At 36.2% G+C, this 288,358-nt stretch overlaps 1 long non-coding RNA gene and 1 pseudogene across 1 annotated transcript; one reads left to right on the forward strand and one right to left on the reverse strand.

Moving 5' to 3' along the window:
• Positions 1-40,621: 40,621 nt before the first annotated feature.
• On the reverse strand, positions 40,622-41,222 carry LOC100587038 (annotated as a pseudogene).
• Positions 41,223-49,577: 8,355 nt separating this feature from the next.
• LOC105740242 lies at positions 49,578-157,525 on the forward strand. The gene is made up of 4 exons (XR_004031235.1): positions 49,578-49,670; positions 145,687-145,864; positions 151,657-151,769; positions 155,943-157,525. It is a non-coding gene; the product is annotated as an uncharacterized LOC105740242 (long non-coding RNA).
• The last annotated feature ends 130,833 nt before the right edge of the window (positions 157,526-288,358 follow it).

The following is a 288,358-nucleotide window of genomic DNA, read 5'->3' on the forward strand; positions in this document are numbered from 1 at the left end:
AACCATCTCTAAGCATTGGCTGTTTTATCTTGATGATGTTAAGGTTTGTAAAAATAAACTGAACCCATTTTGGAAATTTCACTGTGGAAGCTGTCAGTGATATTATTTAAGCTGCTTGCATCACATATTCTTATTTCCTTAAAAATCTCATCAGTGGAAGATTCTGTGATGCTAACTCAATCTCAGCCTCTGTACTAATTCACATTATTTCCATTAGAAGTTCCATTCATAACAGAAACTGAATAAGCATATAAAACACAGAATTGGAAAGACATTTAAATTAAATGTAATGAGTCAGTGGCTTCTGTATTCCCTTTATTATATACAAATGCCAAATGAAACTTTCAGTAATGCATAATGGCCATTGTTGGGTTTCATGATCATCTCACGTTTGCTCAAAAGTCAATTGAAATAATTGCCTTGGTTAAAATAATTGAAAGTCATCTGTAAAGTCAAACTGATTTACTGTGTGTGTATTTTCTCTCTACAAACAAGCACTTTCAAATAATTTTCAAATATTTTCTTATGTTTAAGGAAAAACTAAAAGCAACATAAGAATGAAGGGGGAAATATTTTAAAGTTATATTACATCATTTTTGACTTTGTTTCTAAAATTTAGACTATTAAGTCTGATACCCATTTAATAAGTTTTTACATGCAGGTCCTTATCTTGGTTCTTTGATTTTAAACAATGTTTTTACCCAATTAAATTTTAATTCTCAAGGGTCAGGGATTATGTCTTCCTGTTTCAAAATTATATCCTTTACCTATGTGCTAAGTATATTTTAGACATTCAGTAACTTATTTTAAATACTGAATATAAATATTTATTTCAAATATCAGATTCACTCTGACACACACCTACACACAAACGCATATGCATACACACGCAAAGGTTATTTTCTGTGTAATTCAGGAAAGTTACAATCTAAGTTTCAATTATTTAAATTATTTCTATAGACTGGTAGATTTGAAGGATCTTTTCTCAATACCTATGCATATATTATAAATATTAAATAAGAGTAATACATTTTATAGACACATTAAACCTATTCTCATACATTTTATTATCAAATTTTAAAGGAAAAAATATTTACAGAGCTAACAATATACTTGAATGGTAACTAACCATGTCTTTTGTTTTCTTGCCACAAGAGCTGGTATTGTTGTTTTCTAACTCACAAAATACATAAGATTATTTTATATGTAAATTAACATATAAATGTAGAAAACTCAAGCACTCATTTATTTGAAACATTATCAATAAGTAACTATACAACTCTAATTAACAACTTTTGTTTTATAATTGTGTGGTTTACCCAAAATATTTCCCAATTTCTATTTCTAATATTCCATTACGCACACACACACATCTTGGGTATCCTCCTTGTTCTTCCTTCAGTGTCATTGCCTTAATTATCACCATCACCACTGCCAATCTCTCTACCTACTCTCAAAAATAAGTTAAGAGAAAAGACAAATCAAGATGTGAGTCACCAAGGATATAATCTTGACCACTCATAAGACAAAATATACTATATTTTGAACACTTTGAGAACATTTTCAGCAGGATTTGAAAAATGACTCTTCTAACTTCTGGCCCCTTCAGGAAGTAGTTATCACATAAAATATGTAAAATCAGGACTATCTGTGAGAATTTGCCAAATATCTTATATAGTGAGTATATGAAAATACATTTCCTTCATTCTCTAAACATTCTTCCTTCCAATTCAGAGAAAATTCCTCTTTATAACCTTTGGGAACAAAATAATAAGACCCAGGCTGAGTCTGACATCACTTCACAGGAAACTGTATTCTTATTACTCATTCATTATATTTTAATTCTTTGAAAACTGACTCACTGTCATTCATTACTATTATTGAGAACTAGATAAACTAGAATGAGGTTATTTTGACAATTCCATTAATTAGCATACTTGTTTTATGTAAACAAAAGAGTGCCTCTAAAATGATTGCTGATTATTGAAAAGCAATAATGAAAAATATTACAAATCACTTACTATTACATCTATTTTGGTATCATATGGGTCAAACAATTGTCTCAAAACTTCAAAATTTTCCTAGAGAATACAGGCAGTATGGGAGGCATAATTTTGATGTTCCTACAAGATTCTCATCCCCTAGTTATGTAATCAAAGACTATGCTAGGTACTGCTCTGAGGGGAACTTTGCAGATGAGGTTAAGATTACGAATCAACTGACCTTTAAATAGGAAAGTTAACATGAATTTTCTGATGATGCTCTTAAAAGCAAAAGGAAGGCTGAAGAGACAGTGAAATGCAGAAGGGGAAGGCTTAGAAGATACATGGTAGAAGGGAAAGTCAGAGAGATTCAAAGTGAGACAAGGACTCTACCTGCTCTTGTGGACTTTGAAGGGGGCCAAGAGCCAGGAAATGTGAGCAGGCCCAAGAAGCTGAGAATAATCAGCAAAGAAACTGAGACGTCCATCTTATAATCACCTGAAACTGAATTCTGTCAACAACCTTATTCTTCAAGACTTTGAAGGAACATGTGGCATTATTTAGGTATGACAATGAAAACACAGAATCTTTAAAAGATATTCAGCATTCTTCTGAAAAAAAGAATGCATTAATAGAACATATTCTTTTGAAATATGAATGTAATCATTTCCAACGTTTGAAATGCTATAAATGATTCAGCATCTCTGTTTTCATAATTACTGTAGCTTAAAGTCAGGGTCATAATCATTATTCTCTCACTGAACATTTAACTATAATAAAATGTTAAGCTTTAGAGAAGAAAGATACCTAAACACAAAGTGGGATGTGCTAGGTACAGAATGTATGAAACACTCAAACATGTACAACAAAGTGCATACATTCCCTGTCTTCAGAGCCAACTTATTTCATCAAGCTCCTAGGTGAGGAGCTAAAACTAATAGTTCTAATAGGGGATAATTTTCTGACCCTCCCAGAGCTGGTGAATGATAACTCATCTTCCTATGTACGTCTGGCCAGGTTCTGCCCACTATTTATGTTCAAGGCTATCAAGTGACCCAAACAGCTGTTGAAGAGAAAACACTAATCAGAAGACACTACTCTGCTCTTCTAATATGTTTGAGGTCTATAATGTGACCTGCTCAATTTACCCTACGAACATAAAGTATAATATCATCTGAGCGGCCGGGCGCGGTGGCTCACGCTTGTAATCCCAGCACTTTGGGAGGCCAAGGCGGGTGGATCACGAGGTCAGGAGATCGAGACCACGGTGAAACCCCGTCTCTACTAACAATACAAAAAACTAGCCGGGCGTGGTGGCGGGCGCCTGTAGTCCCAGCTACTCGGAGAGGCTGAGGCAGGAGAATGGCGGGAACCCGGGAGGCGGAGCTTGCAGTGAGCCGAGATCGCGCCACTGCACTCCAGCCTGGGCGACAGAGCAAGACTCCGTCTCAAAAAAAAAAAAAAAAAAAAAAAAAAAAAAAAATCATCTGAAAAAGTGACATCTGAGGAAAGGCAGCTGAACTGATTCACCACACCAGGGTGGGGAGAGTGCAAACACAGTAGGGTTGTTCTTGGGTACAATGGGTAGAGATCCCAAAGATGTGAAGATGCCTCTGGAGAGGGCCTCGCATGTTCATTATTTTCAGCTGTTTTCTCAGGACATTTGTAGCTGCACACAGGCTGACCAGAGCACAAAGAAGATGCCGAGTCATAAAGAGCTGCAGACATGAGGCATATTTTAGAACCAATCTGAACCTGGAGACAAATTAAATCCCCTACAAATCTGTATTTCGGTTTTTTGTTTTGTCTGATGTTCTTTCTAGGACAAGCATACTGGGCCAAAAGTTTGGGTTAGGACAGACAGCTGGGGAAATCAAATGGAAGGAGGAATAGTAAAGTTTCCATGTGCTAAGAATTTGGGGCTTAAGCAAATTAGATCACACCTGTCAGATTTGCTGCTGATTACGTCAAATTTTGTCTATTAATTTCCATGAATGTTCTAGACTTGTGGTCCAAATGTTTACTTTGAAACAAAATAACAGATTAGGAATTTTTGTATTTTTTGTAATATGATTCCCCAATCAAAGTTAGCTGTTACCTTCCTTTCATCTCTCTTCTATCCTGAAATCAGACTTAAACATAAACTCTTAGAACCCAGTGGTTATATTTTATCTTGAAGTTCACATAGCAGCTAATTCAATGCTTGACAAATGAACAAGCTTAAATCTCTAATTGCATTCTAAATATACTCATGGAATTTAAAAACCTGATGATAGGAGAAAAAGCCTATATTTTTTATATCTCAGGTTCTACTATACACTAGCCTAGGGTTAGCAAATATGTAGCCTCCAATTAAGTATCCATTGTGAACATTACTAATCTGTCACAAGAGTTTCCCACTGAAATGGCAAGAATATCCATCTCAACACAGAGATCCAGACAGATACTCTTAATGATTACATATGCCATGTGGAGTGAAAAGAATACACCTGCTGAGGAATGCTTTATTTTCTCATTGAGAGATAAGAAATTTGAGAGGTAAAGAGTAAATACTTTGGAAAGAAGACAGAACTAGTAAGTGACTGAAATGAAATTTGAATTTCCTTCTGTGTAGATTCAAAACCTTTGCTCTGTCTAGCCTACCACATTATGTTTCAAAGAAAACATAATAAAATCTATTAAAATTAGAATATTTCACATATTCCAACAGAGCACTGTCTCTGGTTTCAGAAAGAATGGGTTCATATACTATCTTTGTCACTTACTGTTTCTGTGAGCTGGACACGGTTACTTAGGTTCTCTCTGCTCAGTTTCCTCATCTGTAAAATAGGGTAACTAATACCTACTTAATTGTTCTTTTATGAGGAGTGAATGAGATAACACATGTGAATGCTTAGTCCATTACCTAATACCTAGTAACTACACATTAGAAGTTAGCATAAATCATTTTTATTGTCACCTGCTGCACTGCATGAATGAAACTATGACTATAATGCAAATAATAAGATGGAAATTATTGTTGTGAACTATAATTATGATGTGCCAATTACTCATCTCAAGGAATAGAGCCCGTTAAGCATCATGAATATTTTTTCTCTGCATTGATACCAAACATAATTACCTTCCATAAGTGCCCATTCCTATATTCCATGGCCCATTGGAATACTTTGTAAAAGTCCTATACTTCTAACAGAACTTATGGTAATATATAACTAGATAATGTAATTCATCATGCATAATGCAAGCCTAATTTGTTTGAAAAGCTGAAGAGTTTTATTTTATGGGAATCACTACAAGCTGATATGAATATAGAAGCAGATTATCTTTTCTCTTGCTTTGACCAGTCAGAATAACTGTCAGTGTTGTGTAAATTCAAGACAGGCTGTTGGCAATGTAGTGTGAGCACTGCAGGGGATGGCAGCCATTAAGGGAAAAGCAGAGGTGGTGCTGAGAAATTAGAATGAGAAACTAAGCATCAGGATCTGCCAAGAGGTATGTAGTAGTCATTCAATGTGAAGGCAAGAGATCAGACATTCACAGCACGGGGATCTGTACTACCATGCTGTGCTCTGCACTTTCGAAGGAGCCTATTAAATGACAAGGGTAACACTGGAAAATACTAAAATCTCACCAAAACGTCTGTCATCTAGTGTTGAAATATAGCCTCATGGATGTAAGCTTCTACCATCTAAAGAAGCTACAGGGGCACATTACAAGTCAGGAGTCCATCTAATAGTACCCTGGGAATTCTCACAACCATGAGCAGAATTCTTAGAAGGGGAGAATTAAGCTCCATTTGTTTTCACTTTCATGCAGTTATTCCTTTTTAAATTTTGAGGAAATTGCTACTGCTGTCAGTGCACAACAATAAAGGACAGTATAGACAAAGGGTTAAACAAAGAAAAACTGTCAAGCATCACTAAACGTGATCCTTCCTAAAAAGGTAATATATCAGGTCAGAAACAGAGTTGTTAGACTCATTTTCCAGATAGGAAAATTAAAGTCCTGAGAAGTGACATGACTTGCACAGTTAGTGGCAGAGGTGACATTGAATGTCCAGTGTTACTTTTGGCTTTAAAATGTCACACCAGTGCCATATGTATCTTATCCTTTGACTCAGTGTGGTGGGCCAACTTCCAAGATGGCCCCCAAGATTCTCACCTGATCATGAAACAAATCATCTTCCAGTTATTCAGTCAAATACTAGTCTAGATAATACTGCTGTGAAGGTCCCAATCAGTTAACATTAAGATAGGGAGATTATCCTCAGTAGGCTTGACCAAATCAGTTGAGCCCTTAAAAAGACTGGACTTTTCCTGGTGAGAGAAATTTGAAGCATGAGGAAAATTTGATATGAGAAAGTGGTATGGACTAAATTGTGTACCCCTGAAGTTTATATGTTGAAACTCTAACCCCCAATGTGACTGTATTTAGAGACAGGTTCTATAATGAAATAATAAAGACTAAATGGGGTCATAAAGGTGGGATCTGGTGTCTTTATAAGAAAGAGAAGAGGTACTCCTCTCTTTGTAATCACATAGAGGAAAGATCATGTGAGTACACAGCAAGAAGGTGGCTGTCTACAAGTCAGGAAGACAGACCTCACCAGAAACCTACCCTGACAGCCCCTTGATCATGGACTTCTAGTCTCCAGAATAGTGAGAAAATAATTTTTAGTCAATTAAGCCACCTAGTCCATGGTATGTTATAGCAGCCTGGGAAAACCAATACAGGAAGATTCTCCATTGCTCAGTTTTGAAGATTGAGAGGGTCATGAGACAAGGAATGTGGAAAGTGGCCACCAGCTGACAGCCATCAAGGAAACAGGGACCTGAATCCTACAGCTGAAAGAAACTGAATTAAGATTCAACTATGTGAGCTTGGAAGACAACTTCAGGTTTCAGATGAGGACACAGTCAGCTGACACCTTGATTTCAGCCTTGTGAGAACCCAAACAGAGAATTCATGCCATGCTCAGACTTCAGCCATTCAGAATTGGGAGCTTTTAATAAAGGGATCATTTTAAGCTGCTAAATTGGTGAGTATGTTTTACAAAAGGGCAGAAAACTAATACATCCAATAATATTAGTTCTAAAATTTGACATTTAGGAAGTAATCAGAGATATAGACAAAAGTATACATTTCATGAAATGTTTTCAAAACAGTAAAAAGTTGAAAACCTTCATGTCCAATAAGAGATTAATTGCATTGCTTATGGCCTGTCCAGATGATGAACTATTCCATGGCCATTAAAAGGTATGTGGAAACAACACCATGAGAAATGTAGAAAATGAATAATGTGATATTTATATTTATATATTTATATATGTACTTACTAAATATTCAAATATTAAAGACATATATAAATATTTTACATTTTAAGACTCTAATAAAGGTCAGCTCTAATAGAATTAGAAATTATTGATTTGGACTATTTTTGGTGTGTGTTTTTATTCATCAATTCTTCTAAAATAGTAGTTATTATTTGCAATAAAAAGAGAACAATAATGAATTGCATTTTTGAATGCTACCTTCACTGGAAATATTGTTTTATGTTTTATATTTCTGTAATCCTAAAGAAGACAGATCCAGAGATACTTTTAAATGGGTTGCCCAATATTATTTTGGAGAGAAGCTTCTTTTTGTTTTTCTTTAAGTATATTTCTTTATGACATAGGAGGTAGGAGTTGCAGGTTCAGTTGCTACCTAGAGTATGAAATGGATACTGAAAATCTCAAGACATGTTCTTTTCACCGGGGTGAAGTTTTAGGGTCATAGGAGATTCACTTCACAGAAATTGGACAGATCAACGTTAATATGTGTTTTCCGCAGCTCCTAAAATAAAGATATGTTTTTGATAGCTCATAAACTATCAAAGCAATAACTATAATAATAATTGATAGATTAATTCAGATAGGACTTTTGATTACAGTAGTAAGCCAGGTGTGTGGCTACAAAACAATGATATAACGGGGTGGGGGAGGTGTAAAAAGGGAGGCACTGAAGTCTCTAATGCATTCGGTGCCCTGGAGTACCTGTGTACCAGTTGGTAGACAGCATAGCAAAAGTTCAATGATAATTTCACATAAAAGTTTCTTGTGCTTTATCATTCATATCTGATTATGCTTAGTTCATTAATTACCTTCTTGAGAAGTGAGACTGGAAAGAGAATTAAATGGTACTTTAAAAAGCTAATTTTGCAAACAATTAAATTAAGCCAAATATAATTGATAATTGCTGTAACAACTAGCCCTTAGGCATTCCACTTTAGAAAAATTGTTTAGACTTTGGTAATATGAGAAAATATAAGTTCTCTTCATTAAGTTTAAATAAGTATGAAAAAGTTGAAATAAAGACAATTAAGCTTTTCATGAAACTTGACTCAAACTAAAGGTGACAAGTTTAGCAACACAAATTTGAACATTGTTTCTAGAAAAAAAAAATGGTTGATGAAGAACAGGGCTAACCTTGGGGAAAATATCTATACTAATCATCACAAACACATGAATTTTTAAAAAGCAATGATTCCTGTTATTCTTATGTCTTCTTGAGAGAAGCACAACCCTCTTGAACTTTTCTTTCCTAGTGCATATATGTGTTCTTCAGAGTTTTCAAGCTGGAAGCACACAAAAAGCTTAGCAAATGGTTTTAAAATACCATTACTGAACAAGTACTTTGTGGCAAGAACTATGCTAAATGTTGGGCATGAATCTAAACCTTACTTCAAACTGCTTGGTGTTCCTCAGAGGATAAGCCTGTAACATAGCAAAGCACACCAAAGAAGGAACGGGCGCAGCTTCTGCCTAGGCTGGCCAGAGCAGCTTAACAAGGAAGTGGTACCCAGCCAGGGTGTGGAGGGTGTAAACAGCACCTGACAAGATAGATTGGTGGGTGATGAGACCCTGATAAGGAAGCATGTTACAAGTAGAGGGAACAACATGGAGAAAGACTTAGGGTATAGTTATGTGGGAAAGCCTTCTAGACAGGCAGCTTGCAAACTTTTCCTGGAAGTCATTCAGAGTTTTTGGAAAGGATCCTGACATCAATACATTTTATTCATTTAACAATCAATTAGGAATTTGACATTAAGCTCAGGTGACCAAAATTTTACCAAGACAAAAATTTTCTGTTGGGGATCTCACAGGACATCAGGAGACAGGCAGAAAATCAGACCAAAAAAAAAATGTGGAGCAGCCTTAATTGTGGTGACCCCTAAGCTGTTGCCTTTCTGTTTTCATCTCAGAGCACAGCCTTTATTTTTTTCTTTAAAGCAGGAAATTGCCAACTTTGGGTGAATTGTGATTGGCCCAAACCATCATGACAATGTCAATTCCCTTCATCTAAATCTCCTTTTCCAGCCTCCCTTGCAGCCAGTGAGCAAATTAGTATCAAATGGTAAAGATGACTCCTGGATGTGCTTTCTCATTGCATTTATATAATGATATACATTATATTTTCCAGGTTTATGTATGGCTATGCCGTTTTTCTTCCCAGAGAGTTTTTTTTTCTTTTTTTAAATTGTATTGCTTTTTTTTTTCTTTCAAGTTCTGGGGTACATGTGCAGGTTTGTTACATAGGTAAAGTTGTACCACGGTGGTTTGCTGCACCTATCAACCCATCACCTAGGTATTCAGCCCAGCATGCATTAGCTCTTTTCCTTAATGTTCTTCCATATATACATATATGGCCATATATATATATATATATATATATATATATATATACACACACACACACACACACACACACATATATATACACATATATACACATATATATACACATATATATATACACACAAACACACACATATATGCTTGTGTTTTCTCTTCCACATAATAGTACTTCAGATATCTGCCTTAAGTTAATATATAAATATTTGTATATGTATTATACAATATATTATATATAGAAAACACAAGCATATAGATAAGTATACTTATACTTACTATATATATACATATATATGTGTGCATGTGTGTGTGTGTGTGTGTGTGTGTGTGTGTTTTCTCTTCCCCATAATAGTACTTCAGATATCTGCCTTAAGTTATTATGTGAATATCTGTGTGGATACAGGAGCCTAAACATCCCTAGTCCCATAACCATATGCCATATGATGAAGTCTTCAGCTCCCATTTTTCCCTTTTAAGAAATATTTTTCTTTACCCAGGTCCTGTCTTTTGTGTGAGCTACCAGAGCATAGTGGGACTGCTTGCTTCCTTGGTAGCAAATAGTAGTCTTTATTTTAACTAGAAATAAGTTCTGTCATTGAAGAAAGATAAGCTAAAATATGGCCCATGGTATTTGATAACTTATTTTTTATGGGTCTCCTTTATTAGGATGTCAAAACTGAAAACAAACATTGCCATAATTATGAGTAATACTTTCATCTTTGAAACAACTCAGCCACTGTCAAAGTAATACCTGCTCTTCCACTAGAGTAATTTTTGTCATGTGCTCTGAGGCCTAGCATTCTCATAGTTCACAAGATTAGTTATTGAAACATACTCAGAAAAATGTACTAATTTCACTTCTGCCATCATTAGCTTGGGCACACATAGCCATAAAGATGGGAACAATAAACACTGGGGACCACTAGAGAGGGAGAGAGGGGGGAGACCTTTTGGATACCATGCTCACTACCTGGGTGAGGAGACTATTTGTACCATGAACTTCAGCATCATGCAATATAACCATGTAACGAACCTGCACACGTACTCTTAATCTAAAATAAAAGTTGGAATTACAAAACATAAAAATAAATATGTGAGTATCTATGGATATGACAGCTCCCTTTCATTTCTGTAGCACTGAAATGGTCAGGGGCTGCAGAGGAGAAAAAGACTCTCACCCAGCAAACTTACGAAACCACCGTAAAGAGTAGCAGAAAATAACGCATTATATTATGTGTATAGGAAACAGAAACGAAGTGAATCATTTTGGCGTATAAGAGAAGTAATAATAAGGAACCCCCTAGGTACTGCTAAAAGACTCAGAACCTACAATATCCAAGTATGAGAAAAGAAACCACCACAGGAAAAGGAACTGGATTTGCTTTCTCCCATAATGATGGGTATGGAATCTGTCAATACTTTGGCCACTGGAAGAACAGAGTAAGGCAGACAGCAATGATAAAACCATCAGAGACAAGAGCACATGGAAATAAAGCCTTTCACGGAGCTATGATAACAGCAGAATGAGAATTTCCACCTTAACATGTTGATGTCAATGTCACATTGCTCCACAAAATAGTTGTACCAATCTGCAAACCCACAAACAGCATATGAGAGTAAATGCTCCCACTTCACCTGCACTGGATATTGAAATGTTTTAAATGATTACTAATACGATAACCTTATTTTGCTATATTTTTTATATTTATGAGCTAGAGGGACTTTTCATACATTTATTGATAATTCATAGTCATTTCTCTATAAATTGGTAAAAATTGACAATAAATGGTGTAATAACAATAACTAATATTAAATAAGAGATTCCACTATGCTTCCTTGAGGCAAGTCTCAGAAGGGCATACTGTTGAATCTACAAGGCTCCCATTAAGCCCACTTACTCTTCTTTCTAGCTTTTGTGATTGAGGTCGTGGATGTTCTAATAATCAGATGCATGAAGAAGTGGGAATGACCTGCTTCACACACCAGCCACCAAATTAAGTTTATCTTGCTTGTTGTTTTGTGCCAACTAATCCTCTTATGTCAAGATATTAGAGACCCAAGGAAAAAGAACAGAGTCTGATTAAGAATGACAGGTTAATTCACGATGTTTCAAATCTGATTGTTTCCTGGTAACAAAGGCAATAACAGATATTAGAATTGCTTGTGTTTTTTCTATAATTGCTTCAAATCCTTTTTGGACACTGTTGAAATAACTTCTTCTTAACTGTAAATTTATCTGGAGCCAACATGTGCCTTGTATCCCCAAGGTTTAGAACAGTGCCTGACACAAAGCAATTGTTAATTAGTATTATTAAAACTTTTCTGATTATATGAGTAAGTGTAAACAAATTAAGATATTATAATAAAAATAACATACAAATGGCATCCAAGAATATAAATTCCTATGAATTCCACTCCCTCAAATCTATTCTGACATCTCTTTCTATGCAGTTGAAATTCTAAAAATGTCATTCTATTGATATAGTGCTCCCCTCTTCTCATCATTCATGACAATGCATTTTTCTTTCTCATTTTATGGGTAGAAGCTATTGGCATTTTTCTATAGAAGCATTTGCAGGGATTATACATTCTCACAGTTTGCTGCATTCTTTGATAGAAAAATGTGCTGCATTGACCTGATAGTTGTAAAATACTTGAGATTTACTATCCTTCTCTCCTGTGGATGATGAGAAAAGTTCTTCTCTGCTAAACAGTAAAGAAAAATTATTTTTCTACATAAATATTATCAGTCACAGCTTTATTTTCTTGATAAATATTATTTTCTCTTGAAGAACTTCATAAAAAGCAGAAAATTCAAAGCCAATAAATATCTAATAAATACCCATTAATCTTTATGAATCAAAAATAAATCCTATAGGAAATATAATTTTGCCTCTTAAAAAGCATTATTTTTATTTCCAATTATGAAGGAAGAACATCTCATTTTCTGTAATTAGAGACTACATATCTATTTCAAAAGAAATTTAAAAACATATAATCTCATTACCAGGCAGGGATAAAAGCTAATAATAATGTATTTTGTTTCTTCCCATATTTTTCTACATGTGAGTATCTATTTATAAAGAAGATAACATTTTGTGAATACCATTTGCAAGTCTGTTAAAATACAAAATTGTTATATTATGATTATATTCTTGTGTAAGTAAATACTGGCTTAAAAGATATTGTGGGAACTTAACTAGTTTATTTGAACATCTCCCTTCTGTAGCAAGTTTAGATTGTTCACAGTGTTTGGCTATAATAAATAACACTGCATTGAATATTTAATTTTATATCCAGTTCACCCTTAATTTGAAACCTAGCATCCCTGCCAACTAGTTATATCTTCTGGGTTACTATTTATTCTCATCAAAAATAAGTGAAAAACTAAACAATTTTAAGTGCCGATTACATAATGTCAGTTTGCTTTCCCAGAAATCTATATATATTTACATTGCCCTCTATAGTATATGAGAGTACACATAAAATTTAATATTCCATTTTAATAATGATGATTCCCCCTGGGAACTCACTGACTAACCAGATTTTCAACTAAATAACACAAGTGGACTTTGGTATTATGTCTTAATGAAAAGCACAAGTTTATTGCTTTATTTAAAAATATTATTTTTAAATACATTTATTTATAAATAAATTAAAGCCATGCATTTATATGTAAAATAAACTATAAAATTGTCCCTGAAGCTCTAATCCCCAATCCTACTATCTTACTTTCTAGAAGAAATCAGTTTGCTATTACATTTGTATATAGTGTGTGTATTACACAAGTATATATGTGGTTAAATACACACACACATATAAATACACATACACCTATATATACACACATACACACTCTATATGTGTTCATAAAATTCGTTTTTTTTTCCAAAATTGGAATCATAACGAATGTGTTGTTGTAAACTTCTTGCTATTTAACATTAAACACTTTATGGATAATTTTCTTTTTATCTTTTATAGCTTTTTGAATATAAAAAGTGTTTACATTGGTATGTCCAGTTCACATCTGTTAACTCAGTAATCTCAATTTATCAAAAAATCAGTATTTTAAATTTTGTATAAACTCTTTACATTTCTATCTCTGTTAGTATTATCATGAAAGACCAACAATTAAATATAATGCAAAAACAGTTTTCTGGTGAAGCTACCGCTACCTTAAACTTTTAAAAAATCACTATACGTTATCAACCAAATTACAGCAAAATAAGCTTCTTAAATGACTTATTTTCAAAGAAATAGGAATTTTACACTTTTGTTGTATAACTGCACTTTGCATAGTGATTGGGAACAGTGTGAAGAAGCATTTTCATTTAGTCCCATCATCTGCATTGAGGACCATAATGCTCTGATCAGATTATGAATCTTTGTCTTAATGAATGAGAATGGTACAAGAGCCCTTGCTAATGCTATTTAAAATTGTTGTCAAAGGAAATAATCTATAACTTGATGGACAGTTCTTCTCAGAATATTTAGGTATACTCCTGGTTGTTTTCAGAAAAGAGTGAAGTGGATTAACAATGTTAAATAGTTAAATTAATGTCCTTATTATTTCTTAGAAAAATAGAGTATGAAGTTTAAATTAAATAGTTGGTGAAGAATGTGGCTTCGCAGGGGGAAATAAAAGAGATGACAGAATTAAGTAAGAGGAAATAAGGCCCAGGTTTGGCACAGCTTGAATAGAGTTTCAGGGAGTTTCACTGGCTAAACACATTTTTTAAAGAGTTTTGCTTTTGCAATTCTTCAACTTCTACAATTTTATATGCTCGAGGTATATATAAGTTTTAAATGTTCAAAGAAATCTATTTCTAGACACCTTTGTAGTAAACTGTCAAACACAAACAAATAATCATAAAAAAGTAAGAGAAAATCAACTCATGATGTGCAAGATAATCTCAATAACATTAACAGCTGATTTTCAGTCAGAAACCATGGAGTTCAAAAGGCAATGGGATAACATATCCAAAGTGCTGAAAGTAAATATCAACCCCAAATTTTATATCCAGCAAAACTAACCTTCAAAGAGGAAGGAGATATTAACATATTCCTATGTAAACAAAAACTAAGAAAATTCTTTACTAGCAGAGCTTTGCTTTAAGAAATCCTTTCATTCTGAAATGAAAGGACCCCAAACAGTAATTCACATCTTTTCAAATAAACGGCACCAGTGAGGGTAACAACATAGGTAAATATGTAACATAACATAAATTATTTGTATGTGTAACCCTTTCTTTTCTATCAGTTTTAAAAGAAAACTGCTTAAAGCAATAACTTAAAAACTGTGTTGATGGGCTTATATGTATATAGGTACAATTTGCATGACAGTGGTGCAAAATAGAAAAAATAAAGCTATATAATGTATAATGCTGTACAACATATTACATATTGCATAATGCAATGATATGGTATAATGCTATCATTAAGCTGGTATTAATCTGATCTAGATTGTTTAAAATTAAGCTTTTAAATTTGGTCCCCAGTGCAATAATAGGAAAACAACTTAGCAATATAAGAAAAAATAAAAAGGAATTACAATATTATATAAAATATTTAATTAAAAAGATGACAATAATTAAGAAATAAAGGAACAAATAGAATTTAAAAATATAAGACACAGATACCAGGTGACAAATAAATACCAAATTGACAGCTGTAAATATTAATTTATGAGTAATTACACTAAATGTAAATAAATCAAGCAATACAAATTAAGATTTCCAGGATAGATTAAACAATGGTCGAACTATAAACTATCAAACACACTTTAGATTAAAAAAAAGAGATTTAAATAAAATGTTACACAAATATATAACATGAAAATTCCAAAAAGAGAGCTAGAGTGGCTATAGTAATATTACACAGTATACACTTGAAGTCAAAATTGTTATTAGAGAAAAACAAAGGATATTTCATAATGCTAAAGGAGTAAATGCATTATGAAAATATAACAATTGCAAACATATATTACTAATGATAAAATCCTAAAATGCATGAAGCAAAAACTAACAGAAGCAAAGGGAGAAAAAGACAATTCAACAATACTCACTGGAAATAATTTATTTTCTTTTTTCACCTCAAGACCATTAAGTATATTAGAAACTTTAATATCTTACTTTCAGTAATGGACAGAGCCAGGCATATGATCAACAAGAAAATAGAAGACTTGAAAAACAATAAAAAGCTATCACAAGGACAAAAAAACAAACGGCACATATTCTCACTCATACGTGGGAATTGAACGATGAAAACACTTGGACACAGGAAGGGGAACATCACACACTGGGGACTGTTGTGGGGGAGGGGGAGGGGGGGAGGGATAGCAATTAGGAGATATACCTAATGTAAATGACGAGTTAATGGGTGCAGCACACTAACATGGCACATGTATACATATGTAACAAACCTGTACATTGTGCACGTGTACCCTAGAACTTAAAGTATGATAAAATATATATATATACATATATATATAAAAGAAAAACAATAAAAAACAACTAGACCTAACAGACTTCTATGGAACACTCCACCCAGCAATAGCTCAGTACATATTCTCCTTGAACATACATGGATCATTCTCCAGAATAGAGCATATGTCAGACCACAAAACAAACCAGAACAAACCTCAGTAAGTTAAAATACTTGAAATCACAGAAGTATGTTATGTAATTATAATGGACTAGTATTAGAAATCAATAAAGAAGAAATTTGGGAAATCTGCAAGTATGTGAAAATTTAACAACAGACTCCTCAATAATTAATCAGACAAGAAAGAAACCAAGATAAATTAGAAAAATATTTTAAAATTAATGAAAATCTAAACATATCACTACAATTTTTGAATAAACCTAAAGTTGTGGTTTAAGATAAATTTATAGCTCTAAATGCCTATATTTAAAATAAATATCTCAAATCAACAACTTGTTTATCACAGGAAACTAGAAAAAAATCAAGCTAAAATAAAGCAAATAGAATGAAGAAAACAATAAAGATGAGAGTAGAATAAATGGGAAAAATGATAAAAAGTAGAGAATATCAATAAATTAGAAGTTGAATGAAAATATCAACAAAATGGACAATTTTGCTAAATGACCAAGAAAATAAGAGAAAAATCATTTATTAAAAGCAGGACTGAAACAGAAGACACCACTACTGACCTTACAAAATAAAAAGAGGTGATAGTAAAATACTGTAAAGTTTTATGCCAATGCATTAGATAGCCTAAATAAAATGAATAAACCTCCAAATAATGGAAACTACCCAAACTGCCTCAAGAAGTAGAAAATACGAATTATCATATAAGTGAAAAACTTGTATTTGAAATTACAAAGCTATGGCGAAGAAAAGCTCAGATTCAAATGGTTTCAGCAATCTTCCACCAACTCTTCCAAAACAAATAGCAGAGAATGCTTTCCAAAGTATTCTATGAGGCTAGTATTACTAGAATAATGCCAGAAAAAGACAACGCAAAAAAAAATATCATACAGCAATATCTCTTAAGAATGTAGATATGAAATTTCTTAACATAATGCCAGCTAACTAAGCCCAGCAATGTATGTAAATGATTATATATCTTGATGCACTGGGACACATCCCAAGATTGCAAAGTTGGTTTAACATCTGAAAATCAATCAATGTAAAATAGCCTATTAATAAAATAAATGGCAAAACTCATATGATCATCTCCACAGTTACAGAAAAATTATTTGGCAAAATCTAATATCCTTTTGTTATTAAAACACCCAGAAAACTAGATTAGAAGGGGATCTTCTTGAGCCTGATAAAGCGCATCAATGAAGAATTTGCATCTAACATACCTCATGTTGTAAGATTAATGTATTTCCTTAAGAACAGGAAGAAACAGGGATGTTCACTCTTGCCATTCCTATTCAACATTTTACTAGAAGTTCTAGTCAGGGCAATTAGGCAGGAAAATGAAATAAAAGGCATTAGGATGAATTAAAACTATCTACATTGGCAGATAACCCAACAAAGTGCTCAGAGGTAAGCATATTCCTTAAAGAATCACACACAAAAAATAAAATAGAAGCATTTTTCCAAATAGATTTGTTTTCTTACTTACATATTAAAAGAAAAAAGTCAAACAAAAATTAGAATGGGCAACAGGACAACAGTTTTAAAACGCATTTTTATTACAAAACAATGCAAATGATTTGCTAAAAAATATGAAAGTATATGGAGTAAAAGTCAAGTTTTTCTAAGTTCCTCTTTTCAGAATTATCCTTGATAATCATTTGTTTATACCTTTCTAGCTTCTAGCTTTTATTTGTAGATAAAACATTATTGTTTATAGAGGTATCATTAGTGCTTTGCAAATACATTTTCCTTTATTTTACTTTCTGTGCATGTGTAGGGAGGTGCAATATGTTTCTCTGTTTTCCCTTTATGAATCATAGGTTTTCTGTCATGTTTGGAAAGACTTTCCTACTCCCAAAATTTTATGATTTTTTTTGTAATTTGTACATCATAGTACAGCAAAGGATGGCAGAAAACCTTTTTAAATATATGTAATAGGCTTTTTACAGACACTGAAATCAACTGGTCTCTGGGAAATGACATTGCATTTAATAGAGCTGAACACATTTGCAATCATCAAATACAAGATCAATTAACCATAAAATTGAGAGTACCATAAATTTATACAGAAGCCTCTCAATGAACCCACTTGCAATTTATGAGCAGTTGGCAGGAAGGACGCTTACAAAAATAATCCACACATTTTACTATTAAGTCACATTGAGACTTAGAGATGTAAACCATGCATACGTACGCATTCACACACACAGAAATACACAAAAAGCTTATAGAATTAAAATGGATTCTTATTGTTCTTAGAAAAACTCATATTCAAAACATGTCTATTAGGTTATATGTTTTATTATCATTTGTGCATATAATTTTTGGCTTTATTATAAGCCAAACTTTCTGATGTCACTTCTCCAATATTTTTATTATCAATTAGCAATCTTATACTTGAGGCCCCTTTCCTGGTTAACAACTTTTAACACCCCCCTACTTTGCAGAGAAGTGCAAACATTTTTAGACTTCTTGCTCTATCCAAACTTCACGTAATGGCTTTTTTCCAATTATGCATTCTCTGAACAAGCTGCTTGTATGTTAGCTAGGTTGGGTACCTTATTACTTACAAGTACAATAAGCATGACATCTGTTTTTATTGATGAAATTGTTAGATAAAATCATATTCAGAAATCTACCACAAGATCTTCACATGGATTGATATAAAAATATTAATCTATCCACCTTGTGATGGTAAGTTAAAGAACTATGACACCATCCAACCACATTGAAATTCTGCCAACATTTCTCAATGATGTCTTCAAGGATAGAGTGAAAAGTCATCTGCAGAAATACAGCTATTCTATATATACTGCATTCCGCAGCTTAATCAGACCAATAACCCCATCAATCTAAGAGGATGAAATTAAACTTGTGATTGCCCTTGTTATTGTAGTCAAAGTTATGGAATCCTACTGTATCAGGAGCATTTATCTAAGAGGAGAATTGAGCCTCCTAGTTATCTGTTGTTTTTTAACCTTAGTTACTAGTTTTTTTGTAATTCGTCAAATCAAACATGCTGACTGTAGAAATCTGGATGTTACTGAAGAACACACAGAAAAATAATTCATCATTTCTGTTATCTGGAGATAAACTGTACTAGGGTTTTAATGAATATCTATCTAAATGTATATTTATGTTTATAGCTATGTTTTCTTTATTTCAAATATAGTCCTACCACTAATTGATAGATTGAAAACAAATGTACAAAAAAACGCAAAAACCAAACCAAAGCATAATGACATTAAAAAAAACTAAATCCAAATATAGAGACCTTAAAGAATGTATGCATTTAAGCATCAACAGTAGGTGCTAAAGTAATTTTTTCTTTCTTTGCCACCACTTTGTTTAGATAAATTACATTCTCATCAGCTATGCACTGGCTCTTGGAAAGTTCAGTATAATATCAAGCCCCAGTGGCTTTTCTCTCAAGATTATCTTCACATGCTGGTAAACTGGTAACTCAGGAAATTACATTTATTAGAAGAGAATTAAATCTCTTTCTCTCTCTCCATTCTTAGATATTATATAGGTCAGCAAATCCAACCACAAAATGTATTTTATTTCAATAACTGATATAAGTTTTGAACGATAAGATAAAGCTTTTTAGGCAATGATAATTTGTCCACCACTATTAATGCATTTAACTTGCAAGTAATAAGTCAATTGTATAAAATGGCGCTGAGGGAGATGGTTCTGTGAAAATCAGGACCTAGTTTTGATGGCATAAGCTTTCAGAAATGAGTAGTGTGATTAAGGGATTGGTTGGAATGGGGTACAAAGCATGTGTACCACACAAGATAAGGTGAGCAAATCCTGGCTACTATGTGAAACTGCTGAGTTGCACATTCTGCTTGCTGGGAGGCATTGAGACATAACCATCCTCAAGACTCTGGAGGAATAAACAACTTTGGTGCAATTAAATTCTTATTTCAAAGGGGTTTGTACATAGCATTGATCAAGCACCAAATTCATTCTACAATTGTATTTTGGGACTAGGAACAAGAAATTAGGAAACAGGTAATTGGTTCTTTTGTAACAGTCTGGTGTTACTGATCCATATGGGTGTTTATCTGGCTTTGTTAGAATTGACTGGATCAAGTGTTTCCTACTACCTCACCATGGGCCTAATTACTGTAACTCAGGAACTGTATGAAACTATATTTCTATGTTCTATGGACATGTACCAATTAAGATATTTATTAGACATTTAAGTGGAAGTATCGAGAAGAAATGCATTTATATAAATCTGGAGTTTGGAAGAAACATCTGAGCTAGAGATATAAACTAGGATGTTATCAACATGTAGCTATAAGCACTTATTTAAAGCCATGGAACAGGATAAGATCATCCATGTGGTGAATGTATAAAGAGAAGATGTACAAATTGTATAAAAGCTGAGTAATGGTGCCTGTCATCTTAACATTAAGAGTTAAGGGAATAGTGGAGGAAACTGCAAAGACCAAGGAATAATAGCCAGTAGTAGAAGGAAAACCAAGAAAGCGCTGTGTTTCAGGGGACCTCTATGCTGATTTCTAGTGCTCCTTCTCTGCACAATATCCCCTGCTACAAACTTCAGTCACACCAGTACACCCGAACATCAAAGTTGGCTTCCCCAGCTCACTGAGACTGCTGTTTTCTTCTCAAGCTGAATTCACCACCTTATGCTGTGATCTATAAAGTGGCCCTAGGGGAAACACGGGGATTATCATTTGCCTCAGCTCATATAATTTCTCTCTCCAGAATTACATATATGTGCTTTATACTGGACAAGGTTTGAAAACAATTGTCTTTTACGTGTACTTTAGTTTTATAATCATTTTAAGCAGAAGAGCTAGTCTGGTAAAAGTAACATCAACACGGCCAGAAGCAGAAATCTTCACAGTCTAGTATATTTTAAAAGCACGAATAGCTCCGTAAGAGGAGATATTAAAATAGGTCATGAAAACAGGAAGGAAATAAGCCAAGGCCTTTTATTTAATTTTATTTTATTTCAATTTTTGGTGGAGTCCTTCCTCTAAGATGCCTACATTATTTTATCTATATTACAAATTATAATTTATAGATTATATAAATAAAACAAAATGTCACATCAGTAAACTTTGTCCATTTTATTGAATTTTACTTATTATCTTATTCTCATTGAAGGCTAGGTTTTCATGTAATTTTTAAGGGTACATCAAAAGTCAAAGGTATTCCCCAGAGCCAGTCAGAATATAATTTATTTTAAAGAATTAACTTCAATTCAAAGAGATTAGTAGATGACATTTACCTTCAGTCTAAGGGAAAAAAAATTAATGTGTGAAGAAATATTATAAACAGAGTGTTGAATTGACTAGCTACATGTCATATAGAGAGAATTCTGGAAATTAATTTCTTCTCTTCCACCTCGAGAATGGAATTTTATTATAGGAACTAACTTGCAGAGGGTGTTGGATCTTATTTAGTAATCCTCTAATTTTCATTAGAGGAAAACGAACTTATATTTATGGAGTATCTACTATGTGCCAACAATTTTACGTACATGGTTTAATTAACTATTTATATTAATTCTATAGTAACTAATTTGCCCAAGATCAAAACTAGTAGTTGGTATAGATGATGTATAAAACTTCCATTTGAGCCCCAAAATAATGCCTTTGATATCAATTATGCTTCACTGAAAGGATTTAGAAATCAATTTTATATTTGCTTTTTTAAAAAGTGAATTAAAGGGATGTGGAAGAAAATAAAAATTTATTTACAGCATTGAGTGTAAATGTCTCTATTAGCTCACTAAGTGCTAATCCCTTTAAGATCCAGGATTGTGTATATTTGTATTAACTTCTAAGTACTTATGAGTGTGCTAGCTAACCCTCAGTTAATATTTATTCATTAACAAAACATATAATTTTTCTAAGATTATGCTGCTATCACCATAATTGCTGTTTGAATGTTTTCTAGAAGTACCCATTTGTAGTATGAACAAAGAAGGATAGCTTTGTAAGTAACCCTAATTATATTCCATACTAGCATAACACAAGCTAAGACATAAGCAAAAACATACTGGTATAAATAGGGCCAGTGCTAATTAAACTCTGAATTTATGTAAGATGACACATTTTCATCTCTAAAGTTAATCTTTTTTTTAGCACTTGTACAATTGAACCTCATATGGCTGTCCAATACTATCTCAACTAGTGGTATAAGCCATATGTGTCCTGATATACAAAAAAGAGGAATTGTTAAAATATGTTGGGAAATGTCTTTGCACTAGAACTTTATTTCACACACATTTTCTTGGGAATCATTTACATGAGAAAGTATTGAGGATCTGCCAAAAGCTTCTGTTTATGTAAGTTGTATCTACTGACATTACCTCATTTGAAATTAAAACTGAAATTTTTATTATACTTATGAATGGATTTATCTTGAAATATCTGTATTAAGACACTAAAACATATATTATAAAATTATATTTGTTGAAATATAATGAAAAATAAATACATTTTAATAAAAAGTAACTATTTTCAAAAGTAAAAGTTTAGTTAAAAGAGTGACTTTTTAAATGTGTCTTTTCAAATGTCATTAATATCTGGCTTATGAGAAGACAGCTGGATACTCATATGGGCTTTTGTATTTAATACATTGCAACATGTTGTTTTAGTATATAAAGAAAATCCAGCCTCACTGAGATAAATAGTTGAAAGCAGAGAAGTATTTTTAAATGTCTCAGATAATTGTGAATATCATTTTTGATGCTATATCCAAACTTGGCAAGTGGTAGTCCTTAAAAGTCACAATCTTGAATTTGAAATCATGTTAATGAACTTATACTTTGCTATATAAAAATCTATTGGTTCTTTTGTAGTCTGAATAAATATTTTACCTGAGAATGGTTTTGGTCATTTGAAAAATGTTGGTATACTTAATTATACAGACAATCCAAATGTTGACGCATTTCATTATACAATATTAAAAATCACATTTGTTAATATCACCATTTGATCTCATAAGAAAATATTCTATTTTCATGCTGAATTTTAAAATGTTGCCTTAATTTTAAAAAGATCTTTTGACTAATTAGAATATCCCAAAGACAATTCATTTTGACAGATTCAAGTTTTTCAAAATCCTAATTTTTGCTTGAAATTTTGAATTTTATCTTTGCCACAAATACTTGTTTTTCTTGAAATGACAAGCTCCTTTTGTTCATTTTCAAAAAAAAAAGTCAATCAAATACCCAAGTTTGAATAACCATATTTTTCTGTTAGTCAGTCATTCTTTTATGTAAAAATAATGTTCCAGGAAAAAAGGGGTGAGTTCACATCTTAATTTAAACTATCAGTGTACAAATTATTTTCCTTATGACAACTATAATATTTGAGAAGGTAAAAGTTCTTGCTTTATGCATATTCCTCATTTTGTCACACCATGGACTGTGCACCATCAGTACAAACGTCAACAGAGTGAAAAGGCTAAATAATGTCTTAGTATTATTAGGAAAATAGTTCCCACTGAAAGGACTCCTTGCAAGAGTCTTAGGGATGCACAAAGATTTGTGGGCCATACCTTGTGAATTGCTGTGTTAGATGATGCACCAAGACCTTCACAGGCTTTATTGCATGTCATGTTTACAGGAAATCTATAAGGCAGAAATTGTAATTTTTTGCATTTTACACATTTTCTTTTATCTTACAGATAAAAGTACTATACTGTATTTAGAAATATTCAGTAACTTACTCACTCTGCTAACAAGGCTCTCCCAGGATTAGACATGAATTTTACTACATAAGCTGTGGTTTTGTTTTCAGATAATCAATAATTAAATCAAACATTTTACTATTATTTTCTATGCATGGTGTCTACATATATTTAAGAGTTTATTACCCTGGTGTTTATATTTTGCAAACTCAATTTTCCTGTATTACACAACACTTTCAGTTTAGTCTCTCTTCCCACCCATGCCACCTGCCTAATTCCATGTGAAAATTTTCTCTTTCAGTGCATCACTCCGCCAACGTGGACATTTTTATTTCTGTTGCCATTGAGGTCTTGAAGATGTAACAGACAAAAAAAAGGGCTTCATGATTTCCTTCTGTACATTCTAAAATCTACATAATTTTTTACATCACCAGGACTTGTCAACATTTTGTTTCCAGAAATGTGTGTTATTTATTAGTAAATATCACACAATTTGTGTATATTATAAAGAAATAGTAATGATTTTCTGTCTAAGACAAAGCATTTGTACAAATTATAGCTCAGTTTGGACAAGATAATAGTTGCCCAACTGACCACTTAGCTCTTGGGCAAATGACAGTGGAGAACGCAGGATAGCAGTAGAAATGCCTGTGGCTACAAAAGGCTGAGTGACCCTACATGATGTTGTTTTGGTGATTCCAGATGGAGATTATTATCCTAATAGTTTTATAGTTGAATATGAACATGCACATGCATGCTCAGAACATTACAGTGTTCATTATAATCGCATTTCTGACAGTAAAGCATGATGTTTTTTGCCCCGTTGATCTCACAGGTGGATATAATAGCCAGTCAACCTGTGTTTGCACTGTTACTCTTATTAAATAAAAACTTCTTATTAAACACAAAATACTGCCTAAAAATTATCTGGCTTGCGGTTTCTTTGCTTTTCTAAATGAAGGTTAAAAATGCTTACCTGATAGAGTAATTATGATAATTAAATAAGCTAGTGAATGTAAATTGATAATTATAGTGCTGAAGATATCATAACCAATCAAAAAACTTTAAACTAAAAATACTGTTTTTGCTTTAGCTGTTTGGAATTTAGTGATTATATTGAGGTTTTTTTTTTTTTTTTTTGAGACGGAGTCTCGCTCTGTCGCCCAGGCTGGAGTGCAGTGGTGCAATCTCGGCTCACTGCAAGCTCCGCCTCCCGGGTTCACGCCATTCTCCTGCCTCAGCCTCTCCGAGTAGCTGGGACTACAGGCGCCCGCCACCACGCCCGGCTAATTTTTTTGTATTTTTAGTAGAGACGGGGTTTCACCGTGGTCTTGATCTCTTGACCTCGTGATCCGCCCGCCTAGGCCTCCCAAAGTGCTGGGATTACAAGCGTGAGCCACCGCGCCCGGCCTATATTGAGGTTTTATAAATTATATTTATGACATAACTGTCCTCAAATACATTATGGTCTATATCTGGATGTATAACTATTAGGTAGATATTTCAGAAAGGAAAATTTTGCCTTAATTTTAAAAAGACCTTTTGACTAATTAGAATATCCCAAAGACGGAATTCTCCAAAGTGCTCGAGCAGATCTTAGATGATCCTTTGTCTGGTAACTGTTAAAAAAAACATTCAGTCATTATGTAATTATTGTTCCTTTTCAATTATATATTAAGTTTCTTTCCAAATCTAAGGTTCTATGACATTATATTTAATATTCACGTGTGAATATAAGGTTAATTTAAATTATGTAATATAATTATATTCTCTATCCCATTACTATGAGTTTGGGATGAATATCACCAGTGTAAGGTTGGAAATCAGCACATTTGAAAAACAAGCTATTTCCTACATCATATAGGAGACAATCTAGACTAAAAATATTTGGATATACAAGACATATTATGTATATACTTTTGTATTACATTACATAATTTACTATAGTACATTTTGAATAAGTGAAAAGTTGTCATTCTTAATTAAAACATGGTTTTATTTTCCCATTAACACAATTTAAAAAAAAAAGCAAAGTCTTTAATGGGTGAATAAAAAGTGCTTTTATATTTTTCATGCCTTTAAGGCAAATACCTTTCCATAAAATGAAGACTCACTAAAAATAGAAGCTACAAGAGTATCCTTTCTGAATGACTATCATTTCAGATAACAAAGTTATCACCGTACAACCATTGCCATTTGGGGATAGCTACATTTTAAAAGTCACACTTTTAACAAAAGAATACTCTGTTTTCTTTTACTAGTGCCAATGAATTAATTGAAATGAAATCTCATCATTACTCTCTCCACTGTTTGGAAGGTTGTGCAGGACCATCTACTGATAAAAGAGACACAACCCTGCCTGAGATGTTCAGGGTTTCAATTTACATCCATTTGCCTTTTAGTATCAGCTAAATTATCTTTGAGCAGGCCCTTGGGAATCTCGTTCTCTCATCATTCCCTGTCTATTCTTCCCAATCTGTCTGCTCCCTCTCTGACGGCCTCTTTCTGAATCCAGCTCTGAGACCATTATTCCAGTCCCCTTGAGAACAAGTCAGTGAAGCCACATTTCTGATTTTTGTCCTGAGGCAAATAAGGAACTTCACATTCTTCAGAAAGGAGCAATGTATATAATATGTTCTTGCATACATGGACAATCTGGCAAACTTGCTATGAGTTAGAGTTGAAAACTGTATCATCTACACCAGCGGTAAATATGTAATAAACAAGCTAAATGCGGATAAAGTCCACCCCATCATACAGGTGCCTTCAGCCCACAGGTCAATGCCAGTCTCTGTGACTGCCTTGCTTTGTGAACTTGGACAAACAGTCTAATCTGCTCTGGTACTTTTTATTTAACCTGTGTAAAGTCAATATTTCTTTTCTCCACATAGGTATGTCATAAAAATAGCAAAATGATTTTTAAAATATTATTTCGAACTTCCCGAAATAAGTGAATTATTTTAATTGAATATATTAATAAATACATGTATCCATCCCTGTGTATAAAAGTTAATCCCTGGTTAAGCACAGCATTAGTTATATTCATGGTCATTAATATATTATTATTTGTAAAGTATATTTATGTACAAGTGACCAGAAACATGAATCACATTATGATTAACAATGGACTTATTCAAATATCATTATTTATAATAATTAATAATGACTGAGCTCATACTGCACACCAGACGGTGTTCCAGGGGCTTTACTTATATTAACTCATGTACACAAACAATAAAACTCAGAGATAAGTTCCGTTAATACCATTCCTGTTTTACAGATGATAAAATTGATTCATGAGTAGGAAAAGTCATTTTTTCAAAGTCACACAGTTGTCAAATTTCAACCAGATAATTTGGCTGCATAGACTCAACTTATTACCACCATGATACACATTCTCTCTAAAAACAAACGGAAAATTGTAGGAGTAGTGCAGAAGGGATCCATCCTAGAATCAGAGTTGCTAGGCAGAGAAGGGGTATAAAGCTCAATGTGATTCACTTTTATTTCAAAGCATGAATCAAATGACTCAATATTGCCATTAAATTCATTCAGTCCCTTGGGTATAATGTGTTTCAAAGTCTCCACAGAATAATAGCACTGTCAGCCACTTTAAAAAGGCATAAAATAAAATTCCAGTTTATTAACAAGATGAGATGCAGAGAAACGAAGGGCCTTGATCAAAGTCACAGTGTCACTGAAGAGCTTAACTGACCTGCCGCACACCCACTCCCAAAAGTCTCCTGATTCTAGCCCCCTACTTCTTTTACTTACCTCACTCGTTGATGTTCTGTAATCTTTGGTCATAATCAGGAGGAGTGGTTCCTCCCACAGAATCACAAGATAGTAGCTATTTTTGGTTTAGGATCAGGAACAATATTTTAACCTTAAAATACTTTCCAGTCTTACTTCATCTTGTACCATCATTCTTCTAACCAAAATAGTTTAGCCTAACTACACACAGCTTAGGAAGGTCTTTAAAGCAGTATTATGCCCCTTTCTCTACTCTCATCACAGACTCCTGACACTGATCGCTTGATCTTTTATGACTCTCTGATCTGAGGGCTATGACAGCTAAATTGCTGCAAATTCTAGTGAGTGATACCACCAGTATTGCTCATTCCATTGCATACTTTTAAGAAATATTGTTTAACCAAAATAAAATAAAACAATTTAAAAAGGCAAAATATGTGAATTAAAATATTTTAAATTCATTGATTGTTGAGAAAAATTATTCAGTAAAGCAACCGCCAGAAAATCAGCCAAAAACTATAATTAAAGCAATCAGAGACTACCACTTCATTTTGCCATATGTTGAGGTTTTTTAAAACTTCCAACTTTAAAAAAAATGCACTGAAAGTCTTAAATAGTACTTAGAGCAAGAAAAGAATATGTGTGGTGTTATACATTTTGTTGTTAAGTGTGAGGTTGAAAATAATATTCTCAACTACTGAACTGATAGCACTTTATTTACAGTGCACTGTATTTACCCTAGTAGGCTACAGCTGTAATCTTTTGCTACTGACATCCTGGAAGAAAAAAATTTCAGTGCCAGGAAGAAGTAATGATGAAAGTACATCCATGTGGTTATATTTTTTAAGTTTGTGCAAATATTTCTTTAACAAGAATTCAAAAGCACATTACTAGAAATCTAAAATAGATATACTGAATATGTTTTTTGTGGAACCTAAATTATGCTTTTAACCTTATGCCTACAATGTTTTGATTTTTAACCTTGGACAAATTTTACTAAACTTTTGGGGCCTTAAATTATCTACCCATTCAAATAAGCTTCAAATTCCTTCCTCTCTTCCAGACTAGAGTTTTTTTATTGTTATTTTCATAAAGATTCAACGTAGTTGAGAACTACGACTTAGTTGTCATTTTATGTGCATGAACAACTTTTAAATTAGAAGAAATAACACTACCATAATGAAGGAAAAGCAGTACCCTCTACTTATTTCTATTTTCTAGTTTTTAATTTTCATCTATAGGATGGATGGATTTTTTATTATAAAATATTACCAACAACTTTGAGTTATTTCATTTCACTGTTTTTACAAGAGCCTATTCAGAACATGGGCATTAAATATACAAGGGTAAAGTATAAACGAGGATCTGAGTTGGATCAGGAATTAATCCTACTTTAAGACTTAGCAATTGCAAATCTGACGGAACACTTGAAATTTTGCTTTTAATATTGGGTTCTATAATTTTAAAAAGACTTTCTTGAAAGGAAAACAGAGATAGTTAATTTAAAAGAAAAGAAGAAGCATAAGTGACCAATAACATATGGAAAGATTTGTCCTATTAGTAAAGAAACTTAAATACAAACAATAAACATACTGACCATCTTTACTGTTGTTGGAGGTATGAGGAAACTGGAACTCTTACAGTTCACAGAAGTGTCATTTGCTAAATGTGAATAAATTATCTAGCTATTGCAGTTTGTAAACTATCCCTGGATTTAGTAGCATAAAACAACAAGTACTTATAGGCTCACAATCCTGCAGGCACTTTGGGATGTTCTGCTAATCTGTGCTGGTATGCTCACGTATTTAGAGCCTGAGCTGGGACAACTGTTCTGAATTAGCCAGACCTACATGGCCTGCTTACTTGCTGGAGGCAGGGTCCTATGGCAGTAATCAAAAGTATGCAAGGCTTTTTGAGGCTTAAGTTCAGAAGTAGCACAGTGTCAATTCCAGGGCATTCTATTAGGCAAAGCAATTTGCAAAAACAACGCCAGATTCAAAAAGAGAATGGAATCCATTTACATATGGGAGAACTAAAAAACTGTTGCCATTTCAACAGTAAGCTATAGGTAGTTTAATCTATACATATCAGCCTAAAAATTGACCATACTCTTATACTCATGAATTTCATATCTGTTAATTTAAGTAAATACACTTTACGTGTGCAAGATATTTGTAGAAGGCTATTTATAGCAGCATTGATTATGTTAGCAAACATTGGAAATTTTTCATCAATAAGATTTCATTGTAATAAATTTTTACATTCTTTAATGAAAATTACTATAGGCCTTAAAGTGATATTTAAAATGATATGTTTGCTTATACAAATATTTATATAGATAGCAAACACTATAAATACATTTTAAAGGACAAGAAACTAATTCCAAAAATTAACAGTGACTTCCTATGGATGATGAGGTTATAATGGATTTCACTTTTATAACTTATTTCCTAAATTTCTTTTATAAATAATTCATGCACCTATCCATTAATTTACATTTTTCCCCTTTGGTTTCCATAACAAAGTAGACTCTATACCTATGATCTTAAATCTTATGTTCTAGCTTTGAAACCAGACATTAAATATTTTTAAAACTAATTACATGAATAGAATTCTTATATGTTTTAGAAATGAAAGGTAGAGTCAGCAAAGAGAATGTGTTCCAATGAGATCTAAGCTAATTTGGTGAATTGCTGGTGTCATTTTCTGGAAAAGTATCAGAGAAGGTACTGTCTCTACAACAGTGTCATTTTAGCTGCCTTCAAAAGACAGCATAGGAATGACTTAGATGTAGAAGCACAGGCCATTCCAGACAGAGGTAATAGAGAGAATCTGAGAAGGCCCAGAGATAAGAAGAAAAACTGAAGGTTAATGTTAGCTGTAGGGTATTAACTATTTACTTTTTTATCAAAAAGATCACGCATGCTTATAGAAGAAAAAGAAAACTACAAATGTGGCACAAAGAAATGTAACTTTTCCAATTACACTAGATTTACTGAGAGCTACAATCAAATTACTGGAATCTAGCTAACTCAGAGTCTGAAAGATCTCAGGGTCTCATTTGTGCAGGCTTGGAAGCAAGTTTATTTCTCATTTCAGAACATGAGACCAACTGATCCCATCTAGATTACTCAGTTCCGGCCATCAAATATATATAGCCTGATCACCTGTCCTCTCGTTTTTCTCTGCAAACTACGAGTCGTTTCTCCCCACTCATCCTCTCTAGCTGGTGTCCTTTTTGCTCCCTTCCCTTATACATTCCGGACTCTTATCTTGTCACCAAGAAGCATCTTTAACCTTCTTATTCAATGGGTATTTTATCTCTGAATCTAGACTAAAAGCTATTCTGTCCCAGGGACATCATTTACAACCATCTTATTTCTAGGGCAGGAGAAAGGTAGCAGTATTTTTTATTTTCACCACTTTTTCTAGACCTCTGGCAGCATCAATTTATACCCCTCCTCAACATCATCAATTTACACATCTTTCCATTCTTCTCCATGTTCAAAAGGGCTTTGTAGGAGGGTTCAAGTCTTTGTCCATACCTCTCATCATATTCTTGGGAGATTTCAATGCCCATGGGGTTGATCCAATAGATCTCAATAGCATCATCTTTAAAAATTTCTTAATCCAATGATCTTCATTCTTATTCCATTTCAGCCTCCACTCTGTGTCCATGTATCAGATTTTTGTTCCTCCTCCGAAGCTCTAAACTTCAGACATCAGCCGTCTACCTTTCTAGTTTCTCTTTCACTCTCCTACACTGCAGGCTTTCTCCACTGTGCTGAGACTACAGTCCCATGACACCTCCATTTTCACCCAGTCCGTCAATTCCCTCTGGATTTCTCCCTCTTTTCTCACTTGAACCCTGTTGGTGGCAACTTCAGCTATTATCTCTCCTCCACTCTCAGCTTCTTGCATCTTGTCCTATTTCATTCACTCTGCAGAACTTCAGGTCAATATTAAAATATTTTCTATTTAAACAATTATGGAGGGAAATATGAAAGCAAATAAATCAGTACGACTGTAGGTCAATAGATTTCAATTCACTTGGGTTCTGAAAATGCCACTTGATAATCCTTTAGCTTGCCTTTTTCACTTCTCCTGCTCCATGTCCTTCTCTGTCTCCCAACCTCCCATCCAAGTCACACTCACTTCACATTTTCTAGCCCAAACCATTTCAAAAGATGACTTCACGTCTTTTGAGAATGATTAGAAAATCATGACATCTTTAGTCCTGTAAGAACCGACTTTCTCATTGTCCAAGACATTTTCCTACGCTTGTATTTTGGTCCTTCCCAGTGATCTGTGACCCATCAAATGGTATGCTTTCCATGCTTACAGGGAACTCAGAGGTAGCAGTTGTTTTGCCCTTTCAGTCAAATAGTCTGTCAGTTTTTGTAGATGCAGAGTTTGTGGTGTTTATCCTTGTATAACTTCTGTTTCTCTCTGATTTTACTTTTCATGCTTTTTTAAAAGCATAAAATATTTCTAATGATATATTTTGAACTGTTTTTGAAGTACAGAAAAAAATACAATGGACACTCATGTACCTGTTACCCAGATTTAATAATTTCAATAAATGTTCACATTTTCTTCTATTTTTATTAAGAAATAAAATATTACAAATAGTCCTTAACGTGTTGGATATAAATACACATACTTATATAAAAATTAGCCCAGGAAACTAGCACATTATCCACTGGATAGTAGATAACATTCTGCATATTTTTATAAATTTAGTTCATAATACACATACTTAATACATAGTGTTGTTGGAGCATTAATTTGTTTCAAATAGAATGAACAATCCTTTTGTTTAGAATGCACTATTCGGGGGGTGGTAGAGCCAAGATGGCCGAATAGGAACAGCTCCGGTCTACAGCTCCTAGCCTGAGCGACAGAATACAGGTGATTTCTGCACTTCCGTTTGAGGTAACGGGTTCATCTCACAAGGGAGTGCCAAATAGTGGGTGCAGGACAGTTGGTGCAGCGAACCCTGTGCGAGCCGCAGCAGGGCGAGGCATTGCCTCACTCAGGAAGCACAAGGGGTCAGGGAGCTCCCTTTCCTAGTCAAAGAAAGGGGTAACAGACGGCACCTGGAAAATCGGGTCAGTCCCACCCTAATACTGCGCTTTTCCAACGGGCCTGGAAAACGGCACACCAGGAGATTGTGTCCCCCACCTGGCTTGGAGGGTCCTATGCCCACGGAGTCTTGCTGATTCACAGCACAGCAGTCTGAGATCAAACTGCAAGGCGGCAGCAAGGCTGGGGGAGGGGCGCCCGCCATTGCCCAGACTTGCTTAGGTAAACAAAGCAGCCAGGAAGCTCCAACTGTGTGGAGCTCAACACAGCTCAAGGAGGCCTGCCTGCCTCTGTAGGCTCCACCTCTGGGGGCAGGGCACAGACAAACAAAAATTCAGCAGGAACCTCTAAAGACTTAAATGTTGCTGTCTGACTGACAGCTTTGAAGAGAGTAGTGGTTCTCCCAGCATGCAGCTGGAGATCTGAGAACAGACAGACTGCCTCCTAAAGTGGGCCCCTGACCCCCGAGCAGCCTAACTGGGAGGCACCCCCCAGTAGGGATAGACTGACACCTCACTGAGCCGGGTACTCCTCTGAGACAAAACTTCCAGAGGAACTATCAGACAGCTGAATTTGTGGTCTCACGAAAATCCACTGTTCTGCAGCCACCGCTGCTGACACCCAGCAAAACAGGGTCTGGAGTGGACCTCTAGCAAACTCCAACAGACCTGCAGCTGAGGGTCCTGTCTGGTAGAAGGAAAAGTAACAAACAGAAAGGACATCCACACCAAAAACCCGTCTGTATATCACCATCATCAAAGACCAAAAGTAGATAAAACCACAAAGACGGGGAAAAAACAGAGTAGAAAAACTGGAAATTATAAAAAGCAGAGCACCTCTCCTCCTCCAAAGGAACGCAGTCCCTCACCAGCAACGGAACAAAGCTGGATGTAGAATGACTTTGACAAGTTGAGAGAAGAAGGCTTCAGAAGATCAAACTACTATGAGTTACGGAAGGAAATTCAAAACAATAGCAAAGAAGTTAAAAACTTTGAAAAAAAATTAGATGAATGCGTAACTAGAATAACCAATGGAGAGAAGGGCTTAAAGGAGCTGATGGAGCTGAAAGTCAAGTATCAAGAACTACGTGAAGATTGCAGAAGCCTCGGTAGCCGATGCGATCAACTGGAAGAAAGGGTATCAATGATGGAAGATGAAATGAATGAAATGAAGCGAGAAGGGAAGTTTAGAGAAAAAAGAATAAAAAGAAATAAACAAAGCCTCCAAGAAATTTGGGACTATGTGAAAAGACCAAACCTACGTCTGATTGGTGTACCTGAAAACGACAGGGAGAATGGAACCAAGTTGGAAAACACTCTGCAAGATATTATCCAGGAGAACTTCCCCAATCTAGCAAGGCAGGCCAACATTCAGATTCAGGAAATACAGGGAACGCCACAAACATACTCCTCGAGAAGAGCAACTCCAAGACACATAATTGTCAGATTCACCAAAGTTAAAATGAAGAAAAAAATGTTAAGGGCAGCCAGAGACAAAGGTCGGGTTACCTACAAAGGGAAGCCCATCAGACTAACAGCTGATCTCTCAGCAGAAACTCTACAAGCCAGAAGAGATTGGGGGCCGATATTCAACATTCTTAAAGAAAAGAATTTTCAACCCAGAATTTCATATCCAGCCAAACTAAGCTTCATAAGTGAAGGAAAAATAAAATACTTTACAGACAAGCAAATGCTGAGTGATATTGTCACCACCAGGCCTGCCCTAAAAGAGCTCCTGAAGGAAGCACTAAACATGGAAAGGAACAACTGGTACCAGCCCCTGCAAAAACATGCCAAATTGTAAAGACCATCAAGGCTAGGAAGAAACTGCATCATCTAACGAGCAAAATAACCAACTAACATCATAATGACAGGATCAAATTCACACATAACAATATTAACTTTAAATGTAAATGGGCTAAATGCTCCAATTAAAAGACACAGACTGGCAAATTGGATAAGGAGTCAAGACCCATCAGTGTGCTGTATTCAGGAAACCCATCTCACGTGCAGAGACACACATAGACTCAAAATAAAGGGATGGAGGAAGATCTATCAAGCAAATGGAAAACAAAAAAAGGCAGGGGTTGCAATCCTAGTCTCTGATAAAATAGACTTTAAACCAACAAAGATCAAAACAGACAAAGAAGGCCATTACATAATGGTAAAGGGATCAATTCAACAAGAAGAGCTAACTATCCTAAATATATATGCACCCAACACAGGAGCACCCAGATTCATAAAGCAAATCCTGAGTGACCTACAAAGGGATATAAACTCCCACACAATAATAATGGGAGATTTTAACACCCCACTGTCAATATTAGACAGATCAATGAGACAGAAAGTTAACAAGGATATCCAGGAATTGAACTCAGCTCTGCACAAAGTGGACCTAATAGACATCTACAGAACTCTCCGCCCCAAATCAACAGAATATACATTTTTTTTAGCACCACACCACACCTATTCCAAAATTGACCACATAGTTGGAAGTAAAGCTCTCCTCAGCAAATGTAAAAGAACAGAAATTATAACAAACTGTCTCTCAGACAACAGTGCAATCAAACTAGAACTCAGGATTAAGAAACTCACTCAGAACCGCTCAACTACATGGAAACTGAACAACCTGCTCCTGAATGACTGCTGGCTACATAATGAAATGAAGGCAGAAATAAAGATGTTCTTTGAAACCAATGAGAACAAAGACACAACATACCAGAATCTCTGGGACACATCCAAAGCAGTGTGTAGAGGGAAATTTATAGCACTAAATGCCCACAAGAGAAAGCAGGAAAGATCCAAAATTGACTCCCTAACATCACAATTAAAAGAACTAGAAAAGCAAGAGCAAACACATTCAAAAGCTAGCAGAAGGCTAGAAATAACTAAAATCAGAGCAGAACTAAAGGAAATAGAGACACAAAAAACCCTTCAAAAAATTAATGAATCCAGGAGCTGGTTTTTTGAAAAGATCAACAAAATTGATAGACCACTAGCAAGACTAATAAAGAGGAAAAGAGAGAAGAATCAAATAGACGCAATAAAAAAATGATAAAGGGGATATCACCACCGATCCCACAGAAATACAATCTACCATCAGAGAATACTACAAACACCTCTATGCAAATAAACTAGAAAATCTAGAAGAAATGGATAAATTCCTTGACACATACACCCTCCCAAGACTAAACCAGGAAGAAGTTGAATCTCTGAATACACCAATAACAGGTTCTGAAATTGTGGCAATAATCAATAGCTTACCAACCAAAAAGAGTCCAGGACCTGATGGATTCACAGCCGAATTCTACCAGAGGTACAAGGAGGAACTGGTATCATTCCTTCTGAAACTATTCCAATCAATAGAAAAAGAGGGAATCCTCCCTAACACATTTTATGAAGCCAGCATCATCCTGATACCAAAGCCTGGCAGAGACATAACCAAAAAAGAGAATTTCAGACCAATAGCCTTGATGAACATTGATGCAAAAATCCTCAATAAAATACTGGCAAACCGAATCCAGCAGCACATCAAAAAGCTTATACACCATGATCAAGTGGGCTTCATCCCTGGGATGCAAGGCTGGTTCAACATATGCAAATCAATAAATGTAATCCAGCATATAAACAGAACCAAAGACAAAAACCACATGATTATCTCAATTGATGCAGAAAAGGCCTTTGACAAAATTCAACAACCCTTCATGCTAAAAACTCTCAATAAATTAGGTATTGATGGGACGTATCTCAAAATAATAAGTGCTATCTATGACAAGCCCACAGCCAATATCATACTGAATGGGCAAAAACTGGAAGCATTCCCTTTGAAAACTGGCACAAGACAGGGATGCCCTCTCTCACCACTCCTATTCAACATAGTGCTGGAAGTTCTGGCCAGGGCAATCAGGCAGGAGAAGGAAATAAAGGGTATTCAATTAATAAAAGAGGAAGTCAAATTGTCCCTGTTTGCAGATGACATGGTTGTATATCTAGAAAACCCCATTGTCTCAGCCCAAAATCTCCTTAAGCTGATTAGCAACTTCAGCAAAGTCTCAGGATGCAAAATCAATGTACAAAAATCACAAGCATTCTTGTACCCCAATCACAGACAAACAGAGAGCCAAATCATGAGTGAACTCCCATTCACAATTGCTTCAAAGAGAATAAAACACCTAGGAATCCAACTTACAAGGGATGTGAAGGACCTCTTCAAGGAGAACTACAAACCACTGCTCAATGAAACAAAAGATGATACAAACAAATGGAAGAACATTACATGCTCACATGTTGGCAGAATCAATATCGTGAAAATGGCCATACTGCCCAAGGTAATTTATAGATTCAATGCCATCCCCATCAAGCTACCAATGACTTTCTTCACAGAATTGGAAAAAACTACTTGAAAGTTCATATGGAACCAAAAAAGAGCCCGTGTCACCAAGTCAATCCTAAGCCAAAAGAACAAAGCTGGAGGCATCACGCTACCTGACTTCAAACTATACTACAAGGCTACAGTAACCAAAACAGCATGGTACTGGTTCCACAACAGAGACATAGATCAATGGGACAGAACAGAGCCCTCAGAAATGATGCCGCATATCTACAACTATCTGATCTTTGACAAACCTGACAAAAACAAGCAATCGGGAAAGGATTCCCTATTTAATAAATGGTGCTGGGAAAACTGGCTAGCCATATGGAGAAAGCTGAAACTGGATCCCTTCCTTACACATTATACAAAAATTAATTCAAGATGGATTAAAGACTTACATGTGAGACCTAAAACCATTAAAATCCTACAAGAAAATCTAGGCAATACCATTCAGGACACAGGCGTGGGCAAGGACTTCATGTATAAAACACCAAAAGCAATGGCAACAAAAGCCAAAATTGACAAATGGGATCTAATTAAACTAAAGAGCTTCTGCACAGCAAAAGAAACTACCATCAGAGTGAACAGGCAACCTACTCATCTGACAAAGGGCTAATATCCAGAATCTACAATGAACTCAAACAAATTTACAAGAAAAAAACAAACAACCCCATCAAAAAGTGGGTGAAGGACATGAACAGACACTTCTCAAAAGAAGACATTTATGCAGCCAAAAGACACATGAAGAAATGCTCATCATCACTGGCCATCAGAGAAATGCAAATCAAAACCACAATGAGATACCATCTCACACCAGTTAGAATGGCCATCATTAAAAAGTCAGGAAACAACAGGTGCTGGAGAGGATGTGGAGAAATAGGAACACTTTCACACTGTTGGTGGGACTGTAAACTAGTTCAACCATTGTGGAAGTCAGTGTGGTGATTCCTCAGGGATCTAGAACTAGAAATACCATTTGACCCAGCCATCCCATTACTGGGTATATACCCAAAGGACTATAAATCATGCTGCTATAAAGACACATGCACACGTTTGTTTATTGCGGCACTATTCACAATAGTAAAGAGTTGGAACCAACCCAAATGTCCAACAACGATAGACTGGATTAAGAAAATGTGGCACATATACACCATAGAATACTCTGCAGCCATAAAAAATGATGAGTTCATGTCCTTTGTAGGGACATGGATGAAACTGGAAAACATTATTCTCAGTAAACTATCACAAGGACAAAAAACCAAACACTGCATGTTCTCACTCATAGGTGGGAATTGAACAATGAGAACTCATGGACACAGGAAGGGGAACATCACACTCCGGGGACTGTTGTGGGGTGGGGGGAGTGGGGAGGGACAGCATTAGGAGATATACCTAATGCTAAATGATGAGTTAATGGGTACAGCAAAACAACATGGCACATGGATACATATGTAACAAACCTGCACATTGTGCACATGTACCCTAAAACCTAAAGAATAATAACAAAAAATAAAAAATAAAATAAAATAAAATAAAAAGAATGCACTATTCAAAGTCCTTTTTTTAAAAAAGTTTGTGACTTTCTTAAACAAATGTGTATTTCTGACATATGTTTGGCATAGCTAAACTTCAGATTTATATTGCCACCAGAGAAATACAGAACATCTGGCATTTTTGAAAGTGATCCTTTATTTATTTAAGTACAAAAAATGTATTCACATGACGTCGGTTCTGCATTTTATACTAATAGACTAAGTCTAATGAATCTGAGAGTAAGTTAAATATCTGTTCACTCCCCAGCTTCACTGAAATGACTCTCTCATCTATTTTTTCCTTCTAGCTATTCTTCTAATGCATTGCCTAATTGCCTAAGATATAAAGAAGCATTTTGCCTAAATGAAGCAGCATCAGTAACACAAATGATGCTAGACTTTGACTATGATATTCATTCTAGTGCTTAATCATTCATCCAGAGAAAATTATCTCTAAAGGGCCCTATTCCCTCTCCTATCTGTCTCCAAAAACACCCACCTACATATTCTGGAAACATTTTATTTTATTTGAATTTTAGTGAAAATAGACTTATGTATGAGAAGTTTACCAAGTTTAATGTCATGTGGCAGATTTCTTTTTTAAGTATTAAAATGCTACCTGGGCTTCATTCCCTAAATTCTTCTCTAAACAATATTTGAAAAATAGTTGTGCATGAGTAATGGAATTAGCATCACCTGCTTTGTTAAATGTAACACTATTTTTAAAATATTTCAGCATTCTAAACATAAAAAAACAGAACATTGCAAATCGTCTTTAACTACAGAAGGTTCTTAAACTTTCATTGATACAGTGGCTCTTCGGTTTGCTGACAACGCATTAGAAGGGAATGCATTTGAAGAAAAGAAGGAAAAAACTTCTACAGTTATTTTTTAAAAGCAGTTTAGAAACTACCACACTTAACTAAAAACGAACAAAAAAATCCACAAACACTTATCATCTCACTGACCCCCTTTGTCCACAGCTAAGAATGGCAGCAGAATGCTATGTCACTATACATAGAAAGGAGACAACCTGAACCTAAATGGATGCCCACTGCAGAGACAACAGGTCCAACCTGATGGTGCACACCCTGAGCTACAGCTCCTTCAAAAGTCATCTTCCTTCACAGCCTCAACACCAGGCAAGGAGCATCAAGAGTTTGTCTCCGTTGTTTTGTTCTTCCAAACTACAGATATATACAACTGAGAACTCAGAATTTCTAGCCAATAACCACATAGTTAACACTACCTTAAAAATTTAAATGCCAGAAACATCTTTAAATGCCTTGTCCCACCAGCAGCAAAGTGCACAGAGTACGAGGAACACAAGAGTACCTTTCCATTTAAAAAATTTTTGGAAATACATACAACTTTGATACAGTTTCAGGATGCTACGGACACTCATGGCCACTTCATGTGAACCACTGATAATTTCTAGAGCACTTTGAGAGACTACACTATGATGGTAATCAATTTTGTTTCTTTTACCATACAACCCAGGAATCCCACTCCTATGTATTTATTCAAAAGAAGTGTAAATGTGTATCCACACAAAACCTGTATGCTGATGTTTGTAGCAACTTATACAGAATTGCCACAAACTAGAAACCTCTCAAATATCTTTTTAAATTTTTTTTTAAGTTTTCATTTTTTTATTATACTTCTAGCTCTGGGGTACATGAGCAGAACATGCAGGTTTGTTACTTACATATACTTGTCCCATGGTGGTTTGTTGGACCCATCAACCAATCATCTACATTAGGTATTTCTCCTCATGCTCTCCCTCCCCCAGACCCCCACCCCGACAGGCCCCGGTGTGTGATGTTTCCCTCCCATGGTAATCAAATTTTATAATTAAACCTAGTGAAAGTAACAGACACTTCTCAAATAAGGGATGTGTTGGTAACAGTGCTCCCCTACTCTAAGGTATTCACAAGGAGACAGTTTTTTGTTGTTTTTTTTTTAATTCATCCTTCTTCTCTTCTTCATCTGACTCTTCCAACGTTTTCTTGGCAACTTTAGTGGGACTGTCCCTCTGCAGCATCAAACTTTCCTTTAGACTTATAGTCAGCAACATCCTTCTTATACTTCAGCTTTACTGCCTTAGTGATGTCAGGCTGCTTTCCACTGTCACCTAAGTTATTCTGCATCTCACCCAACTTTGTTTGTTTTGCCACATCTCCAATGGAGGTGGTCAGGGTTTCTGGATTTGATCTTGGGGCAGAATTCTGAACAGAACAGGAAAACTTCAGACAGTGGCCTTTTGGGGGCATTAGGGTCCTTCTTCTTGCCTCCCTTAGCTGATCTGTAATCCTTCATTTCCCTGTCATTGCATTCTTTATCCCCATTTGCCATGTTATAATTTCAACTTTTCTTTCCCAGACATTGTCTTTGACTTCTCAGAGCACTTCTTGGAAAACTGCAGAATTGACAGAGATCTCTGAGTTTTTCTTACGTTCTTTGCACATTTGCACAAAGAAGACATAAGCAGACATCTTGCCCTTGGGTTTCTTGGGGTCATCTTTAGTCATGCTGACTGTATTGTTTGCTAGTCTCTGCTATAAAAAATAAATAATTAAAAAAAGATAGGGTCTCACTCTGTCACCTAGGCTGAAATGCAGTGATGCAATCATAGCTCACTGCAGCCTCAAATTCCCAGGCTTAAGCAGTCCTCCTGCCTCAGTCTCCTAATAACTGGGACTACAGGCACACACCACCACCCCTGGCTAATTTTTTATCTTTTATTTTTTGTGGAGATGGGTCTCGCTATATTTCCCAAGGTGGTCTCAAACTCCTGGGCTCAAGGAATCCTCTCACCTTGATATCTCAACATGCCAGGATTGTATGTGTGAGCTACCGCACCCAGCCACAGCACCTTCTTTTGCATGGAACAGAAAAAAAATATATCCACCAGCTTCCAGGAGGATAAACAGTAACTCCTGTTGGATTTCACTGGATATTTTATAGCCAGGGCATCACAGGATGAAAACAATATAAACAGGTGGGTCCACACTTTCCCCAGATCAGTTTCCTTTCAGTTATCACTCATTAGCTATTTAATAGAAAATTCAGCTTTCTGATTCTATCCTTGTGTTACTGTATCCATCAGGGTCTTGGGAGAAAATGCAAGTAACTAAGGCAAGGTTTTGAAGATAATTTAATGAGAAGACTAGTTAGCAAGGTGTTGAGAAAAGAAAGCAATAAGAAATATTGAAGAATACTGGGACAAGTAAAAGTGGAAGGGAGTGAAGTAGCTATGGAAATCGCGTTCTAGCCTCATACTTCCTGAACAGGGCAAGTCTGCAGGAGAAGCTCTGCTACAATCTCCCCAGTGGAATTTGGGGGCCTACTGTATCTGCATAGATTATGTGCAACTCGTTGGCATTTTGAAGAAAATACGAAAATAACCAATAAGTTAGAAGAAGAGAAGTAATCTCTGGCCCAAAAACAGAGGATCCTCATATTAGAAGTTACGACTGCATACCATACAGGGAATGCCAGTCCAAAACACAGAAAATCCAGAGACTACAGCAAAGACCAGCCAAGCTGTCTTCCTTCATATTATATATTTCGCAAGATGTGCTGATCTGTAAAAATACCCCCCCTCTATTGCAGGCAGCAAGACAACTCTTTATTCCTATTGATTATGCTGTCATTAGGACAGAATGTAAGATGGCTTTAAAAGTCTTATGCTTATATATTGTTTGGACCAATTTCTTTCTCTCTCTTAGATAAACATAAGTTCTTGTATAGAAGAAAATCAATAAAAATATCCTAGATATTCATAATAAGAGAATGATAAAGACAGAGTAGTAACTTGATGAGAGCTAGAGCCATAGAAGTTCCTGGAAGGAGCTATAATATTAGAGAGAGAAACAGACCAGAATCAATGTGCCCAGGTTTAGAGGGAGGTAGAAGAAAAAGTAACTCACCCTCTGTCCTTCTTGTTCTGCTCTTCCACTGGCCACACTCAAGTGGAAGCCAGAGTCTAAACAGTCCTGGTGATGCTTCTGTAGGATAAGCCTCAAAGCACAGAAGCAGGTGAGAGAACTTATGGGCAAAGGAGAGGCAGATGGAAAATAACCAAATAAGTTACTAAAACTGTTCCCATTTTGTAAACGAAGTCGCACTGTAAAGTCAAGGGTAATGCCAACTTAAAGAAATCCAGGAGTGAATCCTCATTTTAGGTAAATTTTTATTTACCTTAAGAATATTTATATGAATACATAAAGTACTTGTTCTTGTAAACATCATATAAAGAAAAAATAATCCTTTTCAGAAAAATATTTTTATTTCAGAAAGACTTTTGAGAAACACTGGCTTTAATTTCTTCATCTGAAAATAATTTAATGTTAAGTGCCCCTACTTGTCACTATAGAGACACAGTTCTGATTTCATAATATTACATTATCTTTATGTTAGCTATATCTTCTAATTCAGGATACAGCATAGATTTTTAAAGTTTTATGCAATGTTTAAAGCCATATGTAATACTATGTAACTGTGCAGCTAAGTTAGACCTTTATTTGTTTTTGCCCTGTGGCTCTAATTATTGAGGTATAAATTTACATAAAGCATAAAATATTAAGCACTGTAAAATTATATGTACATATGCATACACACACACACACACACACACACACACACAACTACCAGATAAAAATATAGACCATAAGGCAGGATTTTACATAAGAATCTATCAGCCCTGTTTATAATGGAATCATGAAAATGAGGTGTTCATTTGGGGCTGAGAAAAACGTCTCTCAGACCTACTTTTCCTTTGACTGCTTATTTGCTATAATCAACCTAACATGCTCTGCTTAGACATAATTCTCAGTATGTGGCTCACATCCCAACAGTATAAACTGGCACGGTTGTACTGAAAGACAAAGAGGAATCAACATTTGGCACACATCATGATAAAAATTGATTCAGGGCAAAAGTATCAACAGATGTTATAAAGTAAAAGTACAATGAGGAATAGAATAGTTATCTGGTCTCAAAATATTAATTATATACTTATTAATTACAAAATAAAATAACTTTACAATGCAGAAACCCCAATTGATCAGAGATAACATCAATAATTCTTCTGGGTACGATAAACCAAGAGCACAACGCTTCTGTGGGTATTCCTATCAACATTGAATAACAGGAATTCAATCGTGAGGAAACATCAGACAAACCTAAATTAACAGTCATTCTACAAAATATTAAGCCAGTACTCCCCAAATATGTAAATGCTATTAAAGACACGGAAATACTGAAGAGCTCTTCCGGAATAAAAGGACTAAAGAGACAGGATACCTGAATGCAATGCATAATTTCGAAACTTCCTTCATTGTAAAGGATAATATTGGGACAATTGAAAAACTCTGAATATTTATCAGTGAATTTCCTAGTTTTAATTTTTTTTTTTTGATAGAGTTTTGTTCTTGTTGTCAGGCTAGAGTACAATGGCGCGATCTTGGTTCACTGCAACCTCTGCCTCCTGGGTTCAAGAGATTTTCCTGAGTAGCTGTGATTATAGGCATGCACCACCGCACCCAGCTAATTTTTTTTTTTTTCTTTTTTAGTAGAAACGGGGTTTCTTCATGTTGGTCAGGCTGGTCTTGAACTCCATACCTCAGGTGATCCATCCGCCTTGGCCTCCCAAAGTGCTGCAATTACAGGCGTGAGCCACCATGCCTGGTCCGTTTTAATTATTATAGTGTGGTTATGTAAGGGAACATTCTTGTCTTTTGGAAGTACACACTGAACTGTACCACATAGAGACATGAACTATTCCACATAAAGTGACGTGAATTGTATAACATACAGATATAAAGATATAAAAAGAGATAGTGACAGAGAAAATCATAACATTTAGAGAAATTTAATGGAAGGAGTTTGGGAATTCTTTGTACTAATTCTGAAAATTTTCTGAAATTATATCAAATAAAAAGTTAAACAGAGGGGCAAAAAAAGGAGGAGACTAAACTAGGCAAAGGAGCCCCATGAAAAGACAAAAAACCTAGTCCCAGTCCTAGAACAAATCAAAGAAGAGGTGATAATTTTTTTGGTGAGGAGTCAGAGATGTCCATTCTTCCTATCACAAGGCAGAAATAAATCCTTTTGTTTTAGGAAAAACAACAAAACAGAAAAACCTCAAAATAGAGTAATTTTGAGGAAAGCAAACTCCAGGCACAAGCATTTTCACTGATACGTAGTACCCCATACTCCATGGTGCACAGGCTGTAAAACAGTTTCCCCCAAAGGGACCAGGGTTGTTGCTATAATGGGTGTTTTCTTTGAACAGCGAGGACTGCTTGGCTGCTGATTACACAGCACCCTCAGTACCTTAGCGCTGCACTAAACTCTGGTAGAGGGATCTTCAAGAAAGGCTGATGTTAGCATTTCCAGCAGCCTGGAAAAATGGGAACTCAGAGTCAGATTTGTGTTGTTTTAATGAAAATAAAGAGTTCCAATTTCTCCACATCCTTGCTAACACTTGCCCTTTGTGTATGTGATACCAGCCATTCTAACAGGTGCAAGGTGCTGTCTCATTGTGGTTTTGAATTGCATTTCCCTAATGATTAGTGACATTGAGCATCTTTTTACATTCCTGTTGGCCATTTATATGTCTTCTTTAGAGAAATGTCTATTTAAATCCTTAGTTCATTTTTTAATCAGGTTATTGCATTTTTGGACATTGGTTAGTAGGAGTTTCTTACATATTTTTGAAATTAACTTCTTATCAGATATATGGTTTGCCAAATTTTTGTCCCATTCTGTGAACTGCCTTTTCACCCTGTTCATTGTTTCTTTTGCCACATGTTGGCAAGGATGTGGAGAAACTGAAACCCCTGTATAGTCTTTGTGGGAATGCAAAATGGTAAAGCTGTTATGGAAAACACTACAGAGGCTCCTCAAAAAAAAAAAAATACAGAACGACCATATGATCTAGCCATCCAGTTTCTGAGTCTATATACAAAATAATTGAAATCAGGATCTCAAAGAATAAATACACCCCCATGTTCATTGTAGAATTAGAATTATTAACAATAACCAACATGTGAAAACAACATAAAGAAAACATGGTATGTACATACAATGGATTATTTAGCCTTAAAAAAGAAAAATATTCTACAATATGCAATATCACGAATGAATCTGGAGGACATTATGCTAAGTGAAATAAGTTAGATACAGAATAAATACTCCATGATTCCACCTATATGAGTTATCTAAAATAGTCAAACTCATAGAAGCAGAAAGTAGAAAGGTAGATACCAAGGGCTGGGAGAAGAAGAACGTGAGGAGTTGCTAATCAACTACATAAAGTTTCAGTTATAAAAGATAAATAAGTTCTGGAAACCCACTCTACAACATTGCCTATAGTTAATGATATACTGTACACTTAAAAATCTGGTAAAAGGATAGATTTCATGTTAAGTGTTCTCACCACAATAAAATAAAAAGACCCCATGAGCACCTAAAGAAAATATAAACAGAGAGATGTGACAAATATTGGACTGACATTCTGTGATGAATTAAAAATGCTCTCCACTTCTTTGTGAGTCTCCAATAATGAGGGGAGGTCTTATTTTTATATTTGCTTTTTTTCTCACTGATTTTGGAATGGCGCTGTGACTGCTTTGGCCAATAAAATATTGGTGACATGCACCGGCTTTCCACCCCGACTTGAAGAAACCTGGCAGCTTTCACTTCCTTTCTTGGAATGTTTGTGTTGGAAACCCTGAGGTGCTTTAAGAAACCTGCTGGAGAAACTAGGTGCAGAGGCCACATGGAAAGAGAAAGAACTTGAGACTACACAGCAAGCGAGGCCTGAGCAACCCCACTATGAGAACCAAACCGGTCTTCCCCTCTTCCCCTCCCCAAGGCACCAGACATGTACATGAGCCGTCTTAAATATTCCAGACTAGTGGAGATCCCCAATGGCTGTATTCCCAGTTCATAGCACATGGAATAGAAGAAACACTCAGATGAGCTCAGTTAACATTCAGAATCATAAGAAGTCATAAAATGGTTATTGCTTTAAACCACTAAGTTTTAGGGTAGTTGGTTATAAAACAATAAGTAAGAAGGACAGACTCGTATTCACTCACGTGTAATTATTTCACTGATTCAATAATTATTTTATTAAGCATTTATTAAAGACCCCAATGGCAGGCTCCTTGCTGTTGATTTCTGCTTTATTGGAAAATAAACATAAAATACATGAGAATAAAATACATCCATGATGTTTGTAACTAAAGTGCATGGTATAATAAAAGGAGATTGGACTCAGGCAGGAAAGTCAAGGTGAAGTCACATCATTTGTCTGGAGAAATACCCAAGGTTTGTTGTCTCGCGCTAAGGAAAACAAAGACATGGACATACACATGGAATGAGTTTTAAGAGCAGAAAGTTTAATAGGCAAAAGAAAGAAGAGAGAGCTTCCTCACGCAGAGGAAGGGGGCGCCCAAGTGGGTTTCCAGGTTTGGGGCGAGATGCGGTTCATTTTCCAGAGGAGCTTGAGGAGGCGGTGTCTGATTTACACAGGGTGTAGTGGATTGGTTTCACCAGGTGTGCCATTTACATAGCCCACAAAGAGGCTGGCCATCCCACCCTAATCTTTTATTATGCAGATGGGGTTTCCACTTGGCAGGTGCCATGACACTCGCACACATGGCGGAAGAGAAGGAGAAGGGAAGAGAAAACCTCCATGTTGGATATACCTGGCTTCTGGTATAGCTGCCAGCATTCACCTATGCAAGTTACCAGCTTGCTTATCTATGCTTGCGGCTTGATTTTTCAGGCTGCTTTCTGTTAGAAAAGAAATAATTTGGGGGCTGCTTTTTAATAAAAGAAAAACATTACTGAGGATTCCTGTACCCTATCTGCCTAAATAATTTCTTTTTTAACTCCTATATTAAAGGCTGTGAGGATTAAACTGAGATCAAGCAGTAGTAGGAGGTAATTGACATGGGAGAAACAACCTCCTGTGAAAAGCCATCATAGCATCACAGAACATAGTATACTGAGGACTGAGAGGGTCTTGTGGCTAGGTCCCAGCTTAATGAGCAATATATATGGTCAAGTGAGGACAGAATCAAAGACTGAAGCCAGAATTTAAACTTAATTAAACTGTAAACATCTGGTTAGGAACTGTCTTGTTTGCCTTGTATTCTTACTACCTAGCACATTTCCTGGCACCTGATAGGGGCTCAATAAATGCTAAATCTTTATAAGAAGGAGGAAAGAAAGGGAAGGAAAAAGGGAAAGAGGGAAGGGGAAGAAGCGAAGAGAGAGAGGAAGGAGTAACTTGTCCTTTGCACTGGCGTTACTCTGTTTAGACAAGAATACACTCTCATCCAGTAGTTCGCAAATTTTGTCACGTTACAATTATCTGGGATTTCAAGAAAATCCTTGTATCCAAGCTGAATCCCATACCTAATCAATTAAATCCTCTTGAGTGAGACTCAGACATCACAGGTGCTTCCAATGTGCAGCCAAGCTCGAGAAGTGGTATTCCCAGCAGTCTATGCCCCTCTATAGGGCATGATGCTCCCTGACTTACTTTCTACAGAGACCTTGCAGTTGTAAAGGTCAGAAAATTAATCTAGGTCCTAATGCAACCAGACATTGGTTGCACTAGTCTCCACTAGTCTGGAATATTTAGGATGGCTCATGTACATGTCTAGGAACAAAAGACCACGTCTAAGAATCATTGAATATTACTGAAAATAGAAGACATAATTTGAAATATATGTCTCCATGCCTGTGTCAAATAACCCATAATTGCTGAATAACCAAATCTCTGAACCAATGAAGTCCATGTTTCGGGGCCCTGACTTCAGCTGGCAGCATCTTTACCTGACCTATTATTAGTTAATTCCTAAGTAAGCTGTCCTCTTTCTGACTTCTCCCCATCAAAAACCCATATACTGTTTGACGGACTAACAGAACATTTTAAAATGTAAGCTGTGTTTGTACTAATGTCATTCAAACCACCTTGTGGCTTTCCACCAGCTACCATATAAATTACATCCTATTGGTAAAAACTTTTATTACACTGTTTTTCTGACATTTTTTCAGCAATATGATGAGCTTTGTTTGCTTATTTACAAATTAAACTCGTCCTTTGTATAAAATTATCATGATACCTAACTCACCCTCCATTTGAGTCCACTTACCCTACTTATATAATTATTCCACAATATATCTTTGATTTCCTTTTCTACTGCTCCTGTCCAGTTAAATGTCCCCTTCTACGTGCTATTATATCTTCTACTTATCCTTTCATTTCACTCCTTACACTTTCATTAAAAGTTCAATGTTTATCTTCTCTACCAGTGTGTAAGCTCCATAAAGGAAAAGCCTGAGTTGCCACACTATCAGAATATCCTCAAAGTCCAGCAAAATGCTGTGCACTTAATATAAACCCATGAAATGAGTTTATGAATGAATAAATGAGCAAGTAGATGAATAAATGCCCATTGAGGGTAATAAAGACAATTTATCTTTGACATTTTGTAGACATCTCAGAAAAGTTCTAATTCTGCCCAGAGTCACTTCCTAGAATAGATTCAGAAGGAAAAGGAGAGAGAGGAGCTGTTACTCCAGGCCTTCATTATGTTCTAAAAACTTTCCTTACGTGGAACTCTTAGAATCACTCAATCACGGATTATTGTCCTGCTACAGTACACAGTTTGCTTGGCAACATCAAGGGCCAATACATTTCTTGGAAAAGCGGTCCCAGGCCTGAATAATTTGTATTTGTATCATAAAATATTTGATTACTCTGGTATATTCTTGTGACACTGAAGCGATGAGTATTTCTTTTGGCATCATCATAAGTACATTTATATTAGACATAAAACTACCTGCTTTCCTTTTTATAGGTGAGTATGTTTTTGATGATTTTAAATCTCAAGTTGTGGCTCAGCATCACAAATGGAAGAAAAAGTAAAAGGAGAAATGAATGACAATCAAAGGTAAGTTTTTCATCATTATAACAATGGTAGTAGAGATATTAATGATATCTGTAGAAGAAACTTACTTTTTTGAAGTATATACTATAGATCATCCACTTTGCTAAATGTTTTTGTATACTATTTAATTTTTACAATGTCTTCATGAGAGTATTCTATTTTTTCTCACTGTACAGATAAGGAAACAGGTTAGAAGAATTAAGAGACCACCAGCCAAACAGATCATTACATATGGCTACCAGGGCCTCAAACTGAGATCTTTTTGTTTGATTGTAAGATCAATACTTTAATGTCAGTTGGGGTTAATGGCTCCAGTTTCAGGTCCTGGTTGTGCAGCACATATATCTACCTTTTTGTGAAGGCATCGTTTCATTTGCTTCATCTCCTTTGGAAGCCTACAGGCAAGTTAACTGAATGCAATCTCACACTGACTCCCTTTTCAAAAATAGCCTAGTCAGAATCTATGTACATACTCCAAATTGGATGGATAACAATACCACTTTACACACGAGCACTGAAAATATTTACAAATAATTGTCTAATATCAACTAAGATACTTAGAGAAGAGCAGTAAGAAGTAAGATGGAACACTCAACCAGAATGTGCAACAATGCTATGTAACTGGCAAAGATGCAATTAAGATAATCATGTTCCAAGAATCTTACCTATAAAAAAGTGAATATTGAAAATGCTGGAGTATAGTTTGTAGAAAAAGAGCTGTGCCTACAAAGTGACCAAAGAGAGATGATAGACCTTCAGTGGATCTATGAAATTGATTCCTGGTAGGCTCAATGCTACTCGTACTTCAGGTAAGAATTCAATCAAAATTTATTTTTTAAAAATGAAACCACCAGTTTAGTACAAAAGATCTCAGAAAAGAAGGATATAAAGCTCCTAAGCATAAAACAACACATACATAAATGAAAATAAACTGCACATACAAGTGTATTGAGGAGAACAAAACTAAATCCAAATTTATATTTAAATGCTCCCATTTAAATTGTCTAAGAAAGAAATATTTAACTTCAGTAGAATCAGAGAAAGCTTGTTTGGCTGCACAGCTTCTTCAATTCAGTTCTGCTTTCTGGAAACATTTACAATGGGAGAAAGGTTACTAAGCTCCCCTGATGGCAGTAAGGGCACACACACTAGAGAGGAGAAAGAATGATTTTTTTAAATTATTTCTATCCAATCTGTTTTTCCTTTTTATTCTAATTAGACATGCCAAGTGCTCCTATTATAGTAATTTACCATAATATATGTGGTGAAATGACCCTGACACCAGGCAAAGCAATGACTATATCTTTTTAAATAATTGAAAAACAGACACAGAAACATTTTCTTTAGAAATGGACCCTTAGATTGTCTACACAGTATGCTGACTAGTGAAATACTTATGGAACAATGACACCTGTATTTATATATTTCTAGACAGCTACAGCTGACAGTATAAATTCATTTTATAGGATTGCTGAAACAGCTGCGGGAAAGAGATAAAAACATTTTATCATTTTAATTTGCTATCACGTAACATAACAGCAGTGGAAGAAAATTGCCTGGGATTATTGAAAATAATCTGTCATCAGAACTGATGGTATTTACCAAAGCAGTTTCACTACCAAACTTCACTCTGTTCTCAAGTTTGAAAAATAAAAATCTATTCCATGCCGTGTGAAAATGCCCTTGGTTCTACCTGTATTTGTAAATAATTACATCAACTGAAAAAAAAACTGATTTTGGATAAAGAATAGTATTCTTCTTAATCACAAATAATTATCCTAGAAAGGTGTATCAGAATATATCCAAACCGTCTGATTTAATAGAACTATCCCTTAAGACCTTTTATATCTAGGTTTAAAAGTATCTTAATTTTTATTCACCAATATAATCTCTATTCATGCAATTTTTAGAATGCATTAAAAGCAAACAACCTTGATAAACTCAAAAAAGAGAGAAATATAATCCCAGAGCCTCATTATCAGTTTCAAGCCCTATCACTTTTATGTTGGATTTCACATCAAACAAATACCTTAGGTGGCCAGAGACAGACTTCAGGTTCTGATGGCAAGATGAAAATTAGTTTAAGTCCATCAAGGCTTACGCAGGTACTAGGTTAGGAAGTTATTGGTTTGTCTTTTCTATTAAGGGGAGAAAGACCTTCGCTGACACAGACCTAAGGATCTAAGACACACATCCCTGTTTCATGCCCCTTTGGAAAGCTATAGGTCTCCTGTAAGAATGTGCCCCTACCCTTCTTTCAGGGATAAGTTATTGCTTCTTCCTTGGAATACCAACAGCACCTCTCATTAAACATTTTATCATAGTGTTTTCATGGTTGTAGAACTGAGAAAGTCATTCGGGAGAAGGGCAGCTGGAAATGACACTGTGGGGTATCATGTGCCAGATGTTGCTCATGAAAGTGAATGTGGAGAAAAGCTGCGAATTTAGAACACTTTCTTCTGACTCCAAAACCTCTTCAGAATCTCTCCACTATTATATTGTTTGTGTCATATGCCCAGATAGGTTTGTAAGCAATTTGAGATGAGGAATAAGGTTTTATATAGGTCTGTGCACCCAGCACTACCTATACAACTGTACTTACATAAACTGTTCAATAGAGATTTAGCTATGAAAACAAAACCCATAGCTGTGTTGGCTATTTAGTTTTGGTATTTTCTTAATTTTTTTTTACATTTTAGAATAAGCTTGTCAATGTCCAAAATGTCCACTGGAAGTTTGACTGGTAGTGCCCTGAATTTCCAAATCAATTTGGAGACAGTTGACATCTTAATAATTTTGAGTCATCACAATCATGAACACAGTGTATTTCTATTTAGGATTTACTCTCAGCAGTCTTGTAATTTTCAAAGCACAGGTTGCTCATATCCTTTCTCTCAAATTTTAAGTTCTGGGATACATGGGCAGGAGGTGCAGGTTTCTTACACAGGTAAATGTGTGCCATGGTGGTTTGCTGCGCAAATTATCCCAGCACCCAAGTATTAATCCAAGCATCCATTAGCTATTCTTCCCGATGCTCTCCCACCCCCCACACCCAACATGCCCCAGTATGTGTTGTTTCTCCCATGTATCCATGTGTTCTCATCGTTCAGCTCCCACTTACAAGTGAGAAGATGCAATGTTTGGTTTTGTTCCTTAGTTTGGAGGATTACAGCTTCCAGCTCCATCCATGTCTCTGCAAAGACCATGATCTTTTTCCTTTTTATGGCTGCATAGTTTTCCATGGTGTATAGGTACCACATTTTCTTTAACCAGTTTATCAGTGCTGGGCATTTGGGTTGATTCCACGTTTTTGCTATTGTGAATAGAGCTGCGATGAACATGTGTGTGCATGTATCTTTGTAATAAAATCATTTATATGTCTTTGGGTATATACCCAGTAATGGGATTGCTGGATCAAATGGTATTTCTGCTTCTAGATCTTTGAGGAATGACCACATTGTCTTCCATGATGGTTGAACCAATTTGCACTCTGACCAACTATGTAAAAGCATTTCCTTTTCTCCACAACATCACCAGCATCTTTTTTTTTTTATTTTTCATAGCAGCCATTCTGATTGGCATGTGATAGTATCTCATTGTGGTTTTTATTTGCATTTCTCTAGTGATCAGTAATGTTGAGCTTTTTTCATGTTTCTTGGCCACATGTATAACTTCTTTTGAGAAGTGTCAGTTCATGCCCTTTGCCCACTTTTTAATGTGGTTGTCTGTTAATTTTAAATTTGCTTAAGTTTCTTATAGACTGGATATTAGACCTTTATCAGATAGACTGCAACAATTTTCTCCCACTCTGTAGGTTGTCTGTTCACTCTGGTGATAGTTTCATTTGCTGTGCAGAAGCTCTTTAGAGCCCATTTGTCAATTTTTGCTTCTGTTGCAAATGCTTTTGGTGTTTTAGTCATCAAATCTTTGCCTGTGCCTATGTCCAGAGTGATATTGCCTAGTTTCTTCTAGGGTTTTGACAGTTTGGGGTTTTACACTTAAATCTTTAATCCATCTTGGGTTAATTTTTGTATAAGGTGTAAGGAACTGGTGCAGTTTCAATTTTCTGCATATGGCTAGCCAGTTCTCCCAGCACCATTTATTAAATAGGAAATCATTTCCCCATTGCTTGTTTTTGTTAGACTTGTTGAAGATCAGATGGTTTTAAGTGTGTGGTCTTATTTCTGAGTTCTCTGTTCTGTTCCATTGGTCTATGTGTCTGTTTTTGTACCAGTACCATGTTGTTCTGGTTACTATATCCTTATAGTATAGTTTGAAGTCAGGTAGCATGATGCCTCCAGCTGTGTTATTTTTGCTTAAGATTGTCTTGGCTATTTGGGCTTCTATTAGTCCATTTTCATGCTGAGGATTAATACATATATAAGACTAGGTAATTTATGAGGAAAAAGAGGTTTAATGGACTCACAGTTCCATGTGACTGGAGAGGCCTCACAATCATGGCAGAAGGCAAAAGGCACGTCTTACACGGCAGCAGGCAAGACAGAATGACAACCAAGGGAAAGAGATTTCCCCTTATAAAATCATCAGATCTGGTGAGACTTCATCACTACCCTGAGAAGAGTATGGAGGAAACCACCCCCATGATTCAATTATCTCCCACCAGACCCCTCCCACAACATGTGTGAATTATGGGAGCTACAATTCAAGAAGAGATTTGGGTAAGAACACAGCCAAACCATATCAGGGCTGTTTTTGGTTCCATATGAATTTTAAAATAGTTTTTTCTAATCTTATGAGAATGTCAATGGTAATTTAATGGGAATAGTATTGATCTATAAATTGCTTTGGGCAGTATGGCCATTTTAATATTGATTCTTCCTATCCATGAGCATGGGATGCTTTTCTACGTGTTTTGTGTCATCTCCAATTTCATTGAAGAGTGGTTTGTAATTCTTCATGAAGAGGTCCTTCACTTTCCTTATTAGTTGTATTTCTAGGTATTTTATTCTTTTTGTGGCAATTGTGAATGAGAGTTCATTCATGATTTGGCTCTCGGCTTGCCTGTTGTGGGTATATAGGAATGCTAATGATTTTTTCACATTAATTGTATTCTGAAACTTTGCTGACATTGCTTATTAGTTTAAGATGCTTTGGGTCTGAAACTGTAGGGTTTTATAGATACAGTATAACAAACAAAGATGGTTTGACTTCCTCTCTTCCTATTTGAATATCTTTTCTCTTTCTCTTGCCTGATTGCCATAGCCAGAACTTTTAATACTATGTTGAATAGTAATGGTGAGAGTGGGAATCCTTGTCTTGTGTGAGTTTTCAAGGGGGAATGCTTCCAACTTTTGCCCATTCAGTATGCTATTGACTGTGGGTTTGTCATATATTACTCTTATTATTTTGAAGTATGTTCCTTCAATACCTAGTTTATTGAGGGCTTTTAACATGAAGGAATGTTGAATCCTATTGAAGGCCTTTTCTGCATCTATTGGGTAATCATGTTGTTGTTGTCTTTAGTTCTGTTTATGTGAGGAATCACATGTAATGATTTGTGTATGTTGAATCAACCTTGCGTCATGGGGATGAAGCCTACTTGATTGCAGTGGATAAGCTTTTTGAGGTGCCCTTGGATTCAGTTTGCCAGTATTTTGTTGAGGATTTTTGCATCAATATTCATCAACGATATTGGTCTAACATTTTTGTTGTTGTATTTCTGCCAGGTTTTGGTATCAGGATGATGCTGGCCTCATAAAATGAGTTAGAGAGGAGTCCCTCCTTCTGTAATTTTTTTGGATAGTTTCAGTAGAAATGGTACTAGCTCTTCTTTGTACCTCTGTTAGAATTCAGCTATGAATCCATCTGGTCCTGGGTTTTTTTTTTTTGTTTTTTTTTTTTTTGGTTAATAGGCTATTTACTATTGCCTCAATTTCAGAGCTTGTTATTGGTCTAGTCAGGGATTCAGTTTCTTCTTGGTTCAGTCTTGGGAGGGTGTATGTGTCTAAGAATTTATCCATTTCTTCTAGATTTTCTAGTTTAAATGCAGAGAGGTATATATGATATTCTCTGCTGGTTGTTTGTATTTCTGTGGGGTCAGTGGTAATATCCCCCTTAACATTCTGATTGTGTTTATATGAATCTTCTTTTTATTATTCTGTTATTAGATAGTGATCTATCTTATTTCTTTTCCAAAAAAATAGCTCCTGGATTCATTAATTTTTGAAGGGTTTTTTGCCTCTATCTCCTTCAGTTCAGATCTGATTTTGGTTAATTGTCTTCGGCTAGCTTTTTGGGTTTGTTTGCTCTTAGTTCTCTCGTTCTTTTGGTTGTGATGGTAGGGTGTCGATTTGAAATCTTTCTAGCTTTTTTTTGAGATCTTTTCCAGCTTTTTGATGTGGGCATTTAATGCTATAAATTTCCCCCTTAACACTGCTTTAGCTGTGTCCCAGATATTCTGGTACATTGTATCTTTGTTCTCTGTTGTAAAGTTTTTGTTGTTGTTGTTTTGTTTTGTTTTTAGCCAGTGTCTCTTTTTTGCCCAGGCTGGAGTGCAGTGGCGTGATCTCAGCTCACTGCAACCTCTGCCTCCCAGGTTCTGGCGACTCTCCTGCCTTAGCCTCCTGAGCCGCTGGGATTACAGGTGCATGCCACCATGCCCGGATAATTTTTGTATTTTTAGTAGAGATGGGGTTTCACCACGTTGGCCATGCTGGTCGAACTCCTGACCTCAAGTGATCCACCTACCTTGGCCTCCCAAAGTGGCAAAGAACTTCTTTATTTCTGCCTTACTCATTTATCTAGTTTTCAGACTTTCAATGACTTTCACTAGAGCTCAAAAAATTACTGAGTTTGTTGGCTTTAATACCATTATGCAAAGATTGTGTGACTGATTATTGAATGTGATTGCCTATAGCTTTGCATTTGTACATGAGTCACTATGAGACAAACTACAGGTCCTCAAAATCAAGCTTTGTACTCTGGGCACATTAGATAGCATTGGTATATAAACATATTTCATAGCATCTTCGTGACAGAATGGGTTTTTTAGTTGCAGAATTTTTGTATAATTCAGATGTTTAGTAAGACTAACACAAATCCACAAGTAATTATCTACATATATAGCTATACTTTGAGGCAAATCAATGATGAACAACTGGTATTTACTGAATATTTTTAATGTGAGAAATACACTTCTATATCTTTTAGGAGCTTAAAGACTAGCTATTTCATCAAGATGAAATTAAATATTGCACTAAATACAGTGTTGTATGGAAATGGATCATCAATTCAACAGTAGAGTTAAAATTTGCAAAATGTAAACTCATGCTATCAATTTTGACCAATACTCCAAACCAGGAAATTAGAAGTCATCCTTGCTTCTCTTATTTAGTCACCAGATTTGGTAGGTTCTAACTCCCAAATAATTCCAAAATCTGCCTTTTCACATCTATTTCCATTGGCTTGATTTGGACCTATATTGCCTCTAATCTGAGTAGTTCCAAGAGCATCTGAAATACTATGTGTTCTCTTCTAAGTAACAAAAAGTTTTTCATGGTTCTAGTCTCTTCATCTTGATTTTCTTTGCCCAGAGTTTCAAGAATAAACTCAATGTCACTTGGTTGCTGTCATCTGACCTGTCTCAAAGCCCAGGAAGAGTTGGCTATTATGTCACTTGTGTTTACATATCATTTAATATATTATTTTTTATAAGCACTTATCACATTATATTATTTGTATTGTGCCTGTCTCTTCCAGAGGGCAACCATAAGGTTTATCACTTCTCTGAATTCAAAGAATGTGGTCAGTGCTTGGTTCATAGCAGGCAGTTGATATTTAACGAAGTGAAATGAGTTCCAGGACTCTTAGTATCTTAAATGTCTCAGTTCACTCTACCCATTAGGAGCGAAGAACATGACTGGAACTGACATGCTGTGCTCTTGTCACTCACTTCCACTTCCGTCCCTATCCAGAGATGTAAGTGCAAAGCTCTGTGAAGTTAAAAAAATCATAGACTGGGGGGTGGAGCCAAGATGGCAGAATAGGAACAGCTCCAGTCTACAGCTCCCAGCGTGAGCCATGCAGAAGACAGGTGATTTCTGCATTTCCATCTGAGGTACCGGGTTCATCTCACTAGGGAGTGCCAAACAGTGGGTGCAGGACAGTCGGTACAACGCACCGTGCGCGAGCCGAAGCAGAGCCAGGCATTGCCTCACTCGGGAAACACAAGGGGTCAGGGGGTTCCCTTTCCTAGTCAAAGGAGTAACAGACGGCACCTGGAAAATTGGGTCACTCCTACCCTAATACTGCACTTTTCCAACAGGCTTGGAAAACGGCACACCAGGAGATTGTGACCCGCACCTGGCTCAGAGGGTCCTACGCCTACGGAGTCTCGCTGATTACTAGCACAGCAGTCTGAGATCAAACTGCAAGGAGGCAGGGAGGCTGGGGGAGGGGCGCCCGCCATTGCCCAGGTTTGCTTAGGTAAACAAAGCAGCCAGGAAGCTCGAACTGGGTGGAGCCCACCACAGCTCAAGGAGGCCTGCCTGCCTCTGTAGGATCCACCTCTAGGGGCAGGGCACAGACAAACAAAAAGACAGCAGGAACCTCTGCAAACTTAAATGTCCCTGTCTGATAGCTTTGAAGAGAGTAGTGGTTCTCCCAGCATGCAGCTGGAGATCCGAGAATGGACAGACTGCCTCCTAAAGTGGGTCCCTGACCCCCGAGCAGCCTAACTGGGAGGCACCCCCAAGTAGGGACAGACTGACACCTCACTTGGCCAGGTACTCCTCTGAGACAAAACTTCCAGAGGAACAATCAGACAGCTGAATCTGCGGCCTCACGAAAATCCGCTGTTCTGCAGCCACCGCTGCTGACACCCAGCAAAACAGGGTCTGGAGTGGACCTCTAGCAAACTCCAACAGACCTGAAGCTGAGGGTCCTGTCTGGTAGAAGGAAAACTAACAAACAGAAAGGACATGCACACCAAAAACCCATCTGTCCATCACCATCATCAAAGACCAAAAGTAGAAAAACCTACAAAGATGCAGAGAAAACAGAGCAGAAAAACTGAAAACTCTAAAAAACAGAGCACCTCTCCTCCTCCAACGGAACGCAGTTCCTCACCAGCAATGGAACAAAGCTGGATGGAGAATGACTTTGACGAGTTGAGAGAAGGCCTCAGACAATCAAACTACTACGAGCTACAGAAGGAAATTCAAACCAATGGCAAAGAAGTTAAAAACTTTGAAAAAAAATAGATGAATGTATAACTAAGATAACCAATGGAGAGAAGGGCTTAAAGGAGCTGATGGAGCTGAAAGTCAAGTTTCGAGAACTACGTGAAGATTGCAGAAGCCTTGGTAGCTGATGCAATCAACTGGAAGAAAGGGTATCAGTGATGGAAGATGAAATGAATGAGATGAAGAGAGAAGGGAAGTTTAGAGAAAAAAGAATAAAAAGAAATGAATAAAACCTCCAAGAAATATGGGACTATGTGAAAAGAACAAACCTACGTCTGATTGGTGTACCTGAAAGTGACGGGGAGAATGGAACCAAGTGGGAAAACACTCTGCAAGATATTATCCAGGACAACTTCCCCAATCTAGCAAGGCAGGCCAACATTCAGATTCAGGAAATACAGGGAACTCCACAGAGATACTCCTTGAGAAGAGCAACTCCAAGACACATAATTGTCAGATTCACCAAAGTTGAAATGAAGGAAAAAATGTTAAGGGCAGCCAGAGAGAAAGGTCGGGTTACCCACAAAGAGAAGCACATCAGACTAACAGCTGATCTCTCGGCAGAAACTCTACAAGCCAGAAGAGAGTGGGGGCTAATATTCAACATTCTTAAAGAAAAGAATTTTCAACCCAGAATTTCATATCCAGCAAAACAAAGCTTCATAAGTGAATGAGAAATAAAATACTTTACAGACAAGCAAATGCAGAGTGATTTTGTCACCACCAGGCCTGCCCTAAAAGAGCTCCTGAAGGAAGCACTAAACATGGAAAGGAACAACAGGTACCAGCCACTGCAAAAACATGCCAAATTGTAAAGACCATCGAGGCTAGGAAGAAACTGCATCACCTAATGAGCAAAATAACCAACTAACATCATAACAACAGGATCAAATTCACACATAACAATATTAACTTTAAATGTAAATGGGCTAAATGCTCCAATTAAAAGACACAGACTGGCAAATTGGATAAAGAGTCAAGACCCATCAGTGTGCTGCATTCAAGAAACCCATCTCATGTGCAGAGACACACATAGACTCAAAATAAAGGGATGGAGGAAGATCTACCAAGCAAATGGAAAACAAAAAAAGGCAGGGTTTGCAATCCTAGTCTCTGATAAAATAGACTTTAAACCAACAAAGATCAAAAGAGACAAAGAAGGCCATTACATAATGGTAAAGGGATCAATTCAACAAGAAGAGCTAACTATCCTAAATATATATGCACCCAACACAGGAGCACCCAGATTCATAAAGTCCTGAGTGACCTACAAAGAGACTTAAACTCCCACACAATAATAATGGGAGATTTTAACACCCCACTGTCAACATTAGACAGATCAACGAGATAGAAAGTTAACAAGGATATCCAGGAATTGAACTCAGCTCTGCAACAAGTGGACCTAATAGACATCTACAGAACTCTCCACCACAAATCAACAGAATATACATCTTTTTCAGCACCACACCACACCTATTCCAAAACTGACCACGCAGTTGGAAGTAAAGCTCTCCTTAGCAAATGTAAAAGAACAGAAATTATAACAAACTGTCTCTCAGACCACAGGCAATAAAACTAGAACTCAGGATTAAGAAACTCACTCAAAACTGCTCAACTACATGGAAAATGAACAACCTGCTCCTGAATGACTACTGAGTACATAACAAAATGAAGGCAGAAATAAAGATGTTCTTTGAAACCAACGAGAACAAAGACACAACATAACCAGAATCTCTGGGACACATTCAAAGCAGTGTGTAGAGGGAAATTTATAGCACTAAATGCCCACAAGAGAAAGCAGGAAAGATCCAAAATTGACACCCTCACATCACAATTAAAAGAACTAGAAAAGCAAGAGCAAACACGTTCAAATGCTAGCAGAAGGCTAGAAATAACTAAAATCAGAGCAGAACTGAAGGAAATAGAGACACAAAAAACCCTTCAAAAAATTAATGAATCCAGGAGCTGTTTTTTTTTTAAAAGATCAACAAAATTGATAGACCGCTAGCAAGACTAATAAAGAAAAGAGAGAAGAATCAAATAGACGCAATAAAAAAATGATAAAGGGGATATCACCACTGATCCCACAGAAATACAATCTACCATCAGAGAATACTACAAACACCTCTATGCAAATAAACTAGAAAATCTAGAAGAAATGGATAAATTCCTCGACAAATACATCCTCCCAAGACTAAACCAGGAAGAAGTTGAATCTCTGAATAGACCAATCACAGGCTCTGAAATTGTGGCAATAATCAATAGCTTACCAACCAAAAAGAGTCCAGGACCTGATGGATTCACAGCTGAATTCTACCAGAGCTACAATGAGGAACTGGTACCATTCCTTCTGAAACTATTCCAATCAATAGAAAAAGAAGGAATCCTCCCTAACACATTTTATGAGGCCAGCATCATCCTGATACCAAAGCCTGGCAGAGACATAACCAAAAAAGAGAATTTCAGACCAATATCCTTGATGAACATTGATGCAAAAATCCTCAATAAAATACTGGCAAACTGAATCCAGCAGCACATCGAAAAGCTTATCCACCATGATGAAGTGCACTTCATCCCTGGGATGCAAGGCTGGTTCAACATACGCAAATCAATAAATGTAATCCAGCATTTAAACAGAACCAAAGACAAAAACCACATGATTATCTCAATAGATGCAGAAAAGGCCTTTGACAAAACTCAACAACGCTTCATGCTAAAAACTCTCAATAAATTAGGTATTGATAGGATTTATCTCAAAATAATAAGAGCTATCTATGACAAACCCACAGCCAATATCATAATGAATGGGCAAAAACTGGAAGCATTCCCTTTGAAAACTGCCACAAGATAGGGATGCCCTCTCTCACCATAGTGCTGGAAGTTCTGGCCAGGGCAATCAGGCAGGAGAAGGAAATAAAGGGTATTCAATTAGGAAAAGAGGAAGTCAAATTGTCCCTGTTTGCAGATGATATGATTGTATATCTAGAAAACCCCATTGTCTCAGCCCAAAATCTCCTTAAACTGATTAGCAACTTCAGCAAAGTCTTAGGATACAAAATCAATGTACAAAAATCACAAGCGTTCTTGTACACCAATCACAGACAAACAGAGAGCCAAATCATGAGTGAATTAACATTCACAATTGCTTCAAAGAGAATCAAATACCTAGGAATCCAACTTACAAGGGATGTGAAGGACCTCTTCAAGGAGAACTACAACCATTGCTCAATGAAATAAAAGAGGATACAAACAAACAGAAGAACATTCCATGCTCATGGGTTGGAAGAATCAATATGGTGAAAACAGCCATACTGCCCAAGAAAATTTATAGATTCAATGCCTTCCCCATCAAGCTACCAATGACTTTCTTCACAGAATTGGAAAAAACTACTTTAAAGTTCATATGGAACCAAAAAAGAGCCCGCGTCGCCAAGTCAGTCCTAAGCCAAAAGAACAAAGCTGGAGGTATCATGCTACCTGACTTCAAACTATACTACAAGGGTACAGTAACCAAAGCAGCATGGTACTGGTACCACAACAGAGACAGAACAGAGCCCTCAGAAATAATGCCGCATATCTACAACTATCTGATCTTTGACAAACCTGACAAAAACAAGCAATCGGGAAAGGATTCCCTATTTAATAAATGGAGCTGGGAAAACTGGCTAGCCATATGGAGAAAGCTGAAACTGGATCCCTTCCTTACACCTTATACAAAAATTAATTCAAGATGGATTAAAGACTTACATGTTAGACCTAAAACCATAAAAACCCTAGAAAAAAACCTAGGCAATACCATTCAGGACATAGGCATGGGCAAGGACTTCATGTCTAAAACACCAAAAGCAATGGCAACAAAAGCCAAAATTGACAAATGGGATCTAATTAAACTAAAGAGCTTCTGCACAGCAAAAGAAACTACCATCAGAGTGAACAGGAAACCTACAAAATGGGAGAAAATTTTTGCAACCTACTCATCTGACAAAGGGCTAATATCCAGAATCTACAATGAACTCAAACAAATTTACAAGAAAAAAACAAACACCCCCATCAAAAAGTGGGCGAAGGACATGAACAGACACTTCTCAAAAGAAGACATTTATGCAGCCAAAAAACACATGAAAAAATGCTCATCATCACTGGCCATCAGAGAAATGCAAATCAAAACCACAATGAGATACCATCTCACACCAGTTACAATGGCCATCATTAAAAAGTCAGGAAACAACAGTTGGTGGAGAGGATGTGGAGAAATAGGAACACTTTTACACTGTTGGTGGGACTGTAAACTAGTTCAACCATTGTGGAAGTCAGTGTGGCGATTCCTCAGGGATCTAGAACTAGAAATACCATTTGACCCAGCCATCCCATTACTGGGTGTATACCCAAAGGACTATAAATCATGCTGCTATAAAGACACATGCACACGTATGTTTATTGCGGCACTATTCACAATAGCAAAGACTTGGAACCAACCCAAATGTCCAACAACAATAGACTGGATTGAGAAAATGTGGCACATACACACCATGGAATACTATGCAGCTATAAAAAATGATGAGTTCGTGTCCTTTGTAGGGACATGGATGAAACTGGAAACCATCATTCTCAGTAAACTATCACAAGGACAAAAAACCAAACACCGCATGTTCTCACTCATAGGTGGGAATTGAACAATGAGAACTCATGGACACAGGAAGGGGAACATCACACTCTGGGGACTGTTGTGGGGTGAGGGGAGGGGGGAGGGATAGCATTAGGAGATATACCTAATGCTAAATGACGAGTTAATGGGTGCAGCACACCAACATGGCACATGTATACATATGTAACAAACCTGCACATTGTGCACATGTACCCTAAAACTTAAAGTATAATAATAATAAAATAAATAAATAAATAATGTTCAAAGCTAAAAAAAAAAAAAAGAACTTTGACTATGGTAACCCATCTGTCTTTTTATTTATCATATGTACTCCAAGTATCACTTGAGAATATAAATAGAATCCAATTTATATAGTTATTCTTGGCTAATACTCTAAATAAAATAAAAACCTGTGCAAAAAAAAAATCATGGACCAGAGATTTTAGAAGTATGGACCGTTTGATTATTTTTAGCCCAACAACCTTTCCAGCCTACTTTGTAACAAGGTAGCTTTTCAGCCAAATTAAAAAGAACAGAAAAAAAGTGTTAGTTAATTATTTCTGGAATAGAAAGCTGAAAAATACACTTTGTTAGTTTTCTTGGAAGATATTTCCAAATTCTTATTTATGAAAAAACATTAAGAACTTCGATACATATTCCAAAATGTTTGCCATCATTGCACATCTACTTATGTTATTTTGTTTCAGTTTACAAACATCTCTGATGCTAAAATACCTCTTTCAATATACAATTTAGGATTACAAACATGCTTCATTTTTCAAACTAATTTCTATACCCCAAGTACAAACTAAATCATTATGAAGTTTTAAAACACCACATCATTAATAGTATAAAATCTTAAAAAAAGCCTTTTTCATTGTTCAAGGATTTCATGAATATCTCAAATCCAACTTGAAAGCATTTTTTCATGTAGTACTATTTTATATGCATTTTAATTTATTCTTTACTTTCCCTAATGATCCCATGAATGGTTGAACACAATTTGAGTTAACATCTTTGTTTTTAGCATAATTCATTTGATTATGTGATGAAACTATTTCATTTATGTAATAAGGCTCCAATAAATATCTTTTACTTTGTACTTGCTTTTTAAATTATTTGGATTTTTTCCTTAAGTCAAATTCCCACAAATTATTATATCAATGAATGAGAACATTTGCATGGCCCTTAACATATTATGCCAAGTTTCTTGAAAAAAACTGTTCCCATTTATTCTGACTCTCAGGAATGAATGTAAGCATATCATGTTCACCAGGCCCCTTTCTAGTGCTCTCCTAAAAAGAGCCTTCAACTCCTGAGCTTGTTGTGCCATTCCCAAAACTGCTCCTCCTGAGTACAGATTGACAGGAGAAGAGACCCTGAGAGAACCTTCACTGTTACCACCATATCCCCCACTCTTGTTGTTGCCACCACTTTTGCCTGCTACAGGGCTGCAGCTTCATTAGGGGCAGACAGGGAAGGTTCAAAGAGCTCTATTCTGTGATGAACTCCCTTCCAAGTCCTCCAACCAGCATTTTTTTTTTTCGTCTTTGGTTTTTCAAAATCCAAGAGATATATATATGACTAAGAAGATATGGAAGTCAAAACAAACAAATAAGCAAATAGAAGAAATTAAAGTAAAATAACTCTCCAAAGTATGGTCATTCTTTGAGTTTTGATTATCCCTACCCAGTTCACCTACTATTCTTTTAGAGGCCTCTTATAGTTGCTTTATGAATTTTGCCTTCCTTTTCTTCTACTTTTCGTCAATGGGAAGGAGAGAATGGAGTGCACTTATTCCTTCCTGACACTAGAACCTATCATAAGTTTTTAATCAGGAGACTGAGAAAGTAGACTTACTCCTTTGTCACTAGTTGATTTCAAAGATAGTGGCCTGGTGACAGTATATGTTTGGTTTTGAGCTAGTTTGATCCAGTGAATATGAGATTTACCATTGATTCATTTATCGGAAATACATTGCATTGGAATTATACCAGTTGGGCAGATTTAATTCTGTATTAAATTTGCTAGATAAGAAACATATAAGCAGTTGCCTTTTTCTTTTCTTTTCTCACCTCCCTCCCTCCTTCCCTCCTTTCCTTCCCTTCCCTTCCTTCCTTCCTTTCCTTCCTTTCTTTCCTTCCTTTCTACCTCCTCCTCCCTGCATATGGGAGCCTAGATTCATGGTTAACATTTTTTTTTTCCTCTGTAAAGGACCTGAGAGTATTTCAGGATTTGTGGGACACAAAGTCTCTACTGCAACTACAGTATTCAACTCTACTGTTGTGGTGTAAAAGCAGGTGATGGACAATATTTAAATAAATGAGCTGGCCAAATTTGGCTAACAGGCTATAGTTCCTCAATCTGTGGCTTAGAATGATGAATTAACATATTTGATCTTCAGTATTCACCCAGTAGTAAGGTTGTTCCAGTAAAAACCCATCATAACATTTTAAGTGGTTTAAAAAATGTTTGAGTAAAAATGTGTTTAGGGTTATTTAGAGGTTATTGATGCCCGATATGATACTGAAATACTAGTATGTGTGGGTCCAGGTTCTGAGATTTCCGGGAACCAATTTCTTCTAATTACTTTGTTTACATTTGTTTTTCTTATCTATGTTCTTCTAATGAACCCTTTACTAGAATTTAGGCCATGAATGAGAAGGCCTAAATTCAGAGTTTTATATATATATATATATATATATATATATATATATACACACCTAGGTAATCTGAAAAAAAAAAACTGGTTTTCAATTATATAGGTTAAAAATGCTAGAAAATAACATTTAATTAGACTCAAATCAAGAGCTGCTAGATTCCACATTGAAATGCAACATTACTGAAAACAGAATTTTTGAAGGTTCTGTACTTATGTGTATTAGTAAGAAATTATTTCAGCTCCCCTTTTTAGTATAGCACTCCAGACAAGAAATAGACTATCCTGGCTTTTAAATTCTTCATATGAAACAAAACTCTAAAACAGTTTTTGTAAAGCATTCTTACAAAGTATGAACAAGTATAGTTGACTGACTGAAGTTGAGAGGTTTCTGTACAAATAGCACTCACAATTTTTGCATCTACAATTCAACATTGTCTAGCTCTGTTAAAATGATGTCATTTCACCATAGTTGTGTCACCCATGTGTCAGAAAACAGAGTTGTTATCCTATCCTTCAGACAAGACAGGACCAGAAGATACTATAAGACAAACATAAATTCTGGAATGAGAAGAATCTAAGGAAGAGGTAATAACCAAAGCCATAAAATGACGTATGTTTTACTGCAGAAATGAGCAATATCTATGTGGCTACTCGTGCTACAAACTAAGCCACCCACAAACATTCAGCAGAAAATTCCCTTTGAATAGTTACAATTCAAGAAACAGAAAGGTCTCTCTAAAAAATGTGCCAAGTATTTTTAATAGAGAATTCATAAAGAAATACAGTTGCTCAAGAAATGAATGATAAGAGGATCAAACATATAGAACAGGACTATATGAAAAGCAAAATTTGGCTTAAAGGAACGTAGGATGAAAATAAATGAAAAAATAAGAAACTATCAGAATGCCTCCAGAAGTTATAACGGATATGGGCTCTATCGCTTTTCTCCCAGGTGATAGTAGTTTATTTCCTTGCCCAAAAAGTTTTTTCAAATCACATTTGCCACTACCCAGAGCAGTAGCATTACATAGCCACTAAGTTTCGCTTTCTTAAAAGAGATATGTTAAGTATATGAATGTAAACTATGCTGAGGAGCAGCTTACTGGCTTTATGGAATTCAGAGTAGCATAGGAGATGCCAACCCAGTATTCAGCTGGGTTTTTTAAAATAACACTACATATGCAACTTTAAGTATCATGAGTTCAAACTTATAAGACTGTGTGGAGGAAAGTGCTATTAATGTTAATAAAGACTGCATTGCCAGATGAAGTATTTCTCACCTACACCTCATTTGCTTTGTTAGTCTATGTTCAATAGAGCCTTTTGGGAATCTGAGAAGCTAAACTAAAAAAGCATGTGAAGAGAAGTTTACAGTTTGATTTGACTGATAATTTATGCTATAATGAATTTCTAGGTGTCACATTCTAGACTATCTTTCTTAAAATTCTCCATCTTGGTATTATTATAAAGAAGAAATGTAGAAGACTCAGTCACTATGCATATTATTGTCTCTTCAATGCCAAGGCACTCCTAACACTGGGCTTACCAGGGCCTACTGAGAGAAGGGGACCTTCAGGAAGGCCCTGGCTTCAGGGGTGAGGATTCCACCCAATTCCTGCATCATCTCCTTTCAAATTTCATTTAGTACGATTGGAATGTCTAGACAGATTTTTGGTTTGAGTGAAGCAAGCCTAACAAGAAGCTTTCTTTACTACTTAAGAGAAGTGTCATTTGGTTCCTTTCTCACAACATTTTAGAAAGATGCCAATGTCCCTGAAATGACGTTGAGTGCTAGAAAACCAATTATCATAAAATGTTAGGGAAAGATGATAAAATATGTGTCCATCCAATCTCTACATTTATTTTAATTTTTGTATTTTACTTTTTGGACATTTTTATTTCTATTCTTAAGTTTTCTCATCTGTAAAATGAGGATAATAGTACCTCCTTCATTGAGATGACATAAGAATACAACCTAGAAAATATTACAACAGGAATAAATACAAGAGCAGCTGAGGGAGTGATGTAATAAATTTGCCTTGGAGAGCAGGGGGTTGGCTATGATATATATATACACACACACACACACACACACATATATACACACATACCTATACATATATATATATACACCTATATATACACACACTATATTTTACATATGTACATACACACATACTTATATACACATACATATTTTATATATATAGTGTGTGTGTGTATATATAGGTATATATATATAGGTATGTGTGTATATGTGTGTGTGTGTGTGTATATATATATAGTAGCCAACCCCTGCTCTCCAAGGCAAATTTATTACATCACTCCCTCAGCTGCTCTTGTATTTATTCCTGTTGTAATATTTTCTAGGTTGTATTCTTATGTCATCTCAATGAAGGAGGTACTATTATCCTCATTTTACATTACATATATACATACATATATACATACACACATATACATACACACTAGGAAACATGAGCAGGACTTTATATAATAAAGGATAAAAGCAGTGCAGAAGGAAATGCATTACTGATACACTAAAATATAGCTAGAAAGGGACATGGATAAGTAATTCTGGAGGAATATAGGGTTATAGGCCATGATGCTAGAAAATCAGTGTGGGGCACAATTGTGAAGTTTTTCATAGCCTTGCTAAGTAGTTTAACATTTGTGGTTTTCATGAGAAGCCATAAAATATATTTAATGAGCAGCAATATGAACAGCCCTAGGGTTACTTGACGACCTTCCAAAAGCACAACAGTTTTAGCAGAATAATGATGAAAACCAGTCATTTGTGTTGAAGTAAATCAGACCATACAAAAAATCAATTACAGATGGATTGTAGATCTAAATGTAAAGGATAAATAAAGCTTTTAGAAGAAAATATGAAATGTCTTCATGAACTGAAGTGAGCAAATATTTCTTGAAAGGGCATAAAAAACCATAACCACAAGTGGAAATTTTGAAAAATTAACCTATTAAAATTAAGAACGCTTATTCATCAAAAGGCAACAATGAGAGTAGAAGTCACAAAGAAGAAACAATCAATATTTATATCTAGCCATATGTCCACAGCCAGAAAATATAAATAGCTCAACAAATCAATAAAATGAAGACAATTCAATAGAAAGTAGGCTAAAAATATGCACATCTACGACCTAGAAATCATATTCACAGATACATACAATAAGAATGTGTACATGTGTTCACCAAAAGATACGTTGAAGAATGTTTAAAATACAACTACTCGTAAAAATTCCAAACTGGAACTAACCAAATATCCATCAAATAAAGGCTAAATTTTTATATGTATGTACAATGAAATCCTACACAGCAAGGAGAATGAACAGCTACATGTAGGGACACCATGGATAAATCTCACAAATATCACAAGTCCTGTACACTGTGGTAGTCCAGGGTATTATATTCTCACATGGAGTGTGAGAAGCCTAGCACATAGAGTGTATTCTACCTGATTCCATTTCTATAAAGTGCAAACCCAGGTATATGGTGTTAGAAGTTAGCATAGTGGTTATTTTCCATTTGGGCCTCATGATTGAAAGGAGGAACGGTGAAGCTTCTAAGAGGCTGACGAAGTTCTGTCTTGTGATCTGGCACTGGTTACATTTTTTGTTCATGTTGAAATCTATAAAGTTTCATTTATGATTTGTGCACTTGTCTGTATGTATACTTGAATAGAAATTACGAAAATTACTAAAAAAATTCAGAGGGACTTCTACTTCCAACATCATGGCTAACTAAATATTTTGAAGAAAAGTCCTCCAAAGCAAATGCCAACACACTGGATAAATTACAATGACTACTTTTTAATGCATAGCTGAGCTCACAGTAAAGCACAGGAAATGTACATGGGACAGATAAAAACATAGGAGCTAGAGCTGGAGATGTGATACTTGAACTCTGAGCTGGTGCTATCTTGAAGGCACACCTATCCTGGGGATTCAATCATGGCCCTGAACTACCACAGTTTACAAGACTTGACTAAATCAATCAATATCTCTCTCTCTCTCTCTCTCTGTCTCTCTCCCCACACACACACCCCAACCTCCATGCCTCCCTTTCTCTCTCTCATTGATGAATCTTCGGGACAGAAAAGAAGTTAAAATCCGGGCCAGGCACAGTGGCTCATGCCTGTAATCCCAGCACTTTGGGAGGCCGAGGTAGGTGGATCACCTGAGGTCAGGAGTTCGAGACCAGCCTGACCAACCCAGTGAAACATTGTCTCTACTAAAAATACAAAAATTAGCTGGGCGTGGTGGTGGTCGCCTGTAATCCAGCTACTCGGGAGGCTGAGGCAGGAGAATCACTTGAACCTGGGAGGCAGAGGTTGCAGTGAGCCAAGGTCATAGGTCATACCATTGCACCCCAGCCTGGACAATAGAATGAGTTTCCGTCAAAAAAAAAAAAAAAAAAAAGAAAAGAAAAGAAAAAAGAAAAGAGAAGTAGTTAAAATCCAACTGATGAAATACAAAAAAAATCCTGTAGAAAATAAATTTTCTGCAGAAAATAAGTTGACTTTGACTGCTTTTCTGTCTCAATTTTCCCTAAAATATATATTCTCTTGCTCTTCTCATTTTCTGACAGAAAATGGGCTTGCCCTCAGCAATCCTGCAGTTAGAATTCAACCCACCATGTGTAGACACTCTTTTTTTCCCTAACATCATTTAAGGTACCAGATGCTTTTCTGTTTTACAGATAAAGCTACCTATAAATACCTTATGTTCATCTAATTCCAAAAGAAAATAATATTATAAAAGAGTTCTGAATTGGAACTCAGAAGGAAACAAAAGAGCACCTGGTACCCAACATGTCCACTGATTCCACGGTGCCTTCGAGCGTCACTGTTTAGGCCTCAGTAATTTCATTTGTCAAATTTAATGAGTGGACACTGGTTTTTCTAGGTATTATGTTCATCAGCTTTGGAGTCAGGCAAACTGAGAACTGCCCTGTACTATGTAAGTAAATTGATAGAAGCATCCACTGAAACCCCACATAGACTTTGCAAAGATGAAGCATATCTGTGTGCTTGAAATGAAAAGACCTTTATGATGTACTGTTAAGTAACAAAGAGCAGAGCGGTATGAATGGTAGTTTATTTATAAAAGAAACATAGTGTGAATACAAATATATTATTAATAGAATATATCTGCAGGGATCTACATAAATCAAGTTTTCTCTGGATTAAAAAGAGGTAATATAATGTTTCGGTATTGATTGAATAATCAACATGTGGATACTTAACTTTTATAATTTTATAATCACAAAATTTAGTTAATTTTTTTTCAATGGCAGGCACAAGGCTGTAGTTAAATAAAATTTGGTTACCTTTACCATGGTGAACAGTCCAAGGAGCTACTGATTTTTATTATTTTCCTAAAAACTAAAAATAAAAATATTTGAAATTAGTGGATCGTATGACAAGGTGATAATAAATGTATTTAAAAGCAAATAAATTTTACAGTGAGTCTCATTTATTCAGGGATAGGTGGTGGTTAGGTATGAAATTAAGCTTGATCAGAAAAAGATTAGATAGAGATAGGAGAAGGATAAAGGATTTGGCCCTGTTGCCTTCTTAGGGAGAAGAAAGCTGACATAGGACTGGCAATAAATAGTATAGAGATGGAGCATGCCAAAGGACATTGTTAATGACATCTTCCTGAGATTACAGAAGCAATCAAATAAATGTCCTGGGTAGAAAGATGTAGAAGCTATGAAAAGGAATGATGCATTTCTAATACACGGTCTCAAACTGCAATGGTAATAAGAAAGTAGGATTAAGTAACTCAAAACAAGGGTTTTACTCTAATTGTCAAATTCAATTTAGGGTTTGCAACATAAGGCATAGCAGTGAGGGAAAACATTTAGTGATGAGCTTTTCTGATCACTGAGGAGCTATTTAATAGAATTCCATTTTTAGAGGCACATAGTCCAGGAAAAAAAAAAAACAGTTTTTCTAGTTATGAGATTGAATCAAATAATCGTCCTGTGCCCAGAGTGACATAACTCTAAAATGAGCCTTATTTCTCATAAGTGTCCCTGTTGCTAACTGCTCACAAATTGTATGCTGGCTTATTGAAGGACTCTTGTGTCAATGCTGTCACTTTTATCCCTTTGGCTCTTCATGAAACTACCCATTTCAGCTCTTTTTAAGGAATGTTCTTTTTTTCTCAGGTTTATTAGATCTCTAATACCCATCAGTTCTTGAATTCCTATCATCCTTTTTTCTTCAACCATGGTTTAGAGGAATACAGAGAATATTTTCATAATGTTCAAGTAAAAAAAATCTTTCTCAGCCTGTCAGGAAACTAAATAAGCTCAAAAAGATGAAATATGGCAAATGGTAACATACAGTAACATATGGTAAATGGTAACATATTCCTAACCATAACTAACTCCAAAACTCTGAGCAGTCAAAAGCAATCATAATCTCAAGAAAAATAAATGTCTTTATAAACAGCAAAAGAACCTGTAAGAAAAGATGGGCAAGAAAATGCCTCAGTAAATTAGACCAAGAATGTGGTTGAAAATCTGAAAAACAATGACATCAGAATATGGGAAAATGATCTAATAAAGTAATTTGAATTAAAATTATGCTGTTGTCAAATTTCTATAATGGGAGAATGAAAATTTTAGAAGTATACATTATTAAACATAATTGAATGGCAATTTGTCAATACTGTATATCAAAATTAAGATGTAAAATCTTTTAATCAGAATTAAACCTTAAGTATCCTCAGGTATAGCAAGGAGGAAACAACATCAGTACCCAGCACCAGATCTGCATTAAGAGATGACACATTTAATGAAACCTTAAGGAGTAGTGAACCAAGTAAAGGCCAGCCAACGGGTGGCAGAGACTGCTAGCGAGCACCCACGTAAACCTGCATTTTTCTCTACGTTAAAGCCTTCCTGGCCAAAGACTGGCACTATGTGACTGTGTTTTAGCCAATTACATGTGGGCAAAAGTAATGTATGCTGCTTTTAAGCTTTACCTTAAGACATCTGTTCAATCATCCATTTTCTATCTACAGTGACCAAGGAGTCCATATGTTGATAGCATCAAGCAATGAAAATAACTTGAATCCTTGGCTTGTCAGACAGTTCCCAAGGAGAGCCACCTAACCTGAAGTGACTGTGATGTCACCAAGAATAAGCCTTTATTCTGTTAAGCTATTGAGTTTTTTAGGTTTATTTGAAATTTATGCAATTGCTTAGAACAGTGCTTCTCAAATTTGAGTGGACATAAAAATTCTTCGGAGACCTAGTTAAAACCCAAGTTTCTGGGTGACTTCCTTAGAGATTTTGATTCAGTAGGTCTGAAGATGGTGAAATTGAGATTCTACATATGTAACCAACTCCTGGGTATTGATGCTGCCAGTCCACAGACCACACCAGACTAAATATTCTGAATAAAATACTGGGAGTGGAATTAGATAACAAAATGTGTGTAAAAAAATATGAGTTCTTGAGGCAGGATGGAAACTTAGGCTGACATGCACACAGAAATGAAGATGGGTGAGTGGAAAAAATTATTGTAAGCAAAAATGATGAGTCAAGATGATACAGAAGGTTCAAGCTGTGAACTTTGAGGTCAAATTGGCACCAAATCAGAATTCCCAGAGCAAGCATGTGGCACTAGTTCAAAATTAGTTGACCCACTAATATTTAATGGTATTGACGGAGTGCAGAATTTGTTCCCAAATAGGGCACATGTGACTGCCAACACACCCATCTCCTGTACCTAGAGGTCTCCAGTACAAATTGAATGAATTCTGAAAACTCAGAGAACAAGACATTTTTTTATCAAGTGTAAAAGCTGCAGTGTGAATGGGCAGTTTGATAGACTACTCCTGTGTGAAAAGCCTTACCTCCATCTATAAATTAAGGCTGGAAAACGAAGAGGGAATCAGAGTATCATTATCTTTGCAGTCACCAGAGGCCTCATGTAGAAGCAATAGCAATGTTTACACAGTGGGTGGGAATCAGAGACACACAGATGGACCTTACCACTGAGTGTGAAGAAAGTGTGACCAAAGTTCCATTTCCAAAATGAAACCGCATATCCCAATCATAATATATGGTAGAAGCGGTGTATGGTGATGTTCATGAGTGGAGCTTCTGGAGCCAGATGACCTGTGCTCCAGTCAATCCTAGTCTACCACTTGTTATCTTAGTGATCTAGGGGCAAGTTGCATTTCTCCTATTCCCCAATTTCCCCATTTACAGCACTATTTGCTGGAAAAAAAAAAAAACAAAAACCTGTAAACTGGAATTTGATAGAGAGCTAGACACTAATTTTTTTAAAAAGAATGAATTAACTATGTATATATTGATATGAAAAACTCTCCAAAACAGGTTGACAACTATGGACTGTGGGCCACATCTGGCCCACCACCTGTTTTTGTAAATAAAGTTTTATTGGAATACAGCTATGCTTATCCATCTATATATTGTTTATAGCTACAGAAAGGAAGCCTAAAATATTTATTATCTGGCTATTCAGAAAAAAAGTTTGCTGAGCCCTGCTGTAAGGTATTATGCTAAACAATAAAAGTAATGAACATCTTGTATTGTTTATGCCATTAATGTGGTAAAAAATATATGTATATGCAAATGTATAGAATCTCTCTATGGATTCAGAAAGAAAAATGAAAAAATTATGATGTGCACTCTTCTCTCCCCTCTTTAGTATCTTTTGAATCTTTTGCCATGTAACACAAATTATATATACATATAAAAAGCATTATGCATGCGTAAACATTAATGTTCAGTTAAACATAGACATATACAGAAATAGCACAAGTGTTGTACAGCCAGATTAAACCATTTGATGAAAGTTCTATTTATCAGTAGTTTGGCTACATTAAATTATGCAGGCAATTGATCTAATTGATCATTCTCACCGATTATTCTTATATTAGGAAAATTCATATTTAAAATCTTTCTATCTCTAATAGAAACTGCTTAGTTTTGCTACGTCTTGAATTTTAAAACCACCTTAAGAATTTCCAATGTCATCTCTTCATTAATATTATTGTAAATTTGGAATACTATTTTATAAATATTCTGTTCCTGATAACGACTTAGTTGATTCCCACTGTTCTAATAAAATACCTTAGACTTAGCAATTTATAAACAATAGAAATGTATTGCTTACCATTCTAGGGGCTGGGAAGTCCAAGATCAAGGCACCAATAAATTCCGTGTCTAATGAGGCTGCTCTCTGCTTCCCAGATGGCACCTTGCTGTTGTATCCTCACATGGTGAAAGGGGTGAATGCTGTGTCCTCTCATGGCAGCTCTCTGAAGCCTCTTTTATAAGGGCATTAATCCCATTTATAAGGGTGGACCCCTCATGGCCTAATCACTTCCCAAAGGCCCCACCTTTTAATACCATCAACTTGGGGTTAATGTTCCAACACATGAATTTTGGAGGGACATGTACATTCAAACAATAGCAACCACTTTCTAAAATCTCTAAGTACTTCTATGTGCTGTCCCAATAATGCCAGGGAAAAAACTTGATCGTGGTGTTCTCAGTCCTCCTTCATGTCTAGTTCCTGAGCTACCAGTTCTGAAAAGACTGCTCCAAACCCATGTATGAGAAAGGCTTGACTGGCTACGTTGTAGTATAAACAACCCTGAAATTAATAACTTAACAATATTTATTTCTTGCTCATCCTACATGTCCAACTCTGGCCAGGGCACTCTGCTCCATGCAGGCACTCAGAGACCCAGCATGACAAAGGCTCTACTATCCTGTGGCTTTACTGTATGGAACATGTAGCCTCAGTTGCTGTGTTAGGGAAGAGTGCACTGGAGGGCTGGACACCGACTTTAAAGTGTTTGAACTCAAAAGTGACACTGGACACCTCTGCCTACAGTGTAGCAGCCAAAATTAGTCACAGGGACCCAACTAATATTTTGAACCAGGAAGTACCAATAAGAATACTTTGATCTCTAATAATACCTTGGTCCAGTTTCTCAAAGTTTTTGCTGTTTTCATAGTTTTCACTGTTGAAACACTGTCAGTTGACATAAGCAGTTTTACTATATAACTCTAAGGCCTACATAAATTTGTCCAGGAAGGGAAAAATGCAACTTGACTGCAGAAACCTATGGAGACTAATACCTAGAGCACTGTTTCTCAATGACAGCTGCACACAAGAATTAGTGAGAAGGTTTAAAAACTACTCTGTCTGAGCCACATGTAGAGAGTCTGATTCAATTGATCTGGATTAAGGGAGCCCAATATATCTTATGACGCCTCCTTATCTTTTCTCTCACTGAGTGGGTGGGAGTTTATGTTAAAAAAAAAAACTCATATCCATAAATGTTCAGATCCTTTTAGTTTAAGTCATTAAAACTTTAGTCATTTATAAGCTCCTGGGTTTATGAACTTCTTTAAGTCAGATATTAGGTGCTGATAGTAGAACTTCATAGTAAAAAGATGACTGTTCCCCATTTATTGTAAAGTTGATTAGAAGGTAATACTGGTTAACTTGTTTTAACCTGTTTGAGATTCACCAAATTGAAGTTAAAATAAAATACATGAGTCTTATTAGAGAGCTTGCTTAAGAATTCATTTTCCTAAGCATTCAGTAGGTGACATTAACTTTATTAATAATTTTCTGAGCTCTAAAATGCTCCATATGACAAAAAGAAATATATGAGAATTTTTAACTGTGAGATCATCATCCTATAACTTCGTTGAATATGACTCATATACAAATTGGTTAAGTTACTTCTGCAAATTGTATTCTTGATGACTGTTCATAAAGCCTAGTGGCCTAAATAAGATACTTTTGCATAAAGCATCAGCCTCTGGTCATGTACCTAATTTTATTTAGGTTAATTTCACTTTAATTTATATATAATTATCCTTTTTCACATTTTTCTACTAATCTTTACTCTTTCTGAGGCATTCTTTAAACCACCGAAAGGTAAGATACTATTATATTCCTTGAATGACATGCTTTTCTAAGAAAAACTTTGAATCAGTAAAGGAAAAATGTTGATAACTTCAATCACATTAAATCAAGGAACAAAATAAAAAAAAAATTATGGCAAGAAAGCAAGATAAGTTTGAAAAACATTTTACAGCATATATGTCACATGAATTACATAAAACTCATAAAATTAATCAGAAAAAAACAAAATGAGTGAAAATATTTTTTAAATCCTCGGTGGGACAAAAATAACATTTATAAATCCATAGAGGACTTATAAATTTGACATCTGAATTTCAAATTTGCTGAGGCAAGTCTAACCACAAAACAATTAAAAATTCTACCATTAACAATGAAATCAAAAAACATGAAAACCTACTAGAAAATTGGATAAAAGCATAATGTTAACTCATATAAGAATAAAGATAAATGCTAAATAAGGTTATAAAAAATGCCAACCTTTTTAATTACTAAAGAATTAAGTAGACTTTTAACTTTTAAAACAATTTGTAAATAACTACCGAAAACTTCACTTGTCTTTTAACTACCAATTTCAGCACTAAGAATTATAAAAACAATATCCTTGAGTTGGTAGATATGTGTTTTAGGGCATGTACTGAAGAAATTCTATAGGTCCACTCTTGGGAGCAATTTATATTTCAAAATTATTTTATGACTTCAGAAAGTCTCCATGGTGTGTGTGCACATGTGCACGGCTGTGTGTGTGTTCTGTAGTACCATCAGAGGCATTCAGGGAAGCATTTCATCACAAAACAACATTAATATTTCTAAATAGGAATATATGAATATTTGCATGAAGTGGAATAAACACAGACAGTAAATAGTTTTAGGTGAGTTTCTGACATCAAATGACTTCAGGCTAGGTTAGTCTCAACCTCCAAATTAGTGAAAAAGAGACATTTAATTTTAAGTGCTTTTGGGGTTTCAAAATTGAAAATAAGGGACCATGGACCTAAATTATTTAAAAACCTGAAAACTAAACTAATAGTTATCTTAAATATATGATTCTCCCATAATATATCTACTAAAGAATCATTTTAAGCAGTGATAGAATCAATGTTAAAATATAAATGCCTAGGATATATGATAAAGTGAGAAAAAGAACAGCAACATTATCCATTTCTTTTGTGCAACAAAATTTCTGGTGATATTTCCTTTTCGTTGAGAGAAATAATGCAAGACTTAAAGGCTACTGGGAGGGGACATGCAGATTTTATACATTGCCCAGGGTCCTTTTTTGAAACTTGACCTCTTCCTCTTCTTATAAACGTCATCTATTACCTATAGGTAATAAAACTTGTTAAGAGTGCATCAAGATGCACCTGAATGACCAAAGTTGTGTGACAACTGGGGACAAGGATATCATCTACATGAAGATAGAAAGAGAGAGGATCAGGAGCTAGACTTTGCAGAGTCAGGTGACGAAGATAAATGGAACCTCAGTCACACCTAAGATTCCTATTTACAGGGCTGTTGTCTAATGGAATCTAAAGATCTGTGATTTGAAAGACTCAGGGCACTGTAAGGCTCAAATTACCTAATAAACAACAACAACAACAACAAAAAAACACTGCAAATAACATAGAAAAACACTGAAAATTTTAGAAGCAAGTCAAAACCTGTGAAAATCCATGCATGCATGAAAGGATATGTAAACAATACTTAAACATTTTTTAATGTTTCTTTTCTCTGTGTTTCATTTAAAATAGTTTCTGTACCTATGTCTTCAAATTCACATAAGATGCCTAATCTCTCTCAGCATAAGGGATTTGTATACTAAAACTACAGTGAGGACTTTTTTTGTTGTTTTTTTGTTTGTTTTTGTTTTTTTGAGACGGAGTCTGGCTCTCTTGCCCAGGCTGGAGTGCAGTGGCGCGATCTCGGCTCACTGCAAGCTCCGCCTCCCGGGTTCACGCCATTCTCCTGCCTCAGCCTCTCCGAGTAGCTGGGACTACAGGCGCCCGCCACCACGCCCGACTAATTTTTTGTATTTTTAGTAGAGACGAGGTTTCACCGTGGTCTCGATCTCCTGACCTCGTGATCCGCCCGCCTCGGCCTCCCAAAGTGCTGGGATTACAAGCGTGAGCCACCACGCCCGGCCCAGTGAGGACTTTCATTTCCAACCAGGATGGAATTCCGGAAGCAGATTTTTGCTCCCACCTGAAATAAGTAAAAATGGAGAAAGTATGTAAAACAATTTTCAAGACACTGGACATTACACAATGAAGGACAGTGATCCATAACAGATGAGAAACATACAAGCTGAGCCCTTTGGCAGCCCCAACTGAACTACTTTTGGAGCTTCTAAACTATGGTTCTGGGAGAAGAAACTAGAGTACAGCCCTGCTGATTTTTTGAGTAGGGCAAACGGAGCTGACAAACACGAGAGATCAAGGCTAGAACTCTCAGGACAGAGTATCAGAGAGAGAAAAAAAACTGCTCAATGGGAGAACTGCAGAAAGCTTCAGGTGTCTCCCTTTGGCACTTTCCTCACATGTAATTTAAAATATCTTCATTCTTCTGTGAGTAACTTGACTTTCTTCTTCCAGCTGTTTCTGAGAATTTTTTCCCCTTCTCACCAATATTGAATAATTTGTTTTTGATTTGAGTTGGTGTCTTTTTTAACTTTTTTTATGCTTGAGTTTCATTGATCTTGGTTTTGTGGATTTATGATTTTCATCAAACTTGGAAAATTTTTTTTTTTTTTTTTTTTTTTTTGAGGCGGAGTCTCGCTCTGCCGCCCAGGCTGGAGTGCAGTGGCGCGATCTCGGCTCACTGCAAGCTCCGCCTCCCGGGTTCACGCCATTCTCCTGCCTCAGCCTCTCCGAGTAGCTGGGACTACAGGCGCCCGCCACCACGCCCGGCTGATTTTTTTTATATTTTTAGTAGAGACAGGGTTTCACCGTGGTCTCGATCTCCTGACCTTGTGATCCGCCCGCCTCGGCCTCCCAAAGTGCTGGGATTACAAGCGTCAGCCACCGCGCCCGGCCGGTAAAATTTTTGACCATTATTTCTCCAAACATTTATTCTATCTCCCCTGCTCTTCAGCTCCTATGACTTGTATTTTAGGGTTTTTGAAGTGGTTCCCCAGCTCACCGATGCTGTTCATTTGTTTATTTGTCTGGATTTTCGTTTTCTTTTTTTTTGTTTTGAGTTTCATTTTAGATGAAACACTGCTATGTTTATAAATTTTACTTTTTTTTCCTTTTTCAATGTCTAATCTGTCATTAATCCCATCTTTTTTCTTCTCAAACATTGTGTTCTTCATCTCTAGAAGGTCAATTTTTGTCTTTTACAAAATCTTTCACGGTTCTTCTTAATTTCTGAATACATGAAGTAGTGTTAAGTTATTTTAATGTCCTTATCTGTTAACACTGATATTTGTCAGTTCTAAGTGAGTTTCAATTGACTGAATTTAGTAGCCTATGAGTCATATCTTCCTGCTTCCTTTTCTGTATGGCAGTTTTTTATTAAATGCCTGACACTATGAGTTTTATACCCTGTTATTCAAAATAACTTTGAATTAAGTAAAACTAAAAAAATAGGACATCAAAATGTGTGGGATGCAACTAAGCAATATTTAGGGGGAAATTTACAGCACTAACGCCCTTAGAAAAAAAGAAGTTCTCACATTAACTGTCTCAGTTTCTACCTTAAGAAACTAGGAAAACATGATAAATTAAACCCAAAGTAGAAGCAAAGAAATACTGAAAGTCAAGACAGAATGAATACAATACAAATTACAAAATATCAATCAAACAAGAAAGCAATGCAGTATTGATAAATGCAACAACATGAATCAATCTTAAAACAATTACGCTAAGTGAAAACAACTGGGCCAACAAAAGAGTACACACTATACTACGTAAGATTACAGAAAATGAAAAACAATCCGTAGTGACAGCACATCAGTGGTTGCCTGCATGTGGGGAAACTGTTAAGATTAGAGTTAGGGAGAATAGAGTGCCAAGAAGTACAAAGAGTTCAAAGGAAATTTGGAGGGTTGATGGATATGCTCATTATTTTATCATCATTAGAGGTTCAGTTATATACATATGTCACAACCCATCAAATTGTACATTTTAAATATATGCAGTCTATAATATGTCAGTTGTTTCTTAAAGCTGATCCTACAAACACTGCACTGGAAAGCAAATGACAAACGACGTGTGAACAAGGTTATTCTGCATGAAGTATAAAAGCAATAAATTCAATGCAAACTTTATGTCTAGGAACAGAGGACTTGTTAAATTATATTCATCCAGTTCTACAGAAAGAATACAGAATATCTTTATGCATGGCTATGAAACAGTCTCCATGACAAATTGCTGAGAATACACGTATACACACACACGCCCCTCAAAAATAAAAACAAATTCAGAACAGCGTGTATTGTATGTTTCTATTTTTGTAAAAAAAAAAAAAAAAAAAAAGGCAAGGAACATTTGCTATATCCGCAAAGTATATATAAAAAGTTTGATGAGCATCAGCAAAGTGACATGAATGGCTAGAAGACAGGGAAGAGAAATCAACTTTTTATTCTATATATTACCTTTATCCTTTCAATCTTTGAAACACGTAAATGTCTTACATATTGTTAAGAGCCTAAGCAAAATGTATTATACCGATTATTGAGCTATGGAGTCAGATAGCTTGTGCTGTGTGACTCTGGACAACTTAGTTAATTTCTGAATACATGAAGTAGTGTTCTTAATGTTCCAGATACAAATAATTGTTGTCAGAAGAGCACTCTAATTTTGAATTCTTAGGCAAAGAGGAAGAGCAAAGTTCTGGAAAATCAGACTACTTTGGTTCAAATTATAGCCTTGTACACATTCTAGTGTTAGGAAAATTAATTTACTGCTCTTAATCTCTTAATTTCCTTTAAAGTGAAACAGATACACTGATGGTGCCTTATCATAGGCTCTTCATAAGTATTAAATGAACTATTACAATAGAACCTCTCACATAGTAAACATACACTATACCACTGATATTACTAATGTTACAGGTTCAATTAAACCTGACTGGTTGCTAAAGAGAACTGCCTGTTTAAAATTCACAAGTTATAGAATATCTTAAACAGACATCTGCATATTGATTCATCTTATTTTCTTCTCTTTTCTCACACTAAACTGATTTGCAAACTCTAGAAAGCAAGCCCAATGTTTATAGGAGCACATCCATTGTTTCAAATACATGGTACTTCAGAAGTAGCCGAGGGCTCTTAAAAAAATTTGTCATCATTCCCATTCTAAAGAACCATACAAAATGTTGCCATTATGGATTATGCAATCTATTGCTAATAAAGTCTAAGTAGGTAAATACAAATATAAATATATTTTATGTGTTTATGTGTATATGTGTGTATATGTATATATAATTTGGTAATATGTTGCTATGTGGTTTGAATGTCCCCTTAAAAACTCATGTTGAAATTTAATTGCCATTATGATGGCAATTGAAGAGGTGGTTAGATTATGAGGGCTATGATTAGATCATGAGGCCTCTGCCCTCAGGAGGATTAATGCCATTACACTGAAGTGGATTCCTAATGAAAGGATGAAATTTAGCCTCTGTCTTCTGTCTTGCACATGCTCTTTTGCTTTTCCAATTCCTGCCGTGATGCATCAGGAAGGCCCTTACCAGTGCAATGCTCTTAGACTTCCCAGCCTTTAGAACTGTAAGAAATAAATCTCCATTTTCATAAATTGCCCAGACTCTGGTATTTTGTTATAGCAGCAGAAGATGGACTAAGATGTATGTCCAAAATAGTTACTTTTCCCAATTCCCCACCATGGCATCCAATACCGATTTCTATCACAGATGACTTTTATATGGTTTGAAATATGGCAATTAAAATGTATGCAAATTTCCCACAGATTGTTTGTAGAGCAAAATTTGCTGTGTACCTGCTGGATGCCAAATAATTTTGTATTTTACTTCTATTTTGTAGGACATATTGATATAATTAACACCATTGCTCACCTACCAATGAAGAAGACAGTTCAGAGAGTTTAACTGATTTGCCAATGATCACAAGGCTCACTTAGTAGGAACAAATAACTGAATATATATATAATGGCACCAGTTACAGTACATTGTATCATAAAAAGTTATTTATATCTTCTCCTCTTTCCCAACATGTAAAATACAAATAAGAGTTCAAATATAATTGACCAATTCTAAGAGGAGTGAGCAAATCCCATTTGTTTATAAAACAAAACAAACAAAAAAATGAGGGGCCTGGAGAGTGGACCGAGTTTATGGAGCAGGTGACTGGCACCATGTTGCCTAACACCCCCTCTTCTTTTTCTTTGAACTGCATCATATTCTCTGTCTTCCTTTTGATCTTGAAAAGGCCAAATAGAATCCCAGAACCCCAGAATCTCAGACAGAAAGGCCTGTGTTTCTGCATTACCCATTTTTGGAAAACACCTTTGAAACAAATGTTTCCTACATGATTAGTGACACACTGATCATTCTAACATTATGAAGCAAGAAACATACGGCAAGAAAAAAGGGAAAAGGAGAAGAAAAAAGAAGAGAAGGAAGGGGAATAGGGAGGAGGAGAAGAGGAAGAGGATGAAGAAGAGGAAAATGATGGCAGTGGTAAAGATCAATTATGTTTTAAAAAATTCTAGAGGGTTCTGTGACATCAGAACAGATTCAGACCAATGGCACACACCACTTATAGCTCAATTATACTATATTTTACTTGATTACATTATATTTAAAATACTAAATTATCAACTAAGGAATCATGTATGTCATGATTTGTGGATTTAGGTCATCATTTTGTTACTTTATTCTTGATTCTTGTATTGTACATTGCAAAAATTTGTTGTGGAGACAGATGGGGGTAACTGTTCTCTCTTCAAAGGGCTGTGACTAAAAGGCTGTCACTCTTTGTGCTGGCAGCCTCTCCAAACCCAGTATAAACAGGGAGCTTACCAAAGGTCTCTGAAACAGTGTTAACATGGGTATATTCCCAACTTCGATACGTTCCCAACTTTGCACAGTGTATTTTTTAAAAGGGACTCTTGGATGAATTTCTAGCTTCTCCAAAAAAATGAAAACAACTAAACTTTACATTAAGTTATGTAAGTCTCAGAGACTGTGCTAAATTCTTCAAATACATTATTTTATTTAATCCTCAAAACAACCATCTGAGGTAGCTACTATTTCCATCTCCATTTAATGGGTGAAGATATTAGGCACTAAGCAGTAAATTAATTTTCCTAAGACTAGAATGTGTACAAAGCCATAATTTGAACCAAAGTAGTCTGATTTTCCAGAACTTTGCTCTTTCTCTTTGCCTAAGAATTCAAAATTAGAGTGCTCTTCTGACAACAATTATTTACATCTGGAACATTAAGAACTATGAGGCTTACCAGGACCTCCTTTTAACCCATGGATATGACAAAGCTTGCTTACCCTAGAGATTTAATTGTAGATCTCTGTGCTAGTTATTTATTTGCCTTACTTCCTCCATTTCTCGTTCTTTTTTTTCTCATTAAGCATTTGTATTATCTTGCTATATTTTATGCACTCTCTGTTAGCTCTCTTACATCCCTTCTGTAATAAGTAAATACATATATAAATGCATGCTAAAACAGTTATCTCAGAAAGAGAAACACAGGCAGTGACAAATAAGTGATAAAACCCCAAATTACAGAAAATTACTTCATTATGTTTCCGTCACTGTATAATTAAAAATGTCTTGTCTGTTTTTAGAAATGTTTGCAAAATTATCACCATAATTAAGGATGGGCTAAGGATCTAAGATCCTTGAACTTTGAATGAAGGCTTTATATCAATATAAATAAATGAATCCATCACTTAGTAGAGCCAATGAGGCCACTGGAATCAGCCCTGACAAGGCAAACACCTCCAGAGAAAATTTTGAGTGCTTCATCATGTACACCACATCTTAAAAGGAAAATAAATGGGTTCACCAAGTCCACAGTACAGTGAAGCATTTAGGATTATTAATCTGTTCCTCTAATGCTATATTCAAATGGCCTTCCACATCTCACTTCCTATCTCATAATGGACCTCTGTCTCACATGAGTACACATAATTTCCTTTCTCTCCTCTTTAACCAAATAATTTAACCATTAATCTGGAATTCAGGTTTTAAAATGCCCTTAGATCATGTAGTATAACACCTCTATTTTTCTAAAGAAGGGACTGAGTCTCAGGGTGGCTAAACCATTTCTGAGATCACACTGCGGGTTAGACTCAGTACGGGGACTAGACCCCAGTCACCTCAACTTTAATTCTTTGATATTTCTAATATGAATATACTGCATATTTCCCAGAAAAAAAGCTTTGAGTCTTACGGCTCTTCTGGTATTTTACCAAATATGAATAAACTCTACAGCATTTAGCTGTAATCAATTAATAGTTCACATATTCAAAACTGCATCTTCCTAGGATAAAAGTGGAAGAACCAAAATTGTCTAGAAAATTCCTTCTACATATTTGAAATTCCATCTCACATGAAAGAGTTGAGAATCAGAGTGGAGTACTGAAAGTCTCAAAAGAAATGAGCCACTCAGATGCTTGAATTGTCAGTCATATGGCTATCCTTTACCTCTTTTAAGGTTTCTAACTCACTGAGACAAGTTCACTGTGACAAGGGGGAAAAGGTAGGGTGGGTGGTTTGTTCCATAGAAAAGCAATTGTTTTATTTTCTTAAATGTATTTATTTAATTTATACAAGAAAAAAGATATTTAAAGAGGAGCTATTTGACTCTTGTATCAAATTAATAGTACTGTCATTAGAAGGCTTTCAAAATGAAATCTTATTGAGATTTGTTTTCTGTGAATTAATAGAGCTAGCAAACTGGGATGAGGATTAAATACAGAATGAATATAGGTGTTTAAAGTGGTCAAAATTTTGTCCGTTTGTTTTTTAATGAAAACTAAACCAAATATTTTAGGATATATTTTCTTAACCAACAGAAAAGATACTAAAGTTTAAATTTTACAAGGACATATGAAAGACCAAGAGAATATTTTTAAATTTATAATTTGATGGAACAAAGATATCAAGTTACAGGAAGGATTTGCTGCCAGAAGTAGCTGAGTTGGCTGTAAAGCTGGAACAAAACTGCTATACAAGAACTCGATATGCCATAATGCTTTTGCTTTATTTGATTTTCAGTATGTTCACTGTAATTTAGCTGTAATCAATTAATAGTTCACATATTCAAAACTGCATCTTCCTAGGATAAAAGTGGAAGAACCAAAATTGTCTAGAAAATTCCTTCTACATATTTGAAATTCCATCTCACATGAAAGAGTTGAGAATCAGAGTGGAGTATTGAAAGTCTCAAAAGAAATGAGCCACTCAGATGCTTGAATTGTCAGTCATATGGCTATCCTTTACCTCTTTTAAGGTTTCTGACTCACTGAGACAAGTTCACTGTGACAAGGGGGAAAAGGTAGGGTGGGTGGTATGTTCACTGTAATTTTGTTTTAAATATACAATTCCTTTGTGATTAAACAGTGTTGATTTTCTGGTCCAGTGAAAGCAGATGCTTTTATTAGTCATAATTTGAAAGCTTTGAATCTCTGCAAACAGTAAGCACACCATGAGGATTTCTGAATAGAAGGTAAGCTCTGTGTAGAGCTTAATGAGAGAAAGCACATCAAAGGAAGTACAGCTGCTGCTGTTAGTTCAGTGCACCATGTTTTAAGTAAGTAAGCAGACATCCCTAAGTCACCGAGGGGGGTACCAAGTAGATGGAGAGAAAATGAAGCTGTAAGAGTCAACTATAATTTCTGTCTTTCAAATCTAAAGAGACAATCCTAGTTTTTTTGCATTTAGGTGTGAAAGTGAGTAGCTTTTGTTTGAATTATTATATCCTTACTATATGACCCACACTGGTCTTACAGTCTATGTTTTGTATTTGACTTATAAGTAATTTTATTGCATAAACATATGCTTTTTTTTCTTCAACTTTTAAGTTCAGGAGTACATGTGCAGGATGTGCATATTTGTTACATGGGTAAATGTGTGCCATGATGGTTTGCTACACAGATCATCCTATCACCTAGGTATTAAGCCCAGCATCCATTAGCCATTCTTCCTGATGTGTTCCCTTCCATACCCACCCTGCAACAGGCCCCAGTGTGTGTTGGTCCCCTCTTGTGTCCATGTGTTCTCATCATTCAGCATTTTATTGTACTAGGTATTATAAGTAATCTAGTAATTATTTAAAATATACAAAAAGATGTGAAGAGTTTATATGAAAACACTATGCCATTGTATATAAGGCACTTGAACATCTGCAGATTTTGGTATTTGTGGGGTCCTGGAACCAATGCCCCATCAATAACAAGAAAAACCTGTTTTTAGCTCATTGTTCATAAGTATAAGGCTGAGAAAATTTGGAAATACCCAAATCCAATGAAAGTTACCACAGTTTCTAAGTAAAAACAGGACTTAAATATAAATCTGGCTAAGAAAGCAAAATCTAGTTCACTGTATAAAAACTATATTAATATAGACTGTTAACAAAGGGAAGACGGAATATGTGAAGTGTAGAACTAAGTGGGGAGAATCAGAGGAAATATATACTAATGTTTCTTTAGCATTATCTATATAATAATAGAACTGGAATATTCTGATCTTTAAATACCTGAGGCCTGCTATGAGACCTATGAGAAAAAATCCACCAAGTTTCTGTTTGTTTATTCACTTGCTTCATGAGCCATGAAAGGAGCCCCTTAAGAATTTTTCTTATTTTTTTTTCACTAAGCAATCCTCTGTTCATTGAGATCTTACACAAGGAATGATGTGCAAACCTCCTGGAGAGTTGCCACCTTGTTTGTTTTTTGCATGAGATAGTGCAGAGAATGCCGTTTGTATAATGCCTGGAATTCACTGCTATAATTAGGGATACCTTAATTCAGAGTTTGCTAGCTAATTTGATAGCAAGAAGACTGAATTCTATGCCAAATAAGGTGAAAAGTTGGCATAGTTGGTATCATATCCAGACTTAGAATTTCTGTCCTACGAACTGAAAAACAAAACAAAAACAAAAAGGTTGGAAGATCCTAACTCTTTTTTGTCTAAAATTATAAACCTAAACAGCATGGTACTGGTACCAAAACAGATATATAAACCAATGGAACAGAACAGAGGCCTCAGAAATAGCACCACACATCTACAACCACCTGATCTTTGACAAACCTGACAAAAACAAGCAATGAGGAAAGGATTCCCTATTTAATAAACGGTGTTGGGAACACTGGCTAATCATATGCATAAAACTGAAACTGGACCCCTTCCTTACACCTTACAGAAAAATTAACTCAAGATGGATTAAAGACTTAAACATAAGACCTAAAACCATAAAAACCCTAGAATAAAACCCAGGCAATACCATTCAGGACATAGGCATGAGTAAAGACTTCATGACTAAAATACCAAAAGCAATGGCAACAAAAGCCAAAATTGACAAATGGAATCTAATTTAACTAAAGAGCTTCTTCACAACAAAAGAAACTACCATCAGAGTGAACAGGCAACCTACAGAATGGGTAAAAATTTCTGCAATCTATCCATCTGACAAAGGGCTAATATCCAGAATCTACAAAGAACTTAAACAAATTTACAAGAAAAAAAACAACCCCATCAAAAAGTGGGCAAAGGATATGAACAGACACTTCTCAAAAGAAGACATTTATGCAGCCAACAAACATATGGGAAAAAGCTTGTTATCACTGGTCATTAGAGAAATGGAAATGAAAACCACAATGAGATACCATTCTCTTGCCAGTTAGAATGAAATCATTAAAAAGTCAGGAAACAACAGATGCTGGAGAGGAAGTGGAGAAATAGGAACGCTTTTACACTGTTGGTGGGAGTGTAAATTAGTTCAGCCATTGTGAAAGACAATGTGGTGATTCCTCAAGGATCTAGAACCAGAAATACCATTTGACCCAGCAATCTCATTACTGGGTATATACCCAAAGGATTATATATCATGCTACCATAAAGACACATGCACACGTATGTTTAAATTGTGGCACTGTTCACAATAGAAAAGACTTGGAAACAACCCAAATGCCCATCAATGATAGACTGGATAAAGAAAATGTGGCACATATATACCATAGAATACTATGCAGCCATAAAAAAGGATGAGTTCATATCCTTTGCAGGGACATGGATGAAACTGGAAACCATCATTCTCAGCAAACTAACACAGGAACAGAAAACCAAACATTGCATGTTCTCACTCATAAGTGGAAGCTGAACAATAAGAACTTATGGACACAGGAAGGGGAACATCATATATTGGGGCCTGTCAGCGGGTGGGGGGCTATGGGAGGGAGAGCATTAAGAGAAATACCTAAAGTAGATGATGGGTTGATAGGTTCAGCAAACTAACATGGCACATGTATACCTATGTAACAAACCTGCACGTTCTGCACATGTATCCCAGAACTTGAAGTATAATAATAAAAAAAAAACTATAAACTGGTTGAGGCTTCAAAATGATCTGAAACATACAGGCAGCCTCTGACTTTAATTCATAGCACTGAATAAGCAATATCACTTTGAGAGAAAAGATTGTAAGAACAACTGAAGATTCTTACTGTTCAGAGCCTATGCAACAGCCATCACCACTCACACCTTCTCCTCTGCTTATGAAACTCTGATCCATTCATGTAAGCAGGCACAAATCCCTCAAACTCTGGGAAAATATGTGTGCCTGCTGATTCCAGTAGATTAATCAGTATTAGTCTAAACCAACCATGATAATACCAGTCCCCTTTTCCATGTATTTTCCCACCCTCTCTTCATAATATGCATGGCCATGAAACATAGGTTCCAGGATGAAAGAAGAGTAAGTTCTGCTGGGGAAATTTTGAAATAGATTATTGTCCCAGGTCAATACACACAACTTTGCGAAAAGAAAAGCATTTCCCATAGCTGTTTCTTTTTAGCTTAAAATATTGAGATAAAGAAGTGATGCCTGGAGGTGTAACAGCTATCTTGTCACAATGTGGCAATAAAGCAGAAGAATGAAAAGCCAACACTCTGGGCATTTTGAAGCATAAGGATGGAAACCCTGTATACTTGACATCAATGAACCTCTGAAATAAATCTGGACATACATATCTATAGATTTCTTAATATATTAAATATTCTTATAAACTAAAGCATTTGGTGGAATTTTAGTTATTTGCAGCCAAATTTATCTCAACACTCATTTTCAAGCAAAGAACTGGAGGAAATGTAGATAATAGACAAGTATTATTTGGACATTGAATTTGATAAAGGCACATAAAACTTTTGACTAGTCTTTTATTCTTGCGTTGTGTATTTAAATTTGTTTCATTTCAAATGATACAATGTTCTTAACCAAAGAAGAAAAACATCTCAAAGACTGGGAACTCATAAAATACATGAAAAAATTTTACATTTAAACTAAAAAGAATTACTGCAAATGATGAATCTCTCTAAACACATCATTTTGTTAGCACAAAGACTTGACTCTGGTTAACGTATGTATTAAGGTTCCATAGAGGGACAGAACTAATAGGAGAATATATATATATATATTAGAGCAATGCCTCACATGAAATTCTAGGAAATCCACATTGGACTCTCTAACATAATAACATCAGAATCTTTTTACTTGGAAATCTAATAATCACATTATATAGATACTTCTCATCTATATATATATATATATCTCATCTCATATATATATCTCATCATATATACACATATATACACATGTGTATATATGTGTATATATATATATATGTGTATATATATATGTGTATATATATATGTATGTATATATATACACATGTGTATATATGTGTATATATATATACGTATATATATATATATACACATATATATATGTGTGTGTGTGTGTGTGTGTGTGTATATATATATGAGAGAGGTCTCAGAATAGGCTGTCTGCAAGCTTGAGGAGCAAGGAGAGCCAGTCCAAAGTCTCAAAACTGAAGAACTTGGAGTCCAATGTTTGAGGGCAGGAAGCATCCAGCATGGGAGAAAGATGTAGGCTGTGAGGCTAGGCCAGACTTGCCTTTTCATGTTTTTCTGACTGCTTTATATTCATTGGCAGCTGATTAGCTTGTGCCCACCCGATTAAGGGTGTGTCTGCCTTCCCCAGCGCACTGACTAAAATGTTAATCTCCTTTGGCAACACCCTGACACACCTAGGATCAACACTTTTCCTCCTTCAATCCAATCAATTTGACACTCAGTATTAACCATCACACTATAAATAGATATTTTAATCTCAGGATCTTGAATCTGGATCCCTGTTTTCCTGTGTAAGGACAGTGGAGGAGAGACTAATAATTTTAGTCTAACTATCTTAACAAATCTATGGTGTTAATTTTTTACACCTTCATTTTGTTTGTTTCAAACTGGACCTTGGTCACACTTTTCAAACTCTCTTTCCCCATCTAAAAAGTAATTCAAAAATATAATAGTATTACTTCTAAAAGTAAACTGGATTTATTCTGAAGGTAATTATTTCTTTTTGTTAGCCAGATAATATATTAGTGCTTTCACATAGATAAAAAATAAAGTACTATAAACAAAGTCAAAATTCCTGCTCGTGCTTTTACCAGGGGTTACCTCTATTGTAAGTTTGTAATTCTTCTAGATTTTTCACATTTATTTGCTTACCAATGGCTTTACTACAGAATATATTTATACATTTAAATAAATATATGCATACGGTTTTTTGTATTTTCTACTTACATAAAGAATGTATACTATATGCATCATTCATTTTTCCAATCAATGTCTCTTTAATTATTCCATAGAATTTCATAGTGTGTATGTACTATAGGTTAATTATAAATGTATTGTCAGATATATAGGATTTTTGTTTGTTTGTTTAGATGGAGTCTCACTCTGTTGCCCAGGCTGGAGTGCAGTGGTACGATCTTGGCTCACTGCAAGCTCCACCTCCTCCAGAGTTCACACCATTCTCCTGCCTCAGCCTCCCGAGTAGCTGGGACTATAGGCACGCACCACCATGCCCAGCTAATTTTTGAATTTTTTTTTTTTTTTTTTAGAGACAGGGTTTCACCATGTTGGCCAGGATAGTCTCGATCTCTTGACCTCGTGATCTGACCGTCTCAGCCTCCCAAAGTGCTGGGATTACAGGCATGAGCCACTGTGCCCAGCCTAGGATTTTCCTGATATTTTGCTTTATAAATAATACTGCAGTTAATATCCGTGTATATGCAACAAGTATAAATGAATCTCAAGATAGACATGAAAAAGTGGAATACTTGAGTATACATAGTTTACACTTTAGTGGAGTTTGCCTGTTGAAATGACAAGTCTAAACTTTATTCCCATAAAGAAAGTTTGTGAGAATTATCTACTGCCCAATTACTTGATACTATCAGATTTTTCTATTTCTAATAAGCTGATATGTAAAAGTAAACATCTCAGGGTTATTTTAATTCACAGTTTTCAGAATGCAAGTGAGGCTTAGCATCTCTTCATATATTTAATGGCTGCTTACATTTTCCCTTAAGAGAAAAAAAGTTATATGTTTAATTTCCTACTGAGTTTTAATTTTTTACTATTTTGGAGCTCTTTATGAACCCTGAATGTTAATCCTATGTCTTTAATAAATATTTTTATCAAAAATATTTTATCCAAATTGTCTTTTAATTTTTTAATGTCTCATAATACATTTTAATATAGTCAACTTATCAATGTTTTCCTTTATTACTTTTGTTTTTCATATTATTTATGCAAGCTTTCAGAGTATACATGTGTGCATATACATAATATTAATAGACATATGGTATTTATAGAAATTACATTTGGAGAACAAATGCAATTAGATCTTTACTCTTGTCACACATAAAAAATAAATTTCAGCTAGATTTAAAACATAAAAGCAACATAGATAATGTTAGAATGAGACTGCAACTGTATATAATATGCATCAGCCACATACAGGCAGCACAATGTTAAACTGGCTTAGGTTTAGAGCAATGCCTCACATGAAATTCTAGGAAATCCACATTGAACTCTCTAACATAATAACATCAGAATCTTTTTACTTGGAAATCTAATAATCATATTATATAGACACTAGGCCTAACGTATTTTACCCTCGCTGAGATAAACATGACTACAAAGCACAATACTTTATGCCCATATTTCTGTGAACATAAGCTAGCTTTCACAAAAATCATATACCACTGAGAAAAATAAAATTTTTAATAAAACAATTTTGTCAAAAAATGTCTAGGAGTCAGGAAATAGAATACTAATAGTTTTTTTTTTTTTTAATGGAAGGAAAGAGTTGGCTTCGTGCCATGTTAAATGACTGTAACTTCTCTACACTGCAATTTATTTAATTATTGGTACCAGCTTCCCAGAATGAGGTCAACAGAGTGGATGTGTTCCTGGAGCATAGAAACTAGACTAGGTTAAAAATGTTGTGACATTTTTTTAAATGGCTTTGTATCTTGTAAAAGGCATTAATTTTCAAAAGGGTGATTATGGTTTGCCTTTTTGTACCATTATGTCTAATTTGTTTTATGTTCCAGGAGTGAAAATTGTTTTCCTCCTCCAATTTATATCACAAACACAAATGAATATTCGAGTAAAAAACTTCATTGGTTTAATTTGACCATCCTCTGCACCAGCATAAAAGTACATACTTTCTTCTAAATTACTGGTAGAAATAATAACTCGTCTTTAAATCACTGCAATTCATTCAACTCCAAAAAAAAGATTCTTGGAAAAAAAGTATAATTCTCATTCCAGGAGGGTAAGAGAGTGAATGTACCTGAAAGAAACCAAAGCAACAGTAGTAATACCTAAAAACAAATGACTCAATGTGTCCTTAGCCTTAGTTAACAATTTCTCATTAGAAGAGGCAGAAAACATGGATAGCTAGAAAAACTTAAGCAATTTTGTCTAACAAAATGAGATCTGAAAAATTCTTTATCAGATATTAAAACAGTTATACCAGTGTTTATTTATTTTCATAAATAAGAAGATTGAAACCCAGTATAGTGAGGGAACTTATAGAACCAGGGAAGTCGAGATTTGAAGAGGTTATTGATGCTGTACATTTCTTCTAGTAGCTAGATAGCATAATGAGTGCATAAAACTTTGATAAACATTGTTATTATGATTATCTTAGACAAATTATAAATTATCAGAGAGAAGTTTTAACATCTTCACTGGTCTAGAGTACATGGTCTCTTCTTTGGGGAGTAAAACTAAGAACCCAAGCCAAATGGTATAACTTGAATGTATTCCCCCAAGTTCATGTGTTGGAAATTTAATTCCCAATGCAACAATGTTGAGAGCTGGGGCCTAATGGGAGGTATTTAGTTAATAAGGGCTCCAACCTCATGAATGAATTAATGCCAATTATAAGTGGGCTTGAAGCTGTGAGTTTGCTTTTTTTCTAACCTTCTCTTTGCCCTTCTGTCATTGGATGATGCAGCAAGAAGACCCTTGCCAGATATTAATCCCATGATCTCGGACTTTCCAGCCTCCAGAATCATACAAAATACATCTCTGTTCTTTATAAATTACTCAGTCTTTTATAGCAGCATAAAACAGCCTGAGACACCCAGATAACTCTGCCCACACCCTGAAAACCAAGAGCAAGGTGCATCACTCTGAAACTGAGCTAGGATTCATGGTGGGAGGTTACACTGTCATGACAACTAAGACATTCTAACAGTAAAGAAAACTTAACCAAGTCTGTATGAACCTGTGCTCTACCAAATCACAAATAAGCACAGAAATCAATCAAGGGTTTGGCCTGTGTGAAGAGAATGCCCTATTTTTTCTGCCTGCTGAATACAAGTTCTCACAGTTTGTTGGTTGTTTGTACAGATTTGTTCAATCAAACACATGCAATTTAATCTAATAGAGGAATGAATGTAGAGCATGAGGGTGGCTCGTCATTTGCCTTCACTTTAGGGGTGCAGGGAGAAGACGGGGCTGCAGCATGTATCATTGTTACAGTGACAGTGCATACGTGGAGAACTGAAGCTGTCTTGACAAAAGTGAAGTTGGCTTGTATGAAACACAGTAACACGACTAATGTCTTAGGCCTTTTAATACACCCACATTGCATACTGCTGTTCACATTGTACATATTGCCTGTTTGTTAAATGATTGGCTGTTTAAGCCACAGATGTCTGAAATTGATAAAATGTACAAAAAAAGTTGTAAAGTACTTAGTGAACATATAACTTAGTAGTGAACATATAATATAACTTAAGAAACCTTAGCTATTATTGTGAAGAAATGAGGTTGGCATAAGAGTTTAAGTCACAGTAAGATAAATCACCAAGAAGGTAAAGTTTTACCTTTATCTGTAAAGGGGAGGCAAACTTTGATATACTGAATGTTTAAAGGAAATGAGACTTTACATCTGAAGAGACAAATATTTTTCAATTGTTTCCCCACTCAAGGTATTATAACTTAAGGAAAAAAATGGAACTGCTTTAAATATCTATCTAGCTATACATATTTATGCTATTTTTTCTACATACCTGAAGGTATTATGAATAAATTAATGATAGTACTAAAGTAGCAACTTCTAATAAGAGCTATAGAGAAATAAAAGGGTCTCAAGATAGACAGTTATGGTGAGAAGCAAAGTCTGAAATGAGATATGGTCTAGTCACATATAAAGGTGGTGGATGGTAAGGAGGTGGGGACAGTGACAAGTATATATAGGGATTTCCAGGTATAGGGAAGTTCTACACAGGCAACGACTGGGTGTGCTCTAACAGCTGAACATCTTGTGGCTAGGGTACATTGGGAGTGGGTGAGAGAGGTATATGAGAATGAAAGACAACGGGAAACAATATCTATAGGAGAGCAAAATGACCTGATTTATAATCTAGAAAAATCAATCTATATTCTACTTGAAGAATGGAAAAGGGAGACAAACATCAGTGAGGTCCTGGAGGTTTCTGGTTTGACTGGAATGGTATGACAGAGACTGAGATACAAAATGGGATGAAAAGGAGAGTTGAAAAGAAGATATGGGTTAAGGCTGAGCTATATTGCATGTGATGCCTTCTATGCAGACTGTGGTATGAGGTCCAATAGGCAGTTAAAACTACTGATTTTAAGCTCTGGTAGTTGGAGATGGGAGCTTATATGCATATGAGGTCACTGAAGTTACGGGAATGTTAATATAGAATAAGGAAAAGAAGTTGACTGCACATCGGTCTTTATTAGCCTATGAAGTCAGTTGTTAAAGGCCTGGGAATATGCATTTTTGAAAACACATCAGGTTGTTTTTTAAAATTCTAAAGGTTGACCACCACCTGTTTTATATTTCAGACAAGCCTCCAGAGTCAGACTTTATGAGCTTATATCAATGCTCCCTCATCTAATGGATGTCTAAACTAAGGCAAGTAGTAAAACTTTTATCACTGGCAAATTCCTCATCTCAGAAAAGACAAAAATATTAGTGTTATCACAGACATTACTGAATTGTACATGTAAATATTCAACGATGTCACAGTATTCTGAAATCAGCTGCTCTCTCTTTCTTGGTTATTACTAGAAGTATGACCCCCAAAGGATATATATGAATATATAGCCCAGTTCATATTTATTATGGCCCAGATGTTTACCTTTCTGAGTCCTGAATTCTACATGACAGATTTTATGTTTGCAAAACTGTTAAATCAATAAATAATCACATAGCTATAAAGTTAGGATCAATTATCTAATGCATCTTCTGCCCCCTGACAAGCAAAATGTCAGAACTCTTTCATCATTATTGGACCATCTTTTGGGATTATTTAAAAAAAAATAAAAGACTTTTAGGAGAAAAGAAGAATTTGAAGAATTTAGGGTTCTCCTTCTCTGTTCATTCCCTACTCTCATCAGAACAGGGAAACAATTTTCTTGACTTTGTCTAGTTCTAGGGTTTCACAAAAGATTTCTCTAAATACTAGAAGTTTGCTATTTAAAAAATCAGAATTTTTTTTTTCAAATTTACCTTAGGAAGGCAAAGACACTCTTAGGGAAAGGTCATAGGAATTTCAGAGAAGATTGTTCAGAGTACCAGACCCAGGCACGAGCATTTAATTGTCCACACTAACTTCCCCAAAAAAGAAAATGTAGTTCCCATTTTTTGTTGTTCAAGCATCACTGGAGTGTCTAAGCTGCTATGTTCTCTGCCTGTAAAGAGGACTTTTGTTTGCAATTAACACTGATAATATTTGACAATACAATTTATTCAGCTATTCAGGATAGTCTCAGGATAGAGGTAGGAAAATTTGACTTTCTTCATTTAAAGTAGAGTAATATAAGTTGAATGATAAAAGTTCAAGTCATCTATCCTCTTATCTCAAATCTTAAAGTCAAAATATTTATTACTATTCTGCTGCATCCATCCTGTGGATAGAGTTAGGAGGTTCTATCTGCAGAATGCTAGGTTCCTTCCTATTTCTCGACCTTGGTGCTCTCCAGAATACAACAGCTAGCCCCATTCTAGTTCCCAAGCTGAATGTAACTTCAAACAGGAAATCCTTAAATTGGATAATTTTAGTCTGACAAAGATAAACTGTGGGCTGAAGTTTACAGGTCCTCCTTGAACAGTCATTACATACATAATGCAAATTTTGAATTTGTTGTCCAAGTGCAATGCCCCAAAGTGCCCTTCCATGATCATTGAATGTCCTATATGTTTCTTCTTTATTCCCTGCTCTCTAGGACAGCACCCTGACTTAATCCTTGACATGGACTCTATCAGGGAATAGATTAATCATAACTGACACTGTACTTTTCTGGAAAATGTTGTCCATTAGCCACGACAATGATATTTGGATTTGCTATGTTTATCATCTTTCTACTCAAGAGAAACCTTGATATTTATCCTGGCCCCTCCTGCTTATTGTTTACCTAGATTTTGTTTATGGTTTTAAATATGGGTTGAATGTTCACTGTTACAGGTATTGTGCTGGAAGGAGTAGATTTAGGAAGAATAAAAACAAAAAGATTTGATCTCTATCCTTTAGAAGTTCAAGATGACTTTAATCTTTGTATCCCTTGCTTTGTCCCTGCAGCTTACAAATCTGCTGTCCACCCCTGAAACTACATTAGATTCCCCAGCACATGTCCTGCCTAAGAAAGCAAAAAAGGACAGATGATTCCTTTTCCATACAGACTTACAGTAAGAGTTACCAGTTCTCAATCCCCTAAGCAAATAATATACAGATGAATTTTCTAAAGAGATAGTGTTTAACCATGATATCCTGACACAATGGAATTTGCAAAAAAAATATTTTTATACTAATAGAGTTTTAATAGAGAACTAAAGTAGGTGAATTACTTTATTTGCATTAAATATGTTAAATACATTCTGATATTTATAAAATAAGGTGTATTCATTAGAATTCTTCCATTTTATCCTCAGAAGGAAAGAAAAGGCAGGGATATAGCTCTTATAGCCATGCAATTTCTGTCACAGACTATAAACTTTGATACACCTGTGAGAGAATGTTGAAAATGAATATTGTGTCACAAGTCTTGTATGGAAAAAAGAACAAATTTTGGCAACTATTATTGTAAAGAACATGATGGTTTATGAACAACTGGAGAGCCTGCTTAGTGTCCAAGTTGTGTTTAATCCAGAGGAAGAACCAATAAGGCCATTAAAAACATCATTAGCCATATATAACCAGTTTTGAGATAGAATCACAATATAGGAAATTTAATGTTTAATTACACAAAAGTTTATTAGACAAAGGGTATTTATAAAAAGCAAGGAATGCTCATAAATATAGACACATTAGATCCATGAATACTTAGCTATAAATAATTTTTATATAAATTTTTATGAAAAAGAAAGAAAATATCTTTTTAAAAAGGAACAGGAATGTACTGTCACGTTAAACTTGTAATTTTATGTAGTCAACTAACAGTGAATAATAATTTTTTGTTGTCTTAGTGGTGACTGAATTTGTTAGAATAAAACTACTATAATGCTTTTGTAGCATTCCTACCAAAATTTTTAAGGAAATGTCTTCATTAACTGAAACAGTGTAGGGTTTTCTCTTCATAAATATGAATTGTAATTTCCCTCTAGCCCTTCACACAGCATGCGACTTTTTCTCTCAAATATCATATTCCACAGAGTGTAGAGGTAGGCCAGATTTCTTCCATTTCCCATCACATCACGTCTCTCACTCAAAAACCTGAATGTTCTGAAATACACCCGCCACTGCCCTTCTTTACTACAGTCATCTACTGATTTCTTACTCTCTCTTTATATCATGATAATTCTAGCCCCAGATTCAAGATCTTTCTCTCCTATATTAGTCTCTTCATTATTTTTGGTAAATTCAACATCTATGTAGATCATAAAAACACCACCTTGGATTTTCATTTCTTTTACTTTCTGACTCCTAACAACTATTTGTGTTACTTTATCTCAGGTAACCAGCTCCACAGTCAGTACAGATAACTGCATCAACTGCAGTGCAAAATGTTGACTCTATTTGTACCTCCTATTCATGGTTACTTGCAATACACCTTCACTTTCCTTCTTCTTCAGCTTAGTGTTCATAGTCAAACACAATTGTTGCTTTAATTACACAATCACCCAACTTGCCTCTCTATCGTCAACTAATGTACTTTCCAATCTACTAATCTATTATTTTATAAGATTTAAAGGTATTTTGATGGTGGGACACAATACAGTCACACTCAGACATATTAAAGGTAGAATTTTTTGTTACCTTCAGCTCCAAGCCAGAGAAATATGTCAGAGTTGTGCAGTGTTGCACCTCAGTGCAAGGAAACAGCAAGCTGAAACTGTAATGAGCCACTTATGTATGGCAAGTGGGGTAGGATTGGCTAGGTTTTGCAGGTTCTTCATGGGTTGGTTAATTTGAATAATCTTAGTGAACTCTGGGACATAGGGGTTGTCCCTAGTTGTCCAGTACCTTGTCCTGGGGTGACCAGGGCAGGTGTATAGTGGCCTGGAGTGAAAGACAGATAAGAAAAGTAGTTGTGGGTCATGGATTTAGCAGCTCACTAAGAAAATTGGCAGGCCTCTAGCTAGGGCCTCAAAACTGGATCAACATATCTCTCACCATATAAAAAAGTCAACTTAAAATTGATTAAATTCTTAAATGTAAGACCCAAAACTATAAAACTACAAAACATAGGGAAAACCCTTCAGGGCATTGCTCTAGGCAAAGATTTTCTGAGTAAGACTTCAAAAACACAGGCAACAAAAACAAAATAAACAGGTGGTACTATATCAAACTAATAAGCTCATGTGCAGGAAAAAAAAAATCAACAATCAACAGAGTGACCAGACAATTTTTGGAATAGGAGAAAATCTTTGCAAACTAGTCATTTGACAAAAGATTAATATCCAGAATACAAAATAACTTAACAACTCAACAGCAAGAATACAATTTGGTTAAAAATTGGGCAAAGGCTATAAATAGACATTTCTTAAAAGAAGAATTAAAGATGGCCAGCAGATATATTTTTAAATGTTCAGCATCACTAGCTACCAGGGAAATGCAAATCAAAACCACTATAAGATATCATCTCACTGCAGTTAGAATGGTTATTAGCAAAAAGATGAAAAATAACAAATGCTGGCGAGGATGTGGAGAAAAGGTAACTCATATAATTTTGGCGGGAGTGTAAATTTGTATGGCAATTATGAAAGACAATATGTAGGTTTCTCAAAAAGCCAAAAATAGAACTACCATGTCACCCATCAATTCTACTACTGAGCATTTATCCAAAGGAAGGTAATCAGTATTTTGAGGAAATATTTGTACTCCCATGTTTATTGCAACACTATTGACAACAGCCAAGACAAAATCAACCTGTGTCTAGCAATGAATAAATAAAGGTGATATGTGAGTACACACATACACACAATAGAACACTATTCAGCCACACATGGAAAAAGAATAATATCTTGTTATTCACAGCAACATGGATAAGCCTGTAGGACATTATATTAAGTAAAATAGGTTAGGTTCAGGAAGATAAATAATGCGTGTTCTCACTCATATGTGAGAGCTAAAATAGTTGATCTCATGGAAGTAGAGAGCCAGATTGTTATTAGAGGCTAAGAAGGGAATGGGGGAAGGTGAGATAGGAAGAGATTAACAGATACAAAATTATAGCTAGATTGAAGGAATAAGTTCTACTGTTTTGTAGCGATATAGAGTGAATATAGTTAACGAAATATATTGTATATTTTCAAAAACCTAGAAGAGAGTATTTTGGATATTCCCAGCACGAAGAAAAATGTATGAGGCAACAAATATGCTAATTACCCTGATTTCATCATTACACATCATATACATGTATCAAAATATCACTCTTTATTCCATAAATATGTATAATTATGTATCAACTAAAAATAAACTATTAGAAAATTTAAAACTGAGTCAAAAAAGCACACAAACTATAATTACATTGAGATAATATAACTTTCCACCAACTTCATGATTTTACCCAAGCAACTGAGTACATCTGAAGACAAATCTACAACTTCTTCCTCTCCTACATGATCAATAAAGGCAGCATCCTACTTAAGCCTCATGTCCTTTTCCAGTTACTACCCCAGTTCTCTGATATTCTTTAGGATAAAACTCCTCAGAGTTTTTTTCATGGTCTTCACTTCCATTCCTTTCTTTAACACATTCCTGTAATAATTTAACCTCTATTATTCCTCTGAAACTGTCTTTGGTCACCAATGAACCCAAGATCACTAAACACAATGATTTTCTTACCTTACTCTACCTGTGAGCTGCATTTGAGATCACTTCCTTCCTCTCTAAAGACTTTCTTCACTGGGCTTCTAGAACATTCCACTCTTGGTTTGCTCTCTACTCTACTGCTATTTATCTTCCTCCTCTTCTACCTCTAAATATGGCAGTGGAGCTGGGTTCAGCCTTTGGCCTCCCCATTCTTCTTAGTTTCATTCCACCCCTTAAGTGATCTCATGTTATTATTTTAAGTGACATCTATATGTTCTTGACTATAATTCTATAATTTTTTCTCTTATTACTCCTTTGATCTTCAAACATAAATCTAACTCCTTATTTGTCAACTCCATTTCCTATTGGGGTAGAAATTGTTTGTTGCCTACTCCAAAGCCACATTCTTTTCTTCCTTGTGTCACAGTTTTGTTTTGGTACAAGCACTCACTGATAGCATGAAAGTTGAGCCAACTCTTTTATGTTGATGCATGGAAATTGTTTCTGCCACTGAGAAACTAAAGGGAATCTACCTGAGGAATCTCTAGAAAAAGTTTGTAAAATAAAAATAAATGAAAATAAATAAATGAAAAGAAAACCTCCACTTCAATTTCCTCTTTATGAAAAAGGGTGTCTCATACTTGTACTACAGCAGTCATCTTGTACAGGGAGGAGAAGGCCAAGAGAATCATATAACATCTTTACCCAAAACCCTGACACTGTGGGGCCACCTCTCAACCACAGCAACATCTCCTCTTAACAATAGACCTTCTAAAATTGACTACTCTGATTTTTGTGTGTGAGTGTAAGACAGAAAAAAAACAAAAAACAACAGAACCCTCCCTGTTTGATTAAATCTTCCTCAGATATTCTGTTATTTTGGATAAAGCATGGACTAACTGATATCAATCTACACACATTGGCACACTTGAACTTAACATTTCCTAAGTAAGATTCTGTTTTCCTACTCCCTACCAAACAGGTTTGGTTTCCCACAGAAGATCCTGAAATGAGAATTTGAATCCAAGTATTTTACTTGGAAGATGATTCCAAGAAAAATTGTTCAGGGATAGGAAAGTTAGATAGGCAATGGAAGGCAACAAATACGGAGTGTGTAATCGAGCTGATTACCACGGAGGGCGACTGAAGCAAAACTTACTGGGGAAACTCTGGTAAATGGTGTTAAAAACATTCCTTGCAGTTATTACAGACCCCGGAAGAAAAAGCTGGTGTTTGTATATCAGCTCCTATAGGCCATTGCTTGCGTGCTGCTGCCTGGAGTGTTAATTTCTTGGCACGTCAAGTCTGCCCTGTATGTAGGCAGAGCAACATTTGTTGGCTTCTGAGAAAACCCTTAGGCAAAAAAAGAAGCAAATCCTTACTGTTAGAATTTGGCATCTAAAATCCAAAAGATATAAGAACCAACTGTTTCTGCATTGCTAACCCTCCATGCCCTGATCGTTTCTATTGACACTCTACATTAAGTTCACCCTGTGATATTATTGCCTTCTTCAAAGAACTAACCAGTCAAGTTTTCCTTGAGAAACAGAGTATAAGAGAGTTAGTAGAACAAGCTACATTAGTTGATGTTTTAGTTAATTCCCAAGGCTGAAAGTTAAACTTATCAACTTCTGAACCTTGGGTTTCATGTGCTTTTCAGGCTAAGCATGATGCCTTTTCTCATGTACAGTTGTCATAGAACTTGGAAGCACCAAAAGAGGCCCAGGGAATTGTCCTAGTTCTATGTGTTATCTCCTCTGGTTCATTATGGAAAAGCAGCCTTATCTTCTCCTGATAGTCAATTATCCCTGGAAGTGTAGCCACCCCTTTCTTTGATTGCTGGTCTCCTGGCATGAGGATGCCAAACAACTAGATAGTAGTATGAGATGGGAATACAAATTTCTCCAAGAGAAAAACTGGAAGTGATGGTAAGTGAAGTCATTCCTACTTCATTCTTGGATGCATGTAATTTACCTATTGAAAGCATAACAATGCATAATGGTGGTCACTACAAAATATACCCTCCAGTTTTAAAACTAGTCACCCAAACTCTCAGAGAATTATTCCCAAAGGAGCATCCTGGCTGTGTCTTTAAGAGGCCATTCAATGTTCCACTAGATTGGCAACTTCTGGTTGATTCAGTATGTGGTAGTATTTGTCTCTAGGCAGTGACTCCCATCTTCCTATCTTCATTATCACACATCTTTCATTATAAAAGGTCCCCTGGTCCAGTATAATATCTGTAACATCCCATGCTGATAATCTACATATTCCCTGATTCTTCCATGCTGTTGCTTGCCAAAATGCTGTCAGCAGGGAAGGCAAACTCATAAAAAATTATGTATCAATTCTAGTGAGGAAGAATAGTCCCTCCTCCAACTTACCAAAAACTGATTCACTGGTCTCCAATTGATGGTGCCAAAAGTAGGACTTGACATCAGTCCTTGCTGTTGATAGCCCATGCAAGGAACTGATACATGGCCCCTACTGATACATGTAGGGGCCATCCCTCCATCCCAGACACCATGATTATTCCATTCATTTTTTCACCAAGGTTGCCAAAGGTGGAGACTGGCTTGTTTTCTCCATCACGCATGTCTTCTGATGTGTTTCCAAATACTAGACCTACATTTTACATAAGATCCTACCTGGGGGCCGGGCGCGGTGGCTCACGCTTGTAATCCCAGCACTTTGGGAGGCCAAGGCAGGCGGATCACGAGGTCAGGAGATCGAGACCACGGTGAAATCCCGTCTCTACTAAAAATACAAAAAAAATTAGCCGGGCGTGGTGGCAGGCGCCTGTAGTCCCAGCTACTCGGAGAGGCTGAGGCAGGAGAATGGCGTGAACCCGGGAGGTGGAGCTTGCAGTGAGCCGAGATTGCGCCACTGCACTCCAGCCTGGGCGACAGAGCAAGACTCCGTTTCAAAAAAAAAAAAAAAAAAAAAAAAAAAGATCCTACCTGATCACCAGTAATGCCTGTGTTAGACTTTTCTCTTAAGTGAGTTTTACATATTTCTAAATAAATTCACATTTCCCTTTACTAAAATACAGCTTAAGAAAACCCAACAATTTTGTATTCTGTACTAGTTTCTGTTCTAGTCTTTCCTACATTCATCATTTAGAAAATATTTCTAACAGAAATACTTAGGTTGAATACCTAGTCATCCATTATAATAAATAACTATTTAATCTTTTCTTTTTTTGTTTTCATGAGCAGGGATCATCCATCGTATGAAGTGCTGAGTTGGATGATCAAACAGATCAGCTTATATTTTCCTTGTCTAATTCTAATTTCATTCCTACACAGATATTCACCAATGAGGAAGCAGAGTTTTAGAAATAGTAAAAATAAAATTGGCAATGGTCCTGCAGCCAGTATGTGACAAAGGTGATGTTTGAACTCAGTATTTCCGATTAATAAAACATTCATTACAGGGTGAGGCATACTCAGTTATTCAGTAAATATTAGATCATTTTATTTCTGCCGTCCTCTGCTCCTCTATACAGTCACTCGAATTTAAAGAAATATGTTAAAAACATGTGTAATGCCTCATGATTCATAAAGCATTTTTATGTATTAGATAAATAAGAAAAGACTTATATGCAAATGTAAGTAGACAAATATAATTAAGAATAAATAGTGTGGATAAAACACTGTGAGGTAGATGTTGCTTCTATTTACTTTGATGGACCTGCTTAAAACCTTGTCTATGCATGTCCATACTGGAAAACCCAGAGGGGAGGTGCTCAGGAATCAGACAGCTCATTTTCCTGGAACCCTGAGCACTCCCTCTCCGATTACTCGGTAGAAAAGATGACACTAATGAGAAACCACAAGTTTCCTGGCACAGAGTTACAGAAGCCTCATGAATATTATGTTACAAAATACTTAGCTGGATGACAAAGGTAAAGTACTGCCTCTTCATACTGAGGAAGCACAATGATCAAGGTTCACTCGCCTATACGTGACACCTTCTGTGACACCCCTTCTTCTCTCTGCTACCCCTGAGTGATCCCAGCACAATCTCTACCTCCCACTCTGCTCTCTCTTCCTCATGTGCTAAACACTGGGGCTGCTATCCAGAAATGACCTGTCTTGTTCTCCAAGATAATCCTTGCTTGTCAATGACACGGCCTATTTCACTCTAATAAGAGCAATCTATGCACATCTTTCTGTACACTGCACATGAAGGCACCTATTTTTCTTCTCCATTAAATCTTCTGAATGAGGTGCCTCTCTCTGCATTTCAGTCATTATCATTTCTATAAGTGGGCCTGGTTTTCCTTCTCAGAATAAAACTGTAAAGTTTCCATCGTCATACGATGTCTTTGGCCCTGTATTATCTGTCAATCAATCTGCTTCTCCAGGATATGAATTATTTTTTAAGGATGGAAAGAGAAGGCTATTAAATGTGATAGTAACACTTAAACTTTCTCAGCCCATTCCAGTTGAAGTGATATGAAATCAGGTCCTTTTACCAGCCCCTTCTCTTCTTTTGAAAATAATAAGATTTGCACGAGATTTAATAAGAAAATCAGCATATGTGAATGGTTTGTGTATTTGAAAAATAGAAATTCCAGGGCAGACCTGTGTTACATTGGAATAAATGCAATGAAGCAGGAAGCAGGCTCGTTTTACTTCTGGTACTAACAGGATGTTGTTCAAATGCCAATTAGGAGAGAAAAAAAAAAAGAAGAAGAAACCTTAATGGTGCTTCTGGGAAACCTTGACACAAGAAATAATGTAAGAATTTTAAACTGTCTTGTAAAGCTCAACATATGATGTGCTGCCTTGACATCTTAGAGTTTCACAGGGCCCCAAGGGCACAACGATGAGTTCCCTTGCCCTGGCCAGAAATACTTCCCACCCAGTGGGAAAGGGTCTTTTCCTGGCTAGTTCTCCATCAGCTAGACAACTGCATTTGATCCACTGGGTCCTCAGTCTAATAGTGTTCACTTCCCTGGAAGCTCGCAGAATTGCCAATCATATCCACCCGCAAAAACCTGGTAGCACTTCACCCCCTTGTTACTGCCAGGCCTACCTCTACAGCCCTATTGGTTCACTCCTCTCTCCAGTGCAACCTCCATGAGGCCCTGTGATGTGGCCCTATGCATGGAAGACATGCATAGACAAGGTTTTAAGCAGGTCCATCAATGTAAATAGAAGCAATATCTACACATCCATGGCCTGTGATGTCATCCTGTGGGATGTCAGTATATGTGACTAATAAATTGCTGTGAACTCATCTGTCCATTGTTGGATGTCATGTTTCTGGCCACCTTGGATTATTCAAGATATGTATCCCTCCCTCACCAACAAGGTGAACAACAGGCAATCAAAACACAGCTCATACCTGGAAAGTCAGAAAAATAAAATTTTTTCTTTATAAAAAACTTATTAGATAACTTTTCAACTGATCACTGTTGCTAATAAGTGGCCAGGTAAAAGATGTATATGAACATTAAAGAATTATGTACAACCATGATTGTAACCACGGTATTTTGCAAAGATACATGAAACAGATTAGAATGGTTATTAAGTGGTATGTTAAGTGAATGAGAGGTGAATACAGGGATGAAAGGGAATATAAAAAACAAACAAAAAGGGGGTCTTGGGTAGAACATATGTAATAATATGTCATGAATTGAGGCCAGGAAAAACAAACCCTATTTGAAAACTCCCTGCCCAATATAAGACAGTAATACATGCACATGGTGAATGTGTGTGCAATGGCTGATTGTTTTCTATATTGGAAACCTATTTATTTTTATATACCAATTTTGTGACCCGCAACATTATTGACCTATTTTATGTGATAGTCCTTTTCTAGGCTAGGGACTGCCAAGAATGTATCCTAATCATCTGCAAATAATGATTTTAATTTTGTTGCCTTTTCAGTATGTTCCTTATATTTTTTTCTCATATAATAGAGGTGGCTAGGACCTCTAGAACAATATTAAATAACGATAGTGCCTGTTTCTGACTTTTATGAGAATGGTTCTAGTGCTTCATGATTAAAAAGGATTCACTGGCCGGGCACGGTGGCTTACGCTTATAATCCCAGCACTTTGGGAGGCCGAGGCGGGTGGATCACGAGGTCAGGAGATCCAGACCACGGTGAAACCCCTTCTCTACTAAAAATTAGCCGGGCATGATGGCGGGTGCCTGTAGTCCCAGCTACTCGGAGAGGCTGAGGCAGGAGAATGGCGTGAACCCGGGAGGCGGAGCTTGCAGTGAGCCGAGATTGCGCCACTGCACTCCAGCCTGGGTGACAGAGCGAGACTCCGTCTCAAAAAAAAAAAAAAAAAAGATTCACTCCCCTGAATATTTAAATATTCAGCATTATACTTAATTTTGAAACAATAGAAATATGCTTACCTTCATATTAAAGGATTATTTCATTAATATATGTTTTCTCTTTTATAAACTAGAAGTGGGAGTTTGATTTATCATATGTAATTTTGTATCTCGAAATTAGTTGTATATCTTTTCTGCTTTGGCATCTTCTTGGAGTGACATATTGGATTTTATTTATATTATTGTTAGAATAAGCATAGTATATTTTATAATATAAAATGCATGCAGTCTGATTCGTGCTGTTCTCAAGTTAATTTGTTGAAGAGTATTACTATATGAACATGCAAGTCTAATTAGAGATGAATAGGCAAGAAACTTTGGCCTTTGATGTACAATGTTCCAAACTATTTTCATTTTGCCTCCCAAAAAGTGATCCCTTTGGGAAACCAGCTCAGACTTCAACTACATCTCCCTCAGAGTGCATATCACTATTAAAGCATGTTTGCTTGTGGTACAGTTTTATTTCTGTGCCAACAGCATTAGTTTCTGTTTTCCCAAGAGCACCTGTTTTCATACCTACATTTGACCCTAATTATGAACTGCATGATATATTCAACTGTGTTTACATTGCAAATTTTCTGCCATGTTCTATGATTTGTTCAGAATTTTGATGTTTTAGAGCAATTACTTTGATATAAAACCTGTAAGCTCTGTGAAGGCAGAAACTTCATTCATTGCCTCTCCACAGCCTTCTTAGAATAGTGCTCAGTGTATAGAAAATGCTCCATAAATATTTGATATTTTTGTTTAAATTTGTCTTGAAAAATCTGTTTTTATTGCAAAGGTTATATGGTTATATCTTTAGAAAATATTAATTTGGTGAGAAACACTGTCTTCTGAATGCTGTAAAGAATACTGGTAAGAATACTACCTCTTATGTATTTTGGATATAAAGACATTAAAAGTCCTTCCATGGCTTAAGATTTTATTTCTCTTTAAAGTGAACGAAACATTTTAATATATTATATCAACGTATTCTCACCCAAACTCTTTGATGTATTGTTAATACCCTATTTTAAAGATAAAACAAATGAGAATCTCAGAGATCAGGTAATTTACACAAAAGTGCTGATTTGGTAATCCCTGAAAAACACACACAGAATTTTAAGTCGCAGATATCTGAATGTTCCACTAAATGTGTATTTTTAAAAAATATCCATTCCCCTTTTATATTCATATCCAAACATATTGATAAGCAAATCCATTTAAAATAAACACTAATGTCAATCTCAAAGCCAAAAGGATAGACGAGATTATAAACTAAGTTTTTGGCTTGAAGCAACTACATAGAGGATAGTAAAAGTATATTATTTGAAGACAATAAGTATATTCTGAGATGCTTTCAAATGAGAAAATAAATGTTGAACAATTCCAGTGAAGAAAATCATCCAAAGAAATTAATCAGACAATGTATTTATAAAAAGTCCTCAGGTAGAGGACACATTTTTCTCTTTGCTTTCCTTACATCTATATAATTAAATACTCAAAATTGTTTGATCAATGAGAGAATAAATAATTGTAATAATTGACTATACTTCCAGTTTTATGTAAAACATGTTGAAAGTCATGGTAAAATTTCAAAATTTATATTCAGTCTTCAGGTATTTTATTAAAAATTGTCACCTAGCTGCAATTCACTTAAATGTTGTTCCCAAAATATATCACTTAGAGGTCAGCTTTTACTTATTTATGTATTCTTAAGGAAGGGTGGATGCACAATTCTTGTCATACAGAATTTGATGTTTAGCTCTTGAGTTTGTGACTTTTTTTCTGGACTTTCTGCTCTTAGGGTTCCCATCTGAGAAATTAGATGACATCTGTGATGGCTACTTTTATGTATCAACTTGACTGGGCTATGAGATGCTCATATATCTGATGAAACATTAATTCTGAGTATGTTTGTGAGGATGTTTCTGGAAAAGATTAGCATTTGAATTGGTGGACTGAGTAAAGCAGATGGCCCTCCCCAATGTGGGTGAGCATCCTCCAATCCACTGAGGGCATAAATAGAACAAAAAGGTACAGGATTTGTCCTCCCTCAGCCTGATTGCGTGAGCTGGAACACCTATCTCTTGCCCTCTGTGCCCCTGGTTCTCAGGCCAGACTATACCACTTACTTTCCTAATCTCCACTGTGCTAGTGGCAGATTATAGGACTTCTTAGCCTCCATAATTACCTGACCCAATGGGCCCATCAATACCTTATAGTAAATAGTAACTCTGTCTCTCTTTTTCTTTCTGTCGCTCTGTGTGTATATATAGATGGTTCTGTTAGGAGAAATGGACTAACACAACCTTCTTATGACAGTAACTGTTAATGTGACCTTTCTTAAGCCTTATACACCTCATCAAGAGGTGTCAGTAAAAATCCAGACTGTGTCCAGTCAGCTGGAGATCAACAAACTTCACTTTAGACGTGGTAATTAAATACATGTACAGATATACCAAATAAAGAGAAATTAGTGTCATTCTATTTAGAATTATATGATCTCAGAATTGAAAGGAAATGTTCATTTAGTTTACTCCAGCCACTCATAGAATGTGTAATGGTATACTATAACATTCCATTGAATGATTTGGCTTATAATTATTTTTATATATTAATATGTGTTTATTTCACTGCATTTGATGTTTTAAATTAAGTAATTATTCCTTATTTTAACAAGCCAAACAATTCAGAAGTATAAAGTTAATAATGTGCATTGAGTTCACACATTCTTACAATATTAATCCCTTAGAGTATTATTAATAATTTGATCTATATATTTTCACATCTTTATGCTCTTAAAAACATTTACAGACATTTAAAATTGCTTTCAAGAAGAAGTAATTCTATCTTTGGGTATGAAACCATAGAAACTGAGATGTATTTTAATTAATACACTAATTGTTTTTATTAAACAAAGTTTTATTTAAAAGAAATGTACCTTTTGAGTTTATTTATGTAATATCCTACTCAATATAAAGGAAATCTAGTTTGACTTACACAAGATTGTAATTATCACAATTTTACAAAGCAGAGTTTGCTTTAAAATATATTAAGTAAAAATTATAATAAAAAGATTTACCACAGAATCATATGGTTTTATACTACTATACAACTGATTTAGGATCAAGAAAAATATTTAATATTGTTTTGTACTAAGGCAGGAAAAAATGACAGAATTGCAATAATAATTAACTGTGATCATTACTTTCAGGTATGAGCTTGGGTGGATTAATGAATACCAACATAGCTGGTAAAGCATTATTTCTGGATGTGTCTGTGAGACTGATTCCCAAGGGGATTCAGAGAAGCTTGTCACGTGAGACTGAAAATCTGCCCCCAGTGTGGGCAGCACCATCCAATAGCTGGTAACCAGACAGAACACAAATGGCAGAGAAAGAAGAAAGGTGTATATGTGCTCGATCTTTCTTTCTTTTCTCTCTCTCTCTCTCTCTCCTGACACACTGTCCCCCACTACCTTGATGCCATATCACCACCACCACATGGTTCTCAGGCCTTTGGCCATGGATTCAGAGTTATACCATCCATGGTTCCAAAGTTTTCAGACTTATGAGCCCGAGGCTACCAGCTTCCCTGGGTTTCCAGGCCTCTGATAACCTGTCATAGGACTTCTCAGCCTCCATAATCTACAAGCCAATTCCCCTAATATATATCCCCTTTTATCTCTCTCTCTGTCTCTCCCCCACACACACCCCCCGCCAATGTTTCCATCTCTTTGGAGAACCCTGACTAATACAATCACTTTATTAAATTTATTATTTCAATGAAAATCCATGAAAGTCTAAATTTACATAAAATAACAAAAGTTTAGAGATATTATAAAACAACATAAGAAAGTCATCTTTCTGTATATGAGCAAAATTTGATTCAAATTTACAATTAAAATAGACTGAAATCAATATAATTAATAACAGCAAACAAAACTAGGTACTTAACGATAAGTTAAATATATGCAAACTTACATGTAAAATATTTTACTAAAATATTTTTAAAATTTATTTTTTATAGACAGTGTCTCACTCTGTCTCCCAGGCTAGAGTGCCATGATGTGATCATAGCTAACTATAACCTCAAACTCCTGGACTCAAAGGATCCTCCCACCTCTGCCTCCTCAGTGTCTAGTACTAAAGAGGTGTGCTACCAAGCCCCGATAATTCTTAAATTTTTTGTAGAGATTGGGTCTTGCTATGTCACCCACACTGGCCTCTGACTTCTGGCCTCAAGCAGTTCTCTCGCCTCAACCTTCCAATCTGCTGGAATTGCAGCATCGGCCACCACCCTCCACACTGAAAGATTTTACATACTTTCTGAATAAACAAAAGTTCCATGCTCTTGGATGAAAAATATTAAAATCTTATAACTGTCAATTATTAATATATAAAACCAAAATCCCAACATTTTGTTATCCTTTAGAATTTCCCAGTTATGAGGTGTAGCCAAGATGGCCGAATTGGAACAGCTCCGGTCTACAGTTCCCAGCCTGAGCGACACAGAAGACGGGTGATTTCTGCATTTCCGTTTGAGGTACCGGGATCATCTCACTAGGGAGTGCCAAACGGTGCAGGACAGTCGGTGAAGCGCACTGTGCGCGACATGAAGCAGGACGAGGCATTGCCTCAATGGGGAAGCACAACGGGTCAGGGAGGTCCCTTTCCTAGTCAAAGAAAAGGGTAACAGACGGCACCTGGAATATTGGGTCAGTCCCACCCTAATACTGCGCTTTTCCAACGGGCTTGGAAAACGGCACACCAGGAGATTGTCTCCCGCACCTGACTCGGAGGGTCCTATGCCAACGGAGTCTCACTGATTGATAGCACAGCAGTCTGAGATCAAACTGTGAGGCGGCAGCCAGGCTGAGGGAGGGGCGCCCGCCATTGCCCAGGCTTGCTTAGGTAAACAAAGCAGCCAGGAAGCTCGAACTGGGTGGAGCCCTCCACAGCTCAAGGAGGCCTGCCTGCCTCTGTAGGCTCCACCTCTGGGGGCAGGGCACAGACAAACAAAAAGTCAGCGGAACCTCTGCAGACTTAAATGTCCCTGTCTGACAGCTTTGAAAAGAGTAGTGGTCCTCCCAGCACACAGCTGGAGAGCTGAGAACGGACAGACTGCCTCCTAAAGTGGGTCCCTGACCCCCAAGCAGCCTAACTGGGAGGCACCCCCCAGGTATGGACAGACTGACACCTCACTCGGCCAGGTACTCCTCTGAGACAAAACTTCCAGAGGAACTATCAGACAGCTGAATTTGTGGTCTCACAAAAAACCGCTGTTCTGCAGCCACCGCTGCTGACACCCAGCCAAACAGGGTCTGCAGTGGACCTCTAGTAAACTCCAATAGACCTGCAGCTGAGGGTCCTGTCTGGTAGAAGGAAAAGTAACAAACAGAAAGGACATCCACACCAAAAACCCATCTGTACATCACCATCATCAAAGACCAAAAGTAGATAAAACCACAAAGATGGGGAAAAAACAGAGCAGAAAAACTGGAAACTCTAAAAAGCAGAGTACCTCTCCTCCTCCAAAGGAACCCAGTTCCTCACCAGCAACGGAACAAAGCTGGACAGAGAATGACTTTCATGAGCTGAGAGAAGAAGGCTTCAGACGATCAAACTACTCCGAACTATGGGAGGAAATTCAAAACAATAGCAAAGAAGTTAAAAACTTTGAAAAAAAATTAGACGAATGGATAACTAGAATAACCAATGGAGAGAAGGGCTTAAAGGAGCTGATGGAACTGAAAGCCAAGTATCAAGAACTACGTGAAGATTGCAGAAGCCTCGGTAGCAGATGCGATCAACTGGAAGAAAGGGGATCAGTGATGGAAGATGAAATGAATGAAATGAAGTGAGAAGGGAAGTTTAGAGAAAAAAGAATAAAAAGAAATGAACAAAGCCTCCAAGAAATTTGGGACTATGTGAAAAGACCAAACCTACGTCTGATTGGTGTACCTGAAAATGATGGGGAAAATGGAACCAAGTTCGAAAACACTCTGCAAGATATTATCCAGGACAACTTCCCCAATCTAGCAAGGCAGGCCAACATTCAGATTCAGGAAATACAGAGAATGCCACAAAGATACTGCTTGAGAAGAGCAACTCCAAGACACATAATTGTCAGATTCACCAAAGTTAAAATGAAGGAAAAAATGTTAAGGGCAGCCACAGAGAAAAGTCGGGTTACCCACAAAGGGAAGCCCATCAGACTAACAGCTGATCTCTCAGCAGAAACTCTACAAGCCAGAAGAGAGTGGGGGCCGATATTCAACATTCTTAAAGAAAAGAATTTTCAACCCAGAATTTCATATCCAGCCAAACTAAGCTTCATAAGTGAAGGAGAAATAAAATACTTTACAGACAAGCAAATGCTGAGTGATTTTGTCACCACCAGGCCTGCCCTAAAAGAGCTCCTGAAGGAAGCACTAAACATGGAAAGGAACAACTGCTACCAGCCACTGCAAAAACATGCCAAATTGTAAAGACCATGGAGGCTAGGAAGATACTGCATCAACTAACAAGCAAAATAAACAACTAACATCATAATGACAGGATCAAATTCACACATAACAATATTAACTTTAAATGTAAATGGGCTAAATGCTCCAATTAAAAGACACAGACTGGCAAACTGGATAAGGAGTCAAGACCCATCAGTGTGCTGTATTCAGGAAACCCATCTCACCTGCAGAGACACACAGACTCAAAATAAAGGGATGGAGGAAGATCTATCAAGCAAATTGAAAACAAAAAAAGGCCAGGGTTGCAATCCTAGTCTCTGATAAAATAGACTTTAAACCAACAAAGATCAAAAGAGACAAAGAAGGCCATTACATAATGGTAAAGGGATCAATTCAACAAGAAGAGCTAACTATCCTAAATATATATACACCCAACACAGGAGCATCAAGATTCATAAAGCAAGTCCTGAGTGACCTACAAAGAGACTTGAACTCCCACACAATAATAATGGAAGATTTTAACACCCCACTGTCAACATTAGACAGATCAACGAGACAGAAAGTTAACAAGGATATCCAGGAATTGAACTCAGCTCTGCACAAAGTGGACCTAATAGACATCTACAGAACTCTCCACCCCAAATCAACAGAATATACATTTTTTTCAGCACCACACCACACCTATTCCAAAATTGACCACATAGTTGGAAGTAAAGCTCTCCTCAGCAAATGTAAAAGAACAGAAATTATAACAAACTGTCTCTCAGACAACAGTGCAATCAAACTAGAACTCAGGATTAAGAAACTCACTCAAAACCACTCAACTACATGGAAACTGAACAACCTGCTCCTGAATGACTATTGGGTACATAATGAAATGAAGGCAGAAATAAAGATGTTCTTGGAAACCAACAAGAACAAAGACACAACATACCAGAATCTCTGGGACACATTCAAAGCAGTGTGTAGAGGGAAATTTATAGCACTAAATGCCCACAGGAGAAAGCAGGAAAGATCCAAAATTGACACCCTAACATCACAATTAAAAGAACTAGAAAAGCAAGAGCAAACACATTCAAAAGCTAGCAGAAGGCTAGAAATAACTAAAATCAGAGCAGAACTGAAGGAAATAGAGACACAAGAAACCCTTCAAAAAATTAATGAATCCAGGAGCTGGTTTTTCGAAAAGATCAACAAAATTGATAGACCACTAGCAAGACTAATAAAGAAGAGAGAAGAATCAAATAGATGCAATAAAAAACGAAAAAGGGGATATCACCACCGATCCCACAGAAATACAATCTACCATCAGAGAATACTACAAACACCTCTATGCAAATAAACTAGAAAATCTAGAAGAAATGGATAAATTCCTCGACAAATACACCCTCCCAAGACTAAACCAGGAAGAAGTTGAATCTCTGAATAGACCAATAACAGGCTCTGAAATTGTGGCAATAATCAATAGCTTACCAACCAAAAAGAGTCCAGCACCTGATGGATTCACAGCCGAATTCTACCAGAGGTACAAGGAGGAACTGGTACCATTCCTTCTGAAACTATTCCAATCGATAGAAAAAGAGGGAATCCTCCCTAACACACTTTATGAAGCCAGCATCATCCTGATACCAAAGCCTGGCAGAGACACAACCAAAAAAGACAATTTCAGACCAATATCCTTGAAGAACATTGATGCAAAAATCCTCAATAAAAGACGGGCAAACGGAATCCAGCAGCACATCAAAAAGCTTATACACCATGATCAAGTGGGCTTCATCCCTGGGATGCAAGGCTGGTTCAACATATGCAAATCAATAAATGTAATCCAGCATATAAACAGAACCAAAGACAAAAACCACATGATTATCTCAATAGATGCAGAAAAGGCCTTTGACAAAATTCAACAACCCTTCATGCTAAAAACTCTCAATAAATTAGATATTGATGGGACGTATCTCAAAATAATAAGAGCTATCTATGACAAACCCACAGCCAGTATCATACTGAATGGGCAAAAACTGGAAGCATTCCCTTTGAAAACTGGCACAAGACAGGGATGCCCTCTCTCACCACTCCTATTCAACATAGTGCTGGAAGTTCTGGTCAGGACAATCAGGCAGGAGAAGGAAATAAAGGGTATTCAATTAGGAAAAGAGGAAGTCAAATTGTCCCTGTTTGCAGATGACATGATTGTATATCTAGAAAACCCCATTGTCTCAGCCCAAAATCTCCTTAAGCTGATAAGCAACTTCAGCAAAGTCTCAGGATACAAAATCAATGTACAAAAATCACAAGCATTCTTGTACACCAATCACAGACAAACAGAGAGCCAGATCACGAGTGAACTCCCATTCACAATTGCTTCAAAAAGAATCAAATACCTAGGAATCCAACTTACAAAGGATATGAAGGACCTCAAGGAGAACTACAAACCACTGCTCTAGGAAATAAAAGAGGATACAAACAAATGGAAGAACATTCCATGCTCATGGGTTGGAAGAATCAATATCGTGAAAATGGCCATACCGCCCAAGGTAATTTATAGATTCAATGCCATCCCCATCAAGCTACCAATGACTTTCTTCACAGAATTGGAAAAAACTACTTTAAAGTTCATATGGAACCACAAAAGAGCCCGCATCACCAAGTCAGTCCTAAGCCAAAAGAACAAAGCTGGAGGCATCACACTACCTGACTTCAAACTATACTACAAGGCTACAGTAACCAAAACAGCATGGTACTGGTACCACAACAGAGACATAGATCAATGGAACAGAACAGAGCCCTCAGAAATAATGCCGCATATCTACAACTATCTGATCATTGACAAACCTGACAAAAACAAGCAATGGGGAAAGGATTCCCTATTTAACAAATGGTGCTGGGAAAACTGGCTAGCCATATGTTGAAAGCTGAAACGGGATCCCTTCCTTACGCCTTATACAAAAATTAATTCAAGATAGATTAAAGACTTACATGTTAGACCTAAAACCATAAAAACCCTAGAAGAAAACCTAGGCAATACCATTCAGGACATAGGCGTGGGCAAGGACTTCATGTCTAAAACACCAAAAGCAATGGCAACAAAAGCCAAAATTGACAAATGGGATCTAATTAAACTAAAGAGCTTCTGCACAGCAAAAGAAACTACCATCAGAGTGAACAGGCAACCTACAGAATGGGAGAATATTTTTGCAACCTACTCATCTGACAAAGGGCTAATATCCAGAATCTACAATGAACTCAAACAAATTTACAAGAAAAAAACAAACCCATCAAAAAGTGGGCAAAGGACATGTACAGATATTTCTCAAAAGAAGACATTTATGCAGCCAAAAAAACACATGAAAAAATGCTCATCATCACTGGCCATCAGAGAAATGCAAATCAAAACCACAATGAGATACCATCTCACACCAGTTACAATGGCCATCATTAAAAAGTCAGGAAACAACAGGTGCTGGAGAGGATGTGGAGAAATAGGAACACTTTGACACTGTTAGTGGGACTGTAAACTAGTTCAACCATTGTGGAAGTCAGTGTGGCGATTCCTCAGGGATCTAGAACTAGAAATACCATTTGACCCAGCCATCCCATTACTGGGTATATACCCAAAGGACTATAAATCATGCTGCTATAAAGACACATGTACACATATGTTTATTGTGGCACTATTCACAATAGCAAAGAGTTGGAACCAACCCAAATGTCCAACAACGATAGACTGGATTAAGAAAATGTGGCACATATACACCATGGAATACTATGCAGCCATGAAAAATGATGAGTTCATGTCCTTTGTAGGGACATGGATGAAACTAGAAACCATCATTCTCAGTAAACTATCACAAGGACAAAAAACCGAACACCGCATGTTCTCACTCATAGGTGGGAATTGAACAATGAGAATTCATGGACACAGGAAGGGGAACATCACACTCCGGGGACTGTTGTGGGGTGGGGGGAGGGGGGAGGGACAGCATTAGGAGATATACCTAATGCTAAATGACGAGTTAATGGGTGCAGCAAAACAACATGGCACATGGATACATATGTAACAAACCTGCACATTGTGCACATGTACCCTAGAACCTAAAGTATAATAAAAAAATAATAATAATTTCCCAATTATTTGACATTTATGCTAAAGTACAACGGGCCAGGAATAACCAAGACACTTTTTTTTTTTAATTTTAAGTTCAGGGGTACAAGTGCAGGTTTGTTAAATAGGTAAGCTTGTGTCATAAGAGTTTGTTATACAGATTATTTCATCTCCCAGGTACTAAGCCTAGTACCCATTAGTTATTTCTCCTGGTCTTTTCCCTCCTCCCATCCTTCACCCTCTGAAAGGCTCCTGTGTGTGTTGTTCCCCTCTGTGTGTCCATGTGTTCTCATCATTTAGTTCCCTCTTACAAGTAAGAATATGCAGTATTTGGTTTTCTGTTCCTGTGTTGGTTTTCTGTTCCTGTGTTGGTTTTCTGTTCCTGTGTTCATTTTCTAAGGATAATGGCCTCCAGTTCCATCCATGTCTCTGCAAAAGACACGATCCTGTTCTTTTTTATGGCTGCATAGTATTCTGTGGTGTGTATATACCACATTTTCTTTATCTAGTCTATCATTGATGGACATTTGGGTTGATTTCATGTATTTGCTGTTGTGAAGAGTGCTGCAATGAACATATGCATTAATGTGTCTTTATAATAGAATGATTTATCTTCCCTTGGGTATATACTCAGTAATGGGATTGCTGGGTCAAATGGTATTTCTGTCTTTAGGTCTCTGGGGAATGACCACACTGTCTTCCACAATGGCTGAACTAATTTACACTCCCAACAACAGTGTATAAGCATTCCTTTTTCTCCACGACTTCACCAGCATCTATTATTTGTTTACTTTTTTTTTTACATAACTAGACATCTTTATCTTTTGACAAATAGCTTTAACAAAGATAATTTTCAAGCTCTTTCCACAATATAAATCATTACTTGACCTCCCTTATTTCATTTAAAACAAAAAAAGGATTCATTCTGACTTCTCTTTTTGTTTTTTTTGTTTGTTTTTTGAGGCAGAGTGTTGCTCTGTTGCCCAGGCTGGAGTACAGTGGCGAGATCCTGGCTCACTGTAACCTCTGCCTCCCAGGTTCAAGCAAGTCTCCTGTCTCAGCCTCCCTGGTAGATGGGATTACAGGCATGCATCACCATGCCCATGCCCGGCTAATTTTTGTATTTTTAGTAGAGACAGGATTTCACCATATTGGCCAGGCTGGTCTTGAACTTCTGACCTCAAGTGATCTGCCCACTTAAGCCTCCCAAAGTGCTGGGATTACAGGCATGAGCCACCACACCTGGCCCTCTTGACTTCTCTTTCTTTCTTTCTTTCTTTCTTTGAGACAGAGTTTTGCTCTACTTGACCAGGCTGGAGTGCAATGGCATGATCTCAGCTCACTGCAACCTCTGCCTCATGGGTTCAAGTGATTCTCCTGCCTCAGCCTCCCAAGTAGCTGGGATTACAGGCATGTGCTGCCACGCCTGGCTAATTTTGCATTTTTAGTAGAGGCAGGGTTTCTCCATGTTGGTCAGGCTGGTCTCGAACTCCCGACTTCAGGTGACCCACCCACCTCGGCCTCCCAAAGTGCTGGGATTACAGGCATGAGCCACCAGGCCCAGACCAACTTCTCTTTCTAAATGCCAGATATACATCAACCAGGCCTTTTCTGACCCTAGAGACAGTACACTTGATGACAGTGCTGATATGTACTGTAGAGATGCATAGTAACTTGGCTAACTCTAATTAGTTCTGGTATTAACAGGCCCAGCATAGGTTGCTAAAACACTTTGACAATTTTAAAATATATATTTTTGTTAATTTGTTTTTTTTATTATACTTTAAGTTCTAGGGTACATGTACACAAGGTGCAGGTTTGTTACATATGTATACATGTGCCATGTTAATGTGCTGCATCCATTAACTCGTCATTTACATTAGGTATATCTCCTAATGCTATCCCTCTCTCCTCCCCCCACCCCACAACAGGCCCCTGTGTGTGATGTTCCCCTTCCTGTGTCCAAGTGTTCTCATTGTTCAATTCCCATCTATGAGTGAGAACATGCGGTGTTTGGTTTTTTGTCCTTGCGATAGTTTGCTGACAGTGATGGTTTCCAGCTTCATCCATGTCCCTACAAAGGACACGAACTCATCCTTTTTATGGCTGCATAGTATTCCATGGTGTATACGTACCACATTTTCTGAATCCAGTCTATCATTGATGGACATTTGGGTTGGTTCCAAGTCTTTGCTATTGTGAATAGTGCCACAATAAACATACATGTGCATGTGTCTTTATAGCAGCATGATTTATAATCCTTTGGGTATATACCCAGTAATGGAATGGCTGGGTCAAATGGTATTTCTAGTTCTACATCCTTGAGGAATCGCCACACTGTCTTCTACAATGGTTGAACTAGTTTACAGTCCCACCAACAGTGTAAAAGTGTTCCTATTTCTCCACATCCTCTCCAGCACCTGTTGTCTCCTGACTTTTTAATGATGGCCATTCTAACTGGTGTGAGATGGTATCTCATTGTGGTTTTGATTTGCATTTCTCTGATGGCCAGTCATGATGAGCATTTTTTCATGTGTCTGTTGGCTGCATAAATGTCTTCTTCTGAGAAGTGTCTGTTCATATCCTTTTCCCACTTTTTGAGGGGGTTTTTTCTTGTAAATTTGTTTGAGTTCTTTGTAGATTCTGGGTATTAGCCCTTTATCAGATGAGTAAATTGCAAAAATTTTCTCCCCTTCTGTAGGTTGCCTGTCACTCTAAAGGTAGTTTCTTTTGCTGTGGGGAAGCTCTTTAGTTTAATTAGATCCCATTTGTCAATTTTGGCTTTTGTTGCCATTGCTTTTGGTGTTTTAAACATGAAGTCCTTGCCCACGCCTATGTCCCTGAATGGTATTGCCTAGGTTTTCTTCTAGGGTTTTTATGGTTTTAGGTCTAACATTTGAGTCTTTAATCCATCTTGAATTAATTTTTGTATAAGGTGTAAGGAAGGGATCCAGTTTCAGCTTTCTACATATGGCTAGCCAGTTTTCCCAGCACCATTTATTAAATAGGGAATCCTTTCCCCATTTCTTGTTTTTGTCAGGTTTGTCAAAGATCAGATGGTTGTAGATGTGTGGTATTATTTCTGAGGGCTCTGTTCTGTTCCATTGGTCTATATCTCTGTTTTGGTACCAGTATTATTTACTTTTTAATAACAGCCATTCTGACTGGTGTGAGATGGTATCTCATTGTGGTTTTGATTTGCATTTTTCTAATGATCAGTGATGTTGAGCTTTTTTTCCTATGATTGTTGGCCACATGTATGACTTCTTTTGAAAAGCGTCTGTTCATGCCCTTTGCTCACTTTTTTTATGGAGTTGGTTGTTTCTTGTAAATGCGTTTAAGTTCCTTGTACATGCTGGATATTACAGCTTTGTTTTGAATGCAGAGTTTGCAATTTTTTCTCCCATTCTATAAGGCTGTCTGTTTACTCTGTGGATAGTTTCTTTTTCTGTGCAGAAGTTTAGTTTAATTAGATTGCATGTGCCAATTTTTGTTTTTTCGCATCTTTGCCATAAAATCTTTGCTCATACCTTTGTCCTGCACGGTACTGCCTAGGTTGCCAAGACACTCTTACTGAATAAGGTAAGAGGGTGTGATGGTATTAACACCACCAAATCTCAAGGCTTAATGAAATGACTAAGATGGCCTGCTATCTAACACGTTTAGAAAAATGAAACATTGCAACAAAATAGAGAACTGTATGTGGCAAATTAACAATAAAAGAACAGACTGCATATTAAATCCTTCTGCTGTGATAACTGTAAATACATAAAGAGAAAAAAGTCAAATTATCACTATTTAAAAAAATCGGGGAGAAAATCTTTTGACTATTTTAGAATATGTTTTTAAAGTCAGCAACAAAACAATCATAGAATAAATTGTTGATAAATTTGATTACTTCAATAACTTCTATACATCAAAAAGTTATCTGGAGAGATACTAGACATTTACTGAACTCGAGAAAAACACATACTTGAACAAAGAAACAATATGGAACTATGCATTGTAGAATTGCTTGGTATGATAAAAGACTCAAAATAAAACTCAGTATATATCAACAGAGGAATGGATATATAAATTATAGGATATTTATATGGTGTGATGGCATATAGTAAATAAATTTTAGCTAAATGTTCAACAGGAATAAATGTCAAAAAGAAAATACTGAATGAAAAATCAAGCTGTAGAATGATATGTGCAGTATGATATTCATATAGAGAGTAACACTATGGAAAATGATGACACATAATTTATGTTTCTTCACAGATAGCAAGTTTCTTAAAAGTATTAAAATATTCTTGAACACATTACACACTAAATTTAAGACATTTCTGTGGAGGTGGATGAGAGAAAAGTGAGAGTAGGAAATGTTAAATGTCAAAATTTGATAGAGCTGTGATTGGATAAATGGGTGTTAATGTTTTTCTCTGTTTTATCTGCATGTTTGAAAATTTTCCCTTAAAAAAATCCAAGACAGCAAAATTTTACTCCATGCCTAAAATAAGACTAACTGCTTAAACTGTACAGCAAATAAAGTATTCAGCTTGTATTTAAGGACTTTAATGTGTAACATCACTATATACTTAAAAATAAAATGACACTCAGCATGATTAAACGTCCAGAATATGAGACAAACACTGAAACCAAGACTCCACTGTAGGATTGGTAGATTTAGGTATCTTATCTCAAACTCAATTCAGGGCATACTAAGCATTAAATGGGACAGTATTTCATGTTCTGTTTAAAATACTTCACCAAAGAAATATATAGATGGCAGATGCACACATGAAAAAATGTTCAACATCCTTAGTCATAATGAAAATGAAAATTAAATTCACAGTGAGATACCATCGCATACCCACCAGAATAGCTTAAGAAAAGAAATGGCCACACCAAGAGTATTAGGCTGTGGTGAAACTGGAACTCTCATTCTGCCAGAGGGAAGATAAAACAGTGTAATTTTGGAAGGCATTTTCAAACTATCTTAAAAAGTTAAAGTGCTTGCTATATGCCCCAGCCACTCTACTACTAGGTATTTATTCATAAAAAATAAAAGCATATATTCATACAAAGTCATATACATGATTACAGCCTCTTTATTTGTAAAAGCCTCAAAGTGGAAACAACCCAAATTTCCATTAACAGGTAAATAGATTCTTTAAAATTGTGGTATAATATGTAATAAAGATACTACTTAGCAATAGAAAGGAATAAACTATTGATACAGTGAACAGCACGATTAAATCTCAAAATCGTTACATGGAGTGAAAAAAGTCAAACAGAAAATGGCACATACTATATGATTTCAACATAGAAAATTGTGATGAAAATGAATCTTCAATTACAGAAAGCAGAGAAGTGTTTGCCTATTTTACAGTGGTGAAGAAAGGGATGGATTACAAGTGGGCGCAAGAAAACTTGGGGGAGAGATGGAAAAGTCTATTTGTTGTTTTGTATTGATGGTTGCATGAATGTATGTGTATGTTAAAACTCATCAAATGGTACACTTAAAATATGTGCAGTTTATACCAATTACACTTCAATAATCCTTTAAAAGTTATAACTTGTTGTTCAATAACTGTGATAAGATATCAATAATAATATTTACCATTTAGTAGGCTAACTTTTGCTAGGAATTGTTTTCTGCACTTCTCAGAGTGAATACTTTTCACATCCTGTTTCAGTACATGTTTCTCCCATCACCACCCCAATCTCCCTACCTAACCAAAAAACAGTGCCTTGAATGCAAATAGATTTTATCAGAAGTGATCCTAAGAACAAGAAATGTAAAAGAGACTGGGAAGAGCCAAAGAGGAGAGAGGAGAAAGCCAATCTAAATGTAATTGCTGTGACTCAGTCTCTCTAGAGATCCCCGCAAAGCCTTCAATTGTCCCCCTGCACTCTATGGTATTTGTATATGCCATATCCATTAACCTGTCTCCCACAGGCCTCCCACATGGTGACATAACTCATGACATACCTGGTGAAGCTGAAACAAGACCCTTATTAAGCTACACCTCTTTGCAGTCAATGGCTGGGGGCAATAAATAAATAAGTAGAGAGATGACACATGGTGCCTAATGCACATCTTAAGAAAATGAGTAGTATTATCACCCCCTTTTTAACAATGACTGAATCATTAATCGGAGACACACAGTAACTTGACAAGTTACATGTTTGCAAGCAGTGAACTCGATTCCAAGACTGAACCTGATCTTAATAAAGTTAATTCATTTACTATCCACTGCACCCTGGGACTCAGTTTCCTCACCTGCAAAAATGAATTTCACTCAATGTTCTCATAAAAATATTGATTTATGTTAGTGAAATACTGATAACACAGACAAGGCTAAAATCTTTTGTGACTGTCACTCCCAAATTGTATTTTGTTCCACAGAGTTAGCCACTATTGTTTGTTAGATACGTATGTTCCCAGATCATTTCAAAGCATTTGCCTACATAAATGTGTATGTATATATGCATTAACGGAAGTTCACACACAAATACAAACACACATTCATTTATATAGTTTAGTATTTGGTAATTGTGTGTGTATTTAGACATACATGGTATTAGACAATACTTTGGAAATCTTATCCCATAACTATACACATAGTCTCCCATTGTTTATTTCATCTCTCGTCGTTTTTCCTTGATATTCTATGGTGTCACAATATCACATTTTAATTGCTCTTGTTGATACTTTTGGGTATTTTCAATTTTATTGTTTTATTACTTATAAATTTTTTCTGTGTACATGTGCAATAATTTTTACAGGACCATAACAAGAAGTAAAAGGGCTGTGTTTGAGTATACATTCCTCATTTAAATGGAATAAACACAACTAAATTACAACTTGCCCTATCCCTGACTCTGCAAATGATAATGTAGTAATGAGAATATGCATATATCACATTTTTGTCTTATTTCAAAATACATCTTAGGGACATTAACTTTATATAGAATTGTATATCTTGAGAGTCAAGCGAATAAAGAAAACACTCCTGTGCAGTACTACATTTGATTTCTAAATAAATATGTGTCTTTCACTAATGCTAACTCACTTTGTAGTGATAAGAAAAACTAGAAAGTCAGTCTAAATAACAGTAATTCAGCTAACGAATTGCTGTGTCACATCACTATCACCCAGGCTGAACTTATAGTCCATTTCAGGTAGCCACGTTTCATTTATGCTTGATGACTAATACTCACAGAAGATGGACTGTCAGCCTAAAAATTACTGGTGTCCTCCAAACAACAGGCTGCAGTGGAGCAGAAATTACACCTGAAAGCATTACCTAATTATATGTGAAAAGGGGACTATTAATGACTACAAGCAGAATTTGCTCAAATGCAGTGAATTCAAACCTATTTTTGCCCATAGGACAATAACACAATCAAACATTTTTGATATTTGCTCTTCTGCACACCAAAAGAAATGTCTTTATGTTTTTCTATTTACTTGAGTTTATCTTCATTAACCATATATTGACTATTAGAATGAACTTAAAACCAAGAACTAGAATAAATTATTTTTCAAGTTCTTCCCCCCATTAATCTACACAGAAATGCATTATTATAATTGTATCTTAAATTTTTATAAAGCCTTCTCTAAATAAAAGATGTACTTCCTTAAGAGTAAAGATTTTTACTTAGCTTAATTTAGCTAATACAATGTCAGTCTGTTTTCCCCAATATATTTTTTGGAATTTGTGACTAAACACGTTTTCTTCATTATTTTGGGCCAAACATGCTTTCCTCTTTCAAGATCTGTAGAAAACCTTATCATGTGCATATTGTACATAAGTATCACTTTTATTTTCTACTTACATATTGTATCCTATTGCAAAGTCTGTTATCATTAATATTCTAAATTACCTCCAAATATTACAAATAATTATTGGAATGTAGCTGTACTTTATAGTGTGATCGATTGCATTATTGACCCCAATTCTTCATTCGTTTCTGTATCCACAACTTGTTATGTGACTTTAGACTTTCTCCCCTTCACTTTGGAATTAACAGTGTGCCTTGCTGCGGCAGACATAAAGCATGTTGGTTTATGGTTTAAGCCTTCAGAGATTTTATCTGTTTCAACATACATTTTTGTGTTTCTGTCAAAGCTATTATTAGAAGACTATCCCTGGAAAGTCCACTGGTTCAATGTCAATGGGAAATACATAAAGCAGACCTGGTTTCAAAGACCTAAAGCATGAAAACAGTCTCTCTAGCTGTTGTAGCCTAGATTAGCTGACCCAGAATCATGTAAGAAGTTCAGCTGCAATCAAGGGAGACACAATAACCCCTGTTTTATTAAGAGCCCTTTTAGCCCTCAGGTGAGTGAACTAAATAAATTGTTAAATTTCATTGACATTTTTGTGATTGTTATGCAGCATTATCATGACAGTAGCTAACTGATGCATACATCAATATACAGTCTCTATTTTAAAAAATATGTGGCTATCAGATTCATCTGATATATACAGCTCAAATTTATATTCATAAGAAGGAAAAATTATAAGAATTAGGACATATGCTTTTTAAAAACACATTGATGTGAAAGCATTAGATTACATAAAAAGAAATGTTTCCCACACTTCCATTTAGAAGAGTTTTTGTCACGCTTCTAATCATTATGCCTTCTCATATACATAGGCTGTCATCATCTAAAACAGGTATTGTCAACATAAATTTGAATCTGTCTCCTCTCTTTATTTCTATTTTGCATTTTCATACCACCATAATTATTGCTTACGTGTGACTCCTAGGAGTCCCCTCCCTGCCACTCTTGCCCCTCTCTAAAGTATTATTAATTAATTTGTTCAAAAAATTTAATCAATCCAAGCAATGCTTTAGAGTCTGATAATAGAGCAAAGAAAAAATAATCAAAATACCTAACCTCATAGAGTAAAAATTCTACTGAATAGAGACAGACATTAAATAAGATAAATTAGTAAAATTGAACATGTTAATTAAGGAAGTGTTATAAAGAAAATGAATGGAAGAGTGTTGGCAGGGGTGCAATGCAATTTTAGAAATAGAGAAGACGGAAGCCTTTCCTAGAAAGATTACAAACATCGTCGGAGATAAGGGAATAAACTACGTCAACATCTTAGGAAGAGCATCCACAGGCAGTGGGAATGGGGAGTGAATAATCCTTAAGTGGGGGCAAGAACTCAAGGAAAATCATAGAGGTTAATGTATTGAGTGAGAAGTAAGTAATTAGTAGTAGGATATGAGATCAAAAGAGTAGCTAGGGACAAAACTGTGTAGGGTTCTATAGGACAGTGTATGGGACTTTGGTTTTACTTCTAGTGGCATTAAAAGTCATTAAAGAGTTTTCAGCAAACAAGTGATATAATGTGATTTATGTTTTACTAAGAACATTAGCTTTCATATTTTGGGGATACTGAAGGCTAGTGAGTTCATGAGTCATCAGTCAGTCAAGAAAACAACCACCACAGAAGGAACTTAAGGCAAAGGGGGTTCAATACTGGGACTCGATTACTAAAAAGTTGAAAAGGATACAAGATCAAAGCTAAGAAGCAGAAGTAACCCAGAGATTTCCATACCTCGCCTAGTGCTGAAGGAAGCAAGGGGAAAAGGTGATGTTACCATAGCCTGCAGCATACTTGCTGCTGAAGTTTCTGGCACTGCAGCTAGAACCTCCAAAGGTCACATAGAGCACATAGTTTCCTACTACTGCCTATGCTATTACCACTGATGGGCAATTTAGAACCACTTCCTGCTGTTGAATACACCTCCAGAAGCAGAAAGAACACTGGCCTCTTCCCTCTTTCCAACTTCTAATCTCCCAACAGCTCTTCCCAGTGGCTAAATACAAGCAGAAGTCAGCTGGCAAGGGATTTGGGGAAATGCAGTTTCTAAGGGTCGAGTTTCTTTGCACAAAGCAAAACAAGGTTGGGAAAGAACAGACGTAAGAGGAAAAAGGCAAATGACTGGCACAAGGGGCAGGGATAGAATAAAAAGTATTGCTTCCTTTTGATTTCAAGTTTTGTGACATCCTAGAGAAAAAATGAGGTTAACCACAAGAAATACATAACTATAAATTCCTATGGTACAAATTGGGTCTAGTGCAATTTGCAGTAATTCCAGATAGCCAATTATGTTAATAGCCATGAGTGTTTAGACCAAAAAGAAAATAAAGACTAAATCTCAGTATGTATAAATGTAAACTTTATTAAAGCATATTCTGTCCTAAATACCTCCCCCTAGTGATAAAAACTATTGCAACAACCTAGGAGAAAGATAAGTGTGACTTAGAAGTAGACAGGACACGATAAGAAGTGGTGAGATTATAGATATATTTTTAAGTATTTACATACAGATTTGATAAAGCAACTGAAGGTAAGAGAAAAGTCAAGTGTCAGATAACGACACCTAAGCATTTTGTCGTGACTAACTGTAAAAAAAAAAAAAAAAGAGTATCATTAATTGAGATGGGATACATTTCGGGAGTCGCAGGTTAAGAATGAGGGAGAAAAGATATGGACATCCATTTAGGACACACTAAGTTTGGGGTATCTATGAGGTATCCACATACAGATGTTGAGTGGATAATTAGATGCATGAGACTGGAGGTGTGGAAAAGAGGCCTGGCATGGAGATACAAATTTCAGTGTTGTCACCACAGAGCTGGCACTTAATGCTATGAGAATGGATAAGATATTTCAAAAAGTGAGGGAACACCACTGAGAGAGGAGGTCCACTGACTGATCTTGATGTATTCTAATGTTAATAGGTCATCAAATGAGGAGGAATTAGCAACAATATATGAGAAAAAGTGACAATGTTGTCAGAGAAAAAATTGGAGAGTGATATCCTGGAAACCAAATGAAGAATAAATTTCAAAGAGTAGGAGTGATTGTCTATCAGGTGCTACTGATAGCACAAGCTAAATGAGGACTGAGAATTGACCCTAGATATTATCAGCTGCCACCTGGTTATGTTGTTACTTGACCCTACCTTTTGGTGTGTTTGCAGAAGAGGAGGGAGTGCTAGATTCTAAGGACTGAAAATGTTATTTTGCAAGCATCGGTCTCTGCATTGCCTTCAAGCTAGGGGAAACCCTGGCCTTTACCAGAGAGGAGCAGAGTACTTCTACACATCCAAAGGATATTGGGAATTCAACGTTCTTCAGTGTATCAATGTAGACATCTCCTTACCATTCTCAGTGTCTCCTTACCATTTTCTCTCCCATTCGGAGATATATAATGTGGCATGGCAAACTTGTAGGGTCTGAAATCCAACCATCTCTGGAATTCCCCATATAATCACCCATATAATTTAGTCCTGGTCCTCAACTTTTTTTCGCCACGTAACCACGAGAAATGGAAGTCTCATTATATGTACACTACCAAAGAAGTCCCCTTCTTCTATACTTTACCCTAAATTGGTGAATAATTATTCTAAATTTTTATTGACTTCTAGCACAGCAATAATCTCCAGCAGCCATCACATGACTGCATAGTCTTTACAATAACTACTTATCACATGCCTGAGATATTACAACCACCCATGCATTCCTGCCCACTAGTATCCCATCCCAGTTCACCATCAGTGAAAGTTTTAACAATTACATTGCCACAGCATGTTAGGTGATATCCAGATGCCACCTATCACCAGTTATGGAGTCCCCATTACATGGTGATGAGTGGATATCCACTCCAAAATTTCATTTTAGAGTTAACTACCTCAAATCACTTTGAAAACTCTCTCAGACATAAGAAGTTCCCTGATTAACAGAGTCAGAGGTGAAATTTATTTGGGGGAGTTTTCAACATCAACACCTGTGAAAGAATGAATAAAGCAGGATTCGACTGAGGGAGAAGAAGGGCCATGACGCACTGCAATTGGAACCTCTGCCACCACCAAAGGAATTAATAAAGGTAGAACAAAACTTCCGAGGTTTCTCTTCTTGGAGCCATTGGGGCCAGACCTTTTTAACCCTGCATTGACCATTCACTGGATGCAATCTGTCCCTAGGGAGTAAGCATACCTTGGAAGAAACCGCTCCCTTATGCCAAGATTAATAGTTGGAAAGGGGATTAGCCACAAACTATCAACTGACAATACCCCAATGACTGAGAAATGAATGTCTATTCTGACGGAATGAATAAAGGAATCAAGCCACAGCATTGACTGGAAGCTCCTATCCAACCACTATCCTCTTGCTATTCCTCATGTTGCACATATCAAATCTCCATTATAGTTAGTGTATATATTTACTACTCTCATTTATCCTCCAACTGGACTCCAAGTTCTATGATTGCAGGGGCAACTCTCATTAACTTCATCACTATAAACCCAGTGTTTCACATTGAATATGTGTAAAAATTTGTTTTAAATTAGTAGAGACTGTGATACCCTCCTTTACAGCTGTGTGTGTTTCTCCTAAGCTTATTTGCTGTTGTAAATTCTGTTGCCTACTTATGTGTCACCCATTGTCAACTAAGATAGGACTAAAATATTATTAAATGTTAATTCATTAATGAATGGACTTTACTTGTTACAGATGAGAAATAAAATGACTGTTTCAAGTCCTCGTTGCAGAGTTTATCATCCACATGAAGTTATGATCTTGAATGATCTTTTATCACTCTGAACTTCATTTTTATCATCTGTAGGCAGTATATGCTTGAGTACTTGGCTTCAAGCCCAGCCTCAAGACCCTTAACAGAATAATAGGCTTTGATCAATGATTGATATCTGTCATTGCCACAAGGCTGAAAGAAACAAGTGGCATGTTTGCCAGGTATTTACCTTAAGTCCTCTAAATATAACCCAAACCATCACCATTTTACTCAGTTCATTTTTATGGCTAACTACATGTAACTCCCGCACAACATTTACTCAAATGAAGAATTACTTTAAAAAACAAGTAAAATGTTATGACGAAAGTCAATAATGTTTATGAGAGCACCTGATTTAGAATCTTATTCTCATGGTATGGTCCATGAAGATCATTTCATCCATCACTCTTACTTTACACGTGAGAACACTGAGAACTCAAAAGACTAAATAGTTATCCTATGGTTATACATTTATTTAGTAGCAAAACCCAAACTAGAAATATCCTCCCTTTCACTAACCTGGCTCTCTCTAACCAGGAGACTTCTTTAAATCTCTTGTAGTCTATTTGCAATTTCCATTTTAGTTATGATGATTTTATGGAGACTCTGTCTTAATTTATAGCCTTTTATTTCAACAGAGTAATGCTAAAGAAAACAAAACTATTGTATATATTTGGGAAATAAACTCACAGTTAACCCATAAACCCATATTTTCTACATTATGAATATAAATAAGCAAAGACTGTAGGAAGAGAAATGTTTCAATTAAAAGTCCAAGTATTATCTTTTCTTTTTGCCTTAAGTGTCTCTCTCATTAAAGCATGTATAAATCTTACTTCAACTGCAGTTCTTCACTTCAGTTTCTAAAGAAAGAGACTATGAAAGAATTCTGTATGTGCTTAGATTTATGATTCCTCCATGAGGAAAAAATAGATTCTTACATATATTTTTAAAGGTATGAAATAGGACAGCCCCTTAGAATTACTATAACTCTAAAAATAATTAAGAAGGAAAATTGTTACAGATTCTAGAATAAAGTGGAGAAAAAAAGAATTAACAGTATCACTGCATACCTCATCTGCAATACGGTTTCTCAAATTGTTTAACTGAAGAATTGAGTTCATGTCTTCACTTGATCCAATGATGATTTAATGTGAGAAACAAATTGTTAATGGGATGTGGAGATAACCCTCAGGGGAGTTTAAGCAATGTAACAGCCAACGTGTCAGACAGTTTTATTGACTTCAAGATACAGAAAAATAATTCAAACAGAGAGGACACAGAATCAGGTGTGACACTTGGTTCAACGAGGTAATGGTGCATCAAACAAGGGGTCAAAACAAAACTATAAGTCAGCATATGCATGTATAAACACTTGTTTTATGGTGTTAGAGTTCCAAAAGTGTTTTGGCTTACCAGTGAGATATTTAATTGTATTTGTATTCGACCATTATTTTCTGATTAATTCTAACAAAAATTATACCCTTCTCGGCAAAACATGTGCTTGCACACAAGTGAATGTGTGTGTGCATGCACAGGCGTGTGTAAGACAAATGGGTACTTATCTAGCACTGTCCTCCCTACTTCTAGGATCCACCATTTTTATTGATATGACATGAATCTCATAGATATGATACTCAAAAGGTTCTTTCTTTTGCTCCATGGCTGCCACCTGGAGCCAACATTAAAGCCAACTATCCTATAAATTTATTCTTAATAGCCTGGGAATCTAAACTAGAAAATAAAGAAGGATTTAAACTAATTCAAGGCCAAGAGTAGAAAAGCAGTGTAAGAAAATCCAACAGGCCTTTACAAAATACCCAATATTTGCCTAATGCCATGTGAAGTGCTGTAAATAGAAAGAGGAAAAGGCACAATTATCTACCCTCAAAGAGCTTGAAGCACAGCAAGGAAATATCAGCTGTCCTGATGGTGTGCAAGCAGTGTTGATTTAATATATGAAAAGTAGAATGCCATTTAATTTATAACTAGAGGTCCTTGGGGTAGGATAAAGCAAGATGTTTATCCTCCCTAGCATTTACTGACAGTGATAGAACAGACCAGTGGATGTAAACTAAGCATCTAGCCCTTACAGCTAGTCCTGAAAAGGAACTGGGGCTGTCATGTGCATAACCAGCCCATAAATTCCAATCGTATCTCCCCTGCCTTTTCAGTCACAAAGAAAGTAAATTATTCGTACCTTAACTTGTTCTGCAGGTATCTATTAAACTGATCTTATGTAATGGTTCTCTTTTAAAATATATTTTTAAATTACATTTAGAATTATGAAGTATTAGGTATTTATTATACAATGCTTGCACTGTGAAGAAAGTAGAAGAAAAAAACACTTATAATTCCAATACTCAGAGAAAACCAATATTGACATATTCAGTTATTCACTTGGTCATTCATTTATATTTTCAAAAAATATTAGCAAAGGCCGACTATGTGCAATACATAATAGCCTTCTGGATTTTTTCCTTGCATTAACATACATTAAAATATACCTTTCACAGAACTAGGACCATGTTGTGCTCTCTGTTACATAAGTTTGTATTTTCACTCATCAGTATGTGGTCAATATTTTCATTATTATTAAATATTTTTGCTGGATCTATTTAAAAATTCAAGATATTTTGTTAGCACCCTCCCTAACAGTGTGGACTGTCCAGAATCCCATGCCCACAAGGAATGGCTGTGTCAACCAGCATCACTTTTGATATCAAAAATTTAGAATGACCAGAGCCAAAAACTCCTTTGTGAAATTAGGTGGAAGCTCCTTGAGAACAAGGATTAGGACTAAAGGATTGTGTATCATATCTTCTTTTGCCTTTTGCTGTACAACATACAAGACTGAGTGTATAAAAATTGGTAAAGGAGGCTGGGTGCAGTGGCTCATGCCTGTAATCCCAACACTTTGGGAGGCTGGGGTGGGTGGATCACTTGAGGCCAGCCTGGGCAACATGGTGAAACACTGCCTCTACTAAAAATACAAAACAAATTAGCTGGGCTTGGCATGCCTGTGAACTCAGCTACTTGGGAGGCTGAAGCACAAGAATCACTTGAACCCAGAAGGCGGAGGGTGCAGTGAGGCATGATTGCACCACTGCACTACAGCATGGGCAACAGAGCAAGACTCTCTCTCCAAGAAAAAAAAAAAAAAAAAAAAGGTAAGTGAATCTCTGAATGACTACCAGTTTGTCGTTTAATCTTGCTACTACTTCACACTACTCCTATTTTCTTGTGTGTATCATGTATTTTGATCACAAGTAACATTGCTTTAATATTACTTAACACTTACCTTGTTCTCTCTCTTTTTGCCCATCTCCACACAAGACAACATATTCTACATTTCAGCTGAGCTCATTATTTAAAAAGTGACATACTGTCTTCTAACATTCACTTTCCCACTTTGTTATAATCTTCTAATTACCTGTCTGTACCATCCAGTCCTGACTAGATTATAAACTCCATGAGGGCAGGAATCAGGTCCATATTCATTATCACTGCATCTGCAGTGCCTAGTACAATGCCTGGCACATAATAAATGTTTAATAATTAATGAAGAGAGAAAGAAATATATTTTCCAGGTGAGAAGTTGGAAAGTTCTGAACCACGGCGGTAGTGGGGCTAGAAAGCTAAGATGCCATAGGTTTACAAAACATCTGAATGTGGAATTAGAACCCTGTTCACAGCGCTCTATCTACACTGAGATACTCCCTCAGCAGCTTCCTTCCTTACCTCCACCTCAAGTATTCTAGCCAATCACATTTGGGAAACTTATTCTTCCCCTAAACAGAGGCCTGTACTCGATTTAATTTTAAACAATTTGATACTATTTTACTGGATTCCTCTGCTGTACACACTGTAAACTTTCATTTCTGACCTATTGTCTGCTTTGACGGACGAGAGGGATGCCGCATTGATGCTCAGTGTCAATGTATGAATGCCGGTTTCTAGCTACGTCCTCATTTTCCACTCTGTTGTCCTCCTTAACTGGGAAATAGGAGTGATGTGGGGAACAGGGAATAGTATCGGTAAGTCCTACACGTGAATCTTGGCTTTACCATTATTCATACATAAGACATGTTTGTCAACTTTTCCTACCTAGGCATCATCATCTATCAGAATTAAAATAGATAATGTGTGTCTGGTATACAGTAAAAGGCAACTAATATTCACTTTCTGTCCCATGATTACCATCAATATCTGGAGCTATTTGCAGTTCTGCCAGGTTTTTTTCCCTCAAAGTTATTATCTGGTATCAGTCCAGTGAACCTATAACTTACTGCTGCCCACACTTCCAACTCAGTAATAGCTTTGTAAAATTGATTCACTACATCCATATGAAATGTTACAAATATTGCAAAAAAAAAAAATGGGAGCAAATTACACAAGGCTAATATACCAAAGAAATTGGATGTATTTTAGGAGTGATTGCACAGATTTCATATTTACCTTATAAATCAATCAATAATTTTAGAGCACATTCTAATTAAAATTATAACTTTATATTAGTGCCTTTGTTCTATTTTGTAACTGTCAAGAGAAGACCATGATTAATGCCATCATAAATCATAAAAAAGGTTGAAAATGTCCAATCAGTTTTATCATTTCTGTCAATTGTATACTACTACATTTTTATCATTTTAAGTGTATATTTTATATCCAAACTTATATTCAAATTAAGATTTGTTCATGCTGTCAGATGATAATATATGTAACATGATTTTGACTGTCTTTGTGTTTTCTTTAAGAATATGGAAAATATACAAGAGTGAATTTGTTTCTGATATTTTTTATTTGAATGTAAAAAACTAATGATGAAAATTTAGTGAAGACTCATGGGTCTGTCACTTAAGTATCTTATTAAATACATCTTGAAGTTAGAAAATACACATTTTGAAAGAGAAAAAAACTCAGTAATTCTGATGGTTAATTTTATGTGCCAATTTAAATGGGCTAAGGGATGCCCAGATAGCTCAGAAAACATCATTTCTGGGTGTGTCTGTGTTTCTGGAAAAGATTAGAATTTGAACTGGTTGACTGGTGAAAAAAAGACCACCCTCACTAATGTGGGTGGATATCATCCAGTCTGATCCCTTCCCCCTCCCTCTGATTCTCAGGCCTTCAAAATAAAATTATACCACAGGTTTTCTTGGTTTTCAGCTTGCAAATAGTAGATTGTAGAACTTCTAGGACTCTATATCTTGTGAGCCAATTCTTATTACACACACACACGTGCACACACACGTACCAGTTCTGTTTCTCTGGAAAAGCTTGACAATACAATGATTTAATGCCAAAAGAACAAAACAGTTTTTGAGAGTTGAGCTAATAAATTTTTTCCATCTTCTGTAAGATTCTTAAAGGTCATCTAACATACTTTTTTAAACTAGCATAAGATTTTTATGACTGAAAAAGTACTCAATCTTTTAATTTTCTAAAAGAGTGAGCCTTGTTAAGGTGATGCAGTAATTGATGAATAATAGCATATGCAGACAGAGATAGAGCTATCAATACAAGAATATCATTTCTATTTATATAAAATGGCTGTACCAATCTGAGGGAGAAGCAATAGGCCCATCTAACAGAAAACAGCCTTGCTTTCTGATGCATGCAAGCTTGAGTTAACCTTTCTGTGCTTAAAGTCAAACTCTTCCTCATTCTGACTTCATTATGTACTTCAGAAGTGCTTTCCAAAGCTTCCCCTTCCCAAGCTTTCCCCAAGGTGGAATTAATTGGTATGCTCTGCGCTTAATTATTGGAGAAGTCATTTCCTTGTTGGGTTTTTGTTTTTCTATAATGCAGTTTGCACAATGCTGCACTGGCTGAGCCCTTCCATCTATCTTACTTCATTCTCCTGGACAGAGTCGTAGCTGCCTTCACTTTTGTGTTTAAAATTCGGCAAATATTTTACTATTTGGTTTGTTTTCTCTCGTTTTTATGTTTGCTTTTTGTTTCCTCTCTCTCTCCCAGGCTCTGTCTCATGTGCATAGGTTTTTCTGATTACTCTAATTCATATTAACCTTGGTGCCTGTATTAATCTATTTTCACGCTGTGAGACTGGGCAATTTACAAAAGAAAGAGATTTAATGGACTCACAGTTCCACATGGCTGGGGAGGCCTCACACTCATGGCAGAAGGTGAAACGCACAGCTCACACGACGGCAGGCAAGAGAAAGATGAAGTTAAGGTGAAAGGCGTTTCCCCTTATAAAACCATCAGATCTCACGAGACTTATTCACTATCACGAGAACAGTATGGACGAAACCGCCCCATGATTCAATTATCTCCCACCAGGTCCCTCCCACAACACGTGGGACCTATGAGAGCCCCAATTCAAGATGAGATTTAGGTGGGGAAACAGCCAAATCACATCAGTGCCTTTCCTCCTCCTACATAATAGGTTTCTCCCCTAAGCAATATGTCTCTCTCCCTCAACAGCATAATAAATTGTTAGTTATTTTCAAACTCTTCCCTCAAATAGTTATTTAATTTGTGCTCCCACGAACAGTTTTTGATAGTATGTGTTTTCCTATATTCTGCTAGAACTACATATTTTCAACCTTTTAAAAATTCTAACAATCTGCCGGGCTCCGTGGCTCACGCCTGTAATCCCAGCACTTTGGGAGGCCGAGGCAGGTGGATCACAGGTCAGGAGATCGAGAGCATCCTGGCTAACACGGTGAAACCCCGTCTCTACTAAAAATAAAAAAATTAGCCGGGCGTGGTCTTGGGCGCCTGTAGTCCCAGCTACTCCGGAGGCTGAGGCAAGAGAATGGCGTGAACCCAGGAGGCGGAGCTTGCAGCGAGCCCAGATCACGTCACTGCACTCCAGCCTGGGAGATAGCGAGACTCCGTCTCAAAAAAAATAAAAAATAAAATAAAACAAAAAAATAAAATTTCTAACAATCTGATATGTTAAAAAATAGTATTTCATTGTTTGTTTGAATATAAACAAACTAAATTTAAACTTGGATATAATTACTGGGAAGATTTATGTTTTCCACACCTTTTTTATGTATATTGGTTATTTTTACTTTTCTCAAAATTGTTTCCCATTCTTTGCCCTTTTTTCTATTAAATAGCTTATATTTCTTTTCCTACAAATGTTTATGAGCTTGTCATAAATAAATATTGGAAATTAGGCCTTTGTCACTTTAAGAAAAACAGTGTCTCTGTGACAAATTTTGGTTAGGTTGTTTCCTAGAATGGAGGGTGCCATTTTAAAATGTAGACCTTTTTTCTAAAATAGTTATTTGTTCCTCATCCAGATTTTGAAGAAAAAAATTAAAAACAGGTTTTTTTTCTAATATATTGTTACAATTCGTTTTGTTCTATGGTTTTCAGAGTATTTTCTTTTTAACTTCAGGGATATTAAAAATCCTTACAATGGTTTGTCATTGTCTCCATTATTATTATCTTTGTTTCTAATTCCTGTTGTGCCTTAATCTTTATGTTTTTCCTCCCTGAATTCCATGCAGCTATCTCCAGACTTGTCTTTATGAGTAATTTAATGTTCAAGTATTGCTACTCTGTTCCATGCTCTTTATAATTTTTTCATCTTGTACCTGTTGTTTTGATCATTGTCTTCTTCACTTTCTCATCTTCATTTACATTTTATTCCACTCATACACACACAATCTCTCGCTCTTGCATGTGCACATACATAAATAGCTTAAAAGTTTCTATTTTATTTAATTTATGTCCTCATTAAGTTTAATAACATAAAGTAGCTTCAAGGGATTTCCTTTTTTACTAGATTGTTTTGTTGTGATTTGGTTTTGCTTTAAGGCTGGAGCTGATATCTTTTGGAGTTGGCCATTCTTCTGTCTTTGGCTTACGTTGCATCTTTTTAAGGTGAGATTTCGCTATAGTATATTCAAGAAGCTTTAATGGACTTCCTGTTTTTTTTTTTCCTTTGCCAATTCTAATACAACTTTACCAGTGATGTTCAAAAATCATGTCTCAAATAGTTAATTGCAAATCAGTACAATGATAACATGAAGATATACTTATGATGTATATGTTTGCTATCAGCTCATGAAAATAAAATACAAAATAAAAATATTCATTCCTGACATCAATATCAAAAGCTGACATGCATTTTAGTTCAATCTTTGTATTTATTTAGGACCCTTGATATAGTTCAATTTTAACACAGAGAACAGTAGGGGGAATATCTGTATTAATGCTGTTATTTATAAAATATGTTGATTCCACTCTGCAAAACTAAAACTTTTATTGAGGCTTACTGAGAGCATATGGACAATCAGTTTGGTCATTAATCATGAACTATTTTTTCTTGCACCTCAGCATCATTGTGATAAGCTGCCAAGACTGCATATTTCTTAGTGTATACTTTACATTCATGAAGCATAGGGGATCAGGAGGTAGGGAGAGTAAATTTTAAGTGAACTGATACTTAAAGAATATAGCTGATCTCCTTTGGAAACTAATTTATTTTATTTCATAGAGCAATGCAGTAAGTATTTTATCTTTCTGGTTAAATAGTGGCACTTACTTTACTAAGCAGTCCGTTGGTCATGGTTAGACATTTAGGCAAATTTTTAAACTATTCCAGAAGGTATAATTTTTTTTCCACTTACTATGACTAACAGTTTAAGATGTTCTGAAATAATTACTGTCTATTGGTTTTAATAATCATTAATAATATTTTGGCCATTTAACAATTGAGCCAGTTCCAGGCTGAGTTGAAAAATAAGAAATTGTGTCCTCATTCATTTGATTGCTGGCTATTCTTGCTCTAATGATAAAAAAAAATTTAAAGTCCTAGCCTAACTCTGAGGGTAGAAATTATTGTTTTCAATAATTGAGATCATTCTCATTGTAAAACTGAGATCTCAGGCAAATGTGGACACAGTACTGGTAAAGAATTTTTAGTTGTAACAATTGAGCACATCAGTTTATCAACCACAGGGACTCAAATTTTGTTCTAGGACTAAAGCCAAACCCTTATCTGGCCCTTTTCTGATTTCTGATTTCTCACTATAACTATAGTAACAAAGCTCAGTTTTGAAAGAAAATTCGGTCTGACGCTCAACTCCTCAAAATCTCAGTCGAGATCATGCCCAAGCAACATTCTATTCTTGCCTTAATTTGGAGTTAATTTTTTTCTGTCAAGCACAAAAAAAAAAACACTAAATATGATTAATCTAAAGAACCACATATTGTTCAATTTATAAAATGTTTACTTTTTTTGCAGCTAAACAGAAAGTGAGTTCTAATTTTGACCATTTTTTCCTAATTCTATTGTCCTTTTTTAACTTAAAAAATTTTTCAAATCATTTTATTTCAGTTATTCTTGTCTCTCCACCTAGGTGATAAGATCCTCAAGGATGAATACAACTTCAAATACCTTTGTTTTCAGTGAGGTGAAATTCACATAAAATACAGTTATCCATTTTAAGTGTACAGTTCAGTAGCATTTAGTACATTCACAGGGTTGTGCACCCATCACCTCTATATTATGCTAGTGTCAGCTCTAGCTATGAATTTGAATAGGACTAAAGGGTAATTCTAAAAAGTAATTGCAGTTTTTGGCATTAAAGGTATAAAGGTAGTGACAAAAACTGCAATGGCTTTTGCACCAACCTATTAATACCCACCCTCGCTCTGACCCTGGAATCTCTGCTGGTCTTTTTCTCATCTCATGCCTTGGCTTTAGTATTGACAGGGCAGTGCCTAGGCATGGGCTCAGCCTTTGGCTTGGCCATGACCTCAGGCTCTATTGTCTAGTCAGAACCATTACCTGGGTTTGGGTCTCTTTTTTTCTTTTTTTCTTTTTTTGACTGCTGCTTAAGCTTCAATATCCAAGCCTTAGCATCAGTTTGGGACATCGACTTTCTGGCAAACATCTTCGTTTCAGCCAATGGCTAAGTCTGGCATTGGTCTGCCCAGACTTCCATCTGAGTCATTGCCTCTGTCTTGACTGAGCCTCTGCCATTGAGTGTCTGCTTTTATTATCATTATCCATTGGTATCAATTTGATACATGTTTTTATCTATTATATACCTTTTCTTTTCATAAAATGTAGAAACTTACATCGATCTATATTCATTTACATTTCACACAAAATTTTATTTGAAAGAAATATATTACTATGCTTGAAAGTTTAGCTAAGGCCAGGCACGATGGTCTGCTTCATTTTGACAAATGTCTTTTCTGTGTCTATTGAAATGGGTTATATGGTTATTGTTCTTGTGTTAATGTGATGTATCATGTTTCTTGATTTGTGGCTGCTAAACCATCCTGTATCCCTAAGATACATCCCATTTAATCATAGTAAATCGTCTTTTTGCACATTTGTCAATGTGCTGTTGAATTCAGTCTTCTAACATTTTGTTGAGCATTTTTGCATCTATGTTCATTAGAAATATTGTTCTGCAGTTTTCCTTTTTTGTTGTGTTCTTGTCTGGTTTTGGAATCAGGGTAATGCCGGCCTTGTAAAATGAGTTTCAATTTTTTGGTATACTTCAAGCCTCTTCAGTTTTTTGTTATACTTTGAGGAAAATTGATATTAGTTCTTCTTTAAGTGTTTGGCAGAATTTGTCAGTGAAGCCATCAGGTTCTGGGCTTTTCTTTCATGGAAGACTTTTATTACTTATTCAATTTATTTGCTCCTTATTGGTCTGTTCAGATTTTTTATTTCCTCATAGTTTAATTTTGGTAGGTTTTACATGTCCAGGATAACATACATTTCTTCTGTATTGTCAGATTTGTTGGCGTATGGTTGTTCATGCTATTTCTTTGTTCAAACTGATCTTTTGTGTTTTTGTGGTATGTTGTAATGTCTCTTTTTTATCTCTGCTTTTATTTTGTTTCAGTCTTTTCTTTTCGGAAGGTTTGTCAATTTTGTTTATCTTTTCAAAGAAACAACTCTTCATTTTGTTGAACCTTTGACTTGCTTTTTTTACTTTCTATTTCATTTCTGTTTTGAAATGGTGGCTGCCACTAGGCTGGCTGTTAAGTTGAGCTCAGGTGCATGTGGTCGCAGCAGGGCCAGGCAGCTCTGCATTGGTTTGCCCAGAGAGACAGGAACACCACTGGGCCAGCTGTCCAGACTGGTGTGACAGCAGGCATATATATGGCATGGCGAGGCAGCTCTGTGATGGTGTGTCAGCGGCCAGGGCTGCCACCTGGCTAGCTTTCAGGCTGGGTGCTGGTACACAGGGATAAAAGGGACCAGCTGGCTGTGAGGTGCAGGTGCACATGGGTGAGGGGCTGGCCAGCTGTTGACAGCTTTTGCGTTATGGCAGTCCACCTGTCCCTGGAGGGGGTGGGGTGCCATGTAGGTTCCAACTGAAAATCTTGGTCTTTTCATCCTGCCTAGGTTCCAGAAAGATAAAATCCTAGTGTTGGAAGCACCTGTTTGAGCAAGGTGAAATGATGGCAGGGCCTCAGGGATACATAGAATCAGTTGCTGCTGGCCCCCAGGCAGGATGTACTCTAGCAGTAAGTTCAATTTCAAGATGGTGCCATGCAATAGCAACTTAGCTGGCAGGGTGGGAGGTGTTCAAAGTGAACTCCTACTCTGGTACCATGCAGCTACATGAACTCCTATCTACTCTCCAAGAATCCTCGGATGCGAGGCCTATGAGGACTAGGGGAGCCTTCTGTAGCAAGAATTGCTGGTGCTTGTGGTGACAATGGGACTGGCTGGGGATCTCTAACTTACCTACTTTCTTGTAAGAACAAGTTCCTTCTGACTTTGGGCTAAACCAGATAGGGAAGTCTGTGGCAGAAGTGAATGCCTCACTCTGCTCTTTATAGGGCTATTCTGGGCTTCCGTGCTACACAGGGATTTTGTCACTTTCCTGGTGCTCTGAAGTGTAATTCTTCAGTCACTCCAATAGAAATATAACTGCTTATTTATTGTTTTGCTCTTTTTATTGGGGGAAACAAGCACCAGGCAACTCTAGGTGACCATCTTGCTGTTGACAATCCAAAGTACCTTTCTTTACAATATTATGCATTTTCTTTGTTTTTCTTATTAATTTCCCTAGCCAGAACTTCCAGCCCATTACTGAATACAAGTGCAGAGAGTAGACATTTTTATCTTGTTTATGCTTTTAGGGAAGAGCTTTCAGCCTTTGAACATTAAGTATGCTATTAGCTCTAGGTTTTTCATAGGCGACCTTTACTAGATTGAGGGAGTGACCTTCTATCCTTAATGTGTTGAGTGTTTTATCATCAAAAAGTGTTGGATTTTGTCAGTTGCTCTTTTGCATCTATTGAGACAATCATGTAATTTTCTTTTATTTTTTTTTTTATTCTGTTAATAATATATCATATTGCTTGATTTTCATATGCTGAACAAGGCTTACATACTTAGGATAAAACTCGCCTGATCAGCCGGACGTGATGGCTCATACCTGTAATCCCAGTACTTCGGGAGGCCAAGGTGGGTGGATCTCTTGAGGCCAGGGGTTCAAGACCAGCCCTGGCAACATATCAAGACCTCGTGTCAATAATAATAATAATAACAACAATTAGCTAGGCTTGGTGACCACGCCTGTAGTCTCAGCAACTTGGGAGGCTGAGGTGGGAGGATCACTGGAGCCCAGGAATTCAAAGTTCAGTGAGCTATGATTATGCCACTGCACTCCAGATTAAGTGACAGGGTGAGGCCCTATTTCAAAAGAAAAAGAAATAAAACCACCACCTGATCATCTTGTATAATGCATTTCACATGTTATTGGATTTTGTTCTCTAGTATTTTGTTAAGGATTTTTGCATCTATATTCGTAAGGGACATTAGTCTATAGTTTCTTTTCTTGTGATGGTTTTTGTATCAGAATACTGATGTTATAAATAAATTAGAAAGTTTTTCCTCCTCTTCTATTTTTTGCAAGAATTTGAGAGGATTTGTGTTAATTTTTATTTAAACAGAATTTAATAGTGAAGCCATATAGTCCTGCACTTTTCTTTGTGAAGAGTCGTTTGCTTAATAACTCATTCTCTTTACTTATTATAGGTTTAGTCAAATGTTCTATTCTTCTTGAGTTAGTTTCATTAGTTTTTATGTCTTTCCAGAAATTTTTCCGTTTCATATAATTTAATTAGTTGGCATAAAATTGTTCATAACATTTCCTTATTATCTCTTTTTCCCTCTGAGGTCTGTAGTAATTATCTCTCTTTTTTTCTCTTTCAGTAATTTTAAACTTTTCTCTTTCTTAGTTAATACGTATAGCTAGAAGTTCTTCAGTTTGTTGATCTTCTCAAAAAAAAGTTTGGTCTTGTTGATTCTTTATTTTTTTTCTATTTTATTTATTTATGCTCTAATAGTAATTATTTCCTTTCTTTTGCTGCCTTAGGGTTTAGAGCTCTTCTTTTTCTAGATGTTTTAGGTAGAAGGTTAAGTTATCGGTTTGAGATTTTTCTTTTCTAACGTAGGTATTTACTACTATAAATTTCCTTTTAAGTATACTTCATCTCCAAATGTATTGTAACACTGCATTTTCATCTTTATTCATATTTTGTCTTTATTAATAATTTCCCTCATTATTTCTTATTTGACCCATTGGTTATTTAGGAGTCTGTTGTTGTTAATATCCAAATATTTTTTAATTTATTAAGATTCTGTTAATAATTTCTAATTTATTTTTATTACGATCAGGAAATGTGCTTTCCAGAATTTCTTGGCTCTTTCCTGAACAGGTGCACAGTCCTAGGCATGTAAATGGCTTGCTGGGTGCTCAGAAGTATGTTGGAGATTTAAAAGTAAAAGTCATAGATATCTCATTTTCCTTTAAGCTTTCTGGTAAGTCTATTGTTTGCCCCAAATGTTACTCATTGCCTCAGGCAGTGGTAAGTTAAAATACTGGCCAGTGAAGGTTTTCTGAGTCTGCTAGCACTGAGCATGTTCTATCAAGTCAAATAAAGACGTGGATTTTGAGTAGAATTTTCCATGAAAGCATGAGGAAGGTCAAATAATGCCATCTTTGTGGAAATGAAGCTTAGAAAGAGCTTTAGCTCAATTATACAACCTCTGGTACTGGGAACATGGGCAATTTTTTTTTTTTTTCTTAAGGCTATCCCTGAGCTGTGAAATGGGATGGAACTAGTGTGAGTTAAGGTAGCACAAAACTTGTTTTTACTGTGATTTGGTAATTTTTACTGAATACACATTCTCACACTGCTACAAGCCTTTGATTTATTTCCAGAGTTCTGAACAATATATATTTTTATTTTTTATTTTTTGCCAGCTTTTTCTTTGCTTTTGTGGAGGTTGTGGAGGGGTGAAATTTCTAAGATCCTCATGCTGCCATTTCTGCTGATGCCAATCATTTCCGTTAAGGTTTGGATAAGCCTCGAACCACAAGTGCACTGCAGTCTGAATAGGCATCATAATCCTCCAGGAAACTCTGAACAGCCTTGACACAGGTAGGAGTCATTTGATGACAGCCACCTTTCACCCCCACAAAAGACCACTTTGCCTGAGAGTTTAGAACTAGGAGGGAGTCTCAAGCCTGTGAGGTGAGATGGATGCTAAAATCTTCTCCCTAGAAGATGCCTCAGAATTTTTGTTTCTTTTTATTGGTTCTATACTTTTCATTTCGCTTGGAGCCGTGCCCTCCTGGAGCATCTCAACAGTTACATAAGCCATCCACTTGATCTCTGCTGGACAATTACTTTTAAATCTTACATGTAAATAGGGCTTGCAATATTATATGTAGAACATAAATAATAAATATTTCTGTGGCGTCTGTGGATGCTAAAAATCATGATGTAGTGTTTGAATATGACTTGTCTTTATATTCATCCCAAGGGCTGAATTCTTTTTATTGTTATCAGTATTTACATCTTAAGCTGGCCTCTTTATCAGCAAAGCTTACATTTATTTAGGCTGCATCTATTTTCCCTTATGCTGTCATTTCCCAAGTAGGCACCTCAGTAAAGATTCAACCAAATAAGGAGATATCTGGAGAGAGAGAGAGAGGGAGGGAGAGAGAAACAATAATAAATGTCTCCAAATAAGAAGTCATTTATCTAAACTGTTTGAACATCAAATAGCAGGGCTTTTTTTTTCCTTTTATCTCACAAGACCACTGTCTGCCACCTAAAATTTAGAAGGAACAAAAACTCTGAACTTAGATTGAGGCTCCCCAAACCACAGAGCCAAACCTCAACTTCAGAAATTCCTGGCAAACTATGTATTAGCTAGTACCTGATAAAATGAAACCTCCGTACTTGTTAATTCCTTACGCGCAGAGCTGTTCATATTAAATAATGTCACTTTTGTTTTTACTCATGCTTTGTTTTTACTTATACTTATGCATTTCTGAACAAATGATAGGAAAACAAAAAGAAAAACCTTTATTCAGTTCATCCTAATCCCATTAACCAAAACATTATAGACAAATAGACACATAGGCCAAAGTTTCACTTGGAAAGCCGAACCACAATTAACACATTAATATGAATGCTACCCTGTGACAGTGGCAGTGACCCCTTGCAGGATACCTTTCTGCATTTCTGCTCCTACTGCCCTGGCCTGGCTATCATTGTTTCTTACTTACTCAACAGAAGTAGCCTCTAAATTGATATCACTGAATTCTCTCTCACCATTCTCTATTTCATTTTTCATTACGTAGCAAGGGGAAACCTTTAAAACTATACATCTGATCATGTCACCTTCCTGCTTGAAACCCTTCAGAAGATCCTCATTGTTCTTAGTATAAAGATCTAACAAAGACATGAATAATCCACCCCAGCTTAATTCACCAGCTTGATTTTATGCCACTCTCCTTGTATTTTCTAACAGCCAGCCTCATATTCCCATTTCAGCCTCATACGTCTCATTCTTATAACACATGCTTATATTTCCCACCACCAAGCATTCAATTATGCCCTTTCTTCTGCTCAGAGCAGGTTCCTTCTATGAGTAATTAATTCTAACTAAACCTCCAGAGTCCATTTGAAGTACCATTTCCTCAAGGCAGCCTTCACTGCCTGCGTAATCTAGATCAAAATTTTGTCCATTTTAGCAATAACACAATTGTAAATAATTGATTATGTGAGTTGATATTAGTATCTGTTTCTCCAAAAAAAATATAAGTTCCACAAATTCTGGGACTTCATCTTGGTCATTATTGTATTCCTACTTCCCAGCACAGAGAAGTACTCAATCTCAGTATCTGTATGAATGGAATTATAAATAAAATTTATAATAAATATAATTTATAATGAAATAAAAATGGGAGTACATAAAATGTGTTCACATAGATTATCATATTTAATTCTAACAGAAAATTCTATAGTAAATAACAATATTATCATCTTACAGAGGAGAAAATGAGAAAACTGAGTCCTCTACTGTATTATGAGAGTAAGCATCTGTCTGTCTTTCTTGGTGAGACCAATGGTTCACTCTGCACAATTTCTCTAATAGCATCAAGAATTGTTTTGTTAATAAATATGATTGCCAACCACTAAGGTAAGTAATACACTTGAATAAACTTATTTTCTTTAGTAATGTGACCTAGATTTATCATAATTTATTGATCCAGGCCCATTTTTAAATAAATCACATATTTATTTAGTCTTATATAATCTCTTGGTCCTTAGGTCTAGTCCTATTGACTTAAAAGAGAACTTACTTTTAGTTATCTTAAAACATAATCTTATTTCATAACTGAAATAAATGTAATTGAAATAGTCATTTAATTTTTATTGTTTCTATGTTCAATGGAATATTTCTGTTATTTAATAGCATAAAATTGTTCATATATAATAGAAATTATTTATGCATATATGCATGAGTATATAGGCCAAACTACTTCAGGTGAGAAATCAGGGTGGATTTGTTATGGGGCTACGTGTTTGATTGTGTGAGTGTGTGTGTGTCTGTGTGTGTTTATGTACAAATTTTTTTTTCAATCTAAATGTCATCTTTAAGCATTCTATTTCCTTTACTTCCCTAGAAGGATTAAGACAATTTCTCCTTTGGTACCTCCATCAACATGCCTTAAGTAAAGCTTCAGCATGTTGTCATGAAATTCTTTCAGTTTGCTCTAAAATCTGTAAAAGAGGCAATTCTGAAGCTTCAAATGCTTAAACCCTCAATATAAGATTGGACATTTAGAAAGTAGGTCAAGTGCCCTAGTGCTGTTTCGGCATACATCAATCTATTATTTAGAAACAATTTTAGCCACTAGGCATCACAAATGAGCCTTAAGTCTATTTCTAATACTCCCTGTATGTTTTTCTACTTAAGGGGCTAGGGCTTTAAATAATATTGAGCATGGAAGGAATTTTAAAAGCTTAGTCCTTAGCCTCTTTTCAAGACTTTTAACAAATTCTTTTGTAAGTTCTGTTGGTATTGCAAAGAGGGGGAAATAGAAATCAGAATTAGAGTCCTGTTTCTACCTAATTGTGTTGACTTTTGACATGTTAGTAGTCTCCTTCGTGAGTTAATTTCTACACCAAAAAGAAGCTAATTACCCAAGGATTTGAAAGGGAAATAGTGCCCCCATGACCACCCAAATTACAATGATCATCACAGGATGTGAGCCATTTCAAAGATTCAAAACCTAGTTCTGAATTCATTGAACTGTCAAAGTGGGATAAACAGTCCTAGGTAACTTACATAAGATCAGAGAAGATTGTATATCCTCTCTCTTGTAACTTATATACAGCCATCCGCCTACCACTACTTCTGGCTCGTCTTCTCCCAAATGCAGTTTTTTTCATCTCTTACTCAATATTTTCTCAATCTGTCCAATTCTTTGAGGTAATTAATTTAGATCTGTAATACTATTACTTTTCCTATAGACACCAGTCTATTGTTTTTCTGAGATCCCTTTCTAAGATTGTTTTCAATTTGGGCTATAATCCCTGAATCACAGGATTTTTTCCATGCTTGCTTTACCTTTTTAAATAGATTGTTCATTTTATGTAATAATTAAAGCCTTTATGCAATTGTATCTAAAACATATAAAATAAGAGAGTGCATGGCTCTCTTAAAATTTGAGATCAAGCATATATGGAGATTAAAAAAAATGAAGAAAAACCTCTTCTCGAAAAAGATGTAGTAAAAATTAAATCAACATATCCAGAATCTACAATGAACTCAAACAAATTTAGAAGAAAAAACAAACAACCCCACCAAAACGTGGGCGAAGGATATCAACAGACACTTCTCAGAAGAAGACATTTATGCAGCCAACAGACACATGAAAAAATGCTCATCATGACTGGTCATCAGAGAAGTGCAAATCAAAACCACAATGAGATACCATCTCACACCAGTTAGAATGGTGATCATTAAAAAGGAAACAGGTGCTGGAGAGGATGTGGAGAAATAGGAACACTTTTACACTGTTGGTGGGACTGTAAACTAGTTCAACCATTGTGGAAGTCAGTGTGGTGATTCCTCAGGGATCTAAAACTAGAAATACCATTTGACCCAGCCATCCCATTACTGGGTATATACCCAAAGGATTATAAATCATGCTGCTATAAAGACACATGCACACGTATGTTTATTGCGGCACTATTCACAATAGCAAAGACTTGGAATCAACCCAAATGTCCAACAATGATAGACTGGATTAAGAAAATGTGGCACATATACACCATGGAATACTATGCAGCCATAAAAAAGGATGAGCTCATGTCCTTTGTAGGGACATGGATGAAGCTGGAAACCATCATTCTCAGCAAACTATCGCAAGGACAAAAAAACCAAACACCTCATGTTCTCACTCCTAGGTGGGAATTGAACAATGAGAACACATGGACACAGGAAGGGGAGCATCACACACAGGGGCCTGTTGTGGGGTGGGGGGAGGGGGGAGGGATAGCAATAGGAGATATACCTAATGCTAAATGATGAGTTAATTGGTGCAGCACACCAACGTGGCACATGTATACATATGTAACAAACCTGCACATTGTGCACATGTACCCTAAAACTTAAAGTACAATAAAAAAAAATTTTTAGTGAGAGAAAAACATTTCTGTATCATTAATAAATAAGTCAATTTAATCTTCATTTTAAATATAAAAGAAATTAAATCAACATAATCATGTTATTTGAAAACAATGAGAGATTCATGTCCTCTTAAATTTTCTTTTTGCCTTTTATATCTTTTTCTTGCATTATTGCACTAGATAGCACCTACAGCAAAATATTGAATGGAAGTGTTTATAGTGAATATCTTTGCCTTATTCCAGCATGATTTGTGCATGAGAAATCCAAAGGAATCTTAAAACAATCTATTGCAATAACAGAATTTAACAAATTTGTAATATACAAAGTCAAAATACAAAAAGCAATTGTATTTATGTTCCCAAGCAATGTAAACTTAAAAAAAAGGAGATTAAAAATAATATTTTTTTCAATAGCATCAGTAAGCATCATTGTCCAGGCATGGTGGCTCACACCTGTAATTCCACCACTTTGGGAAGCCAAGACAGGAGGATTTCTTGAGTGCAGGAGTTTGAGACCAGCCTGGAAAACATAGCAAGACCCCATCTCTATAAAAAATTTAAAAATTAGCCAGGCATGGTGGTGTGCATCTGTAGTCCCAGCTACTCAGGAGGCTGAAGTGCGAGGATCCCTAGAACTTGGGAGGTTTGAGACTGCAGTGAGCCATGATCGTGCCATTGTACTCCAGCCTGGGCAACACAGACTGTTTCCAAAATTAAAAAATAAAAATATACTTGTACACCAATGTACATCCTTATGTATAATTTACACACATTCATGCCACGAAATGCTAATCAGCAATAAAATGAACAATTATTGATTCATACACCAACATGAACGAATGTAAGAAGCATTAGATGATGCAAAAGCAATCACACAGTGAATGAAACTATATATCCCAATGCCCTTAAATCCAAATATAGGCAACCTAGTCTATTATGATAGTGTTGGATGGAAACGGGAAGCATAAGGAGTTGAGAAAAGTTATAGAATGAAATATTTTGCGGGGATGAAAATTGTCTATGAATCACTTTCTGCAATTGTTGCAAATGACAAAGGTTCATACAATTGTCAAAACTCATCAAAGTGAACACTTAATATCTGTGCATTTATCTAAGTAATAGTTTTTATTTCAGTAAAACAAGATTAAATAATAAATCCTATACAATATCCAGCACAGCTACTGGAACAGAGAATTTTTTAAAAAGAAAAAAAAAATAGAGCTTTATCTTTTTCTTTGAAGACTCTAAAACCCAGCTGGGCACAGTGGCTCAAACCTGTAATCCCAGCACTTTGGGAGGCTGAGGCACGCAGATTGCTTGAGCTTGAGAGACCGAGATCAGCCTGGGCAACATGGTACAACACTGCCTCTACACAAAATACAAAACTTATGCATAGTGGTGCATGTCTGTAGTCCCAACTACTTGTGAGGTTGAGGTGGGAGGATCCCTTGAACTGAGGAGGTGGAAAAAAAAAAATGTAAAAGCCGTATGATAGGTTAAATCTGTACTTTATCATATACAGATAAAGCAGTTTTAGAGAATGCAGCACTTGGTCAAACAAAATCCTTAAGCAAATTCGATTGCTTTATATCATAACCCAGAGAAGTGTTAAAACCTGGTGGCACCACTGTATTTTTTTAAGAGAAGGATCATTCTGAAAAATATCACTTTTTATTACCCTAAGGAACATTCTCAAATAACTCCAACTTTATATTTAATGTCCACTTTTATATTTAATGAGCAATATCTATTTGTAAGCACACGTGCCTTGAATAAACAATTTTGGTTCTTATATGGGCGTTTGAACTACTCTTGCATTAAGAGGACGGCTATAAGATACTGTGACTTATAGTAGTCACTGTCAGAATATGCCTTTTCAAGCCCTTATACAAATAATAAGCTTCATTATAACATATTTTGGAGTGTTTTAAGCATATAATTAGCAAGTTAACCTCATGAACAAAGGATTAGTCATAATAATTATGCCTGCAATGAATTTGCAAAGTGCTTTCTAGATGTAAGCTTATTGCTATTCTAAGCCTATGGGAAGACGAATGTGAAAAGTAGAAGATTCAAGTATTTACAGGGAAATCTCAGAGGAAAGTCCAACTGTGCTATTCGAAAATCTTTAGTGGATGATACTGGAGCTCCTTCCAGATCCTCTCACAGCCTTCTCTCATTTTGTGTAAACTCCCACCCCTGACCAGTCTTAAGTATTTCTTTCTTGTCGTAATTCCCAATAGTGGTTTGATATCCTATGAAACATTTATACAATTGCTGATTAAAATATTTCCCCAAATTAAGTAGTTATGCCCCCTTTCCTCTTGATGGTTAACTATTTTTTAAAATAAATATTTTCATGGATATACACATTCCTCCCATTATAAGTAATTTTTTTATGCTCTGTGTGAGGGTGTGTGTGTGTTTGGATCTACCCTTTTACCCAGTGCCTGACATTTAGCTCAGTACCTGTCACTGGCAGGAAGTCAATAAACGCTTGCTGATCTAAGCTGTGTCCCCAGGTGATTTACCTCATCTCTCTGTGTTTAAGGCTGGCAATGATAAGGACCCTAAAAAGTGACATAAATAGGTCCTTAGGCTCTTCTGTTTGCCTTCCTCTCTTTCCATGTGGATTATTTGCTTATAACAATTGTAAACTTTCCCCTTTTTTCTCATATACATTATTTTCTAGTTCCCTTTGCATGAGATTGTCACACGTTATCAAAATTTCTCATTGACAAATACTTCATTTTTATGTTCTTGCCTAGTTGTACCTTTAAGTAACATTAAAATTACCATAGAAGGCCAGGCGCGGTGGCTCACGCCTGTAGTCCCAGCACTTTGGGAGGCCAAGGTGAGTGGATCACGAGGTCAGGAGATCGAGACCATCCTGGCTAACACGGTGAAACCCGTCTCTACTAAAAATACAAAAAAATTAGCCGGGCGTGGTGGCGGGTGCCTGTAGTCCCACCTACTCGTGAGGCTGAGGCAGGTGAATGGCGTGAACCCGGGAGGCGGAGCTTGCAGTGAGCCGAGATCGCACCACTGCACTCCAGCCTGGGCGACCCAGCGAGACTCCATCTCAAAAAAAAAAAAACAAAAAAAAAAGCCATAGAAAACTTCTGTTGGAATGCTAATTGGTACAGTATGCAAACTGGAAGTTAACTTGGACAGTATACCTATTTTCACAATACATTGTGGAAACAGTTTACAACAAAATACATGTGCCAGCTATCTTTTATTCTCCATATATTTTTAACCTCAGGGACAAGAAGCTGAATTAAACATAATCCTGTCTTCATCATGTGCTCTTGTCATTGGTGTAAGCAAGGCTCAGTTCTTACTTCGTTTCTATTCTATTCATAATAAGTTTCTCCTCCACTCTCCTGCACGGATATCCACTCTCATGTATAAAATATGTGTCCTTCAGCATGTCTCAATTTTGCAGTTTCTTTATATGACTCATCCAGATTGCTTATTTCCTATTCCCCCAGATATTATCTTTTTATTATGCTATGAGTGGTATTTCCTTATCAATTATAAAATTTAGGTAGTTATTGCTGGGATGCAGGATCTCTATTGTATTTTAATTATTTTTTATTATCCAGCCCCTTTAGTGAAATTTTCTCATTATATCTAATAGTTTTCAGTTGACAACTCAGGGTTTCTCAGGTATGTGATCATAGAATCTATAAATAATTACTTTTTTTACTTGGTAATATTGTTTTTATTCTTACTGTTACATCAATAAAAATTTCTACAATCACAAAACAATTATAACATGATGTTATTAACAATTCCTATTCTGTTATTTAATTTCAAAGTGATGTATTGAATACTCTACAGTGACATTCGATAATAACTAATAGTTCAGAATAAAATCCTTCTCTGGCTTTGTCGATTTTAAAATATGTCATAGGGAATGCTTCTGAATTTCAGCCAAGATCTTAACTATTTCTTATATAAATATCATTTTTCCATTCAAATTAATTAGATATTAATTTTAAACCACACAATGCTTATTTACCTTCCCAATTTTTCTGTTACAGTAGCTTGGCTTATAATATAATGGTCACTTAAAATTAGCACATCTGTAAATTCCCTTAGATTTTCAATTGAAATATGAAACAAGAGAAAAACAATATCCTCATTTCAACTTTCAAAGATATTACCATCCACCAAAGTAAGAGCTACACACATAAAAAATGATTCCACAACTGTTTTTTGGAATCCAACACCAACTTATTATGTTGACCAGACTGTGTATGCAATTGTTTGGAAGGTGTAACTTCAGCAAGATTGCAAGCATCTTGATTAGCTATTGCAATTTTCCAGGAAGCTGATATTGTCCTCCTGTGATATAATTGTGAATACTCAAGTCTATTAGGTGCTGATGGAATCATCTTCTGCATATGCAAAGACAGGTTCAAAAACATGGGGTTATTATTCATTATTAATTATAATAATTTATTAAATGTCTATGATAAGTTCTGGAAAAGAGTAAAGCTTGACTCTACATTCCATGAATTTTAACCTACAAGATGGTTTATCATACCTACAGAATGGGATCTCACCATTTAGACATTAGGATATCAGGAAAAACTGCTTTTAAATCTTGTGATGTTGCTTAACACTGGTCCTCACTGTTAGTGGTAGTACTTAATATCTGTAGCGGGCCTCATAATTATCACCTTTTTTTGAATTTGAATTTTTGTAATATGCTTCCCCCACAAAATAGGATAGAATCATAACACAGCTTGCTTAACAGTGTACCACATATCTAAAATCAGTTTTTAAAAATGATTACTATTTTTTGTAGATAAATTTTTTATCTTGGCCTGAGAATAGTTTTCCTCCTATTTTAGTCACATAGTCAAACTACCATAAAATAAGATTTTTCTCATGTATTTAAGATCTACAGATTAATAAAACTCATCTCTCCTTTAACAAAAAAAGTGAAGCTTTACAGAAGATTGTTTGCAATAATTAAACACAATGTAGGTTATTTTAAAATCTCTCATCAGATAATGTTGTCCTCCAAATGTTTTATTTCAGAATATGTAATTTTGAGAATACAATTAAAATTGCGTGACTTGTATCACTAGCCATCTCTAGCAGGAGATATTCTATTTCAAAGAAAGTGATTATTTTAATTTTTTTCTGGAGTACATCCATGGCCAAGTTTAGCATGCCCTGCACCAGTTAGAATTTTTAAATAGATTAACTGATGTTAGTTGAAGAAAATTAACTTGTATCACATATGCTTAGTGAGAGCTCCTCTTATCTCAAAGTATCCTCCTTTTTCATTACAATAGACAAGAGAAATAGAAGGAGTGGAAGCTAAGAATTAGAAATTGTTTCTTGCTTTTAATTATTGCTTTGTATTTTCTTGGGAAAAAAAGTGGTAGATTAGTAAGCACTAAACCTCACTGCCATGCACTTAGTAGTGCTGAGAGAAATACGATAAAAGAGACAATCTGCTTATAGGACAGGACTGCAGCAATTGCTGTTTGGCTTATTTTTTAAGGGGACCCTGCTCAGCCAAACTCTGATCCAAAGGAAGCCACCGCTGTCATATCCGCATCTAGCCACACTTTGTTTGAAAGCTTCCTGGGCTCTGTGAGTGCTGGCTTTTGGGACCTATTTTTGAGGGGAAAGATTATGGGCATTGCTTCCTTCTGGATACACTGAACCCTCGATAAAGGACTTGGAGGTGGCCTGTGTGACTTTTACTGCTGAAGTACATAGGCTTTGTTTTAAGCCTGGTACCTAATCAGTCCAGAACTTAGCTGTGTTTATATGCCACAGGGAAGTCAAAGCCAATGCATTTTGGAACTGACTGAAAGTAAATGACCACTGTGTAGCTCCCTGTATTAATGCATAAGGCCCTCTAGACTGAAATATATCATGCAAAATGTGGCATACAGAAAGACACCTTGAATATTTCCTGTGACTAGTCAAGACCCTATCAAGAGGTGATCAGTGTCATCTACACTCTAATTGAATCTTGCATTTATACCCTAACTGAAACTTGCATCCTTTCGTACACTGTTTCTCCTCTATCTTTCTAGTTGGGACATATCCCTTAATACACAGATTCAGGGTTTATCCTCAACAGTGTCATTAGCTGATTGTCTAATGGAATCAATGTCTTTCTCTATCTTTATATGAAATTATTTATTTATTTGGATTTCCTCATTATCAGAAACATACTGACCCATGCAATTATTTAAAGACTTGATTTTTGTCCAAAATTAGGTAAAATAAGATAATGAAATGTGTATGCATATATAATAATCAAATAGAGAACCCAAACCTATTTGTATCTATAATTTAAACAGAATAAGGAAGGTAACTGTATTAGTTTCCAAATGCTGCTATAACAAATTTCTAAAAACTTAATGGCTTAAAACAGCACAAATTTGTTATGTTACAGTTCTGAAAGTAAGGAGTCTAAAATGAGTTTGCAAGGCTGCATTCTTTCTGGAGGCTCTAAGGAATAACCTGTGTTCCTGCCATTTCCGGCTTTTAGGGGCTACTCACATTTCTTAGCTCATGGATCTTTCCTCATATCACTCAGATCTCTGCTTCCATCATCACCTCTCTTACTCAAACACTGACCCTCCTGCCTCTCTCTTATAAGGACCCTTGTGATTATGTTGGGCTTACCTAAACAATACAGATAATCTGCACATCTCAAAATACTTAACATTATCACACCTAAAAATCCCTTCTACCGAGGTTATATATTCACAGGTTTCTGGGACTGGGATATGAACACCTTCAGAGCTATATTCTGCCTACTACAATAAGCAATACCCAAGCTAGTATTTTATTTTGTGCCCGAGGAACTGTTATTTTCACATCTCATTTCAGCTATGCTTGGTCATTCTACATCTTTATCATCCAAGGTGCACATGAAATAAGAGTGTTTTACTCTATGGAATAGTAGAAAGTACATTGGCTTTGGAGTCAGAAAGTCCTATTTTCATACTCTGGCTTTTCCATTCAGCCAACTGTATGACCATGAACAAGACATTTAACTTCTCTGATCCCTGACACTGTGAATGTAGTGTGGTCCTCAATAAATGGCAGTTGCTTTAACAAAATAATAATTACTGTCAAATTTCAAACCCCAGGCTCCCAGCTTTATACCCATTGTCTTTATTCCTTCAATGAGGGGGTCCCTTCTCTCATCATATTTCCAGAAATACTGTCAATATTGCTATCATGCTTTTCCCAAGTAAGGAATTGGAACTCAAACCACATTGTAAGTGTTGGATCAGACACTTCGGGCCATGCCTTTCATCCTAGCAGGAAGGCAGTGTGCATGCTATCCTGCCAAGCTCACTTGCTATCCAGCCCAGCTCCTAATACACATGAACCTTCCCATGCTCTCCAACTCTTAGATGGAGAGAGCATTTTTATCTTTAACTCATATGAATAATGCTGGCTAAACAATTGCAGGTGAACAGTTATTCCAATTAACAGTGTTTTAAAGTCTATATTCTAAGAAGAGGATTTACTAGATTATAAACTTAATATTGTTCACAAATAACACTTCATACACTTTAACAGTTTTTCTACAAACTATCCCCTAAATTATTCCCCCCCACACACAAAATAGAATATTAATACATGTTAGACCACTTTACTAGCATTAAAGTGTTGTTATTGTTATTATTATTAATTCATTGTAAAAAATGTTTTCAATGTAGTATTGTACCATGTGGCTATTTTTATTTTCTATCTGGCAATTATCTCCTTGTCTTTATTTTTCTAGTGGAGTGTTTATTGCTTTTCTTATAGATTAATAAGAGCTATTTATATAGTATTATGCATTGACTGCACTGAAGGTCCAATTCTTTGCCCTCCCTGTTTCCAGGGAACTGTCTTTCTGCCATGTAACTTTGCAGTACCCTCCTACTCAGGAAAAGATGTTATTCTGACTTCTTAACATGGTGATCAATTATGTGACCTATGTTGACAAACGGCATGCTAGCAAATGTGATACAGGCAGATACTTGAAAACGCTTCTGCATTTCTATTGGTTTTCATTTCTCTGCCATGGCCATGAGTATTTATCTTTGCTAGCCTGCTGGATGAAAGACACGTGAATAAAACTGAATCATTCCCTATCATCCCAGCCAAGTCTATCCTGTATTAAGTGACAGGCAGCTGGCTCTTAGTCTTCGGAGAGAGCCCAGACAAGATCAGTAGAGCTGCCTCACTACCCCTCAGTTGGCCACAGGCAAATAAATGAGTCCAGAGGAGGTCAGCTAAATCCCATGGACCGGTGAGCTAAATAAAATGTTATTGTTTTTTGCCACTAAGATTTTGTAGGTGGTTGTTTTGCAACATTATTGCAGCAAAAGCAACTGATATATCTATAAGGATATTCGGCATATTCACACCCAGCCTTTCCCAGTTTGTCACTAACCTCTTAACTATATTTATGTATTTTTAAATATATAGGCTTATATATTTTCATATCAACTTGTGGTGAAATAAGAAATATATTTGGTGTTTGTCCCCAGTTCCTGGCACAGAGCTGTTAAAACCATTGGAACTTCCTAAGGGATAAGGTTGATAGGAATGTCCTTTGTTCTAGTAAAGCAACTCTTGGCAGGCCCCTAGATAGCTTCAGGATGAGGGCTAGTTGCCTTCATTATTGTGTATTTTTGACATTGACTGTAAATGTGTAGATTTATTTCTGAGCTCTCTATTCTGTTCTATTTAGTCAATATCACTCTTTTATGCCAGTACAATGATGCTTCTATTGCAAAGCTTTGTAGTAGATTTTGAAGTCAGGTAATATGATGCCTATGATTTTATTCTTTTTGTTCTAGATAGTTTTGGCTTTTCTGGTTCTTTATTGGGTTTTTATGAATGTTAGGATAGTTTTTTCTATTTCTGTGAGAAATTATTTTCAAATTTCAATAAGAATTTTATTGACGCTATAGATTGCTTTGAGAAGTATAGGCATTTTAACAAGCCTTAATTAGAAACTTGGAATTTTCAGTCCTATCCCCCTCCCCACCACCCACTCCTCCATGCCAACCTTTGGGGAAGAGAGAGAGATGGAGAGTTAATTAATAACCAATCAAGCTTACATAATGAAATCTCAATTAAAAACTAAAAAACTAAAAATAAAAATAAAAACTGAATGATGGAGTTCTGAGAGCTTCCTAATTGGGGAACATGTTCACATGCCAGGAGGGTAGTACACCTCAACCCCATGAGTAACAGAAGGTCCCATCATTAGGACATTTCTGAACCTCATCCTATCTACCTCTTCACCTGACAGTTATTTTTATCCTTTATAATAAACCAGTGGACCTAAGTAAATGGCTTCCTGAGTTCTGTGAGCCATTCTAACAAATTGCAAAACCTGAGGAAGAAGCCATGGGGACCGCCAATTTATAGCCAGTCGATTAGAGGTAAAAATTTGCATCTAAAGTGAGGTTGTGAGATTGAGCTGTTAAACCTATGGAGTCTGACATTAAACCTCAGCAGTTAGTCAGTTTAAATTGAATCGTGGGATACCAAGTCAGTGTCATAGAATTGGAGAAGTGGATTTTGAAAAGAGAATTGGAAAAGATATCACATATTTTGTGTTAGGAGGAGAAAACCCTCTCAATCCATGTTCAGAAATCTCTAACTACAGCTACATTATAGCAGCAACTAAAAGTGACACCAACAAACTTGATATATATGACAGCTCTCTGGATTCTCTCAACAAAGCGCATATTGGCAATGCAGCTCCAGGCTGGGTAGAGGTCACCACAGAGATAGATGGGTTCTAAAGAGACCCCAAAGAAGTCAGGCTCCTGCCCCTTGCAGGCTGATATTTGTTCTAAACATGGAGTCTCCATATAGAGCTCTCTGTTCTCAGCTCAGTTTAGTCATTCACTGCAGGACAACATTTGAAAATTTAAATGAATAAAGAAGAGACTCATATATTCTTGCTTTTGTGAATAATTTCAAAGTTTCTTCTTTCTTAACATATTCATGTAATAAGATAAAATAATTCAAGGATTATATTCTAGTTGGCAAAGGAAACTTACAGATGATGACAAATACAAACATTATACAGATGTGTACAGATATGTCAATATAGAGATAGACACAAATGTATATAGATATATAAAAATACATAGAGATATACAGATATGTATGTACATACAGGTACATAAAGGCAACATACAGACATATACAGATATGTCAACTAATAGTTATTACCAAGAAGGTGACTGTGAAGTATGGGGTCAGGGCCAAGGTAGTAGTCAGATCAGAGTTAGTAGCGGTTCACAGAAGGAATTTGATTATATATATTAAAAAGTGGGCAAATAAATAAACGTATTATGGATTAAATATTTATTTAAAAATCCTTTTTTAAAGAAGGCAAAAAATTACCGATAAAGGCAATCTCTCATGTCAAGAGCTGAGCTGAACTGGAGACAGCTGAGCTATGAGGTATTAGGGCAGTCAATTAAAACAACAAGCCAAAATGAAAGTACTAGTTGTCCACCAAAAAAAGTTAGAACTAATGAATGAATTCAGTAAAGTTTCAGGATACAAAATCAACATTAAAAAATTAGTAGTGTTTTCATACAGTAACAAAAAACTTTCTGAAAAAGGGACCAAGAAACAATCTCATTTACAATAACATCAAAAAAAACTTAGGAATAAATTTAACCAAGGAGTTAAAAAACCTGTGCATTGAAAACTAGAAAAACACTGACAAAAGAAACTAAAAAGGACACAAATAACTGGAAAGATATTTTGTGTTCATGAAATAGAAGAATTAATATTGTTAAAATGCCTATACTTCTCAAAGCAATCTATAGAGTCAATAAAATTCTTACTGAAATTTGAAAATAATTTCTCACAGAAATAGAAAAAGCTATCCTAACATTCATAAAAACCCAAGAAAGAACCAGAAAAGCCAAAGCTATCTAGAACAAAAATAATAAAATTGTAGGCATCATATTACCTGACTTCAAAATCTACTACAAAGCTTTGCAATAGAAGCATCATTGTACTGGCATAACAGAGAGATATTGACTAAATAGAACAGAATAGAGAGCTCAGAAATAAATCTACACATTTACAGTCAAATGTCAAAAATACACAATAAGGAAAGGACAATTTTTTTTAATAAATGATGTCGGGAAAACTAGATAGTCACGTAATTGAGATTAGAGCCTTATCTCACACCATGTACAAAAATCAACCCAAAATGAATTAAAGGCTTAAATGTAAGACCCAAAACTATAAAAATACTAGAAGAAAACCTAGGGAAAACTCTCCTGAACATTGTTCTGGGACATGTTTCTTATATGATCCCCAAAACAAATGGATTTGACAGGCAACAAAACCAAGAAGAAACAAATGGGATTTCATCAAGCTAAAAAGTCTCAGGCGCGGTGGCTCACACCTGTAATCCCAGCACTTTGGGAGGCCAAGGCTGGTGGATCACGAGGTCAGGAGTTTGAGACCAGCCTAACCAACATGGTGAAACCCCATCTCTACTAAAAAATACAAAAATTAGCCAGGTGTGGTGGCAGGTGCCTGTAGTCCCAGCTACTCGGGAGGCTGAGGCAGGAGAATCGCTTGAAACTGGAAGGCAGAGGTTGCAGTGAGCTGAGATCACGCCACTGCACTCCAGCCTGGGCAACAAGATTGAAACTCCATCTCAAAAAAAAAAAGTTTCTGCACAACAAAGGAAACAAGAGAGCGAAGAGAAAACCCACAGAATGAGAGAAAATACTTGCAAACCACACATCTGATAATAGATTAATATCCAAAATATATAAGAAACTCAAATAACTCAGTTGCATAATCAAAAACAAAAACCCCTAAAATATGGACAAAAGACATAAATAGATATTTCTCAAAAGAAGACATAAAAATAGCCAACAGATATATGAAAAAAATGTTCAACATCATTAATCATTGGAGAAATGCAAAGTAAAACCACAGTGAGTTATCAAGGCATACCTGTTGGAATGGCTATTATCAAAAAGATGAAAGATAACAAATGTTAGCAAGAATTCGGAGAAAAGGGATCCCTGGTACATTGTTGACTGGGATGTAAATTGACATACCCATTATGGAAAACAGTATAAAGTTTCCTAAAAAAAATTGAAAATAGAACTGTCATATGATCCAGCAATACTACTTCTTGGTATATATCCAAAAGAAATGAAATTAGTATCTCAGAGAGATAGCTGCAGTCCTATGTTCATTATAGCATTATTTACAACAGCCAAGATAAAGAATAAACCAAAGTGTTCTTCAATGGAAAATTTTCAAATGAAAATGTTACACACACACACACACATTCATGCTCACACACATGGAAACATTATTCCACCTTTTAGAAAAGGAAATCCTGTCATTTGCAAAAATGTGGATGAACTTGGAAGACATTATGCTAAGTCAAATAATCCAGGCACAGAAAAACAAATACTACATAGTCTCACTTATTGTGAAAACTAAACAATTCAAACATGGAAGCAGAGAGTAGAATGATGGTTGCTAAGGGCTGAGGGTGGAGGAGTGGGGGAAATAGAGAGATGTTGGTCAAAGGGTACAAAGTATTAGTTTGGCAGAATAAATAAGTTCTGAAGATCTAACGTAGCCTCATGATTAGAGTTAATACTGTATTGTATACTTGAAATTTGCTTAAATGTTCTCTCCACACACCCACACAAAATGACGATGTGAGGTGATGGATGTGTCAATTGGTTTCATTGTGATAATCATTTTACAATGTATGTATACATTTTAAAAGATCACCCTGTACAATGTAAATATACATAATTTTTATTTGTCAAATAAACCTAAAAAAAAGCTGGAGGGAAAATCAAACACAAAAGTAACAGTTAAGTCTTTAATCACTTACTATGATTAAATACTCTTGTGTATAAGCAAGACACTAACCTGAAGAATGCACTGGCTCTCTGCTGTTCTATTTTTCCCCCATGTAAAAGTGCAGATAAGAGTAAGCTGAATTAGTGCAGATGAAGGGAAATCTGAGTTCCTCGCTCACAATTAAAGACTTTGTTTCAGATATGAAGTTTACTTCCATGGGATATAGTAATAATCTCTAAAATCCAAATGTTTTACAAGACACTTTTATAAAAATAACAGTTCAAAAGAAACATTTGCAAAATAATTATTTGTTTTTATACAAATCTTCAGATTAAAAAGAAGACAATAAATACTTTTGTTAAAATCATTGATTTGTCTCTTAATTTAAACTAACTTTATAGAAAACAATAATATCAGCTATGTAGGAACACTAACATTTTATTCCCATTAATCAGCTGAGTTTCTTTCACCAAGAGTACAAGGGACTATAATTTTAAGACTAGGTGTTGGAATTTCATTAGAGAGACAAAACAAACATAAAGAGAAAATATATAGCGAAAGAGTAAAATGTGATTGTAAACAAATGCAATATGGGCACATAATATTTTACAACTATTTTTTGAAGGCTACCTAATCTGTCTAATTGATATATCAGATGATTCATATGAGCATTCAACACTATTCTAATTCTTAGTCACCTATGCTGGTTGGAGCTATGGCACAGTATACTGATATCCTTAGCTGTTTGGGTTAAGCATGCACAAAGCCTGAAGCAGCTGGAGCGTCATGTTCCATAATCTGGGTAACAAACTCCAGACATAGTCTTTAGTTCCTTGGATGACAGATGAGCAGAACAGGGTCTGACCATTTCTCTACATTACCCGCTAGTAGTGAACGTGCTGTGCTATACCTACTACTCGCCATTCTCCATGATTCAATGTGTGGTCAAAGAAAGGTTAGAATCCCCTGAACAACTATTTCAAGAACAGTGTTGATGACCACAGTGTGTGATAGAGGCCAGGAGAAATTTTTGGTGAATTCATAATTGGACAGTGACCTAGAAATCCTGTCTTCACATATAGCACATACTTTTGTCTATTTGAGGTCAATATGGTAACTTAATGAGATCTAGACCAGCACAGAATGGCATTTCCACAATGCTTGCAAGTGTAAAACATTAGTGCTCCATCTTTTTTTTTTTTTTTTTTTTTTTAGTTGAGACAGAGTCTTGCTCTTGTCGCCTAGGCTGGAGTACAGTGGTGCGATCTCGGCTCACTGCAACCTCTACCGCCCGGGTTCAAGTGATTCTGTTTCAGCTTCTCGAGTAACTGAGACTACAGGCGCCTGCCACCATGCCTGAATCATTTGTGCGTGTGTGGTTTTTTTGTATCTTTAGTAGAGACAGGGTTTCACCATGTTGGCCAGGCTAGTCTCAGATTCCTGACCTCAAGTGATCCACCCGCCTCGGCCTCCCAAGATGCTGGGATTACAGGAGTGAGCCACAGTGCCCAGCCTCCATCTTTTATTTATTTATTTTTTTGAATACTTGATATGAGTGTTTCAATGAATTTGAAATCTACTGACATCATCATAGGAAATTCCAGCTTTGCCAATTTGATTTTTAAACCATGTGTTTTAATATAAAATAAGGGTCTAAAATAAAAGTGTTACAACACTTTTAAAAATGTTTTAATATATTCATTGAAGTAAAAACTGTTTTGAAAAATGTTTTACTATACTCAGGAAATATACCTAGAACTGTATGTTTCAGAATAGCTGGACCATGCTTGGTTGGTCTAGGCTAATCAGGGTAATTTTATCTTGTTATCAGTAATTGGTTGGGAATAAGTATGTGAAGCCAAGTTTGGTATGTACCACATTCTGGGTTGGCAGAATAAAATGTCATTCTCAAAAGCATAAAGAATTCAGGTTCTATTATGTCCTCATTAAATTAGTGTGCTTCATTAAAAAGAAAAAAAGAAAGAAAGAAAACAAATCGGCTATGGTAGATAGTGATGAACCACCATAACTTTAACCAAGCAATAGCCCCAATCCTAGTTTATGTACTGCATCTGATATCTTTTCTAGAACAGATCAGGGCAGTGCCTGGCACTTCCTAGGCAGTTATGGGCCTAATGAATGCCTTCTTTAATCTCCAGTAGGAAGGAAGATCAGAAATAGCCTAACACCAAAAGAAACCCACCTAATAAAATCTTAGTTTATTGGGTACTTTCCAGAATCTACTGTTATAAATATTTTTGCTATTTGACCTTCATTAATGCTTTCAAAATATTACATTCTCTTCGAATTCCAAAAATAAATTTATATTCTTTGGCTTCTTCTTCACCCTCTCTGTTTCCCTCCCCCTCCTTCTTCTTGAGTTTCTATATTTTAGACGCTAATCAAGGTAGACATGATATTGTTCAACAGTATATTGTTCTCCTCTTAGCCAGATTCCCAGCTTCTAGAGGCTGGCTTTTCTCAGGCTACTTATCATTGAGCACGCCCATGTGATTAGTTGAATCTAATGAAATGTGAATTTAATATATATCACTTCCAGGCTGAGGCAGTGATAAAACTATGTGGTATTGTTCAGTCTCTCTGTCCCCATGCTCAACAACCTAGAAAATCTTATATTGATGTAATAGAACTATGAAATTTGAACCCCTAGAATCGCTGAGATGCTACACAGAGGAGAGTTGTCCTGCATTGTTGTAAGGACTCTCAGTGAACTTTGAACATGAAATAACTTTTTGTTGAATTAAGCCTCTGAAACTTTTAGTTATTTGCTAACCAAAGCATAACCTGGCATTACTCAGATTATATAAGTCTCTATTACTTAGTTTACAATAGTGAAAATGCTCAAGCATCTTTGCAGTTTTTAATATGAAAATATTTTCTTTTTTCTTTCTGAAGAGTTTTTCATCTCACAATAACTATGTTGGGAAAATATAATTTTTTGTGACTCTTCTCCATGACAAATTATAAATTAAAAAATATATGTCTTATATATCATCCTTTATAAAATGTTTCTTTGCTAATACAAGTTCATAAGGATTGAAAGAGCTTGCTTTACTTTTCCCCAGCACAGGACTTAACTCAAGCAAGCCTCAATTGTTAGGGTCGTGGTTCCTCAAAGAGATGAATGAATGAAGAAGAGAGGGAAACATAAAGTAAAAAGTGACGGGGCTAATGAGTCAAATCAAAATGTAGGGCTATTCATTGAAATAAATTAATATGCCAACAGTAAGTTTGGGATTTATATGGGCCACAATTAGTTTATAGGGTAATAATCTTATTTGGTAGGATGGTTTAGTAGCAACCATCTCTAAGTGTGGATGAAGCTTGAAACCAAATGTACAATCCCGTAGTTTCAGGCTGTCAGCCAGGTTTGGAAAATTGTCAGACAGGAATTAAGAATGTAGAGAAAAAGGGGCAGTCCTTGTAAAGGAGATGCAAGGGACAGCCAATGTTCAAGCACAACAAAGTAGTAGAAAAAAGAAGTGACTATGAAAATATAATCCATGTTCTAGTCTTTCCCCACTCAGGTAGCCATAGTGATCTTTCCAAAATGCAAAATTTATCATGTTGCTCAACTGCTTAGGTTCAATATTGTTTCATTTATCTTTATGCACTTTGCTTAATTGTTTATGTTTTTACTTCTTTTTGCTGGAGTGTTTTAAAGTAAATCAAAGATACATGTCACACATTAACACTTCAGTATGCATCTCTTATTAATAAACATTTACTTTTATGCTTAATAGTCACAACTTTCTGCCATTCTTTTTATCAGCTAAGATCCTCCCACCTTGTTTTTCAGTTTGAGCATTCCAATAAGCCTATTGGAAAAAAGGCAGGATAGTCTTATATACACATAGTATACATAATGTCTAATATGATATCTGTCATGTAATTGTTGCTCAATAATTATAATGATGATTTTTTAAAACACAAGTATTTCACACTGGGGAACAATAATATAGGTTATATCAGAATCTAGCCATCTATTCCTCCTATCAGTCTTAGGCTGGGTTTCAACCTTTTGCATAGTGTTCTACCTTGGTGAAAATTTGTACTCATCATCATTTGGTAGATAAGGAAAATTGCAATAGAGTATGGGCCTCTAAAATAATTTTTTAACTTGAGTACGTAGAGGTTCTCAGCCCTTCTCAATGTTGTCAATGAAGTAGATTGAGCTTTAATTGTATATTTAGGTCTAAATGAGGATCATTCATCCCTTATTCGGGAGCAATCATTCCAGAATCTGAGTGTACTTACTGAGGGAAAACAAAAGATGAAAATTTATAGCATATCGAACAGGACATCAACAACTTACCTATATCTTAAATTTACCTTCTCTAAGCATCTCTGGTTCAACAAATCCCTGAGCAAAATCCTGGGATTGCCCCTCACTCTGGAGAAACGAGGTGAATAGTAGACACATTCATTTATAGCATAAGCCAGGATCAGATAGCGACTATATTGGGTGAAATATTTCCTTCAGTTTCATCATTCGAGGAGAATAGTAATTCTTCAAATCTACAAATAAATAAAAAGTTCAAAATAAATAAAGCAAGTGGTATAGGCTTTTAGATATCACCATTGTTTAAAGTTTTCCTACAGGTATGTTCTGATCTTTGTCAATACATTCATATGTATTAATTCTATAGATGTGGACACACAGTTCAGAGCAGAGTCTATTCAAATTTTTGAAAGGAAATTACTCAATCCCTCTAAATGATTGACACATTGACTTACCAGGAAATTTATTAAAAATCTATCCTGGTTTATTTCTTGGAAAACTGTAGTTCTAAAATATTCTCCAGGAAGAGCTAATGAGATTTAGGCAAAATTATTCTACAAATAGCCATGGTGAAAAAACAAAAATCTGATTTTGTAGTCAGAAACCAGTTAATGAGCAATCTGTATAAGTCTTAAAATGCCATCTTTTAGCTGATATTCTCACATAATTCATATCAATATTTAAGACATATCAAAATTGTGATTACTGTTTAAAAAAAGATTCTCATGGTGTATAAATCATATTTTAATTTGGTAAAAATATACTTTTTCACTCACCCAACCCCTTCGTTTTAACTTGTTTCTTACTATTTAATGAGCTAGATGTACACCATCTGTTATTTGATCATTATATCAAGCCTGTGTTCCGCCTGGAAAGCAGAACCATACCAGGGAATTTAATTCAGCAAACTAGTCACAGAGTTTTCAGAAAAGCCAAAAACAGGGAAAGATGAGATACCCAGAGATAAATCATCTGCAGGAAGCTGCTGTTTGTACTCCTAAAACTGGAGGTACAGAAGGAGAAGGAAATGATGATACCAGAGTTCAGAAGCCAGGCTCACCAGGGGGAACGAAAACCCCAGTGAAGGAGATTCTCAGGAGACCACCAGATGAGCCACATAGAAGAGACCCCCAGGTGGGAGCTGGAACTCTGTGGAAGGACCAGAGGCAGGGTTTAGACCCATAGTATGGGCTTCTAAGTGTGACTGAGACCATAAAGGAAGGAACAGGTGACAAGAAGGAGCTGTCTAAAAAGAACTAGAATTATAAAGGTAGAGTTACTACTGAAGATTACATCTGAAGCAGCAAGAGGAGCAGAGAAAGAACTCAGCTGGTCTTCCCACACTCCAGTCTCCTGCCACTTAGGCAGACAGAATCTAAACAGAAGTCAATCAGCCAGGGAATCTGAAAGACACAGTTTTCTACAGATTAACTTCCTGCTATAGAGAGAAGAACCAGGAGAGGGATAGGAACTACACACAAAAGTAAATAGGCAAATGGCTAGAACAATGATGCAAAGAAGAAAAAAGTAGGTATTAACCTTTAAGAAAATGTCCAGTCTTAAGCAGTTGTTTCTCTGTCATTTATTTCCTACTACCAAGTGGAAGTGATTTCTAATCTGCATTGGCAGTATAATTATTTATTGATCTCAGTGTTAGAGATCAATCTATAACAGTTCTGAGAAGTTTTTAAGTTCCTTTAATAACAATTCACCTAAGCCACTTTCATGTATTGGGGCAATGACCATTTCAGCCTAACATCTCAGGTAATCTCCTTATTATATGTGGACCATAACAATATCCTCTTCTCTGTTGTAAAAAAAAAAAATACGTGTGACCATTATCACCAAAATTAATAACGACATCCAAATTTTCTCTAACATGGCTCCTAATAATTGTGAGCAATCAGGAGGCTGAGTTTGTGCCTCTGTACCACTAAGTTTCCAATACATAATTAACTCTAGTCACATACAAACTTCAAGAGCCAGAAGTTGGTTCCCAAAAGTAATTGAATAAGTCACAATTATTGGGTAAGTGATTTCTGTAACAATATGAATAAGCGTGTACTATCAGAATCAATTTGGACTTTTCAGAAACTACTGGATGGTTTTCTTTTTGTTTTCTTCTGGCCCTAGGCTTTCTTGCATTGGTTCACTTGCTATTTTAGGGATTATCAATTTGAGAGATATAATTCAAGTTGGTGAATTTTCTATCCCCGTCCACCAACTCCCATAGTTAGATTGTGGGCTCTTTGAGAACAGGAACTCTTTTTTATTTCTTTTATTGCTACAAAAAATTGCACATATTTATGGTATAGATATGAATGTGGTATTTTGATACATGCATGTAGTGTGCAATAATCAAACCAGAGTATTTATTTATCACCTCAAACATTTATTATTCTTTTGTTTTGGAACATATCAGGTCTTCTCTTCTAATTGTATATTTGAAGTATACAATTAATTATTGTTAACTATATCCTGCTACTATGCTATTGAACAGTAGAATTCATTCCTTCTATCTAGCTCTATGTTTGTACCCATTAGACAACTTTTCTTCATTCTCCCCCACCCAAAACTTCCCAGCTATGATAACTATTATTCTACTCTCTACCTCCATGATATCAGCTATTTTTTAGCCCCCACATGTGAACAGGAACATGTAATATTTGCCTTTCTATGCTGGGCTTATTTTACTTACAATAGTGATTTCCATTTCCCTCTAAGTTGCAGCAGGTTAAAGGATTTCATTCTTTTTATGACTAAACAATATTCCATTGTGTATATATGCCATATTTTCTTCATTCATCCATTCATGGATACTTATGTTGATTCCAAATCTTTGCTATTGTGAACAGTTCTGCAATAAATGTGGGGGGAACAGGTATCTCTTTAATATACAGATTACTTTACTTTGGATAAATACTCAGTAGTGAAATTGCTGGATTGGATTTTTTAGTTTTTTGAGAAACCTGCATACTATTTTCCATAATGGCTATACTAATTTACATTCCCACGAATGATGTATAGTTCCTTTTTCTTCACATCCTCACCAATATTTGTTATTTAGTTGTTTTTAATTTTTTGTAATAGCCATTCTAACTAGAGTAAGATGATATTTCATTGTGGTTTTGATTTGCATTTCTCTAATTATTAGTGATGTTGAGTAATAGTTTCACATATTTCTTGGCCATTTGTGTCTTCTTTTGAGAAATGTCTATACAGTTCTTTTGCCCACTTTCAATGGATTTTTTCTTCTGTTGAGTTGTTTGAGTTCCTTGTATATTATTGCAAGATAAATAATTCGTAAATCGTTTCTTCCCATTCTCTAGGTTGTGTCTTCATTTTGTTCATTGTTTCCTTTGATGTATAGAAGATTTTTATTTTAAAATAGTGATATTTGTTTACTTTTGCTTTTGTTGCTTATACTTTTTTTTGAGATGGAGATAAAGTCTTAATCATACAATCTTTTCCCTAGATCAATGTTCTGAAGCATTCCTCCTATGTTTTCTTTTAGTAATTTTACAATATCAGGTCTTACGTTTAGGTCTTTTTTTTTCTTTTTCAATTGATTCATGTTTATGGTGAAAGGGGTCTAGTTTCATGCTTCTGCATATGGATATTCAGTATTCCCAGCATTATTTATTGAATAGGGTGTCATTTCACCAATGTATGTGCTTGGTGCTTTGTTGAAAATCAATTGGCTCTAACATGTGAATTTAATTATGGGCTCTCTATTCTGTTACATCATCTATATGTCTGTATTGTCTATATGTCTATATGTCTGTTTTTATGCCAATACAATGCTGTTTTGATTACTACTCATATTACTTTGATTATTCTGGGCCTTTTGTAGTTCCATGTGCATTTTAGAATTTTCTGTTTCTTTGAAAAATGCCATTGATATTTTGATCAGTGGTTGCACTGAGTCTGTAGATTGCTTTGGACAGTATCGTCATTTTAACAATATTAATTATTCAGATGTATTAGTATGTAATATATTACATTTATTTGTGTTCTCTTCAATTTCTTTAATCAGCATCTTATAGTTTTCATTGTAAAAGTCTTTCACCTTCTTGATAATCTTATTTCTAAGCATTTGTTGTAGCTATTGGCTATTGTAAATAAGATTGCCTTCTTGATTTCATTTTTAGCTAGTTTGTTATTAGTGTATAGAAATACTACCAATTTGTATATGTTGATTTTGTATAATGCAACCTTACTGAATTTATTTATCAGTTCTAAGAGTTTTTTGCTGTAGTCTTTAGGTTTTTCTATATATAAGATCATGTCTCCACAAAGAGGAACAATTTCACTTCCTCTTTTCCAATTTGGATGTCTTTTTTTTTTTCTCTTGACTGATTCTTCTGGCAGAACTTTCAGTACTATGTTGAATAAGAATGGTACAAGCGGGCATCTTTGCCTTATTCCAGTTTTTAGAGGAAACATTTTCAGCTTTTCCCAAGTCAATATGGGTATATGCTATATGGACTTCATTATGTTGAGACATGCTCTTTCTATAACTAATTTGTTGAGAGTTTTTATTATAAACAGATGTTGAATTTTATCATATGCCTTTTTTCTGGTCTGTAAAACTTATCATATACGTTTTGTGCTTCATTTTGTTGATGTGATGAATTACATTTGTTGATTTGCCTATGTTGAATCATTCTTCCATCGCTGGGGTAAATCTTACTTGATCATTATATTTTATCTTTTTGATGCATTGTTGGTTTCAGCTTTCTGGTTTCTGTTTTTTTTTTGAATTTTCTGTCTACGTTCATCAGGTATATTGGCCGGTAGTTTTCTTCCTTTACTGTGTCTTTGGTTTAGATATCAGGGTAATGCTGACATCATAGAATAAATTAGAAAAAATTCCCACCTCCTCAATTTTTTGATATCAATTTTTTAAAATGGGTGTTAATTTTTCTTTTACAAGTTTGGGTGAAATCAGCAATAAAGCCACCTGATCCTGGGCTTTTCTTTTTGGAAGTCTTTTTAACAATGATTCAATCTCATCATTCATTATTGGTCTGTTTAGGTTTTCTATTTCTTCCTAGTTCAACCTTGGTAAGTTGTATATGTCTAGCAATTTATCTGTTTCCTCAAAGTTTTCCAATTTGTTAGCCTATAGTTGTTCATAATTGTTGCTATTAAGTCTGTATTTCTGTGTTATCAGTTGTAATGTTTCCTTTTCATTTCTGATTTTATTCATTTGGGTCTTCTGTCTAGCTAGCAGTTTATCCATTTTGTTTATCTTTTTAAAAACCAACTTTCATTTTGTTGATTTTTTGTATATTTTTAGTCTCTATTTCATTTAGTTCTGCTCTGATTTTTATTATTTCTTTTAGTCTATTAATTTGTTTTTGGTTTATTCTTGCTTTTCCAGTTCTTTGAGATTCATTAGATTGTTTATTTGAAATCTTTCTACTTTTTTATGTAGTTGTTTATTGCTATACACTTCCTTCTTTGCACTGTTTTTGCTGTATCCCATAGTTTCAGTATGTTGTATTTTCTTTTCCATTAGTTTCAAGAAATTATTTTGTTTTCTTCTTAATTTCTGTATTGACTTAATGGTTGTTTGGGAGCATGTTGTTTAATTTCCAAGTAGTTGTACAGTTTCCAAAATTCCTCTTGTTATTGATATCTGTTTTTATCCAATTGTGGTCTCAGAAGATACTTAATATAATTTCAATATTTTTAAATTTGTTGATACTTGTTATGTGGCCTAATATATGATATCTCCTGGGGAATGCTCTATGTGCTGATGAGAAGAATGTGGATTCTGAAACTGTTGGATGTAATTTCTGTAAATGTCTGTTAGGTGCCTGTAATCTTGTCACATTCATTATATTAAAATTGTCTTAATTGTACAGATTCAGTCCAATGTACAGATTAAGTTCAATTTTTTAATTAGTTTTCTGTATAGTTGATCTATCCAGTGCTGAAGGTGGGGTGTTGAAGTCCTTAACTATTATTCTATTGGGGTCTATCTCTGTTTTTACCTCTATTAATGTTTTTACTATGTATCTGGGTGCTCCAATATTAGTGTGTATATATACTTACAGTTGTTATAACTTCTTGGTAAATTGATTTCTATGATTATACAATGATCATCTTTGTCTCTATGTTTTTTTACTTCGAGTCTATATTATGTATATAAGCATAGCTACTCTTGCATGCTTTTTGTTTACATTTACACGGAATATATCTTTCCATCTCTTTACTTTCAGTCTGTGTGTGTCTTTATAGGTGAAGTAAATTTATTGTAGGCAGCATATAGTTGGGTCTTGTTTTATTTTTCACTTTTTAATCCATTCAGCCAGTCTATTGTCTTTTAATCAGGGAATTTAAACTATTTACATTCAAGGTTGTTAATGATAGGTGGCGACTTATTTCTATCATTTTGTTATTTGTTTATTATTTATTTTCTGATTTGTTTTGTATATCCTTTGTTTCTTTCTTCTTCTGTTGTTATCATCGAAAACAAAAAGTATCTGAGACAGGTCTTAATCAATTTAGAAATTTACTTTGCTGAGATTACGTACTCAGACAAAAGGATAACAAATCCACAGGAACAATCTGTGCTCCATACTTTTTTTTTGAAGATTTTGAAGCCTTCAATATTTAAAGGGGGAAAGTAGGCTACAATAGAAAGAGGGAGGGTATGCACACATTACTGAACCCACCTGTTTGTTGCAAGAGAAAAGGAACAGGTAGAGGAATAGTCAATTATTTATTTAGCTAGCACTCAGTAAATTGGCACTTTACATAAGATAAGGTAAACATAGTGTATCTATCTGTGAATATATTTAACATTTTACCTATAGATATCAGCTTGAAAACAAAAGGAAATGCAGTTTCTGGCATGACTCAGCTTTCAGCTTAATTTTTTCCATTTGGTATAGTGAATTGAGGTCCCAAGATTTAATATTCCTTTTACAACCTTTATGATTTGATGGTTATTTTGTAGTGATAATGTCTGGCTTCTTTCTCTTTCTCATTTTTGTTATCTGCTTTACTAGTAAGTTTTATACTTTCGTGTGTTCTCATCAAGGTGAGGTACCATTTCACTTCCAGATGTAGGATGCCCTTAAGCATTTCTTGTAAAATTGGTCTAACAGTGATGAACTACGTAATTTTTGCTTACTGGAAAAGGCTTTACTTCTACTTCATTTTTAAAGAACAGCTTTGCTGAGTAGAGTATGCTTGAGTGACGGATTTTTTTGTTTGTTTGTTTTATTTAGCCCTTTGAATATATCATTCCATTTTCTTATGGCCTGTAAGTTTTCAACTGAGAAATCCACTATTAGTCAGATGGAGATTCCCTTATATATGACCTGATGCATTTCTTTGTTTTTAGATTCTCTCTTTGTGTTTAACTTTTGAAATTCTGACTATAATGTGTCATAGGAAAAAATATTTTGGAGCTGAATATGTTTGAGGATCTTTGAACTCCTTGTATCTGAATTTCCATATCATTTGTAAGACTTGGAAAGTTTTCAGCTATTATTTTATTAAATAGGTTGTCTATGCCTTTGCCCAGCTCTTCTCCTTGAACTTCCAGAAGTCAAATATTTTGTCACTATTTTATACTCCATATATCATGCAAGCTTTTATTATTCTTTCGTATTCTTTTGTTAAGTTTGACTTGGTTCTGTTGAAAGACTTGTCTTCAATTTTACAAATTCATTCTTCTGCTCAATCTATTCTATTGTTGAATCTCTTGATTATATTTTACTTCATTTTTAAATTTATTCATTTACTGGATTTCTAGATTTTTTTATGGTATCAATTTCTGTGTTGAATTTCTCATTTAGACCATAAATGGATTACTTCTTTGTGTTGTTTGCTGTATTCTCTTGTATCTCACTGAGTTTCTCTGTATTAGTCTGTTCTCACGCTGCTAATAAAAACATACTCAAGACTGGGAAAATTATAAAGGAAAGAGGTTTAACTAACTCACAGTTGCACATGGCTGGGGAGGCTTCACAATTATGGCAGAAGGCAAATGAGAAGCAAAGTCACATCTTACATGGTGGCAGGTAAGAGAGTGTGTGCAGGGATCTCCCTTTTATAAAACCATCAGATCTCATGAGACTTACTCACTATCACAAGAACAGCATGGGAGTAAGAAAATGTCCCATAATTCAATTACCTCCCATTCGGTCCCACCCACAACATGTGGGGATTATGGGAGCTACAATTCAAGATGAGATTTGGGTGGGAACACAGCCAAACAGTATCATTCCATCCCTGGTCCCTCCCAAATCACATGTCCTCACATTTCAAAACCAGTCATGCCTCCTCAACAGTCCCCCAAAGGCTTAAGTAATTTCAGCATTAACTCAAAAGTCCACAGCCCAAAGTCTCATCTGAGACTAGTCAAGTCTTTTCTGCCTATGAGAGTGTAAAATCAAAAGCAAGTTAGTTACTTCCTAGATACAATGGGGGTACAGGCATTGGGTAAATACACCCATTTCAAATGGGAGATATTGGCCAAAATGAAGGGGCTACAGAACCCATGAAAGTATGAAATCCAGCAGAGCAGTCAAATATTAAAACTCCAAAATGATCTCCTTTGACTCCATGTCTCACATCCAGGTCACGCTAATGCAAGAGGTGGGTTCCCATGGTCTTGGGCAACTCTGCACCTGTGGCTTCAAAGAGTACAGCCCCTATTCTGGCTGCTTTCATGGGCTGGCAATGAGTGTCTGTGGCTTTTCTAGGAGCACAGTGTAAGCTATCAGTGAGTCTGCCATTCTGGGTTCTGGAAGATGGTGGCCATCTTCTCACAGCTCCACTAGGCAGTACCCATTAGGAACTCTGTGGGTGTGCTCCCTCCCTACATTTCCCTTCTGCACTGCCCTAGCAGAGGTTCTCCATGATGGCTCAATCCCTGGAGCACACCTCTGCATGGACATCCAGGCATTTCCATACAACCTTTGAAATCTAGGCAGAGGTTCCCAAAGCTCAATTCTTGACTTCTGTGCATGCACAGGCCCAACACCTTATGTAAGCCACCAAGGCTTGGGGCTTTCACCATCTGAAGCAGTGGCCTGAGCTCTACATTGGCCTCTTTTAGCCATGGCTGGAGTGGCTGGGACACAGGGCACCAAGTTCCCATGCTGCACATAGCAGGGGTTCCTGGACCCTGCCCATGAAACCATTTGTCCCTCCTAGGCCTCTGGGCCTGTGATGGGAGGAGCTAGCATAAAGATCTCTGACATGTCCTGGAGACACTTTCCCCATTGTCTTGGCAATTAACATCTGGCTCCTCATTGCTTATGCAAATTTCTGCAGCCAGCTTGAATTTCTCCTCAGAAAATTGGTTTTTCTTTTCTATCTCATGTTCAGACTGCAAATTTTCCAAATTTTTATGCTGGGCTTCACTTTTAAATGTAAGTTCCAATTCCAAACCCTATCTTCATGAGTACATAAAACTGAATGCTTTAAACAGCACTCAAGTCACTTCTTGCATGCTTTTCTGATTAGAAATTTCTTCCACCAGATACACTTAATTTTCTCTCTCGGGTTCAAAGTTCCACAAATCTCTAGGGCAGAGGCAAAATGAAGCTAGTCCCTTTGCTAAAACATAACAAGAGTCACCTTTATTCCCAAAAAGTTCAACATCTCCATCTGAAACTGCCTAAACCTGGACTTCATTGTCCATATCACTATGAGCATTTTGGTCAAAACCATTCAACAAGTCTCTAGGAAGTTCCAAACTTTCCCACATCTTCCTGTCCTCTTCTGAGCCCTCCATTCCAACTTCTGCCTGTTACTCAGTTCCAAAGTCACTTTCACATTTTTGGGTATCTTTACAGCAACACCCCACTCTACCAGTACCAATGTATTGTATTAGTCTGTTCTCATGCTGCTAATAAAGACATACCCAATACTGGGTAATTTATAAAACAAAGAGGTTTGATTGACTCAGAGTTCCACATGGCTGGGGAGGTCTCACAATCATGGCAGAAGGTGAATGAGGGGCTAAGTCACATCTTACATGGCAGCAGGCAAGAGACTATGCAGGCGAACTCCCCTTTATAAAACCATCAGATCTTATGAGACTTATTCACTATCCCAAGAACAGCACAGGAAAGACCCAGCCCCATTATTCAATTACCTCCCACCAGATCCCTCCCACAACAAATGGGAATTATGGGAACTACAATTCAAGATGAGATTTGGGTGGGGACACAGCCAAATAATATCACTCTATAATATCAATATTTTGAATTTTTTTTCAAGCATTTTATAGATTTCTATTTTTTTAGATACGTTACTGAAGAATTATTGCATTCATTTGGAAGTGTCAGGTTTCCTTGCTTTTTAATGTTTCTCATGTCTTTACATTGATATCTGTGCATCTGGTGTAATAGTCAGTCACTTCATCCATTTTAAAAATTGGCTTTTATTGGGAAAAATTATTTTTTCTATAGATGTATCTGTAGTGTTAGTTAAGTAAAGTGCTTTGGCTTTGATTCTGGGTGGGAACAGGAATGTAGTCTCTGTATAATTCCTTTGCTGTAATCAGCATCAGACTAATCACTAGATTAGTCTGCAGTTATTAGTGAAGGTTGTGGTGAGGCTTTTCTGGGAATGGGAACACTAGGCTTGCTGATTCTCAGTTACCAGTGGTGGTGGTGGTAGCAGATCATGTGGAACAGTCCTCAGGCAGCAGGCAAGAGAGAATGGGAAGGGGAACTCCCCTTTATAAAACCATCAGATCTCATGAGACTTATTCACTATCACAAGAATAGCACAAGAAAGACCCACCCCCATTATTCAATTACCTCCTACTTCCACAGGCACTGGCACTGGTGGATCCTGGCAAGCCAGTCCTTAGGCCTCCAGACAGTATCCTTAGTTCCCTCTGGTGGCAGTGGTGGGACAGAGGAGCAGGCCTTTGAGCCACATGTTCCATGTGTGGCATTGACAGCGGCGGTAGTGGCAGTGTACTAACCTTTGGACTCCTAAATGGTTTGCATGAGTGTCAGAAGAGACAACTGTGGGCTGTGTGAGGTGGACCCATGAACCCAGGTGGCAAATATGGGCATGCACTGCTGGCTGTGTTAGGCAGAGTGAGTTTATTCCAAGGCCCCTGGACAGTATATTGAGGTTCTAGCAGCAGTGTCAGTAGATGAAACAGGACTATTTTTAAGCCCTGAGATGGTATATGAATGAGCCAGTTCCCAGGCCCACTTAAGATATGTGCAATTGTTCAGTGGGTCTCCCACTGAAGAAATCGGGTGCTTTCAGAGACAATGACTACAGGCAGGCTGCATTCAGGTTCTGAGGATTGCAAGGTTCAGATCATTTTTACCCAGGGTCAACCTCCCTGGTGTGCTATGCCTCACATTTCCCAAAGTATAGGACATTGTGTGGGCTAGAGTGATTGTGGACCCAGCTGCACTGCTGGACCCAGCTGGCATTTGTGATGCTTCAACCCTCTGGGTAAATGTGGAGAGAAGTCAGTGAGGCTCCAAGAATGTGGAAATGCAGGGGCTATTGGACTCTAGAGCAGAATGTAGACTGGCAGGGGTTGGGCTCTTAAAATGGCACCATACTACAGCTGCTCGTTTCTTAGAAGGTGTGTGGGACCCAGAGTAAACTCCACCTCTGGAACAGTGTTATCACATGGACTCAAAGTGGTTTCCTATACTAGTTTCAGAAAACACAAGGGCTGAGTGGTCCTCCCATGGCTATAATTGCAGGAGTCCATGGCTGCAAGCCCCATGTAAGTCCAAAACCCAACAGGGCACTCATTAAATTTCAAATCTTTAAAGTAATATCTTTTGACTCCATATCCCACATACTGGCCACAGTGATACAGGGGGTGGGCTTCCAAGGCCTTGGGCAGGTCTATCCCTGAGCTTTGCAGGGTAAAACCCCTATGATTGCTTTCACGGGCTAATGTTGAGTGCCTGCAGCTTTTCTAGGCACACAGTGCAAGCCGTCAGTGGATCTACCATTTTGAGATCTGGAAGATGGTGGCCCTCTTCTCACAGCTTCACTAGGCAGTGTCCCAATGGGGACTCTGTGTAAGGGTTCCATCCCCACATTTTCCCTCCACACTGCCCTAGTAGTGGTTCTCCATGAGGGCTCCACCCCTGCAGGAGACTTCTGCCTGAAAATTCATGTTTCCATACATCTTCTGAGATCTAGGTGGAGGCTCCCAAACCTCAACTCTAGCCTTCTGTGCACCCACGGGTCCAACATCATGTAAAAGCCACAATGGCTTGGGGCTTGCATTCTCTGAAGCAATGGCCTGAGCTGTACATTTGCCCCTTTTGGCCACAGCTGGAGCTAGAATAGCTGGGATACATGGCACAATGTCCCAAGGCTGCACAGAGCAACAGGGCCCTGGGCCTAGCCATAGAATCATTTTTCCCTCCTAGGCCTCTGGGCCTCTAATAGGAGGGGCTGCACATCTTCACATGGTGGCAGGAAAAAGAATAAAAGGGGAAGTGCTGCGTACTATTAAACAACCAGATCTCATGAGAACTTACTATCACAAGAACAGCAAGGGGGAAATCTGCTCCCGTGATCCAATCACCTTCTCACTAGGTCCCTCCCCCAACACTGGGGGATTACAATTCAACATGAGATTTGGGTGGGGACACAGAGCCAAACCATATCACCTAGGAATATTTCACCTACTTTTCTCTTACAATGCGGTGTTCCTTCTGGGTCAAAAATGATCCTGGCTAGATTAGCTGCTTGCTTCTGTCTCCTTTTATTCCTTACAGATTTTTGTCACCTACCTGCTAAATTTCAGTGCTCTCTTAGAAGCTCTAGTAAATGTGTGGTTACCTACTCTTCCTTGGTTCTTCCTTGTGCCTTCATTTGCCTTTGTATCTTCCAGACTCCTGACAAAGCACATTGTTCTTGGATCTTAGATTGATATTTCTGCTTCCTTACAGATAAAAGTGAAAGCTAATTTTAACAAACATATGGGTATACTAATTATGTGAATTTAATTAATTATTATGAAGAATCTCTTTAGCAAAATGAAATGCAGTTTTTGTATATTAATGCATAGCAATATAAGCATTTATTAACATTATTTGACTTTACTGGTTATCTTCAATTTTGCAAGGCATAGAATTTGTGAAATGGTACTTGTGATCTTCAGATGTCTTTGGTATATTTTTTAAGTGACTACTAAGAAGAGAAAATAAGTCATATTGGTTTTGCTTCTCCAAAATTAATTTGATCTTCTGTTTTATCTTACAGAAAAATACACTATTTTATTTATATGATGATTCAGTTTATCCCTCATAAATTATGTGACAACTCAAAATGGCAAGATTGTATTTAAATATAACTATTATTTATTGAGCATTTTTCTTCTCTTCAGCATTAGAATAAGGATATTTTTACCTAAATCACATAGCCTAATTTTTATAAATTTATTATATATTTTAATTTAAATAGCTATATAGATATAATGAAACCCACAAAGAAACTCACATACATATGTATGTATTTGTATACATGTATGTATTTTAGCTGGATGTACACACTTATGTTCACCATTGAATATAGAAGAAGAAAAGTACATGTAGGGGATATAATAGATTCGGAGGAGATAAACATATTATAATCATCCAAATAGAAATAGGAAGATAGAAGCATATATAATAATAGGTATAGGTGTGCTCCTGTGAGTACACATATAAAAACCACAAGGTCTGTACTTTTCACCTGTGATTTTTCATATTACATTTACCTTTTATTGGCTCTGATGTTGTAGGAGTGGGGTGTGTGTGTGTGTGTAAAAAACACTTTTTGCCTCAGCACTGTCACAGTAACATTTTGAAAGTGGAAATTTATTACAGAGAATGGAAAATTTCTACCTAAGACTTTTTGACCCAGAACATCAGTAAATATATATATATATATATATATATAGATAGATAGATATAGATATAGATATAGATATATAGATATATATGAAAAATTCAAGAACAACTACACTGAGAACCAAATTATCAAGGTTTGGGGCAGAGCTACAGAAACCTGGCTCACCAGAGATCTGAAATTGCCCACTCAAACAGAAACCACCATGTACTGGCCCAGGAAAAGAGCAACTACATCTTTCTTCTCTTAACTTTTTGGCCTCAATTTCATTCTTCCTTACTTTTGGTCTCCTTCTGATATTAAGAGTGCTCACTTATTTGTTTTCAGTATGGTCTCAGAAGAAATGGTGGATGCATACAAGTAGCTAAACAGCAAAACATGGAATACCACTGATGAGCAAAATAATTTACCTGCCACTCGTGGTAGGGGAAAGAGGCAGTTTCTTGACGAAGAGAAGTTGAAAACCAGTGAGGCATTAAAATTATATGTAACTTTCCAGTTCCTAAATGTAATATAAATATATAGGTCTTTATGCCCAAATTAAGGACCAATAGCAATAGCAATAACTATATAATTATATAATTCCATGTTCTTGGTTTATGTCTTTCCCTTCATTATTTATGTTTGCTTAATCTTTATTCTTTCTTGTTTTCCTTCATTTTTAAATTATACACTTATGCACATGTCTTTTTTTTTTTTTTTTTTTTGAGTCAGAGTCTTGCTCTGTCACCCAGGCTGGAGTGCAGTGGCACGATCTCAGCTTACTGCAACCTCCACCTTCCAGGTTCAAGCAATTCTCCTGCCTCAGCCTCCCTAGTAGCTGTGATTACAGGCACACACCACCATGCCTGGCTAATTTTTGTATTTTTAGTAGAGATGGGGTTTCACCAATCAACATGTCTTTTATTGTAAACTAGTTCAAGAAATAGTTATTAATAACCTAACATGATTTAATACTATTACTTCCCTCAACCCCTACCATATTTATTTTTGAACCAAAGATCCCCACAGGTTTTTTTTTATTTCATTGGTCTGTTCAGTTTTTTTCTCTCTCTCTAGTTTCAATAATAACTGCACTTATAAAAATAGAAGTATTTCTTATTCACTAAATACGGATCATATATGAGTATTCACATATATTATTTCTATTCCTCTCCACAATTCCATGAAAGAAGCAGCTACTATTTCTGTTGAGTTTTATAACAGAAATATGAGGAAGGAACAGTAGATATAGGGACCTGTAAATAGTACATGTTAGGAAACTGAGGCTGTAATAAACACGGGGAAAGATATGTTCATCCAAGTTCCTTGAATATGTTGGTCCAAGTTCCCTGAGGGAAATAAAGTACAGATATCTCAAATCAATTCAATGAAGAGTAACTCTTCTGAGATCTTCTTACCCATAAATTCCAATATTAGGATGTATGTGTAAATTTCCACTATTAGGATGTATGTGTAAAGTTCTGCTAAGAAACGTGCAAGTTTGCTTATAGTAGCATTTGTGATTAAAAAAATGAATTAGGAATTAACCTAAGCATTCCATCAGCCAATAAAATCATGGTTTATCTGTACATGTAATACTAAGTAATTAAATTAACTAGGTATACTTTTATATGTTGATATGGAACATCTCTAAAATATACTGTATCAAGCTGAAAAAGCAGAGAATGAAACAGTGCACAGAGCATGTTTTGTATGTGATGTTAATACTTCATATAATACAAATGATACTTAACATAATATAATATTAAAGATTTTTTGTCATCTTTTCATAATGTCTATGACTTCATTATACAGATATATGGATTTATAACATACTATTTTACACATACACACACACACAAACACACACTGATGGATACACAAAACAAAAAGCCTGTAACAGTAATTTTGGAGGGAAAGAAGGTTGGAAAATACAGAGAAGATTATTTTTATTTTGTAACTTTCTATGATTTGAATTTTTTCATCTTGATATATTATTTTTACATAAATGGAAGTTTTTAGGGTTTAGGATAATGGATTATTTATTCAATCATAGTTACTTGTTTTAATTGTGCACAAAATAAATATTATAATATTATTTAAAATTGAAGACAACAAGATTCATGAACATGAAGTAGAAAACTTCTTTAAGAACCCTAAAGGAAAAAAAGTTGATTGTTTAAACAAACACAGTTTGAAAGAACAAACAAGAGAAAGAAAGAAACAAACAAGAGAACCTATAAATAGAAAACATAATAACAAAAGTGACAGGAACTATTTAAACAAATCCCTACTACTTAAAATGAACATGGATTTACTGAGTTTTGCTGTTGAAAGATCAGCTTTCAAATTTCTTAAAAACCTAAATACTTGGCTGTTTACAAGAAACACATTCGAACAAACTAAATCATATGCAAATGTCTTTGGACTTCAGAAGTAGGGTAAGCAGCACAGAGCTTCTGTGGAGGCTAGCATGCCAAAGTTATGTCAACATAAGTCCTTAGATATGACCAACACCCGGGTTCTTTCACTTGACCACCACTGCCTCATACATGTTTGCACCAGCTCCACATATGACGGGCACCAATGCACAAATATGGAATGTTTGGGGCCCCAGTCTGCTTCTCTCAGCTCCTAAGAGGCCATCCGCATGAAGACATGAACTCTGCAGGCACATTCAAGTCAGCTTTCATGAAGAGACCCATATACAAAGATGCCTCATGGTTCCCCCATCAGAATGGTGTCAGAGGAGTAATACGGGAGACCCAGGACTTTGGGGAGATTGTCTTCTGTTTACTGAAAGACCAGGGGTTTGGTTTAGGTTCTGCTGATCACTGCACAAAAAGCCAATCACTGAGAAAATTAGTATTGCCAGAGAAGGCTTCATGTGAGTGCTGCAGCCAAGGAGTATGAAAGATCAGTCTCAAAACCATTTCCTCACAAAAATTAGGGGCTTAGATAACAGGAAAGAAATGTAACTACCTGTGGGAAAACAGGAATTTGGGGAGGTAAAGAGAAGTTGGTCAACAGGCAGCAGGTGGTCAGTTAGGCAACCAAAATGGATAAGGAGTCTGGTGTCTCATTGCCTAGATGTGGTGATCCGGTAGGTTTCATTTTCTTGATACTATCTGGGAGGTCTGATGCATGGTTTCCTGAGAAAGAGACTCAAACAAGAGGAATGAAAGTTTCTCAAGTTTTAAGACAGAGAGGGTGAATTTTTATATTTATTCAAAAGAAACCATAAATATCACTTCCAAGGCACAATTGGGCCAGTTTTGCTCTCTTAATATAACTCAAACTCTTAGGAAAACAATGGAGTTTTATATAACAAAAACCTTTGTTTGAATCCCATCAACAATTATTCCATTTAGGAATGGTTTCCTGATTCTATTTTCTGTATTTTAACTGAAACCTCTACCAGCCCCTCAATAATTTTGCAAATAATTAATAAGATCATTGTTGATAAAGCTACATATGAGTGTGTGTACATGTGTGTATGTGTGTGTTTGTGTTTTCCACCCATGTTAGCCAGGCATGCCACCAAGTTATTATATAATATGAAGATCATAAAATGCAAGGACTATATATTGAAGATTTATTTTAAAGACAATTTCAGTGGTATCATTCTACTGGCTTGTACACGGAACCACACAGCCCAGTATAAAACCTGCTGACAGAAGTGCCACTGAGAAAAGCAATTCAGATATTTCAAAGAATATAAAACAGAGCTACCATTTGACCCAGGAACTCCAATACTGGGTATATATATGAAAGAAAATAATTCATTCTATCAAAAAGATACATGTATTCTTATGTTTATACAGAACTATTTATAAGAACCAAGACATAGAATCAACCTAGGTCCTCATCAATGGAGGAGTGGATTTTAAAAATGTGGTAAACAGACACCATAAAATATTAACAGTATGCAGTCATAAAAAAGAATGAAATTATGTCCTTTGCAGCAACATGGATGCAGCTGGAGGCCATTATCCAAAATATATTAACACAGGAAAAGAAAAGCAAATACTGCATGGTCTTGCACAAGTGGGAGGTAAACATTGAATACACATAGACATAAATATGGGAACAATAGATACAGCAGGCTACTGGATAGGAGGGAGGGAAGGAATGTAGGCTAAACAACCACCTATTGGGTATTATGTTTGTTGCAGGAAGTCAGAGACTCCAGCTGGAGTCACGGCAGAGGAACATAAATTGTGAATATTTCATTTTAATATGGACATATATCAGTTCCCAAATAATACTTTTATAATTTCTTATGCCTGCCTTTACTTCAACCTCTGAACACAAATTGTGAAGATTTCACTTTAATATGGACATTTATCAGTTCCCAAAATTAATACTTTTATAATTTCTTATGCCTGTCTTTAATCTCAATCCTGTTATCTTCGTAAGCTGAGAATGTATGTCAGCTCAGGATCAGTATTGTGTTAACTGTACAAATTGATTGTAAAACATGTGTGTTTGAACAATATGAAATCAGTGCACCTTGAAAAAGAACAGAATAACAGCAATTTTCAGGGAACAAGGGAATACAACCATAAGGTCTGACTGCCTGCATGGTTGGGCAGAATAGAGCCATATTTTTCTTCTTGCAGAGAGCCTATAAACGGACATACAAGTAGGGAAGATATCGCTAAATTCTTTTCCTAGCAAGGAATATTAATATTAAGACCCTGGGAAAGGAATTGCATTCCTGGGGGGAGGTCTATAAATGGCCGCTCTGAGAGTGTCTGTCTTATGCAGTTGAGATAAGGGCTGAAATATGCCCTGGTCTCCTGCAGTACCCTCAGGCTCACTAGGATTTGGAAACCCCACCCTGGTAAATTTGAGGTCAGACCAGTTCTCTGCTCTCAAACTCTGTTTTCTGTTGTTTAAGATGTTGATCAAGACAATACGTGCACAGCTGAACACAGACCCTTATCAGTAGTTCTGAATTTGCCCTTCTCCTGTTTCCTCAGAAGCATGTGATCTTTGTTCTCCTTTTTGCCCTTTGAAGCATGTGATCTTATGACCTACTCCCTGTTCTTGCACTCCCCCCTTTTGAAATCCTTAGTAAAACTTGCTGGCTTTAAGGCTTAGGTGGGCATCACGGTCCTACTGATATGTGATGTCACCCCTGGAGGCCCAGCTGTAAAAGTCCTCTCTTTGTATTCTTTCTCTTTATTTCTCAGCCAGCTGACACTTATGGAAAATAGAAAGAACCTACATTGAAATATTAGGGGCGGGTCCCCCCGATATCTGGTGCCCAACGTGGTTTACTTTTTCCTAAGTGCATGTGGGAACCTGATTCCCTTTGCTAGGTGTGGAGAAACGTTCATCGGTCTGGTCCACAGAAATGCTTGTTTGGCTCCCTGATGATTGTTGAGTTGTCTGTTTATCGTCCGAGGTAACTATGGGTCATGTGGAGTCTAAACATCATGCTTATCTCTGCTATATTAAACTCCTGTTAAAACAGGGTGGTGTTCGAGTGCCCATGGAAAATATGGTCACTCTATTCAGGGCAGTGGAGGAACACTGTCCTTGGTTTCCTGAAAAGGGAATGTTAGATGTGGAACTATGGGATCGTGTTGGTGCAAAATTCCAGGAACTGGTCCTGACAGGAAACTATGTTCCCATCACTGTTTTGGGTGATAGGGCCTTGGTACTTGTCATCCTAATCATCCTAATGACATACCAATCCCATGACCCCCTACAGTTACCACAATTTTATGAATCTGGTGACCCTCTACCTTTTCCTCAGCTTTCCTCTCCCACTCAGCCTTCGTTATCTCCTCAGCCTCTCCCTTCACCTACTCCTCCCCCACCTGACGATATTGAGGATTCAATGTCTAATTCCGGTGACTTTGGCTTAACGTCACCCCCTGATGATCTCATTTCTTTTCAAGAAGAGCTGATACTTGTAGCTCCCACAGCCCCAACTTGGACAGCCTGGGACCATATCTATGTTAACTCTTCCCTCTCCAAACCTTTGTAGTCTTTGGCTCTGGAGCTACCTAATGGCTCCAGGACCAAACTACTGTTTACCTGTAATTCTGCAGGCCCTCCCCCATCCACCACAGCCCCTCACCCTCCTGTCATTTTGGTCCCTCAGTCGGTAATTTGCCATCCACTCAACCTGCTTCTCTGTACCCTTCTTTGCGCATGGACACCAATAATCACCAGTATGCTTCTGCCTCCTCTGCTCCCCCAATGCTCCTTTCTCACGCTCTCATACCGGTCCAACCTCCTCACCCTCAGTTTCCCTTATCTACACATACTTTTCCTGTCACTCCTATGCTGACTCTGTCTCATGTGCCTGCTCTTGTAACTTCCATGCAATGCTTATTATACCACAACAAAGAAACAAGTGGATTAGAGGTGTGGGCTTATCCAGTCATGCTGGAACCTCCAAATGCTCAAGGGATACAAGTGCATTGATATGCGCCACTCAATCTTACCTTTTAAAAAGAATTCAAGGATGCTTGTATTCAGTATGGTCCTACTTCTCCATATGTTAAAATGGTATTACAGACTCTTTGTACTGAGGTCATTTTGCTTCCTTTAGACTGGGACTTTTTGGCAAAGGCTTTTCTTTTTTTTTTTTTTTTTTTTTTTGAGACAGAGTCTTACTCTGTCGCCCAGGCCGGAGTGCAGTGGCACAATCTCGGCACACTGCAAGCTCCGCCTCCCAGGTTCATGCCATTCTCCTGCCTCAGCCTGTCTGAGTAGCTGGGACTAGAGGCGCCCGCCACCATGCCTGGCTAATTTTTTGTATTTTTAGTAGAGTCGGGGTTTCACCATGGTCTCGATCTCCTGACCTCATGATCCGCCCACCTCGGCCTCCCAAAGTGCTGGAATTACAAGCGTGAGCCACCACGCCTGGCCCGGCAAAGGCTTTTCTAACTCCATCTCAGCATTTACAATTCCGTACCTGGTGGTCAGAGAAGGCCCGTCTGCAGGCTCAGCTAACTCAGGCTGATGGCATTCTAATTACTCAGGCTCAGCTCACAGGCTCTGATAATTATTCTGACACTACTGCTCAATTAGGCTTTGATACTCTCACCATGGAACAAGTAACAAAGGTGTGTATGATAGCTTGGGACAAATTACGTGCCCCAGGCCAAGCGCCTGTTTCTTTTACTACTGTTAAACAGGGTCACAATGAATTATATCCTGCTTTTTGGCCAAATTACAAGATGCTGTTCAAAAATCTGTCTCTAATGAGTGCGCTCAAGGTATTCTCCTTCGTATGTTAGCTTTTGAGAATGCAAACCATGAGTGTAAAATGGCCATGGATTCTGTCCAATGACAAAATTTACTGGATCACAAGGTATTGCCTGCATATAGTAAAGCTTGTGAAGGCATTGGATCAGAGACCCACAAAGCTATTCTGGGGGCATGGGCCATGAAGGACAGCAATCAAACTGGCTCAACTAATTCTCTTCTTGGAGCCTGCTATAATTGTGGTCAAATTGGTCATACTCAAAAAAATTGCACTGTTAAAAACTTAAAAGTGGCCAAGCTGGCTCAACAAACACAGCCAAATGCTCCTGCTACTGTGTGCCCATGTTGTCATAAAGGTAAACATTGGGCAAGTACTTGCTGCTCTAAATATGATATAGATGGAAATCCCTTGCCACAGAACCAGGGAAATGGGAAGCAGGGCCAGTCCCAGGCCCCAGTGTCAAACAGGACACCTCAGACTCAGACCAATGTTGCGTTTCCACTTCAAGCGGTCCCAACGCAGCCCCCAGCACAAACAAATTTACCTACAGTCAATCTTGATGGGTCCCAGCCTCTTCTTCTGTCTTGGTACAATGCTTGTCTACCTCCACAGTAGGGGGCGGGGCAGTCTCGATCTCTGTAGTATCATTCCTCTAAATTTACTCCCTAATTCTTTGCTTTTAGTTGTTCCCATGGGAGTCACTGGCTCTTTACCTCAAGGTGCAGTGGGCCTTGTGTTAGGTTGGGCCTCCACCTCTGCTAAAGGAATCATGGTTCATACTGGTCTCATTAATTCTGATTCCTCTGATGAGATTAAACTTATGGTGTCTGCCAAGGTTCCTGTTTCCATTCCGGCTGGTGATTCGATTGCTCATTTACTTTTACTATCTAACATTGTTTTAAACACAGGGCCCTGGGGATGGGCTTCGACAGTAAAAAGGCTGCTTATTGGATTAATGTAATTTCTAAATAACGGCCCACCTGCACCATATACATTCAAGGAAAAAAGTTTGAGGGCCTAGTAGATACTGGGGCTGATGTTTCCATTATTTCCTCTAATTTATGGCCTTCCTCCTGGCTTAAACATCCTGCTAACATGGGACTAGCAGGTGTTGGAAAAGCAGATGAAGTTCACCAGAGCACATTTATCTTGCCTTGCACTGGCCCTGATGGTCGAAACAGTACAATTCAGCCTTATATCATGCCAATCCCCATTAATCTTTGGGGTAGAGATTTGCTGACACAATGGAGTGCTGAAATTAATATTCCACATAACTCATAGTGCTCCTGGTTAACATATAATGGAAAACATGGGGTTTGTTCCTGGACTCAGTCTCAGTCCAAAACATGAAGGAATTACTAACCCCCTTCGAGTTACTGTAAAACAAGACAGGGCTTGTTTAGGTTATCCTTTTTAATGGTGGCCACTGCCACGCCTCCTAATCCTATTCCTTTACAATGGAAATCAGAAACATCTGTTTGGATTGAGCAGTGGCTGCTCTCTAAAGAAAAACTGGAGGCTTTAACTCACTTGGTTTCTGAACAGTTACAACTTGGAAATGTGAGACCTTCTCTTTCCCCCTGGAATTCTCCTGTGTTACTAGTAAAAAAGAAATCAGACAAGTGGCAGATGGTAACTTATTTAAGGGCCATTAATGCAGTAATTAAACCTATGGGAGCCATCCAATCCGGCATGCCTGCCCCTGCTTTAATACCTAAGAATTGGCCTCTCATAGCTATTGATCTTAAAGATTTTTTTTCATATTGTTTTACATAAATTGGATTGTGAAAAATTTGCCTTTACTGTACAATCTATCGATAATCAGGAGCCTGCAGCTCACTAGCAATGGAAAGTACTTCCTCAGGGAATGCTGAATAACCCTACCATCTGCCAGCTTTATGTTGGCCAGGTGCTTTCACCAGTTCGAGCTCAATTTCCCCAGGCCTATATTCTTCATTATATTGATGATATATTAATTGCTGCTCCCACTGACAAAGAAGTGACTGTTATCAATTTTTGAGCCACCATGTTACAGAGGGTGGATTACACATCACTCAGGATAAAATTCAACAGAACATTCCTGTTCAATATTTAGGAATGGTAGTCAATAAAGAATGTATTCAACCTCAAAAGTTTCAGATTAGGAAAGATTCCTTGAAAACTTTAAATGATTTCCAAAGACTTTTGGGTAACATTAATTATTTAAGACCTACTTTAGGCATTCCAACATATGTGCTATCGAACTTGTTTTCTACGCTATGTGGAGATTCCAATCTCTGCAGTCCCAGGACTTTGACACTTGAGGCTTCACTGGAATTGGAATCAGTATAGGGAAGAATCCAAACTGCCCAGTTGTCTAAGGTACAGCAGTCTCAGCCTTTTCAGCTTCTGGTTTTCACTTCATTACACTCCCCTACTGGGCTAATAGTTCAACATAATGATTTAGTGGAGTGGTGTTTTCTTCCTCATTCTGTGTCAAAAACTTTGTCTGTTTATCTGGACCAAATAGCCACCCTAATTGGATAAGCTTGATGTAGAATACTTAAAATTTCTGGATTTGATCCCAATTTAATTGTGGTTCCTTTAAGTTGGCTCGAAGTTCAAGCTGTTTTTCAACATTCCATACTGTGGCAAATTCACTTGGCTGATTTTATTGGTGTTATTGACAATCATTATCCAAAAAACAAATTGTTTGATTTTATAAAAATGACTTCTTGGGTGGTCCCTCAATTGACCAAAGATCAGCCCATTCCTGAGGCCGTTACAGTGTTCACTGATGGCTCCAGTAATGGAAATGTTGGTTATGTGGGTCCTACAGACAAGCTTATTTCTACCCCTTAGACATCTGCTCAAAAGGCAGAGTTAATTGCTGTAATTACTGCCTTACAGGATTTCCCCAAACCTTTACATATTGTCTCTGATTCGCTTATGTTTTACATGCCACTAAAAATATAGAAACCACTACTATCAAACATATTGATAATTCTGAATTGGCTTCTTTATTTTCAAGGTTACAACAGGTGGTTCACCAACATAGTCACCCTTTCTATATTACACATATTAGATCTCATACCACTTTACCAGGACCCATGTCTGCTGGCAATGAAAAGGTCAACTGTTTGGTCTCTTTTGCAACCCAAGAAGCTCAGGAGTTCCATAATCTCACTCATGTCAATGCTGCTGGATTAAAAGATAAATTTGCTCTCACCTGGAAAGAGGCTAAGCTTATTGTCCACGGTTGCCCTCAGTGCCAAGTTTTTGTACTTCCAAATCAGGAATCTGGCGTTAATCCCAGAGGCCTAACTCCTAATGACTTATGGCAAATGGATGTAACTCATGTTAACTCCTTTGGCAGAGTTTCATTATGTACGTGTTTCTGTAAACACCTTTTCAGGCTTTATCTGGGCTACTTACCAAACAGGGGAAGGCATGGCCCATGTTAAAAGACATTTGTATTCTTGCTTTGCAGTTGCAGGGCTTCCATGTCAAATAAAAACAGACATCACCCCTGGATATGTTAGTAAGGCTTTTGACTTATTTATGCACCAATGGGGAATTTCCCATATTACTGGAATCCCTTACAATCCTCAGGGACAAGCTGTGGTGGAACGGGCGAATTGCACTTTAAAAACTCAATTGTCCAAACAGTCTGAACAACAAAAGTATAAATCGACCACTCCCCACTCCCAGTTACATTTAGCATTGTTTACTTTAAACTTAAACTCCAAGTGTAATGTTGGTTTGAGCTCGAGAAGGGATCTGGATACTGATAATCTATCATACAAATGGAAAATAAAAAAAAGTAGGGGCCATTCTTTTTATGTTAGATAAAATGACTTTAAACAAACACTACTAAAAATAAGCAAACAAAGAAGGAAACTACATGAAGTTTTTGATTTTACAAGAAGACTTAACTGTCATAAATATATATGTACCCAAAATTGGAGGACACAGATTCATAAAATAAGTACTTCTAGACCTACAAAAAGTCCTACATACCCCTATATAATAGTGGAGGACCTCAAAACCCCACTAACAGCAGTAGAGAGATCATCAAGGCAGAAAACTAACAAATGAATTCTAGACTTAAATTTGGCACTTAACCAGTTTGACCTAGTTGACACCTACAGAACATTACATCCATCGATATACATTCTTCTCGCCTGTACATGGAACATACTCCAAGGTCAACCACATGCTCAGCCATAAAGTAAGTCTCAAGAAATTCAAAAAGAATCAAAATTATACCAACCATAGTCTCAGACCACAGTAGACTAAAAATAGAAATTGATACTAGGAAGATCATCAAAACCTGCACAATTATATGGAAACTAAACAACTTGTTCCTGAATGATTTTGAGGTAAACAATGAAATTAAGACAGAAATTAAAAAATGTTAAAAAAAAAACTTTGAAATAAATGAAAACGGAAGCACAGCATACCAAAACCTTTTGGATGCAGATGAAGGAGTGTTAAGAGAAGTTTATAGCACTAAATGCCTACCCCACGAAGTTAAAAGTATCTCAAATTAACAATCTAATATCCCACACCTAGGAGAACTAGAAAACTGAGAACAAATTAACCCCAAAACTAGCAGGAAAAAAAGAAATAACTAAAGTCAACAAAATTGACATGTGAAAAACCATACTGAGAATGAAGAAAACCCTAAAGTTAGTTATTTGAAAGGACAAACAATATTGATAGATCAGTAGCTAAATTTAACAAACAAAAAATAGAGAAGAGCTAAATGCGCATCATCAGAAACAACAAAGGCAAGATTACAGCAAGTCCCACAGGCATACAAATGATCTAGACTATTATCAACATCTGTATGCAGACAAACAAGAAAATCCAGACAAAATGAATAAATTCCTGGAAACATTCAACCTCCCAAGATTGTACCAGGAAGAAATTAAAACCCTGAATAGACCAATATGGATTTCTGAAATTGAATCAGTCATAAAAAAAGAAACTACCAACAAAATATGGTCCTAGACCAGAGGAGTTCACAGTTGAATCCTAACAGACATACCCACAAGAATTGGTACGAATTCTACTGAAACTATTCCAAGAAAATTATAAAGGAAGAACTTTTCCCTAACTAATCTACAAAGCAAGCATCACCCTGATACCAAAACCTAGTAGCAAAGACACATGAAAAAAGAAAACTTCTGGCCAATATTCCTGATAAATATAGATGCAAAAATAATCACCAAAATACTAGCAAACCAAAACCAGCAGCACACCAAAAAGTTAATTCAGTATAAGCAAGTATCTTTATTCCTGAGGTGTAAGGTTGGTACAACATACACAAATCAATAAATGGGATTCACCATTTAAACAGAATTAAAAGTGAAAACCGTATGACTATCTCAATAGCTATGGAAAAAGTCTTCAATGAAATCCAACATTCTTCATGATAAAAACCCTCAACAAGCTAATCACCAAGGAATGTGCCTCAAAATAATAAGAGGCATCTATGACCAACACACAGTCAACATCATACTGAATGGGCAAAAGCTGGAAGCATTCCCTTTGAGAACTAAAACAAGATAAGATGCCCACCCATGCAAATTCAAAGTCCAACAAGGCAGTCATTATATCTTAAAGCTCTAAAATGACCTCCTTTGACTCCATGTCTCACATCCAGGTCACACTGACACAAGATGTGGGCTCCCATGGTTTTGGGTATCTCTGCCCTGGTGGCTTTGCAGGGTACAGCCCCAAGCCCATCTGCTTTCACAAGCTGGCATTGAGTGTCTGTGGCTTTTCCAGGTGGACGGTGCAAGCTGTCAGTGGATCTGCCATTCTGGGGTCTGGAGGATGGTAGCCCTCTTCTCACAGTTCCACTAGGCAGTGTCTCAATGGGGACTCCATGTGAAGTCTCCAATCCCTCATTTTCCTTCCTCATTGCCCTAGAAGATATTCTTCATAAGGGCTCCACTCATGCTGCAAACTTCTGCCTGGACATCCAGGCATTTTCATACATCCTCTGAAATCTAGGCAGAGGTTTTCAAACTTCAATTCTTGACTTCTGTGCACCTGTGGGCACAACACCATATAAAAGCCGCCAAAGCTTGTTGCTTGCACCCTCTGAAGCTATGGTCTGAGCTGTATGTTGGCCCCTTCTAGCCATGGCTAGGATGTGGGGCACCAAGTCCCAAAACCACACAAAGCAGCAAGGCCCTGGGCCCAGCCATGAAACTATTTCTTTCCTTCTAGACCTCCAGAACTATGATGGAAGGAGGTGCTGTGAAGATCTCTGTCATGCCTTGGAGACATTTTCCCCACTGTCTTGATAATTAACATTTGGCTCCTCATTACTTATGCAAATTTCTGCAGCAGGCTTGAATTCCTCCTCAGAAAATGGGTTTTCCTATTCTATCACATTATCAGGCTGCAAATTTTCCAGACATTTATGCTCTGCTTCCTTTTTAAATATAATTTCTAACTTCAAACCATCTCTTCGTGAATGTATAAGGCCGAATGCTTTCAAAATTAACCAGGTTACCTCCTGAATGCTTTGCTGCTTAGAAATTTCTTCCACCAGATACCCTAAATCATCTTTCTCAAATTCAAAGTTCCACGGATCTCTAGGGCAGGGGCAAAATGCCACCAGTCTCTTTGCCAAAGCATAGCAAGAGTGACTTTTGCTCTAGTTCCCAATAAGTTTCTCATCTCCATCTGAGACCGCCTCACCCTGGACTTCACTGTCCACATCATTATCAGCATTTTGGTCAAAACCATTCAACAAGTCTCTAGGAAGTTCCAAATTTTCCCACATCTTCCTGTCTTCTTCTGAGCTCTCCAAATTGTTTCAAACTCTGCCTGTTACCCAGTTCCAAAGTGACTTCCACATTTTCAAGTATCTTTATAGCAGTATACCACTGCCTCAGTACCAATTTACTGTATTTGTCTGTTTTCATGCTGCTATAAAGAAATACCTGAGACTGGGTAACGTATAAAGGAAAGAGGTTTAATTGACTCACAGTTCTGCATGGCTGGGGAGGCTTCAGGAAACTTAAAGTCATGGCAAAAAGGGAAGCAAACACATCCTCCTTTGCAAGGCAGCAGGAGAGGGAAGAGTGAGTAGTGAAAGAAGAATAGTTCCTTATAAAACCCTCATATCTTGTGAGAACTCACTCACTATTGTGAGAACTCACTCACTATCATGAGAACAGCATGGGCAAAACTGCCCCCATGATCCAATCACCTCCCACCAGGTCTCTCCCTAGACATGTGGGAATTATGGGAATTATAATTAAAGATGAGATTTGGGTGGGGACACAAAATCTAATCATATCTGACACCACGGAATACTATGCAGCCATAAAAAAGAACAAAATCATGTCTTTTGCAGCAACATGGACATAGCTGGAGGCCATTATCCTGAGTGAATTATGGCAGGTACAGAAAACCAAATATCATGCTTTCAGTTATAAGTAGGAGCTAAATATTGGATACTCATGCACATAAACATAGAAATGAGAGACCCTGGTGACTAACAAAAGGTGGAGGGAGAGAAGAGGAAGGAACTAAATGCTGGGAAATATGCACACTACCTGGGTGACAGGTTCATCTATATCCCAAACTTCAGCATTATGCAATATATCCAGTAACAAACCTGCACATGTAACTCCTGCATCTAAAATAAAAGTTGAAATTTTAAAAATAATAGAAAATAAAAAACCACATGTTCTCACTTATATGTGGGAGCTAAACAATGGATACACAGGGACATACAGAGAGGAAAAACAGACATTGACGACTCCAAAAGGTGGGAGGGTGGAAGGTGGCTGAAAGATGAAATATTACCTATAGAGTATGATGTGTACTATTTAGATGATGAGTACACTAAAAGCCCAGACTTCACTGCTGTGTAATATACCCATGTAACACAACTGCATTTGTGTCCCCTAAATCTATCAAAATAAATGAACAAATAAATACATATATCTGAAAAAAGAACGGCAATGAAGACATAATATTTCCAATATGCAAGGACTGATATATATTACTTCTCATATACCCTTCCTAGGAAGCCATTGAAGATGTGTTTCTAATAAAACTGGAGATGTTAAAAAAAGTCTGCAAAGTTTCTATCTATTCCTCTCTGACTGATTATCAACCTCTGTTCATTAACCAGTGCTTTCCTGCTGATCTTCAGGAGTTTGACACAGCCATCTGAGACTATATCAGGTCCTTATGTTTGCCTTAGTTTGCTAGACCTTTCTATTCCTTCAGTATTTGTTCAAAGAGTGTTTTTCCCCCAGAGTTCTTTGGCTGCAAGTAACTAGTGCTGGGAGAGACCATGTCTCTTATACGACACATAAGATTTAGAAAAGATTGTTGCATAATAACTACTGTATTAAATGGGCTAAAAATTCTGTTAAAATCAGTATTTTACTGATGTGTATATTAAAGTAGGACAAAAGAAAATAAACGTGAAAGTTAGTGGAACGTTGAAGAGTTAAACAAAGAATGACAGGACCATCCACTACATCCTACTATCTAAACCATGTTTCTGTGCTTCACCAAGATGCAGACAATTAGGAATATTACTTAATGCTCCATAAACAAGATGATAGATCTGCCAAACTGATCTTAGCTATCTGACCTTTTAAGATTATATATTATCAGAGGAGAAGAAACACTAACTTGCACAAGACTGATAAGTACACATGTGGTCAAGGGTATTTCCTCTTGATTGCATAAGAAAGAATACCCCAAAATAGATAAGATTTAGTAGGTTGTATCTACAATTAAGAAGAATGATCATAAAGTTGCAGCCCTTCTCAGACAAGATAGACAGTTATGCTAATGTCACAAATAAACCCAAAACCTGAATCTAGAAAACATCTTAATGTTTCTTGTTTATGCTACAAGCCTGGTGAAGACTATTTGGAGGGCAAGATTCTGCCTTTTCAGTTCCTCAGTGTATTAGTCCGTTTTCACGCTGCTATGAAGAAATATTCGAGACTGGGTAATTTACAGAGAAAAGAGGTTTAATTGACTCACAGTTCCACAAGGCTGGGGAGGCCTAAGGAAACTTACAATTATGGTGGAAGGGGAAGCGAATACATCCTTCTTCACGTGATGGCAGGAGACAGAAGTGCTGAGCAAAGGAGGAAAAGCCACTTATAAAACCATCAGATCTCATGAGAACTCATTAACTGTCTTGGGAACAGCATGGGAGTAACCACCTCCGTGATTCAGTTATCTCCCACTGGGTCCCTCCCACAATATCTGGGGATTATGAAAACTACATTTCAAGAGAAGATGTTGGTGGGGACACAGCCAAATCATATCACTCAGAAACCCCAGATTACAAAGGTTTTATGAACAACTGGGTAACTTGCACATGCTTTTATAGCATTCTGATCAAAATAATATATGTCACTTCCACTCACTTTTTGTTGGCCAAAGCAAGTTACATGACCATGTCTAACTTACAAAGGAGCAGAGAAGTGCAATCATATACATGCCAGAAACAGTGGTGAAGAGGATAGTTGTGAGAGCCCTCCTCATTGCCATATAATTGTACAAAATTCTAAATATAATGTAAGATAAATAAATGTCTAGACTACAAAGGAAAAAAAACATGCTACTTGGAAAATAAAAAGTAAAGTTAAATTTAAAATTCTGAGAAAAAGAGGGCATAGTTTAAGAATTGTCTGTGTCATACTGCCTTTTTTCCCTGCATAAACAGGCAAAAAAGAATTATGATATATGTCTTTAGACAGCTGTAAAATATGTCCTTTCACCAAAATTTTCTCAAGGAAATATTTCCAGGTATTAAAGGCCAAGTTTCAAAAGAAATTTTGGAACAGAGATATTGTTGATGAAAATGGATGCTGACAGATACATTTACTGAAGAGGTCAGTAAATAAGAACACTGAAAGCAATACCTGCAGCTAGTTAGAATTATTCAACAATTGAAACAAACACACTAGAAAAAATATACAATATAAAAACACACAGCAATGTTTTCACAGTTCTAATTAGATTACTAGGATGGCGGAATACTGAAAAGATAAAGATATAAAATATACTCTTCTCTTTTCCACGTATTAAATCCAAAGTTATTGTGTAGGCTATTAGAGTTATATAAAGGATTAATAATAGCTAGAGAGGTTTTAAGATAAACAAGATGACAGATAAATATATATATATACACACACATGCATATATGTGTGTATATAACATTAATGCTACAAATTGATTTCTAAATTTTAAAAAATCATACTTAATAAAACATTAAAATGCTCAATAAAACCTATACTCAGTACCATTTATATAGTATCCTTAGTGCTTAGCAAAATTCTTGGTCACATAATGGGCATTTAAGAAGATACATACTTCTTATTTGTTGAGATAGATAAAAGGCAACTTACAAAAAGTAGAAAGGCAGAAACCAGATCAAAATAAAGTATTACATCTAAATTTTTTCTTACATAAAAGATGTTTAAAGCAAAATATAGTTGGTCCTTTGTATTGTGGGTTCTACATCCTTGAATCTTACCATCCAAAGTTAAAAAACAATTAGGAAACAATTCCACGAAATTCCAAAAAGCAAAATTTGAATTTTCAGACACCAAGAACTATGTTAAATCCATGCAAGTAAGTAATTTATAGGCATTGCATTGGTACTATAAGTAATGAGATGATTAAAGTATACAGGAGGATGTTCATAAGTTATATGCAAATACTACACACCATTTTATGTAAGAGACTTGAGCATCTGCAGATTTTAGTATTTGTTGGGGTCCTAGAAACAATCCCCCAAGCATACTGAATGATGACTAGTCAAAGTTAAAAATAAAACACCAACTTATCTGCCTAATACTTATATTGTCACCATTGTTTTCCCACTTCCATGTTTAAATCAGTAAAATTTAAGGGAAATATCAAGTGAAAGAAGAAAGCAGATACGTAATGATGAAAGGAGCAGACAGACATGAAAAGACTGAGTCTGTTTATATTCAATAAATAGCAAGTCATTTCAATATACAAAGCAAAATTTCATTACAACTCCTAAAAATAACAAAAAAACACACTTGTAATGATATTTGTATTGAGTGTTACCACTATATAGCAGTTAACACAGAAAAAAAGTAGTGACAAGAAGTCAGAAATAAATAAATTACAGGATTTGATTCTATATATATGCTTTCTCTTTACTTTTATTACTTGTCTCTATTTTAGCTAAGGAGCTTAAGTCATTTGAGTGCTTTGTGCACAGCAGAGCTTTCTCAAACACAGTAATAAGATTTAGCTGATAATAATATCGGTGCCCTTTTCATGTATAACAAAAATTTCCAAAGTCAGAAGTCTTAAAAATTATTTCAAAGCTCAAAGTGTATGTTCCTGTATATGCCCATTTAAATAGTTTCAATATTGTTTAATCAACATTCTACTTCTCTTTCTATTCAAGTGTTAAAAACATGTATTATAATCATTATTCTTTTCACGATCTGTTTACTACATTATTTGGTTGTGATCTTGGATTGAATTTATTTCTTATGAGAGATCTTCTAAAAGCCTGAAGATATAGCATTCTCTATTTCCAAGAAGATTACATTTTCAGGATTAAGTAGCTAGAGAGCCAAAAGGCATTAGTGTACTTGATGTCCCATTGTTTTAAATAGCATTATTGCTTTGTGATATTGAATTTAATCTTAGTAAATTTGCTGTAGTTTACATATGTTAGATTCAAACTCCTCATGTGTGAAAAAAGACAATTAATGTACTGTAAATAAATGAATATAAACTAAGTTGTTGGGATTCATAATGAGAGATGAAATTAAGGACTTACTTAGCCTCTTAGCAGTGAAATGAGTTCTAGTCAATTGAATAATTTTTCAGTAAAAGTTTTACAAAAGTTTAAATTAGAAAACAAACTAAGCCAGATTAGAAATCATGTACAAAATGTAAATGCAAATTTATTTTTGGAAAGTAAACTACAGTTTGATTGAAAACTTCAGCATGGGGATTATGATTTTTAATTCCTTAAATGTTATGAGTTAAATGGTAATATGTTTTCATTTCAGTGAAAATATATGATGAATAGAAATTTTTAGGGTCCAGTTATATTTTAATAATCGTAAAATCTAATTCCTAATTTTTTCTATGGTCAACAGAGGCTAGGAGAAGTTACCTCCCTCCAAGGACACAGAGTCATCATGAAGATGGGAACTCTTGCTTTTACTATGTAAACTTTTTCTTTCCAAAGATCTACAGATCATTGCCATCTCTTTGTATCTGACTCATTAATCATGTTTTTTACTAACATATTTTAAAACTACCTTTGGAGATATTTAAACTGTATTTTACCAGAAACACTAAATGATAAGAAAGCAAAACAACCTTAATGCTGGTATGGAGAAAGTTTTAGTGGTCTGGGGAGATCAAACCAGACACACATTTCCTCAGGCCAAATCCTAATCTAGAACAAAACCCTAGCTTCCTTCAGTTTGTGAATGCTGAGAGAGGTGAGGAAACTGCAGAAGAAAAGTGTTAAGCTAGCAGATGCTGGTTCATCAGATTTAAGGAAAGAAGCTATCTCCATAATTTAGAGTACAAGGTGGAGCAGTAAGTGCTGACATAGAGGCTGCAGCAAGTTATCCAAAAGATCTAGTTAAGATGATTGATGAAGGTGGCTATGCTTAATGACAGATTTTTAATGGAAATGACAGCCTTAGATTGAAAGAATATGCCATCTAGGAGTTTCATAGCTAGAGAAGAGAAGCCAATGCCTGGCATCAAAGCTTCAAAGGACAAGCTGACCCTCTCAGGGGCTAATGCAGCTGGTAGCTTTGAGATAAACCAATGCTCATTTTCCATTTTAAAAATCCTAAAGCCCTTAATAGTTATGCTAACTCTATTCAGTGTTTGCTCTATAAATGAAACAACAAAGCCCAAATGATGGCACATGTACTACGGCAAGATTTACTGAATATTTTAAGCTTGCTGTTGAGACCTAGTGCTCAGGGAAAAGAAAGTCCTTTCAAAATATCATTGGTCAAAATATCACTGACCATTGACAATGCACCTGGCCATGGAGATGTACAAGGAGATAAATGTTGTTTTCATGCCTGCTAGCATAACATCTATTTTGCAGCCCTGGATCAAGGAGTAATGTCAACTTTTAAGTCTTACTGTTTAAGAAATGCATTTCGTAAGGTTACAGATACCTTAAAGAGTGATTCCACTGATGATTCTATGGGCAAAACAAATTGAAAACTTCTGGGAAGGATTCACCATTACAGATGTCATTAAGAGCATTCATGATATATGGGAGGAGGTCAAAATATTAACATTAACAGGAGTTTGAAATAACTTGATTTCAACCCTAATGGATGACTTTCAGGAGTTCAAGACTTCAGTGGAGAATGTAAATGCAGATATAGTGAATAGCAAGAGAACTAGAATTAAAAGTGAACCCTAAATTAATATGACTGAATTGCTGCAATCTCATGATCAAACTTTAATGGATGAGAGTTGCTTCCTATTGATGAGCAAAGTAAGTGGTTTATTGAGATGAACTCTTCTCCTTGTGTAGATGTTGTGAACATTGTTGAAATGACAACAAAGAATTTAGAATATAAGAATTTAGAATATTAGATAAACTTAGTTTATAAAGCAGCAGCAGGATTTGAGAGGATTTACTCCAATATTCAAAGAGTTCTGTGGGTAAAACACTGTCAAACAGCATGTCATGCTACAGAGCAATCTCTCATAAAAAGAAAAGTCGATTGCTGTGGCAAACATCATTGTTGTCTTATTTTAAGAAATTGCAACAGCCACTCCAACTTTCAACAACTGCCACCCTGGTCAGTCTGCAGCCATCAATGTCAAGGCAAAACCCCCCGCCAGCTAAAATCATGACTGGCTGAAGGCTCAGATACTCATTTTTTTATCAATAAAGCATTTTTAACCAAGGCGTATACACTGTTTTTTAGACATATGCTATTTCACATTGAATAGACTATAGTTTATTGTAAATAGAACTTTTAAATGCACTGGGAAACAAAAAACACATGCACGTGACTCACGTTATTGCAACGTGTGCTTAATTGTGGGGGTCTGGAACCAATCCTGCAATATCTCCAAGGTATGCCTGTAACACACAAAAATGCTTTGTGATGAAGAAAGCTGCAGGTGTCCTTTGAGGAATGTGTGGCATAGCTATGCTCTATGCTTGATGGCCATGCCCTAGGAAAGGTTGTGATTACGAGAAATAATAAGGAGGTAGAGGTGACCTGACTAGGTACTGATATCTGCATGTAAGTAGGATTATTTATGATTAGGATAATGGAAATGAATAACAAATTTTCCCTCAGTGTTGGTAGTTTTCTGTCTTGCATTACGTGAGTTTGGGACAAGGTCTGAACAGGCGTGCCTTATGCTGTGAGATCATTGCAAGGCACTCAAAGACACATGTTTGCCTCATGAGACGAAGGACTAATTGTTGTCTAGTGGTTTTATTGCTCTAAAGGAAACATGAGGGTTGAGGGACAGACAATAATTTTCATTGGTTGATTGATCCTCTTTAAGGAACATCAGTCACTTAAGTTCCTAGAATTTGGTTATGCCTTTTATTTTTTCTTTTCTGTTTTAGGTACAGAGTGGGGAAGAACATAAAGTTTCTTTGACTGAGTTTATTTCTTTTCTCAATTCACTGTGCCAGGCAAATAAAATACAAAGAATGAGACACAAAAAGAGCGGCTCCCATAGACAGAAAAAGACAAATGAACACAGAGAAAAGACTACATGTAGAGATACAGACGGCCAAAGAGTAAACACACACAGAGATACAGACTCACAAACACAAACACATAAAGACAGAGAAAGACACAACCACAGAGAGAAATACATAGATATACTACACATCCAGAGGGAGACACAGAGACAATAGACAAAGGGTCTCACAGAGATACAAAGATATGCAGAAAGAAATGAAAGACAAAAAAAAAAAAACACCAAAGAAGACTCACAGAGACACATCCACACAGAGACATACACACAGGCACACAGAAAGACTCATGGAGAGATAGAGATATGCACAGAGAAACACGCAAAGGGCAGAGGTAACACAAATGTTGAATCATACATGAAGAGATATACCAGGAAGAGACACATGGAGAGACACAAATACAGAATCACCTATATTTTGTAGGAGTTTCCTTTATCACAGATATTGATATCTGAACTTGTGTTGTTTTGAACAGTCCGTAACATTGTGCATTCCAAGACTTCACTAACACCTGCCTTATCAGAATCACCAGGGCTGAAACTAGAAACGTGTTGTTTCTAAAAACTGCATAGATATTTCTGTTATATACCCTTAGCTAGAAGCATCTCTTATATTGTAAGGAAAATGGATATGCTGCAGTCAAGAATCAGCCAAGGCAGACACCCAGTCCTACGTGACTCAGTGAGTTTGGAGCGCAGGCACACAACTCTGCTCATTATGTAACCACTCCATGTGAGGCACATTAGGTAATCACCCAGGTGAGCTCATGCTTGGCTCAGAGCCACTACTGTCTGTAAAAGATGTAATTATCCTGATAACGTTGTACATATGGTTTGTGCACAAAGCTCGTGCCCAGGAGCCCTCACACCCAGAGAGAGAGAGAGTAAAGCCATGTCAAAACTGTCTACTATTCCTTGAGTGTTTTTCCAGCTACTGCCACTCACCCATCAACTCCCCTCAGACCTCAGTTAGAACCTGATATATATTAAGCCGTCAACACTCCTAAAGTAGTGTGCATGCCAACTTTTCCCTTACAACTGAAAGAGACTTACTAATACACTGGAACATGGTGCTTTTTCAAAAATTAAGTTTGTTACTTTTGCCAATTTTAGGATTTTTTTGCCAAATTAATTTGTAATATTTAATTATTTTCTACTTACACTTTCAATTTTGTATATTTTAGCTAATATTTTAGGTTTCCTGGTTTTCACTTTGTCTACTACTATTACTTTTGTTCATATTCTTTTAAAATATTATTGCATTTTATTTATCTTAATCCTTAGGTTAGCTGTTTTTATTTTCAGGAGTTAATTATTAAATTATTAGAATGTCTTTCATGACAAGCAATGGAAAAGTCAAATCAAACTGGCTTAACCGATAAGAACATTTAGAATTCTTGTATATGCAAGTCCATAGGTCAGATGAGCTTTAGGATTTACTTAATCTAATGACTCTGTCTTTATTTTCCCTGTGATTCTTAGGGAGGAGAGAGAGCAGATAACATCTCTATGTACTAGCTACATCTACAGACTGGTAATCAAATGGCTATAGTTGTCATAGTATATTTCCCAGTGGCCAGCAGGAGAGAGCTCTCCTAAGATTTCCCTTTAAGAATAAGAAAAAGTTTCTCAGAATCCTTTTTTCAAAATTCCCCTTACATTTCAATGATCCAAATCTGGTTTTGTGTCCTTTCCAGAACCAATCTCTGTTGACAAGGAGTTGCCAATTCTGCTTAACATACACTTGGAATCCTAAACCAATCACTGACTGGGAGATGTCATTTTCTTAGTTGACTTAAACTAATTAGATCTGGAACCAACGTCCCAAATCATATGGTTGCTACAAATCAGGAGGGTAGATACCAGAAAGAAAATTAGGATGTTAGCAGGGAAAAGAAAATGGTAAAACAGCTGCTGGTTATGCAACCAGTAATACCCATCATCATCATCATCATCATCACCATCATTCATCATCTTCCTCATCACTATTATCTTTACCTTCATTTTTCCATAGTCTCAACACAACCAAAAATCACAGGTGTAAAATGCTTCGCATTTGTTTTAATTTGTTTAAATTAAAATGACAGCTCTATCCTGGGTTTACTTTTTATTATAACTAGGAAATTGAGAGATATGGTAAACCATTTTTCTCTCTGTGAAATCTGCTCTGATTCTTAGCAAACAGGCAAAGTTAATGATTTTTCTATAATACTTTCTTCATGTTTTTGGCATAGTGCTTATCAATTTATATTAATTATAACAGACCATTATGTTAGAGGTGGAATGGGGCATTCATTGCTGAAGCCCCAAGACCTATTATAATGCCTGGAATACATTAGGTACACAATTAACATTTACCAAATTGATTTAAATATCAAGCAATTGGAATGCTTATGGAGCACATTCACTGAACTAAAATATATTGCAAAGGATAATTCCAGATCATGATGATTTTGAAGAAAACTGTGTAAGTGCTATATTGCTCTGCCTTAAGCAACTTTAGAAAAATTCACTCCCCAGATTTTGACAATTTACATTAAAAGCCTACCAAAAAATCATATATTGAGAAATAGCTTTAAGTTACAAGAATAATATGCTGGTACAGGAATGTGTTGTGATAGCTATTACAAATCCTGAGCCAATAAACTATGATTTTTGATTCTAGCATAATGTCTCAGATGCATTTTTAAAACTTTTTATTAAAACAGCAAATGTAAAAGAACAGAAATCATAACAAACTGTCTCTCAGACCACAGTGCAATCAAACTAGAACTCAGGATTAAGAAACTCACTCAAAACTGCTCAACTACATGGAAACTGAACAACCTGCTCCTGAATGACTACTGGGTACATAATGAAATGAAGGCAGAAATAAAGATGTTCTTTGAAACCAATGAGAACAAAGACACAACATACCAGAATCTCTGGGACACATTCAAAGCAGTGTGTAGAGGGAAATTTATAGCACTAAATGCCCACAAAGGAAAGCAGGAAAGATCCAAAATTGACACCCTAACCTCACAATGAAAAGAACTAGAAAAGCAATAGCAAACACATTCAAAAGCTAGCAGAAGGCTAGAAATAACTAAAATCAGAGCAGAACTGAAGGAAATAGAGACACAAAAAACCCTTCAAAAAATTAATGAATCCAGGAGCTGGTTTTTTGAAAAGATCAACAAAATTGATAGACCGCTAGCAAGACTAATGAAGAAGAAAAGAGAGAAGAATCAAATAGATGCAATAAAAAATGAAAAAGGGGATATCACCACCAATCCCACAGAAATACAATCTACCATCAGAGAATACTGCAAACACCTCTAGGCAAATAAACTAGAAAATCTAGAAGAAATGGATAAATTCCACGACAAATACACTCTCCCAAGACTAAACCAGGAAGAAGTTGAATCTCTGAATAGACCAATAACAGGCTCTGAAATTGTGGCAATAATCAATAGCTTACCAACCAAAAAGAGTCCAGGACCTGATGGATTCACAGCCGAATTCTACCAGAGGTACAAGGAGGAACTGGTACCATTCCTTCTGAAACTATTCCAATTGATAGAAAAAGAGGGAATCCTCCCTAACACATATTATGAGGCCAGCATCGTGCTGATACCAAAGCCTGGAAGAGACACAACCAAAAAACAGAATTTCAGACCAATATCCTTGATGAACATTGATGCAAAAATCCTCAATAAAATACTGGCAAACCGAATCCAGCAGCACATCAAAAAGCTTATCCACCATGATCAAGTGGGCTTCATCCCTGGGATGCAAGGCTGGTTCAACATACACAAATCAATAAATGTAATCCAGCATTTAAACAGAACCAAAGACAAAAACCACATGATTATCTCAATAGATGCAGAAAAGGCCTTTGACAAAATTCAACAACACTTCATGCTAAAAACTCTGAATAAATTAGGTATTGATGGGACGTATCTCAAAATAATAAGAGCTATCTATGACAAGCCCACAGCCAATATCATACTGAATGGGCAAAAACTGGAAGCATTCCCTTTGAAAACTGGCACAAGACAGAGATGCCCTCTCTCACCACTCCTATTCAACATAGTGCTGGAAGTTCTGGCCAGGGCAATCAGGCAGGAGAAGGAAATAAAGGGTATTCAATTAGGAAAAGAGGAAGTCAAATTGTCCCTGTTTGCAGATGACATGATTGTATATCTAGAAAACCCCATCGTCCCAGCCCAAAATCTCCTTAAGCTGATTAGCAACTTCAGCAAAGTCTCAGGATACAAAATCAATGTACGAAAATCACAAGCATTCTTGTACACCAATCACAGACAAACAGAGAGCCAAGTCATGAGTGAACTCCCATTCACAATTGCTTCAAAGAGAATAAAATACCTAGGAATCCAACTTACAAGGGATGTGAAGGACCTCTTCAAGGAGAACTACAAACCACTGCTCAATGAAATAAAAGAGGATACAAACAAATGGAAGAACATTCCATGCTCATGGGTTGGAAGAATCAATATCGTGAAAACGGCCATACTGCCCAAGGTAATTTATAGATTCAATGCCATCCCCATCAAGCTACCAATGACTTTCTTCACAGAATTGGAAAAAAAACTACTTTAAAATTCATATGGAACCAAAAAAGAGCCCGCATCGCCAAGTCAATCCTAAGCCAAAAGAACAAAGCTGGAGGCATCATGCTACCTGAATTCAAACTATACTACAAGGCTGCAGTAACCAAAACAGCATGGTACTGGTACCACAACAGAGACATAGATCAATGGGACAGAACAGAGCCCTCAGAAATAATGCCACATATCTACAACTATCTGATCTTTGACAAACCTGACAAAAACAAGAAATGGGGAAAGGATTCCCTACTTAACAAATGGTGCTGGGAAAACTGGCTAGCCATATGTAGAAAGCTGAAATTAGATCCCTTCCTTACGCCTTATACAAAAATTAATTCACACTGACTTCCACAATGGTTGAACTAGTTTACAGTCCCACCAACGGTGTAAAAGTGTTTCTATTTCTCCACATCCTCTCCAGCATCTGTTGTTTCCTGACTTTTTAATGATGGCCATTCTAACTGGTGTGAGATGGTATCTCATTGTGGTTTTGATTTGCATTTCTCTGATGGCCAGTCATGATGAGCATTTTTTCATGTGTTTTTTGGCTGCATAAATGTCTTCTTTTGAGAAGTGTCTGTTCATGTCCTTTGCCCACTTTTTGATGGGGTTGTTTGTTTTTTTCTTATAAATTTGTTTGAGTTCATTGTAGATTCTGGATATTAGCCCTTTGTCAGATGAGTAGGTTGCAAAAATTTTCTCCCATTCTGTAGGTTGCCTGTTCACTCCTATGGTAGTTTCTTTTGCTGTGGGGAAGCTCTTTAGTTTAATTAGATCCCATTTGTCAATTTTGTCTTTTGCTGCCATTGCTTTTGGTGTTTTAGACATGAAGTCCTTGGCCATACCTATGTCCTGAATGGTATTGCCTAGGTTTTGTTCTAGGGTTTTAATGGTTTTAGGTCTAACATTTAAGTCTTTAATCCATCTTGAATTAATTTTTGTATAAGGTGTAAGGAAGGGATCCAGTTTCAGCTTTCTACATATGGCTAGCCAGTTTTCCCAGCACCATTTATTAAATAGGGAATCCTTTCCCCATTTCTTGTTTTTGTCAGGTTTGTCAAAGATCAGATAGTTGTAGATATGCGGCATGCACACGTATGTTTGTTGGGGCACTATTCACAATAGCAAAGACTTGGAACCAACCCAAATGTCCAACAACGACAGACTGGATTAAGAAAATGTGGCACATATACACCACGGAATACTATGCAGCCATAAAAAATGATGAGTTCATGTCCTTTGTAGGGACATGGATAAAACTGGAAAACATCATTCTCAGTAAACTATCGCAAGGACAAAAAACCAAACACTGCATGTTCTCACTCATAGGTGGGAATTGAACAATGAGAACTCATGGACACAGGAAGGGGAACATCACACTCTGGGGACTGTTGTGGGGTGGGGGGAGGGGGGAGGGACAGCATTAGGAGATATACCTAATGCTAAATGACGAGTTAATGGGTGCAGCAAAACAACATGGCACATGGATACATATGTAACAAACCTGCACGTTGTGTACATGTACCCTAAAACCTAAAGTATAATAAAAAAAAAAGGTATGTAAATTACTATAATAACATAATTTATAAATGTAAAATATATGTTTTCAAAAACTTTGTTTTGAGTTTTACAAAATAAACTTCAGAAATCACATTATTAAAAAATGAACTGCAATCAAAATGCTCAAGTGAATTGTTGAACTTAATTATCTAAGTTTAATTAAGACTTCATATGCTTTAAATAACAGGTATCTTTAAGAAAAATTTAGTTTATTTATTATTGAATCTACCAGCTGATGTAATTTTTAAAACTATATTAATGTTCACGTTAATAACTCATTTAGTCGTCTGAACATTTTACAGCATCTGAAAAAGCACAAGCAAAGACCTTTCAATGCAGAAAATACTATTTTAAATATTAAATTAGAATAATATTATTTTCTTAAAATAAGATAAGCGGAATAAATGATCTCTTCTGTATGATCAAGGCAAGAAATAACATTATTTTGAAACTTACCTCTTTCATTTTTAACTAACTAAATAGCACAATTTGGCTTAGAAGCTCCTTATGATTGTCAAAATTTTTTAAAATGTGATTATTTTTCCATGAGTTTGTTATACATCTGCCTTTATTATATTCACAAGAAACAGAAATGATATCTTCATTTCAAGTTTCCACAACATAACTTCAAAACATTTCAAAAACCAGAAAAAGCAGAAGCCTCATTCTATAACTTCAGTGATCTCAGTAAAGATAAATAACACAATTTGCAAACTGAATTTGGGAAGACTGCTGTCAGCACAATGCAGATTAGGAAGCTTCAGGTTATGGTTGTCCCAGGAAAACATAAAAACAGTATGGTCCTGAAAAAAGAGACAGACAAAACAACCAGCAGAATAAAATGGAGCTCAGAAAGAAACCCTTGTATATATTGTAAAATGATTTTTAACAAGGATTCCAAGACCATTCAGTGAGGAAAGGGCAGTCTTTTCAACAAATGTTATTGGGGAAACTGGGTATCTACATGCAAAAATATTGTTGAACTCTTATACTATTTTTAAAAAACTCAAAATAAATCCAATTAACTCAAAATGGATCAAAGGCCTAAACACCGATAACTAGAAATATAAAACCCTTAGAAGAACACATAGGAGAAAAAAACTTCATGACAGTGGGTTTAGTGGATTTCTTGGATCTGAAACCAAAAGCACAGGCAACTAAAGAAAATAGATAAGTTGGATTTCATCAAATTTAAAACTTTTGTGCATCAAAAACATTATCAACAGAATAAAGAGGCAATGCACAAAATAAGAGAAAATATTGGCAAATCATATATCCGTAAGAAATTTATATCTAGAATATATAAAGAACTTCTACAACTCGACAGTAACAAAAAAAAAAAAAAAAACTTGATTAAAAAATAAAGACTTGGATAGACATTTTTCCAAAGAAGATATCCAAATTTATGTCTCCAGACAATATATGCAAGTGGCCAAAAAACACACACAAAAAAATGTTTAACACTACTAATTTTTGGGGAAATTTAAATGAAAACCCCAATAAGATACCACTTTACATTCATTAGGATGGCTATTAAAAAAAAAAAAAAAAGACAACCACAGAAAATGACAGTTGTTGGTGAGGATATAAAGGAATTGGAACCTTTATACATTTCTGGTAAGAATATAAAATATTCCAGCCACTGTAGAAGATGTTATGGCAATTCTTCAAAAAAATATTAAACATCAAATTATCATATGATCCAGCACACTATTTCTGGTTATATACTCAGAATAGCCAAAAGATAGAAACAATCCAAGTGTCCATCAACAGATAAATGGATAAACAAAAAGTGGTAAAAACACAAAATTGAATGTTATTCAGCCTTAAAAGAGAGAAAGATTCTGACACATGCTACGACATGCGTGAACTTTGAAGGCATTATGCTAAATGAAATAAATCAGTCATGAAAAGACAAATGTTATATGATTTCACTTACATGAGGTACCTAGAATATTTATAGAATCAGAAAGTAGAGTGGTGTGATTGCCAGGGATTGCAGGGTATGGAGAATGGAGGGTTAATGTTTAACAGATACAGAGTTTCAGATGAGAAAAATGAAAGCATTCTGGAGATGGATGATGATCACGGTTGCACAATAATGTAAACGTACTTAATACCACAAAACTGCACCCTTAAAATTGTTTATAAGGTAAACTTTATGCTATATATATTTTACCAAATCAAAGTATTACTTAGAAATGTAAAAAAGATGATGGGCACAGTGGCTCATACCAGTAATCACAGGTCTTAGGGAGGCAGAGGTGGGAGGATAGCTTGAGCTCAGGAGTTTGAGACCTGTCATGGCAATATAGCAAGATTCCATTCTCCACAAAAAGGAAAAAAAAGATAAAAAGATAAAAAAGAGAAATGTAAAAAGGAAAACAGATAAAGCTCTTAAATCTAAATAAGAAATTAAAGAAAAATAAAAAATAGCCAGAAAATGAAGGCAATGGGGAAAGAAACCTGTGAGATGCAGCCAAAAAGAAAATTTGAGAGTTTTAAATGCCTTTGAATTAAACAAAAAAATTATAGTAATTATATATTTACCTTAAAATTATAAAATGTGTATATAACTCTTAACAAAACAGAATAAAGAATTAATAAAACTACAAACCAAAATTAATGACAACAGAATATTGGTAGAATTAATGAACACATCCAAGACGTTTCTCTGAAAAGGCCAGTAAGATAAATCTTTGGCAAAGCAACTAAAATAATTTAAAAAATAAAAAACTGGTATTACATATTTCTCATTATGAATGAAACCTGAGAATGTATATCAATGTAGACAAAAAATGTTGAATATTTCACAAAATGTTTCACAATATTATTCACAACATTATGTTGCATATAATACATACAACATTTTAAAATATTATCTATGACTCTGAGACAGGAAATATAAAAATATTTGTCAATAAGCATCACTGAATATACAGCATTCTTAAGGGATACTCTTTTTTAAACCCAGAAAAGTGCCAAGGATTTTTTCCCCTATTTTTTCTTACTATTTTATATCTACTATTATAAATTGCTCCATGAATATCAAATTTCTTAATCAAATAGGATCTGACTCTGAGCCCTCTAATAATTTTGAAAGGTGGGAAGAGTGGGGTGGAGAGTAATTTTTTTTTTCCAAGTGAGTTTTAACCAACATGACCTTAACTTCCCACAACAGCTTGGCAGAACGTTAGTCAGGTTTCTTCCTGACTGTGGCTCCCCAAACTCTTTTTTCTTAGAGCATTTTATGTAGAAAACATCACAAATACTTAATTTGCCCCTTTGAAATATAAGTTTTCTCACAGCTTCTTGCCAATATTACAAACCACAAACACATTTCTCAAGGAGCTGAAAAAGCATCCTTTTAAAATGTAATCACTAAGAGAAATAAGAACCCCTGTCTTTCAGTCTCTATAGGAAGGTAAGAACTTAAATTCTATGAGCACCAATTAGCAAATACAGGCGGCCTAATCACATATGATAAACTTCCTTCTTGATATTCTCCCCTATTGGAATAGTCTTGAATAAAGTATTTATTTAACTCTGTCCTCCAAATTTTTCTTTGACGGTCTACAGCAGGAAACAAGTTCCATGACACAACAACATAATAAGAACTAGAAAACGCTAATTACCATTGTAACTTACCATAAGGTAACTTAATTTTTGTTTCATGTAACTTTTTAAAAAGAGAATTTGAGACAATATGGGTAAATATATTGGGATTGTTGATTCTCAGATATGTTCTTCTAGATTCTTGGTTTAAAAGCACAGATTATTTAAAACTTACTTAAGACTAAGAAAAAAAGAGAAACGAATGAAGAAAAAATAATTACAACTCCAATATCTGATAAGAGAAGACTTATTTGGCATCTGTAGGTCAAGAGTATTTAGAAGGCGAAGAAAATTTCATCAGATAAAGCAGAGCTGAGCAAGAATGTTTACACATGAAATGTAAATACTATTTTAAGAAGAATTTTATTATTGTAGGAATCATTAATTCTTATAATACCAAACTGGATAAAACATTTTATAGCAATATATATAGCTGCCTATTTCTGCTGTATTAAGTAGTGATACAACAAAACAACAAAAAAAGACTTCCCAGTCTCTTTCATTAAAATGAAAATTGTATTGAATCTAAATCAGAAAGGTTTTGCATAAATTTGTAAGTAAGATATTGGGTATGTAAGGAAGAATCTAAATATCTTAATATGCATTGTGTCCACTAACTCCTGGGTTCTGCCTGTTTAAATTAAACCTTATTTTTAACATGAAAATTGACTGAAAAATGTAACCCAAATAAGTGAATATATTAGCATACGGTAAAACAAATGTCCTAGTTTGAACACAGTTCTGTAGTCTACATCTACGTAAAATACAGCACCTAAATGTCAAAAATATTTTTGAAAGTTAAAGAAATGAGAACCAAATGGCAGAGTAGAAGTGAGTTGGCTTCACTCCTCCACCCACAGAAAACCAAAAACAAATATATGGTGCTGAGATTATCACCAGCAATATTCCAGAACTCAAATATGAAAAGGAGACAGTTGCGGAAGCCACAGAAAGGTTAAAAAAAAAAAATTCATGCAGACTGTAAGAGAATCAAACTTTTGATCCACAACACCCTTCCCCCAATCTGCTAGGCCCCAAGAGAGCAGAAAATTTTCCCCTGCCTCACAGTTACTATACTAAAAAAAAACTGAGATAGAGATGGACAACCAGCTTACCCACCATGTTGCATTTGCTGGCAAAAAGGCCTGTCCCTGCCTCAACTGACAGAAAGCCTTGCAAGTGCCTAAAGGGATAAAAATTCTTGATGACAGCTGGAGACAAAGGGGAGGTGGGACTACATCTCCAAACTGGAAAACCCTGCTCTATACCTCAGCCAAAGAAACCACCAAATCAGAGTAGCTGTTCAGCAGCACCATGCTATAGGCACTATGTTACACAAGTCCTCTGAACATAAATCCCTAATCAGCCTTTCCACACTGCCAGGATATTCCCTTTGGGACCTCTCCAATTCAGGATGAACAGCACTTTGAAATTTACTGGAGCAGAGGCAAACCTGAACTTAAAGTGCCATCTAGTGCTAAAAATGAGGCAGTGACTTAGCAAAAAAGACATTAAATGGTATGTTGCAATGGTATGTTGCAAAGAAATGGCTAAGCAAACATAACTAATAAAAAGAAAAACAAGATAAAGAGCACTAGAATAAATAACTTGTACCTGCATAGAATAAATAACATATCCCTGCATGTGAAGGCGTAGACTTATATCCACAATAAACAATAACAAGCAGAGAAGTGTGATCTCTCAAAGTAGACAAAGCAAGAAACCAGTGACAGACTATAATGAGATGGTGGCAGGCAAGCTCTCTCATCAAGAATTCAAAATAGAAACTTTAAGAAAACTCAGTGGTCTCTAAAATCACACAGAAAAGCAACTCAGAAATCTATCAGAGAAATTTAACAAAGAGGTTTAAATAAAATAATAAAAAAATCCTGGATATAAGAAATATATTTGCTATACTGAAAAATTTCTTAGAAGATCTCAAAAAGCAGACTGGATCAAGCAAAGAATCAGTTAACTCAAAGACAAGCTATTGGAAAATACACAGTCAGAGGAAAAAAAAGAAAAAAATGGAAAGGAATGAGGAATGCCTACGAGATATAGAAAATTACCTCAAAAGGGCAAATCTAAGAATTATTGTTGTTCAAGTGGGATTGGAGTAAGAGCAAAGGGGAGAAAGCTTGTTTAAAGAAATAATAATAAAAAATTTTTTGAAACTTAAGAAAGTTATAAACCTACAGGAAGGCCATAGATCACCAAATAGATTAAACCCAAATGAGACTAATCTAAGGCATATAATAATCAAACTCTCAAAAATCAAGAACAAAGAGAGAATCTTAAAAGCAGCAAGAGGAGAGAGGCAAATAACATATAAAGGAGATCCAATTCATCTGACAACAGACTTCTCAACAGCAACTATACAGGCCAGGAGACAAAGGGGAGGTGGGACTACCCTCTCCAAACTGGAAAACCCTGCTCTATATCTCAGCCAAAGAAACCACCAAATCAGAGTAGCTGTTCAGCAGCACCATGCTATAGGCACTATGTTACACAAGTCCCCTGAACATAAACCCCTAATCAGCCTTTCCACACTGCCAGGATATTCCCTTTGGGGACCTCCACAATTCAGGATGAACAGCACTTTGAAATTTACTGGAGCAGAGGCAAACCTGAACTTAAAGTGCCATCTAGTGCTAAAAACCAGGCAGTGACTTAGCAAAAAAGACATTAAATGGTATGTTGCAAAGAAATAGCCCCTTTGATGAAATATTCAAAGTGCTGGTAGCACAATCAAACACTGCCAACTGAGAATTTTGGACCCTACAAAATTACACTTCAAAGATGCAAGAGAAATAGTCTTTTTCAGACAAACAAAAGCTGAGGGAATTCATCACCACCAGACTCATCTTACAAGAAATGCTCAAGGGAATTCTTCACTCTCAAAGACAAAAACACTAATGTGCAAAAAGAAAAGATTTGAAGGTATTAAACCCCCTGGTAAAAGTAAGTATGCAAAGAAATTCAAAATAGGCTGACACTGTAATTATGATATGAAATGCAGTCATAAATCTAATATAAGGACTGAAGGACTATGCAAAGAGACTGGTGGCATTTAGCCCCTGTCCTAGAGGTCTGTGGAACTTTGAACTTGAGAGAGATGATTTAGGGTATCTGGCAAAATAAATTTCTAAGTGTCAAAGTGTTCAAGAGGAAGCAGAGCATAAAAGTTTGGAAAATTTGCATAATGCAGTAGAAAAGAAAACTCCATCTTCTGGGGAGAAATTCAAGGCAGCTGCAGAAATTTGCATAAGTAATGAGGAACCAAATGTTAGTCATCAAGACAATGGGGAAAATGTCTCCAGGGCATGTCAGAGACCTTCATGACAACTCCACCCATCACAAGTCCGGAGGCCTAGAAGGGACGAATGGTTTCCTGGGCTGAGTTCAGGGCCCCTCTCCTGTGTGCAGCCTTGGGACTTGGTGCCCTGTGTCCCAGGCACTTCAGTTGTCACTAAAAGAGACAAACCTACAGCTCAGGCCATTGCTTCAGAGGGTACAAGCTCCAAGTCTTGGTGGCTTACCCATGGTGTTGGGCCTGCGGGTGCACAGAAGTCAAGAATTGAGGTTTGGGAACCTCCACCTAGATTTTAGAGGATGTATGGAAATGCCTGGATGTCCAGGCAGAGGGGTGCTGTAGGGGCAATGCCCTCATGGAGAACCTCTGCTAGGGCAGTGCTGAAGGAAACTGTGGGGTGGGAGCCCACACACAGAGTCCCCACTGAGGCACTCACTGCCTAGTGGAACTGTGAGAAGAGGACTACTGTCCTCCAGACCCCAGAATGGTAGATCCACTGAAAGCCTGAACTATGTACCTGAAAAAGCCACACTCAATGAGAGCCCTTGAAAACAGCCAGGAAGGGGGCTGTACCCTGCAAAGCCACAGGGGAAGAGCTGCCCAAGACGATGGGAGCCTACCTTTGCATCAGCGTGATCTGGATGTGAGACATGGAGTCAAAGGAGATCATTTGGGAGCTTTAAGGTTTAATGACTACCCTGCTGGGTTTTGGATTCACATGGGGCCTGTGGACTCTTTGTTTTGACCAATTTCTCCCATTTGGAATGGGTATATTTACCCAATGCTTGTACCTCCCTTGTGTTTAGGAAGTAACTAACTTGCTTTCGATTTTACAGGCTCATAGGTGGAAGGGACTGGCCTTGTCTCAGATGAGACTTTGGACTTGGACTTTTGAGTTAATGCTGGAATGAGTTAAGACTTTGGGGGACTGTTGGAAGGACATGATTGTGTTTTGAATTGTGAGGACACGAGATTTGGGAGGGGCCAGGTGTGGAATAATATGGTTAGGCTTTGTGTCCCCACCCAATTTTCATCTTGAATTGTAGCTCCCATAATCCCCATATGTCATGAAAAGGACCCAGTGGGAGGTAATTGAACCATTGGAGCAGATTTTTCCCATGCTGTTCACTTGAAGCCTCATGAGATCTGATTTTACAATCATTTTATAAAGGATGGTTCGCTTGTATATGCTCTCTTGCCTGCTGCCATTTAAGACATGCCTTTACTCCTCCTTTGCCTTCCACCATGGTGGTGAGGCCTCCCCAGCTATGTGGAACTGTGAGTCCATTAAATTGTTCTTTATAAATTACCCAGTCTCAGGTATGTCTTTATTAGAGGCATGAGAATGGACTAATAACAGTTGTCACCAGTTTAAAGTAATTTGTTATATCTATAACATAGTTTTATAAGCCTCATGATAACCATAAAATAAAAACTTATAATAAGTACCCTAAAAAAGCAATGAATTAAATCATACTCCCAGAGAAAACCACTTAATCACAAAGGAAGAAATGAAGAAAGAGAAGTTACTAAACAACCAGAAAGCAAGTAACAAAATGATAGTAGTAATTCTGTACTTATCAGTAATAATATTGAATGTAAATGAACTCAGTTCTCCAAGTAAAACACATAGAATGGCTAAATGGATAAAGAAACAAGACCCAACTATATGCTGCCTCACCTCTAAAGACACATAGACTGAAAGTGAAGGGGTGGAGACAGCTATTTAATGCAGCCTAAAACCAGATGAGAACAGGAGTAGCTATATTTTTATCAGTTAAATAGACTACAAACCTAAGATTGTAAAAATACATGAAGTCACTATATAATGATAAAGGGCTCAATTCAGCAAGAGGATATAACAATAATAAATATCTCTGCACTCAACTCCAGAGCTCTCAAATATATAAGGCAAATATTAACATATCTAAAGGAAGTGATAGACTGAAATACAATAGTTAGGGACTTCAAAACCCTACTTTTACTGATGGACAGATAATCCAGACAGAAATCTGTAAGAAACATCAGGGTTAAACTACATGCTAGACAACATTAGGCCTGACATTTACAGAGCATTTTATCCAACTGTGGCAGAATACACATTTTTCTTATCATCACATGAACATTCTTTAAAATAAAATTATTTAAAGCCACAAAACAAATCTTGACACTTGTTTCATACTTCAAGCCTTGATTACTACTTTTCAGAAAAGTAAAACTTATATCAAATATCTTTTCTGACCACAATGAAATGAAATTAGAAATCAGTAACAAGAGGAACCTTAGAAGCTACAGAAACACACAGAAATTAACATGCTCCTGAACAATCAATGGATCAATGAAGATATTAAGAAGGAAATTTAAACTTTGTTGAAACAAATAAAAGTAGAAATAAAACATACCAAAATCTATAAGGTACAGCAAAAGTAGTACTAAGAGTGAAGTTTATAGCAATAAATGCCTATCTCAAACAAGTAGAATACTTCAAATTAACAACCTAAAATTACACCTCAAGGAACTAGTAAAATAAGAACAAACAAAACCAAAGTTAGAAGGAAAGAAATAATAAAGATCAGAGCAGATACGAATAAAATTGAGACTAAAATAATATAAAATTTCAACAAAAATAAAGTTTGTTTTTTGAAAAGATAAAGGCTGAGCATCGTGGCTCATGCCTGTAATCTCAGCACTTTGGGAGGCCAAAGTGAGAGGATCACTTGAGCTCAGGAATTCAAGAACAGCCTGAACAATATGGTAAAACCTCATCTCTACAAAAGACACAAAAATTAGCCAGGTGTGGTGGTGCACACCTATAGTCCCAGCTACTTGGAAGTTTGAGGCAGAAGGATCACTTGAGCCCTGGAGGTGCAGGTTGCAGTGAGCCAAGATCATGCCTTTTCACTACTCCAGCCTAGGTGACAGAGCAAGATTCTGTCTCAAAAAATAATAATAACAATAATAAGATAAAATCAACCAAACTTTTGGTAGATTAAAAAAAAGATCCTAAGAAATAAAACCAAAAATAAAAAAGAATACATAAGACAAAGACCATGGTAATATCAAGAATCATTGGAGACCATTATGAACAACTATACACCAACAAATTGGAAAACTTAGAGGAAATGAATAAATTCCTGGACATGTACAATTTAGAAACAGCACATACAAATAGAAAACCTGAACAAACCAGTAACTAGTAAGAGTAATGATATTAAAACCATAATAAAATAACTTCATTAAAAAAAGCCCAGGACATCATAGCTTCACTGCTGAGTTCTATAAAACATTTCAAGAAATGATACCCATTCTACTCAAACTTTTCAAAAAAAAAAAAAAAAAAAAACAGAAGGAGAGGGAATACTTCTAAACTCATTCTATGAATCCAGAATTATGCTGATACCAAAACCAATCAAGGACACAACAAAGAAAGAAAACCACAGGCCAATATGCCTGATGAACATTGATGCAAAACCTTAACAAAATACTAGCAAACCAAATTCAATAACACATTAAAAAGATTAGTCACCATAATCAAATGAGATTCATCCCAGAAATGCCAGGAGGATGCACCATACGCAAATCAATAAATGTGATATACCACATTAACAGAAGCAAAAACAAAAACCATTTGATCATTTTAATAGATTCTGAATAAGTATTTGACAAAATTCAATATCTCCTCATGATTAAAAAAAAAACCCACTCAACAAACAGGGTATAGAAGGAACATATCTCAAAACAATAAAAACCATATATGACAAACCCCCAACTAATATCATACTGAATAGGGAAAAATTGTAAGTCTTTAAGATCTGGAACAAGACAAGGATGCTCACTTGCACCACTTTTGTTCAACATAATACTTACATAATTGTTAGAAAAAAATTTTTTACAGTACTGTAAGAAAAATACAACTACGAAAATTGACATAAGAAAAAATGAAAAATCTGAAGCGTCCTAAACTGTTTTAAAAAATAAATGTATAAATTAAAAAAAAAAACTTACCACAAAGAAAACTGCAGGTCCAGATTGCTCACCAGAAAATTGCAGCAAATGTCTAAGTAACAATCAGTGCAAATCTCAGTTCTAGCCAGAGCTCTCTGACAAGAGAACGAAAGAGCATTCAAATTGGAAAGGAAAAAGTCAAATTAGCTTTGTTTGAAGATGACATGACCTTATTTTGAGAAAACCCTGAATACTTTACCAAAAATGTTAGAATGAATAAATGAATTCAGTAAAGTTACAGAACACAAAATCAACATATGAAAATCAGTAGCATTTCTATAGACCAAAAGGAAGCAATCTGAAAAATAAATCAAGAATGTGATCCTATTTACAATAGCTACAAAATATATGAAGCTTCAGATTTCTACAAGCAAAATTATAAAACGCTGATGAAAAAAATTGAAGAAGATGCAAAAATGGTATGATGTTCCAAGCTCATGGATTGGAAGAATATTGTTAAAATATCAATACTATCCAAACTAATCTATACAAAGCCATTCTTCACAGAAATAAAGGAAACATTCTAAAAATGTACATGAAACCACAAAAGACCTCAAATAATCAAATAAATCCTGAGCAAAAGGAAAAGCTGGAGGCAACCCACTACCTGAATTCAAAATACACAGTGCTGTAGTAACTAAAACAGCATGGTGCTGACAGAAAAACAGAAACACAGTTCAGTGGAACACAATACGGACCCCAAAAATAAACCTATGCATTTACAACCAACTCATTTTCAACAAAGTCACCAAGAACATGCCTTGAGGAAAGGACAGTCTCTTTAATAAATGGTGTCAGGAAAACTAGATAATCACCTGCAAAAGAATGAGACTTGACCCCTATCTCTCACCACATACAAAAATAAAATCAAAATGGATTGGAGAATTAAATCTAAGACATGAAACTATAGAAGAAAACATTGGGAAAATAATCCAAGACATTGGTCTGGGCACAGATTTTTTTAGTAAGACCTCAAAAGCACCAGCAACAAAAGCAAAAATAGGCAAATAGGGTTAAATCAAGCTAAAAATCATCTGCACTACAGGAGAAACAGCAAAGTGAAGAGACAACCCAAGGAGTGCGAGAAAATATTTGCAAACTATTCATCTGACAAGGGATTAATAATAATAATATATAAGTAACAAAAAAAAAAACTCAGCAAAAAAATCCTATTTCAAATGAGCAAAAGACCTTAATAAACATTTCTCAAAGGAAGACATACAAATGACAAAAAGTCTATGGGAAAAAAAAAATGCTCAAAATCACTAATCTCAGAGAAATGCAAATCAAAACCACAATGAAATATCATTTCACCCCAGATAAAATGACTTTTATCAAAAAGACAAGAAATAACTAATGTTGGTGAGGATGTGAAGAAAAGGTAATGCTTGTACACTGTTGTTAGGAATATAAGTTAGTACAGTCACTTTGGGACTGAAAGTGTAGGTTCCTGAAACATCTATAAATAGTACTACCATATGACCTAGCAATCCCACTACTGGTTGTATATCCAAAAGAAAGAGAATTAATATATTGAAGAGATATCTGCTCTCACATTTTTATTACAACACTATTCACAATAGTCAAGATATAGAATCAACCTAAGCGTCAATCAACAGATGAATGGGTAAAGAAACTGTGGTATATATACACAATGGAATATGATTAAGCCAAAAAAAATGAATGAAATCTTGTCATTTGCAGCAGCATGGATGGGATTCGAGGTCATTATGTTAAGTAAAATAAGCCAAGCACGGAAAGACATATGTCACATGTTCTCACTTGTATGTAGGAACTATTGAAATGGGAAAAGTTCCCTTGTCCCCCTCACAGAGCATGTGACGGGGGAGTGGCTCGCGCCTTCAGTGCCTCTTGCCTGGCTTTGGATCCTTCAGACCTGATTTTTCTTCGTAGTCCCTCAGCCTGAAGCTTTGAATCGAGTTTGAGATTGAAAAGGTAATTTTAGAGGCTGTTTGTATCTGTTTAGAGCGTCACAAGTGCCCTGCCAAATTTGCAGTTATCAGCCAGCAGGGGTTGCTCCTCTGTTAACTTCCCTATCAGAAACAGAGTGCTGGTAGCTGGGGAGTCCTCTCATTTAGAAAACGAAGAAGAAAAGAGAGAAAAACAGTTTAAGGGGCAAAGTGGGGAAACCCTGGGAGACGAACTTCTTGCTCAGTGAAAGTGGGCCCCTTTAATCCTTATATCTTTTCCCTGGTTCAGACCAGGTTGAATTCCTTAGCCAGGGGAGAAACAACCCGTTGGTGCAGTGGGTGAGAAGCAGCCCTCTGACGGCCCTGTGGAATCGCGGCTACCGCTGTGGCTTTCTCTCACCCCGCCACGTGGCTGTTTGGTTTGGCCTTCGCCTGCTGCAGGCACGCCCAGTTGCCCGAGCCGGGAGGGGAAAAGATAAGGAGAGGTGTCCTGAGCCGTGCGTGCCTGCGGCTGTCGAGGTGGAGGCATACATGGTTGCTTTTTAGTCTCTTGTTTTTGGGATTTGGCAAGAGTACCCTTATCTAGGTGGATGGTAAAGTTAGAGATGGGCATAATTGGTCTGATTTGCATCTTTGGTGGCTGAGCCAAATGCTCTTTTTTTTTGAGACGGAGTCTCACTCTGTCCCACAGGCTGGAGTGCAGTGGCACGATCTCGCCTCACTGCAAGCTCCACCTCCCGGGTTCACGTCATTCTCCCGCCTCAGCCTCCCCTGGAGCTGGGACTACAGGCGCCCGCCGCCATGCCCGGCTAATTTTTTGTATTTTTAGTAGAGACGGGGTTTCATCATTCACAGGATGGTCTCAGTCTCCTGACCTCCTGATCCGCCCGCCTCGGCCTCCCAAAGTGCTGGGATTACAGGCGTGAGCCACCGCGCCCGGCCGCAAAATGCTCTTTTTACTTAGTAACCTTGCCATAGCCTGTAGCAAAGAGGGAAGTGTGGGATTTTGACCAGCCTGATTAGGGCAGTTTAAAACTCCCTGAAGGGAAACAAGACTCTTACCCTCAGGAAAGAGAAAGGTGGCAGGTTTTGTTAGAGAGGCATACCCGACAATTTCGCATGGGTTCACACTCACCGTCTGCAATCCTAGACAAGCCCCAGTTGAAACTGGAAAAGTTCACTTGTCCCCTTCACGTGCGACAGGGGAAGTGGCTCGCTTCTTCAGTGCCCTGCTGCTCAGACCTCCAGGGGAAGCATGCAGATGGGCAGGGTGTGAGGCTCTGACTCCACAGCAGCATCTAAGGTTGAATCTTTACAGCTCTTGAATCCCCAGTGGGCGTGTGTTACAGGCTACTCTTTTAGTTTTGCCATCCATAGGCGGCTTGTGTTAGTCAGCTCAATTAGACCCCTTTCTTATCACAAAGACAGAGGGCTTTCTTTATCTCGGAGTTCTTGCTTTGCTGTATGGGAAGAATTGGATCACACGTGGGCTTGGAGAATGAATGCAAGGTTTTAATGAGTGGAGGCAGCTCTCAGCAGAAGAAGGGAGATGGAATGGGAAGGTGGTTTTTCCCTGGAGTCAGGCCGCTCAGGGACCCCGACTCTCCTCTGACTGCCCCAGCCAAACTCCATGTAATTCCACCGGTCAGTGGCTGACGGCCTGCTGGTGCCAGTTAGTGTGCTCTTCTGCCGAGATGCTCCTCTGGACATCCTCTCAATGTCCAGCCGCTTCTGTGTTCTTCCGCTGGTGTATTCCTCCTGACGTCCAGCCGCTTCTGTGCATGCCCCGTAGGGTCTCAAGGTTTTTATAGGCACAGGATGGGGGTGTGGCAGACCAGGGTGGTTTTGGGAAATGCAACATTTGGACACGAAAACAGAAATGCCTGTCCTCACCTAGGTCCGCTGGTACAGGCCCAGGAGTGGAGCCCTAGCCAGGGACCCGACTTTCTCTACCCAGCACTTCCCTGCCCTCCTCCAGTATCACTATGAAAGTGGATTTTATGAAGATAGAGAGTAAATCAGTGATTACCAGAGGAAGGGAAGGGTAGGAATGAGAGGGGAATGAAGATAGATTAATGAATACAAAGATACAGTTAGATAGAAGAAACAAGATATAGTGTTTGATAAATTAGTACAGTGACTATAGCAAAAATGATCTATTGTACATTTCAAAATAACTAATAGAGAATAATTTGAATGTTCACAGGATAAAGAATAGATAACTGTTTCAGGTGATGGACATTCCAATTCCGATTTGGTTATTATACATATGAATATATCAAATATCAAAATATCACTCACGTGTACCCTTAAAATATGTGCATCTATCACCTATCAGTAGAGAGAAAGAGAGAGAAAATGAGTTTTAAGTAATAAGCTCTAATTTTCTATCTGTTTGGCAAAGATATTATAGTTTGCAAAGATTTGGCAATGCTGTAGTTGCAGAGAAAGAGACCCAACCATGAACTGTAGACAAGAGGAAAATCTGGTAAAACTGTAATGAAAATTTCTTGAAAATATCTATGAAAACCTTTAATGAACCCAGACTTTACCTAGAAAAGTATTAATGTGCATGCTCCCTCATCTTCATCCCAGTACTTTTCATTAAAAGTACATTTTCTCAACACATTATGTCTGAAATGTAATGGAAATCTATGCAATCATTTAAATGGGGGAAAATAAGAATATTTAATGACATAAAAAATGTTCAAAATATATTGTTAATAAAGCTGCAAGTGAGTAAAATAGTAGATGTTGTAATTTTTGGATAAAAATGCATGCTTAAATTATTGCAAATTCACACATCTCAAAATGCTAACAGTTGTTATCTGCCAGATGAATTATAGATAAGGCTTACTTTAGACTATATTGTATTCCTATAAGGAACTCATTGCTTTTATAGTAAGTCAACCATAATTAAAAAGAAAATACTGGGAAACAGTATAGAATTTTTAACTTTTTATTTTTGGATTTTAACTCCTATTTTCATCTTTTTTAATACCTTTCCCAAAATTTGAACATTTGCATTACTTTCATATCAGAAAATTTGTTTCAAAAATCACATAGGATTAACATTTCACACATTGTCATTATGCTACATGGTGAACTTATTAAGTTTTTAGCATACCTTTTCTGAATAATTTAAATAATGCAATTATATTTTTCTATTATGTTTTTATTGTCATTCATGGCTTAATTCGTTCCAGCTTATATGCCTTTGGGACATCATTTCTGAGCCTTTTTGCTCAGAGAAAGAGAATGAATAGGTCTGTGCTCTTTATAAATATAACTTAGATAATATATTTCTGTATCTCCATCCCTCCTTCCATCCTTTGACTATGATTTTGTCAGGTTGAATGATTTTTAAAAATACCTTCTATAAAATTAAATTGCCTATTGACCATTCAAACAATTAAGAGTGAATGTTAAGTATTTTTCACTTCTCTACATTCTAGCTAGATGATTATTTTCCTGTCACACTGACTTTATATTCTCTCAACAAGATCCATGCTACAGCCCAATGTCTTGGGAGTCATTAAGGCCCCTTGAAAAATTCAAGACTCTCCTTCTGGCATTTTGTAATTATAATACACAGGTGACACATGCCCACAGTTCTCCCTCTATCGAAGCTACAAGCCTAACCACCACTACACAGAACAGACAGCAAATGTAAAAATTATTTTGATTCAAATTTGTTTCATACCGTCTTGGTATTTTAAAATTTTTAATATTGATATAGCAAATAGACTATATTTAAAGATAGTTAACATACTAAATATATATGTATTTGGAAAGGGGAGAAGAGAAATATGATAATCTCTCTGGAGGACTTTCACAGTGAAGAATGTTTGCAGTTGCAGAGCTGCAAATTTGGTGAGCCAAAGGTTCTCAGGTGTTTACTATCGGGTCATCTTAATTTTTTTTAAATAATCCACAATTGTGTTAAAATTCCTTTCAAATCAGTCCAAGAATTATCAAACAAAATGTTGCAAAGATGCTTTTTATTTTCTTAATTTTGTAAGCAATCAGGTAGCTAAGTAGAAGACATTTAGTTCCCAAATCAGTGCAGGAATACCTTGGAGATATTGGGGGTTTAGTTCCAGACCACAATAAAGTACATATTGCAATAAAGCGAGTCACATGAAGTTTTTGGTTTCAAAGTGCACATAAAAGTTATGTGTGTAGACTCTTCTGTAGTCTACGAAGTATGCAATAGCATTATGTCTATAAAAACAATGTAATACCATAACTAACAATAATTTATTATTAAAAGATGCTAACAATGATTTCAGGCTTGAGCAAGTCATAATCTTTTCACTGGTGGAGGGTCTTGTTTTGACATTGATGGCTGACTTATCGGGGTGGTGGTTGATGAAAGCTGGGGTGGTTGTGGCAATTTTTAAAAATAAGACAACAATGATGTTTGCCATATCAATTGACTTTTCCCATTCATGTGAGATTTCTCTGAAGCATGCAATGATGTTTGATAGCATTTTGCCAATAGAACTTCTTTCAAAATTGGGCATCAATCTTCCCAAATCTTGCTGCTGCTTTATCAACTAAGTTTATGTAATATTTTAAATCCTTTGTTGTCATTGAAATAATGTTCATAGCATCTTCACCAGGAGAAGATTCCATCTCAATAAACCACTTTCTTTGCTTATCTTTAAGAAGCAACTCTTTCTCCATTAAAATTTGATCCTGAGATTGCAGCAATTCAGTCACATCTTCAGGCTCCACTTTAAATTCTAGTTTTCTTACTATTTCTACCATATTGGCAGTGACTTCCTCCACTGAAGCCTTGAGGCCTTCAAAGTCACCCCTGAGGGTTGGAGTCAACTTTTTCCAAACTCTCACATTAATGTTGATATTTTTACCTCCTTCCATGAATTATGAGTGTTCTAAATGGCATCTGGAGTGGTGAATCCTTTCCAGAGGTTTTCCTCAATTTACTTTTCTCATATTCATCAGAGAAATCACTATCTATGGCAGCTAAACTTATAAAATGATTTTCTTTTTTCAGAGATAAGGTCTCCCTCTGTCACCCAGGCTGGAGTGCAGTGTCACCATCACAGCTGCCTGGTACTCTTGAGTGTTCCTCCCACCTCAGTATCCCAAGTCACTGGGGCTACAAGCATGCACCACTACACCTGGCTACTATTTTTTATATTTTATATTATATTTTGTATATTTTTATATTTTTTATATTTTGTAGAAACAATCTTGCTTTGTTGCCCAGGCTGGTCTCAAACTTCTGGCTTCAAGTGATCCTTCTGACTCAGCCTCCCAAAGTGCTGGGATTACACACATGAGCCACACTGTTCCCAGCCTGAAATGTATTTCTTAAATAATAAGATGTAACAGTCAAAATTACTCCCTGATCCATGGACTCCAGGATGAATGTTATATTAGCAGGCATGTAAACAACATTAATCTCCTTGTACATCTCCATCAGAGCTCTTGGGTGTACTGTCAATGAGCAGTGATATTTTGAAAGGACTCTTTTTCTGAGCAGTAAGTCTCAACAATAGGTTTAAAATATTCAGTACATGATGTTATAAACAGATATGCTGTCATTCAGGCTTTGTTGTTCAAACTTTATAGAGAACAGGCTAAGTAAATACAGCATAGTTCTTAAGGTCCCTAGTATTTTTAGAGTGGAAAATGAGTGTTGGCTTCAACTTAAAGCCACTAGCTTAAGACCCTAACAAGAGAGTCAGCCTGTCCTTTGAAGTTTTAAAGCCAGGTCTTGACTTCTCTCTTGCTATTGAACTTCTAGATGGCATATTCTTCCAGTATAAGCCTGTGTAATCTCCATTGAAAATCTGTTGCTTCATGTACGTTCATCAACGATCTTAACTAGATCTTCTGGATAATTTGCTGCAGCTTCTACATCAGAATTTGTTGCTTCACCTTGTACTTTTACATTATAGAGATAGATTATTTCCTTAAACCTCATGAACCAACTTCTGCTAGCTTGAAAAATTTTTCTGCAGTTTCCTCACCTTTCTCAGCCTTCACAGAATTGAAGAGAGTTAAGACTTTGTTCTTGATTAGGTTTGAGGGGAATGTTGTGGAATTTGTGGCTGGTTTGATCTTCTCTCCAGACCACTGAAACTTCTCCACATCAGCATTAAGGCTGTTTTGCTTTCTTATCATTTCTGGGTCCCCTAGAGTAACACTTTGAATTTCCTTCAAGGACTTTCTCTTTGCTTTCACAACTTGGCTAACTGTTGCAGGAGATGTGACTTTCAGCCTGTCTTGGCTTTCAATATGCCTTTCTCACTAAGCTTAATCATTTCTAGGTTTTGAATTACAGTGAGAGACATGCAACTCTTCCTTTCACTTGAACACTTAGAAGCCATTGTAGGGTTATTAACTGGCCTAATTTTAATATTAGCATACTTCAGGGAATAGGAAGGCATGAGGAGAAAGAAAGAGATGGGGAATGGCTGGTCAGTGGAACAGTTAGAACACACAGAACATTTATCAATTAAGTTTGTCAACTTTTATGATGTGGTTTGGGGTACATTTAAACAATTACAATAGTAATATCACAGATCACTGATCACAGATGAGCATAACAGATATAAAAATAATGAAAAAGTTTTCAATATTGTGATATTACCAAAATGTGACACAGAGACATAAAGTAAGCACATGCTGTTGGAAAAGTGGCACTGATAGACATGTTCATCACAGGGTCGTCACAAACCTTCAATTTATTTAAAAAAACTGCAAAGTGCAATAAAGTGAAGTGCATTAAAGTAAGATATGCCTTTTCTTGGAGGCAGTTGAAACCATAATTAGAATTCACATGGATACCAAATAATCCATGAAATTATTGTATGGGCAGATCCAACCTTCCACCTCAATTTGTACCTCAGCCATCAGCATAAATTTAGACAACCAGAGTCTATTAAATAATCCAGACACACCGAGGAAGAGAAGTAAAGCATGACTAAAATCTTGAAGGATTACAGATTACTTTCATATTGTATTGATATTGTTGATGTGTCATTATCAGTTAATATTTGGAAACTTGGGAAATATCCTTTCATCCTGGGGAGCAAACTGCCTAAAAACAACTCTCCAAAAGAACTTTTCACCAGAATTCCAATGGGAACCGTCAGCACAGTTAACTCCAATCATTCCTCTCCTCTACAGTCCACATCGAGCACATTGCTTTGAAAAATTTGTGCACCTCTGAATCCTTCTCTCAATTCTGATTAGAACATCTTCTTTGTGCATTCTCTTTTTACCTCTGAACCTCCTTTATGTTCCCAATTTTACTTGCACCCTCCAGAACTACAATTGACCATAATTAAACTCCCCTTCTATGGTATACCTGATTATTCATTTATTTATTTTACTCCTGTGGGAGTGGCATACTTCTTCACTCCATTGGTATAGGACTTGTCTATCTGACTTGCTTTGGATAGTGAGATCTTAGTGGTCATATATAAAGCAGCAGAAGCACAACGCATACTTTTTCCGCTGGGCTACTGTTCCCTTGCACCTCTGGCACTGCCCTGAGAAGAGGGTACTTGTAACATATGTACCTTGTACCATAGGTCTATCATTCTCTGTATAAGGGAGAGGATAATACACATATGGTACAAGGATGTCCTATATAAGTTGACTGAGCCAAGTCCAGCATAGATAAGCCAACTCCATCCACCAGAGACACATACATTAAATAAATCCTTACTAATGTATACCTTTAGATTTTTGAAATCCATTGTTATTCAGCAATAGCTAATTTATTCATCTACTCTTAACTCTTTCTTTACCATCTGGCCTTAGGTGACACACACTTCTTACCTCAATTATACCTCTTCTGCTGAAGTATTCCGAAGTAAAAACTGATTTTCCTAATGTGGATGATGGGTTGATGGGTGCAGTAAACCACTATCGCACGTGTATACCTATGTAACAAACCTGCACATTCTGCACATGTACTCCCGAACTCAAAGTATAATAATTATTTTAAAAAAGCCAAAAAAAATGATTTTCCTTTGGGTTGTGTACTACAGGGAAAGAAGGCACATTTGGAGTTCTTGAAGTCCAATGTCAGTTCTAGATAATTGAAGTTTTTCAACCCCTTGCAAAAGCTCCTCTTCCTTCAAGTCTTATTATTTGTATTGTGTCCCTTGTCATACACACAATTTGCTGCTGCTATGAAAAGGGCCAGCTCATTCTCTGTTACTCATCACAACACTTGGCATATGTTACAGTCTTTCTCTTTTTCTCAACATCCTGCCATTGTCCTGGGTGACTTTGGCATCAAAAAAATAATTCAGCCATGTTCCTAGCTTTCAGTATCTTAAGCTCATAATCTTCAGCGACTAAAACAAAACAGATACACCATAAATATGAGTTATTTTCATTTTCCTTTTTATTTCTTATAATAGCCTTTATTTCTACTTTACTTGAGCTACCCAATCCTTGATCCTTAACCCTATTTTCTGTATTCTTAATATGATTCTCTGTTTCTGTCTCTCACTCCTTTACCACTAATGGTACCTGCCCTTCAAATCTATCAAGAGCTCCTGTCTCTATATTTTCTCCTTTATCCACTACTGTCAGGCTCCTCTATCAGTTCTTTCCCTGCTCAGCCTGGAATACAGGTTTTATCACTTCAACTGTCTCTTAATAAGGTCCCTTTTTCTCTTTTTCTTTTCTATTATACCCATTCCACATTGCAAATGCTCATCTGTAAACCTGGATTAAAGCACACACACTCACTTTCTCCAGGAGAGCGTTGGCAGAAATCACACAGGCTTAATGATTGATGACATTTCAAGTAAACAGTTTTTAACCTCTTCTGGGTTTTTAGACCCTTCAGTAATCCTGTTACTTGCCCCTGATCCATTTCTTTACTCCTTACTGTCACCAGAATTGCTGAATCTTTCTCACATTCTCAAGTCTCTTTCTCAATCCCAGTTGCCCTCACTTTCAAGGGAGATGACTTTACTGCCCACTTTATAGAAAATATATCACATCCGTCAGGAGCATCCCCATTGTCCTTCGCATACCCCAATCACCAACCTCTCCACTGGACTATAAGCTTCTTAGGGGCATAAATGGGGATTAATAATCTTTGTGTGGGTGAAATTCAAGGCAGCTGAAAACAGTGGCCTCACACTCAGCCTCTTAATACATATTTGCTCAATTTCTCTGAACTCAAAAAATGATTCATCTTTCTTTATATGCTTTATTCTATCCAAGCATAGTTGTTCTATTCTTTGGATCCCATTCTCTTACATCTTTTCCAAATTTGCTTCATCTCCTATATTTGCAAACAGCCACTCATGCTTAGTCTCCCCCTTCCCACAATGAAAATATTCGAATTTTCTTCATTCTAAAAATCTAGCCCATTCTTGACCCTATATTTCTCTCTATTAACCATCGTGACCTTTCTTCTTGTCTCCTTTCATTAACAGCAAAGTTTTTCAAAAAACATTGTATGCTTGAGGACTTCAGTTCTTGTTATTTTGCTCACTTCTCAACATAAAGGAAATCCAGTCTCATCTTTAATACTCCATGAAATCTCTGGCTAAACTCACCAAAGGCTGCCTGATGGATACATACAAAGGTTGTATTTATTCTTCCTCTTATTCTGTCCTCAGTGTCTCTCCACTACTCTCTTGGTCTGGAAAATTCATTTTTTTCCGCCTATACGTTAGTATTTTTTCCCATTTCCACCTCCACCACATCTATCTAATCATTAATTCTGGTTTTCCTTGCTGGGTCTTCTGCTCTTACTCTCACCCTTCTCTCATCCTCTTATGGATCTCACCCTCTAAATCTGTAAATGGGCATCTTCAGGGCATCTAAATAAGGCTCTTTACTTTTCCATTCTAACTCTGTATATTCTTCCTTGGTGATCTTTTCTATGTCTATGGTTTTAAGCATCACTAACAATTCTTAAATAGTTACTTCCAATTCTGCATTCTCCTGGCATAGTTCAATCCACTTGGGCATTCAATGGGAACATTAAACTAAGTGTATCACAGATAAATTTTTTATCTTTATCAGCAAAACTTATGACTTTAATTAAGATACTGCCTAAATTTCCATCACCTTTTAGGAGGGAGTCAATTGCTGGTCAGGTTCATTTTTCCCATAGAGCTAAGGGACAGGAGATGAGATCAGAGTGCCTCTACCAGAGTCATGTGTATGGCCACATAAAATAATCCAGAAATTTTAAATATCAAAAGGAAAATGATAGAAAAAATAGGCAAAGAAAAATTTGCCTACATACAAATAGTCTCTAAATATGAAAAAATTAATATCTCCAACAAGTCAATAACTGGAATCAGAAACAACGCTAATCATTCAATGTGGGTAAGGTGGCAGTGCAATGTACAGACTCAAACTTGGCTATTAGGAGTGTAATTTGGTAGAATATTTCATCTTCCTGGGGCTTATGTCTATTCAATAATTTGAACTCTTTCTTTTTCTTTCTCCTCCTTCACCACAGTCCTAATTTAGACTCATTATTTCTTCCGTGAACTACCGCAGTAACCACTATCCTCCTCTTCTTGTTTCCATTCCTCTTCTCTCTCAAGTCCATCCTTCACTCCTCCAGAACACTCTTGCTGATCATGTAGATCCCTTGCAGAAATCCCCCATCAGTGGTTCCCCATTATCTCCAAGCTGAAGACAGATTCCTTAGCATGAAATTTATGCCCTTTTTGATATAGTTCCTGTCTGACCTTTTCAGCCTAATCTCCTACTAGACTATTTGGGTTCAAATCCTGGATCCTGCCCCACCAGCCATGTGACCTTTGGCAAGTTGCATAATATCTGCCTTACTTCAGTGTCATCTTCCTGTAAAGTAGGATTATAATAGCACTAATACACAGGCACGTAAAGATTGTGTGTGTGAATGTACCCAACATGATCAATAGCAGTGTCTGGGTCATGGTCAGCCCTATGGCAATATTTGCTATTATTTTCCATTATTATTATTGTTGTTACTGTCACTCTTCTACAATGACTCAGTGAGATAAAGCATGTGAAAGCATGTGAGATAGTCTATCTTTTTTCTTTCTATTCCTGACTTTGTCTGTGCTATTCTCCTTGACAGCCTGGCAAACAGCACTCATTCTTCATACCTTTCCCTGTAAATGTGTGAGAAGGACAGTTCATTTTTTTCCCTGCCCCAAGGGACTCATTTTCAAATGAGGAGACAAATAAATAAGAAGTTAATATATACTTTATGTTTTGGAATAATAATTGATATGGAGAAAATAAGAGCTTCTTAGATGAATTCACAACTGTGTAAGTGACTTCTTTGGTCCAAATAATACATTGTTAATTATTTTTTAACTAATTATTCTGTTTATTATAGACTATAAGTTGCCAAGTTTACTTACTTCTGTATCTCCAGGGCTTGGCATTTTGCTGAATGTATGAAAAGTATGGGAGGTACTTAATAAGGACTTACTCACTGGGCGTGGTGGCTCACACCTGTAATCCCAGCACTTCGGGAGGCCGAGATGGGTGGATCACGAGGTCAGGAGTTTGAGACCAGCCTGGCCAATATGGTGAAACCCCTTCTCTACTAAAAATACAAAAATTAGCTGGGCATGGTGGCTGATGCCTGTAGTCCCAGCTACTTGGGAGGCTAAGGCAAAAGAATCACTTGAACCCAGGAGGCAGAGGTTGGAGTGAGCCAAGATCGCACTACTGCACTCCAGCCTGGGTGACAGAGAGAGACTCCATCTCAAAAAAAAAAAAAAAAAAAAGACATAAAAATAAAGACTTACTAAATGTGCATGTGAATGCATGAAGGAAATGATGTCTGAGGGTATTTGTAATATTTATCTCTTTTTCATTTATACTTTATCTCAGAACACAAAACCTTGTAATTACATTGTCATGATGTTTGTCTTTATTACAGAGATAGTAGAAATTTAAATTCATCTATTTGATATAAACAAGTCAGTCTGAAACCCCTGATTTACAGATATATTTTACAAAACTATAACTGGGAATCAACTGCATATAATAAGCACTGAGAGAATTCCCCTTTCTCTTCACAGTTGGAATGCCTAGAGACCTCTCTGCCACCACTAATATGTCCTAGTCCTTCCTCACACATCAAGAATTTTTAAAACCTGAATCTGCACGTGACAGTTGCCACAGCCTTTTTAAGAGGTGGGAACAGGGATTTCTTCCAGCTCATGGAAATCCACCTAATTTGGCTCTATACCTGGTGTCCTGAAGCATTGCAAAGCATGAGTTTTGCAAAAAAAAAAAAAAAAAAAAAAAAGGCTACACGTGGCCAAATGTGTTTTTGTTTCTAATTTGTCATATTTTATAGGGAATTGGCTTTTTCAAGGTATCCTGGGCACATCATCACTATTCACAGTGAGGTTTCTGTGGAGCAAACTATTGCAACTAACCAGCCAATTTACAAAAGGGAATTTGGAATTCTGCCTGTTCATAAATTGGGGTTTGTCTTCACTACTGGACCAGACTTACTTCAAAACATTCCTGCTCCATTCAGTCCTCTCTCCAATTATAGAACTAATTTATCTTCAGAGACTTTCACATTGCTCAGATCAAAGCAGAATAAATTCTGTAGCAAATTTAAATTAGAATTAAATAGCTGAAGACTCTTTCTTTCTTTTTAATAGTATAACATTTAGGATTCCTATTGATGGTGGTGGCCACCCATTGGGAGTGGCTGCTGCCAGGATGAGAAAAGCACAGCTGGAACTGTGCACTCCTTGGAGCCTGTCAGGGCTGGCAACAGGTGGGAACCCTGCCTCCTACCACGTTGGTGGCCCAGGAGCCCCTCACTCCATGGGTGCAGCTGGAGCCACCCAGCCACAGCTCCAGAGCTGGGCATCCCTGCACTCTTGGGGGCCCAGGAAGCACCTCCTGGCCCTGCAGGCTCAGAAGTGCCTGCTCGAACTCCTTGGCCTCTCCCCACACCCAGTGCCTGCTCCAGCACAGAGCAAAGTAGTAGCTGAGACCAGACACTGTTGCAACCCCACTGTGTGGAAACATGCTCAGGGAAGTGCTGCATGCCACCTCAAGCCCCTCTGGACTTTGGGTGCTGATGAGCTCGGGAAGGAGACTGGGGAGTGGGGGCTGAAGGCAGCTCAGTGCAAGCCTGAAGGTGACCCTTGGCACCAACAGCCTGGGTGCCATGAATGGCATGTTGATGGCAGGAGGCCCACAGTTTCCTCTGTGGAAAGGGACAGGTCCTGCCCATCTTTAAGTCAGGGACAGCCTGAATCATGGGGTCAGGCTGCCAGTTCCAGGTGGAGTCCATGGCCCCGAGTGAGAACTTATGGTGCTTTTTTCAGGCCCACCTATGGCCGCCCATGGACCAGTCAGCATGTACTTCCTTTTGAGCCCATAAAAACCCCAGGCTCAGCCAGACTCAGCCAGACGTAGGGATGACCTGCCTGCAGATGGGAGCTACCCACTCTGTCTCCACTGAGGGCTGCACAGACATTGGGATGACCTGCCTGCAGATAGGAGCTACCCACTTTAGGTCTCCTCTCCACTGAGGGCTGCAGGCTCAACCAGGATGACCTGCCTGCAGGTAGGAGCTACCCACTCTGGGTCTCCTCTCCACTGAGGGCTGCAGGCTCAACCAAGATGACCTGCCTGCAGCTAGGTGCTACCTGCTAAGGGTCTCCTCTCTGCTGAGAGCTACACACTCATTGGGATGACCTGCCTGTGGAAAGGAGCTACCCACTTCAGGTCTCCTGAGAACTGTACTGTTGCTCAATAAAGCTTCTCTTCCCCTTGCTCACCCTCCAGTTGTCCATATGCCTCATTCTTCCTGGACACAGGGCAAGAACTCAGCACCCACCAAATGGCAGGACAGAAAAAGCTATAACATAAACAGGGTTGAAACATGCACTCCACCCCTCTGCTCACCACACTGTGGGCAATGGGAAGGAGAGAAGAGCTGTGACCCTTCTAGGATCCCAAACCTAGGGGCTCCCTTAGCCAGGGCTGTGACACCCTCTTGGGGTCTCTGCAGTTTCTGGCATCTCTAAGCTTCCAGATACCACCATGTTTCCCTCATCCAACCACAGGCTGCATGAAGCTGGCGCTTGTGACAGTGCCTGGAGCTGCCCACCCCACTGCAGCAGCCAGCATGCCTGGCTGTGTGCAGTGGCCAGACCTGCCACTTGTTCACTCACACACCCTTTGCTCCTTTGTGCCTGGCTCACTTTTGGCAGGCATGGGATCCGGGCTGGTAGCATGAGCTGAACGCAGCTTGCCAGACCAAGTGAGCAGAATGAGCCCAGTGGGCCTGAGCAAAACTCAGGCAAAGGCACCACTGGCCACAGAAGCTTCCGGCTGGAAAATCGACACCCTAAAGATCTCGTGACAGTATTGTTACAAATTATAGCAATGCTTTTCAAATTAATTTAGCAATTCTCTTCTCAGAGATAATTTTTTTAAAGGCCCAAGTAACCATGGAAAGGGATGCAGTCATTTCCAAGGGACTCAAGTGCTACCAGGGCTTTCGCTCTCCATCCCTCAACTCCATTCCTCCCTCTGTGCTTGCTTCTTTCTCTTAAAACAGCTTGCTTCAATTTGAATGGCATGGCGCTGTCAGCAACTTCTGTGTCACAAAAACAGAACTGGGCATTCTCTCTTTTATTTTGTTCCTAAAAGAGGAATCTCATTTGCCTATCTTGGATGATATGCTCATCCCAAGATCAATTATAGTAATTGTTCCTAAACATGTCTAATTGCTTTTTCTCTCCCAACTCCCAAATTTTCCTTTCTAATTGCTTATTATTATTTTCAAATAAATGAATGAAAACTGTCAAATTAAAATCAGTATGTTCAAACCCAAACTCACTTCTCTTCTTACATAATTTCTTGCTCTTCTGTTTTTATTATCTATTAATAGTGTGATTAATTTAATAGTCTTCTAGGCATCCGGACTTGAAACTTACCCACTTGTCCTAAATTCAGTTAGGTATTAAGTAATTAGCTTTTGCTTCTACCAGAACTTTCTTTATTTGCTTTCTCAATTTCCTTCTCATTCTTGCCTCTGCAATTGAAGTATACTTTCCCCTCTTCCTAGACTACTGAAATAACTTTCTATTTAGGCATCATACTCCTATTCTTTATTCTAAACTAGATTTCACATTGCTATTAGAATTACCACTTTACAATAAAGCTTAACATTACATCTGTTTCTTATTCGGGGGCTCTCAGGGGCTCCTAATGGCTGCAGAATGTAATGCAACCTCATCATCTTGAATTTAACATCCAAATTTGAATATGTACCTACCAGTTTCGAGAAGCTGCTCCCCCATATATCCATATTCTTTGCTCTTGCACAGTTTCCTCAATTTCAAATGCTATTTCCTCTTCCCCAACCAGAGCCTCATTCTACTTGTGAAAATCCTATCTATCTTTTTAGATTTATATCAAACGCCTTATTATTTTTGAAATTTTTCCTGTTTCCATCTGATTATGAATTTTCCTTCCTGATGAGTCTTATAATTATCCTTTACATGCTTTATTTGTACTTTACTTATCACATTTGATCTATAGTCATGTATATACTTTACTTATTTTACTTCAACTGGTTAAGTGGGCCACTTGAAAACAGAGTATGAGTCTTATTTATCTTCATAAATCGTTCTGTAAGATGATTGCATCTTTCATAAAGTTTTTGTGCTAGTGACATTTCTGAAGTAAACTGAAGAGCTTCAGGAATTCACTATAGATTTGCATGACAAGAGACTGCATATGCTTGGTATACCTACTCTAAACTTTTATAAAGATGGATAAAATCACAAATAGCAGTGGCCCTGTATATTAAATATATGGAAAATCTGCCCAAATCTGAGCAGAATTTCTAACTACTACTTTATGAATGAGGAAATAATGAGGAACACCTTCTTAAACTCTGCACCCTGTGATGCTCTAAAGCAAGTCAGAATTTACTAAAGAAGGTGAAGAAACACTGACTCACCCCTACCCAGTTTCAGGATTCACAACCTACATGCGTCATGAAAGGGGTCATAACCTCCAACACACAAAACCATCTTGTCTACCAAACTAATTCTGCAAATTGTCTTTTCTGGGATCTGTAAACTCTTGGTCCCTTTGATACTTTCTCTCTCTTCACTTTCACTCAGGGATGCCCAACATAAAAATGGCAGAAAGTCTGGGACACTCAGAGCATGTACCATCATGAGATGCATAACTACTTAGGAAAAACCATTGTGATATTATTTTTTTCTGTCAAATTAGCAAATATTGTAAAGCCAGCATTCAATATTAATGTAGGTTTAGCAAAGTGGGCATCTAATATACTCTAAGTGGAATGTAAATTGGTATGACATTCCTGGAAAGAAATTTGTAATGTGAATCAAGAGATTTTTTTAAATACACATACTCTTTCACCTAGTAACTTGCCTTCTGTGGAACAGTCAGATATACGAATGAAGATTTAAGGCTCCTCTCTATAAGACAGTATAATAAGGAGAAGATACTGTGCAGTCTTAGAATACATGAGAAAGACGAGGATTTAGGGAGGGGGTCTGATAGAGGACTTCAGATAACAGGATGCATGGGAAGTCAATGGAAGAGAAAGTTTTAAGAAATTATGGTGGTCAAATGTTAAATACTACACTAAGGCCAAATAAGCTGAAGACTCCGTTCAGGCTATTAAATTTAGTTATTAAATAAAATAAATTTATTTTTAAGTAAAATAATAACATACACTTTGTTGTAAAGAGATTGTAAGTTTGGAGGGCAGTTTCACTGAGGGCAGAATTGGATAGCAAGAGGCTATAGAGTAAGTGAGTGTGTGGTAAAGAGGAACAGTTAGGAGTTGTAAATCACACTTCCAAATCTTGACAGTGAAGAATTCTGCCAGTAACCATTTAAGGAGAATGTACTCTGGGGATGGCAGTAAGGGGCAGTGAGGAAACAAAAATGAATGAGACTCAGCTCTTTCCCCCAAGGGGTTTGCAGTCTGCTAAATCTCTTGGAGGCTGGCTTTAGTGGGGGCAGTGTATTGTTCAGTAGGCTCCTTTGTATCAATGGTTAAGATTCTCCATTTTCTTCCCAATATTGAATACACATAAATTTATCTTCCTGGATTACTTATTCTCTAGCAGTCTTCTAATTCATTGCTGTTTCTACCTGCAGAATTTATAGCTAAGCTGTTTTACTAACTGCTTTTGCTTGTGCAAAGGAAAAAAAAGCAAACAAAAAACTAGTTTGATTTTCTGGACATCCTGAGTTGCTATGACACCTTGAATTAACAAACAAAGACTATTCACCTTTTTTTGGTTTAAAAAAATAGTCAATTCATCTCTCAGACCTGAGTGGTGAAACGTGAATTTAGTGACCCTGTCAACTCATAAGTATGTGACTTCATATGACAATCTGGCATGAGGCATGAGGCTTATTTGCTTTTCCAAGAGACAACAATGATTTCACGAGAGGCCAGTCACACTCTCTATCTAGTGCTTCTCTGATCATGGTTTGCACTTAAGAGGTGATAGGTGTGGATGGTCAAAGTTTTAAAACCAAAATATTGCTTCATTTCACACATAGGAGAAATGGGAATAGGCATTATCACTGCTGATAGAAGCAGCCTTTGGTGAAAGGGACTGTGGAGGGTATTTATCTGAGAGAAGTAAAGGTCATCCAAGGTTAAAGAAAGCTCCCTGATTTCCCAAGGCTTACACTCTAAGAAGGAAAGGCCTGCAAGGCTAATTGTAATCCGTTTACAACAATTATGGGAAAGAATGACACAATATAATTTGGAATCTTTGAACCATGTTGCTTGTGCTTCACTGTTGCTTTTCAGTGCTGTTGGGAGTGATTTTCTTGTTTGCCTGAGCCATTCTGTCTGCCGTTTCTTTCAAACTAGCCCTTGCACTCATTCTATTCCTTTTATACTTTTTTTTATTACTGTGAGAGAATAGTAATAGGTTTTATATAAAGGCTGATGGGTCTACTTAATTGCTGATTGTGCTATTCCCCTTATTTCTCATCTACAGAGCTTGGCAAGCAAACAGATGCCATTATCAGAGCTATTTCTTTGTTATTCAAGGTCTATTGTTGCCATCATTCTAAAAGTAATACTTTAAGAGAAGAGCCTTGGGTTCTTCTAACTACTGAAGTCAACACAGTTTTCAACTTTTTCAAATTACTTTTGGACTCATTCTTCCTACTACTTTCTCTCTTTTCCTTCCTTCTTCTATCCCTTTTACCACCTCTCACTCTCACATATGCTTATTAAGCCCTGGGCAGCATGCTAAATGCTGGAGAAACAGAGATAAGAAAGCTTTGTTACGGCCAGGCGCCGTGGCTCACGCCTGTAATCGCAGCACTTTGGGAGGCCGAGGCAGGCAGATCACGAGGTCAAGAAATCGAGACCATTCCGGCCAACATGGTGAAACCCCATCTCTACTAAAAATACAAAAATTAGCCAGACGCAGTGGTGCACACCTGTAGTCTCAGCTACTTGGGAGGCTGAGATAGGAGAATTGCTTGAACCTGAGAGGCAAAGGTTGCAGTGAGCCAAGATCGCCCCACTGCACTCCAGGCTGGGCAACAAGAGTGAAACTCTGTCTCAAAAAATATATATATATATATATTTGTTACTAAGCCTGAGGGGAATTGGAATCCCTGGGGAAGAAGTTATTACACTTGTGATTTCTTGTTCAAATTTGGGTGTTTTCAAGAGGCTAAACACTGTGGGTATGTGGAACTGAGGTGGATAAACAGGTCTGTAAATAAATGGAAGCCTTCATTAGAGAAATGATATGAGACCTGAATGATACATGGGTCATATTTATATGTGATTATAGTAAGAACAGATGCTGTTCTCATGACTACATTTTGAAGTCTCTTGCTGCCTCTATTTCTCTCCTTTAAAAAAGCCTCTGGCCGGGCATGGTGGCTCAGGCCTGTAATCCCAGCACTTTGAGAGGCCAAGACAGGCAGATTATCTGAGGTCAGGAGTTTGAGACCAGCCTGGCCAAAATGGGGAAACCCCATCTCTATTAAAAACACAAAAATTAGCCAAGCATGGTGGTGGGCATCTGTAATCCCAGCTACTCTGGAGGCTGAGGCAGGAGAATCTTTAGAACCCGGAAGGCAGATATTGCAGTGAGCTGAGATTGCACCACTGCACTCCAGCCTGGACAACAGAGCAAGACTTCCATAAAAAAACAAAACAAAACAAAACAAAACAAAACAAAACAAAAAAACTCTGCACAGCAAAGGAGACCAACCAACAAAGTAAAGAAACAATCCACAGAATGGGATAAAATACTTGCAAACTGCCCATCTGATGAAGGATTAATAACCAGAACATATAAGGAGCTTCAACAACTCTGTAGGAAAACATCCAATAATCTGAACAAAAAATGGGCAAAAGATTTGAACAGATATTTCTAAAAGAAGAATACAAATGCCAAACAGGCATATGAAAAAGTGTTCAACATCATCGATCATTAGAGAAACACAAATCAAAACTACAGTGAGATGTCATCTCACTCCAGTTAAAATGGCTTATATCCAAAAGACGGGCAATAACAAACGCCAGTGAGGATGTGCAGAAAAGGGAATCCTTGTACACTGCTGGCAGGAATGTCAATTAATACAACCACTATGAAGAACAATTTAGAGGTTCCTCAAAAAACTAAAAATAGAACTACCATATGATTCAGCAACCCCATTGCTGTGTTTATACCCAAAAGAAAGAAAATCAGTATATCCAAGAGAGATCTGCACTCCCATGTTTGTTGCAGCACTGCTCACAATAGATAAGGGTTGGAAGCAACATAAGTGTCCATCAACAGATGACTGAATAAAGAAAAATGTGGTACATATACACAATGGAGTATTATTCAGGCATAACAAAGAATGAGATCCTGTCATTTGCAACAACATGGATGGAAATGGAGATCATTACGTCAAGTAAAATAACCCAGGGGCAGAAAGACAAACATCACATGTTTTCACTTATCTGTGGAATCTAAAACTCAAAACAATTGACTTCATGGAGCTAGAGAGTAGAGGGATGATTACCAGAGGGTGGGAAGGGTAGTGGAGGGTTGTGGGGGAGGTAGGGATGGTTAATGTGTACAAAACACAATAGTTAGAAAGAATGAATAAGACCTACTATTTTATAGCACAGCAGGGGGACTATAGGCAATAATAACTTAATTGTACATGATAAATTAACTAAAAGAGGGTAATTGGATTGTTTGTAATAGAAAGGATAAATGCTTTAGGGGATGGATACCTCATTCTCCATTATGCGATTACTATGTATTACATTCCTATGTCAAAACATCTGAAATACCCCATAAATGTATATACCTACTATATACCCAAAAAAGTGAAAAAAAAAAAGCTTTAACTTAACCATCTAATGTGCTTGTTAAAGTGCTTTGGGACCAACGGAGGATTCAGGGGTTTGAAAAGAAACCATTAACAATGGTTAAAAAAAAAAAAGCAATTACCACAATATCAGATGTACATTAGTTTAAACAGTCAGGAAACTACTTATAACATGAATTTACTGGCTCAGAAACCCTGAGGAACTTCTGCAAAAATGATATCACAATGGGCCTAAACACAGAATTAATTGACCAATGAGAGGCAAAATGAATATTAAGAAAGACATAAGATAATTTACCAATCAGAAAATAATAATACCAAGCACCATACTGTGCAAGTTTCTTATAGAAACAAACAGGATATGAATTTTTAGGGAATCAATTTTTTAAAATCATGGATGGCACATGAATGTGGGGCCTTTGGTCAAAGCCTAGGATCTCTGTGTAGAAGGAAGGGAGGACAAACTATAGGCAAGCTGTGGTATCTCCACTGAGAAGCCTTTTAAAAAGTAGAGAGATGTTTTGTCAGTTTTACGTCCTAGGAATGTCTTTCTGAAATACCTGGGAGCTATCCCTTTGAAATGCCAGCAATGAGAGAGAGAGCAACCCTATTTCCCAGTTTCTGTGGGACGGTAGAAGTCTAACTTCAATAGGCACCTTATTCAAAGTTGCAAAAATACCTCCTGTCATAAAGATATGAGAAGTTTGTTTTTTTCCTTTGGATGAAGCCAATTAGCTAACACAGACTGTTGTTCCAATTGCCATGATAAAGTTACAATGAACAATGTGTGACAAATGGTGCTGTCCCGTCCTCTTACTTGAGGATTATTGTTTATCTTGAAAATAGGTATGCAATGAGTTGTATCTGCTTGGTTGTATAAAAGGGAGAGATTCCTTTCTATTTTTGCAATCTCTTAGCACATTGCCTGTGATGGACATCACATTGGTTTAATGCCTATTCAGTAATAAATATGTTTTTTCTCTACTACCTTGGTGGGAGGAATATTGGGTGGAAAGAATGTTCTGTTTTTAATTGTATTTCCCCAACACTCTATACACACAGTCAGGCCATTATACTGAGCTCTTCATTTCCAGTCTATTTCCCAAACCCAATTCATCCTCCACACTGCAGCCAGAGTGAGCTTTCTATAAGATAGCTTTAGCAATGGTATTCCCTCCTAAAACTCTTTACTGACTTACCACCAGCTCTGAGAAAACAACTATATTTAATGAGCTTTTCTGTGTCTCGGGTACTACAATAAAGGCCTACATGTATTAGCTCACTTAATTCTCACAGCAATCCTGTGAAGTAAGTACTATTTTTACACACAAGTGGGTATAAAAATGGCCCTAGTTCCTACGGATGACATGGGTTTTAGTTAGGCGTGGAAGCCAGGTAGCATGTATCCAAAATACCTCTAGATTAGACTGCTCAAACTCTGGCCTCTCATTACCTTTTTGTTCTATACTTCATAAATGTTGAAGTGTCTATAGTTTACTTAACCTCGCTGTTCTTTCTTTTTTTTTTTTTCAGAGTTTAGACCACTCCAATTTTAGAACTATATAAATAAGTGACACAAAAGGTAGGATTTGGAAAATATACTGACACATAAAAATTACAGTATGTTACTTAGAATACACAGGATAAGTGCAATATTTTAAGAGATGTGCAATAAGAAACAAAGAACTATTTAGTAGCACCTGTTATCATTCAATAAAATTCAAGAAGAATCATTCTAAAATTTATCTGTGAGAAGAATATATAATAATAGCTGATTTTTTAAGAAAAAAAATTGAGATAACTTACCCTACTAGATAGTATAATAAAATGTATGTCAAGTTGCAGTGATTAAAACACTGTGATATAGTAAATGAAAAGAGAGATCTATAAAATCACATAGAGCCTGAAATTACCTTACATATATTTGAGATTAGGATATAGATAGTTTTAACTAAAACGCTTTCTGCATAGTAAAATAAATAATTAACTGAATGAACAGAAATTCTCCTATAGAACGGGAGAAAATATTTGCAAACTATGCATGTGACAGGGGATTAATATCCAAAATTTATAAGGAACTCAACAACAACAAAAAAGACAAATAATCCCATTAAAAATTGGGCAAGGAACATGAATAGACATTTTTCAAAAGAAGACATGAAAATGGTTAGCAGAAATATGAAAAAATGCTCAACATCACTATTCATCAGAGAACTGCAAATTAAAACCACAATGAGACATCATCTTACACAAGTCAGAATGTCTATTATTAAAAGGAAAAACTTTAACAGATATTGTCAAAGATGTGGAGAAAATGGAACTCTTATACACTGTTGGTGGGAATATAAATGAGTACAACCTCTATGGTAAACAGTATGGAGATTTCTCATAGAACTCAAGATAGAACTACCACTCAATCCAGCAATCCCACTACTGAGTATCTACCCAGGGGAAAATAAGTCATTATATCAAAAAGATACCTGTACCTGTATGTTTATCACATCATTATTCACAATAGCACAGAGATAAAACCAACCGAAGTGTCCATCAATGCATAACTGGATAAAGAAAATGTGGCATATATATACTACCCAAGCACACAAAAAAACGAAATAATACCTTTTGCAGCAACATGAATGGAACTAGAGGCCATTCTCTTAAGTGAAAAAAATGAGACACAGAAAGACAAATACCACATGTTCTCGTCTGTAAGTGGGAGATAAATAATGTGTACACATAGATGTAGTGTATGGAATGATAGACAATGGAGACTTGGAAGGGTAAGGTGATGGCAGGGGTTGGATGATGAGAGATTACTTCATTGTTACAATGTACATTATTTGGGTGATGACTACCCTAAAAGGCCTGACTTCACTACTATTCAATCTATGTGTTTAACAAAATTACACTTGTACCCCATACATTTATACAAAGAAATAAGTAAATGTGGAAGGAATCGACTTTTTTGGTTCAGCACCACTTTATCAAACAGCCTCTATTTTGTCTACTAATCATAATAGGCATTTTTTTCATAATCCCTGTAAGCACTAAGACATGGTACAAAATGATGGATAAAGATCAGATCATTCTCTGGAGAAGTGATTATTTGCTCATTTTCAATCTAGACTCTGAGCACCCAATTCCTTTTATCACAATTAATTTCTGAGGCAAAGTAGCATTTTTATAAGGGTTTTCATAATGAAAAAGTGGTGAAAGATTAGTAATAGCAAATGGAAGAGGCATTGTTTTGTTAAGAAAATCCTGTCTGTTTCTCTGTATCTCTTTGCTTTCAGAAATGTTTTTAAATCAAAGCATAGAGCACATACATCTAAGGGGACTGAGATGTTCTTTGAGGAAAGAAGAAACCTTAAAATTTACAATAATCAACTAAATTTTAAGATTACATCATTAAATTTAAAGTTGAAATTTACTATGCTTCTATCTCACAGTCCAGAGGTTCCCAAACTTTCTCAGTTCATAACATTCTTAGTATCTCAGTATTTCTTTTCATGACATTCTCAGTTTTTTATTAAATAATTAGTTTCCAACTACTTAATAAATATCTATACCTTAACAAATTTGTAGCTTATTTGAAAAGCTAATACACATATATTTAAAAAATGTTTTATTTCATCCTTAATAATCATGACAACATACTGATGGAAGGTGTGTACCTGCTAGTCGCTGTAAATTTTCAAATTGGATTCCATCACACCCTTCCTCATTTCCTCTTCCATGTTAGTTTCTGTATGATGCTTTTTCCTCTCTATGCACCTAAAACACTACCTGACATAAAGAAAATGCCCAATAAATGGATCAACAGAAGCATTGGAGGTGGAGAGAGCTGGGTTTCCCTCCTGGCTTCACTATAAACCAACTAAATAACTTTGGACTTAGCTTCTGTGAGTCTCAGTTTTTATTTTGTTTAAACAGACAGAGTAAAAGTGAATGGTTATCTGGATTATTTTAATGATTTAATGAGCAACTAAAATGCTCAGCACAGTGTCTGACATGTTTTACTGCTTTTAAGTGATACCTTTTAATACAATTACTACCACTCCAGAGTTTTGCTTTCACAATTATTAAGTTTTCTAGAAAGCAAATTTTAAAATCTGACAACCATAAATACCTATCGTCAAAATACCAAAAGGAAATAGAGGATTATAATTATATTTAAGGGATTCCTGCAAGTTCTGTTCCAGATAAGAATTCAGAGAGGTTATAGAAATAGCACAGAAAATTTGGCTCAAATCATACTTTTGCTTCTCATCAGCTTTGCTGCTACTTAGAACTGCTAACCCTCAGCTTCTCTTTCTGTTAAGTAGAAGAAAATAATACTGCTCAGAGTGATGATATTAAGAAAACTGGAAGAAATATTCTCCTTTATCTCCATGAGGAGAAGAGGCTACAAATTCCTGCCCGGTAAAATTTTGGGTTCCAAGGCTGGCAATTGAGTGGTCTCTCAACACCATACATTATAGTGTGGGGATAAAATTGCTTAAGTTAGTATCCAAAGGGGTTTCCTATTTAGTCTTGACATACACTATCTAAAACTTGGCTACATTATTAATCAGAGTTTGGTCTGGAAAATTAAAACCATTCTAAGTATTTTACCCAGAAAAGTTTTGAATACCAAGTGTCAGAGGCTCACAAAGCAATTGGAAGAGCAGTTGGATGTTGAAGAGTAAGTTAGAACAGCCTCTGCTAGCTTTCAGTTAGCTGAAAGCACAAGAATTGCAGGGAACTACCACTGCTGAATCGTGTGGACATCCTCAAACTATTCTCAAAACCACACAATTGCTGCTTGCTAGAGCCCATGTGCCTGCTGACCACTGCTGGGGAAATAATTGCTGCTTCTCTCCAACCTTCTAAACATCATGTGAGAACCTCTCATTGATTCCTACATAAACCAGAAATCTGCTAGCAAGCAAGCACAGGAAAAGTAGTTTCCACGCTTCTAGCCTCTGAAATATGAGAGAATGTAGAAGGGAGTAGAAATGCTAATGAGAAGCCCAAATCAAAGACTAACAAAAAATACAAAAAAAAATCATGGAAACAAACAAAATGACTCACAGGACAAGGAAGAAAGGGTAAGACAAGAGCATTAAAATATAAGACAAGAGAATTAAATAAAGGAACCCAAGGCAGAGCTATGGTGAAGGACAAAGCTAGACTAAGCCTCCAGGATATTTTCTGTGCTGGTCAGCAAACTCCTTTTCCCTTTTGGGGACACTCAGTGACAGCCAAAGTGGTGTCTTGATACACAGTGCAGTTAAGTGAGGGGCTTTCCAGATAATATGTACAGCCACCTTCCTTAGTCAGCCTGCCCAGTATTTCACATCTCCAAGGCAGCCCCTGGGTTATCCTGGATCTTACTGTGACCATGCTGCTGAGATAAGAGCACCCTGGGGAACGGCAGCAAACATTGTAGCTAAAAGGTATTCCACTGTGAACACTCATCAAATAGGGCCACTCTGCTAGTCCCTGGTGTATAAATATTATGCTGAAAAAAAGGAACAAAACTATAAGTTTCCTCCACTTATCCATATCCACTGTGGCAAAGTTTCCCTAAAATCTGAGTTAAATTTCATTTTATAGCATTGAAATGCCTCTTAAGTATCACCATATATTTAAGGATCTTTTCCTTTTTTTCAAGAAAGCAATAAATGGTAATACCTTTTCTTCTTGAGAAAATCACACCAAGATTTGTATATACCTGTTTTCAGAAAGATCAATTCCTGTTGTTGTAGCAAATGGAATATATGTTTACAAAGTTCCTTGGAGACCCTTAGTTCAAAATGCTGCCAGCTTACTTTTCAATGCCAACCTCAAAAAAGGGAACCACTTATTGATCTCGACTTATTTCTTTCCTCAGGAATAATAAAATGAGTCAGAAAACGGTTTACTTAGAATTACCCTGTGGTAGAAAATTTTGTCTCTGGGTTTTCACCCACAAACGCAGGAAATGAGCAAACTCATTTTCTGGGAACGAAGGAAAACCTGCTAGCACTTTTGGAAGAATTCACCTCACATGCAGTGAGCTAAAACCAATGTGATAATACCTGAGTGTTGTGTGATGCTATTGCAAATAGAGAATAAAAGGCAGCAGAATAATTCCTTGAATGGCTCCTAGACTTGGTGCACTAAAATTTCTGTCTCATTGCTTATCCCAAAAGAATTCCACCTAGTCAAGGCAAGGGACTTACTTACCTCTGCCTTTAAGTTCTCTATCCGATCTCTCAGCTGGCAGTATGTGCCTTACTAAGCTGCTGTTAAGGGAACAGAAAAATGGTCAACATAAATTGCACCAGGAGATGGTAAAACACAAGTGTTTAGCAATGGGGGCTATTTAATGGGCTTCAGCTGTTCCAGCTCTACTTATTGTCATGACATGAGGGTATAGGTACCATGGGATCCTTTAATATTCATTGCCAGTCACTGTTACAAATTTCTAATATTTTAAACAAGGCTATAAATGTTGTTAGTGTTATTATTTTCGTCTCACAGTTGTGACAACTGAGAAACGAGGCAGCTAAGTGCCTTGCCTACACAGATACTAAGTGAGCAAATTGGGATTAACACCCAAGCAGTCTGACTCCAGAGACCATGCTGGGAACCCTTGGGGCACTTGCCCAAGCTGTTAAAGCAGCGTGCGCCCATCCACAAACTTAAGGCAGGTGTTATACATCATTGTCAAAAGTAAGTTCCCCACCTCCTATCCTTGGTACTTGGTAGCAGCTGATGTCAGGCCATGAATGATGATTTGCTTTGTAAGATGAACTCCAGAAGACTTCTGGTAAAACCCATCAATTCCTAAAGATTCGTGACCTCGGTCCACATGTATTCACTACCCAGATAAGATAACTCATCTTTTTTAATGTACTCAATAAGTCTCCTGACCTATTTTATTACAAGTAAGGTCAGAACATATTGTAGCAGAGAGGCCAGTGATGCTGCCAGACTGTAGGTAGTAGCATTGGCCATGTTCTACAGAGTGTTCTTTGGTGCAATCTAACCTGTTCTTTGCTGATGCCAAGAGGTCCAGGCAGTATTTAAAAATCAAGCTACCCAGCTGGACAGAGCGCAATGCTAAGGAGATCATATGTCTCAGTTCATCTGGGAAAGTCTTGGTTTCATTCTGCTTTCCCAGTGTAGTTATGAATAGCACTCCCTTTCACTTTCAAGTCTTCCAGTGTGAACTGTGGATAGCTACATAGTGACTCTGGGCATCTTCCACCTCTTCATGCCTATAACCAGGCGGGAGCCCCAAGAATCTGGCTTCTTTGAGAGAGATGAGCTACTAAACCATCTTCTAGATATCAGGGATTCAAGAGTCCCATGGATACTCGAACGTAATCAGAGAGCCTGATGACATCAAAGAGTTCACCAATTGTGTGACGATTTTTCTTTTGTAATTTTTTTCAGAGAGTTTCAGGTTAAGTATAAGCCATTCAGAATAATTTTTTGTGTATATATTTCTCCCATCACATATGCAAAGCTGCTTAAAAAATCACTATTGGTTACTTTCTTCTTCAGAAGTCTTCATTAGCATAACATGAAAAGGACATGCACTGTTCTCACTCATAGGTGGGAATTGAACAATAAGAACTCATGGACACAGGAAGGGGAACATCACACTCCCGGGACTGTTGTGGGGCGGGGGAGGGGGGAGCGACAGCATTAGGAGATATACCTAATGCTAAATGATGAGTTAATGGGTGCAGCAAACCAACATGGCACATGGATACATATGTAACAAACCTGCACATTGTGCACATGTACCCTAAAACCTAAAGTATAATAATAAAAGAAAAGAAAAGAAAAAAAAAGAAAAAGAAAAGGACATGCACATAGCTTGGTTATATGTTCATATGAAAAGTAAGTCACTCGAGGAAATTAGGAACAGATTTTATTGACAGGATAAATAATAATAACACCTGAGCCTCTCCCCTCATCAGTCACAAGTCCTAGCGGCCACTGGCCAAATGTACCAATTATTATTAGCAGTCATTTGACTTTCGACATTCATTTCTTTCAGTATAGAGATCTTTGAAGGAAGATATCCAAGCATGCCTTACTGACATCCTGAAAAGCGTTGCAGCTTAAACCATTATCTAATACCTTATTCATTTTTAGTTAGGTTAGTGGCAAAAATGATACACTAGATTAGAAGAAGTAGAAGGACAATAAAGGACAGGCCAGTTTAAGAAAGGCTTTATTGTTAGAGAAAAGTAGAAGAGACCAAATCTAAGCATTGTCTGTTTCAAAAATGTGATTAAGCTCATGTATGCCAGGCACAATCTCAGTCTCAGTCTACAAATTCTGTTACTGACTCCTGCACAATGTCAACCCCTCTCCTCACCTCCCAGCCTGCATCGGAAGTAACCTCTATATCCACATAGTGTCTAGCTTCTACTCCACTGGTAATGTGGAGGAGGTGTTGAGCAGCTTTCCATCTGGATGCCCAACCAATGGAATTTACTCACTCAGACATTTAAAAAGCCCAGAGCATCATTGACAAGCTTACATCACAAATCTTTTGATCTGTGGCTTTGGAAAATGAGTGTAGGTGTCAAACCCTGAAGAATTAATTAAACATGCATTGGATTTAATTTCTACAGCCCTCAGGTCTGAGACTAAGATAGACAAAAGCAATAGGCAACATTGAGTCTCACCAATATGTACCACTGGGGTAAGGTGCCTTCAGCTCTTACCCTGTCTATATATCCCCAGCACTGAGGCCATCAATCTCCTGGACTTCACTTACCTCTGCTTTACTCACCTCATTCCACCCTGCATTCTGTTAAACTCCCTGTGAAGCTCCTCCAAAGCAGCCCAAACTCTGGATGCTTTTGTTATGAGATGCTCCTTGAGGAGGAAGCCAGGACTTTGATTCCGGAAAAAAGAAAAAAAAAATCTTCCACATGCTGGAGTTGGTGCCCAGTATTTCCATTGCCTCAGCCAGACTTTATGGGACATTGCTTTTTCTTTTGTCGTAAGACTGAATTTTAAATCTGACTTGTGTAAAGATTTGTGTTTTTATCAAATGTTCTATCCCTTTTTGACCCACACCAGAAATCATGTTCCACATTCTTATTGGAGAAGTTCGTGGGTCTTCTTCCCTTAGCTTTAATGGTGAGTAATAATTGTGAGGCCCACATGTTCTCCAGACTATCTTATTTCTGTAGCAACCAGGAAGAAATGCTTTCTGTTCAGGATCTCTCACTCTCAAGTCAGATATTCAGGACATAAAGCACAGTCAACACATCACTGTTGGTTCCTTTCTTCCAGAATAGCCCTCACGCATATCTTCTAGCTTTAAAGTGAGAAACTCCATTAAATTCCAGCCATTCTTGCTTAGCGTCCCCTCTTCCTCTTATTCCCTAGGATGTGTAAAAGAATTAAATACCTCCAAACCTTGAGGTACGGAGTTTTTCTTTTCCAGTTTGAAACTGGCTTGTCCAGTATTTTTTCATCAGGTTGACTCTAAAAGGCTAAAAATCATAAGATAAAACTGCCCCTGAACTTCTAATAGGACTCAGGCCTTGGGGCTCCTCATCAGTTTCCCTGCTTTTCCAGGGACCAACATCCCTTTTGAACATGCAAAGCAAACAAAAATGTAAATGTTTTACTCTCATTTGAACAAGAAAATAGCTGTATATATATAGAAAAGATTTATCATATGAATGTGCAATTAAAGACTAAGGGATTAAAGTAAGCTTTCATGAACATAATATGTAATTTGAGCTTGAGCCTTGAGGAAGAGGTGGTGTTTCACTCTATAGTAAGAAATAATTTTGCCTGTCATTTGTTTAAAATAATAAAAAGAAGAAACAAATTAATGAACAATTTTCTTTAGTTTTTATGAATATATTAGAGTCTATTGTTTCTGAATATGAAGTATACTGATTCTGAATATGGAGTATATTGTTTCTACAGCAGCAGCTGTGACTGTCCTGCTTGTATTCAGACTTTGAAGAACAAGTGGCTATTGTAAGTATTGATTCTATGAAGCTATATAATTTACGAAACCCAAATATTAAAATTATGACAATCAACCTCGGTCTACCCTTGACCCTGTGCCCATTAACAATAAGATGGATGAACTGAAAACTAAATAGAGGAAACCTGGGTCATTTACTTTCCTACTACACGAGGAGCCTTAATCCTAGGCTATTTGAACAGAAAATGCTCTTCGCACTCAGCTAGATTTCATCTCACATTTTAACTCCTGGGGAAGGAAGAAGCAGAGGAAAAACATTCAGGAAAAAGTCATTTACTCAAAAAGATGATTTGCAAGTGAGCCAGATTTTTGAAAAATTGGTTCATCAAATAAAGACAGAACATATGTTTAAAGGAAAAACAAAACTGCAAAATTATCAGTTTATCAAATTTACAGTTAGTCTGTTTATGGTAGAAAAAGAACAATGTTCTCCCATTATTACCATATCCAAGAAGATCCTGACATGATATCAATTGTCAGCATTATAAAAGTCAAGGGTGAAGGTGTTTGCATTAGGAAGTCAAAACTTAGGAAGTCAAAAACTCAGAGAACATCTGAGCTTTCCCTAATTTTGAGACTAGAATTAAACATAATGACTCGGTTATTTGGCTTGTGTTGAGGTGCAAACCTTTGTTTTTGTTTGGTTGGTTCCCTGCTCTTGAGATGTGTTGTAAATTGTTACCTAATATGGAGGCCTGCCAAGAAGTCAATCTTGCTTTCACCCTCCAGACTATCAGTAACAGTTGTTCAAGCATGAAAGATTCTAAGATGCCTCAATTGGGATAAGTATATGTTGTAATATATGAACAGAATTTTCTCCCATGAATGTGAAAAAAGTTGAGCAGGATAATTTCTACCAGACATTTTATTTTTTAACTTCTGCTCAATTTGAATGCCCTTCTTTTACATATAAGAAGAAGAGGAGTAACCTGGTAAAAATCATACATCAGATAGTATAACTCTGACTTGAAACTAGGTGTTCTAATAAGTGGTCCAGCAAACACATGGTAGAGAGTGAGGAGGAAGGGGACACTTAGAAATATTTGTAGAATAAGCAAATTCTCTTCATTTCACCAAGCTGAATGCACTACAAAAATTAAAATTGCCATATCACACTCTGGAGCTTATCCATTCAGAGTAATTATACCTACTCTACTGTAATGACTTCCTACTCTAATGACTTCTTTTCCAATGTGGAGAGAATTGATTTTTGTAAAATATCAAGTTGAATAATCCTTGTGTGCAATATGATCATTGAGTGTTCGCTGTATGAAGGAACTCATGCGGTTTGCCAGAAATCTCAGTGTGACTCTGGCTAAGTAGTAAGTGGTAGAATGCATGAATTATGTGAAGTGAATGCTGTGTGCTCATTACACGATTCCACGGAAGGTTGCTATTTCTGCCCGACTTCTTATGTATTAATTTTTTGCACACAAAACAATAAGCATTTTCTAAAAATACATACAAACAAAAAGATGCGTATCAAACATATTAGGAAGGTTGCACACGGGAAGATGGGGAATAGAAATGGGGAGTGGGAATTAAAGAAAATGAACGAGAGAGGGCCTTTGTATGGATCAATGATAATAACTCAATCCTCTATTTGACAAAGAAGAAGGAGAAGGAAGAGGAAGAAAAAGAAAGTGGGATAAAGGATCAGAAAGGGAGGAAAATAGAAAAAATTAGAGTATGACTCCAGGGTAGACCTGCTTTGTTGTCGCTGGGTTGGTTGGTTGGTTTGTCTGTTGTATTTTTCATATGTTTTGCCATGTTGGCCAGGCTGGTCTCGAACTCCTAGCCTGAAGTGATCAACCCGCCTCGGCCTCCCAGAGCGCCGGGACTACAGGCGTGAGCCACCACGTCCAGCCCTCACATTGCTTCTGGCCTCCATAGTAGACCTCCCAGACGGGGTGGTCGGGCAGAGGCACTCCCCACATCCCAGACGGGGCAGCCAGGCAGAGGCGCTCCTCACTTCTTCCCAGACGGGGCGGCCGGGCCCAACTTCTTATGTAAAGGGTCATTTTTTTAATTTCCAAAATTTAGGTTTTTTTATCTCGATTTGGTTTCTTGATAGTTTTTTTCCCCCTGTAATGAATCATTAGCTTAGCCAAGAGTTTTTATCTAGTTTTGCTTCAGAGTGCACAGATTTTCCTGAAAATTCACTCGAATAACATGTTCCTTGCATCTTTTCCTCAGGGATGAATTGCCTTTCTCAGTTTGAGTCTGGCAAACCTAGGGCTTCTTACTCAGCTCCAGTCCCACCTTTTAGCAGTAGAAAGGGGCCAGAATACATGTTTTGCAGACTCTTGCCAAATCAGCTGCTGATGTAGTTCACTTACTTTTCGGGCCTCACCACAGATGGCAGCAAATCCTACAGCAAAGAATGTGTTGAGACCAGAGGGCCCACAATAACTGGCAATTCACTGTAGTGTACTCAAAATCAACTGTGAACCCTGAGCACCCTCTGCATGAGGTAATTCTATTTTTTAAATATTACTATGAGATTTAAGAACTATAATGCCTAACTCCTTTTGCACATTAATATTTAAACATTAAATAATAATCGCATTCAAAAGAAAGCCACTTCTAAGAAGAAAAACACACTTTGTTTTGAAAAGGGGTAAGAATCTCTTGGAAGAATAATGAGAATGAACAGGAGTAAGAGAAAACTGTAGCCTGAAAGCTAGTTTCATTGACTGTATGAGACTAGAACACATTTAATGAATTTCTGTTTCTTTACAGACAGCTAATTAAAGTCCATTGACAGATTTTATATATAGCATTCTTATATATATATGTATATATATATATATATATATATAGCATTCTTTTATATACATAGCATTCTTGATGTTGGAGTGAACATACATAGAAAAAAATTATAAAATGGACTTCAAGTCTACTATTTTTTCCTTTAAAAATGTGTAAGAAACTAAGGTAGCATTTTTTTGCTTTGCTGATACCCATGCTATTTTAAAATGTAATAAAAAATTAAGAGTTTTGCTGCACTCTTAGAAGACATACTCTTTTTTCTAACTATGAAAATAGTGGTTTGTTCTATAAATTTCATTTCCATAAACAAATATTTAATATTTTTATGTGAATGTTTCACCAAAAAGTCCTGCATTTGTGAGGTCCTGGAAAAATATATAAGAAATATCTTCTCTGAATCTTTATTCTAATTATAAAACCCACTGAAAAATGTATTGTTCATTGAGCTTTTCATTTATTATTAAAATACATACTATATGTTAACTTATGTAAAAGATGACATAGTGAGAAAATAACTGTGACTCTCAACCTGTCCCCTGTGATGACTGGAATGAACAAAGGGATATTAAAATAAGAAAAATTATCTAGTTCATTATGGTGAAAGCATTCTATGAAGGTTATATCAAAAGATTGAGGAGTAAATGCTGCCAAAACAGGCAACATTGTGGATTAATTTTACTCACAGAAAGTATTTTTAGTGATATGAAAAATGACTCTTTCTCAACTCACCAAGATTTTCACCATTGTGACTGGACATTCTCACTGCAGAAACAAGGTTGCAGAAAATTAAATCAGCAATATGACATATATTCTAAGAATGCAAAGAAAGATCAGAAAGAGGTAATAATAACCAAAATTAACACATTAGGTCTGAAGGCCAGAAATTGAAGACTTATTTTATGGAGGCTCCATTTTTCTAAACATGAAGTCAGAAAAAATGAAAGATAAAAATATTCCAAGATAAAAATAGCAGACTGAATTAGCAGAACAAGTGGGGGTGCTGGCAGGGGAAGACTTGAATTCTAAAGTCAAAAGGTATACTAACACTTGCAGAAAATAATAAAAAGAGAATAGATATATTTTGGCAGAATTATTTAATTATATGAATTAAGAAAAATCCTACAAATATTCATTCAGAAAAAGTTGTATATAACCTAGGAAAGAAATTTCTTCCCATCGTCAAAAACAAATCTAAAATATCATAAGACAATGGAGCAACATCTAAAGAGTTTTAACATGGAATACTTGTTCAAAATTTTTCTTCATGTGTGCAAGCACAATAAATATTTTCCTCATTCTTACATATTTCAGCGTGTCTATTATTCTTACATCTTTCCTAATACACATATTAAAGCCTGCAAGGAAAACTAAAGAAAAAAGAAGATGAAATGATTTCATCTATTCAAAATAAATCACCCTAAAACTAAGCAAATATATTTAATAAAAAACACATCACTATCAAAAATATTAACTAGTTTAAAATAGGTCATAAAAGAAAATTATGTTATCTAAGTCAATGTCAAAATAATTTTATAAAATTTAATTCACATGCTGGGTATAATCGAAAAGAAAAAGTTATTTCTTGACATGTTAAAATGTAACCATTCTGAATTGGATCATCATGCTTAATGAAGAAATTATTGAAGCATTTTAATTAAATTTAGTAAAATAAAAAATAAAACCAAACCAAAATATAAAAATAAAGTTACTCATAACTAAATCATTAGTAAATATTTTTCTGATAATACTAGCCTAAACAAAAAATAAGAAAAAGAAATAAAAAGGCATACATTCTGGAAAAATGAGATGATAAATTTATTTGCAGTTGATATGATTACCTAAAAAATCCAAGATAACTCACTAAAAAAGGAAACAAAAACACACTATTAGAACTGATTATTAATTAGATACTAAATAAATAAACTAATATTACATACCTGGTTCAGAAGAAATATACAAAACAAGTAGCTGTCATATATATGAGTAACACTTTTTTCTACAACAGCTTTACCAGACAGTTCTGCACTGAGAATTACAGAAAACGCTTAGGTAGGACACAGTAACAGAATTACAAAATCCAGCTCTGAATTTCTAATACAGGATCCAAAAACCATCTGTTAATTATTGCAATACTTACTTAGCTGAATGGATGAGCAACAGAAGGGGAAGTCAAAGAAGTAGAAATCATTGCCCCTGATATTATGAAACTTGAATATCTGAGAAGAGTGTATATATACACGAAACCACTCAAACCTGGAATTAATTTTACATTATACATTTATAGTTTTACATTCTACAGTTTTACATTTTTTTATATAAGAAGAGTTCAGTCTGCCTGAATAGTCACTACAATTTGTAAATGTTTTCATCCTCAAATATAATTTCTGACAAAAATACTTTGGGTTGGGGGAAGCAAATAGGGACACGAAGTCAGCTTATTTCTAAATATGAAGTAAGTAGATGAGATTTTTCTTCAAGAAAGAAGTCCATTAAACTCATCCTAGGAATTCACGAGTGAAAGCTTTTTCCTATATCAAAGGAATGTATCTCTCACTCCACAATTGCACCCCTAGAAAACCTATTTCCTGGCATAATTTTTGTTCTATTACTGGAATGAAATAAAACCAATCTCAGATCATTATTTTCTGAATATGCTGAGACATTTCAGGACAACCAGTAACTAAGCAATGCCTAAAAATAGCAAAATATCATTAAGGAACAGCAACTGTGTATGTCAGGTATTTCATTTGCCACAGATGGGGGATTTTCCAGCAGGCACATGAAAGAGGAAGGAAAAATGAGACAAGAATTATACCTGCCACCTGACCCAGAAACTTTATGAATTAGTCTGAGAATGGTTTGTGAGTTATCTTTTTAACAGTGATTTAGGAACATGTAGCATATCATTTTTAAATGCTGAATCTGACATGATCAATTCTCAACATTAAGAAAAAAATTATATTTGGACAAATTGCATCTCATCTACTGCTTCTCAATGGTACCAGTGCCAACAATATTAAAGCTTTTAGCAAATTGACTTACAGTCCTCTGTGTCAGTTACCTGGCAGACATCAGAATGGAGGCCAAGCGGTGGCCATTGTTTTATGTATTTCGACTTTTTAATCCCTGTGACTGTTTTGTATAAGAAACTTGTGTTATGTCCCAGGTATTTAATATTAATCCCATAACCCTTCTATATTCCAGTGTGCAAAAAATGTCTAATTTTTTACTTGATAGATTCTGAAGAATCAAGTACCTAAATAAATTTAAACTGATTTTGCTAACAGCAACATCAGAGAAATTACCTTTGTTTCTTGGCAATTTTAGTTTATTATAAAATATGCCCAATGCAGTAAGCTGTTTTAGTAATTTTTACATCAGGCTGGTACTGAAGGGCAGCCTCATCTCCTAAGCCACGATGATGAGCTAAGAACTCGGGACTCTTAGATGCACAGTTTTCTTCAATTGGTGGCTTTATTGAGGTCATCACAATCAGTTGAGAAATCCTCTGTTTAAGCTTGCTTTGTTACAAGATTATAAATGCAAGAAAAGTGGGATTTGTGTACCTATCCTTACTCTATTGTACTTCCTCTAAGAAGGTCATTTGCCAGTTTCCTGGGCCATCTACATCAAATTAGATGAAGGAATTCGTCATATTCAATTCCTTTGGGTTCTGTTCGATTCTGAGTCAATTAGTGTTTTTGCTATATTAGGCATAGACAATTGTACTTATATCTAGAAAGTTTTCTTTTCTACACTGCATGTGTCTAGGCTGAAATTTACACATCTTTTGCAGGACGTGCCTTTTACTTACTCCCTATTACAAGGCCAGATGTTCTCATGTTTGCAATAATTTGCATAATAGGTTAGGTTCTTCATAGAATTCCTGGTATTCTTTTCTGGATAGATGAATTAAGTCAAACAGAAATTCCCTTAATATTGATGGTCCAAGCTGTTTTAAGGCTTACGATGCAGTGACATATACAGTAATATTTTGCAAAGTTAATTTTGATGTTGAAAAAAGTGAAGGACAGAGTGGTTACGTGGCTTCACAAGGTCACAAAGTCAATAAGGAGCACAGCAGGAATTAAAATGGCATGGTAGTTTAGAATCTATATGCCTAAATACACTGAGATTCAATGAGTTTTACTCATCATGTCTTCGTCATCATTTATCTTGTACTATCTTAATATATTTTTACCAGGACTATCCTGGGGTTGTGTAGGTGGAATCACTTTGTTCCACCTATTAAGCACAAAAGATATTTGGCAGGGACACATTAAGGAAATCATAAGTTAAATAACGGAGAATAGTCACTCAGACCTGAAGCAGGCTGAAAAGGTGTATCTCGAAGCAGATGTATCCCATCAAGTATCAATTTCATTGATCTATTCTACTGAGCGTGAATAGGCTAGCCAACATTTCATTGCTTCATAGGGACACAATATAATTTTCAGCAGACTGTGAAGTCTAGTGAGCTGCCTGTGGCCCGCAGTGTGGCAATCAGAAGCTGTATAGGTTTGAGCAAGTCACTTAACCACTCTGGGGTTCAGATGAAATAAGGGAGTTGAGCTTGATGGGTTCTACCAGTCTTTCCACTTCTAATCATCATTTTTGCTTAGACTCAGTATTTTTCATTATGATGTTACTGGAATAGAACATTAGAATAGGAACACTTAATTATAAATGAAAGGGATTTTACTGAAAATGCCACAAAAAAGGGCAAAGGAACACCCTTTTAAATGCTTTTTCAAAACCCTATCTTTTAATAATCTTAGAGTTATATCTTCTTAAGGATAATTGTATTTTCTTCAAAATTAAGTAGAATCTCTTTCAAGAAAAGAAGATTATTCTCATGGATAAAATATAGTGAATGTTTTAAAATTTGAATTTCTTAGAAGAAAAATTGCTACAGTGTAACGAGAAGAGTCGGAGCCTCTCTCTGAAAGAGCATTAATTGTTCCCCACCCCTTCTGTCTGACAGTCAATAACTAAGAAATACAATTATGTATTTAAGTAAATAATTTTTTGAAAATGGTCTTTCAAATTACTACTTACATTATCGGCCTTTGAATTATAAGTGTAAAATTATTTTAATAAAGTTATTTTATAAAATAGTTATATTTTTTACACCTTGTAAAAACTAGAATACTATCCATATTATATGTTGCATTTTATAATCTTAAGCAGTATAAATGAATGTAGAAATTGCTTAATATTAATTAGCCAACATAAATACTGTTATTATCTATGATTCTTAATTGAAGACAGTCCACAGTAAAAAATAAAAAAAAAGTTGTCTTAAGTAGTAGTATAACTGGAATCTACTTTCTAACCCCATGTTGTACGTAGTGAAGCATAAACCCCAGTTTTCCATAAATTAGGGTCTTGAGCCTTTTATGGCAAATATAAATACTCTGGGGGATTCTGGTTTAAAATTTCCTAAGACCATACTTCCTGCATCAGCCTCTTCCAATTTGTCACTAAAATTCTAATGAAGCCCTGAAAAGAAGAAATTTCTTAGTAATACTGACAATGGAAATATACACCTGGTCTACTGGCCACACCAGAGAAATTTCTGCTAACCACAAAACCTTTGGAGCTAAGTTGACAACCATAATCAGGCTTCTCAATCTTAGAATTAAAAAGATGAAAAGACACTTGGCCTTTTACTAACTCCCTTTTTCCTGATTTGATAATTCAGGTTGTGTCAACCCAAACACCAAGCTACCATCTATTTATTATGATTCCATTCCCTGCCTCCCTGATGGTGTCTTTCTTCATGCATCCAACTAGAAAGTTTAACTTCCAAGGAAGAAAAAAAAATTGAAGGAGGTTGAGGGATAACACATTACATTCTGGGAAGTGAATCCCAGCAGATAAAGCACTTTGGGAAAACATATTCAAAAAACCACTAGTAGCAATTCATGGAGGTGATCATTCTTATAAATTATTTAATGTGTTTGTTGTATCACAGAAACAGAATGTAGGAGGTGAAGAAATTCCAATCAAAATCTATCAATGCTACACTAAATGCATTCCTGTTAGAAAGTGTAAATTATCTTGAGAGTTGTTCTTGTTATCTTGCCCTTCAGCTATTGGTATGAGAAGGAAATTATAATATTGTAATATTATAGCAAAGACAGAGTACCTGCTCCAGATAAAGTTCCAACTTATTTATTGGTAGGCATTGGGTCTGTTTGAATCTCTTCATGTTCTAGGACAAGGATTAATACGTAAGAAAGTAGGTAAATTGATTGATAAATGATAAATTAGATAGAAATAGATAAATAAGAAAAAATGAAAGTTAACATGTACATGATTCTAAAGAGTTAGAGAAAACAAATATTAATACATCAGGAAAGAATTTGCTATATAACAAAAGGAAATCTTTAAGCATACTCACACACCTTTGTTAGGAAGTTAGAAAACACAGCATTCAATGAAAGAGTAGCAGCAAGATGAGACAAAACTGGATTACAAGGACACTCTAAATTTAATAACAGAATTGAAGAGTTTATTTGAAGCAGAAAAGAGTATATCCAGGTGAAAATGAAATCAATCATTCAGAGGGCAAAATAGAAACAATTCTTCCATACCACTTTAGAGTGCTTGTGTTTTTGTTTGTGTGCACAAAACTGTGACTGCACAGAATAAGGCAGAAATGTTATCAGTGATGATGAAATCATTCATGGGTTTTATTTTTCTCTTTTTATACTGTGTTTTATTTTATAAGTATTTTGAAAACAGCCAGTTCTATTCAAATAATCAAAAGAAGTACACATTATAAAAAGTATGATAGCAGTGCAAACTCAGAGAGATCAATTGTCAGAACAAAACATATGGAACAGATTTTAGTACAGCTGTAAGAAAAAATTGCAAGCTAATTAAAAACTGCATAGACTTTTTAATGTTCAGAAGAAAATTAAGTTAAATTATTATCTTACCTTATACATGTAACTACCTGGTAAATGAATCAACTAATTAAATGGACATAAGCCATAAAAAGCTAGAAGAAAACATATTATACTATTTGACTAATTACTCTTGAGATAGAATTCTAAAGCATAAATACAGTAAAAAAGATGGCATCAAGCAAAAGGAAAATTATATATAAATATATATTACATATATTTTAATAAAATAATATATTGTTAAAACATTGCTAAATATAGAAAGTCAGAAATCATGATAATCATTTACAACTATTCAATCATATTTAAAATTAAAGAAAATAATATTAGCATGAAATATTAGTATTCATGTATGAAATTGTCAAAAATTTAAAAATCATTTTTCAGAAATTGGGCATAAGGCTTCTTGTGGAAATGGATATTGGTGAAACCATCTAGAAAAATAAATTGGTGAAATGTATAAACAGCATTAAAAATTTCTATCATTTTGAACTAGTAATCCAACATCAACTTTTTTATACTTAAAAGATACTCAGAGGTATCCACAAAAATTTATATTTTTAAATGTTTATACAACATTATTTATGATAGTAAAAAGTAAAGGTAATATAAATGTCCAAGTATAAGAAAATAACTACCTGTTAGTATAGTCAAATGTTGGAATCAGGTAATAATTAGAAATTAATTTTTCAAAGAATATTAGGTATAAAATTTTTATAAGGTGATATTACATGACAAAATAGCAATATAGAAACAGTATACAGATGGTCCTCCACTTACAATGAGTTTATATCTCCATTATGAGTTGAATATACAGTTAGGTTGAAAATGCATTTAATACACTTGCCCTACAAAACATTATAAGCTCAGCCTAGCCTACCTTAAAAGTGCTTGAATAATTACATCGGCAAAATCATCTAACACAAAGCCTGTTTTATGATTAAGTATTAAATATCTTATGTAATATATTGAATAATGTACTGAAAGTGAAAAACAAAATGGTTGTATTGGTCCTCAAAGTACAGTTTCTACTGAATGTGTATCACTTTCTCATCACTGTAAAGGTAAAAAATTGTAAGTCAAACCATCTTAAGTTGGGGACCATCTGTGTAAAATACAGTAGTTCTTGCTTATCTGTTGTTTTACTTTTTGTGGTTTCAGTTACCCGTAGTCAACCGTGGTCTGAAAATATTAAAGGAAAATTCCAAAATAAACAATTCAGAATTTTAGATTGTGGATCGTTCTGAGTAACCTAATGAAATCTCATGCTGTCCCTCTCCATCCCACCCAGGACATGAATCATCCTTCTGTTCAGCATATTCATGCTGTATACACTGCCTGCACTTTGGTCACTAAGCAGTCATCTTGGATACAAGATCATGGTCATGCTATCACATTGCTTGTCTTCAAGTAACTCTTATTTTACTTAATAATGGCCCTGAAGAAAAAGAGTAGTGATTATGACAATTCGGATATGCCAGAGAAGTTGTAAAGGGCTGCCTTTAAGTAAAAAGGTGAAAGTTCTTCACTTAGCAAAGAAAACAAAATCATTTGCTGAGGTTTCTAAGATCTAAAATAAGAATGAACTTTCTATAAAATTGTGAAAAAGAAAGAAATACGTTCTAGTTTTGCTGTCACACCTCAAACTGCAAAAGTTACAGCCACAGTGTATAATAAGTGTTTAGTTAAGATGGATAAGGCATTTAACTTGTGAGTATGAGACAGCCAGGTACGAGCGGGCGCCCGGAAAAACTCCAGCCGGCCTGTGCACTGGGGGCAGCCTTGGAAAGTTCTTACCCTTTGCAGCGGGGAGGAGCCTGGCTCCTCCTCTTCCTGTGTGGAACCTGGGATTCAAACCGCCAAGCAAAGCGCCCTAGCAGGGACTCTGGCCTAGTGAGAGTCTCTGTTTCCCCCTTTTCTTTCTTTCCACCCAATAAAACCGGGTTTTACTCATCATTCAAATTGTCTGCGAGCCTGAATTTTTGTGGCCGTGGGACAGAGAACCCCGTCTTTAACGGAACTAAGGAAAAGCCCTGCAACAATTTTGGCGCGCAACGTGGGGACTGAGAAGCGGTGAGTGAAATGGAGACTCAAACACTCTCACTCTGGTTTCTAAGCCTTTTCATCCTGGGACTTCGGAGGGTGGGGGAAACCGTGCCCCCACCCCCTGTCACTCCAAGGCCTTTTCATGGCCTTTTCCTTCCCTTTTCAAGTCAGATCTGCGAGCAACGGCTCTCCTTCACCCTCCCATCCTTGCCATGGCTGGGACTTACGGCCCAAGTGTCCCACACAGCTGGCTGGCTGGCGTTTTCCACCACATCTCTGGAGACTTCCCTTTCCCCAGCCAACAGGTTTTACTCCATCAGACGGTAATTAAGCTTTTCTCCTGGTAGAGGAAACAGTTGTGTAAGAATAAGAAGTTCTTCTCTAGGCATTTTTAAACCTTTTTTTTTTCCCTCTTCTCTACCCTGTTAGCGGTTAACCTTATTTTTTCCTTTTAGAAGCCATTTTACTAGGTCAGGCTCCGCAACTATCACTGTTTATACTCTCTGCAAAGTTTTGGTTGTCCTACTGTGGGGTAATACATAGTAAAATTATAATATTTTGGTCTGAGACAGCATTTGAAAGCCCAGGGTGACCAGGCGCGCTGGCTTCCGCCTGTAATCCCAGCACTTTGGGAGGCCGAGGTGGGCGGATCACGAGGTCAAAAGATCGAGACCATCCTGGCCAACATGGTGAAACCCCGTCTCTACTGGAAATACAAAAATTAGCCAGGCGTGGTGGCACGGGCCTGTGGTCCCAGCTACTCGGGAGGCTGAGGCAGGAGAATCGCTTGAACCTGGGAGGCGGAGGTTGCAATGAGCTGAGATCATGCCACTGCACTTCAGCCTGGTGACAGAGTGAGACTCCTTCTCAAAAAAAAAAAAAAAAAAAAAAACCCAGAGTTTAGATGGCACTTTTACTCTAATTCAGGACCTTGTAATAGACAACTCAAGGGCAAGAGTGAGGCATTCTGCTTCCTATGAGCCTCAAGAATGATGTCCTTCAAACATTCACAGTTCCACAGTTCTGTGGGTGTGCCTCTCCATCATCAGACTGTTTTAAATGTTTGCTTCTTCTTGCACATCCTCTTCCCAAATCTGAACTATTCTTAGTGCCTCTTCCCCTTTCCCTTTCCCTTTGGAGAGACAATACTTTTTTTCTTCCTTGCATCACTTTACCATCTTCTAGGGTCATACCTTGTTCTTCAACTCCTTTCCCACTCTAACCCCATGAGTGTGGCCAGTGACAGCACACCATCTCCTGATCCATAGAGGCAGACCTGTGCCTGCGATCTGAGCATTCATGGGACTAGCGCCCTTGCTTTTTTGATGAGTTCAAATGCCAACAAATCAATCAAAACACTTCACTGAAATTTTTCTGATTGAAGTGAATGCAGGAGAATTTCCCCACCCACCATTTCTGGGTGAGTTTGAAAATATATAAGCAATGATTCTATACTCCTGAGCTTATTCCTTCTGAGAGAACACAGAGGAAGCACAGATAAATAAACAGCAAGAGACTGCTGACAGCTTTTGGAGGCTGGAACTATTTATACCAGGGTTGTCTATCTCATCTTTTTCTACAGATTATTTCCTTAGATCAGTGTTTTGTTGTTGTTGTTTTACTTAAACTAGTTTAAATTTTCAAAGGAAAACTGTCCAGTATAACACACAACCTCATCACACTTAATTCTACAAGTTGTGTATGTTAACTACGACTATTCTATTTAGACATAGGAAAGTTTGAAACTCACCCTCCTAGCCCATGCTGGCAATTTTTCCAATATAAATAAACATCTCTGCTCTCTCTCTTTAGCCTAGAGAATTTTCATAACCAGAAAGAAATGTTCTTTTGGCTATAAAGTGTCTATAGGTTATAATGGCAAGAACAGTATAAATAATAAGACAACATATGTTTATTTTCAACAGTAGTAATCAGAAGATTTAATATACATTTCTAACACTTTGAAGGATAAATTATAATAGAATGGCTAGGGATAATGTAGATGATACATATAAATCTAGTGAATAAACTGCATTAAATATTATACATTGCAAAAAGATTTGCAAAATAACTTCTTTTCTAGTGCCCATGGATCACTTATAAAAATTGATTGTGTATCAGAGAAGAGAGGAATCCTCAGCAATTACTCCAAAGCAGGTTTTAAATACTGAGGTTTATGCAATAAATAACTGTTTATTTATGAAATATAAAAATATTCAATCATTTGTATATTTTGAATCACTATCCTATATAACTGTTTGTACTAAAAGAAATCAAAAGGGCAATTCTTCGCATTAGGATAAGGATAATAGTACACAACAAAATCTGTGGTTCTAGTAAAAGCAAAAATCTATGAAAACGTACACCATTAAATACATTAATATTAGCAAAAAAAGAGAAATTATCTAGATGTTCAATTAAAATTATTTTTAAGTAGAACAAAGTATTATTGGAGATAAAGTAAGGCTGATGAAGCAGAAAACAGAAAATTCATAAGTTATTTGCTCCCATTCATATACCTAACAATAGGCAGGGCCAAAGCAGCTTCAAACACCATACTTTGGAATGCTTCAAAGAAAGGGTGCGTGTATACAAAGACAGTCATGGAAAAGTCAAATGAAGAAAAATATTTGTTGGTTTAAAAAGAATAGGCTGTCCCTTACAACATATAAAGAAGTAAATTCCAGATGATTTTTTGCATTATATAAATAATTATATACAATTATATATGATTACATATACAATTATGAATATAATCTATAATTATAGAAAACAAATATGTATATAATTTAGAAAATAATATTTGCATACATTAAGGTGAATGAAAATTTCTTATGGAGGGAATAAAATCCAAAAGTCTTAAATGAAAAAAAGGAATATTGTATAAAAATAAATATTCTTCCATGGCAAAAGACATTTAACATGATTGTTAAGAAAAAAGGAGCTGATATAATGGGGAAATTTTTTGACATGTATGTAGACAAAGAGTTAACAGTTCTTTTTTTCTTTTCTTTTTTTTCTTTATTTTTTGTTATTATACTTTAAGTTTTAGGGTACGTGTGCACAATGTGCAGCTTTGTTACATATGTATCCATGTACCACGTTGGTGTGCTACACCCATTAACTCGTCATTTAGCATTAGGTATATCTCCTAATGCTATCCCTCCCTCCTCCCCCCACCCCACAACAGTCCCTGGAGTGTGATGTTCCCCTTCCTGTGTCCATGTGTTCTCATTGTTCAATTCCCACCTATGAGTGAGAACATGCGGTGTTTGGTTTTTTGTCCTTGCGATAGTTTACTGAGAATGATGGTTTCCAGTTTCATCCATGTCCCTACAAAGGACATGAACTCATCATTTTTTATGGCTGCATAGTATTCCATGGTGTATATGTGCCACATTTTCTTAATCCAGTCTATCATTGTTGGACATTTGGGTTGGTTCCAAGTCTTTGCTATTGTGAGTAGTGCCTCAATAAACATATATGTGTGCATGTGTCTTCATAGCAGCATATTTTATAATCCTTTGGATATATACCCATTAATGGGACTGCAGGGTCAAATGGTATTTCTAGTTCTAGATCCCTGAGGAATCGCCACACTGACTTCCACAATGGTTGAACTAGTTTACAGTCCCACCAACAGTGTAAAAGTGTTCCTATTTCTCCACATCCTCTCCAGCATCTGTTGTTTCCTGACTTTTTAATGATGGCCATTCTAACTGGTGTGAGATGGTATCTCATTGTGGTTTTGATTTGCATTTCTCTGATGGCCGGTGATGATGAGCATTTTTTCATGTGTTTTTTGGCTGCATAAATGTCTTCTTTTGAGAAGTGTCTGTTCATGTCCTTCGCCCACTTTTTGATGGGGTTGTTTGTTTTTTTCTTGTAAATTTGTTTGAGTTCATTGTAGATTCTGGATATTAGCCCTTTGTCAGATGAGTAGGTTGCGAAAATTTTCTCCCATTTTGTAGGTTGCCTGTTCACTCTGATGGTAGTTTCTTTTGCTGTGCAGAAGCTCTTTGGTTTAATTAGGTCCCATTTGTCAATTTTGGCTTTTGTTGCCATTGCTTTTGGTGTTTTAGACATGAAGTCCTTGCCCACGCCTATGTCCTGAATGGTATTGCCTAGGTTTTCTTCTAGGGTTTTTATGGTTTTAGGTCTAACATGTAAGTCTTTAATCCATCTTGAATTAATTTTTGTGTAAGGTGTAAAGAAGGGATCCAGTTTCAGCTTTCTACATATGGCTAGCCAGTTTTCCCAGCACCATTTATTCAAATAGGGAATCCTTTTCCCATTGCTTGTTTTTGTCAGGTTTGTCAAGGATCAGATAGTTGTAGATATGTGGCATTATTTCTCAGGGCTCTGTTCTGATCCATTGATCTATGTCTCTGTTGTGGTACCAGTACCATGCTGCTTTGGTTACTGCAGCCTTGTAGTATAGTTTGAAGTCAGGTAGCGTGATGCCTCCAGCTTTGTTCTTTTGGCTTAGGATTGACTTGGCGATGTGGGCTCTTTTTTGGCTCCATATGAACTTTAAAGTAGCTTTTTCCAATTCTGTGAATAAAGTCATTGGTAGCTTGATGGGGATGGCATTGAATCTATAAATTACCTTGGGCAGTATGGCCATTTTCACGATATTGATTCTTCCAACCCATGAGCATGAAATGTTCTTCCATTTGTTTGTATCCTCTTTTATTTCATTGAGCAGTGGTTTGTAGTTCTCCTTGAAGAGGTCCTTCACATCCCTTGTAAGTTGGATTCCTAGGTATTTGATTCTCTTTGAAGCAATTGTGAATGGGAGTTGACTCATGATTTGGCTCTCTGTTTGTCTGTGATTGGTGTACAAGAATGCTTGTGATTTTTGTACACTGATTTTGTATCCTGAGACTTTGCTTAAGTTGCTTATCAGCTTAAGGAGATTTTGGGCTGAGACAATGGGGTTTTCTAGATATACAATCATGTCATCTGCAAACAGGGACAATTTGACTTCCTCTTTTCCTAATTGAATACCCTTTATTTCCTTCTCCTGCCTGATGAGTTAACAGTTCTATACACCAACTGTAAATTCATTGTAAAAGAAGCAAATTCAAGAAGCATAATTGGGAAAAGAAAATAGAAAACAAATTCATGTGAGTGGAAATGTAAATAATGGAAATGGACTATAAGTAATAAAACAATATGTTCAGGCTTGATGATAATCAGAAGAATGCAAATTATAAAATGAGAATTTGTTTTTTATCCATCAAACTGGCAAAATTAAAATGTATGGTAATACTAAGATTTAATATTGGATATAAGGAAATGGACAGTCTCCGACATTACGGTAGTGTGAATGAAGTATCTGGCAAAGCATACAGAAATGAAGACAATGAAGTGAAAATATGTACATGCAACGATATTGTTCACAGCAATACTCATGGTAGCAAAAGCTGGAAATTCCCACAAACAGAATGTTAGATATATAACTAGACATATAAGTCATAATATTGAGGAATGGCAAAAAGACAGCAATCACATACACATATATATAACCTAAAATATATGATTTTATTGGACAACTTTATGGTAATACAATGGAAAAATCTTCCCAAAGGATAATTTTCTTGGAGAATGCAAATAATCTTTTCAGAAATATACACCTGAGCAGATGAATTAATGAGTGAGTAAAATTTAAAAAGACATTATCAAATAATTACTTTTATAAGAATGTCTAAGTTCAGAGAGTTGCATGTATGGATTTGTCATATCTTCAGGGAATAGTTACTTCCCATGGGATTTAAACTGTTCCAGGAATTAATAAGCAATGTAAATATTTTAATTTTTTATGATATATACACACATTCAGAAGAGTACATGTATCCTAAATGATAAATATTAAGTGAGTGCCTCTGTAACCATTAGGCAAGTCACAAGATGGAATGTTTTCTGCACTCCTGATGCTCTCCAGGTGTGTCTTCCCCTCATGGTCTTTTCACTCTCCCAAGGCCATAACCAGTATGATAACTTTTGAAAATAACTTTCTTCTATTTGTTTATGGTTTTAACTTATAGGAGCATCATCAAATGATATAGTTTAGTTTTTCATCTTTTTAAACTTTATATAAATGTATGTATTCTGACTGAATTCTCTTATTCCACATTTTGTTTGTAAAATTTATTTGCATTGTTATTACATGTGGCCCTAGTACATTCACTTTTGTCAATTACTCCACTGTATAAAGGACATTGTGTGGAATACAAGTAAGCCATCTAGTTTATTGTGGAGTATTTTTACTTTTTTTTCTGTTTTTAGTCTATTTCAAATAATGTTGTTATGAACATCTTTGTACATGTTTCCTGGCATATGGGCATATATTTCTTCAGGGTATACTCTCAGATCTGAAATTGATAAGTTATGAGATATGCCTGTCATTAAACTTACTAGAGAATGTTATATTGCTTTCCAAAGTTGTATTCCAATTTGCCTATTATGTAGTAGGGTATGGAAATTTCTGTTGCTTTACAAATTCATTAGCACCTAGTATTGACAGACATTTTTTATTGTTTGGCAATACGGTGGTTGTGATTTTAAATTTCACTTACTATTGGGGTTCAGTATTTTTACCTACGTTTATTAATCATTTGGATTTCCTCTTTTGTCAAATCCCCATTCAATTATTTGGCCCAGGAAGGAGCCAAGATGGCTCTCCCACTGAGATACTAGACCATCAGAAAAACTGGAACACTCCAGGCGTATCTTCAGAAGGAAGGCATTGAGAACAGAGGGAGGATACAGATCCTAGGCTGAAGAGTAAGGCAGTTGGGAAACCTGCACAGGGCTACTGTGTACCAGGACTCATTCCTGGACCCCAGTGGTTCCTGGGGAAGAGGTGAGTTAAATGAGTAAGGAGTGAGCATATTATATTATACTGTCAAAGATCTGCAGAATCCTAGCTGCAGGAGACCTCACAACCCCCACAGACACAAGCTGAAAGGGAAAGCAGTTTGGAGAGGTGGCAGGGACAGGACTTTAGCCTGTGCAAAGCCCACAGGGTATGGCATGGGAATGGCTGCAGTGGAGCATGACCTGGGACAGCCATCCCCAAAGGCTCGTTGGACCTGGACGGATTGTTGATTGTTGGACCTGGATGGAGTTGGGCTATCTCGCCTGTGAGATGAAGCCAGTCTGATCTGAACTCCCTTCTGTCTTCCAGGCTCTCATGGGGTCCCTGCCTGGCCACACCCACTTGTAGCCTCAGGTGCCCAACAAGGTGCTTCCTAGCAGCCAACACCAAGGCTACTTCACTGGCAGACTGCACATGACCATCAGAGAACTCTATCAGAAGGGACCCTGCCAATGCACAACCACCCAACCGTAGCCTCCCCCCACCATTTTGTTGTCATGCACTCATCTGCAGCCCTTGTGCACTGCATTGCTGTCATGTGTGCAGGTAGAACACACCACCCCACCACCACCAGCACACAAACACAGCCCACCACCGCCATTGACATGTGTACTCCACTGCACTGCCACCCCATTTCCCATTGGAACCACATGCCCACTGACACATGTATACCCTGCCATGCCACTGCCACTGCTGGCATGTGCATATGAGCTGAGACCCTCTGCCACTCCCCCAATGAAGCACATTAGCTTGCACTCCCTATTGGAGTGTTGTTGCCAGTGGACCAGGAATACCTTAGCCCCTCCAGTTCAGCAGGTGCTTAACCTTGAGGGGCCAGGGAGCAAACCCATAGGCCTGGTACCAGCCCCCAGGATTAGAATCCACAGCTCATGAATGCCAAGCAAAGCCTTAGCCCCCTGAAATCTTCCAGAAACAAAGCCAGTCAACTCAACCTACCTTATACCACAGTCAAACTCTAATAATATAAAAGAAAAAAACCATCCAAAGAAAAGCAGTTTCAAAGACCAAATGACCATCAGCCCACTCAGATGAAAGAGAAACAGCTCAACAACTCAGGAAACTTTAAAAGCCATAGTGTCTTCTTACATCCAAACATCCACACTAGTTCCCCTGCTACGGTTCTTATCCAGGCGGAAATGGTCAAATGACAGACATAGAATTCAAAATCTGGATAGGAACAAAAATCATTGAGATTCAGGAGAAAGTTGAAACCCAATCCATGGAATCTAAGGAATCCAATACAGTGATACAAGAGCTGAAAGATTAAGTAGTTCTTTTTCTTTTGAAAAAGAACCACACTGATCTGATAGAGCTGAAAAACTTACTACAAGAACTTCATAATACAATTGGAAGTATTAACAGCAGAGTAGACCAAGTTGAGGAAAGAACCTCATAGCTCGAAGACCAATTTTACAAATCAATTTAGTCTGATAAAAATAAACAAAAAGGAATTAAAAAGAATGAACAAAACCTCAAAGAAACATTAGATTATATAGAGACAAACCTATGACTCATTGGTGTCCCTGAAAGAGAGGGGGAGAGAGCTGCCAGTGTGCAAAACATATTTGAGAATATTCTTCATGAATCTTTCCACAACCTCAATAGAGAGGATAACATTAAAATTCAGAAAACGCTGAGAATAGCCATGAGATACTATACAAGATGACCATCCCCAAAACATGTAGTCATCAGATTCTCTGAGGTCAGAAAAAATACTGAGTAAGAAAAAATACTAAAGACAGTTAAAGAGAAGGGGCAGGTCACCTACAAAGGGAACTCCATCAGGCTAATAGGAGACATTTCAGCAGAAACCCTACAAGCCAGAAGAGATTGGGGGCCTATATTCAGCATTCTTAAAGAAGAGAAATTCCAACCAAAAATTTTATATCCAGTCAAAGTGAGCTTCATAAGTGAAGGAGAAATAAAACCCTTTCAGGCAAGTGAATGCTGAGGGAATTCATTACCATCAGACTGCCTTACCAGAGGCCCTTATGGGAGTGCCAAACATGGAAACAAAAGACCATTGCAAGCTACCATAAAAACACACTTAACTACATAGATAACTGGCACTACAAAGCAACTACCCAATCAAGTCTTCATAACAACCAGCTAACAAAATAATGACAGGATCAAATTTGCACATGTCAGTATTAACCTTGAGCATAAATGAGCTACATATCCCCACAGAAAAGGCATAGAATGGCAAGTTTGATAAAGAAGCAAGACCCAACTATATGCTCTTTACAAAACAACCATCTCATATGCAAGGACACCCATAGGTTCAAACAAACAGAAAACACAAATTGCAGGGGGTTGCTATTCTAATTTTAAACAAAACCTTAAACCAACAACAATAAAAAAGGATGAAGAAGGGCATTATATAATGATAAATATTTCAATTCAACAACAAGATTTAACTATCTTAAATATATGTACACCCAGCACTAGAGGAGCCAGATTTATAAAATGAGTTCTTAGAGACCTACAAAGAGACGTACATAACCACACAATAATAGTAGGAGATGTCAACACCCCACTGACAGTGTCAGACAGATCATTGAGGCAGAAAACTCTCAAAGATGTTTAATACCTGAACTTAACACTTGACCAAATGGACCTAACAGTCATCTACAGAACACTCCACCTCCAACAGAATACATATTCCTCTCATCTACACATAGGACATACCTGAAATTGAACCCACGATTGGCCGTAAAACAGTTATCAACAAACTCCAAAAAGTTGAAGGCACACCAACCACACTGTCAGACCACAGTGAAATAAAAATAGAAATCAATTCTAATGTCAAACCACAGTGCAATAAAAATAGAAATCAGTTCTAAGAAGCTCTCTCAAAGCCATATGATTACATGGAAATTAAACAACCTGCTCCTGAATTGCTTTTGAGTAAACAATAAAATTAAGGCAGATACCAAGAAATTATTTGAAACTAATGACAACAAAGATACAGAATACCAGAAGCTCTGAGACACAGCTAAAGCAATGTTAAGAGGGAAGTTTTGCTAAACACCAACATGGAAAAGTTAGAAAGATCTAGCATCACACCTAGAGGAAGGAGAAAAACAAGAGCAAACCAGCCTCAAAACCAGTAGAAAACAATAAATAACCACAGTTATAGCTGATCTGAATGAAATTGAGATGCAAAAAGGCATACAAAAGATGAATGAAACTAAAAGTTCTTAGAAAAAATAAAAATAAAAGAATAAATAAATAATAAATAGAATAAAAAACCAAAAGTCAGTTCTTTGAATGAATAAAGAAAAAATAAATTAAATTGATAGACTGCCAGCTAGACTAAAAAAGAAAAAAAAGAAGATCCAAATAAATACAATCAGAAATGACAAAGAGGACATTATTACCAATGCCACATAAAAAACCCTCAAAGACTAGTATAAACACCTACATGCAAACAAATTAGAAAATCTAGAAGAAATGAACAAATTCCTGTAAACATACAATGTCCCAAGATTGAACAAGGAAGAAATTGAAACCCAGAATAGACCAACAACAAGTTCCGAAATTGAAGCAGTAACAAAAAGCCTACCAACCAGAAAAAGTCCTGTGCCAGACAAATTCACAGCTGAAAGCTGAATCCTACCAAACATATAAAGAAGAGCTGGTACCAATCCTACTGAAACTATTCCAAAAAATTGAGGAGGAGGGACGCTTCCCTAACTCATTATATGGGACCAGCATCATTCTGATACCACAACCTGACAGAGACACAAGAAAGGAATATTTTAGACCAATATCCCTGACGAACATAGACACAAAAATCCTCAACAAAATTATAGCAAACCGAATCCAGCGGTACATCAAAAAGCTAATCCACCATGATCAAGTAGCCTTTATCCCTGAGATGCAAGGTTGCTTCAACATAGGCAAATCAATAAATGTGATTCCTCACATAAACAAAGCTAAAAACAAAAACTACATGATCATCTCAATAGATGCAGAAGACTTTCAATAACATTCACTAGCCCTTCATGTTTTAAACCCTCAACGAAGTAGGCATTGAAGGAACATACCTCAATATAAGAGCCATCTGTGACAAACCCACAGGCAACATAATACTGAATGAGAAAAAGCTGTAAACATTACCCCTGAGAACCAGAACAAGACAAAGATGCTCACTCTTATCACTCCTATTTAACACAGTACTAGAAGTCCTAGCCAGAGCAATCAGGTAAGAGAAAGGAATAAAAGGCATCCAAATAACAGAGAACATCAAACTGTGTCTTTTCACTACATCTCTTCACAGATGATATGATTTTATTATACCTAGAAAACCCCATAGTCTCTGACCAAAAGCTTTTAGATCTGATAAACAACTTCAACAAAGTTTCAGGATACAAAATCAATGTGCCAAAATCAGTAGCATTTCTATCTACCAACAATGTCCAATCTAAATGCCAAATCAAGAATGCATATCACATCTCAATAGCCACAAAATATAAAATGCTTAGGAATACAGCTAACCAGGGAGGTGAAAGATATCTACAATGAGAATTACCAAGCAATGCTGAAATAAATCAGAGATAACATAAACAAATGAAAAAATATTCCATGCTCATGGATAGGAAGAATCAATACTGTTAAAATGGCCATATTACTCAGACCTATTACAGACTCAATGCTATTCCTATAAAACTACTAATGACATTTTTTACAGAATTAGAAAAAAATTCTAAAATTTATATGGAACCAAAAAAGACCCTGAAAATCCAAATCCAAAGCAATCCTAAGAAAAAGAATGAAGGCCTCACATTACCTGATTTTATACTGTAAGGCTACAGAAACCAAAACAGCATGGTACTGGTACAAAAACAGACACACAGATCAATGCGACAAAATAGCGACCCCATAAGTAAAGCCACACACCTAAAAACATCTGATCTTTGACGAAGTCACCAAAAAGCAATGGGGAAAGAACTCCTTATTCAATAAATGGTGCTGGGATAACTGGCTAGCCATATGCAGAAGATTGAAACTGGGCCCCTTCCTTTCATTATAGACAAAAGTCAACTCAAAATAGACTAGAGATTGAAATTTAAAATAGAAAACTATAAAACCTCTAGAAGAAAACCTAATAAATACCATTCTGGGCATAGGCTCTTGCAAATATTTTATTACGAAGATTCTAAATGCAATTGCAACAAAAACAAAAATTTACAAGTGGGACCTAATTTAACTAAAGAGCTTATGCAGACCAAAAGGAACTATCAAAAGAGTTAACCAACAACCTACAGAATGGGAGAATATATTCACAAAATATGCATTTGACAAAAGGTCTAATGTCCAGAATCTATAAGGAACTCAAACAAATTAACAGGCAAAAAAGAACCCTGTTTTAAAAAGGTCAAAGGACATAAACAGACACCTCCTAAAAGACACACACACGGCCAACAAGCATGTGAAAAAATGTTCAACATCACTAATCATTAGAAACTTGCAAATCAAAACCACAATGAGATACCATCTTATACCAGTAAGAATAACAATTATTAAAAATTTAAAAGTAACAGACACTGGCAAGGTCGCACAGAAAAGGAAATGCTTATACACTGTTGGTGGGAATGTAAATTAGTTCAGCTACTGTAAAAAGCAGTTTGGAGATTTCTCAAAGAACTTAAAACAGAGCGACCATTTGACCCAGCAGTCCCATTACGGGGTATATATCCCACAGAATATAAATCATTCTACCATAAAGACACATGCAGGCATATGTTTATTGCAGCGCAAGAGGGTGAGGATTTTAAAGGGTACTATGCTTACTACCTGAGTGATGAAATAACCTGTACACCAAACCCCTGTGACATGCAATTTACCTATAAAACAAACCTGCACATGTACTCCTGAACCTAAAATAAAAGTTGGGAAGAAAATAAAGAAAAAAATTATTCTATCTAGCCAAAAAATTTTTTTAAAGCAAAAAATAAAATTTTGTGCACATTTCTATTGTGCTTTTTAAAAATATTGATTAGCAAATATTCTTTACACAAGTTTTCTTTTAATCATATATAAGTATTGTTTCTCATTCTTTGGCTTGTAGCTCTTTGTGGTATCTTCTGTAATTTAGTATAGTTGGATTTATCATTTTCCTTAATATACAGACATTTTGGTCTTGTCTATGGTAGTTTTTTGTCTCCTAGTTAAGGATATTCTATATTATTTTCTAAAAGCCTTGTAGTTTGCCTTTTCCATTTAGGTCTACATGTATTCATTGGTTTTTGTGTATTGTATGATGTCTAATGTCATTTTCTCTGTATAGAGGTCTTACTGTCCCAGTATCACTTATTGAAATACCTTTGTATATAATGAGTATGCATGTAATCATGGATCTATTTATAGTCCCTTTATTCTGTTGTGTCTAGCTCTGCACTGTCTTAATTACTGGAACTTTATAATAAATCTTGAAAATTGTAGGAAAAGCTCTCACACCTCGACTAGGCTTTTTTAACCTTTTAAATCTTCATATAAATTTGGATTTTGATTAGGATTGCAATTAATCTTTAAAACAATTTGTAAAATGAAATACATTAAGAACATGCATCTAAGATATCTTTCTCTTTTCTGAGGAATTATTTTATGAAAAAATGCTTTCTATTGAATCTTATGCTTTAAAGATTCTCCATTAAAAAATCCATCAATTTCTATCTTCATGTATTGCAAGTCTATGTTTCTCAGACTTGTGATCTATATAAGAAACAGATGGAATTTTATAAGGCTATTCTAATATTGGCACTATAACAATATTCATCATGTTTGGAATGAATTATTTTTATGTAATGAGGCTTTTAGGGAAGTTTTTCTCGGTTATTGACTCTGTGTAAAGAAACTCTGTGTGCCAAGTTCTGCAGAATAAATTTAGTCCCCTGATTTTAGATAAATATATTTAAATATTACATGAAATTGAGAACTGGTGCAAACTGATATTTTGAAGGCACTTACAGCACTTCTGAATTATGTAATGTGGGAATTTATATCCTTCATTAATATGTTTTAGCATTTTGTTATAGGTATAATATGTTAATTATGGGTAATTTATAAAGAATAGCATAGAGAAATAAAAAAGAACAATTAAAAAACCACCCAAATGGCTTCACCCAAAATTAATAATTTTTAATATTACAATAAACCAAATTTCCTTCTTGAATTTACATACAGCTGTATACCCCATCTCCTACATTTCCATATATCTTAAAATCAGTATAAAAGTTATTTCAATAAATTGGCACCAAAAATCCTTTATAGTTTTAAAAACAATGTATTTCATATTTTCAAAAAACAGGCAATTTTAATTCTGTGTAATTTTCTTTGGAGCACAGGAAAAGATGAAAGAGTATTCCATTTATTTTCTGAAGTTAGAAAAACCTTGAAGTCAAAATATGACAATCAGTGCAAGTAAAAAAAAAAAGACAAAAATCATTTAAGAATTTAGAAGCAAAGTATGTAAATGAACTACCAGAAAATAGATTATAACAGCATATTAAAAGACCAATCTACCATAATCAAGTAGAGCTTATCTTAGTAATGAGAGGATGTTTTAAAGTTAGGAAATTTGTAAAAATAGTTTGCAATATCACCAAGTCAAATAGGAAAACAAGAGAAACATTAGCTAATAGTGGATTAAGTAATAAATCATGAATACTGGACAAATTATACAATTTCATCACTCAACAACTATCATGATTATATATCTAAGAACTTGAGACAAAAACCAAGTATACTTAATACAAGAATGGACTCTGAATGAAATCTATAAAACATATGTAGGAATCAATAACTTTTCTATGTCCTAGAATAAAGTTTGTAATATATGACCAAAATTTCATTTATAAAAACTGTAAAAATTATAAGACATATAAATAATGCTAACAAGAAATGTGGATAATCCAGATAAAGAAAATTAATTATTCAAGCCATCTTTTATGTCTGTTACTTAAACTCTGTGGGAAAACATACCATGTTCCTGAATAGTAAAGTTGAATATTGTAAAATGTTGATTCTTCTTCAGTCAGTTTTATTGGTGTAATTTAATGTGATAAAGAATCATATTATGTTTTTGTGATATTTTTTGAAATTTATATTAATTGACAAATAATAATAGTACATTTTCATGGGGTACATAATGTTTCAGTACATACAATGTACAGTAATCAGATTAGGGTAATTAGCACATCATTTATTTCTTTGTGTTGAGAAACATTTCTTTGTGTTGAGAACATTCAGTATCTTCCTTCTAGCTATCGTAAACCTTATATTATTGTTAACTATCTTCAACCTACAGTGGTATAGAACACTAGAACTTATTCCTCCTATTTAGCTGTCATTTTGTGTCCTTTAAGAAATCCCTATGTATTTTACCCTTTCCCCTTCCTTCCCAACCTTTAGTATCTTCTATTCTACTTCTCACTTTTATGAGATCGGCTTATTAAGTTTCTACATAGGAGTGAGAATATGTGTTTAGCTTTCTGTTCCTGGTATACTTTACTTAACAATAATGTCCTCTAGTTCCATCCATGATGTTATGAATGACAGAATTTCATTCATTTTTATATCTGAATAGTTTTCCATTGTGTTTATATACATTTTCTTTATCCATCAATCTCTTCATGGACTCCTAGATTGATTCCATATCTTGGCCATTGTGAACAGTGCAGCAATAAACATGGGTCAGCAGGAATTCCTTTGATATATTGATTACTTTTTGGGGGGTAAATACCCAGTAGCAGTGAGATTGCTGGGTCATATGGTAGCTCTATTTTTGTTATTTATTTATTTATTTATTTATTTTTTTTCAGAAATCTCCATACTGTTTATCACAGTAGCTTTTTAATTTGCATTCCCAACACCACTCTATTTGAGTTCACTACTCTCTGCATTCTGACTCTGTGTGTGACAGGGTTTGCAGTATAAAATAACTTTTAATATCAATGTTTTATTCCAGCATAATCTTTTGGAAGATAGTTTGGCAATATTAAAAATGCACATTTAAATATTGAATGCACGAGATGGTACCAGTGATCATAATGGACCTGCTAATCGGTCAGCAAGCTCCCCTTATGTACTAGGATGTTCTCACACGGGCAGGTAATCACAACCGTGTCTCAACCCACTCCCTTGATTGGTGGCTGCCAAAAATCTTTCGACATACGTTATAAGACACACCTGATTTCAGAAATTTGGACAAAACATGCATTTGAATTAGGGATTTTCAGAAATAGAGTGTATGTGCACTTTATATTATTTTACAAAAGTGATGTTTTCATAAGACATGCTATTTCACTTAAGGGCAATTTATTGGGACTGCTTTTCAATGCCATTAACTACTGCTTTCAAACATAATATTTAAGGAGAGACTAATATTCATTTATAGTTATGACATTTTAAAAATACTTTATTATGGTTATATTAGTTGTTTATAATTCTAAGCCACTATAAATAACAGTGAAAGGTAGTTAAATCTTTCTGAATACCCAGAACCATTTCTCTGGATAAATATGCCGAAACAGAGTTCCGGGGTCAAAAGATATATATATCTTTCTAAAGGATTTGAATGCAAAAGCTTAAGTGCTCTACAGAAAAACCATATGCTGTCTTTCAGTCCTCAGAATGCATCATGCCACCTCCTGCCTCTGTCTGATTTTCATGGTGCTGTTGGTTTTGGTACAACTAATTCCTGGCACTATTGATTCCTCACAGATAAAGGGCTTTCATGGGGGAGACCACCACATGCTCTATCTTTGCAAATTAAGGTGGTATGTGGCATTTGCCAGGATCTCCTCTGCTTACTTCTTGTATTACTATAGCCCCTTCTCCAGGAAGGAATTGTAAGAATTAACCACAGGTCTGTTTCTTCCATCTGGCCCCATCTAGAAGCTAGCTAGCAAGAAATCTTCAAAGTCCGTGGCATATGGGGAGCATTGATCTTTGGCTTTTAACTTCAAGATCATTTATCAATTGATCTCTTAATATCCTTTGGAAATTTGGGGGTTTTAGAGAAGAATATTTCAACAAGTTTCAACAAAATGTTTTTGGTGATTGTCAACTTGCCTTATTACAGGGTATGAATAAAAGAAGTGACATATCTATAGTAATATGGTTAAAATGAAATAACTGGAGACCTAGAAAGTCAGTATTTATCCTTTTTCTAATGGCATCTCTTAAGTCTTCCTTGAGCCTTTGCAACTCATTTTTCCATGCACTGTCAGTGCCTAATCCTCAAGAATATACATGGTAACATTGGCAGGAAAGTGTTCCTGAAAAGGAAATAAGTTTCCTGTACAAGGGCCAGTAAAAGAGACGAGATACACACTTCCATGGATACCCCTCTCACAGATTCTCCCACAGAGCTGAACCTGGATGGTAGTGGACCCTGAGGTCTGATATTTCCTGCTGCCTTTCCACCTTTATCTAAGGTAGGACATACGACCATGTGATATTCCATAGATGCTGCCCTTATCTTGCCCTCAAATGGCAATTTTATAAAGTGCCAAGTGAAGCCCTGCTAATAAAGCAAGAGATGAAATGCTACTGACATTATTACAGGGTTCTGGTCAGTTCCCAGAAGGAAATCACTGGCAACACCATCACAAATAAAACCCCAAATTTCGTTTTTTCAATTTTTCGATTTCAGAAAGGTCATGTTTATTGTCAGCAGATGCATTAGAGCTAAGTTCTCTTATTCTCTTAGTCACGTCTTTATCAAGTAGCACTGGATGAACATCAACTTTCAGTTATGATGAATAAATTGAAGTTCTAGAGATCTGGTTTACCACCTCAATGAATAAGATGAATAAGTTCTAAAAATCTGGTTTACAAGCTTGTTCCTATGGTTAACAATACGGTATTGTGCATTTAAAAATGTGTTAAGTAGAAAGAACTCATGTTAAACATTTTTTTTTTGTAAAAAAGTAGTATTGGATGGTCTCATGGTATGATCACAGCTGCTTCTGCTTGCCTCAGTCAGTCTAGGCCAGCAGTTCTCCACCCAGGAGCATTTCCTGCAGAGATTTGTAAAAGTACTGGTTCTCTGGCCCTACATCCAGAGATTCTGATTTAATTGCTATAAGCAGGTGTAATCGTGCTTAAAACTCAGTCATGGGAATTAAAAGAACCAAAAAGAGAATGGTGTAGACACACAGAAAACTAATTAGGTGTTAAATAAAACAAATATTCAATTTTACATTCTCTTACCAAACCACATAGCAAGCCATATTCGTGGAAATGTAAGAAATTTAATTTCATGCTTTGTGCCTTTTCCTCCTTTTCACGTTCCTCTTCCTCCCCTTCCTTCCTTTCCTCTTTTAATTTCTCCTCCCCTTCTTCCTTTTCTTCCTTTTTCTTCTTCTTTCTCTTTTCATCTAATTGCCACAGATTAGATGAACCTTTGCCCCCTTTTGGAAACCTTCCTTATGTTCCCAAAATGGTTAGGTGAACCTGCTTTTGTTCTTTCATATCACATTGACCATAGGGCTCTTATGAATTTCTTCTCCCTGTGTGTGTGCATGTTTATAATCCTCTTCATTCTAAGCAGGGTTTGAGTCTGCATGGTGTGTTTAATTATTCGTTCACATTTTTGTGTTTTTACCTGGACTCAGTTCTGACTGCCAAGGTCCCTGGATTACTAATCTTTGTATCCCCAGCACCTAACAATAAATTCTCTGTAAATGCTACGGAATTAATTCGGAAGAAAATAGTGACTGCTTTTGTTTGTTTTTCAGCTAATACATAGTTTAGAACCTGTTTCTTCCTCTTTTGAGGCTTCCTGGGATTTTAATTGACCTAGGCACATTAATTTCAAAAAAGAAAGAAAAATAACTTATATAGCTTCAATGTTCTAACCTTCAACATTAAGTTAATGTGTTCTAACATTAACTTAACAATTGCTATTGGGCTAACTGAAACAATCAGAAAGAACAAACAAAATGGTTATATATACCTGAGTTGAGAAACTTACATTTATACTTAAAATATCAAGGAAGATATTTTCCCCCAGAAAGCATTCATTTATAGGAAATGTACACAGGATTGAAGTTCTTATACCCAGCCCTTTTCCTGAATTAGAGGGTAAAATTATTCATCACCATTAAACTGTTAAAAATATAGAACTCTGTTTAAGAGATGTGTTTTTCTTCCTCATGTGGTTGTGAGAACACCAGATTGCCAGTCCATTCTTTTGACAGGTGTCTCTTGGAATGAGCCATTGAGAGGCCTGGCATGATTTGACGCCACTTTGACAGGACATTGTCTCTTACGCATAGTCGCTGAGCAAATTGGCTTAAGAATCTCCCTTAACAAATTCCAAGTCAGAGCGATTTCAGGCAGCACATCAGTTTAGATTATTCTCGCCTGCAGCCTCCAGAGACAACATGGCTTCCCTATCAGCTCTCTGTAGACATGCTGCATGGTTAGCTTCAAATTTTAAAAAGTAAAGGAAGTGAATTTACTTTATTAAATTTCAAAAGGCAAAAGGATTTTCATAAGCATTCCTCATGGGAGCATTGGGTTACTTGAACCTAAATTCAACCTCTTCTGTTTACTAGCTACTGAACGTAAACAATGTACTTGATTTATTTAAACCCATATTTCTTCATCTGAAAAATGGGGTTGATAATAGTATCTACCTCTTGGATCTACTGTGTAGAAGAAATGAGCTAATTCATATAAAGTTCTTAGGATGTTGCCTGGTCCATAATTAGGGCTCAATAATGTCAACTATCACTATTCCAAAGCCTTCCTTACCTTGTGGCAGTTGGGAATGATGACCTTTATAATCATTTGAAGAATCATTTTGTATGTAAATCCATTATCACTTAGGCATAAAACAATGCATCTATATCCTAGCAGAGCCCCAGGCAATCTTAAGAGAATAAAAACAAATGTGCATTGAACTTCTTCCTACCTTGCCATTCTCAGCTTTATTATACATTTATAACATTTATAGGGATATCACTTTTTATTACCAATGTAAAGTATATTTCTTATGACAACTTGAAAAGCACAAAGAACCTTGAGTGTGCACATAGCAGTAACTCCATGATCCAGATATAAACGCAGATAACGTGAAGGTATTTATGTTACCCTTCTAGTGTTTTGCAAATGCATAAAATGTATGCAGATAAAACATAATTAAGATTATGTTGTTCTTATTTTGATTTTTATTTAATATTACTTTGTAAAAATTTTTTAATATCTTTAAATATCCCTCTAAAACTCTAACTACACAAGTTTATTTCAATAATCCATTGGCATTTATGTTATTTCTGTATTTTTTTGGAACCTCATACTTTATTTTTAAAAACAAAATTATTTGGTCCTCAAAGATTAAGGCTTCTAAAAATTGAGAGATATGTTAAGAAGTTGGGGTAGTCATTTATAACTTTAATTGTGTCTTTCTTAATTGCCATGAGTTTATTTTATTTTCACTAATAATACTTGGTCAATTGTCTCCTAAAAAGCAGATTGTATCACTAATGTCTAAACACCAAGCTAAAACTTCCTGAATTTTTTAAATTAACTAATTCAAAAAATATCTATCAAGCAATGACAGTGTGGTAGGCATAGTTTTCAGAAGTGGAGATGCAATAATTGTCAGTGCAGATAAAGCCTTTGCCTTGTGCAACTTACATTCATTTAAGAAATAAGTTTAAATTTTCATATATAAATCTAAATTTGGAAATAATAATAGGGAAAGATTGATCTGAAATTTCTATTAGTGACAAAAGATTTTTTTAAATACATAAGGGCATAATTATTATATTTAATACATCACAAATTAAATAAAAATTACATAATACATTATAAATTAAATAAAAATTACAAATTATAAATTATTTTCTTTCTCAGTAGACCCCCTCTTCCATCTGCAATTTCTTCACTGGTATATGTATGCTATTGTTTTTCCAGAAAACTGATATATTCTGTTAACTACTTCATGTCAGACCACACGTAGCTTGTTTCATTTATGAACTATAGCTCTCTTTAGGAATTTTTTCTTTCCCAAGTTTCCATTTTTGTTTGTTTATTTGTTTTTTAATTTTAAATTCAAGGGTATATGTGCAGGATGTGCAGGTTTGTTACATAGGTAAACATGTGCCATGATGGTTTGCGGCACAGATCATTCCATCACCTAGGTGTTAAGCCCAGCATCCATTAGCTATTCTTCCTGATGCTCTCCCTCTTCCCCTTCTCACCCTTTGACAGGCCCCAGTGTGTGTTGTTCCACCCCATGATCTTTTTCCTTTTTATGGCTGCATAGTAATCCGTGGTGTATATGTACTACATTTTCTTTATCCAGTCTATCATTGATGGGCATTTAGTTGATTCTGTGTCTTTGCTATTGTGAATAATGCTGCAATGAACATACACACATGCATGTATCTTTATGATAGAATAATTTATATTCCTTTGGGTATATGCCTAGTAATGGGATTGCTGGGTCAAATGATATTTTTGCCTCTAGGTCTTTGAGTAATTGCCACCCTGTCTTCTACAATGGTGAACTAATTTACTGACAGGATAAAAGCATTCCTTTTCCTCCACAACCTCGTCAGCGTCTGTTAATTTTTTACTCCATTCTGACTGGTGTGAGATGGTATCTCATTGTGGTTTTGATTTGCATTTCTCTAATGATAAGTTTTTTTCATATGTTTGTTGGCCCCATGTTTGTCTTCTTTTGAGAAGTGTCTCTTTATGTGGTTTGCCCATTTTTTAATGGGGTTGTTCGTTTTTTTTCTTGTAAATTTAAGTTCTTTGTAGATGCTGGATATTAGACCTTTGTCATATGGATAGATTGCAAAAATTTTCTCCCATTCTTTAGGTTGTCTGTTCATGCTGATGATACTTTCTTTTGCTGTGCAGAAAGCTCTTTAGTTTAATTAGATCCCATTTGTCAATTTTTGCTTTCGTTGCAATTGCTTTTGGCATCTTCGTCATGAAATCTTTGCCCATGCCTGTGTCCTGAATGGTATTGCCTAGATTTTCTTCTAGAGTTTTATAGTTTTTGGTTTTATGTTTAAGTCTTTAATCCATCTTGAGTTGATTTTTATATATGGTGTAAGAATGGGGTCCAGTTTTAATTTTCTGCATATGGCTAGCCAGTTTTCAGCACCATTTATTAAATAGAGAATCCTTTCCCCATTGCTTTGTTTGGTCAAGTTTGTCAAAGATCCAATGGTCATAGGTGTGTGGTGTTATTTCTGGGTTCTCTATTTTGCACCATTGGTCTGTATGTGTCTGTTCTTGTACCAGTACCATGCTGTTTTGGTTACTGTAGCCCTGTAGTATAGCATGATGCCTCCAGCTGTATTCTTTTTGCTTAGGATTGTCTTGGATATTTGTGCTCTTTTTTGGTTCCATATGAATTTTAAAATATTTTTTTCTGATTCTGTGAAGAATGTCAATGGTAGTTTAATGGGAATAACACTGAATATATAAATTGCTTTGGGCATTGTGTCTATTTTCAACAATATTGATTCCTCCTATCCATGAGCATGGAATGTTTCTTCATTTTTCTGTCATGGCTGATTTGTTTGAGCAGTGGTTGTAGTTCTCGTTAAAGAGGTCCTTCACTTCCCTTGTTAGCTGTATTCCTAGGTAATTTATTCTTTCTGTGGCAATTATGAGTGGGAGTTCATTCATGATTTGGCTTTTGGCTTGCCTGTTGTTGGTGTATAGGAATGCTAGTAATTTTAGCACATGATTTTATATCCTGAGACTTTGCTGAAGTTACTTATCAGCTTAAGAAGCTTTTGGGCTGAGATGATGGGGTTTTCTAAATATAGAATCATGTCATCTGCAAAAAAAGATAGTTTGACTTCTTCTCTTCCTATTTGAATACCTTTATTCTTGGCCAATTGCCCTGGCCAGAACTTCTAATACTATGTTGAATGGGAATGGTGAGAAGGGTATCCTTGTCTTGTACTGGTTTTCAAGGGGAATGCTTCTAGCTTTTTCCCATTCAGTATGATATTGGCTGTTGGTTTGTCACATATGGCTCTTATTATTTTAAGATATTTCCTTCAATACCTAGTTTATTGAGAGTTTTTAATGTGAAGGGATGTTCAATTTTATCAAAGGCCTTTTCTGCATCTATTGGGATAATCATGTGGTTTTTGTCTTTAGTTTTAGTCTATTCTGAATTATCACTAAACGTGCTTTCACACACATCTTTACAAAATAAATGAAGTTAATGATCCTTAGAATAGTATGAGATTTTCATAAATACAAGCAAATTTATCTCTAAGTATTTTTAATAGTTTATATTCAGAGCAGCAGAGTATAAGAATATCAATCTTTCTCACCTCTGCTAGCATTGAATATTAACATGTAAACGTTTTTGTGTGTCCTTACATATTAAAAAGTTAAAACTTTATTTCCTGCTCTAATTTTCATTTTAAAAAATCTATTTTCAGTGGATAATTTGTTTCTGCAATTTCGATTTAAAATATATATTGAGTGCCTATTTGGTGCAAAATATATTGCCAATAAGATATGCCATTTATTTATTCATTTATTTACTTATTTAGGCCTTGCTATTAAACATTATTTGTATTTTTCTTGTCATGATTTCCAGTTTTTTGTTGCACTTTTTAATTAAAATATTTGTCTTTTCCTAAATGCTTTGTAAAAATCCCTGTTACAGAATACCAACTCTTTGTCCCTCATACAGGCTAGCCTGCCATTATGTTTCTTGTTTTGTGTGCTTTTCAGTAATATTTATGTTAATATTTTTATTTTTTAAATTACATGTTTTTAGAAAGTTAAACAATACAGAAAGCTAAATAGCACAAAAGAAATTCCCTGAATTCTCTATACCTAGAAATCTCCACTAAATTTTTTTTAATTTTAACTT

Source organism: Nomascus leucogenys, chromosome 8 (genome assembly GCF_006542625.1).
Source record: "Nomascus leucogenys isolate Asia chromosome 8, Asia_NLE_v1, whole genome shotgun sequence".
In the NCBI taxonomy this organism is placed as follows: domain Eukaryota; kingdom Metazoa; phylum Chordata; class Mammalia; order Primates; family Hylobatidae; genus Nomascus; species Nomascus leucogenys.